Source organism: Pinus tabuliformis, chromosome 3_1 (assembly GCF_031772625.1).
Source record: "Pinus tabuliformis cultivar Carrire ecotype Pingquan chromosome 3_1, CPIR1, whole genome shotgun sequence".
Lineage (NCBI taxonomy): Eukaryota > Viridiplantae > Streptophyta > Pinopsida > Pinales > Pinaceae > Pinus > Pinus tabuliformis.
The window spans coordinates 998791414-999079771 of record NC_142301.1 but is presented as its reverse complement, the minus strand read 5'-3'; positions in this window follow the sequence as shown (position 1 = coordinate 999079771).

Genomic DNA, 288358 nt, shown 5'->3' with positions numbered 1-288358 from the left:
GGATTCGTGGTAGAAGGACCTTGAAAAAAACCTCGTTCCTCAGATTTTGGCAAAGATGATTAGATTTCAAAAATGACAAATCAAACACCTGTAACCATCAGTGTTGTTAGATTTATCACCAGCAAAATCTAACACTGAAAATTCAAATTCACCAACGAGTATTTCAGAGGAAAATCATCATGATAATTGACTAATATGGAGAAAAACTATAGATCTGTGCTACCAACATTTTTCCAGGGAAAATAATCTTGCAAATTGAAACCCAACGACACCCTTTATGAAGAAACCAAAAATACCAGAAACCCTTGTCTTCTCGTCAGATCTACAAAAAGATTCATATAACCGTAAGTAATTTCAATACTCTTCCACAAGAACCCTCAGCAAACATATCAGAGCATGTGTCATTGATGAGGGCCGAAGATTTCAAAAAGGGGTTCTGGACAGTGGCTAGCACATGTGTCCTAGGAAATCTGCAGATGTAATTAACTTGAGAAGTTTGATTCGCAGACATAATTCATATGAGAAGTTTGATCCACCTACAAAAGAAGAGAGAGAGTGAAACACAACATGACATAGCCTTATAAATTGTAAACCCAACAAGCCATCAAAACCCTAGTCAAAAATAAAACAAAAACTTTTCAAAACAATTGTCAATTTTCCAGAAATCCTTCAACCGCATGGAAGAATTATGCATTTGATATGCATTTTCACCCTCACGCACACTGTGTTTTTGTATTTTCATTAATAAACCATAATATAATTATGGGTTTGGGTTTAGAAATTGTCAAAAATAAAGAGTTCAAGTTACTAAGATGAAAAATAAGAGTCAACCTTAACAAATATCCCTAGACTCCTGAGCTGAATAAACTCCAATGACAATACCTATCTTGTGTTTTAATTAGCAAGGCCCAGAATTATGTGCAATATAAATTCTCTTACCTGAATAAGGAGGAGAAAAATAGAATTTCACATAAGAGACTAATTATTTTAATTAACTAAATAATAATAGAAAGTAAATTAAATCACCTTTATTTTACTAGATTATTTACAATGATTTTAAAACATACTTTCAGTGTTACAACTATTATTTTTTGATGAATATATGTGATTTAGAAATAAACAAATTCAAATTAAAACTCATTTATTATGATTTTAAAGCATACTTTCAGTGTTAAGCAACCATTAAAATTTTATGAATAAATTTGACTCCAGAAATAAATAAATTCAAATTATGAGTAGAATTTTTTTTGGGATAAGTTATGAGATGCAAAAGATTCGTTGTATAATCCCAACCACGGGTATGATACGAGAGAGACTAATTATTTTTATTAATTAAATAATAAAAGAATTTAAAGTTATGATTTAGTTCTAATAATCATCTTCATCTTATTGGAGAGAGACTAATTATTTTTATTAATTAAATAATAAAACAAATTAAAATTATGATTTAGTTCTAATAATCATCTTTATCTTATTAGATTGTTTACTATGATTTTAAAGCATACTTTTAGTCTTACACAACCATTAATTAATTTTTATGAATAAAAGTGACTTTAGAAATAAATAAATTCAAATTGAAACTAAATTACTATGATTTTAAAGTAAATTCAAATTAACTCACATGTACAATTTATAGTGTTCTTCCTACCTCTCCTCTCCTTTGGCTATAGCTTTCCCATTGAGCAACTTGGTAGCTTCATAGTCATGAACAACGATTTATATGCAATATTAATTCAATAATTAATAAAAAATAGTGTGAGGCACCCTAAATCAATTTCATTTCTACTACATCTCTACATTTCATTTAGATTTGCCCATTCCCATGTCCTGATTGTTCCTCAATTTATGCCTTACGACGTTTCCTTTGCAACATTTGGTGCAAATGCTAGTTATTAATATTTTATATTAAAAATAAATAATCTTTAAACAAAATAAATTAATTAAAAAAATACTTGCAATATGATAAGGATGTAAAAGGTGAGAATAACATTTCAAAACACACACTCCTCAAATGAACCAAGATGGTGTACATTGTTAAAAAAAAATTGACACACACAGATATCTATATATATATATATTTTATATTTATCAATATTTTCATTGAAAATGAAATTTGTAAGTTTTAAAATTAGAATAAATTTGATACCAATTTATTTATTACAATCTATTTTTATTTAAATTTTTTATTATTTATTATATTATTTTTATTATTATAATTAATGTTATTTTATAATTATGATAGTTTTTAAAAATATATTAAGCTCCAAAGTGTAATTAATTAACTTCTTTTAAGATAATTATGCCTATAAACTTGCTCATTTGAGTAATAAATTGCATCCCTTATTTTCTATATGAAACCTAACTAACTACGATCATTATGGTCTTTCCCATGTCCTCAATTGGATGGGAGTGGTCCCTTCTTAGCTGTCACTTCTACCACCCTTGGAAATATCAATTTTCAATGCCTTGGTGTTATTTGTTGTGTCCTTCTAAGCCACACAATATTAATTTGTCAAGCAACTCATTTGGATTCCAAAAGTTGTAGTTCATGCTACCCAATCATACTCCATGATCCTTTTCCTAGTAGAAAGAGGCTTAATAAGCCAATTATCTGGGATGTGGCCATCCCACAAACGATGAACTCTTGGGTCACCAAGAGTTCAAACTTCAAGTCCAATGATTAAAGGGTTTCTCTCTCAATTTTGTCATTGTGGGTATTTCTCCTTTTTGTTTGAAGAGACGGAATATCAAGACCTAAACTTTCATAGAAACCCCTATTTTCTTAGGTCTCAAGGTTTATACCTCAATATATGGAAGCCTAATTTCAATCCAAAGAATGACATCTCGTAAATTGTCCCTACCTAGGTTAAGCTTCTCCATATACTTCTTCACTACTGGAATGAAAATATAATTCAAAATATTGGCAATTTTTTGGGGAAGTACATCAATCACATCATGCCATGAGATGATATGTTATCTTATGCCCAAATGTATGTAGAGGTAGAGTTGGAAAAGGGGTTCTTGTAAGGGATCGAGTTCATCCTAGAAAGTTGGATTTTCATTTAGCTGGTGGACTATGATAATTAGCTCTCCTTTAGGTGAAAACTTTTTCATGTGTATGGTTACTTTGCCAATAATTGCCCCAAAGATAAAGTGGTTTCCCACTAGGTATATCAAGGTGGGAAATGACAACAACCAAATAGGAGAAGAGCCCCAGCTCACCAAGACCCTAACCCTTGGATCCCTAACCCTAGTTCCTTTACTCCTCAATTCCCTTCCTCCTGCAAGTATCCCTCTATAATCCTTCCCATTCAAGTGCTAAAACATAAGAGAGAGCCATATCAAGAAATAAGTACAAGATCCTCTCTTAGATAGAAAATATATAAAGTCCTTTAGCCAATAGTAAGCATGTGGTTGAAGGAGAGAAATATGAGGAAATGTCATTGATACATGATGCTTTAACCACCAACAAGCCCCAATGGATCTAAATCTATGAGAAGAGGTATACCACTCCCCCACCCATGGAAATATCCCTCTTGGTCTCCCCTTTTCCACCCCTTCCTCTATGGATGACACTTAGAAGGGGAGATAGAGTGATATTTTGTGGAAGGTAGGATTCCCAAGAAGCTTGAGAGAAGATCTAACAAGGAACACAAAGAAGAGTACGCAGATAAGGATAAGGATCTGAGCACCCAGTAAATGATCAAAGCATGTACATACAGGGCACTCAAATCACCAAGAGTCATGTTGCTCAAGCCCCTTCCAAGGGGGGAACCTCAAAATATACAAGTAAGTAATGAAGGTCATCTCTCAAAATTATAGAGTCTAGGCAGTGAAGGGAGAAACTCCACTATCTAAGATTTGATTAATTTAGAGAAACCCCATATTCCCCTATTGTAGGAGACAAAAATGGAGCAACAAGAAGTCCTTCGAAGAAGCAAGGTTATGTGGAAAAAATGTGAAGCCAAGGCTATCATCTCTAGAGGCACTTTTGGTGATCACCTTCAGTCTTGTCCTTGAATCAAGTTCACAACACTTAGAATTAGATGGCTTCCAATTTTTTGCATATCCCTTCTTCTAATATTTATCATCTTATTAATGTTTATATTCCCTTAGGTTACCATGAAAATATATTTTGTTAGAATTCAATAAATAGTATTCAAGAATTGGATCTAAGCACAAATTATCTTTCTATGGTGGATTTCAATGTTACTCTCCACTAATGAGAAAATAAAGGAGGAAGCCTAGTTAGGTATCCATTTCATGAGAAAATGGAATATTTTATCTCCAATTGGATTTAAAATATTATTCCTTTGAAATAGAATTTTACTTGGAACAATTGTATGCTAGGCCTAGGGAATATAGACAAATTCTTGGACTGGTTCTTGATCCAATTTTCTTTCCTAGAAGAGATTTTCTCTTACATATCTGAAATCCTTCCCTATGGAGGTTCAAACCATAATAATTTCACATTTTCTATCTTTTGCCTAGAAGAATATGACTGTCTCCCTTTCTAATCTAACCCACTATGGTTAGAGATAGGTCTTCCTATAACTCCAAGGGGCCTCGTAGGTAGAGGAAGAAATATGTAGGTGAAAATCTCATGGTTTTTGGTTTCAACCTGGAAACATGAATACTACTTCTTTAAAAAATACACCAAAATGAGATAATGGTGAAACAATGTAATATCCATCTTAGTTGACAAAGTAATATTCCATTGATATGATCAAGTTAAAGTTGTCACCCTCCAACATTTCAAGAAATTATATTCATAGCATGGTTCATGGTCATACACAGTCTCCAAGAGCATGTTGGAGCACATTGCACATCATTTATCTTGAGAAGATAATCACAAACTCATGCATCATTGTCACAATAAAATGATTCCCACATCCACATCCAAATAAAATGTTATACTAAATGGTTAAGTGTAGGATATTGTAGAAGTGAATGATGTAGGAGAGGGAAAGGATTATGGAGGATATTCAACCTACATACAAATAAAATGGTTAAGTAAGTAAATGTTAAGAGCACTATGCGGGATGATTCATGTAGGATGAAAAATAAGAAAAAAACATTCAAGAACCTACATGCACAAGAAAATTGACTAAGGATAAGAACGATGCAATTTATGTGCTATGGAAGTATTTAATGAAAGTTATAGAATGGGGAATGCACATGTAGAATGATTCATTTAAAAAAAATAATTCTCAATCCACATACAAAGAATAAATAAAGGAAAGGCTATTGTAGAGTAAGAGGAATAAACATAAGAAATACTTGATTATCCACAATCATAAAAATAGTCATAAGTGATACTTGATTCTTCCACGATAAACATAAGAGATACTTGATTCTCCCATGATTATTACATGAAAATGGGCTCTCCACTCATATTTCTTTATCGTATGACAAAATATTCTCAAATACCTTCTCAGTTAAATTATCGTCTTAGGTAAAATGTTTATTGTTATTGATTTTATTCCCCTATTTTTTCCCTAATTATGTCGATAGGCATTCCAATAAAAAAGCTTATTTTCATTGTCCTTATTCAAATAGAAAATTAACACATGTCTACCTCTTCTGTCATCACTCATCTGATTTCCTTCTACACCTCCTCCACCCTGACCAAATCATACTCCCTTGCCTTCATTCAGTTCTTCACTTCCATGCCCAACTTCAACTTTTTAGCCACTAGTATGGAGTATGCGTATTAATATGAATGTGGAGGGAAAATTACCATGAAAACACCCACATTGATCCCATACAATGTAAAATTCCACCTGCAATGCATTACGAATCCTCCTATGGACTCATGTGACAAGATATTAGGTTGAGGTGCCCAATTTTTCACAAGCAAGCCATGTCTTGCTAGGGATTTCATCACCCAAAAACAAATCAAGAAGATGTATGACATTGCATGTTTTCCTTGCTCCGAAGAACTATTCTCTGTCAGACATGGCAACAACTTATGATGGATCTTACATTCGACAGGTGCTGGAAGGAGTCATGAGTTCAAGTCCCCTTGGTGGATCTTTAATGTCTTCCCCAACTTCGACATTAGTAGGGCATTTTGAGTCACCTTTGCCTCTATCTCCAATGTTGTCATCATCTACATATTCTACTCGCTAATGGCATTGTAGAGGGTGGAATTCACCTGTGAGTATGTTCTAGAGTGTTTGCAGGAAGAGAATATTATAGGGAAGGGTTGAGCAGGGGTTGTGTACAAGGGTTCAATGTAAAGCGGGGAGGAGTTTGTAGTGAAGAGATTTCCTAGGATTGGGATTCATTGTGTGGAATATTTTTACCCTCCATATGGAGAGAGGCTTGTGATCCAAGCACATCATCCTTGACTCTTGCCCAAAAATAGTGTAGTTGAAGAATGAGTCGTGGACAAGAATAACTCTCTTCTGGTTCAATATCTTGTGAATTTTCTAGAGCGTGTTGTATTTCTCTTGAAAACATGTGCTGGATGTTTTGCATCGTAGAAAGATGAGTTTGAATGTGTGTATGGTGAGAGCTTTTGAACTCTTGCCATATCTATGGATATGAAAGAACAAGACTTGCAAATTGTGAGCTGACAACATCCTCCATAACCAAATTTTGTAGATGGATTCACCTTAATTATAAAAGTCAAAGAAAATGCAATGTTGGTCCCTTTGTAAGCTAGTAATTTGAGTAATTTTGAATGGAGGATGGTTGTTTATGAGGGGGTAGCAGTATCATAGAACGTGACTTTCTTTGTCAAAGGATTGAATCTAAGGAGAGGCAAGATTCCTGATATTGATAATCTTGTCTATGAATTTTGTTCCAATTTTGAAAAAAATATGCTTAATGTTAGTGCTTTCAAGGAATGAGACACCATGAATTTGGGCAACAAGGTTCTTAAGACCAATCTATTGATGGTTGCTCAAGAAGTGATCAGATGTTTTGGTGTGTTCTATGAGTCCCACATTCATGCTTGGAATATGGGACGGGGGTGATTGGCTAAAGAGAGACTTCACTTAGCCAATCTATGGTTGGGTGGATGTGGTAGTCCCATCTACGGTTGGTTTATTGAATTCATTAATGTGAAATCCATTCCCTTGATTTTCATGTGTAAATGTACTGATGTATATGTGGATTTTATGGCTGATATGTTTATGATATTTCTGTCCCTATTATGTTGGTTATATCTATGTTTTATGATAGCAACTATGTATGGCTCTCAGCGTGTTTTTACTTGTAAATGAATGGATAATGTTTCTATGACCTAATTGATGATAATGAAACAAATGACATGAGGGAACAATGGTTCATAGTGATTCTCAAATAAGTATGAGTTCCCTACACTTAATTATGTTGTTTATACCTGTAGGTTACATTTTGACGATATGTTTGACAAAATTCCTGTTATGGCTAGTAGGGGTTTGATTAAGGATTTATTCAACTTATTTCTTTTTCATCATTGTTTCCCAATAATTTTAATGATTTTAAGCTATCATTCCATTCTTTTTAGTGATCTACGCTCTAGCCCTAAAAAAGTGGCTTAAATTCGGTGGTCGCTGGCATAGGTAGGCAAGCCTGTAAGAGTGACTTTGGGTTCTAGATGCTCTCTTTCCCATAACATGGGAATGACTAAGGCCTAAGGTGTCCAGAACATCAATGGGACTTAGGGACATGTTGTTTGAGTTGTTTACTTGTCTCCTAAGGATTTTGAAGCTGATTTTGGATGACTACGTGTGATGTTTCCATTGATTGCACTTCCTTAAGCTTAAGGTCACATAGGAGGTCAAATCCAATCATAGTAGCTTCTCGTCCTATGTTTACCTCGGTTGGCTAGTTACTTGGGTAGATGTGGGAGGAGTGTGTTACAGAGTGGTATCAGATCATGGTTCAACCCTCAGACTAGATGGGCGGTCTGTGTTGGTCATGCATGCATGTTAGTTGCATGTGTGTCTCTTTCACTTGCATTTCATGTGCTTGTTGCATTTTCTTGATGATTGACTTTGGTTGTAGTAATGTTGCCATGGAAATTTTGATATTGATTTTTTTAGAATGCATTTGTCATGAGTATATGACTGGTTACATATTGTTATATGTTGCTGACATGTTGATTTTATGTCGCCTACTTATATCCTTGTATGTTAGGCTACATTCTTGTAGATTTCATTACATGTAATAGTCTTGTAGTTTGATTACAATAATTGATTGCTTATGTTTGAATACATGTGTTTATGGGTAGGTGTAATTGATTAGACATTGATTATGCATGATTGATGATTTCATATGGAAATGTGAACAATGGAGTAATGGTTGTTGTCATGCATGAGGTCATAACATGCATTGTTGATATGGACTTGCATTGATGACAAGTCTGATGTTTATGTGTTGATGAACTTACTTGTTATATGTCTATATGCTATTATGATCATGTTATACATGTATCACGCTAATTTGATGATCTTGTAGCCAAGGTATCCTCCCCGAATTATACTAAGGTACATTGATTTATTGTGATTTGGTTTATCTGACATATTATGCATTGCAGGAAAGAGATCAAATGGCTAGCAAGGTGTTAGACTACATAGAATCTCCCTATGCATCAGATGAGCATCGTGGTGTGGGGCATACTTCTGATTTGGTCAATACATTGAGGAGCTTGAAGGAAGAGATAAGGAGTTGTAAAGTAGATATTGACCAAATCGTACAGGCACAAGAGAAACAAGCAGAGGTTAATGCAATACTTCTTTAGAGTTTGTCAAACTTGCAGCAACAAGGGATGCTTCAGATCAGCCATTGACATGATGATGGAACTAATGGGGCATATGGCAGTAGGTCTCCTGGTAGACACAGGTTGGATAGATATGACATGGTGAGAGATGGCATGTTATTGGACACTTTGGACAGAAGGGGCAATGAGTACATGTACTATTCTAGTTCTGGTTCTGATAGACATCATGATCGTCATTGGTATCATCCTTATAGGAGGAATGATAAGGGATACTTGTCAGATGAATTAAAGAAATTGAAACCACCTACTCTTGATGGATATGTGAAGAAGCCAAAAGAGGCAGAGGCTTTGATACTTGGGATGAAATAATTCCTTGAGTAGCATGAGTACACAGATAACATGAAGTCCAAAATAACTATCTTTAGTTTGAAAGGTAAAGTAGACATCTAGTGGGAAGATGTTAAGTGGGTTAGAGACATCAGGATAGATGACTTGAGTTGGTGGGAGTTAAAGTGTATTTTTAGGAAGAAGTAATTGTCAGAGAGGTACTACGACAGTAAGGCCAAGAATTTTATCAGAAAAATATGGGATTAATGATAGAAAAAGAGTACATGACCAAGTTTTTGGAGCTATTGAGGTATGTATTGTATCTTATCGATGAGAAGGCTAAAGTTCAACTTTTTTTTAGTGGTTTCCCATTAGCATTTAGAGATTGGATTGAGTATGATTAGCCTCAGTCACTTGAGGAATTTATTGGGAAATTGAAGCATTTATATGAACAATCAAAGTGTAAGAATGAACCTTAGCAAGGATGGAAGGGAAAAGACAAAGGTAAAGGCAAATGGAAGCTCCGGAGGAAAAGGCCTCAACATGCAGATGAAAAAGAGAATTTGGCGCTACAAAAGAATTTTAATACAGTTAGACATGGACATGAGTTGCAATAGCAACATAGAGGCATTGGTCGGTTGGAGTGTTGGACGTGTGCTCAGGAACACCTTTGGAGAGATTATCCCAACATCAGAGTGGTGGTCCTAAGATATACAATGCATAGGAGGCACAGACTATTGGGGATGTTGGCCAGAGTATTCCTTGTATTTATGAAGCAGTTGACAATGGACAAGAAGAACTCCAAGCATCTATCATTGAGATGGATGGTAAGCTTTGTGATCAGGTTATTTCTATTTCAATTGACCATGGATCTAGTTAGAGTTATGTTAGTCCTGACTTGGTGGATAAGTGTGGTTTCAGTAAGGAATTGCATGTTGAATATTGGTTAGTGCATTTGGCTGCAGGTACCAAGAAGCGAGTGCATTATTGGGTAAGAGATTGTGCATTTTATTTGAATGGTATGCATACCACAACACATTTAAATGTATTACTGTTGTGATCATACAATATGTTGTTGGGCATAGATTTGTTGTATCTTCATAGAACCAAGGTAGACTGTTCTGATAAAGCTATCGAGTGTGTTGATGACAATGGGGAACCAAGAGTCTTGTAGGGAAAGAAGAAAGCCAAATCATTTAGGATGGTGACAACTATGCAAACAATGTATAAATTCTCACTGTAGATTAAACTGATTATCCAATGTACTAAGGAAAAATACTTAATCTACTTCTACAATCGAACTTGTGGAAGCTTAATCGATTTTGAGCAAGATCAAACATAACACATATAATAGAGAAGAAGATTCAATCACACATGAAACACAGAAGAATACTGTGGGGAAGGCCTTAGCTAAAAACCTCGCTATCTGTATTATCATAAAAGTGGAAATATATCAGGATTACACAAAGCTTTATCTCTCAAGCTATCCAGCTCTCAGTACAATCCCTCACTGCTGCTCATAGATAGAATAGACAACACATATTTCTTCTCCTTTGTCCTCCAAGTCTCCTATTTCCTTGCATTGTTTCTCCTGGGTGATCTAGCTGTAATTTGTGTGATTCTCACCTCACACACTGCTTTGACCTCTATAGAAACTACACAATCCTCAAGGAATGAATTTGTTCTGCATGCAAGAGATATTCACATGGGAATATTCTAGCAACTGATAGTACATTGTCCTGACTTTAATCTCAACTGGGTCTTTGTATGAACTGACATGCATTGGTTATTTATGAGAGAATATTCAGTTATCTAGAGAACACTAGTTGCATGCATGCATGCATTAACTGAATGAACTCACAATTAGTTGCACAAACTGTTTGGAACTAATTTAACTAGACTTAAGTTAGTTAACTGAGCTAACTAATTACAACTCAAATACGACTCATCCTTATCTCCTTAATTAAGGGATAACTTCCTCAATCAAAGGGATAACTGTTGCACTTCCTCACAAAGACTTCATGTTTGATTTTCACCAACTAATTAACTCAAGATGAATTACTTAATTATTTTTCAAACAGCTGGTGAGACTAAATTAGAATTTTAATTCTCAATTTTAATTCAAGGACAAATTAAAATTGGAATATATCCTGAAATGCTATCTATAGCAATGCTATTTTTAGCATTTCTTGTTGCTATTTTCAACACTCGCTCTCAATAAAAAGGTATTATCTGCCACCCCGATCCTGTCTCTACGGAACTCGAATTTACACTTTGACAATGCCTTAGTCAAAATGTCAGGATCTTGCTCCTCTGTCGAAATATACTGCAACAACATGATCCTCCTCACCACACAATCTCTAAGATGATGATACTGAATGTCTATGTGCTTGGACCTGTCATAAAATACTGGATTGTCAGTGAGTTTGATACAACTCTGATTATCACAATAGATCACAGTTGGATCCATCATCTGATCAAACAAACCAACTAGAATTTTCCACATCCAAATGGCCTCACATGCTGCCTGACTTGCAACCATGTATTCAGCCTCTGCTGAGCTAAGTCTAACTGACCTCTATTTCCTACTGTACTAAGAAGTTGTAGCTCAGCCAAGGTTGAAAATTCCTCCTGATGTGCTCTTCTGATTTGATGGACTCCCTGTCCAATCTGCATCTGGGAATCCCTGTAGCTTCACTCCCTCTGATCGTCTGTACCATAATCTATAATGATATGTGCCTTTGAGGTATCTCAAAACATGCTTTGCTGCCTTCCAAAACAACTTGGTAGGCTGAACCATAGCTTGACTCAGCTGGTTCACCCCAAAGCACAAATCTGGTCGTGTGTTCACTAAATAAATCAATGAACCCGCAAGCTACCGATATATAGTAGCCTCTACTACTTCTCCTGAAGTAGCATCCTCCTCCCTCTAGTTACCTGCTAGAGGAGTCTGCATGGGTTTACACTTCTCCATGTGGAATCTCCTAAGTATCTCATTGGTACACTTTCCTTGAGACACAAACACTTCCCCATCCTTTTGCCACACTTCCATGCCTATAAATTAGTGCATGAGACCCATGTCTTTCATCTCGAACTCTCTTGCAAGGTCCTCCTTGCAAGACATGATCAACTGATCATGACCTGCCAATATCAGATCATCAACATAAAGAACAATGATCAACTGCTTACCTTCCACCATGATGTGGTACATGTTTGCATTCGCTTCACTCTTTGTGAAACCCAACGGTGAAGTAGTTGTCGATCCTGGTTTACCAAGCAAATGGTGCTTGCTTCAGCTCGTATAAAGCTCTCTTGAGTCAGCACACATGCGACTCACGATCGAAGGTCACAAATCCTTCTAGCTGCTCTATGTACACCTCTTCCTCAATCTTGCCATTGAGGAATGCAGTCTTCACATTCATCTAATGGATCTTCCAACCCATCTGTGCTGATAGTGCCAACATCGATATGATATATGAGTACCTCACTACAGGATCAAAAGTCTCATCATAGTTGATCCCCTCGACTTGTGAAAAACCACGGGCAACAAACCTTGCCTTATGTTTCTCTACACTACCATCAGCAACATGCTTTACCTTCTAAAGCCAACAGGAACTCACAACTGACTTGTTCTTTAGTCTTGGAACCACATCCCAAACACTATTCTGAACTATGGAGTCATACTCCTCCACCATAGCATCAACCCAAACTAGCTATTGCACTGCTTCCTCAAAGGAAGATGGTTCGGTCTCTACACATTCCCCAACAAGGGCCATGTAACCAGTGTACCACTCAAGTGACCTCCTCTGTTTGCATTGAGAAGATGTTTTTCCCACATTATCTCTCACATCTGACAATAATCTGTCAGCTTCTCTTGTGCACTTCCGCCCATTCGTGGAAGACTCTGCATGAGTGGATGTCTCCACCCCTTAAACCTCGGCATGTGGCTACTCTGCATCAGTCTGACGCTCCTCCTCCTTAGGAACCAAAAGTTCCTTTTCTCCCTGTATCTTGAGCTCCCTCTCAAGGGAAACTCGTATGGCCTTCAACTCATCAAACTTAAGATCTTTACGAACCACTGTCCTTTGACTGGTAGGAAAATACACTCGATAGTTGTGTGGAGTATCAGTGTACCCAACAAGTATCCCCAACTCTTTTGTCAGCTTTAGCTTCTTTCGAGCATCCTTGGTCACATGGCAATAAACAGATGAGCCAAAGATCCTGAAGTGACTCACATCTAGTCTCTTCCCGGAGAAAGCTTTCTTTGGTTTCTTCATCCCAAGTATGCATTGTGGGCTTCTATTCTGCAAGTAAACCACTGCATTGCATGCCTCAACCCACAAATGAAGTGGTAGGCCTTGGTAATGCAGCATTGCCCGAGCTTCCCTCACAATCATTCTGTTCTTCCTCTCGACCACCCCATTCTGCTGTGGGTTATGAGGTGTCGTCAACTCCTGTTTAATTCCTTCTGCTGCACAGAAGTCCTTAAACTCTTGAGAGACATACTCTCCACCATTGTCGCTTCGCAAGGCCCTGATCTTCATTCCTGATTCTTTCTCAACCAAAGCTTTGAACTCACAAAACCTTGAGAAGGTTTGATTCTTCTTCTGCATGAAATAGATCCAGTATATACGAGAAAAATCATCAATGAAAATCACATAGTACCTTTGTTTAGCGATGGGGGCTGTCGAGAATGGTCCACACACAACTGTATGAACTCGCCCCAAGATTGCTTTAGCTCGACTGTTTGGATTTTGAAATGAATATTTTTCATACTTACCCAAGGTACAACCTTTTCATGTTTCCACTTGCTCAAGTTTACCTTTGGGAAGTCCGGTAGAAATCTGTTGCATTATCTTCAAGGCCCCATGATTGAAGTGACCCAACCTTCTATGCCATAACTTGCCAATATCTTGGCTTTGCACCAATTCTACTTTGGAACTTAATGTAGCACAATCATCTACCTCCAGCTTGTAGAGATTCTTCACTCGAATCCCAATCCTCTTGGTCTAACCTGTGGCTATGTGACTCAGGACTGCCTTTCCTTTACTGAAGACTACATCATAACCTTTGTCTTCCAACATTGTGACCGATACCAAGTTTTCTTTAGTCCAGGCACATACTTTACATCAGTTAGGGTGAGAGGAGCTCCATTACCCATCTGAAACGAAACCGTACCTTCACCTGAAATACGATACTTTCCATCATCGCCCATCTATATGTGCATCTGGAGGTCTTTCTCCTCCAAGGTACTAAATAAACTCTTATCTCTGGCCATGTGGAATGAGGCTCCACTGTCCAGGTACCAAACACAACCCACCATCGATGAAACCATGCATGCGATGAGGGTAAAATCCAATTCAAATTGTGAGGCCAGTTCCTCGCCATCTAATCCTTTCAAGGATCCCTTCTTGGATTTCGTCAATGGACAATTTGTTGCATAATGGCCCACCTCATGAAAATTAAAGCATCGCACTTTAGATTTGTCAATCTTCTTCCCACCATGGGAAGAACTCGATTTGGAATGGGAAGCCTTCCCTTTCCCTTTTCGTGCCTTACTTGCTGAGGCTAGATTTTCTTCATCATCATGCTTTGATGAAGAACCATCTCTGGTGCTTCTCCTGATCTCCTCCTGCATCATATTTGACCACAATCATTCCCAATTTGGCAGTTTCTCTCTACCATTCACTGAGTCCTAACAGCTATGCCAGCTCTTAGGAAGACCGAGGAGAGCAAGACTCACCATATCATCATCAACTGTCGTGATTCCTACACTTCCAAGCTCATCTCTACAGGTGGTGAGCTTGTTCAAATATTTAGAGATCATGTCGCCCTTTTCACACTTGACTTTCCAAAGCTTGTATTTTAGTGCCAGCTTTCTTTGGTCACTGTTGTTCTAATATAAGTCATTCAATGTCTTCCACATTGAAAACGGAGTCTCCTTCCCATGGAGACTCGAGATAATATGGTCTCGAACTCCCTCTAGAAGAATCCTCCTTACTCTCACCACACAATTCTTCCATTTTGGCAATTCTTGGGCATTAGCTGCTATTGGCTTGGGGACTTCTTGATCAATGAAGTCCTTCAAACCATTGTCCTCTAATACCGCTTCCATGCGATCCTTCCATGCTATGTAATTCGACCTGCCATCCAAGTCATACTTGAGTCTCAAGCCATTGAATGCCATTGGTGAACTTTGAGATGTGATAAGAAATCAATTTTGTACCTACAATCAAGAACTTCAAACTTCGAACTTCTCCCTTCTTTGTATATTGTTCTTCGCTTTGATCACCTTTGCTCTAATACCATGTAGAAATTCTCACTATAGATTAAACTGATTATGCAATGTACTAAAGAAAAATACTTAATCTACTTCTACAATCGAACTTGTGGAAGCTTAATCGATTTTGAGAAAGATCAAACAGAACACATATAATAGAGAAGAAGATTCATTCACACATGAAACATAGAAGAATACTCTAGGGAAAGCCTCAACTAAAAACCTCGCTATCTGTATTATCATAAAAGTGGAAATATATCAGGATTACACAAAGCTTTAGTTCTCAAGCTATCTAGCTCTCAGTACAATCCTTCACTGTTGCTCATAGATAGAATAGACAACACATATGCCTTCTCCTCTATCCTCCAAGCCTCCTATTTCCTTGCGCTATTTCTCCTGGGTGATCTAGCTGTAACCTGTGTGATTCTCACCTCACACACTGCTCTCACCTCTGTAGAAACTACACAATCCTCAAGGAATGAATTCCTTCTGCATGAAAGTGATATTCACATGGGAATATTCTAGAAACTAATAGTACACTGTCCCTTCCTTTAATCTCAACTGGGTCTTTGTCCGAATTGACATGCATTGGTTATTTATGAGAGAATATTCAATTATCTGGAGAACACTAGTTGCATGCATGCATGCATTAACTGACTGAACTCACAATTGGTTCCATAAATTGTTTGGAACTAATTTAACTGGAATTAACTCAGTTAACTAAGCTAAATAATTACAACTCATCCTTATCTCCTTAATTAAGGGATAACTTCCTCAATCAAAGGGATAACTGTTGCATGTCTTCACAAAGACTTCATGTTTGATTTTCACCAACTAATTAACTCAAGATGAATTAATTTATTATTTTTCAAACAGATGGTGAAACTAAATTCGAATTTTAATTCTCAATTTTAATTCAAAGACAAATTAAAATTGGAATATATCCTGAAATGGTATCTATAGCAATGCTATTTTTAGCATTTCTTGTTGCTATTTTCAACAAACAAAGCGTAGCCGCAATAAAAGGTGTATGTTATTTGTAGTACACATTTCTAGTGATAAGGGTAAGGCGTTTTAGGATGCAGATGTGTTGAGAAGGTACCCAATTTTGCAGAAGTTTTGGAATGCATTTTCTTGAGGACATTACAGAGTTGCCACCTCACAGGGAGGTAGACTTTTCTATTGAGTTAGTGCCAAGGGAAGCTCTAGCATCAAAAGAACCTTACAGGATGAGCAAACCTCAATTGGTTGAGTTGAAGTTGTAGTTGAAGGAAATGTTGGACAAGGGATAAATTAAGCCAAGTGCATCACCTTGGGGTGCACTAGTCTTGTTTCTGAAGAAGAAAGATGGAACCAAAAAAGTGACCATCAATAACAAGTATACCTTGTTGAGGATTGATGATTTGTTTGATCGCTGAAGGGAGCGGCAATGTTCTCAAATATTGGTATGATATCCAGATATCATTAGGTACGCATTAAAGAAGACGACATTCACAAGACAACTTTCAAAACCAGGTACGAACATTATGATTTTGTTGTAGTTCCATTTGGTTTGACTAATTCTCCAACTACTTTTATGTGCTTAATGAATAGTGTGTTGTATCCTTATTTGGACAAGTTTTTTATTTTGTTCATTGATGATATATTGGTATATTCTAAAAATAAGGAAGAACATGTTGAGCATTTAGTAGCAGTGTTAAGGTTGTTGAGAGAGCATCAATTGTATGCTAAGATCAGCAAGTGTAGTTTCTTTTAGCGTGAGGTACACTACTTGGGATATGTTGTCTCCAAGGAGGGCATTGCAGTAGATACAAAGAAGATAAGAGCCATCATGGAGTGGGTAGCTCCTAAGAGTGTGGATGAGGAGAGATCTTTCATGGCTTTGACAGGCTATTATAGGAGCTTCATCAGGAAATTTTCACATATTTATTATCCTATCACATCGTTTTAGTGGAAAGGTAAGAAGTTCGAATCGACAGAGGAGTGTGAGTCTAGCTTTGAGGAACTTAAGAAGTTGTTGACACATGCACCAGTGTTACAGATTGCAAATATAGAAAAAAGTTTTTGGTATGCATAAATGCTTATAAGAGAGGGCTTGGTGGAGTCCTTATCCAAGATGGACAGGTGGTATTCTATGAGTCCAGGAAGCTAAACGAGGATGAGAAGAACTACCCAACACATGATCTTGAGTTAGTAGTGATCATACATGCATTGAATATGTGGAGGCACTATCTTCTTGGCATGAGGTTTGTACTTATGAGTGATCATATTGGGTTGAGATATTTGTTTGACCAACCAAATCTAAATGCCAAGTAGGCTAGATGGATGGCCACAATCAGTGAGTTTGATTTTGAGATTAGGTACATCAAAGTTAAATATAAAAGGGTGGTGGATTCTCTTAGTAGGTGGATATAGGTAAACCACTTGGAAGCTATGAGCTCCTATGGGACATACTTACAGGATATGATCTTGCAGGCAGGTCAGCAAGATGTCAGGTATATGGAGATTGTGCATAGATTGCAGTAAGGTAATGGTATAGGTACATGTGATATTATAGGTACATGTGTAGGTACAAGTACATGTAGTGGTACAAGTACATGTGGAAATACAAGTACAAGAAAAGGTACAAGTGCAGGTGCACAAGGTATGTATCATTGCCTTACAATGGATGGATTAGTCAGATTCAGAGATAGGATATATGTGCCAAATGATAGTGAGCTCGGGAAGGCTATCTTGAGGGAGTTTCATGAAAAACCTTATTTAGGTCACCCAGGTTACCAAAAGACACTGAAAATAGTAAAGAGATATTATTATTGAAGAATATGAAGAAGGATGTAGCAGAGTTTGTGGCTAGATGTTTTGATTGTTAGCGAGTGAAAGCAGAGTACAAACATCCAGGTGGACTGCTATAGCCGATCTTGATTCTAAAACAGAAATGGGAGGCTATTTCAATGGATTTAATCATAGGGTTTCAAAAGACAATGAGACACCATGATTCCATCATGGTTATCATGGATAGGTTGACAAAGGTTGCACTTTTCATTCTAGTGAAGTCTACATTCTCAACTAGCGATGTAGCACAAGTATTCATCAAAGATGTGGTCAAGTACATGGTTTCCCAAAGAATATTGCGTCAGACAGGGATGCGAAATTCACTTCCAAGTTTTAGAAGGAGGTGTTTGCAAGTTTGGGCACAAAGTTGGCCTTCAATACAACTTATCATCTGCAGATAGATGGATAGATAGAGAGGGTCAACATGATATTGGAGGAAATGTTGAGGATGTATGTGAGGCATCAACAACAAAAGTGGGAAGAATATCTTCCTTTGGTAAAGTTTGCATACAACAACAATTATTAGGAGTCATTGAGGATGAGTCCTTGTGAGGAATTCTATGGGTGGAGTTGCAACACTCCCATCAGTTGGAGTGATTCGGTTAGTAGGGTATTGATTGGACCAGATATGTTGGCAGACATGGAACAAAAAATGTAGGTGATCAAGAAGAATCTAAAGGCAACACAAGATATGGAGAAGAGTTATGCAGATAGGAACAGGTTCTTTAAGGAGTTCCAGGTGTACTTGCACATCAAACCGAAGAAGAGATCCTTGTCAATTGGATCATGTGCCAAGATGGCACGACATTTTTGTGGACCCTTCAATATCATTGAGAGGATTGGGCCAATAGCCTATCAACCTGCACCACCTCTGACAGTGAAAGTCCATGATTTTTTCCATGTATCTTTGCTTAAGAAGTATGCTAAGGATGTTGCTCATGTAATTGGTATGTATTAGATGTGAAACCAGATGGAGAATTCCAGCTGGAACCTCAGAGTATATTGCAGTAAAAGGTGCTCGTGTTCTAGAACCTAGAAACCAAGCAAGTTAAAGTACATTGGAACCAATTTGGGCCTAATGAAGCTACATGGGAGATGGAGGATTAGGTGTGGGCTATGTATCCTTCCTTGTTTTTCAGCTGAGTAAAATCATCTTTGATATGGTGTTTTGGTATATGCTTTGATATGGTGTTTTGGTATACATTTTGATATGATGTTCTGGTATATGGGTTGGTACATGTTTTTGGCATATATTTTGGTAATATTGCTATATGTACATATGTATATGGATGTAAATACTGCCATGAGCTATGTTATAAAGCTCCACTAAGTGCTATGGTGTCATGTCATTATGATTATGTTGTCATGTTACTATTCTATCATGCGGTTATGTTATCATGATGTTATGATATCATGTGGGTTGGCACTCAGCAGGATGATCATTGTAAATACTGTAATGATCTATGTTATAAAGCTCTAGTATGCGGTGTGTTGTCATGATGTTTTTTTTTGAGAAGGTGCTTCATTGTAAATACTGCATCGAGCTATGTTATAAAGCTCCATGAGAAGTATGTCTTCTTTTAGAGGGTTTCTGAGGTATATGTTTGATTGAACACCGAGGATGATGTCCCCAAGGGGGAGGGTTCTGTAACATCGCTGGTGAAAATTTCATGTAATAAAAGTTAAAAACAATAAACACAATTGATAGGACACTTATTCCAAGCTGAATGTTGGGCACATCTGAGGGGTTGTTCATTTGGGTTGTTTATTGATAAGGAAATTGGCAAAGGCAACGACTAAGGCTTTGCAAAGGAAAAATGGCATTTCTAGCGCATTTATTTATGAAAATAGTGGAAATTAGGAGAAAAGGGAGGTGAAAGGTCACAGGTTGCATGTGAGGAGGAAAATGAAGGAAAATAATGGAAAATGAAGTAAATAGAGGCCTCATTCATAAAAGCGCTTCTAAGGATTAGTTGGTAACCTTTTGTTACTTGAATTTTGGAGATCTCTCATTACTCTCTCTCTCTCTCTCTCACTACCAGAAACTTAGAGTTCCTTGGAGCACTTTGGCATTAGAGTAAGAAAGACAAAGAATGCAAGAGGAAACAAAGATCAAGCAGGGAAAGGCAGGACCAAGCACCTATAGAAGGCTTCATTGCAGGTAACAACTTGCATGTGTATTTTCCTGGCTAGATTTGGCATGCATGGGATTTTATGTGGTTCCTTTCTATTATTGCATGGGATTTTCCATGTGTGACAATGTTCTTCAGCCTAACCTTTTCATTTCTTGATAGATTTGATAAGATGGCTTCTCATATTCGGTTAATTTGGGGTGACCAGATTGGATTCGAAGCTGGATGGGGTGGATCTCCAAATTGACAAACACATGGCCTAGTGGTCCCTAAACCAGACTATGGATCACGGTAAATCCATTGGGCTAGTAACCCTGAATCGGACTATGGGTTACGATAAAGGTAGATTGTGTGCCTTGGTGGGCTGAGGATTTCGTGCCGGTGAATGGTAGGATATATGGTAAAGCCAAGAGGTGGATTTTCTCTTCGTTGAGCCTAGTAGTCTCGGGATGGGATGTACGGTAAAGCCTAGAGAGTATCTTAATGTGGGGCCTAGTGATACCTAGATTAGACTGTGGATTATGGTGATGCCAGAGAGACTAAGAGGCACTCAAATTCCTCATAGTGTAGGGAGAGAACTCCAATGGCAGCCACGCTTATTGGTTTTTTTGTGTGTTATATGAGTCACACATTCAAGTTTGGAATATGGCACATGGGCGATTGGCTGAAGAGACACTTGGCTCAACCAATCTATGGTTGGGTGGAACATGGTAGTCCCATCTCCAATTGGTTTATTGCATTCATTAATGATAAATGTATTCCCTTGATTTTCATGTGTAAATGTACTGATGTATATGTGGATTTTATGGCTGATATGTTTATGATATTTCTTTCCATATTATGCTGGTTATATGTATGTTTTATGACAATAGTTATGTATGGCTCTCAACATGTTTTTACTTGTAAATGAATGGATAATGTGTCTATGACCTAATAGATGATAATGCAACAAATGACATGAGGGAATAATGGTTCATAGCGATTCTTGAATAAGTATGGGATCCCTACACTTAATACTATTGTTTATACCTATATGTTACATGTTGATGATATGTTTGATGAAATGCATTTCATGGCTAGTAGGGGTCTGATTAAGGACTTATCAACTTATTACTTTTGCATCATTGTTTCCTTTTACTTTTACTAATTTTAAGCTATCACTCCATTCTGGGCAGTTACCTGGGTTCTGGGCTTGAAAAAGTGGCTTAAATCCTGTGGTCACTGGCACAAAACTGGAAATTTTAGTCTCTAGTCGTTAGCAGGCAAGCCTGTGAGAGTGAATTTGGGTTTTTGGATGCTCTCTTTCCCATAGCATGGGAGTGACTGAGGCCTAACGTGTCTAGAACATTAGTGGGACCCAGGGACAAACTATCTGAGTGGCTGATTTGTGTCTTGATGATTATGAAGCTTATGTTAGATGACTATGTGTGATGCTTCCGTTGATTCCACTTCCTTAAGGTCACATAGGAGGTCAAATCCAATCATAGTAGCCTCTCGTCTTGTTTTTACCTGAGTTGGCGAGTTACTTGGGTATATGTGGGAGGAGGGTGTTACATTGATAATGGGCATTACTTTCTAAACATGTTACTAAAAATCATCGCATTGACTTAATAGTCTTTGGTTTGAATCAATTATGTGAAAAATAAACCCACCTCTAAAATCTGAATAGATTATAGAGAAGGCATGGTTTCAGTCTACCGGGTTCTAAAAAAGTTGGGCCCCCAAGTGAAAAAAGGAGCAACTTTTAGACACTTTTTAACTTTTTAATTCTATTTACCAAATTTGTAATGGCATCACTTCTCCATTGTCTTGTTTGAATCTGTTGGTGGAAAAATAATTCCAACACCAAATTATGAACATGTTAATCTAGAACTATGTAAAATCTTAAGTAGTAGCAAAATCTACCAACCAATTCTTATCTGCACAAATTTTATAATCAATTTGAGAATAACAAACTTGCTTCTGAGGTACAACATTAGATCAATTACTCTTTGACATAGGAATCCTCATTTAACGTTTGTGAATGGAAAATATGTGAACTGGAAGTATCTAAGAAAATTCATGAAAGATACTGCATTCTTCTCATATTTTCTATATCTATGCATCAACCTGAGATGATTCTTTAGAAGTGCCAATTGCAGTTTCTAATTGAGGTAGGACGCACTCTGGTTATTTGGGAGGGCATCCATAGTTTGCTTCCTTTTTCTGTTTACTTCTGGCTACCCCTGCATAAAATGCAATGTTGTATTCTTATTGTTTCAAGATAGAGGGCTTACTACTATCATTAAAAATAGACATCCAACTATTGTCTTAACATTGCCAAACATTTCTTGAAGTAAAACATTTCTTCTCAAAATGTGTTATTTTACATCAAGAGATCTTTTTTGTCAAGTCCTCTTCACCATGGCATTGAATTCATTTATTTTTCTGCTTTAACTATAGCCTCATGTTTCTCTTGGTGCCCAATAGGGATCTGCTCCAGTGAAGAATATACAATTTCTACAAGGATGCTAAATCTCCAGAAGTGTTGCTATTTGGCCACTATCCCTATTTGTAGCAATATCTATAATAGGGTAAGTCACTTCTAGTTTTGTCCATATCTTTGGTCCTAATAAATAATGCAACATTTTCATATTCATACTTATTCAAAATAGGAGAAAACAAAGTTGATTGTCATAGCTTTGGCCCATCTGGATTGAAGAAACACCCAAATGAAGGTCTAATAGCAAGTTACACATGCATACTCAAGAAAATAGAGATGCATAAATCTATTGTTCTCTTATCTGCATTGAACCAAAGCCCAATAAATGTAGTCCATCATTTTCATATCAGAAAAGGTTATCATCACATGAACCCTCTTAGAGGGTTTGCAACATTCAGTTACTACAAATACTAAGTTTGTGACACATTCAAAGCCAAATTATTCAAAAGGATGGCAACATAAGAAATAATTTGATTTATTTATGAACTGTTTAGTATACACAAGATTCAATGCACCAAAAAAAAAAAAAATGATCATAGTTGGCATGTTTATATATGTGTTCTTTATTTTATTTTCATGCTTTTCAAATAGTAAATAGGCTAATTTATATGTAACATAGTTGCAGGAAGCTCAATGGATATGTTACTTCGGAAGGACACAACTTCTTTTTGTTAAGAGAATAGGTGGTAGGGTACACTGAATTTTTTGAAAAAAATATCAAAGTTGGGGTTGGTTGTCTTAATTTTTTTTTTTATTATTATAGTTATTAATGTTGTGAAATTTATTATAATTTAGTTTTCTTTTTAACTGGTAAATTTATTATTGTAATTTAGTCTATCACCACGAATAGAGTTCATTGTTGAATGCATGTGTATAAGGTCTGCTAAAATCACCAATGTAAGCAAAACGAACTCACTATTTACATCATGTGCATGCGCACAAAGTGTTGATAGATTTTGCCCAAGTGTGTCACACCGTGCTATTGTCTTTTATTTGTCACATGGTGCCACCAGTCCCTAATTGGAAACTAAAATACATTTTTTTCAACTTAACACTCCTATCGGTGTCTTTTTGCACCTTTTGGGGTAATTGCTAATTATATTTGGTTGAATTGATCTTTGTTATATCTTAATATGAGATCTATTAAGATGCTATCATTTTTATTTTTTTTTACAAATTCGGCTATTGGTTGTATTCAAAAAAAGATAGGGAGGCTAAGCTCCAGTATTACATGAGTAGAGCTCGCAGGATGAGCTTGGAACTGGATTACATTAAAGCATTCTACTAAATTGCTTTCATTTTTAACTTGAAAAGTACTGACATAGGAATAGATTCGGACAAACTGAAAAAGAAGTAAACAAACTTTACAAAACTTCTAATCTATACTTATGTGACTTTCTAATGTTCCTTTTCTGCAGTTCCATTTTTATTGCTGTTCTTTTTCTGTTGTTCTGCTATTCCTTTTCTACTATTTCGTTTTTCCTGCTGTTCCTTTTCTGTTGTCCCTTTTCTGCTATATTTTCTGTTGTTCCTTTTCTGCTGTTCCTCTTTTGCTGTTCCATTTTTTTGTTGTTGTTCCTTTTCTGCTATTCTTTTAGATCGGCTATTCCTTTAGTAGTGATTATCCTGGTAGCGGAATCAATTTTCTCATCCAAGAGGCATTGATGCATTCTGATTTGCTAAAATTCTTCCTGTAAGTCTCGACAGTGAAGACAATCTTCGTTGTGGGCCATTTGGAGGTCCTTGGCTCTGCCCTGAAGAAACGTTGAAATACTGCTCTAGCAAGCTGAAACCGACGAGACAGTGAAAACAAAACAAGGGATCTGAAGAGCATGGAAGAGGGAGGAAAGAGGACTCAGAGAATCGAGAGTAGAGCGATAAGAAATTTCAGAGTCACGGATTCTGCACGGGAAACATAGATTCAAAAAATCTGAGGAGACTGCAGGGAGAAAAGGGAGGATTTCCAGTGGTGTGGAACAGATAGCCTCAAGATTATTTTTGATTTGGTCAGGGTACGCCCTGAGCAATATGTGAGTCTTTAGATATGAAAATTTTTTACAAGTCATGGGAGTCATGGAAGAAATTGGAATTGTTCCTCGTTGTTACAGAGGATATTTCCTTTTGGTCTTATACAAGCTTGGATGGCGCGTTTATCAGCTTCCCGATTGATGGTCCGAAGGATATGGTAAAATTGGAAATCCTGAGTTTGATTGATCATGACTTGGCATCTGCTGATGGTTTGTTGTAAGAAGATGTTGGAGGCTTTTCGTTTTCTAGTCATTAAACTAATAATGATAGCAGAATCACCGAAGATCATAGCTTTCTTGATTCCATGAATTTGTAGTTGAAGAATTCCTTGATAGAGCACCAGAGCCTCTGCTCTGTTGTTTGAGAGGATCCCTAATCCCCACTCAAAGGTGACTAAGGGCTCACCATTTGGATTGCAAATAACTCCCTTGCTCCCGCTGCTCCTGGATTTGATTTGGAGGCACCGTCAAAGAACAAGGAGTGGGTGTTGCTAGTGCGGAGCCACTTGTTGAAGTCATCCTGCTTTAGTCGGATTTTCCAGTTGTGACTGTGATTGCTGTTGAAGTTGCTGTGATTTTCACTGCTGGCAGGATACTGATCTTATCTATCAGACTCCTTATGAAATCTTTTTCTTCAACCCAAAGACTTGTCATGTCCATTTTTTTTGTGCTCTTAGAAGTGATGGTTTCTATCGCAAGGCTTTTAGCCTTGCTGCAAAGATGCCTGATTGTGGTCTCTTTATCTTTAAAGATCTTGTTGTTCCTAGCAATCCAGATCCTCCATAAGAGGGAAAATGGGAGGGCATCCCACACTCTCTTGGCAATGTTGTTTTTCATGGATTGCTAGGGGTAGTTTTTTTTCCAGTTGTTAAGGACTTCCCCAATGGATTGCTAAGAGTTCCAGGTGAAGGGAACAATTGGGGTAATACTGTTGCAACAAGAAAAAGCAAAAGGACACGAAATGAAGAGGTGCTGGATGGACTCCTCCACTTCTTGGCAGTTAGGGCATCTGGAAGGTCCAGCAATGCCTTTTTTTTTAAGATTTTCTGCAGTGAGAGTTTTTTCTTTTAAGAGGGTCCACATAAAAAATTTCACCTTAGGGATGGCTTCTAATTTCCACACTGTTTTCCAATGTGTCCATGTTGGTGCTAGGTAGTCCTTGTTGCATAGATAATTGTATCCTGCTTGTATTGAGTAGCTGGTGCCAGTGGGGTCCCATTGGAATCCATCCTTGCCTTTTTTTATTATAGGAGCAATGTTGTGGAGGTGTCTATGAAAGTTGTCAAGATTCTCTCTGAGTCGTGGAGGGATGGGAGGAAGGCTCCATCTCTTCCAAGATTGGGTATTTGTATCCCATTGTGAAATTTGACTAAACTGTATATTCCTTTACTTTGAAGAAAGATAATTATTGGAGCCATACCTGGAAGACTGCTAATTGGCTGATTCCCCATAATTTTATCAGTGCCAATGTTGATTTTGTTGCCGCCTTTGGGAACCTTTGATACATTTTGAGCCATAAAGGAGATGGCTTTTTTACAGAGTTTCCAGATCCTTGTGCTGTTCCTGTTGGGTATTTCAGTTGTAAGCAGATGCTGCCTTGGGTGGCTGAGATATTTGGCCTCCAAAACTTTTTTCCACCAAGCTGATTGGTCTTCAATAAGCCTCCAGACTATCTTGCTGCCAAAGGCTGAATTGGTGAGAGATGGGGATCTAATTCCAAGACCTCCTTTTTCTTGGTTTTGAATTACTTGTTTCCATCCAACCAAGTTATATTTTCTCTTTTCATTTTTTCCTCCCTGCCAAAGGAAAAACCTGAGAATACTGTCCATTTTGCGGAGAAAAGAGGCTGGAGCCTGGGCAAGGGAGAATTGGTAAAGAGGAAGAGAGGAAAGGCCCGATTTGAGCAGTACCAATCGTCCAGTTGGGTTGAGCCAAGAGGCTCCCCACTTTTGAACTTTTCTTTTCATTTTATCTAAAGTTGTTTCCCAAACATCAACTCTTGCGTTTCCTATATTCACTAGCATTCCCAAATAACTGAAATGGTGCCAATTTAACTTGCAAGGCACACCGAAGATGTTGGCTATGTTTTGAAGCATTTGAGCTGAGGCATTTCATCCATAAATACAAATTTTGAAGTGATTAATCATTCCCCCTGAATATCTCATGAATTTGTCTAATAAATATTTGAATCTTCGAGCTATGATTGTGGACACCCCTCCAATCAGCAGGGTATCATCAGCAAATTGGGAGTGATTGATGTTTTTCACTCCATCTTCAAATTTGATTCCAGTGATGAGGCCTGTCTGCTGCTTATGGTCAAGGGTGCAACTGAAGGACTCATCCATTAAAAGGAAAAGGTAGGGGGACAGAGGATAACCTTGCCTTAATCCTCTTGAAGATTGAAAGGCAGGGCCGGGTCTGCCATTGATAAGGGGAGTTATCCAAGGGCCAGAGATACAGGCTCTTATGAGATCAATAAAGAAGGATGAGAAGCCCATTTTTTGAAGAACAACAAATAAAAAGGAGTGTTTAACCCTGTCAAAAGCGTTTGCCAAGTCCAATTTCAGGATGAAGCCCTTTTCATTTCTAGAATGGCTTGAGTGAATGGCTTCCTGGACTAAGAGAATAGAATTTGAAATGTGCCTATTTGTCATAAAGCCACCTTGGTTTTCAGAGATTAACATAGGCAATAGAGGTTTGAGACAGGAAGCAATAATTTTTGTGAAAATTTTGTAGGAAGAATTACATAAGGATATGGGCTAGAAACGGGAGAAATTTGAAGGTCGGTTCTCCTTTGGAATGAGGGCTAGATGTGTTGAATTTGTGTAGCCTCCTAATTTATTTTTCCTCTGAATCCATTTAAAGTATTTGATGAGGTCCTTTTTTATCATTTCCCAATACTCCCTATAAAAACAAATAGGAAAGTCGTCCGGCCCTGGTGCCTTGTCTGGCTGGAGGCCCCAAATTGCTTCCTTGATTTCTTCTTCTTTTATTTCCTTTGTCAGCCTTTCATTTGCTTCTGTTGCAATCTTTTTTGGAAAATGTTGTAGGAAGTCAGCGTAGTTTTCGTCCTCCCCTGATTCAGTTAGCAGCTCTTTAAAATGTTCTGAGGCAGCGTTTTTGATGGCAGTTTGATCATTGTGTTGAGTGCCTGCATTATCTGTGATAGCTGTTATATTATTCCTGATTTGCCGAACAATGGCTTGCTTATGGAAGAAAGCTGTGTTCCTGTCTCCGCTCTTCAACCAAGTCTGCCTTGATTTAATTCGCCATTTTTCTTCCTCTTCTCTTCTGATACTGTATAGTTGACTGTAAAGATTTTCTTCTTGATTTTTTTCAGCCTGATAATATTCTTGCTTTTCTAGTGCATAGTGAAGTTCTTCAATTTTGGCTTTCACTTCTCTTTTCTTTGCTTCTGGCTCTTTATATGAGGTTTTTGCCCAATTCTTGAGAGCATTCTTTACATTTCTAAGTTTTCTTTCCAAAATAAAACTTGGGGATCCTTCGACATGTTGGCACCAAGTTTGCTGGACCAACACTTTGGGTGCTTCAATGTCATTCCATAAAGGACTGTATTTAAAAGGGAGAGGGCCTAGGGGGCAGAGAGATTCAAGGGTTAAAGCAGTTGGATAATGGTCTAAAGCAGCAAAAGGAAGGATGGAAGCATTGACAACTGAAAAGGTGGAGAGGAGGGATACATTTACCAGGATTTGGTCGAGCCTTTCCATAATATTATTTCTCCCCAATCTGTGATTACTCCAGATGTATTTGCAATTCTTTGGAATGATATCGACAAGACCACCATGTTGCATAACATTTTCCAACTGATTTCTAAAAGGATCTGGGTTGAAGCTACCTCCACATTTTTCATTAGCATGTAAAATGAGGTTTAAGTCACCTCCTAAAATGATGTTGCTGCTGTTTTCTTCTGCTATATTATTGCTAAGAGAGTCCCAGCAAACTTCTTTATCCCTGTAATGATTCGGGACATAAACATTGTAAATTACTATCTGTTGACTGCTGATAATATTCTGCAATACAATCTTGACCCAATGTTGTTCTACTATTTCTGCTGTGCTGTTCCATTCATCTTGAAGCCAAAGTGTAGCAATTCCTCCTGAGGCTCCTCTGGAATCACATATACATCCTTTGTAGCACTTATGTTGTTCAATAATCTTGTTCATCTCTGGCTGTCTCTGCTTTGTTTCTTGGAGTAAAACAATGGTTGGTTTCTCTTGGTTAATAAGATCCTTTAAGGCATTTGATTTGGAGGGGTGCCCTAGTCCCCTACTGTTCCATGAGAGGATTTTAATCATTTCAGGTGAGAGGTGCGAGGAGTTGCTCTCCCTCCCTTGTCTTTGTTTGCTATGTCTTTGTCTATTGGTCCTTGAATATATGATTCAATGGGGTTCTGGAGCCACAATGCTATGTCTTTTTGCGCATTTTCATCCCTGTGTTGTTTGGCAGACTTTCTTATGGGATTCTTTTGATTGTTTAGAATGGATCCATGCTCCTTGGATTTTCTTTTGTTGATTCAAAGAGGGGGAGGATCAGATGGGAGGGAAGAGGAAATGACCTAGGGAAGGGGAGAAGAGGTAGGATCAGATTGAATCAAGGGAGGGGATTCCTTGGGAAGAGAGAGGATGTGAAAGGGATTGGAAGAGGGAGAAGAGGTAAGGGGATCCGGCTGGCGATCAGAAGATAGGGGAGGTTGTGGGGAAGAAGGGAGAGGAAATGAAGGCAGGGGAGAAGAGGGAGGGGAAATTGGGGGAGGTCGAGAGGAAGGACCTGCTTCATGGGATGGTTTAGGATTAGGGGCTGTCTTTTTCTTTTTAACGGTTTCCCATTGCTCTTCTTGAGGATTATTTTCTACATTAGAAAGTTTAGTGCAACGATTAGCAAAGTGACCGTACTCGTGACATACCTTGCACTTGAAGGGGATTTGTTCATAGTCAAGCTGTTGAATGTGCGTCTAGTCGTCAACCTTGAGCTTGATGGCTTCTGGTAGGCCTTTACCCAAATCCACTTCTACACAGATGCGGGCATAGGCCTGCATGTTATCTTTCGGTTCACTCCGATCATGTACTTCCCAATAGCACGCACAGATTCATCTCCCTAGCAATGCAAGGGGAGGTGAGGAAGCCGGACCCAAACAGGGACCGCATTAGGAATATCAAGCTCCGGGTCAAAATACGGAGTCCATTTGTTTAAATATAAACCTTTGGAATCAATGAAATAAGGCCCATTATGGAAGATTAAATCCTTGTCTTCCTTTGTCTCAAAATGAAATGTAAAATATCCCTTTCCACAAAATTTGATAGAGATTTTTCCTTGTATTTTGTCTATCCAATTCCTTTCCACCCATCTCTGGATTGTTTTTGGAGAGGGCCAAAGTCCTGTAAATTGCCCAATAAGTCCTTTTACTGCCAAGGCAAGAGCAGCCATTTTGGGCAAAGTTGGAGGAAAAGAAACATCCTGTAACCCATCAAGTTTTTTCACGAACTTTGATACTAAAGGGCGAGCTCGTTGAGGAGGCATGGACTTGATCAAGGCAGAGAAGGCGTGTTGGTGAGCTACCTCCTCCGGCGAAGCCTCCGAAGGGGCCATCCCGAGCGGCCGAAGATCGGTTCAAACCTAATGTTTGCAGGCGGCGGCGGGAGCAAAGTGTGCGTTCCAGTTCTCATATATTGGGTGTATTAAGATGCTATCATTAAAAATATATAAAAATATATATAAAAATGTTATCATTATTTTTTTTTTCACAGAAAATCAAGGTAGCTCCACTCAAAGAAATTATACCACCTAGCCAAACTAATCCGAGCTTGACCCTAAGGGCATCAAGGACAATTGAAATCCATGACCTCCCAATGGTAAGGTGTTTTAGCAATAAGACCTCGACCAATTGAGCTAACCATCAAAACTATTATTATTAAAATTTTACAAAACTTTATTTAAAAATAATTTTTAATTTATTATCTTTCAAATTTACAATTTAACTTAAAAAAAAAATAAACAAATTGATATTTACTCTTGAAAATTTTTGTTTTTTTAAGAATTTTTGAAGAAATAATTTTTACTCATAATTTATAATTTAATTAAAAAATCAATATTTATTTTTAATTTTCTACCGTTTTCTTATTTTTTTTTTTAAATGCCTTTAATATAATTTATAACCTTCTCACCATTATTAATCATTTTAAATTAAAAATTAAATAATCTTTAAACAAAATGACTCAATGAAAACAATACTTGCAAGATGATAAGGGCGTCAAAGGTGAGAATGAGATTACAAAATACGCACTGCTCAAATGAATCAAGATTATTACTGTTAAAAATGCACATATACATATTTGAATATATATTTAATAGATTTGAATAGGTTAGATTAATGATTTTAATTTTATATTTATGATCCTTTCATTAAAAGGCATTTTTAATTTTTAACTTAAGTAAATATTATACTAATTCATTTATTATTAGATTAATTTATTATTAGATTATGTTATTTAAATTTTATATTAATTTATATTATATAAATAAAGATTTATTTTAACAATTGATTTAATATAAGTTTAGATTAAATTTTTTAGATGCAAATTTATTTTAGAGTATAAAGACAATGTGTATTTTTTTATTGTTTAAATTGTATTTTTGAATGTTATAGAGATTACATAACATGTGTATTAATAGATTTTATCACCTTATATTAAATTGAGTTTTTTGTTATTAATATATTTTTAAGTATATGTTAATATTAATTCATAATAAAATATTTTAATTATAATTTAAATTGGATATTTTACTCTATACAACATTAAAATATTTTCTTTTAGCATTTTTTCTTCTAAATATAGATATATATGAAGTGATATAATGTTAAATTATTTTTGAAAAACATAAAGTTTAAACATCTCACTGACATTTTTTTATACTTCTAATTAATTTACATGAATCTATATTAGGTCACATGGACAACTATATATATCTCTATATATATATATATATATATATATATATATATATATATATATATATATATATATATATATAGCTTTTCTATTTAGCGTTTTTTTCCTTCGAAGGGACGAACATACTTACACATTGCCTTCACACTGGGTTGTAGAATGACCCTCTCGGATTAATTATTTACATTATTATAATTGATGTTATTAGTTTTTAAAACTAACATACCTATGGGGCTAGGAAGGAACACTAAAGATGAAGAGGTTAAATTATTATTATGGTTAAATTTTGATTTTATATAAATGTATTAAATGCAAAATTAATAATTCATTTAAAACAAGTGTTGCACGAAGTTTAGTGTCTGAAACTCATGTTAGAAAGTATATAAATGTATTAAATGCAAAATTAACAATTCATTTACTATTTGTCACTCATGTTAGAAAGTATGCTCTAGAAAAAATTGCATAAAACATTATAAATTGCATTAATCAATGCTAAATTAACACTTGTTAATAGAAAAATAACAATTCCTAAAAAAATTTAGACTGTAATAACAATTTTAGACTTAAATTATTCTCATAATTTAAATTTTAAAATATAAAAAATTTATCAAAATTTCTATTGAATTTGTTCCACAAACTTTTAGTGTGTATTCTATAGCTATGCAAATCTATGTATGGAAATCCCACAATTTCTTGACAATAACATTGATTTCTTGTATTAAAGTTGTTTATTGTTCTTGAAATTTCAATTATGGATTCTCTCCAAATATATTGCATATTTAAAACCAACTAGAAGGATAGTTGGAATTCTAAAAAGCTATCTCATTAATGGGACATGATTGTGAAAGTCAATTGCCAAACATTCATATTGTTTTATATAAAATTAGAAAAAATAAAATTTAAAAAAAAAAGAATATACTAGACCTCATGCAAGAGCCTCCCTTGCATGAGGCCCACTTGGCGTGTCCATTGAACAATCACAACTACCCTCCTCCCCTTATCACAACACCACCTCAATTCCTCAGTCATGGTTTAAGAGGTCTTGCCAAGCCCAACACATCTTATTTCAATTTTTATCCATCCAAATTCCAATCCCATCCCTACCATAGTCCTAATTCCTATTGAGTGCAAGCCTTTCTTGACAAGCATGTGATGCAGGTTAGGACATTAGATTCTTTCCCATATAAATGCTGTTATAAAAGTTGCCTATGTCCATATCACTACCTTTTCTCTAAATTATGCAGAATCAAATTGGTGCCTCGTTGAGCTTACCCTCATGAAAAACTCAGGGGCTACGATTCTTTGAATATTTTCTAATGTCAAGCCTTCTAAGCTTAGGCAGGTGGGCAAAGATGGAATGTATGCTAACTACTTGGGCAAACATGAAAAATGAACAAGATCGCTACAGTTAGACAATTAAGAATTGGAGAGACACTCTTTTTCATGTTGCCAATATTAGTGGCTGGGAGTCAAAGCCGAGATGGACAAACAAAGTTTTCCACAAAGCCAATGCCAGGGGAGAAACATCCCACGTGCAAAAAGGGAATGCCAAAAAGACTAAAAAAGAACTTAGAACTATGATAGATGGGCCAAGAGATCACAGAAGGAATGAGCATTGTCATCTTATTACAGAGAGATCTATGATTTATATGATTGGTTGCATGGGGCAGAATAGCCACACCATTCTCCCCTCTTAAATGCGATGGGAGGTGATGGGGTGGTGGGCTCCCTCTCTTCTGTTAACACATATTTCAACACCTCGATTAGGGAAAACTTTGCAATTTATTATTGAGAAGATTAATCATTTGTCATTGAAAAGGTCTAGAATGAGTAGAAGGGACTATCTTTGTAAATTGTTCAACAAATATACTAAATACATTAATCAAATTTAAAATTTGAACAAAGTTTAATATTAATAACAAACACTTTTCAATGTAATAACAAACACTTTTCAATGTAGGGCATTACCATGTATTCATTTGACTTAAATGTGAGATGTACAATATTAAATGTAACCTTATAGACTTAATGTCATTTTTAAAAGTTTCACAAATTATTTAATTGACATAATCATATAAATTAAATAGTAATAAATATTGATAGATATCAATTCAGATAAATATCAAAATATTTAACCTTAATATGTCACTATTATTAAAAACATTTGAAATTTTTAAATTTTAGCTTCACTCTAACTAGTTGAAGTATTCATTTTCCATCCAAAAGCAAAATCCCCTAATCTTCCAATCGCATAATCACCATGATTCACTTTGGTGTTTCCTTTCCCCACCATGAAAAGTATGCTAGTTTATCTTGTGGGTTATGGAGCTCAACGCTAATGATCAATGCTTGACCCGTAATGGAACATCAACCCTTGGATTGCCGCAAAGAAAATCAAGCATCACAGGTTGATACCAACGATTTCAATGATAAATGAAACCAAAAATGTGTCGCGTCAAATAGATGAGGACTAATCCAATATCATGGACAGCGTATCAACAATCTCCCCATTAATTCCGACACAAAATTTGAGGTGCCATGATGGAATTTTGGTCATTTGCAATTGAAATGTTTGTTGGCCAATATTAAATTGGCCCTTCACACAGTGTACAAATCCCAAAATTAGAGGAGCTTGTTGTATTTGCTTGACTAACATTTATAGATCCTGGTTTCCATCAACCTCTGATCACACATCATCAAGGAATAAACAATGACAACAACATGGTATGACAACCAATCTTGAATCATGATACAAAAATAAACTCTTTCTATTTTGGTTCTTCATTCACATTAACAAAGTGAAGTAGTTTAGTCACTTGGGGTATTAAAACTTTTTCTACATTTGAAATTTCATTTAAAGTTTGGATCTAGGTGAAATATCTAAAAGTCCATTTCCCAACTATTAGTATACATGGTTATTGTTGTAAATTTAAAACACAACATATATTTTTTCTTGGTTGCCATGGAGTCATATTCCTCCTGTGAAACATGAACATGAGGGCATGAATGAAGAGGTGACATAGGCTTGTTGAATGAAATTGAAAAGATATTGAGGGGATGCAATTAAATATGAGTCGGTTGTTGTGGCTGTATGGTTACCACTTACGATCGACAATCATCAGACATCCGTGCTTCCATTATCTTTACTTCATTCCATTGAAATTCGTTTCCGCTCGTGAGTGATACCAACCCTCGGTCTCCTCTCTGTAGAAATTATGTCGGTTTAATCCTTCCAAACCACTATACAAAAATTCAGGGAAACAAAAAAACATGTATAAGGAAATTTAGTTAAATTCAACAACACCTCTGGATATGAATTTATTGCACAATCATTTTATCCTAATACAGGAAAATTCTCACTAATTATTTAATAATCATTCTGACCCATTGATAGAGCAAAATTCAAAGCAATCCAAAACGTAGGGAAGAAAATTTAAAAATGGAAAAAACATCTGTCAAGATATGAATTTATTGCACATGCATTTTATGTAATAGTTGTTAATTCTTGCCTATTCATTAGTACTCATTCCCACCTGCTGCTACAAGAAATGCATTACAGATAATTTTGATGTTTACGTAGAACACAAATAGAGCAAAAACCTTTTCAACCGAGTCAATTTGTGATTTTTTTTAGATACGAACAGACAAACCACCGTTAGGTTTCCAAAAATGTTAAAAAAGAATAATATTTCATATGATTGTGATTAAAATTGAAATGAATTTTTCTCCACATTTATATACATCATATCAGCATAAGCGAACACCATTAGAAAACTTTACAAATTCTCTGTCCAAGGAAGTGATCATGTGCTCGCTTGCTTGCTCTATTATTATCAAGAACATAACATAAGATTTCTTAGCCTATATAGTACTGATAAGAGTGAAAATAATTTGCAAGATGAGAAATATGTTCCCCCGCCAAGAACATTCATGCACGAAAAACCATATTGATAGCTGCCCTTCGGATCTGTGAAGAATGTCGATGCGAAAGGTACCACAATCATAATATGCATGAAAATATTATTAAATGTAATAGTAAAGGAACTATGAATGACGCATTAGAAATAAAAATTAACCAATAAACATATGTTGACACATCCTACACAAATGCCATGTTTAATTGCAGCTGGCAACTGTAAACCTCCCAAAATGGTTGTTCCTTGCCACGAGAGTCTCCTGCCTCTACCATCCTATCATTCTTCACACTTTAATAACATGAATCTTCAACTAATCTTGCAATCATTTTATAATGTCCCCGACCACTAGCCGGGTAACATTACATAACTACAATCCAATATTCACTAATAAATTCACCGATAACTCTACGAAAGCACATAAGCTATACGTTTTCCATAATTAAAATCTAGCATTGATTTCATTAATAGTGAATACTTATAAAATAACATATAATTGCAACTCACATAATTAAGGTCCTTCCATACAATAATTCAAAATTACGCATAGAAGTTACATATGTAATTGATTATGGTGCACAACGATACATGCATGCATATATATATATATATATATATATATATATATATATATATAATTATATAATGAAAAACCCATTTAAGGTTACAACAAGATAATGCATAGAATACACACATTTGTTCAAGATTCGAAAGTAGGGTTTTCATGCAAAAATTCAAAGTCACATGCAATGCAATAATTACAATTTGATACATGCCTATAATGGTAAATGTAGCATAACATCAATATTTGAGCAAAAATTAATGACATAATTTTTGAAACAAGGGTTTATACCAAGACCATCCATAAATGTTAAACTCATCACATAAATAAATCACTCAATAGAGTACACAATAATTACAAACATTCAAGCACAAAACCATGGAATTTAGTGTTTTCTCATAAATTTACAATTTGGCATAGTAAATGACATGAATACTTATTTGCATAAAATGGCTGACTAGCTACATGATCCCCATGTTTCGTCCTGCTGTAGACTGCATGGTTCTTGGATTCCAACCATGGGCCACCGTCGAGCCAAGGCTACAATCTCCATGAGCAATAGTAAACCAATAATAACACGTCCTCCATGGCCAAGGTGCCAACCCAACAACCATGTTGTTCCAGTGCTCCAGGCACCCTCCAGGATTATTTTCAAGGTACTAACCCTAAAACCATGTTGCTCTAGGGATCTAAGAGCCATCTAGGCCATAACGTGTTCAACTTGCTAGTTAGTCCAATACCCAAGTGGCACACCCTTCTTTGGGATGACCAATCCCTCCATGATTCCCACATTTTAAGGCTCACCAACCAATTTCCATAACTCCAGTCAGTTCCAAAACCCAAGTGGCTCACCCTTCTTCAGGACTTGCTAGTCCATCTATGATGCCCACCTTCTAGGGCTCACCAACTAGATTTTTCAAACTAAAGTCCAGAACCATATTAGACATCATAGTGATAATGACTACATGGCTTCATCACTTCATGGATATTTTCACACAAATGACTTCTTCTTCCATTCAATGCTTCTGAAGCCATCTGGGCCCTAGATGCCCTTTCTCACTAACATCTGTCACCAACACTACTGCCTCATGTCCGAGGAATTGCATGCCCCCCATACTCTTACTGTGGAGTGAGCTTTGTAGTTAGTCTCTTTTCATTATTATTAAAATATTTACAAATTATTTTGTATGACAAAAATATTAGATATGATTGAATAAATGGTGTTGCTAGTGAAGGTGGAAAATTTGAAGAATGTTAAATATTTATTAACAAAATATGTTAGCATTGAGAAATTCTCTTCATGTAGAAAAACAATGGGAATTATTCCTTGGATTGTTGATCATGTACTCCTACAACATCCTATGTGCAAAGAAAATAACAATTTGGAGAATGTTGGGTATATGTAATAGTATTTGTATGAGTATTCCCATGTAATGTATGTTTCATCGAGCACAGTGGGGTGGAAGTGCCCCTATGTGGGGTCTCATAAGCACTAATTTTTTTTGGGCAGATTTTGTGTCCTTTTTTGGTGGTTTCTAGCACACAATTTTCACTTTTAACAATTTTGTGGTGCTTGGCGGTTTAGACCATGGTTTTGTATCTAAGTTAAGAAAGTATAATTTTATTCTAATAAAAGGTAAATGTATTGGTGCTTTATGGATGCTGCGAGACATATGTATGTATTGTAATATTGTAAAGATGAATACATTGAAAATTCATTCTAATTTTCCTAGTTTAGGTTTCCAAGGTAAATATATATGCTAACGTGTGTGTTTTCCGTTGCATGTTTTATGTCTTATTAAGAATATGTTTGAAAAAATTAATTGTACATGGTTAAAACCTACACAATTCACCCCAAGATAAGATACTTTTCATGCTACCTAGTGTAATTACCTATTCCATTACAACAATTATGCCGTCAACCTCTTTTCCTTTTCTAGGAATCACTAAGTCCTCCATAATTAAATTAATAAATTTTATATGGGATAGCTTGGCTTGTTATGTTTTTCCCTCCAAATTCCAATATAAAGGTTGTTTCTCTTAAGTATTTTTTGTATTATTTGTGCTAGTTCTTAATTTTTTTCTAATTTTGAATTTTTTTATTCAATTTGATCAGGCTCTTCCTTATTCATGGTTTCATTTTCCAATATAGCATATTTTTCTACCTAAGTCAAACCTTTTTAAGTTTCTCAATATCTTACTTAAAATTATATGCCCCTTCATTTGCTATTTTTTGAACTGTTTTCCTTTTTTGGCATTTTCAACCTCTTATTATAATATATTCTCTTTTTTCTTCTTTGCATTTTCCTCCTTAAGTTCATTTTTTATTCCTCCTCTTGCATAATTCTCTCCTATTTATCATTTATTTTCTTACACATCTTACTCTTTACTTTAGCTAGATTTTGTTTAATTCTCTCCATATGCTAATATGAAGACATATTGTATGGGAAGGAAAAAATATTTTGATTGAGTTATTAACTATACTTCCTCCCGTGTTAAAGAATTCCTAAATTTAATTCATGGTCCCATTGATTATGTGCATAGGGCCATGTGATTAATACCATTATGTTGTTCTTGGTCACTAGCTCCAAGCAATCATGTCATATGAATTGGCCTTGTGGAAACCTATATTCCAACATGGTATTTTCTTTTTATATTTGTTGACTTGAATTTAGAAATCTATTGCATAATATGTACTTGTTAAAAGTATAAATGTTCTTCTCCTTGCATCCTTTACTGGTGAAACATTGAAACTTTACAAAATTGTTCGATAGGAAATTTTTCTTGAAAAAATATGGGGAGGAATAGTCACCCAATAAACTCTCTAATATGTAAAACATTACTACAAATACTAATTTCCTATGCTCTTTCTTAATTTGATTACTTCTCTACTCAACTTGGGATATTTCATATAGAAAATTAATCTATACAAGGGTGCAAGGAAATGGTCACACAATTGAGCATACTTCATTTTACATATGTTCTTCCACATCACTTGGGAGTAGACATGTATTCATTCCTTTTCCATATGATAGCTCCAATTTTAACTCAAGAAAGGGTTGTTGGCACATGTAATGCCCAATAAATAGAAGGCCATGTGAAATGTTGGTGAAACTTTAGTTTTATATTTGGCCTTTGCTTTCATTTGAACAATATTATTTAATGAGTGGGAGAGAATAGAAACTAGGTTGAAGATATATATTGTAGTTATAATTGTATACACTATAGGTACCCCTGCATCCTTAAAGTCAATGCAATTTCTCTCTCCATAAAACCTGCATTTAAGTTCCATGGCACAAATGTATTGATATCTTAAGTTAACTATGGTTCACACTGCACTATTATTTACAAATAATGTCTTATCTTCAACCCACTCACTTGTCAAGAGTTTTTTATGTCAATCTCTATGAAATTTCTTCATAAAACTAATGATCATTTTCTTTTCTAGTTCATGTAATGGAAATATTTCTAAAGCTAAGAGGCTTGATATGAACTTACACACATACATTCATCATTTATGCAAATTCCAGTATCAAGATTGCGGTGGTTGATTAACCATTATATTACTTCTAAACAAGGAATGCCAAGAAATATACCTACATTGCTATGAATCTATGATCTCCTGATATCAGTGAAAACTATATTATTAGTAATCAATGAGTGTAGGTTTTCGTAATTGTTCATGTTGCAGAGAATTCTTGGAAGAAAATGTGTAAAGGGTTTTTATTCCATCTAACAATTAGTAGTCCTAATTGTTGGATCAATTGCATAAACTACATCAATGTAGTCCTCCTCCCTAATCCTCCATGTTAAATTTCACCGTAGCTTGGGAAATGAATTGGAGGATTAATAAGGAGTATATTATTTAATCACGACTATACAATTGAATAACAAGAGTAAACTAATTGGGAGTGAACTCCATGGATTAATGAGGAGTAAATTGTTTAATCATAATTGTACATTGAACAAGAGTAAACTATTAGGGAGTGACCTCCATGTCACTATCTATTTTTTCAATTGGTCCAATGTTAAGTTTCTTCCCCTTGGGAGATTTCTTTGGAGTCCTAGATGAAGTTCTTGTAGGAGGCATACTGTATATATTTGAAAATGGAACGGAAATTACAAAATTTTCATATACTCTTTGATGTATGAATTTATTTAGTAGTAATCAAAGAAGAAATATTCTTTGTATATAAATAACATTTCTAGTTCATATTTTAGTTAGTTAAATAGAAATTTCAATGAGAAATTAGAAAATGGAATTTTGAGTACTCACTTGGTAAATTTGTTATAAGTGATCAAACATTGAAATTTCATCAATAAGAAAAACTCTAAAATGGTAGGAAATTTTGAAAAGACTATAACTAAAGCACTAGAAGTGAAGGTTCATAGCCAACTCTAATAGTGGACAATGGAAGTAATTTATATAGGAAATAAAAAACTCGAATGAATTTTGATAATGCAAAATGTGCATAAGAGCTTCAATATTATAAAAATAGATTTTGAATTATGATCATGATGAACATATGTGGTCAAGGATTTGGTTATATTTCAAACATTTGATTCTAATAAGAAATTTCATCTACTGATTATCCAAATATTAATTGTAAGACAATGCACTTAATAGCTATCGAAGGTGTCCATTCACTTTGATAGAAGTTGGAATTGCATTTTCATTTCATTATATGTTTATGAAAAGAGTGATTAATTGATCGTAGAATACAAATAAAAAAAGATTAGGAAGATTTGGGATATTTTCAATACTATGACATTAGTGATGATGTGAAAGACACATATGTGGTGATGTGGTGGTGTCAACATGGAAATTCCATAGGGGGAAGGCCATGATGGTCACTAGTAGAAAATGATGAAATTAATGACTAGGTGACTAAAAACGTTAGTCACTGCAATTATTTCAAGTGAATTACTACTAAATTTGAGCAATTTTAAGTGACCGAACTAAAAATGACTAACTTAAATGACTAATTTAGTTTAGGGATAAAATATATGACTAGATAATAAGTGACCAAACTAAAAGTGACTAACTAAAATGACTAATTTAGTCCAGGACTAAAATATATGACTACATAATAAGTGAAAAATTAATAATGATTAACGTAAATGACTATTATAGTCCAAGAATAAAAATATGACCAAATAATAAGTACAACAAGTATATGAATTAGTCATTTATGTTAGTGATTTTTAATTGTGTCACTCCACGAATGAAAATTGCAATTTTGATACTAAAGTGTTTCAGTTCACTACAGGTGCCTTTGAATCCATATGCAGTGTTAAAATTTAGATACAAGGGGTCTTTGGATCCATCTACAGTGTTAAAATTCTAAATACCCTTTTGTCTCTAAATTTTAACACTACATATGGATTCAAATATTCTCAACATTAGTTTGACATTCATACGCAGTCGGGGCAAGGATCTCCTTCACCTTTTTGTCCAAGGAGGGTAAGGCTAATGGCACTTGAGATTAAGGAAATGAAGCAAAGAAACAAACCGAAGAAAGCTGTAACTTATGAAACTTCTGAAAACCCTAAGAAATTCATAATATGTTGCATGTCTTTCTCTAATCTCTAGGATGAAAGGGAAACCAAACTCAAAGCTAGAAAACCCCAAGAAGAGTTTTTCATCCCCTCAAAAATGACCTCAAGTCGTGGGCTGGTCAAAACTAGAGGACCTGAACAGTTCACAATTGGAGCAGGGGTAAAGGCCTCTAAATCGCTAGATGACTGCCATATTAAATTAGTAACTTTTCTTTCTAAAGACCTCGTAGGCCCAAAATCCAAGGCATGATGACATTTTGATCTAACTTCTAAATGTGAATGGATAAAATCCTTGCACTAGCCCAAATTTATTGAAAACCCCCTCCTCCAATGCATAATCCACCAACTCCTCCTCCTTCACGTGGGTTTGATAGTAAGAAACTAACATCTCATCTGAAAAAACATATTTGATGAGTAGTTTTGTGTCTTCAAAGGTTTATAATGGAGACGATCTCTATACTTAAAAAAATATACATCATGTGAATAAAAATCTCATGGGTATCATTTAATCTTATTTATCATTTTGACAAGGATATTAAAGCTTGACATTGTCTAGAGCCCATTCACTTTTCATCAAAACTACACCTCGCTCTAGTCAGAAACTCAACAACCCTTTCTTTGCCTACAATTTTTCCATGGGCCTATAAGGTTTCTCCATAATTATTGAATTCCTCTCCCATGGTAGAGATGTTGTGATGTCCTCTTTAATATTTTGACTCCGTAAAAATAATAATTATAACTATAACTAAAATTAATAATTAAAATGATCTAGATCCATCTTAACTCTGGATCTACCAAGCACCAAGACGGAGGAATAAGATCTTTCATAAATTACAGACATGAAAAAATTAAAAAGTTGAGAAAACAAAATAGCTTGCAAATTAAACTACCTTTCTTTTTGAAAAATATTAAAACATTTATAACATTTGATAACTTTAAAAAAAATTAAAATATTTATTATATTTCAATAATATTATTTTTACATTATGGTAAAAGTTTTGGGGCCTTCTCATTTGGAATTTCATTTTCCCACTCAAATTTAAGAGGGTATGGCCAAGGAGGATTTGTGGGAAAACCAGGTGGATAACATACGGTTAACAACAAAATAAAGGGTATGTCCAAGGAGGATTGGTGGGAAAACCAAGAAGATAACATTCGGTTAACAACAAAATAGAGAGTAGAGCTATAGGAGAGGAGCCTTAACACTCTCTAGATAGTGCATTGGATAGTTCGAATTAGGAAAAGATGATGAAGTGATGAGATTTGGTTGGGGTAAATGAACAAGAGAGGTGATGTGAGAAGCTCAAGAAGACCTGAGTTGGTCCTTCTCAGAATGCTATCAAGGCACGGGCTATGTGCGCCCTCAAGTAGAAAATGGCAATGGAGTTGCCAAGAAGGGAAGATACAATGTCGAGGGTAAAAAAGGAAGAAAGTGCTTACCATTCCAATGAAAATGCCTCTAGCAATACCCTTTAACACAATTAGTCATTTTAATATATATATATATATATATATATATATAGATATATATATATATATATATATATATATATATATATATAGATATATATATATATTGTTTCTTAAATGATATGTGCTCCAAGTTGTCAAAATTCATTTTATATATATATTTGTTAGAGAATTATATATTACAGAGCAATGGAACACATAAAATATTGCAGAAATATAAACACAGAAAACGCATAAAATAAGAGAGACACAGGTATACGTGGTTCACCTAGTTTGGGCTACGTCCACGGAGAAACAACCAGTCCTTCCTTTTATATTATCCAGCAAACTAAAGAGATTCAACCTACAACAGATCCGTTGTAATTCCCTCTTCACTCTCAATCTCCTCTCTCTTGCTCACTCAGAATGCATATATACATAGACGCAATACAATTCCCTCATATATAGCGAGCGGTTGCCTTCTAGGGCAAAAAACCCTAAATTAAAGATAACTTCTACCGTTAGATCTCTGCCTAATGAACGGCCCAGATTGACTACGAAATTACAACATTTTACAAGGCAATTTTATATCTATTCTTAGCTTCAGGGGCACTGCCCCCGATCCCCCTAGCAGCCGCCCCCCTTGGACCCCCCCTGCAACAAACATTTTATGGGCAGTGTTGCCGCCCCGTTACAAATTGGGGTCCAATGCAGCAATACCTTTGAATACAGAGGATAATCAGGCTCCACGCCCAACAATATTGTTGCTTAAACAATATGTGTTCCAAGTTGTCGAAATTCATTTTATTTATAAATATTGAAGTATAAAAAATTTGCATCTCAATTATTTTTTTTAACATGATTAACCATTTTCTTTTAAACATATATATATATTTTTACAAGATATATTTTCTATTGTGGCCTCGTTTACCGAGGCAGAGGAATTTCGCGGATGGTCAAAAGTGGTGGAATTTAGCCAAAAAGATTTCAAGAAATCTTGTAGTAGCAGTGCTTGAATCATGTTTTTGATGGTGGAAATGGATTCAACACATCAAAAACCTCTTAGGTACCCAAAATATTGAAGTTTGACAACTGTAAACTAGATTTACAAAGATCTCCACTAGATTTTATCAAAATATTGCAGGAATTTCCATGATTTTCAGGGTAAAAAACAATGCTAGTTAGACTAAGACTAAGTGGTATAAATTTAATTTAATTATTAGATATTTTTCAAGTTTATTTCTATTATTTTTTAATTTTTTAAATAAATATAGATTTAATTTAGTTATTAGATATTTCTCAAGTTTATCTTGGTTATGTTTATCTCTATGTTTTTAACTCTTTTGGACAAATTTGGAAGTAAAGTAGATAACCTCTTTGAAATTATTGTAATTATTTTTTAAGATTATTTAATAAATTTAAAGTAAAGATGAATTTTCTTATTTGGATTGTAATTATTTCTTATGATTTTTCAATAAATTTAAAAATAAGATGAATTTGTCACTAAGTGTAGAATAGATGGTGATAGGTGTGTGGCAAAAAGATGACACGTTAGAAACTCTGTGGACAAAAATCCGGTGATACTAAAGGCAAGTGTGGTAAGGCAAAATGTGATCTCTTAGTGATTTTCACTACTTAAGTATACCCATCATATCAAGACACCTAACCACCAAAAAAATTAAGATAAATTTATATTGTTTAATAAAAATGCCACTTAACCAAAAAAATTCAAACTCATGATAAATTTGTTATTATTGAACAATAGAATGATCACTTTTATTACCTAAATCCATTCCAAAACCACTTTGACTCGGTGTAAAATTATTTTTTTCAAAAATAAAATAACAAATTTCTACCCAATGACACGAATGAAAATTGGAGAAAAGAATATATAAGAAAATGGGATGTTCAATCAATGCTTAGCCCACTTCGCGGGGTTCATTGCAACTTAGTGTATGCTTTGTGGATTATACATATATCTAGTTTAAAAAGGGACGTTATCCACATCCTACCGTGTTGTGTGGTAAAGTAGCTGGGGCCTCAAATTTACCCAACATTCAATTTGATTGGTTCAGAATAAGAAGAAACATTTAAGTATGGGGGATTTACGCAGTGCATTATATTAGATATCATTTTTTGGGATTCAACTGCGTTAAGTAAGTCATTCAAACGTATGACCATTTCCATGAGAGGTAGTCGTAACTGACTAATTTCTCATGATTTTTTGACCATTTTCTGAGAGGTAGTCGTAAGGGATCTCTACTTGAATGGTTCATGAGGCACAATACTTGCTAAGGTTTTGCAAATGGGGTAGCAAGCTAAGTGGGCTTTATTGTGGGAAAAACTCCACAGTTAAGCGGGCTTGAGCCAGAGGAGTTCTGGGATGGGTGACCTCCTGGGAAGTCCTGGTTACCGGGTGCAAGCCCCGGAAGTGATGATTGATGCTATGTGATTCGTTCTCCACATTTCACTAGTTTCAATCCCACTTCTTCACCCCTGTGAGCATCACCCGATGCAATGAGTGCTAAGTGAACTATTCAAAAAATCATGAGAAATTAGTCAGTTACGACTACCTCTCATGGAAATGGTCATACGTTTGAATGACTTACTTAACGCAGTTGAATCCCAAAAAATGATATCTAAGAAGAAACATTCTTTTTTACAAATGAGGTGGACTGAAAACTAGCCAATGGGTGCGTCAACAAGGTCAAAGGAAAAGCCAGCAAAGGACCATGGGCATTGCATGAAGTCATCGATTTCGCACCCTTTCTTCAAGACAGGAGACACAATCAATGCCAAAACATGTTATTAAGCTCGGAGAGCACCTACACCGTCATTTGGGCATCCGACGGTTAGAGTAAGTTGGCACCCTCTACACATGAGATCCCAATCAAACCCTAGCCTGGCCTCCTATCCAAATCAGATATAAAAGCAGCCGCAAGGCCCGGCCAAACATGCACGATTTGGTTTTTCAGACTCTCTCTGAGTCATCTAAAAAAACGAAAAGGGAAATAAATAGAAAAAGCAACGCTAAGAGATCAAAACTTGGTGGGGATTCTTCATATCTGTAGCGGCACTGATATATACAATTGGGTCCAATTCCATATTTCCACAAATTTTATCCATCATTCCCAGAAGGTAATGGAAAATGAAATTTCCTCAGATCTTTTCTCTCTCAATATTTATATAAGAAAGGAAAAACAAGAACATGGATTGAATAATGCACACAAAAAAACACTGAATCTAGATTATTATCTTTGGATGCTTCTCAGAAGCGTCATTTTTTAAACCATATTTCTTAGTTGCGGGGCTTTTCAATGGTTGAGTAAATGAATTGCCTGGTGTCAACAATCAAGTTCAGAAGGAAGTGTGAAGAAGGAAGAAAGTGCTTACCATTCCAATCACAATGCCTCCAACGATATCCAGAAATGTCTATGATGTGCGGATCTTACTCCTCATTACAACAGTCATGTTCATCATCGTCCAGGTTTTTATACTTACCCATTACTTAAATCTCTATCCTGCAAATGTTCAACAAATTTTAAATTTACACATCACAAAAAATTAGATCCAATGATCTCAGAAAATGTTTATTTTAGATTGAATTATGGTATTGACGAGCATGAAATCACAAGGGATTACAAAGTGTTTCCATTTATTTAACGATTCCGATCCATATAAAATAAAATAATGAGCTAACTAGATCTCCCCTTCCAATTTAATCCATTTAATCATGCTTAGTGATCAACTGGATGAAGATCCATCTTACTTTGCTCATAGTATGGTTGTAATTAAATTTTATTAATTTTAATTTTAGTTTTAGAATTTACTCAAATTTTAGTTTCATTTTTTTTATTTTTCATCAACTTAGACAACTCAACCGCCAAACGTAACCTAATAAAGTCCACAACGATGAGCTAATTCTGAAACACGAGTTTTCATCTCCGACTTCGGTTGGCATGCTGGAAAGGACAGAGACTTGAGGAAGAGACAGACACGTAACTATCCGGCGTATAGTATTTAATTACGTCAACTAGGGTTCAAAATCGACTTATTTGCGTTATAAAGCCAAGATCTACATAAAACAACCATGAATTGGGAAGATAATGCCAGTTGGATGGTAGGTTTCTTATTTTTAATGAAAAGAAAACATGCAATATTCCCATATTTCTAAGTCTGCAAGGCCGCAACTAGCTACTGTTGTGGTAGAGGCTCTTACCTGTATTATAGGTTGAGATTATGTGTAAATCTTGGCATTATGGACACTCCCAGAATTCTATATAAGTAATTATACTGACGATTCTGCGCATAGAACTAATAATTGTTATGTTGGAGTTCCTAAGTTCCTCATCAGTGGCACGTAGCAGATAGTTAATGCTGACCATACCTCCCCGTCTAGGGATATCCGTAATAAAAGGCACGCTGTCATCTACATTAGGATCTATTGCAAGTAAACTACAGACCAAATAGATATTCATCTTGAACAAAGGATCTTCTACATAATAGCCATAGGAGGTACTAAGTCTCAGTGGCGTTGGTATGATTTTATTAGGTACATTTGGCAGCTATGTTGTCTGGTGACTTTATTTTTAGTTTCCGTATTTAAATTATTTTAGCCTTTTTAATTAAGAATTATTTTATTAAAAAAAAATCGTCAGAATTAGAAAAATCCTTATGTATCACAAGTCAAACTTCATATTTTATGTATCACAAAAAAGATTCCTCTTCACTTTTGACATGCACTTCATTCACTAATCCCATTAGAAAAGTATGAAGGATGAAGATCATAGTAAAGGAAAATTTCTCAAGATTTGATGAAATGATCATCAATTGATTGTGATAACTATCATAGCGATCCTTCTTTCTATGTTTGTGGACCTTCCATGTTTAGGGGTATCATGTAAATCGAGCGGCATAGTAAATAGTAATATGTCTCTGTTATTCTTTAGTTGGTCGAGATGAAGTCAAATTACTTCAAAAAAAGGTATGACTTAGGAGAATTTTCTGATTCACAAACTAAGGTTTCTTTTGCATGACTTCACAAAATAAGGTTGAAGCCTATTTCAAAACATTTAATTCAATCCTCCATGCCATTTGTATAGCTCTGTTTATATGTATATTGACCTGATATCAGTTATACATGCATCAATTAATCTACTAAAATCACTCAATGTATTTCAAAGTCGACTTTTGGTAGCATCTATGTTGAGCTAAGCTTTTATAGCTTGGAATCACATGGAGTACATTTTCCAAGGGTTTTATGTGTGTTATTGAAATAGCAGATCATTTTTTGTCCTGACCCCTTTAGTTAATTTAGTTTGGAAAGAAATATCCTAGTTGACTAGTCATGAAAAAATCAATGGGATAAGGATTTCTTGGGGAAATGTTTTGAACTTTGGTGTCATGACAAATTTATTGTGAGTCACAAGGCTTGGACTTGATTTGTTTTGTGGGGGATCTGGCTAGCAAGGGACAAAGCACTATTCTAGGGAATATATACACATCCAAGCAAGTGGCCCATCAAATCAGGAGTGCTTATGGGGAAATAGGAAAATTTCAACTCCCAAAGCTACAAGGGTTTTAATTGAACCCGTAGTCGACTATTTAGTGGCCTAGGGCTGTTTTAATGGGGCTTGACAAGGGACCTTGTATCATTTTGGTTCTGGTTGCAATTTATTTCTATCACTTTCCCATTAAATTAATATAAAATATTAGGCTGGACATGGAACTAAGAATTGAGCTAAGCCCTATGCCTTAAAATCTCTTGGTTATCTCTCCACAACTCTTGGCACAAGCTAGTAGCTTGCCCCACCACCACCCTCCACCAAGGCACCAATATGTGATCATTGAGCTCTTTCCTTTACCTTGAATGTCAAGAGAGTCATGGTCAATTTCCTCCAATTTCCTTCCAGAAATTATCAAACATGGTCTCGCAGACACACACTCTATAATGATTATGTGTGTTCATGTTATGTGCAACTTTAGTAAAAGGAAGACTTAAGCAATTATTACTAACAATCCAACACATTCCTTCCAAGAAAGCTTAGATAAGAAAACCTCTAAGATAGGAGGGAATGCATTGTTCAAAAGCTAAGTAGTAGGAAACTCCTCCCCCACCAATATTTCACCATTAGAAATGTAAACCAAAACACCTTAGAAATGCCTCAAAAACTACTAGAAATATTTCCAAAGCACATATTTCTCTTTCCAACCTATAGGGGTGTTTCCAATCCCCCTAATTGTTGACTATGCATTTGTTTAATAAGAAATAAAACCAATTATAATTTCTAATGATAGGAAAAATACCTTGCAATTTAGTTAATTTCAAGCATTTTTGGCATCTTTTGTTCATTTATGTATAAATACAAACTACATAACTAGGAGGTACTAAGTCTCAATGGTGTTGTTATACTTTTATTAGGTACATTTGGCAGCTAGGTTGTCTAAGGTGACATTATTTTTATTTTCTTATTTAAATTATTTCAGCTTTTAACAATGTAAACTTTGAAACGGGAACTATAAACTCAAAACGAGAACACTAGCAAAAAAACCCCGAAAAAACAAGAAAAACAGTGCTAAAAATGAAAAGTGTGTATACTGAAATGATGTTTTTTTTAAGGGTCAATTTTGAACATGTTTTAAAAATCGTAGTGAAAATGTTTTTTTTGCAAAAATTGTGCAAAAAACACCCTGAAAAATGAAAAGTGTTGATACTGGAACAATGGTTTTTTTTTAAGGGTGAATTTTCAACATTTTTAAGAAATGCGAGTAAAACCTAATTTTTATGTGCAAAAATTATGCAAAAAACACCCTCAAAATGAAAAGTGTTGATGCTCGAATAACACATTTTTTTCTAGGGTAAATTTTCAACATTTTGAAATAATGGTGTAAAAGATTTTATTGTAACTCCCAAAAACATTAAAATTTCAAAACAATAATGAAAATAAAAGAAAAAAAAAAGTTTAAAAAAATATCAAAATGCAAATAAAAATATATATTAAAAACAAAACATTAAATTAAAAAAAAAAAAATCAATCATAAAAATGTAAAAAAAAAAAAAAAAAAAAAAAAAAGCACAAAATTAACCTATAAAAGATAGGAATTAAAAAATTAAAAAATATAAAGAAATAATAATAAGAAAAAACATATTTAAAAAAAAATAACATTTTTTTTTTAATCTTGTAAAGCATAAAAAATTTGGAAAATAAAATAAAAAATAAAAAAAACTATAAAATTAAGTAAGTAAAAATAGGAAAATTTTAAAAAGCATTGACAAAAACTAAAAAAAAAAAATTAAAACAAACTAGATTAAAAAAATAGAAAATTAACAAAAAAAAAATTAAAACTACTAAAATTAAGATTAAAAACATTTAAAAAATTCCCTTAAAAACAAAAATATGCTAAAATTAAATAAAAAACACAAAAAACAATTAAAATGTTAAAAAATATACATATTTTCAAATTTGAAAAAAAAATTCAAAAAATATTTAAAATTAAAAAAAAACAATATATTCTTTTATCTAAAAAAAAAACATTTCAAATTTTATATTAAAAAATTTAAAATTTAAAATTTGGATTTGAGATTGATTTAAAATTTCAATTTAAAAAAAAAAAAAAAAAAAACATTTAAATTTGAAAAAAGCTAAATATATTTTTGTTTTTTTTTTAAAATAACATTTAAAATATTTAAAAAAATATATTTCACTATAAAATTAAAAAAGAAATTAAATCTTTTTATTTTTTTAAATACAATTGACATATTTAACAAAAATTATTTTTTATTTAAAAAAAACCAATTTTATCAGCCACCACCCAGCCACCCATGGGGGCATGGCACATCACGCAGTGTAGCTCCACCGCCCAGGGCCGCACTCCCACGAGCGGTTGCATGCAGCTCCACCACCCAGTGTGTAAGGACCTGCAGTCCTTGGCACAACCTCCCGTCGGTGTGACGAGTTGGTTCATCCCTCAAGCGCACGGTTTGAATGAAGTGCGAAGCTCAAACTTACATATGCATAGAGTTATGTAATAATGAATGCATAAAGGAGGAGGGCGAGCTGTTTTATATGCATGGGGAGCATGAACGCTCAACCCATGACAGAACAACAAATGTAGCAAGGCCAACCTTACTTGTGGGCATTTGGAGGAAGGCCGACTCATGTTTTAGAAGTGTTTTCTATGGAGATGAGGGCGTGGGCATGTCGGTTGGGTAGCCAAGACCTCGCCCCGCCACTCATATAAACAAGCACGCGTTGGAGCTCATTTGGCATCATTCGAACTCGCTCATCATGTGAAGAAGAAGGCACAGATCCAGTGTCGACGCAACAAAGAAGGAAGGCGCAGTTTGGTGATGCACCTGTTCTTGGGCAAGGCCGCACGGAGGTAGCACCGTCTCTTGGTTTTGGGCGAGGGTGCAGGTAGAGATCGCCCACCAGTTGGAGAAGGGCATGCACGGGTGTGGCACCCAGTTTGTGTGATGAATTGGCACAGGTTCTTGGGTGACTCGAGTGAGCGCCCACCCATCGTGCAAGTGTGCACGGTGAGACATTTGGTGAAGCCGGTTGTGCGAAGAGGGTGTCTTGGTGACTTGGTGGAGTCACCCGCTCGTCGTGCACGAAGACAAGGTTCGGTTGTGAAGTGCGGAAGGCAGCTCGTGTGAGGGCACGACTGCCCGCCTTGGGTAAGGAAATCTTGGTTGTCACACGATGGTGTGACGAGGTTGTAAAATTGGCTAAGCATGAAACTTGGTGTTTCCAAGTATACTTGTAAAGATTTGTAAAATTGAAGATTGTATAATATATTGTTAGGTAGACTCATTGTTCAGGGAGTTGCCCCTCCCTTTATACTGTGCAATTGTGTTCTTCATTTATAATTGCTGATGATAATGAATATGTATGGGTGCTCATTGGTATAAAGGAAACATTAATAATACTTGGTTGTGAAACACAAACTAAGTAGGACATATGGTTAGGCGTAGTCCATGAACATAAGTATTGGTGAAAAGAAAGTGTTCGGTGGTGCCGCACCTTGCCTAGCACAATTGAAAGACTACCGCAGGCTTGGGGGCATGATGAGATCGCGGGGAGCTTGGGTGTACATGTGAGGAGATTGAGGCTGTGCATAGACACTTGAGGACACAACATCAATCTGATACATGGGTGGATGACAGTCAGGGAGGAAACTTCTTAGCCCTCCTTTCTCTATAGACAACCTTGGAGATGGGTTGGTGTGGAGGCCTTGTTAGGAAGGAACCACACCAACTTAAGCAAGGGGCCTTGGGAGGAGGCTTCTTTATGACAGATTGCAGACTTGGATGCCGATGACCAGATGTTGGGGTGGAGTCTACATGGGTTGGACATCATGGACAACTAGAGTCATGGACATCAGGTTGGAGACATGGAGCATGACAGTTATGTAGGGAGATTATGAAAGAGCATGTGTAGAGGTGTCATTCATGGACATTCTATGGGGAATGCTGAAGCAAAGGATGTTGTGCAGGTGCTGTTGTGACATGGAGATATATGAGCCAGTGGAGAGGTTGCACACTCTTGTGCAACAAGGCCATGAGTTGAACATGTTGCAGATGGGATGGAGTTTCCATGGACTTGAGCATGGGAATTGGACAGATTCTTGATGAGTCCGAGATGTAGCAGAAATTAAGGAAAGACTGATGGGGACATAAGGGTGTGCATTCTTATGATTTGGACGTGACAGTTGGACTGATCACCCGACTAGTTCGAGTCATGAGGGGTACCAATGTGCAGAGATGTGTTCGTATCAGGCTAGGCCAAGGTGATGTTTTGACAGAGAGATGTTGCTGTTGAGTCAACATGGTGACATATGATAGAAGTGTGTTGGCATGGTGAAGTATCTGATGAAAGACTACAGGATGAGGACGAGACATGATGGAGATAATGGTTCTACATATGTTGCAGGGATGTTTGTAGTATGTGGAGGAGTTGATATCATGGATAAGACTGTTCGGATATGGAAATCTTGATCTTGGTGGATGGCTACCAGGATGGTATGTTGTCGAGGACGACAATGACTTTAGGTGGAGGAGGATGTAAGGACCTGTAGTCCTTGACACGTGCTCTAGCATGAAGTGCGAGGACAAACGAAGAAAGTGCGAGCTTGACTTAGCGTGCGAAGGTGTTATGTTATAATACAAGTGCGTAGGGGGAGAGCGAGGAGTTTATATATGCGTGGGGAGCATGAACGCTCAACCCATGGCCGACCCATACTTGGAAGGAGGCCGACTCATGTTTTAGAAGAGTTTGCGATGGAGATGAGGGCGTGGGCAAGTTGGCTGGGCAGCCATGACCTCGCCCTGCCACTCGTATATATTGGTGATGCGTGGAGGTCATTTGCATCATCGCTCAAGCAACAAACTCGCTCATCATGTGAAGAAGAAGGCACAGATCTAGTGTGGATGCAGCAAAGAAGGAAGGCGTAGTTTGGTGACGTGCCCATTCTTGGGCAAGGCCGCACGGAGGTAGCACTGTCTCTTGGTTTTGGGTGAGGGTGCGGGTAGAGGTCACCCGCCGGTTGGAGAAGGGCATGCATGAGTGTGGCACCTGGTTGTGTGAAGGAGCGCTTGATGGTTGAATGAAGGCGTGGGTGCTCGGTTTGTGCGATGACTTGGCACAGGTTCTTGGGTGACTCGGGTGAGCGCCTGCCCATCATGCAAGTGTGCACAGTAAGACATTTGGTGAAGCTGGTTGTGTGAAGAGGGTGTCTTGGTGACTTGGTGGAGTCACCCGCCTGTCGTGCATGAAGACAAGGTTCGGTTGTGAAGTGCGGAAGGCAGCTCATGTGAGGGCGTGCCCACCCGCCTTGGGCAAGGAAATCTTGGTTGTTGCATGGAGGTGTGACAAGATTGTAAATTTGGCTAAGTATGAAACTTGGTGTTTTCCATGTATACTTGTAAAGCATTGTAACTTTGTAAAGTTGTATAATATATTATTCAAGTAGACTCATTGTTTAGGGAGTTGCCCCTCCCTTTATACTGTGCAATTATGTTCTTCATTAATAATTGCTATTGATAATGAATGTGTATGGGTGTTAATTGGTATAAAGGAAACATTAATAATACTTGGTTGTGAAACACAAAGTAAGTAGGATAAGTGGTTAGGCGTAGTCCATGAACATAAGTATTGGTGAAAAGAAAGTGTTCGATGGTGCTGCACCTCGCCTAGTGCGGTTGAAAGACTACCGCCAGCTTGGGGGCAAAGAAGCGCCCGGTAGTTGAACAAAGGCGTGGGCACCTGTTTTGTGTGATGACTTGGCATGGGTTCTTGGGTTACTCAGGTGAGCGCTCGCCCATCATGCAAGTGTGCACGGTGAGACATTTGGTGAAGCCAGTTGTGCGAAGAGGATGTCTTGGTGACTTGGTGGAGTCACTCACCTGTCGTGCATGAAGACAAGGTTCGGTTGTGAAGTGCGGAAGGTAGCTCGTGTGAGGGCATGCTCGCCCACCTTGGAAAAGGAAATCTTGGTTGTCACACGGAGGTGTGACAAGATTGTAAAATTGGTTAAGTATGAAACTTGGAGTTTCCAGGTATACTTGTAAAGCATTGTAATATTGAAAGACTGTATAATATATTGTTGGGCAGACTCATTGTTCAGGGAGTTGCCCCTCCCTTTATACTGTGCAATTGTGTTCTCTTGTATAACTGCTGTTGATAATGAATGTGTATGGGTGTTCATTGGTATAAAGGAAACATTAATAATACTTGGTTGTGAAACACAAACTAAGTAGGATAAGTGGCTAAGCATAGTCCGCGAACATAAGTATTGGTGAAAAGAAAGTGTTCGGTGGTGCCACACCTTGCCAAGCACGGTTGAAAGACTACCAAGGCTCCAACATCGTGACAGGTGGTATCGGAGCTAGTCTGAAGACTTGGAGGAGTCTTGCAGGAAGCTGTTGTTAGAGTAGGGTTGCTCGTGACGAAGTGTAGGTGTGGATACACTTGGAATTGGTGAGAATAAAGTACGTACTTGCAGGTGAAGGAAGCTGTTTCACATGCAAGTGGAACAAGGGCTGGTTCAGGTTACAGGCATCTTGGTGAAGCTGTTGGATGGTCAAAACTAGATCACAAAGAAGAAGGAAGCTATTAGCAATGGCAGCTGAATCTCAGGCTGGGTCTAGTCACGGTGCGAAGGATGCTACTATGGCATTCATGGAAAGAGTGTTGTAAAGGATGGAGGACTTAGAGGCTTACTGGACTAAGAAGATGGACTTAGTCGAGAAAGATTAAGAGGCCAATTCAAAGATGAGGGAAGAGCTTGAGGAACTCCAGAATCAACACAAGTACACTGATCTTATGTGTACACAACTTGAAGTAAGGGTCAAGGAGGTTGAAGAGGCAAGAGACCAAGGTCTTGCAGAGATCGACGAATTGCGAAAATCTCTTGATGAAGCCAGAGATGAGATCGCGGTGTTGAAGAAGGCCATGAGGCATAACTCAGGTGGAGGAGTGCCTCATGTGAAAGTCAGGGAACTGGTTTCCTATGATGGTACAAGGAGTGCAAAGACTCTTGGCAACTTTCTATGGGACATGGAGTAATACTTGGAACGATTGGGTCTATCTGATGATGAGACAAAGGTGAAAGTAGCTGCTCAGTTCTTAACAAAGGATGCTAAGATGTGGGGGCAAAGGAGGATGGATCAGATTGCCAATGGTAGTGCTGGTGACATTACTTCGTGGGATGAGATGAAAAAAGCTTTGCAGACCCATTTCAATCCTCAGGATGAAACGTGGGAAGCAAGGATGAAGATTAAGTTCATAAAGTAGACAGGGAACCTTCAGACATATCAATGGGAGTTTGCAAGTGTGGTTCTGCAACTTCCTGACATGGTGGAGTGGGATAAGGTGTTCAACTTCATTATTGGGTTGAAGCCTTGGGCACGCAATGCAGTGAAGAGGCAGAAGATTAAAACACTTGAAGAATCTTTTGTTGTTGTGGATAGGTTGGTGGAGCATTATGATGAGACTTCTGATGATAGAAAGAAGAAGTCAGATAAGCCAAAAGAAAAGAAGAAGGATGATGCTTCGAAATCGGATGATATGTCAAAGAAGAAGAAAGCCTTAAAGTGTTGGATATGTGCTGAACCACATACGGTGAAGAATTGTCCTTCTAGACCGAAAGCGACTGTTATTGCACAAGCTAATGTGAAGAATGAAGAAGCTTCTATGGGAATGATGCAGATACTTGGTGCTGCTGCTGCTACAGAGGTGGTCTCTCGAAGGGATCCTGAGAGGATTAGTTTGGAGTATGTTCGGATGAAGGTTGGGGGTGCTGATATACTCACTATGGTGGATAGTGGGGCCTCTCACAACTTCATGGGCGAAGATAGTACGAGAAGAATTGGGCTGAAATTTGTACTGGTGAAGGCACAAATGAAGACAGTCAATTCTCCTTTTGATAGTATTCTTGGTATAGCTGAAAAAGTGGACACAACACTAGGTGAATGGACAGGGAAAGTTGACTTCACTATAGTGCGAATAGATGACTATGAAACTGTGCTGGGAATGGAATTCTTGAAACAATTTGATGCTATGATTGTTTCACATTTGAAGAGACTGTACATTTACGATGGAAGGGAAGATGTGCCCATTGGTGTACCAACCATTGGAGTGACAAAGCCTGATTATAAGTTGGCAGTGATGCAAATGGAGGATGAGAAGCGAATGGAAGACATGAGTAAGTGGTTGTCTATGGTTGAGACAAAGCTTACTGAGCAGTCATTGATCATTAAGACTTTTTTTGATAGTATCTTGGATTTTTCAAGAAGGCTAGAAGTGGTTGAGGATGATGATGATGATGAGGCACATGTGAGGCCGAATGTCCGAGAAGAGGATCAGGTCACTTATCTACAGAGGATGGAGATAGAATATCCTGACAGATGGATTGAGTTGATTAGTGAGGGTGAGCCTTCAGGCTCTACTCCCTCCACATCTTCTTAGATAACATAGAAGATGGGGCTCATTGTTAGCTGCTCATGGCAGTGAGTCCTTAAAATAGGTTGAGCAGGTATGACAGATGGTGCAGGGATGGTTCGGCATCAAGCATCATGACATGTTGCATATGGGATGGAGTTTCCATGGACCTGAGCATGGGTGAGATTCTTGGTGACTCTGGGATGTGGCAGAATCCGAGATAGGCTGGTGAAGGCATAAGGATGTTCACTCTCATGGCTTGAGCGTAATAGTTGGATTAGCTACCCAACTAGTTCAAACATGGGGTCCGAAAGTGCATGAAGAGATGTTGGCATCAGGCAGGAAGGATGACAGTTCACAGGATGAGGATGACACATGATGGAGATGGCAGTTCTACATATATTGCAGGGATGTTTGTGGTATGTGGAATAGTTAACATCATGGATCGAGGATGAGACAAATATCAATGAATCTTGGTGGATAGCTACCAGGATGGTATGTTGTCTAGGACAACAATGATTTTAGGTGGAGGAGGATGTAAGGACCTGCAGTCCTTGACACAAACTCCCATTGATGCGACGAGTTGGTTCATCCCTCAGGCGCATGGTTTGAATGAAGTGTGAAGCTTAAAATTACATATGCGTGGATTTATGTAATAATGAATGCATAAAGGAGGAGGGCGAGCTGTTTTATATGCATGGGGAGCATGAACACTCAATCCATGGCTAACTAACAAACGTAGCAAGGCCGACCTTACTCGTGGGCATTTGGAGGAAGGTCGACTCATGTTTTAGAAGTGTTTGCGATGGAGATGAGGGCGTGGGCAGGTCGGCTGAGTAGCCAAGACCTCGCCCTACCACTCATATAAACAAGCACGCGTTGGAGCTCATTTGGCATCATTCAAACTTGCTCATCATGTGAAGAAGAAGGCGCAGATCTAGTGTGGACACAGCAAAGGAGGAAGGTGCAGTTTGGTGATGCGCCCATTCTTGGGCAAGGCCACATGGAGGTAGCACCGTCTCTTGGTTTTGGGCGAGGGTGCGGGTAGAGATCGGTCGCTGGTTGGAGAAGGGTGTGCACGGGTGTGGCGCCTAGTTGTGCGAAGGAGTGCCCGATGCTTGAACGAAGGCATGGGCGCCCGATTTGTGCGACGACTTGGCATGGGTTCTTGGGTGACTCGGGTGAGCACCCGCCCGTCGTGCAAGTGTGCACGGTGAGACATTTGGTGAAGCCAGTTGTGTGAAGAGGGTGTCTTGGTGACTTGGTGGAGTTACCCGCCCGTCATGCACAAAGACAAGGTTCGGTTGTGAAGTGCGGAAGGCAGCTCATGTGAGGGCGCGCTCGCCTGCCTTGGGCAAGGAAATCTTGTTTCTCGCATGGTGGTGTGACAAGATTGTAAATTTGGCTAAGTATGAAACTTGAAGTTTCCAAGTATACTTGTAAAGCATTGTAATATTGAAAGACTGTATAATATATTGTTGGGTAGACACATTGTTTAGGGAGTTTCCCCTCCCTTTATACTGTGCGATTGTGTTCTCTTGTATAATTGCTGTTGATAATGAATGTGTATCGGTGTTCATTGGTATAAAGGAAACATTAATAATACTTGGTTGCAAGACACAAACTAAGTAGGATAAGTGGTTAAGCGTAGTCCGCAAACATAAGTATTGGTGAAAAGAAAGTGTTTGGTGGTGCCGCACCTCACCAAGCATGGTTGAAAGACTACTTAGGCTCCGGCATCGTGACATAGTGCCTCGCCCCCATAGATGGTCGCATGCAGCTCCACCACCTAGTGTCATGTCCCCATGGACGGCCAGGCAGTGATTATCTGATTCTGAGAATCAGATAGCCACCCCCATGGGTGGCCAGGCGTTGGCCATTCGATTCTAAGAATTAGATAGCCACCCCCATGGGAAACCAAGTGGTGGATATCTAATTTCGAGAATCAGATAGCCAGCCCCATGGGTGGCCTTGTGGTGGCTATCCGATTCTGAGAATCAGATAGCCAGCCCCACGAGCGGCCGAGCGGTGGCTATCTGATTCCAAAAATCAGATAGCCAACCCCACGGGCAGTCGGGGGGTGGTTATTTGATTCCATGAACCGGATAGCCACCGCCTGGCTATTCGTGGGGGCGCGGCCTTGGGCGGTGGAGCTGTGTGTAGCTCCGCCACCGAGGGTCGTGGCACCGTGGGCAGCCGGGCAATGGCTGTCCGATTCTTGGAATCAGATAGCCACATCCCGTTGAGGTGGCTATTCGATTCTCAAAACCAAAGAGCCATCGTCCAGCCGCCTGTGGGGGCACAACCCTAGAGGGCAGAGTTGCGTGCATATATGTTTTTTAAAGTTTTAAATGTTTTTTATTTTAAAAAATTGAAAATATATGTTATTATTTTTATTTTTAAATAGACTTCTTTTTTATAAATCCAATATATATATATATATATATATATATATATATATATATATATATATATATATATATTTTCTAAAATTTAAAATGTTTTTTTTTTTTTAATATAGATTATTTTTAAATATAGATTTTTATTTTTTATTTTTATTTTTATTTTTTTAAATTTGAGTATATTTTGGTTTTTTTAGGTTTTTTTTTTATGTTTTTAATTTTGATTTTAATAGTTTTTTAGATTTTTATTGGTTATTTTTATTTTTATTTTTAATTTTAATTTTCTATTTTTTTTAATTCTATTTTGTTTTTTCTTATTTTGTTTTGTTTTGTATTTTTTTTTTTTTTTTTTTTGTATATTTTAGTTAATGCTTTTTAAATTTTTTCTATTTTTAGTTACTTAATTTTATAGTTTTTTTTTTTTTTTTCGTTTTTCTTTCCAAATTTTTTTTATGGTTTAGGAGATAATTTTTTATTATTATACTTTTTTTTACGTTTTTTTATGTTTTTTTTGTCTTTTTTTATATGTATTTTTATATTTTCATTTTTTTATGTCAAAAAAATTTGACATAAAAAAATTTTAAAGTGTAAAAAAATGTAACATTTAAAAAAAATATCCACACTTAATACATTAAAAAATTTGAAGTGTTGAAAATTACTAAATTTAGAAAATAATTATGTACATTTCATACAATAGAAAATTTAAAGTAAAAAAATAGGTCTTTTAAAAAAAGGGCCTCATGCAAAATGACCACTTTTTTAAATCAACATGCAAATCACTAACATTCTAAAACGTAATGTACATAAAAAAATTTAAAGTGCCAAAAACTATGCTCTAAAAAAAATATGTGTGTTTTGCATCATCCCTTTTCAAAATCAGGTCACTTTTTTTCTATCTCTACAAAACGGGTAATAGTATCAGTTCCTATTTCAAAGTTTACATTGGTTTTTTCAATTAAGAATGATTTTATTAAAAAAAAAACATCGTCGAAATTAGAGAAATGCTTATGTATCACAAGTGAAACTTCATTTCCTTATGTATCACGAAAAAATTGCTCTTCACTTTTGACATGCACTTCATTCACTATTCCCATTAGAAATGTATGAAGGATGAAGAGCATAGTAAAGAGAAATTCCTCAAGATTTGATGAAATGATCTTTAATTGATTGCGATAACTATCATATCGATCCTTCTCTTTATGTTTGTGGCCCTTCCATATTTAGGGTTATCACAGAAATCAAGCGGCATAGTAATATGTCCCCGTTATTCTTTAGTTGGTAGAGATGAAGTCAAATTGCTTCAAAAAACAGTCTGATTTAGGGCAATTTTCTGATTCACAAACTAAGGTTTCTTTTGCATGACTTCACAAAATAAGGTTGAAGCCTATTTCAGAACATTTAAGTAATTCCTGCATGCCATTTGTATACCTTTGTTTATATGTATATTGACCTGATATCAGTTATACAAGCATCAATTAATCTACTAAAATCACTCAATGTCTTTCAAAGTCCACTTCTGGTAGCATCTGTGTTGAGCTAAGTTTTGATAGCTTGGAATCACATGGAGTACATTTTCCAAGGGTTTTATATGTGTTATTGAAATAGTGGATCATTTTTTGTCCTTTCCCCTTTATTTAATTTAGTTTGGAAAGAAATATCACAGTTGACTAGTCATGAAAAAATCAATGGGATAAGGATTTCTTGGGGAAGTGTTTTGAACTTTGGTGTCATGACAATTTTATTGTGAGTCACAAGGCTTGGCCTTGATTTGTTTTGTAGGGGATTTGGCTAGCAAGGGACAAAGCACTGTTGTAGGGAATAAATACACATCCAAGTAAGTGGGGCATCAAATTATAAGTTCTTATGGGGAAATAGGAAAATTTCAACTCCTAAAGCTACAAGGGTTTTATTTGAACCTTTGGTGGACTATTAAGTGGCATGGGGCTAGTTTAATGGGGCTTGACAAGGAACCCTATATCATTTTGGTTATGGATCCATTTTATTTATATTACTTTCCCATTAAATTAATATAAAACATTAGGATGGATGTGGAACTAAGAATTGAGTTGAGCCCTATGCCTTAAAATTTCTTGATTATCTCTCCATAAATCTTGGCAGAAGCTAGTAGCTTGCCCCTCCACCACCCTCCACCAAGGCACCAATATGTTATCATTGAGCTCTTTCCTTTACCTTGATTGTCAAGAGAGTCATGGTCAATTCCCTCCAACTTCCTTCAAGAAATTCTGAAACATGGTCTCGCAGACACACACTCTACAATGATTTTGTGTGTGCATGTTATGTGAAACTTTAGTAAAAAGAAGACTTAAGCAATTATTACTAACAATCCAACACATTCCTTCCAAGAAATATTAGATAAGAAAACCTCTAAGATAGGAGGGAATGCATTGTTCAAAAGATAAGTAGTACGAAACTTCACCTCCACCAATATTTCATAATTAGAAATATAAACCAAAACACCTTTAAAATGTCTCAAAAACTACTATAAATATTTCGAAAGCACATATTTCTCTTTCCAACCTATAGAGGTGTCTCCAATCCCCCTAATTGTTGACTATGCATTTGTTTAATAAGGAATAGAACCAATTATAATTTTTAATGATAGGAAAAATACCTTGCAAGTTAGTTAATTTCAAGCATTTTTGGCATCTTTTGTTCATTTATGTTTAAATACAACCTACATAACCAGGAGGTACCAAGTCTTAGCGGTGTTGGTATGCTTTTATTAGGTATGTTTGGCAACTGAGTTGTCTAAGGTGACTTTATTTTTAGTTTTCTTATTTAAATTATTTTAGCTTTTTCAATTAAGAATTATTTTATTAAAAAAAACATTGTTGAAATTAGAGAAATGCTTATGTATCACAAGTGAAACTTCATTTCCTTATGTATCACAAAAAAAATCATCTTCACTTTTGGCATGCACTTCACTCACTATTCCCATTAGAAACATATGAAGGATGAAGAACATAGTAAAGAAACATTCCTCATGATTTGATGAAATGATCATCAATTGATTGTGATAACTATCATATTGATCCTTCTCTTTATGTTTGTGGCCCTTCCACATTTAGGGGTATCATAGAAATCGAGTGGCATAGTAATATGTCCCTGCTATTCTTTAGTTGGTAGAGATGAAGTCAAATTGCTTCAAAAAAAGGTTTGACTTAGGGAAATTTTCTGATTCACAAACTAAGGTTTCTTTTGCATGACTTCACAAAATAAGGTTGAAGCCTATTACAAAACATTTAATTCATTCCTCCATGCCATTTTTATACCTTTGTTTATATATATATTGACCTTATATCAGTTATAGAAGCATCAATTAATCTATTAAAATCACTCATTGTCTTTCAAAGTCCACTTTTGCTAGCATATGTGTTAAGCTAAGTTTTGATAGCTTGGAATCACATGGAGTACATTTTCCAAGGTTTTATGTGTGTTATTGAAATAGTGGCTAGTTTTTTATCCTTTCCCCTTTAGTTAATTTAGTTTGGAAAGAAATATCATAGTTTACTAGTCATGAAAAAATCAATGGGATAAGGATTTCTTGGGGAAGTGTTTTGAACTTTGGTGTCATGAAAATTTTATTGTGAGTCACAAGGCCTGGCCTTGATTTGTTTTGTGGGGGTTCTGGCTAGCAAGGGAAAAAGCACTGTTCTAGGGAATATATACACATCCAAGCAAGTGGCCCATCAAATCAGGAGTGATTATAGGGAAATAGGAAAAATTTAACTCCCAAAGCTACACAGGTTTTAATTGAACTTGTAGTGGACCATTTAGTGGCCTAGGGCCATATTAATGGGGCTTGACAAGGGACCCTTTATCATTTTGGTTCTGGTTACATTTTATTTCTATCACTTTCCCATTAAATTAATATAAAATATTAAGCTGGACATGAAACTAAGAATTGAACTGAGACCTATGCCTTAAAATCTCTTGGTTATCTCTCCACAACTCTTGGCACAAGTTACTAGCTTGCCCCATCACCACCCTCCACCAAGGCACCAATATGTGATCATTGAGATCTTTCCTTTACTTGGAATTTCAATAAAGTCATGGTCAATTTCCTCCAACTTCCTTCCAGGAATTCGCAAACATGGTCTCGCAGACACACACTCTACAATGATTTTGTGTGTGCATGCTATGTGCAACTTTAGTTAAAACAAGACTTCAACAATTATTACTAATAATCCAACAGATTCTTTCCAAGCAAGCTTAATTAAGAAAACCTCTAAGATAAGGGGGAATGCATTGTTCAAAGGCTAGGTAGTAGGAAACTCCTCCCCCACCAATATTTAACGATTAGAAATGTAAACCAAAATGCCTCAAAAAATAATAGAAATATTTCCAAATCACATATTTCTCTTTCCAACCTATAGTGGTGTTTCTAATCCCCCTAATTGTGGACTATGCATTTGTTTAATAAGAAATAAAACTAGTTATAATTTTTAAAGATAGGCAAAATACCTTGCAAGTTAGTTAATTTCAAGAATTTTTGGCATCTTTTGTTCATTTATGTATAAATACAACCTACATAACTAGGAGGTACTAAGTCTCAGTCGTGTTGTATGCTTTTATTAGGTACATTTGGTAGCTGAGTTGTCTAAGGTGACTTTATTTTTAGTTTTCTTATTTAAATTATTTTAGATTTTTCAATTAATATTTATTTTATTAAAAAAAACGTTGTCAAAATTAGAGAAATGCTTATGTATCACAAGTGAAACTTCAATTCCTTATGTATCACAAAAAAATTCCTCTTCACTTTTGACATGCAATTCATCCACTAATCCATTAGAAATGTATGAAGGATGAAGAACATAGTAAAGAAAAATTCCTCAAGATTTGATGAAATTATCATCAATTGATTGTGATAACTATAATATCGATCCTTCTCTTTATGTTTACGACCCTTCCATGTTTAGGGGTATCAAGAAAATCAAGTGGCATAGTAATATGTCCCTGTTATTCTTTAGTTGGTAGAGATGAAGTCAAATTGCTTCAAAAAACGGCATGATTTAGGGTAATTTTCTGATTCACAAACTAAGGTTTCTTTTGCATGACTTCACAAAATAAGGTTGAATCCTATTTCACAACATTTAAGTAATTCCTCCATGCCATTTTTATACCTCTATTTATATGTATATTGACCTGATTCAACTATACAAGCATCAATTAATCTACTAAAATCACTCAATGTCTTTCAAAGTCCACTTCTGGTAGCATCTGTTTTGAGTTAAGTTTTGATAGCTTGGAATCACATGGCATACATTTTCCAAAGGTTTTTATGTTCTCTATTGAAACAGTAGATCATTTTTTGTCCTTTCCCCTTTAGTTAATTTAGTTTGGAAAGAAATATCACGGTTGACTAGTCATGAAAAAATCAATGGGATAAGGATTTCTTGGGGAAGTGTTTTGAACTTTCGTGTCATGAAAATTTTGTTGTGAGTCACAAGGCTTGGCCTTGATTCTTTCTGTGGGGGATCTCGCTAGCAAGGGAGAAAGCACTATTCTAGGGATAGATACACATCCAAGCAAGTGGCCCATCAAATCAAGAGTGCTTATAGGGAAATAGGAAAAATTCAACTCCCAAAGCTACAAGGGTTTTAATTGAACTTGTGGCGGACTATGTAGTGGCCTAGGGCCATTTTAATGGGGCTTGACAAGGGACCTTGTATCATTTTGGTTCTAGCTACATTTTATTTCTATCACTTTCCCATTAAATTAATATAAAATATTAGGTTGCACATGGAACTAAGATTTGAGTTGAGACCTATGCCTTAAAATCTCTTAGTTATCTCTCCACAACACTTGGCACAAGATAGTAGCTTGCCCCACCACCACCCTCTAACAAGGCACCAATATGTGATCATTGAGCTATTTCCTTACCTGGAATGTCAAGAGAGTCATGGTCAATTTCCTCCAACATCCTTCCAGCAATTCTCAAGCATGGTCTCGTAGATACACACTCTATAATGATTTTGTGTGTGCATGCTATGTTCAACTTTAGTAAAAATAATACTTCAACAATTATTACTAACAATCCAACACATTCCTTCCAAGCAAGCTTAGATAAGAAAACCTCTAAGATAGGAGGAAATGCATTTTTCAAAAGCTAAGTAGTAGGAACAACCCCCCCAACAAATATTTCACCATTAGAAACGTAAACCAAAACACCTTAGAAATGCCTCAAAAATTACTAGAAATATTTCCAAAGAACATATTTCTCTTTCAAACCTATAGGGTGTTTCCAATCCCCCTAATTGTTGACTATGCATTTGTTTAATAAGAAATAAAACCAATTATAATTTTTAATGATAGGAAAAATACTTTGCAAGTTAGTTATTTCAAGCATTTTTTGCATCTTTTGTTCATTTATGTATAAATACAACCTACATAACTAGGAGGTACTAAGTCTCAGCGGTGTTGGTATGCATTTATTAGGTACATTTGGCAGCTGAGTTGCCTAAGGTGACTTTATTTTTAGTTTTCTTATTTAAATTATTTTAGCTTTTTCAATTAAGAATTAGTTTATTAAAAAAAAAACATCGTCAAAGTTAGAAAAATGCTTATGTATCACAAGTTAAACTTCAATTCCTTATGTATCACAAAAATATCCTCTTCACTTTTGACATGCACTTCATTCACTAATCCCATTAGAAAAGTATGAAGGATGAAGAACATAGTAAAGAAAAATTCATCAAGATTTGATGAAATGATCATGAATTGATCGTGATAGCTATCATATCAATCTTTCTCTTTATGTTTGCAGCCCTTCCACGTTTAGGGGTATCAAGAAAATCTAGTGGCATAGTAATATGTCCGTGGTTTTCTTTAGTTGGTAGAGATGACGTCAAATTGCTTCAAAAAATAGTCTGATTTAGGGCAATTTTCTGATTCACAAACTAAGTTTTATTTTGTATGACTTCAAAAAATAAGGTTGAATCCTATTTCAAAACATTTAAGTAATTCCTTCATGCCATTTTTATACCTCTGTTTATATGTATATTGACCTGATTCAACTATACAAGCATCAATTAATCTACTAAAATCACCCAATGTCTTTCAAAGTCCACTTCTGGTAGCATCTGTTTTGAGTTAAGTTTTGATAGCTTGGAATCACACAGCATACATTTTCCAAAGGGTTTTATGTGATTATTGAAACACTAGATCATTTTTTGGCCTTTCCCCTTTAGTTAATTTAGTTTGGAAAGAAATATGATAGTTGACTAGTCATGAAAAAATCAATGGAATAAGGATTTCTTGGGGAAGTGTTTTGAACTTTGGTGTCTTGACAATTTTATTGTGAGCCACAAGGCTTGGCCTTGATTTGATTTGTGGGGGATCTAATTAACAAGGGACAAAGCACTATTGTGGCAATAGATACACATCAAAGCAAGTGGCCCATCAAAGCAAGAGTGCTTATGGGGAAACAGGAAAATTTCAACTACCAAAGCTACAAGGGTTCTAATTGAACCTGTGGTTGAAAATTTAGTGGATTGGGGCTATTTTAATGGGGCTTGACAAGGGACCCTGTATAATTTTGGTTTTGGTTACATTTTATTTCTATCACTTTCCCATTAAATTAATATAAAATATTAGGCTGGACACAAAACCGAGAATTGAGCTGAGACCTATGCCTTAACATCTCATGGTTATCTCTCCACAACTCTTGGCACAAGATAGTAGCTTGACTAACCACCACCTTCCACCAAGGCACCAATATGTGATCATTGAGCTCTTTCCTTTACATTTAATGTTAAAAGAGTCATGATCAATTCCCTCCAACTTCCTTCCCGAAATTCTCAAACATGGTCTCGCAAACACACACTCTACAATGATTTTGTGTGTGCATGTCATGTGCAACTTTAGTAAAAAGAAGACTTAAGAAATGATTACTAACAATCCAAAACATTCCTTCGAAGCAAGATTAGATAAGAAAACCTCTAAGATAGGAGGGAAGGTATTGTTCAAGAGGTAAGTAGTAGGAAACTCCTCCCTCACTAATATTTCACCATTTGAAATGTAAACCAAAACACCTTAGAAATGCCTCAAAAAGTACTAGAAATATTTCCAAAGCATATATTGCTCTTTCCAACATATAGGGGTGTTTTCAATCCCCCTAATTGTTGATTATGAATTTGTTTAATAAGACATAAAACTAATTATAAGTTTTAATAATAGGAAAACTACCTTGCAAGTTAGTTAATTTCAAGCATTTTTGGCATCTTTTGTTCATTTATGTAAAAATGCAACCTACATAACTAGGAGGTACTAAGTCTCAACGGTGTTGGTATGCTTTTATTAGGTACATTTGGGAGATGAGTTGTCAAAGGTGACTTTACTTTTAGTTTTCTTATTTAAATTATTTTAGCTTTTTCAATTAAGAATTATTGTATTAAAAAAATAATCATCGGAATTAGAGAAATCCTTATGTATAAAAAATGAAACTTCATTTCCTTATGTATCACAAAAAAATTCCTCTTCACTTTTGACATGCACTTCATTCACTAATCCCAGTAGAAAAGTATGAAGGATGAAGAACATAGTAAAGAAAAATTCCTCAAGATTTGATGAAATGATCATCAATTGATTGCGATAACTATCATATCGATCCTTCTCTTTATGTTTGTGGCCCTTCCATGTTTAGGGGTGTCATGGAAATCGAGTGTAATAGTAGCATGTGCTTGTTATTCTTTAGTTGGTAGAGATGAAGTCCAATTACTTCAAAAAACGGTCTGACTTGAGCAATTTTCTGATTCACAAACTAAGGATTCTTTTTGCATGACTTCACAAAATAAGGTTGAAGCCTATTTCAAAACATTTAAGTAACTCCTCCATGCCAGTTGTATACCTATATTTATATGTATATTGATCAGATATCAGTTATACAAGCATCAATTAATCTACTAAAATCACTCAATGTCTTTCAAAGTCTACTTCTAGTAGCATCTATGTTGAGATAAGTTTTGATAGCTTGGAATCATGTGGAGTACATTTTCCAAGGGCTTTATGTGTGTTATTGAAATAGTGGATCATTTTTTTTCCTTTTCCATTGAGTTAATTTAGTTTGGAAAGAAATATCATGGTAGAGTAGTCATGATAAAATCAATGGGATAAGGATTTCTTGGGGAAGTGTTTTTATCTTTGGTGTCATGGCAATTTTATTGTGAGTCACAAGGCTTGGGCTTGATTTGTTTTATGGGGGATTTGGATAGCAAGGGACAGAGAACTATTCTAGGGAATAGATACACATCCAAGAAAGTGGCCCATCAAATCAGGAGTGCTTATGGGGAAACAACAAAATTTCAACTCCCAAAGCTACAAGGGTTTTAATTGAACCTGTGTTTGACTATTTAGTGGCCTGGGGATATTTTAATGGGGCTTAACAAGGGACCCAGTATCATTTTGGTTGTGGATGCATTTTATTTCTATCAGTTTCCCATTAAATTAATATAAAATATTAGGGTGGACATGGAACTAAGAATGAACTTGAGTCCTATGCCTTAAAATCTCAAGGTTATCTCTCCACAACTCTTGGCACAAGATAGTGGCTTTCCCCAACACCACCCTCCACCAAGGAACCAATATGTGATCTTTGAGATCTTTCCTTTACCTTGAATGTCAAGAGAGTCATGGTAAATTTCCTCCAATTTCATTCCATAAATTCTCAAACATGGTCTAACAGACACACACTCTACAATGATATTGTGTGTGCATATTATGTGCAAGTTTAGTAAAAATAAGACTTAAGAAATGATTACTAACAATGCAACACATTCCTTCCAAGAAAGCTTAGATAATAAAACCTCTAAGATAGGAGGGAATGCATTGTTCAAAAGCTAAGTAGTAGGAAACATCTCCCCCAACAATATTTGACAATTAGAAATGTAAACCAAAACACCTTAGAAATGCCTCAAAAACTACTAGAAATATTTCCAAAGCACATATTTCTCTTTCCAACCTATATGGGTGTTTCCAACCCCCCTAATTGTTGATTATGAATTTGTTTAATTAGAAATAAAACTAATTATAAATTTTAATGATAGGAAAAATACCTTGGAACTTAGTTAATTTCAAGTATTTGTAGCATATTTGTTCATTTATGTACAAATACAACCTACATAACTATGACCATGCTCCACAAATGAGGACAACACGATATATATCATGGAAAAAGTCATCCCCCAAGTGTGGAAACGTTTGTAATAAAGCAAGGGAATAACTTTTTGGATAATTTTAGTGGAATTTAGCCCTAAGTTGGAAACTCTTAATGAATATAACACTAAGTTTATTGTTTTCGATTTTTGAGTAGCCAAATAATCTATAAGGCTAATTTTGGACATTGTGAAATGCAAGGCTATATGGGACTCAAGATATAAATGATATTTTTATTAATTTGTTGACCATGTTTATCTTTCTAATTTTCTTGACAATTTTCTATTATAAAATATATATAGTCTACTTTAGATTATATTCTAGTTTTTATTGTCTTTCATATCTTATACTTTGCATTGTATCTTCTTTCATTTTCAGAAGTGGAACTTAGTATTGATGGGAAGAAGCAAGAATTGAAGAAAGAGGAGAACAATGCCTTGGCAACATAGTATGAATTCATTTTCTAATCTATCTGTTTTGAAATTCATTAGCCATTAGTAACATAGTATGAATTCATTTACTAATATTCTTGCTTTGAAATTCATACTGTGTTCATACTGCGTTGCCATTAGTAACTAATCTACTTGCTTTGAAATTCATTTGCTAATCCTTTACACAATTTTTTATGTATGTTGTTTTAAATTTCTACCATCATATCATTTTCGTGAATAAAGGATTGATTATTGTTTCTAAATAGATGAATGTGAAATAACTACCTCCAAATTCAACTATCGATGATATGCTAGAAAAAATAGCTTATGGCGGTTCACGTTTTACATCATATGGTTTTCCAATACAAGAGGAGCTGAGGCACTTGAGGCATTGACTTTGGAAATGTTTCGAGTAGGTATTAATATTTTTTTTAATGTTGTGATTCTTTCACCTCATGGTTATTTTGGGAAAGAAAATGTTTTAAGAATGCTAGACAAGACACTGGTGGACAGGTAAACATATTTTTTATAATTGCAATGTCCATTCTATGATATCCTCTCTTTTTTATTTGATTATATTTTCTATGTTTGCTTTGATTTCTTTTTTGTCTTTTAAAATTAAATTGAAAATACTTGGTATCATGTCCATTTAAACAACATCCAATGCTTTAAGATGCAATAAGTAGTACACAATATTAATTGAAATCCTCTTCATTGTTTTGTGTTAAAATATTTTCATGAGAACTACAAATTTTCACTTTCATGTTGTCTACATACTTGATCATGTTCATTAGTTAGAGAATTAAATGTTGTTGCGAATAAAATGACAAGGATTAGACATCACACCTTAGATTATTTATTTTCACAAGTTATCTACATCGTAAGCTTTTTAGCATGTAACTTAGTTGGCATGATTATGCTTAAGATTTATCTGAAGCTTAAATACTAAGTTATTAAGGTGTTATTTTCTATAGTGATGCTTTATCTGTTTTATTTATACATGTCATTTGGACACATAATGGCCACTATCACCCAACTAAATAAAACTTGTTCGAGTTTCTTACTTTTATGGGGGAAAATGGCATTGACATTATTGATGCTGAGGTATATGTCATATAAATATTTTATAGTCTACTTTCGTTTATATTCCAGTATTCACTGTCTTTCATATCTTATACTATGCATTGTATATTATTTTGTTTTCAGGAGAGGAACTCAGTATTGATTGTAAGAAGTAGGAATTGAAGAAAGAGGAGAACAATAACACTGGAGTAAAAAATGCAGAAATGGAAAGAGAAGAAAACTGGTCTAGTGATACTCTTAGAGCTAATATCATACATAAGACACACACATAGAGACTGATGGTCAAGTCTTCAGAGTTGGTAAATTCACTTGCAATGCATTGGCAACACAGTGATAATGTTTTGAAGTGATGAAACAATATTTCATGTGTAAATTGTAGTCCAACTAATATTAAGTTGGAAACTCATATTGTAATACTTGACATTTTATATAATATAATGTTGTTGAAATTATTTATAGTTGCACTTGATATTATTTAGTATTGTAATTAACATATGTAACTTTGAGTTTTCATATTATATGAACATGCACATTGTATGACATTTTTTTTTTTTTTTAATTTAGTCACAAAATCATGCTAATTAATTTATGTTGATTAATAATGAATACGTAAAATCACTTTAAAACTACCAAATTACTAGTTTATATTGATTATTGATGAACACAAATAAAATGAATACACGACTAAATTAGTCATTTATAATGATTATTAACAAAAGTAAATGAAATGAATAGAAACTACTAAATCAGTCATTTATATAATGAATATGAAACTATCAGAAAAAGGTAAATGACTACTGCAAATGATAAATTTGTGATTAAAAATGACGACTAAATTTTGCATATATATGACTATTAGTAGCTAATTTACAGTATCTTATAACACGACTAAAATTTAGTCGTATTTCTTTGGTCATTAATTGGTTTCAAAATATGACTAAAACTTGCATATATATGACTATTAGTAGCTAATTTATAGTATCTTATAACACGACCAAAATTTTGGTCATATTTCTTTGGTCATTAATTTATTTTCTTGGGTGATCATGTAGTAATATATTTTGTTGTATATTTGATCATTAATTGTGACAATTAAAGACTAAATCAATGAATAAATTAATAACCAAATTTATGACTAAATATACTACTAAATGATAAAATTGAGACAACCAATTAATGACTAAGCTAAAAATGACTAAAAGTTAGTCACGTTATAAGATACTGTAAATTAGCTACTATTGGTCACCGAATGAAAAATGGTCATTTATATGCAAAATTAAGTCATTCTTTTAGTAACTAATTAGCCATTTTGTACTAGTGAGTAGGCTTAGGGGGAGTCTATTGTCTGCCATGCTAAGGTCCATGATTGATGTGGGAGTCACATTGTGACGGTAGTGTTGAAAGCTAGGTAAGTGATATTAGGCAATTGGTGAAGTGGTTTCACAAAATTTATAAGTTTTGTAGCCTACTAAAATGCTCCACGTAGCGATCGACAATATAGCCAAAACCATTGTTTTGGGTGGTTGAGAAAAATTAACATCTGAGTAACTAAAATTTATACAACGAAATATCCATCATCCATATAGTGATATTGATCATCATCATTGGGTCAATGAGGTTGTAACTTTTATGTGACAAAATAATGGAAATGTAAGGGGGGTGGGAATTTTCCATCCTGATGGTTAATAAATAAATAAATAACATGTAGCAATAGGATGTATCAATGTGCTAAGTGAATTGGAAAGGCCCAAGTGGGGCTAGAGATAAGGAAAATAAAAATAAAAATAGAAGTAAAAAATAGATAAGAGAATTAAAGAAAGGAAAGAGAAGAAAGCAGAGAAGATGAGCAAGAAAAGGGGAAAAGGAAGAAGGAGAAGGATAAGGAGAAATAAGAAGGTTATCAGATGACAAGGTAGGTCTAGTACTAGAGGAAGTGACTTGGAACCACCCTAGGGTGACATGTAAACTTAGAGGCCACACATGTAGGCCCATCAATAATTAAATTATGAATTTTTATAAATCTTTCCTATGTTTTTCAAGTCATAAACTTGAAATGAATTTTTGAAGGTTTAAACAATGGTTTTTTCTTGTTGGTCTAACCCACGGGGATTTGAACTTTGAATCTCACGCTTTACATATTACTTCATAACAACGTGATCGCGAATTGAGCTATACCCCATGGGTGAAGGTGTAAACAATATTATTAGATTTTGAAACTATATAAAAAATGTGTTTATAAATGGTAAATATAGTCTTTATATCTTAAACAAAAGAGATCAGAAAGAGATTTTCAATGAGATATTGTAAGTGAAAATTAGAGTTAGCACGACAAAGTTACACCTAAAAGAAGTTGGAGGAGAAATATCGTGCTAGTTCACTTCCACAAGGCACAACTCATAGCCTAGAGATGAGGTTGGAGCGTGGGAGTAGTCAAAAAAATTATTTTACACTATATAATCCACTCATTGAGTAAAAATTGGAATTTCGACATCAAACTATTTAGGGAAGTGACATAAATATTCCAATAACAATACAATGGGCATTGCATGGGTAATTGAGAAAAATGGACAAAACTTCAAACAATTGTAACTTTCAATTTAGAACTCATAATGAAGCATATGAGTAGTCAATGGAAATATAATGAAGAGTAAAATCCAATGGATAGCTTAGGATTTTTAATTATATAGAAGAAATCAATAGACAATCAAAAGAATGCTAATAATTCCTTCAAAGAGCACAAAAACCATGCATATGATTTCCAAAATTCATAATTGTTTATTTTTGCCTAAAAATATGTAACTTTTTATAGCATTGCAGGTGTTAGCAAGAAAGGATCAATTTAGGATTACAAATTATAAATATGGAGGAGAGACAAAGATTTTATAGTCATTATGTGGTGGCTAAAGGACTAAACATTACTTTGGGTAATATAGAGACCTAATTTAATGGGCATAGAAGCATAGTGGAAATAATTGAACTAGTAGATACTATGAGGAGTTTGGGAACAAAATCCTTGAGCTACAAGGATCACAATGGAAGGATAATAAGCACACAAGAGTAACAAAATCAAATCAACACTTAACTATTATAAAGGGTAAATCAATTGCAAAGAAAAATAAGAAATGGATTAGGTTCAAGACATGAGGAAAAAGGTAGAACTCATGTAAGGAGGAACAAACATAGAGGATATAGGAATTTAATGTGATAAAATAGCTTAGAGACATCATCATTTACCTAATCATTCATCTAGGAGGTGTTGTAGTGGCTACAACCACCCTCCAAAATTTTGCCTTAGCCTATCTTGCGGCCTCCCTACCAACCTTACACATCGCTTTGTCTTGTTTCGTCAAATGCTCAAGCTTTAGTGTTTTCCTCACACAAAGGTATCTTTTCGATGACACTCAGTCCATTCCCCTCACAGGCTACTTAATCGCACTTGGTCCAACTATAGGCTGAGCAAATTCCCCTTGAAAATTGCACATTCCTGGAGGGAAACCAACCTTCCCTCCAGTAATTGTGCAATCCTCTCTGACAGCCCGTTGTGCTGCAGGATTACGCAATCCTCCAAGCCATCTCTCTAGCAGGATTTGCGTAATTTTTCCCAGCAGCAGGCTATTCAACCTAGGATTTGCACAAATTTGGGCAGCAGTTAGCTACTTTTCCTAGAAATTGTGCAATCCGCTTGGGCAGTTAGCCTAGCTCCAAGCTAGGAATGCGCATTTTTCCTAAGCAGTTGAGCACTCGTATGCGTGAATGGTTCGGTTGACCAGTTCCACCCGGGACCGAGGAAACTTGAATTTCATGCATGCATGACTTGATCTTCCCAGAATAGCAAGAGACAACATGCAAAAGGCATCCCATGGTTTAGGGAGCTACTTTTAGTAGCTGAGGGTTACATGAAAGGTTGTTTTAGAAGTTTCCCTCCAAGTGTTGCTTTTTCCTAGATTTGTGGCATCTGCGTCATGAGATCAAACTTATATATTTGATGCATTAGAGCTCATTCATTCAAATCGATATTGGATCTATGACATGCCATAGAACATCGAGGACTCTTCGACACATCCGGCTCAGCTATTCACAGGTAAGTGGTGTCAACTTGTCTTTTTCAACATTTCTGTCACTTTTTGTGTATTCACTTGTGTGATTGTTGTTTGCTTGATTTCTTTGAACGCCTACTGTCGTTTATATATATTCTAACTTGTCCTAGCTTTGTTTCAATTTTTGTTGTTATCTCACTACTGTCGCATGCATGAAACTGTTTTGCAGGGACATTAGCCCAACCAGAGAACGACCTCACCCACATGCATGTTGATCTGTTTGCTGAATCTTCCATTCATGTTTTGCATGCACTGATTATCATTTCTGCTATCACTTAGTGTCACCATGAATTTCATCGACTTATTTGCTTTCAGTTGCCTGTCAGTGAGTAGGGCCAACCTTGGCCCAATCTCTGCCTTCACCAAGGCTGCATTGCGCAATCTGGGGAAGGAAGATTGACCTTCCTATCCATATTTTCGAATTCTGGCCCAGCACTGGCCTCTTGGACTATTTTGCACATTCCTGGAGGACAGTGGCTACTTGGCCCAAGAATTTGGGCAAATCTCCCCCTGGGCCAGCAGTCCTCCCCAGCTCGGATAACGCATTACGCAATCCTAGCAGCTAGCTGCCTAACTGAATTACTAATTTCACAGACCCGGTAGCCAACCTAGCCTCCCAGATACTCTAGACTTCCTTTTGGGCAGTTCTGGTAGCCAGTGAATCATCCTCCTAGTGAAATTTGCGCAATCTTTCTCATCAGTTTCCCATGTATGTGCTGGGTCCTTCACATGATTTGCTTTGTTTTCACTGACATATTTCTTTCCATGCATGCTGCTTGTTTCCAGATCTTTCAGGTGTTCATTTGTCTCAATGGTTTCCAAGAGAACAGGATCTCAGGACACTGATGGTATAGCAGCTGGAGCAGCAACTGAGTAGGTTTCCTCTAGTTTTCCGATCTATGAAGATACTAAGTTGTATCTAGACATGGACATCAAACTGAAGTGTCAAGAGGTGAATGAAACATTCGCAGGTACTTTTGGGGAAGATCTTGAAGACCATTAGGTGCATGTGAACATTCATAAGTCCAACTTGTACTGGATTACATGCAGATACCCTGCGTTCCCATGCATGGACATGATTCACTGGATCGTCTCTCACACTGACCTTGAGACGATGACCTTGAGCAGTGTTAGTGGGATGAAGCTTGCAACCTTTTGGGCATGAGATTATGATGAGATGTATCAGATGGCCAAGCCCATGACTGTCATGACTCCCCCATTCAGCTTTCCCAACAATAGAGGCCACTCTAGAGACATTCTAAAGGATTGCGTAAAGGAGCCAACTCGCTTCAGGATGACCCCCAATCAGATCTATAAGATGAAGATATTGAGGAAGGCATACCAATACTTGGTCATATTCGCATGTCAACTAAGTGGCCAAGTGAGAATTGAGACCTTCCCTCAGAGTTGGGTGGTCGCGCTGGACCAACTGGCTAGAGAAGGAAGACCATGTAACTAGTCCAGCATACTGGCTCATCAGCTAAAGGAGCAAGTCATGAAGGCTTGACAGTCACCCGAAGGCATTCATGCAAAGGTTTATATGTTCACCTACATTCTAGATGTAGTCTGTGCTCGACACGAGTTATCGAGCTTAAAGTGGGCATGGTCACTAGTGGAGACTATTGTGAGCACGTATTTCAAGTTATTGTTTGAGTGCAGCTTCCGAGGAGTGATCATATGGCTATTTGACCATCTTGTCACCCTAGTGTACAAGTTGATATTCGAATAGGATCCACCCTGCATGTTAGAGGAAGCAATGAAGGCATTGTTAGGCATTGCATATTGGTATGCCTCACCGAATGGCACGTTCATCTGAGTGTTCAGTGTGGAGAAGCCTCTGTAGGTTTTGCCAAAGTTTGTGTAGGACATGCTTGTCATGCAGGAAGTAGCATATCATATCTCAGCAAGATTAACAGCCAGGCTATAGTGGAAGAAGAAGGCACCTTGGCCCAATCTTCCATTGCGGATTGGGTTATACGAGATCCCTAGCATCAAGCAACCGGATGTTTAAGCTGAACAGATGAATAAGTATGTGTTTGACCTCCGAAGCTTCAACCCGTATGACCCACATTGCATTGTGAAGGATCACTGAATGAGAGTTCAGTTCAATTGGTTCCATGGGGAATTTCATTAGGTTGAAGAGGACTCATGGAAATATTTTTACAATTCCTTCAGACCCAATGAATAGGTCGGTTTCGCCATAGAGTGGTTAGCATAGCAGCATGAAGTAGCATCACCAAGAAAACCAATAGTAGCAGTAGCAACAGAAGCAGTGGAGCCAAGCATACCTATGTGCGGCAAAGGGAAGAGAAACATTGTCGACCACATGGAGGAGGAACAAAGCTACAAGTTTCGAGTAGATCCAATTGCAGAAAAAGAAGCTATGGCTATTCAACATAAGAGGTAGCAGTGCGACAAGCGAATCACATGAAGACAGAGGGATAAGAAGAGAATGGAAGAAGCAGAGGAGTTGCATGAGATGAGGGAGAAAATCTGGAAAGAACAAGAGTTGCGCCAACTAGACAAGGAAGTGCAACATCGCTAGATTCAACAGGGGGTGCATCACGTGTAGATAGATGAAGTAACACCCGTACAAGTACTTGATTCTTCTGAACAGCTGACATCAGGTGAACAGGGTGAACCCTTGTAGGGGAAAGACTTTGGTCAGGAGATAGAACATGATATTGAACAGTTGGATGCAGACAAGGAGCAGCAAGAGTTGGAATAGGACACTGACCTCATGCCTCACCAAAAAGAAGTTGACTCACCTACTTCAATGCATCTAGACAATGAGCAAGTCTCGGATGACCAAGGAGGCACTGAGATCCTTGGTGGTCAACTAGAATCAGAGATGCACAACATCTCCTTTGACGAATCTCATCACAGAGTTGTGCAGTCTCAGAGAGTACCGACTCCGAAAGGCCAAACATCCCCTGCACAATTTGAAGAGCAAGTGATTGTGACTAATGTGCACAAGCATCCAGCTGCATTAGCCGATGCAACTAGAGTGTATGCCAAAGCCACTAGCTCCAGTGTTTGTTTTCTCATAGCTGAGAATGAGCGAACAACGAAGGAACTACAGGTGGCCAGGCAGGGAGGAGGCTTGGTTACAATGTTTGCCTGAGTTGAACTGAAGAAGTCAATACTGGATGAAGTATTGTCCTTGGACACAGTTATGCGAGCATTGTAATCCAAGTTTGGTACCATGCATCAAGTAGTCGTTCATCTCCACGGATGGCAACAGTGATGTGTAAGAAGAGTGTGCATCTTGAAGAACATAAATACCACTGTTGATAACATGCAAGCATGGATGATGAAGTACAAGGGAGCCCTGCTTCACTTGCTAAAGATGATGAAGGCTAATGTGGTTGAGCTGCAAGCACGTATCTGGAATTAGGTCCGAAACTATGAAGACCTGCCATAACTCATCACTAGCATACATGATTCCCATGCATGAGTATTCAAAATCACAGAGGTTATAGTGCACACTCATGTGATCCCATCACTTGGGACCCTCACTCAGGCAAAGACCAAGAAGCAGGTCCAACAGGAGCTTGACTCGTACTTCAACAAGCTGATGCACATCGCCACCAGCTGAGACTTGCTTACCAATGCAGACATCATGCGCAAGTATGTTCCTGGTACGACCATACTAAAGATAATGATGTGCATGCTCATAGATGAGTTGGATAGAGGAGCTCGAGTACTGTACCTGGATGTTATGGAGGCAAGGTTCAGGTTTTAGATGGATGTCACAGCAGAACACACAGACACTCTTAAGGACTACCAATCTTGGCATCAATATGTCACTATTGATCAGCTTGAGGATGTCCAATGGTTGGACTTCTATGGTTGTCTAAGTCTGAATGATGTCTAGTTTGGCTTGTCTAAGCCATTGTTCACATGGGTACATTTTCATTGTAATGTTGAGTCATGTCAAGTGTAAGTCAAGTGTCAAGAGTGGATGTAACAATCATAGAGTAGGTGAAGAGTCATGAGGGTAGTTGAATGGTCACAAAGGTGAATGCCAAGGGTCACCCCACCCTTTGCTATAAATAGTCCCTCATAACTCATTGTATAGGATTTTGGTTAGCCATGCTTCTACTAAGACTATTTTGAAGAGGGCTTGGATAGTATTGTAACATGCCTTGGCTTCTCCATTGCATGGAGCTAGTACATCTCTTTGGAGGAGCAAGTGGATGTGGTTGTAACATTCCACTGTTGGGGCTAGTAGGTTTACATGGATGTATTGTATGATTATGACTTACACTTCTTTATATAATAAAATCAAACACATGTTCATGCAAATGTTGTTATTGTAGTTGGACTGCTCCGGTTTCTTTAATGATATGTATCGTTTAACTTACGTACTTTTGTATGAACTGATTCACATGCAACTATATGAATCTTGTTGTTAATGTGTTACATATGTTGTTAATGCTGTCACCGTCCGTGTCAACTACTCTACTAGACATTAGACAGAACTTTCACTTGAACCTTTCTGTAACAACCGTCACACTCATCTTGGACTAATCCATGAGTGTTGTACATGTTATCTTACCTTGTATGATGTCACTACTGCATCTGAGTGGACTGCTTCGACGAAAGCTGTGCATGTCCTTTTTGTTGTGTGTTCCTAGCCGAGTTGGGATTGCTCCATTTCAACCTAGAACTCACCTTCACCTCCTTACCCTTTCAAAGTGTTGGAACCTATCACACACCTTCCTTGACTCACTGCATCAGTCACATCCTTGTTGCTGACAGAGTTATTATGCTTTCGTCTGTACGACACTGCGGTCAAGGCATTACCTTACGACCCACTGCTAGGACTCCCAAACCAAACGGTCTGAGGTCTAATTGGGACTTCTTATTGGGGATATCCCCTTGACATGTTGGTAGGTCCGGCACCGTCAACATTTCTGGTGCTACAAGGAGGGCCTGATGACAAGCAATGTCCTCTCATCCAGTTTTGAACCTTTACATATCTTGCTTGGAGTCTTGTATTCTTCTTCCCCCGAGGTGTTTTTCAAATCGTGAAGATATCTCCATCTTGGGGAAGCATTTTGATCTCTTGTCCACTCACACGTATGGTGGTGAAGGCGAAGTGGCCTGAATTGAGCACTTACATAACTTTCTTTCCATGATTCATGGGGGAATATGAGTTTAGTGATGAAGAAGTCAGTTTGTTGCTTGCATTCACACTTCAGGAATCTCTGTTTCGTTTGGTGCTCATCCTACTGATTGACACCATAAACTCATGTGAGCACTTTTTAGATCTTATTGAAGACACATTTTATCATTTTGATCCAGATGATCTTCACTAGAAACTATTATAGCAATGGAGGGCTCTTCATGAATCTATAATTGATTTTTGGCAGTGCTTCCGTGACTTCCAGTTTCAAGCTCTGAGGAGCTAGATGAAGTTCGCTTATCTCTGGGACTGGTTCGAGTATTGTCTTAAGAAATCTGCCCATCCCAAGAGAAAGCTTGATGTGAAGCCTCACTCAACGTTCTTCGTTGATGGAACTGTGCAATCTCATGTGAGAGCAGACACTATCTCAATGGATTGTCTGCCTCCCTCTCATTCAATAGTTCCGCCATCACCCAGTGATGCTGAGGATCATGTTTACACACCTGTTCATCCTTCACACTCTCCCAACATCACTCCACTCCATTTTTGCGTAGATTTGGTTGTGAGTCCTTAAATTTTTCATATGCATTCTTTTGTTTGACCTCCATCTTCACACTCAGGTGTTCCTCCAAAAGATGTTGTCTTGTGTTCATCCATTCCAGACTCTTCACTTGTTGTGAATGAGGAACAACCCACTGACAGAGTTGGTGTTGCATAACCAACATACGATGTCATTCATGAAGAGTATGAGTGGGAGCTTGAACATCAACACTCGACGAAGGATGAATCCCTTCCATTTGAGCCCCCTCCATTCTTTCCTAGCTTCTTTGGTGAACTTGCCATCCATGATTTTGCATGTGCGTCTTCATCCATGGATGCACCCATTGTTGATTAATCACAGGACTCACCGAATGTTAGTCCATCATTTGACAATGGAGAGGATAAGTCATTCATTAAATATCCACTTGATCCTTCATCTATCTTTGCTGGAAACATAGAGGATGAGTTCATTCACTTTTCATCTACCCCTCTTTTTGATTCATATGATCATGAGGATGCTAAAGAATTCATTTATTTTTCTGATCATGGCGTTCATGATCCATTTGCTTCCAATTTTGATCACAATCACAAATCTATTGTAGTTGATTTTTCAAAGCGATCGGTGTATGATGATCTACCTAATGATGAAGTTGAGACACCCAAGACTGTCAAGGTACTTCAGCCCGAGCTTATGGTTATGTCACACCCTCTCTCTCTTGAGGTTAGTCTCACTTCCGATCATGAAATCGTTCAATCGCCCAAGGCTCCTCATCACTCATCTGTATGCATTGAAGATCCATCTCACACACAGATCACACTTCCTCCACTCGAACTGCATGATCCCATTGCTCATGCTTTGGAGGAGTCTTACATTGTAAGCACTCATTCATGATGCAATTTGTCTTTGTTTCTTTCGTCTGCTCACATGTCATAGTCGAGATTCTGCTTATGCTTCCAAGTTGCACGTAGTGTCACATAGCACCATGATAAGTCCATAGACTGCTAGTCATGCACATGCACTCCCTTATGTCCCATGGGCACATTGAAACACGAAGTGTGGCTGTCTTCACTATTATATCTTTCTTGTATGCTGGTCCACACAACTGGGTTACTCGCAGACCAAGCCTTCACCAACATCAGTCTACCAATGCAATAGCGGTTTCACTGGGAGTATCAATTCACTTGATCGGCCTCGTGCACCGTTAGTGTAGGAGTAGGAGTAGTGTTTGCTTTCAATTGATTGCTTGCCTGCTTGTTTGCTTACATGTTTTGTTTTCTTGATTATTTGCTTGCTTGTTTGTTTGCTTGCTTTTCTTTCACTTTTTCTTATCCTTTTGCTTGGTTTTGTTGTTAGTTCATTCGCTTTTTTCATTCATAGGTTAGTTTGCATGAAAACATGTGTGACTCATTAAACGAGTTGGGTAAAGTACAATACAGTTTGTAAAAATATCACTATTTGGTTATCTATCATCTTGCCTCTGTATGATGAACTTGTTACTCTTATTACATGATACGTCGAAGGAAAATACGTACTCTTTGAAGTGAACCTTGGTGTAAACACAATGCTTGAGTGCTAACTAGTGTCACCTTCTCTAGTTGATTGTTTTTGGTTTAACCCTTGTTAGCTCAGTCAAGTAGAGTAAGGTAAGGGGGAGAACCTTAACAGGTACGTTAGAGATATAATAAAATAATTCTCTGTTGGAACAACCTCCTCTGCTCTCAATAAGCCGGGATCCCTCTTCTACCTTTGAAATGAATAAGTGCTATGCATAGTGAAAATGAAAAATGGAAAGTCAAAAAATTCAAATGAAAAATAAAGAAGGCAAAAGAAGAGAAAGGCTTGCTGCACAGGGAGGTGATGCAAGTAACTCTGCCAAGGTGTTGACCAGGCTTGCTAGCAGTGGAGCCATGCTTGTGTTACTATGTGACTCCATTGGGATACTGTCCAAGCCTGTTGGCAGTGGAGCAACACCAGAGATGAAACTAAGACTCTGACGATTATACTGCTTGTGCACCTATACACCCCTCAACCCTAATCAAAACAACTATGTTGCCTTGGCTTGGAATGTGTGTCAATTGACCAAGGGCTTAGCATATGCTACATCTTACAGTCAATTTATTTTGAAACCAAGATGAGATAAGAATTGAACAATACTTCCGGAGGTGTTAGAATTTCTTTTCACGAACAAGGTCTATGTAGAGAGATGGAGTTCTACCAATGTGTTGCCAAGTGTTGTAGCGGTTACAATCACCCTCCAAATTTTTTCCTGAGCCTGTTTTGGAGCCTCCCTACCAACCTTACACAACACTTTGTCTTGTTTCATCAAGTACTCAAGCTTTAGTGTTTTCCTCGCACAAAGGCAGCCTGTCGATCACAGTTGATCTAATCACCTCACAGGTTGCTTGTCTAGAATTAGTCCACCTGCAGGCTGAGCAGCTTCCCCTGGAAAATTACGAATTCCTGGAGGGAAACCAACCTTCCCTCTAGGAATTACACAATCCTCTCTGACAGCTTGCTAGGCTCCAAGATTGCGCAATCCAGCCAACCAACCCTCCTAGCAAGATTTGCGCAATTTTTCCCAGCAGCAAGATGTTCATCCCAGGATTTGCACAAATCTAGGCATTAGTCAGCTTCTCTACCCAGAAATTGTGCAATCCCCTTGGGCAATCAGCCCTGATCCAAGCCATAAATGTAATTTTTTCCCAAGCAGTTGAGCACTCGCATGCATGAACAGTCTGGTTGACCAGTTCCACCCAGGACCGAGGAATCTTGACATGCATGCATGCATGACTTTATCTTCCTCGAATAGCAAGAGACAACATGCGGAAGGAATCCCATGGTTTAGGGAACTATTTTTAGCAGCTGAGGGTTACATGCAAGGTTGTTTTAGAAGTTTCCCTCCTAGTGTCACCTTTTCCTAGACTTGTGGCCTGTGCATCATGAGACCAAAATTATTTATTTGATGCATCAGAGATAATTCATTCACATTGATTTTGGAGCTCTGGCATCCCACAACACATCTAGGACTTTTTGACACATTCGGCTCAGCTATTCATGGGTAAATGGCCTCAACTTGTCTTTTTCAACGTTTTTGTCACCTTTTGTGTATTCACTTGTGTGAGTGTTGTTTGCTTGATTTCTTTGAACTCCTGCTGTTGTTTATGTATATTTTAGCTTGTCCTAAGTCTATTTCAATTTTCATTGCTATCTCACCGCTGTCGCATGCATGAAACTATTTTGCACGGACGTTCGCCCAATCGACGAATAACCTCACCCACATGCATGTTGATCTGTTTGCTGAATATTCCATTCATGTTTTGCATGCACTATTTATCATTTCTACTATCACTTAGTGTCACCATGCATTTCATCGACTTACTTGCTTTCAGTTTCCCATCGGTGAGTCGGGCCAACCTTGGCCCGGTCTCTACCTTCACTAAGGCTGCATTGCGCAATCTGGGAAAGGAAGTCTCACCTTCCCCTTTATATTTGCACATTCTGGCCCAGCACTGGCCTCCTAGATTATTTTGCACATTCTTGGAGGACAGTGGCTACTTGGCCCAAGAATTTGCGCAAATATGTCCCTAGGCTAGCAGTCTTCCCTAGCTGGGATCATGCATTATGCAATCCCTATTGAGATTTTCTGTTTTAGTCAAATAGGCAAAAATCTCTGAAGGATGACAACAATAGGGATTTAGTTCCTAGATTAGCTCCAGGTTGTTGGGAGGGAGTTAATGCCTCCTATATTTGATGTGAGGGAGTTATGAGGCTGTTAGATTGTCTATGCTATATAACAAGCAATCATTCGGATGATTTGCCAAGAGAGACTGTGAGGATTTCATGATGTAATCTCCTAATTTGATTAATATATTCCTGATGCCTATGTTTGGTGGACGTAGCCCAGATTGGTTGGGTGAACCACGTTAATTCTTGTGTTTATGTGCTTGATAATTGTTGTGTGTATTTATGTTTGCTGTGCACCTGATCCAACAATTGGTATCAGATTTTCTAATAATAAAAACAACAAGTGTAAACAAGAAATTTTTTTTTGTGAAGTGCACAAAAGGCAGATTTTTTTGTTGTGTAAAATCAAAGGCATAGGCAGATTTTTTGTGTAAAATCAAAGGCAAAGGCAATTTTTTTTATTGCTGGTTGGATATTTGGAGATTACTGTGTTTTTACTTATATCTAATGGCGAAAACTCAAAGTGCCCGTTTTGAAATTGAAAAGTTTAATGGCAAGAATAATTTTGAGATCTGGAAGGTGAAGATGCATGATCTGCTGGTTCAACAAGGTGTGGCAAAAGCATTGTTGGGGAAAAACAAAAGACCTGCTTCCATGACGGAGGATGAATGGGATGAGATGGACGATAGAGCTCTGAGCGCAATTCGGTTATGTCTGGCGGACGATGTTCTGTTCAACATTGTGTCAGAGAAAACCGCCGCAGGCTTGTGGTCAAAGATTGAGAAGCTCTATATGACGAAATCTTTGACAAATCGAATTCTCCTGAAATGGCAGCTTTACAATTTGCGGATGAAAGAAGGTACCTCAATTGCTGATCACCTGAATGTTTTTAATACCTTGTTGGTGCAATTAAACAGTCTAGATGTGAAATTTGATTCAGAGGATAAGGCGATAACTCTATTATGTTCTTTGCCTGAATCCTGGGATCACTTTGTTACTTCCATAAGTTTTAGTACATCATAAATTCTTGAGTTTGACGATGTTGTTGGAGCCTTGTTGGCTGAGGAGACGAGGAAGAGGTCGAATGCAGACACCTCTACATCAGAGGTAATGATGGCCAGAGGTCGCTCACGAGAGAGACACTCCGGGGGAAAGCATAGCGACTCTCGTTCAAAATCCAAAGGAAAGAAGCCCAAGGTGAAGTGCTGGCATTGTGGCAAGGCTGGACATCTGAAAAAGGATTGCTGGAAGTGAAAGCAGGCTGCTAAAGAAGGCTCTTCGACAGAAAAGAAGGAAGCCAACACCACAGATACAGGTTCAGTATCTGGTTCAGGTATGAGTGATGAGGTATTGTCAGTTAATGTTTCAAAACATGATCAACATTGGTTGTTAGATTCCGGGGCATCTAACCACATGTGTATACATAAAGATTGGTTTAAAACATATAGATCAATTGATGATGGTGTTGTGTACATGGGTAATGATGTAACATGTAATATTGTTGGGATTGGAAGCATACAACTACAAATGTTTGATGGCACAACCAAAATATTAACTGATGTGAGGCATGTACCAGATTTAAGGAAAAATTTGATTTCATTAGGAGCACTTGATTCAAATGGATATAAAACTGTAATTCAAGGTGGAGTTATGAAAATCTATAAAGGTATCTTACTAGTGATGAAAGCTAAGAAAGTAGGAAATCTATTTCAGTTAGAAGGTAGAACTGGGTCAGATCATGTGTCTGTGTCTGAACATGACAGTAGTTCCATTCACTTATGGCATCAAAGATTGGGGCATATGAGTGAAAGAGGATTGAAAATTTTGGCTGACCGAAAGTTACTTCCTAATCTAAGATCTGGAAAATTGGATTTCTGTAAACATTGTCTGTTTGGTAAACAAAGTAAACAAAAGTTTAAAACAGGCAAACATACTAGTAAAGGTATACTTGATTATATCCATTCAGATGTTTGGGGTCCAGCCCCTACAGCGTCATATGGTGGCTCATCTTATTTTGTATCATTCATTGATGACTTTTCTCGGAAAGTTTGGGTCTTCATGTTGAAAAAGAAGTCTGATGTTTTTACAGTTTTCAAGCAGTTTAGAGCATTGGTAGAAAACAACACTGGTAGAACAATAAAATGTTTAAGAACTAACAATGGTGGTGAATTTTCCTCCAAGGAGTTTGACAGCTATTGCAAGGATGTAGGGATCGAAAGACATAAGACCATGGTTTATACTCCTCAGCAGAATGGAGTTACTGAACGCATGAACAGGACTCTTCTAGAGAGAGCAAGGTGTATGCTGAGTAACGCTGGGTTGCCGAAGGAGTTGTGGACGGAAGCAGTGGCAACTGCTTGTTATGTGATAAATCGATCTCCATCAATGGCAATAGACTGCAAGGTTCCGCAAGAGGTATGGACAGGACACCCTTGTGACTATTCTAAACTCAGAGTGTTTGGTTGCGATGCATATGCTCTAGTGCCTAAACATCAGCGAACTAAATTAGATCCAAAGTCTAAAAGGTATGTCTTTGTTGGGTATGGTGATGGAACAAAGGGATTTAGATTGTGGGATCCTATTACCCGCAAAATCATCATCAACAGAGATGTAAGGTTTAATGAATCCTCTCTTGTACAGTTAGATGTAGATAGAAGATTGAAACAGGATGATGTATCTGATTTCCAACATATTCAGTTTGACAGCATTTCTAATGATAGTCATAACGACCATAGTTCAGATTCTAGTCATGAACAGGTTTCAGAATCAGATTATGAACAGGGTTCAGATGGAGGACATGAACAGGTCTCAGATGGCGATCATGAAGAAATTCCTACAGTTGATAGACAGCCAGTTGTGGAAGCACCAGAAACATTCTTAAGGAGATCTACAAGGATCAAACGCCGTCCGAGAAGGTATGATGATTCAGTTGCTTTGATCGCTAATGATGATGAACCTTTGTGTTATCAGGAAGCTGTAGAAGGTTCAAATAGTGACAAATGGAAAGCAGCCATGAAGGAAGAAATGATGGCCTTAGGTAAGAATGGTACGTGGGATTTGGTTGAACTTCCCAAAGGCAGGAAAACTGTGGGATGCAAGTGGGTGTTCAAGCTGAAACGGAGTGTGAATGATACAGAAGACAGGTACAAAACGAGACTGGTTGCAAAAGGGTTTTCTCAGAAAGCTGGCATAGACTTTCATGAGATATTTTCACCAGTGGTTAAAATTGTTTCAATTAGAATTGTGTTAGCATTAGTGGCTTTGTTTGATTTGGAGTTGCAGCAGTTAGATGTTAAGACTGCATTTCTACATGGTGATTTAGATGAGGAAATATATATGGAACAACCGGAAGGGTTTGTTCAGCATCGCAATGCGAAATTTGTCTGCAGGCTCAAGAAGTCATTATATGGCCTGAAGCAGTCGCCTCGGCAGTGGTATAAGAAGTTTGATTCTTTCATGTTGAGTCAGAAATATGTAAGAAGTGAATATGATCATTGTGTTTATTTCAAATAGTTAAATAATGGCATGTTCATTATCTTAGTGTTGTATGTTGATGATATGCTTTTAGTAAGCAAAAGCATTGAAGAAATCAACAGGTTGAAGACTCAAATGGCAAGGACGTTTGATATGAAAGATCTAGGAGCCGCAAGACAGATTTTGGGCATGGAGATTTTCAGAGACAGGGGCAATGGTAAGCTGTGGCTATCACAACAGAATTATGTTGAGAAAATACTTTTGAGGTTTGGTATGAACAATGTGAAGCCTGTGTCGATCCCTTTAGCTTCCCATTTTAAGCTTTCTTCGAGTTTATGTCCTAATACCGATGAAGAAAAGGATTATATGTCTCGAATTCCTTATGCCAATATAGTAGGATGTTTGATGTATGCGATGGTGTGTACGCGACCAGATATTTCTCATGCAGTTGGGGTTGTCAGCAGGTACATGGCAAATCCGGGTAAAGAACACTGGTCAGCAGTGAAATGGGTGCTTCGGTACTTGAGAGGCACAAGTAGTTATTGTATTTCTTACAATAAGAGTAGTGAATTTGTTTGCGGATATGTTGATTCCGATTTTGCAGGTGATTTGGATAAGAGAAGATCAACTTCAGGGTACGTCTTTACTCTTGCAGGTGGAGCTATAAGCTGGATGTCAAGGCTACAGAACATTGTTGCTTTGTCCACTACTGAAGCAGAATACATTGCTGCTTCTCATGCTTGCAAAGAGGCGGTTTGGTTGAAAGGTTTGCTTGGTGAGTTTGGTAGGTTACAGGATAACATCAGGTTACTTTGTGACAGTCAAAGTGCAATACATTTGGCTAAGAATCCGGCCTATCATGGCAAATCAAAGCATATTCCAATCAAATATCATTTTGTAAGACAGGTTATCACTGAAAGGGGAGTTTCTCTTGAAAAGGTGCATACAAAGGAGAACTGTGCAGACATGTTCACGAAACCAGTTTTGTTGGAGAAGCTACGCTGGTGTTTGGCTTCTCTTGGCTTGCAGAAAAGATAAAATAATAATAACAGGGCATCAGGCGAATTGTTGTCAAGGTGGAGATTGTTGAGATTTTCTGTTTTAGTCAAATAGGCAAAAATCTCTGAAGGATGACAACAATAGGGATTTAGTTCCTAGATTAGCTCCAGGTTGTTGGGAGGGAGTTAATGCCTCCTATATTTGATGTGAGGGAGTTATGAGGCTGTTAGATTGTCTATGCTATATAACAGGCAATCATTCGGATGATTTGCCAAGAGAGAGTGTGAGGATTTCATGATGTAATCTCCTAATTTGATTAATATATTCCTGATGCCTATGTTTGGTGGACGTAGCCCAGATTGGTTGGGTGAACCACGTTAATTCTTGTGTTTATGTGCTTGATAATTGTTGTGTGTATTTATGTTTGCTGTGCACCTGATCCAACAATCCCAAGAGCCAACTACTTAATTGGATTGCACATTGTGCAGATCCAGTAGGAAATCTAGTCTCCCAGATAGTCCAGACTGCCTTTTGTGTAGTTCTGGCATCCAGTCACTCAGCCTCCCAGTGACATTTCTACAATATTTCTCATCTATTTCTGAGGTATGTGCTGTGTTCTTCCCTGGCTTTTCCTTGTTTTCATTGACATATTTATTGCCATGCATGCTGCTTGTTTCCAGATCTTTCAGGTGTTTATATGTATCAATGGCTTCCAAGAGAACAAGATCTCAGGACACTGATGATATGGCAGCCAGAGCAGTAGCTAAGTAGGTGTCCTCTAGTTTAACGATCTACAAAGATACTAAGTTGTATCTAGACAAGGAAATCAAACTGAAGTGGCAAGAGGTGAATGAAACATTTGCAGGTACTTTTGGGGAAGACCTTGAATACCCTTAGGCGTACATGAGCATTCATAAGTTTGACTTCTAATGGATTGCATGCAGATACCCTGCATTCCCATGCATGAACATGATTCACTGGATCGTCTTTCACACTGACCTCGAGATGACGACCTTGAGAAGTGTCAGTGGGACGAAGCTTGCAACCTTCTGGGCATGAGATTACAATGAGATGTATCAGATGACCAAGTCCATGACTATCATGACTCCCCCATTCAGCTTGCCCAACAACAGAGGCCACTCCAGAGACATTCTGAAGGATTGGGTAAAGGAACCAACTCATTTCAGGATGACCCCAAATCAGATCTATAAGATGAAGATATTAAGGAAGGCATACCAATACTTGGTCATATTCGCATGTCGACTAAGTGGCCAAGCAAGCACTGAGACATTCCCTCAGAGTTGGGTGGTTGCGCTGGGCCAATTGGCTAGAGAAGAAAGACCATGCAACTGGTTCGACATACTGGCTCATTAGCTGAAGGAGAAAGTGATGAAGGCTCGACAATCACCCGAAGGCATGCATGTAGAGGTTTATATGTGCGCCTACATTCTATATGCATTCTATGCTCGACATGAGTTCCTGGGCTTAGAGTGGGCATGGTCACTAGCAGAGACTGTTGTGAGCACATATTTCAAGTTATTTTTTGAGTGAAGCTTTAGAGGAGTGATCATACGGCTGTCCAACCATCTTGTCACCCAGTGTACACGTTGATATTCGAACAAGATCCACCTTGCATGTCAGAGGAATCGATGAAGACATTGTTAGGCATTGAAGATTGGTATGCCTCACCAGATGACACGTTCATCCGAGTGTTCAGTGTGGAGAAGCCTCCGCATGTTCTACCAAAGTTTGTGTTGGATGTGCTTGTCATGCAGGAAGTAGCGTGTCATATATCAGTAGGATTAACAACTAGGCTATAGCAGAATAAGAAGGCACCTTGGCCTGCTCTTCCGTTTGTGGATTGGGTTATACGAGATCCAGAGCATAAAGCAAGTAGACGTTGAAGTTGAATAGATGAAGAAGTACCCGTTCGACCTCCAAAGCTTCAACCCGTATGACCCACATTGCATTGTGAAGGATCACTGCATGAGAGTTCCATTCAATTGGATCCATGGGGCATTTCATTGGGCTAAAGAGGACTCATGGAGATACTGTTACAATTCCTCTAGACCTAATGAATAGGTTGGCTTCACCATAGAGTGGTTAGCACAAAATCATGAAGCAACATCATGGAGAACACCAGTAGTAGTAGCAGTAGCAGAAACAACGGAGCCAAGCATACATATGCATGACAAAGGGAAGAGAAAGATTTTCGACTGCATGTAAGAGGAACAAAGCTACAAGTTTTGAGTAGATCCTCTTGTAGAACAAGTAGTTATGGCTATTCAACAGAAGAGGCAACAACACGACAAGTGAATCGTGCGAAGGCAGAAGGATACAAAGAGAATGGAAGAAGCAGAGAAGGAGTTGCATGAGTTGAGGGAGCAACTCCAGAAAGAACAAGAGCTATGCCAACTGGAGAAGGAAGCGCAACAGCAACAGATTTAGCAAGGGGCGCACACGTGTATACAAACGAAGTAGCGCCCATACAAGTAGCTGATTCTTCTAAATAGTCAGCATCAGGTGAACAGGGTGAACCCTCATAGGGGAAAGACTTTGGTAAGGAGATAGAACATGATCTTGAGCAGTTGGATGTAGACAAGAAGCAATAGGAGTTAGAATAGGACAGTCACCTCATGCGTCACCAAAGAGAGGTTGAATCACCTGCTTCAATGCATCTAGACAATGAGCAAGTCTCAAATGACCAAGGAGGCATTGAGATCCTTGGTGGTCAACTAGAGGTAGAGATGCACAACATCTCCTTTGATGAATCTCATCACAGAGTTGTGTAGTCTCAGAGAGTACCAGCTCTGGAAGGCCAAACATCCCCTCCACAATTTGAAGAGCAAGTGATCATGACTGATGTGCATAGGCATCCAACTATGTTAGCCGATGCAACTAGAGTGTATGCCAAAGCCACTAGCTCCAGTGTTTGTTTACTCATAGTTGAGAATGAGTGAATGGCAAAGGAACTACAGGTGGCCAAGCAGGGAGGAGACTTGATTATAATGTCTGCCCGAGCTGAACTGAAGAAGTCAATACTGGATGAAGTATTGTCCTTTGACACAGTTATGCGAGCATTGTACTCCAAGTTTGGTACCATACATCGAGCAGTCGTTCATCTCCACGGATGGCAGCAGCAATGTGATAGAAGAGTACGCATCTTGAAGGATATTCATACTACTGTTGATAACATGCGATCATGGACAATGAAGTACAAGGGAGCCCTGCTTCACTTACCAAAGATGATGAAGGCTAATACAGTTGAGATGCAAGCATGTATCTAGAGTTAGGTCTGGATCTATGAAGACCTGCCACAAATGATCACTATCATACAGGATTCCCATGCACAAGTATTCAAAAGCATGGAGGTTATAGTGCACAATCATGCGATCCCATCACTTGGGACCCTCACTCAGGTGAAGACCAAGAAGCAGGTCCAACAGGAGATTGACTCGTACTTCAATGAGCTGATGCGCACCACCACCAGCCCAGACTTTCCTATCAGTGTAGACATCATGCACAAGTACGTTGCTAGTCCGGCCACACTAAAGAAAATGGTGCACATGCTCACAGATGAGTTGGACAGAGGAGCCCGAGTAGTGTACCCAGATGCTATGGAGACAAGGTTTAGGTTTCAGACAGATTTCACAGCAAAACACACGAACACTCTCAAGGACTACCAATCTTGGCATCAATATGTCATTGTTGATCAGCATGAGGATGTTGAGCAGTTGGATTTCTATGGTTGTCTAAGTCCGATTGATGTCTAGTTTGGCTTTTCCAAGCCATTGCTCACATAGGTACATGTGCATTGTAATGTTGAGTCATGTCAAGTGTAATTCAAGTTTCAAGAGTGGATGTAACAGTCATAGAGTAAGTGAAGAGTCATGAGAGTAGTTGAATGCTCACAAAGGGGAATGTCAAGCGTCACTCCAACCTTTGCTATAAATAGTCCCTCATAACTCATTGTATAGGCTTTTGGTCAGTCAAGCTTCTACTAAGACTATTTTGAAGAAGGCTTGGACAATATTGTAATGCGCCTTAACTTCTCCACTGCACGGAGCTAGTACGTCTATTTAGAGGAGCGGGCGGATGTGGTTGTAACATTCTACTGTTGGGGCTAGCAATTTTACATGGATGTATTGTATGATTGTGACTTACACTTCTTTATATAATAAGAGCCAACACATTTTCATGCATATGTTATTATTGTAATTGTACTACTTTGGTTGCTTTAGTGATATGTGTTGTTTAACTTACATACTTTTGTATGAACTGATGCACATGAAATTATATGAATCTTGTTGTTAATGTGCTTCATATGTTGTTAATTCTGTCACCGTCCGTGTTGACTGCTCTGCCAGACATCAGACAGACCTTTAACTTGAACCTTGCTATAACAACTGTCACACTCATCTCAGACTAATCCTTAAGTGTTGTATGTGTTATTTTGCCTTGTATGATGTGACTGTCGCATCCAAATGGATTACTCCACCGGAAGTTGTGCATGCCCTTTGTGTTGTGTGTTCCTAGCTGAGTTGGGACTGCTCCCTTTCAACCTGGAACTCACCTTCACCTCCTTCCCCTTTCGAAGTGTTGGAACCTCTCACACACCTTCCTTGACTCAATGCATTAGTCATGCCCTTGTTGATGATAGAGTTATTCTATTTTCCTCTGTACGACACCGCGGTCAAGGCATTACCTTACGACCCACTGCTGGGACTCCTACAGCAAACAGTCTGAGATCTAATTGGGACTTCTTACCGGTGAGATCCCCTTGACATGTTGGAATGTCTAGCACTGTCAATAGGAGGTTATGTGCATATGATAAATCTACTAGTAGCCCAAAATTTTCTCATGTTAGACATTAGAGAAGAAGGCATGAGTTGGATAGTTTGCAAGTTGAGATTAGGAATCTTAAGCCATGTAAGTTTGATGGTGAAACTAGGAGGGAAGATGATATAAAAATTTGGTTACTTGGAAACATAAAATATCTTCAATTACATAACTTCTCATCTAACTTGGAAGCTAACGTAGTCATATACCAATTATAACAAAAGTAATTTATGTGGTGGGACCAATCTACATAAGACAAGAAAATTGATGACAAAATGACTTATTGAAACAATTCGATAAACATTTTTAGTAGAAATAGCTTTCAAAGCACTGTTATGAAAATATTATGAAAGATTTATTTGAACTCAAATTGGGAAGCATGACCATAGAGAAGGATGAAGAAAGTTCTTAGACCTATTGAGATATGTGGGCTTCATCAAGGAGGAGAATGTGAAAATTCATAGATACTTAGGAGGACAAGCATCTTTTTACAAAGACACAATTCAATTTGATGAGGTTAATACTTTGACTAAAGCCATTAGAAAAGCCAAATATTCGTATAAGAAAAATAAGGGAAAAGAGAATTTTTAAAAAATCTTGGAGGGACAAGTAAAATAAAAAGTCAAATTAGAGTAAGAGGGGCTTAAAACCACCTTCCAAGAGAAGTTATATTGAAATATATTAGTAAAATCAACATAATTAAGATGGAGCCAAAGTGGAAGACTCCTTGGGAGAAAAAGGAAGACCAACACTCCAATGTTGAGGATATAAGGGAGACCATTTGTATATATATATTTCCCTCACAAATATTAAAAAATGAATACCTTTCATAGCATCCAAGAGGCTACAATAGTGGAAGACATAGGTAAGAATATTCCAAGAATTTATGCATCCTTGGAGGATCAATAGGAAAAAGCATAAATCCCATATGATTGAGATGGAAGGTAAGATTATACATTATTATAAAGGTAAGATTATAAATAACTATATTTGTATTTTAATTGATTTAGGAGCAAGCCATAGTTACATTGATCCTAAATTAGTGAGGAGATTTCTTTTGATAAGAATCAAGCTTGAAAGATTATGCTTGGTTCAGCTAGCCACTAGAACCAAGAGAATGATCAGTGAGGCAGTCATGAGCTATCCTATACATCTAAATAGAGTAAATACATTTTCAGACATGAATACCATTCCATTTGCATCTTACAATATCCTAACTAGAATGAATTGTTTGGATAATAATTATATGGTTTTGGATTGACATAATAAGACATTTACATGCATTGATGAAGATGGAATGAAGAGTATTGTGTAAACAATTTCAAGTCCCATTTCTATATGGGAGAGTTAGCATTACTATTGAAGATATTTTTATTAAAATATGTCAACTATATGTATCTCATGTAGTCTGGGATACATAATACCAAAGAGTCAAATCTTGAAGAGTTAAAAACGTAGTTAAAAGATTTATTGAAGAAAGGGTACATATGCCTAAATGTTTCACCTTGGGGAGCACCAATGCTTTTCGTGACAAAAAAGAATGTGACACTGAGGTTATGTATATACTTTGCACAAGTAAACAAAGCCAATATTAAGAATAAATACCCTTTACCTTGAATTGCTGCCCCTTTAATCATATAAGAGGAGCACAAGTATTTTTAAATATAGACTTGAGATTAGGACATCACTGGGTTAGGATCAACAAAGAAGACATAAGTAAACATATCATAGAAGAATGTATGGGCATTATGAGTTTGCGAGGGTGCCTTGTGGTCTAACAAATGTACCAGCTTACTTTGTCTGGTTAATGAATGGTATATGAATAAATTACATGTATGAGTTCGTTATTATAGTTTTGGATGACATACTAATTTTTTCCAAGTAAGATGAATAGTATGGACATCATTTGAGGTTGGTACTACAAGTAATAAGGGCGAATTAACTATATCCCAAGTTGAGCAAGTGATTTTTTTAGCAAGATAAAATTTATTAATTAGGGAACATTGTTCCAAAGGAAGGCATATTAGTGGATCCAAAGAATTGAATCATTAAGGGATGTCCAACACCAAACAATGTTTCATAAGTTAGATATTTTATGGGGTTAGTGGGATACTATATGATCTATAAACAATCGTGGATATTCCACTGGACAATTCGTCACAATAGATCTGATAATATTATATTTAAATATGAGATTCTACACTATTACCGTTTTATTAAATTTTAAGATCTGTAGATTTAAATGTATTTAGTGCATGCATGTGAATGGAAATTATGTAGAAAAGTAGATAATGACAAAATAGTCTCTCACACACACACATAAGACACAATATATTCTCTATGGGAAACCCTTTCAGGAGAAAACCCGGCTGGAAGGTGAGGTCACTTCGCTCTCTTTCTCTGTCTGGAAATATGGTTGCAGGTATAAAGAAGTAATGCCTATGGCCCATGGGCTACTATAGTGCACAAATCCTCTTTGTGTGCTCTAACTCCTATCTCTCCTGGCTATATTTTCTTAGCTATGGAACAAAATTCTCTCGAAAGAATGGAATGCCTCTTCCTCCTAGTGGCCTGGTTATTACACAACCTAATAGCCTACTAGTGGATAATTTTAACTACATCAACTCTTAACTAGAGTTACAATATAGAATCTTCTAGAGTCTTTTACATCAAAAACATGTGGATAGCCCCTTTTCCATGAATAAAGGGGGATGACGCAACATCCTCTCGAACTAGAGGTGTGAGAATAGGAAGGTCAACTTTTGAGTGGCATAACTATTGCATATGGACTCCGATTGACGTGATTCTTGCGTCGTTCGAAATATATATGTGCATAGAATAACATGAAATGGTGATGCACTAAAGAAACAAAGTTTTACCCCAAAAAAATGTAGATGCCTCAAAATGCTCCCGAAAGGTTTTAGACCTCGTTTTGCCAAATCGGGTCCCGCTGGTAAAAACGGTCCCGTGAGCTGATTCCTCCACTTTCTCCACTCCAAATGCATTGAAATGGATGAAAAATAATATAATGATCCAATCCGGATCACTATAGGAGATTCATAGCAAATTTTTCAAGAATCACTCATCTCATTACTTCACTACAAAAGGGGCAACAAATTTGTAAGTAGAACAGAATGTGAAAAGAGTTTTCAACTACTAAGGGATTCAATTATAAGTGCACCTATCTTGAATATTGTTTATCCAAATGAATATTTTGTGGTGTGCATAGATGCATGAAAAGAATGGAATGACAGAGTGCTTACTCAAAATGGACATGTAATTAGTTATGAGTTAGGAAAATTGAAAGAATAGGAAATAAACTATGTCACACATGATTTTGAACTTGTTTCCATAATATGCATTGAATGCGTGGAGACATTATTTAATTAGAAATAAATTTAAATTAAGTGTTAGACCGTGGTGGTTTCAAATATTTTTTTGAACAACCAATATTGAATGCTAGATAAACAAGATGGTTGAAATTTTCTAGTGACTATGAATTTAACATTAAGCATATAAATGGGAAGGAGAACAATTTGTAGATGCACTTAACAAAAAGGTACATGATATGCATGCTACAACCACTAGTGTGCATAATTCAAATTTCAAAAATGAAATTTTTGAAGGATATTGTTACATACGAGTGTTACCTATAGGTGAAACAAAATATACAAGAAGTGGAAGTATCGTAGAAACTTAAGGAATACATGCTACACCAAGATGATATATTTTTATATAAAATAAAGTGTATGCTTATAATTCTTAGGAGTTGAGGAATTTAATTATGAAGGAAATGATTAATGTTCCATATGTAGGACACCCTCAAATCAAAAAATAATTTCAGCCATGAGAAGCGAGTATTTCTAGCTGAGAATGGAGGATGCAACTAACTATATTGTTAGGTGAATGGAATGTCAAAAATTGAAAATTGAGCATAGACAACTAGCTGGTTCGCTACAACCATTTCCGATTCTAGAGTGGAAATGGGGAGTTGTAGCAATTGATTTTATAACCAAATTTCTTAAGACAATAAGACAACATGACTCAATAGTGGTGGTAGTGGATAAATTAATAAAGGATGAACATTTTATTCCAATTAAACTCAATTATAGGGAAAATGATATTCTAGAAATTTACATGAAAGAAATTACTAGATTTTATGGAGCACCAAAAGTAATTATTTTGGATAGAGATCCAAAGTTCACTTCAAAAATTTGGACAAGATTATTTAAAATATTTGGTGCAAATTTGAACTTTAGGACAACATCATCCGATCAGATGGGAAAACATAAAGAGTTAATTAAATAACTGAAAACATGTTGAAAAAAAACTTGTAGTGGGCTTGCTAGTTCAAGCCAAAATGATTAAAACATGATAGACCAAGATAAATTAAATAGAATGAAAAGCTTCATAGAACTCCCAAATTAAACTTAAATTATATTGACAAAATAACCATAAACATGATATCTCCGTTGCTCCATTCTCCTCGTCATGTCACCATGAAGCACAATGAGGATGACATCTAAACAATTGGAAAGGACAAACTTAATTCAAAGAGTTTCCAAAAATGCCTATGGAAAATCATTGGTTTTGAACTATAATAATGCTAACCCTCAAGAAAGTAGAAATCACCAATAATCTTATACAATATTAATGATGGAACCAAAAGAAGGCATTGATGGTAGACTAAAATATGTTATATCATTTAATTAAAATTTAAAAGTTATCATAGAATAAAGGGTCACATTGAATTAACTCCCACTATCACCCACAATACTAGTTGAATGTGTTTCCATTTATATAAGTATGTGTGAGAGTACCTTTTCTTGACTAATATGACCTTGTTAGGTCCACCCACTCTAAATGGAGTTCTACGACTAGCAACTATCTATACGGTTGATAGCTTCTCACCAATATCATTCTCCTAATTTTAACCTTACCTTTGAACATGTCATGAACCTTGCTTTGCGTAAAAGCGTATTAAGGCGGTTGAAATTAAACCAGGTTCTAATTTAGATGGGAATCCAACTACTCGATTAACCCTTGATGGGCTAAATATCACTCTACGGTAATTAGTTAAAAATGGATGGTAATTATTTTATGCCTTGCGAAATGGATGTATATATATATATATATATATATATATATATATATATATAGATTTTCGAGATTTTATGACTAGCTTTTTTTCATGGGCAGTGTTTCGTTTTTTAGCCAGATAAACCAAGCCAGGGGTTGAAAATTGGACAAAACTGTTCGGGAAGGAGTAACTAATAATATTTTGGTCTACTCACATTAATCAACATCCGATAAAGCTGTTATGAAACCAGCTCAAGAAAAGATAGAAAAGATAGATCAATGCCATAGAATTTAGCCTCTTCGAGGGGGCAACCTCCTTTATATTACATAAATGAACAATTCTTGGATGATTCAAATGACAAAACCTCCTTTCTATACATAGGAGTCTAAGGAGTCACAATATAACCCATCCGACCTAACAATAATAATATAAAGCCACAAAAATAACAATAGAGGGATTCTATGGGGCATAGTAATAACAATATGGGGATAATAGGGGCACAACAATATTAATAAGGGATGAAACTACAATAGTAATGGGGTAATTACTAGTATTATAGGGACCCAACATGCCCCTCTCCTTCAAAAAAAGTGTTGTCCTCAACACTTGAGTAGTTTTGGATGCTTCTGTATAAAATTCTCATCCTCCCATGTGGAATCTTCAGCGGATAAGTTCTTCCACTTGATAAGATACTCTGAAATTGATCGATTTCGTAGCTGTCAAGTTCTTGTTTCTGTGACTGCTTCCGGTTCCAATATAATTTTTCCTTCCTCGTCAAGTTCTAGCAATATTGTTTGAACTGGGAGCTTGTCACCTATAACCTTCTTTAAACATGAAACATGGAAAACTGGGTGCAATTGAGAAGCTGCAGGAAGCTCCAATTTGTATGCCATAGTACCAATCTTTTGCAACACCTTGTATGGACCATAATACGTTGGTGATAATTTATTATCCTTCTTAGCTTGCTTGAGGGACATTTTCTTATATGGTTGTAGCCGTAGGAATACCGAATCACCTACATCAAAACTTCTTTCGCTACGATGTTGATTTGCCTGTTGTTTCATTCTATTCTGTACCAACACGAGGTTGTCCTTTAAGAGTTGGAGGACTTGTTGTTGATGTTCGATGTGATGTTCCACTACTTGAACCTTAGAATTTTCTCTTAAATATGATGTGATGGATGGTGGCTGATATCCATAAAGTGCCATAAATGGGGTCATTTTTGTTATTGTATGGAAGGAAGTGTTAAACCACCATTCAGCCAGAGGCAACCATTTGACCAATTGTATCTGTTTATCAGATACAAAGAAACGAAGATATCCTTCCAAACATTTGTTTACTATCTCAGTTTGCCCATCAGATTGAGGATGATAAGATGAGGTATGAGCTAACTGAGTACCAAGACAAGAAAATAATTCTGTCCAAAAATTTCCAGTGAAAATGGGATCTCTGTCACTTACAATAATCTTTGGGTTTCCATGTAGCTTTTGAATTGTTTCCATAAATGCAGTAGAAACTGTACTGGCTTTAAATGGATGTGATAATGCACAAAAGTGTGCATACTTGGTAATTCTGTCAACTACCACCATGATGACACTCTTTCCCTCAGACTTGGGTAAACCTGTGATAAAATCCATTGAAACCTCCTCCCAACGTTGGCTTGGAATGGGTAAAGGTTGTAATAGACCCGGTGTCTTAATTGTTTCAACTTTATTTTGTTGGCAAACCAAACATTCCGACACAAATTTTTGAATATCCGATTTAAGGCCATGACAAAAAAATTCCTTCTTAACCCTGTGGTAAGTTTTTAAAAATCCTGAGTGCCCTCCTAAGGGAGAAGTGTGCAATTCCATAAGAATGTTTTGTTTTATTTGGGAATTCTTACAGAGGTATAAGCGATCTTTGTACCATAAAGAATCATTTTTCCAGCTAAATGTATCAGACGTACTGGAATCTTGCTCTAAACTTTCGAATAAGTGCCCATACTTCTTCGTCATTCTTCCATTCCTCCCTTGCTTCGTTTATCCAATCTGGTTGGATAATAGAAATGGCGCACAAAAATGCTTCCACATCCTCATCCTTTCTTGAGAGTGCATCTGCCACCACATTTTGCTTCCATTTTTTGCAGATGATTTCAAAGTCATAACCCAACATCTTTGTGACCCACTTTTGTTGCTCTTCAGAGGATAATCTTTGTTCTAAAAAGTATTTAAGGCTATCATGATCCGTTTTTACCTTGAAGTGTCTTCCCATTAGGTAGGGTCGCCATTTCTTAAGTGAATGGAGTATTGCCAACATTTCCATCTCATAAATAGCTTTGTGTAAAAAATTTCCCTTGATTGGACGACTTTCAAAAGCAATGGGTCTTTCATCTTGCATTAAAACAACACCAATTCCATTTCCTGAAGCATCGCATTCCATAATAAAGGTTTTCGTGAAGTCCGGTGTAGCTAAGACCAGTGCTTGGCACATTGCCGCTTTAAGATGTTTGAAGGCCTTTGTTGCTTCTGGAGTCCATGAAAATGCATCTTTCTTCAATAATGTTGTTAGAGGTGCTGCTATTCTCCCATAATTCTTAACAAACTTGCGATAATACCCTGTCAGCCCGAGAAATCCTCGCAGATGCTTTATGGATGTGGGGATTTTCCATTCCTTAATGGCTTTAATTTTGCTAGGGTCTACCTTAACTCCTTCATGAGATACAATATGACCCAGATATTCCACCTCTTGTACTCCAAAGAAACATTTGGATCTTTTTGCATATAATTGTTTCTCCTCCAATAGTTGTAGCACCCTGTCAACATGTTCAACATGATCCTTCCAAGACTTGTTGTAGATTAGTATATCATCAAAAAATACTAACACAAATTTTCTAAGGAATGGTTTGAAAATGGAATTCATCAAACCTTGAAATGTTGAAGGTGCATTGGTAAGGTAAAAAGGCATGACCAAAAATTCATAATGACCCTCATGAGTTCTAAATGCTGTTTTTGGAATGTCTTCAGTCTTCATTCTAATTTGATGATATCCTGAATGAAGATCCAACTTGGTGAAGTAAATTGATCCATGCAATTCATCCAGTAATTCATCAATGACGGGAATGGGAAACTTATCTTTAATAGTGAGCTTGTTGAGCTCCCTATAATCTGGACACATGCGCCATGATCCATCCTTCTTGTGAACTAATACTACTGGAGCAGAGAAAGAACTTTGACTCGGTTGAATTATACCACCCTCTAGCATTTTTGCAACCATACGTTCAATTTCACTCTTTTGGGCATAGGGATATCTGTATGGCCTGATGTTTGGAGGAACACTTCCTAGAATCAAATGAATAGCATGATCATGATCATGAATAGGTGGAAGACCTTTGGGAGTCTCAAATACCTTGGAATGATTGTCCAAGACTTTCTGGAGATCTGGAGAAATAGATGATTGCAATGTGGAAACATCTAGCGAACATAATTGTGCAATTACACCCCTTTGTTCTTTTTTTAGAAGCTTTGTCATACCATTAAAGCTAATTATCTTTCCCCGTTTCCCTGCAATACCCCTTATTTCAACTTCCTTTCCTTCCATGGAAAATTTCATCAAAAGTTCTTGAAAATTGAAAGCTAGTGTACCCAAGGATTGTAGCCATTGTACACCTAGTACAACATCAACACCTCCCATTGGAATGAAAAGCATTGGGCTAGTCAATACATATTCTCCCATCGATAGCTTGATATTATGACACTTTCGAGAGAAATTTATTGTTCCTCCATTTGCAACCATCACTTGACACTCTGGTGCTAGGTATAAGAAGCAATTCAATTCTTTTGCTACCTTACAATGAATAAAATTGTGGGTACTTCCTGAATCAATCAACACTAGTACCTTTTTCTTCTTGATTCGTCCTTCTATCTTGATGGTTTTAGGAGTGGTAATTCCCGCCAATGCATTACAAGATATGGTCGGATTCATTTCTTATTTATCTAGGATTTGTTACTGGAGTATATCCTCTTGTTTTGACCTTTCTTGCTCCTTTTCTTCTTCCTCTTCACAATCTATGTAGAATAATTTCTTCTCAGCACACTTATGACCTTTAGTGTATTTGCTATCACAATTGTAACAAAACCCTTTTGCTCTTTTTTCTTCCAGTTGTTGTGGTGTCAACCTTATAGGTTGTGGAAGACTAGGAGCAACCACACTTCCATCTTTATAGTTGTGAGTGGTATGCTGCCTGGTTGCCATAATTTTTCTTTCCATTTTTCTTGCTAACCTAAATGCCTTCTCTAATGAATCAGGTTCCCAAAGGCGAACATCATGTTGGATATTATCCTTTAAAGTCCCTATGAACACATCAATCCTATGCTCCTCTAGAATATCTTTTACCCTTATGTTCAATTTTTGGAACTCCTCAATGTGCTCCATTATTGAGCCCTTTTGTTTGAGACTTATCAATTCGCTAAAAAAAGTGTTGCTTTTTGTATCCTCATAATGTGCTATCAATTCTTCTGTAAAAATTGCCCAAGTGATAATTTGTTTATGAGAGCAAAGCCATTGATACCATACAAACTGATTTGGTTCCAAATATAAAGTTGCAATACGTACCTTTTGTGTGTTTTGCACATTATTGAGATCGAAAAATTGCTCCATTTGTAATATCCATGTTGCGGGATCCTTGCCATCAAACTTCCTCATATCGATTTTTGGAATATGGTGGGTTTTCGATCCCACATTAGAGTCTAAGAAATCATGATTAACATTTCTTTTGTTCGCATCATGAGTTTCCTTTACTACCTTTTCACCATTGGTAAGTATTTCTTGTAGAAAATTTGTCAAATCTATCTTCAAATCTGCCATGCCTGTCTTCAAATTTGTGTTCAAATCTATCTTCAAGTTGTCCATCTTAGCTTCCATTCCATTCATATTAGCTTCCATGCCATTTATCTTAGCTTTTGTTAGCTTTTGTGACAGTGACATTTGTTGCACTTGTTCTTGTAATTTTGATATATCATGTAACATTTCTTCCTCTTCTTCATGAGTCATGCTAGAGCTTTCAGGTTCCTTACTAGGTGTTTGCATTTTATTTCCTTGGGGCATCAGTTACTGATAATAATGCTCTACTATGCCCTTTGAATTCCTTCAAAATAAATTTTCAAACCAAGCTTAAGCAAAAATTTAAGAAAATCTACACAACTTTTTTCACTTTATAGGAGCTCAAAATTGCCTCTGATGTATCTTTGTACTTTCCGATCATCTAGTTTTGAATTTATGATTTACAATAGCCCTTTGTGTCCTCTTTCCAATCCCACAAGTCTGACCCAAATTGGATTCTCCAAGGAAGAGTTATGTGAAATCTCCCACAGTGACTTGATTATAGACTAGTTCAATAGAGCGAACTTGTACGATGTTCCATGAGTCACTGTTTCAACCTTTGGATCTGAAAAATGCATACAAGAAACTAAATTCCATCCTCTTTCTGTACCTTCTTACAAAATTTCAATCTGATCCCCAGAGAGAAAGTTATGATGATTTTCCCCAGGTCACCTGTTTGGAATGTAATTCAGGAGTCTGAAAAAAGACCAACTTCTTTAGATCATATCTCTGGAAATATTACGTGAAAAGCTCTAAAATTCAGACCCGAGGTTCAGCGCGATTTCTTCTCAAATGGGTTTTTTTTTGAAACTTCTGAAACATTGCAGAAAAAAAGTTATAGCGAAAATGCCACGATGACCTGTTTGGAGCAGCGAAACCCTAGAATCCAAAGCTTTGATACCAAATGTTATGAAACCAGCTCAAGAAAAGATATAAAAGATAGATCAACGCCTTAGAATTTAGCCTCTTCGAGGGGGCAACCTCCTTTACATTACATAAATGAACAATTCTTGGATGATTCAAATGACAAAACCTCCTTTCTATATATAGGAGTCTAAGGAGTCACAATATAACCCAACTGACCTAACAATAATAATATAAAGCCACAAAAATAACAATAGAGGGATTCTATGGGGCACAGTAATAACAATATCGGGATAATAGGGGCACAACAATATTAATAAGGGATGCAACTATAATAGTAATGGGGTAATTACTAGTATTTTAGGGACCCAACAAAAGCTTACTGAATAATATTCTCGTTTGTGGAATGTTGGGATACATTAAGGTTTGGCCTTATGAAAGTCTGTGAAATTATATCGATGATTGTTTAGTGTTGGTGTGCAGGCATATCAGTTAGTTTTAATTAATTTCAGTTAATTTTAATGTTTGTATGTGGTATGTATATAGTTTTAGTTAGCGTTAATTAAATCTAGTGTTTGCATGTGGTGTACACTTAGCTTTAGTTAGTGTTAGTCAATTTTATTAGTTAATTTGTGTGCATTTAGTTTTAGTTAGTGTTAATTAAATCTAGTGCTTGCATGTGGTGTGCACTTAGCTTTACTTAGTGTTAGTTAACTCTAGTGCTTGCATGTGGTGTGTGTGCATATTAACACAACATAAATCATATTTAGCTTTAGTTAGTCTTAGTGTTTGCATAGAATTAAACTTAACTTAGTTGCTTTATGTATTGATTCACTCATCAATATTGAGAAATCTATTTCATTATCTTTTCCAGTTTTTCTTTTTCAATTCTTTCAAGTTTACACAATTATTCTTCATCTAGATCTTTATTTGTGCTTTAATAATTTTACATGATATTAGAGTTGTAGGGGCCTAGAGAAGGTGTATGAACTATCTTTTGTGGGTTTGAAGATCAAAGAATTGGAAACTGCTGGGAGATTGAAATGCTGGAATTTTCCACAAATTGAAATTACCGAAAACTTCTAGAGAATTGAATTCATGAAAGAATAGAATTTTCATCTTTTTCTATTCTCACTCCATACAATTACTGTGTATGGAAGGTAATAATTGTTCTTCATATTACAAGCAAAGGCTTGTACAAGATAGTCATGGGAATTGAGATGGTGTTGTAGCTCCTAAAGACAACCCTCAGTTTGAGAAGAGGTCAGTGCCTAAGACATCTTGGTGTTTCATGAAGGGAATCCATTGTTGCTCAAGAGATAAATGTAAAATAATTTTAAATCTAGTTCAATTACCCTTCACAAAGGCAGATCCATGATGCATAGAAAAAATGTATAATTTCCAAGAATAAATCTTTCAGGTCTAGTGGCCGACACATAGAGAATGCAACTTATATTTTTCGTTGTAGTAAATATGGAAAAGAGAAATGTAAGGGAGGAACCTAGTGCAAAGGGCTATATATACACATAATTCTATGCAACAAATCCCAGAATAATGATGAAAAGATAAAAGGAATGAAGTGCATAAATTATGGAGCACATTTTAAGGCTTTCAACTCAATGTCTCCCAGGTACTATCTGCTATCACAAAACATAGGTAAATCTGCAATTTCACAGGTACCATCTGCTATCACATAACATTAGTAAATATGTGATTTCACAGGTAGCATCTGTTATCACATAACATAGGTAAATATGTAATTTCATAGGTACCGTATGCTACAACATAACATAAGTAAATATGGGATTTAAGAGTGAATCCGACAGCTAAAATTACATAATTTCTGAAGAAGAAAAACACACATGAAATGACATACAAAGGAAGAACACATACTACATATCCCAAATTCTTGGAATCACCAAAAATTATTCATTGATCTTTGAGAATGAAATACATGTCACATGGCCCAAACTTGCAAAATATGCAAAACAATTACAACCATAGGGATAGGAAAATAGAACCCTCGGAACCAAAAAATCTAGAACCCTTCTAATGAGTTTTTCCTCCCTCTTTATAGGGAGAGAGTCCAAACAAACATTACAAAATATCTTGAAAGTGCTACAGTTTTCTGAACTACTAGCTGTCTGAGCATGCAGATGTTCTAGCTATCCTAATGATTACATAACAAATCTGATTCTTTTCTTGAAAAACCAAAATTAACTAAAACGTGAGAAACATGAGGTGTCATGATTAACACAGCAAAATATCTCCATACCAATTCCTTTGATTTCCTTAGACAAAATCAGGCTCCAATGTCTGGAATAGTGGTGGGTTCATGATTTTGCCACGCTTCTATTATGATATTCCTCCACGATTATCGACCAATTCGCCTATCACTTTCTTTCTCTGATTGTTTTATTTCCCCTTTTGGAGTTGGCCATGATTAGGTGTGATGGCGTTGAAGGTGCCCCATGACCTAGCTGTCAACCCATCCACCCCCTTTATTACCTCTATGGTACATTATCAAAGCCCAATACATCTCTTAACATTTCCATAGTGCAATTTAGAGCCAAAACACATTGTAACTTTATTTAAAATGACGTTACAAAAATAAAAAGTTTCAATGCCTTTCTATGTTCAACTCCTTATTTTTCATACGCCATAGAACCACAACCTGTGCTAACTAGTATAACACTTAGGTCTTGCACTATTAGAGATTTAATCCATCATAAATCTATTTAAAATAAATGTTACGAAATCATAACATCCTGACTCTCTTAGCTACTTTCCTCTTAGCCCTCTTATCGCAATTCCATCACCAAACTGGGTGCCATGACCAGTGGCTTGATGCTTGGGTGCTAAAGCCTTTAGGTTCCTATCGGAGGCCTATCTCCCTCTATATTTTCTCTTCTGCCCTTGGCTCCTTTACGTCTCCCACAACCATGAGCCATTAACACATTGAAGCTCTTTTCATCGGAAGTTCTTAGAATTGAAATTAAAACAAAGTTATGATGTCTCCCTGTCCCGTTGATCTTTATAGTTCTTAGGTGCTCAACCTTGGTCCATGCCCTTGGTCCTTTGAGTCCTCATAACCAAACTCCAACAACACAATGGAAGCCCCTCTCATTGGAACTTTTTAAAAAGGAAATTATACAGGAGTTTTGATATTCACATCCTGATATGGTTCATAGAACTTAGGTGCTAAACCTTCTCTCCACTCTCGATTCTTTGGATCTCTCACGACCATGTGCCAATCCACAATGAAAGCCCTTCTCATCGAGACCTTTTCGAAATGCAATTTCAAAGGAGTTTTGAAAACTTTGACCTCTGATATTATCCATAACATCTGGGTTCTTTTCCCTTTCTACACCATTGGTCCTTTGTGTCTCATGACCAAATTCCAGTTAACATTGGATCCCCTTCTTCAAATCGACAGTTTTTATAAAAAGAATTGATAGGAGTTATAGAAGCTCTATCCTTCAAAAAACCAACCTCTAAAATGGCATCACGCTGATGTCATCATCTCCACATGGCTCCTCATTTGTGGTGAAATGTGTCACCTTGGTTTTCCCCGTTGGGCCCTCAAAAATTCCATAACTAACTCCCATGTGTCAACTACATAGCCACATCACACTGATGTCACTTGCCTTGTTAGCTTCTCGAAGCCAATTATTTGCTGCCTTGTGTATTCTCAGAGGAGAGAGAGAAAGGGTCCTTAGGGTCCTTAGTTTTGGGGTGATTTTCTTTGTATTTATATTCTCCTCGCACCTTGACACTTATAACAGAATTCCAATTTTTAAAGAGTTACAAGGTTCTGATCCTCAAAGCTACGAAATGATCAACCCTTCGAGATTGGGGTTCTGATGTGGTTTCCTTCCGACTCCCTGCTTTGACATTTACTTTTGGGTCTTCCTTTTAAATAGACCGTTGATGTCCTTTATGCTTTGAAATTCGATATCCTAATGTGCCTTCTAATCCGATGTTCTAATATCGGGTTCTAATGGTCGACCTTCCTTTCTCATTTCAGCCTCTAAATTTTGGCACTTCCTCTTGGCTTTAGACCTTCGAATTTTAGCTCTTGGATTTCGACTCTTCCTTTAGTCAACCAAGAATGCACCTGTCCTTCTAGACTACACCATGGCTGAGAAATAGTACCATTTGACACAAACATAATATGGTATGACAAGTGACAACATCGACTCCATTTGGGGACAGTGCCTTGCTCGCAAGGTGCTGAGAACATGCAAACTAGTAGCCTTCACCATTGGGCATGGAGTCAAAAATATATTGAACTTGTAAAACTAGAATATCCCCCTGGAACTTTATATGTTGGGAGTCCTCTCCTCATAATACTTGAAATGTAGAACTACAACTTCTAAAAACTAAAATTAAACACTCATATAGTGAGGTTATTTATGTACAAATCCTACTTATTTCCAAGGCTCAATTCACCAAAGTGAAGTAAACCTTCCAATGATACCATACCAATGTTTGAGTACTGGAATTTATGCCATTGTTCTCTAGGAAGTTAGCAATTAAAATTGGCACGCACCATGTGATGTTTCCAGGTAAAACATTTAATACATACACCATAATTCAGACCTCTTGTTGGCCAAAGAAAGATTCCATATAGTCAACTATTGGATCATATAATTGATGAGAAAAGTTTACAACCACCTCTCTTTCTTGAACCATTTCCAAACAAGAATCTCTCTACAAAAGGCATCCACAAACATTGCTTGGCTCTTCAAATTTGGGCTCTTCTTTAAGAATTTGTTGCTGGTAATCTTGTCCTCACTTAATGATAAGAAAATCCCTTTGAAAATCTGCAACAATCTCATCCTCCTCTGAATCACAAATCGAAGAATCTTCATCAACTTTGTTACTATCTTCTTGAAATTCAAAAATAGAGGTAGGTATAGACATGGGCCAGTAAAAGTAATCGACAACTACTGATGTATACTCAGAAGAATAGGTTATCTTTATTTGTTGGGAATACATTTTTTCTTGTGGTTGTCTTCGGAATATGCTAATACCCTGTTCTCCATCTGAAGGATGTAAATCATATTGATTGGAGCCTCTTTGTTAACGCCATTGTTAGCTTCCTCTTTTTGCACAACTTCCCATGACTGGAACTATTTTTGTTCTGCAACACCCAACTCTCCATCCGATTCATACAAATCATATAAAAGAAAACCATGAAGTTCAACAAAATATGGTCTCTGAGGGTTTATTTGCAACTTAACAATGTCTCCTTATTCCTTTTCTTGATTGTTGAGTGGTGCTTCTTGATGCACTTATGTGTTTTCTTAGAGTTAAGCTCCACAAATATCTTCAACAACATCATTAGTCTTGGAAATATTGTCAACATTAAAATATTCACAACAATATTTAAACAAAGAAGCTAGTGGATATAATCTTTTGTAAAAATCATTATATGCTATGTGAAATATCTTCAAATAAATTATGTTGCCATCAAGTAGTGTTCTATACCAAACCCTAGCATCTATATCCAAAGAATACATGAACAATTTCATTTTCACATCTTCATGAAAAATACCCTATTTCTCCATGCATTCATGAAAGTCCTTAAGGTGTTGGTTCGGGCTTCCATCTGTGCTTCCATTGAATCTAGGAAAATAGGCATACCATTATTGAAATGGAAGAAACCTAATGGGGGTAACCAATGACGGAAGAAAAATCTAATGGGGAAAACTTGTTGGCCAAGAATGAAGGAAGAGACATTTTGAAAACCCCTTTACGTGAGATATGTCAGGTAAAATTCAGGGGGAGTTTTCTATCAAGAGGTGTCCGAGCGAGTATGAGACCTTTTAAAAGCTAGGATGTTCAAATGAATATTTAAAAAATCGAGTCGCCAAGGTGATAGATCTTCAATCCACACCCCCTCTTACTCACCTAACCTAGGGGTGTACAAGTGTCATACCTAGGGAAAATTATTCTGATTCTTTCCCTGAAAACGATGCCAGAAGATGTTGTAGGTCCTAGAGACAACCCTTGGATTGAGGATAGGTCAATGCCTAGGACATCTTCGTGTTTCTTGAAGACAATTCATTGTTGCTAAATAGATAAATGTAAAATGATTTTAAATCTCCTTCAATTACCCTTAATAGAGGCAGATCAAGGATGCACATAAATAATGTATCATTCCTAAGAATCAATGTTTCACGTTTAGTTACTGACACACAAATAATGTAGCTTGAATTTGTCGTTGTAGTAAATATGGAAAAGAGAAATGCGAGGGAGGAACCTAGTGCAAAGGGATGGATAAACACAAAATCCTATGCAACAAATCCCAGTAGAATTATGAAAATATAAAAGGAATGAAGTGCATAAATTATGGAGCACATTTTAAGGCTTTCAACTCAATATCTCCCAAGTAGTATTTTCTATCAAAAAACATAAGTAAATCTGTAATATCACAGGTACCATCTATTGTCACATAACATTAGTAAATATGTGATTTCACAGGTACCATTTTCTATCACATAACATAGGTAAATATTTAATTTCATAGGTACCATCTACTACAACATAACATAAGTAAATCTGAGATTTAAGAGCGAATTTGGCAGCTACAATTACATAATTTCTGAAGAAGAAAAACACACATGAAATTACATATAGAGGAAGAACACATACTACATATCCCAAATTCTTGGAATCACCAGAACTTCTTCGTTGGTCTTTGAGAATGAAATACATGTCACATGCCCCAAACTTGTGAAATATGCAAAACTGTTACAGCCACGTGGAAATGAAAACAAAACCCTCAAAACCAGAAAATCCATAATCCTTCTAATGAGTTTTTCCTCTCTCTTTATAGGGATAGAGTCCAAACAAATGTTACAAAATATCTTGAAAGTGCTACAACTATCTGAAATACCCACTGTCTAAGCATGCAGATGTTCTACCTGTCCTAATGAATACATAAAAACTCTGATTCTTTTCTTGGAACTGCAAAATTAATCGAAACATGAGAAACATGAGGTGTCATGATTCACACAAAAAAATATCTCCATGTTGATTCCTATGATTTCCTTAGGTGGACTCAGGCTCTAGTGTCTCGATTAGTGGCAAGATGATGATTTAGCCATGCTTCTATTATGATATTCTTCCACAATTAGTAGCCAATTCACCTACTGCTTTCTTTCTCTAACTGTTTAATTTCCCCTTTTGGAGCTAGCCGTGATCAAGTGTGATGGTGTTGAAGGTTCCCCATAACCTAGCTTCCGACCCATCCACTACCTTTATTACCTCTATGGTATATTATCGGAGCCCAATGCATCTCTTAACATTTCCATAGTGTAATTTCAGAGACAAAGCATGTCGTAACTTTATTTAAAATGACATTACAACAAAAAAAAATCTGATGTCTTTCTATGATCAGATCCTTATTACTCACACACCATAGAACCACCACCTATGACCACCGATATAACACTTAGGTGTTGTAGTATTGTATCTTTCATCCATCGTAACTCTATTTAAAATAAACGTTATGAAATCGTAACATTCTGATGGTCTTAACCATTTTCCCCTTAGCCCTCTTATCACAATTTCACCACAGAACCGAGTGTTGTGACCAACAACTTGTCACTTGGGTGCTACAACCTTCAAGGTATTATCGAGGGCCTATCTCCCTTTATATTTTCTCTTTTGCCCTTGGTTCCTTTAAGTCTTCCACGACCATGAGGCATCAATGTGTCTGATCTTTTTTCATCAGAAGTTCTTCGAATTGAAATTAAAACAAAGTTACGATGTCTCCCTCTCCAATTGATCTTTATAACACTTAGGTGCTCACCCTTGGTCTGCATGTTTGGTCCTCTGAGTCCTCATAAGAAAATTCCAATAACACCTCATAAGCCCCTCTGATTGGAACTTTTTAAAAATGAAATTACATAAGAGTTCTTATTTTCACATCCCAATATGATTCATAAAACTTAGGTGCTAAACCTTCCTTTGGACTGGGTTCTTTAGATCTCTCATGACCATTATCTAGTCTATATCATAAGCCCTTCTCATCATGACCTTTTCAAAATTAAATTTCAAACGCGTTCCGAAAGCTCTGACCTCTTATATTATCCATAACACCTGGGTGCTTTGCCCTTTCTATGCCCTTGGTCCTTTGAGTCCTCATGACCAAATTCCACTTAACATTGGAGCCCCTTCTCCAGATCGACACTTTTTATAAATAATTTGATAGGAGTTATGAAAACTCCATCCTATGAATAACCGACCTCTGAAATGGTGTGACACTAATGCCATCATCTCCATGTGGCACCTCATTTGCGGTGACAGATGTCACCTAGATTTTCCCGATTGGGCCCTAAAAAATGCCAAAACTAACGGCCATGTGTCAACTACATGGCCACTTCATGCTGACATCATCTGCCTCATCAGCTTCTCGAAGCCAATTATCTAATGCCTTGTGTATTCTTGAAGGAGAGAGAAAGGGTCCTTGGGGTCCTTGGTTTTGAAATGATTTCCTTTGAATCTTTATTCTCCTCGCACTTAGACGCTTATAAAAAAATTCCAATTTCTAAAGAGTTACGAGGTTCCAATCCTCGAAGCTCTAAAATGATCAACTCTTTGAGATTCAGGTTTTGATGTGCCTTCCTTCCAACATTCACTTTCGGGTCCACCTTTTAAATAGTCCACCAAGGTCCCTTATGTTTCGATATCGGGTCTTGATGGTCAACCTTCCTTTCTCATTTTGACCTTCGAATTTTGGCACTTCCTCTCTCAATTTCAGCTCTTTGATTTCAGTTCTTCCTTTAGTCAAGCAAGAATGCACCTGTCCTCCTCTACACCAAGAATGAAAAATAGGACCATTGGACACAAATATAAGATGGTATGCTAGGTGACGATAGGTGAAACCAACTTCACAGGATGAGAAGTATGATTGGATTAGCTAATCATACACATGGGGGCTTCACTTAATGAACCTCTGACATATCATGTGCATTCATGGCATACTAAACAATACCCTTAATTTGACTAGGTATTGGAAAATACCTCTAAAAATAACATTATTTAACCCACTACCAATATGAACCAAATACACCTTCCAAATTTAGAAAACACTTATTATCACTAGGTATTGTAAGTATCCACTTTCTCATTAACATTTTCTATACCCTTTTATATTTTTTCATTAACTTTTAACTCCATTTTTTAAACCTGCCAATATAATAACCCTTTACCCCCTATTGTATGGTCAATATATTATATCATTTTTTCCTCAATATATATCCCCCAGTATGAAACCACATGGTATGGTATTACTCTCCTAGTGAAGCCCGCGTGATCTGACATGGCTTATGGAACACTGTGTCTATCTTTGTCTCATGATCTTATTTATCAAATCATAGATATTGAATCACCACATGAAATCTAGACTAGATTGAAAGGATTATATGGTGATATAAAAGAACATCATTTAGAGACAAAGAGCTTAATCCATCTTAATAGTTGTGAAACCGATGAAGACTTCTTCAATAACATGGACAAATATTCTCGAGACAATGTTACACATGAAGACACTACTTATGTTGTCGATAAAGTTGTCACACATGCAAATTTTATCTTCGTCCAATAACAAAGATTTCACACATGAGGAAATATCTTCCTCCACTGGTGATGAAAGCTCTATTACAAATGGAGACACTACCTTTTAAAACATAGAAGATGACTTTGATTCCTCTACTATTGATGATGTTGATGATGCATATCTAATAAGGTCTCAATTTGATGATTTCCCACATGTACTCTCAGCTATGGAGCCAACCATACCCATGCACACATTTATGGTACATGCATATGATCGTCAAACACACGTTGAAGTTGCAGTGAATCTATATTGGCATGCAACCATGGATAAGGAGAATCAATCCTTGATCCATACATGGAAGTTGATACCTCTACTTCTTGAAAGGAAGCTTTTTCCTCCAGATCCATGATGGGATCATTGATCTACATGTATGTCCCAATTCTGAGCAGACTATTGTCATCTTCACATAGAATTTCACTAAGAAGAAGTTTCACTCTCTACAATATCATCTCGGGGTGAACAACATGACTACCTAGCCATTATCTTTTCTTTTCTTTTGCTTTTTATTTTTAGGGGGGGTTTTCTTCCCACTGGTATTTCCCTCTTTCCTCTTTCATGCATTGTTACCATGACTCATTCATCTTGCATCATACTCACCTAAGTTATGCCCAAGGGGGGGTGTTGGTGTACATGCACATCAATTAGCTTTAATTAGATTTAGTTAAGTTTAGTGCTTGCATGTGGTCTGCACTTAGTTTTAGTTAGTGTTAGTTAAATCTAGTGCTTGCATGTGGTGTGAACTTAGCTTTAGTTAGCGCTAGTAACTCTAGTGCTTACATGTGGTGTATGTGCACATTAACATAACATAAATCACACTTATCGATAGTTAGCCTTAGTGCTTGGATATAGTTAAGCTTAACTTAGCTATTTTATGTATTGATTCTCCATCAATATTGAGAAATCTAATTCATTTTCTTTTCAAAATTTTATTTTTCAATTCTTTCAATTTCATACAATTATTCTTCAGTTAGATCCTTATTTGTTCTCTAATAATTAAAAAAATTTAAAATAAAACATACTTCTTGGAAATGGATTATGACACATGGAATATGGCTATACCTTTCTCTATTATAAATTTTTTGTGCTCTGTGGATACAAATTATTTTTGGTAGGTCTTTCCTTCTTTAGGTTTGGAAAATAAAAAATTATATAACTCATCATCATCATTTCCTGATATTTTGAGCTCACATTTGGTATGAATCTCTTACATCATAAACTATAACTCAATACATTGAAGCACATGAGATTTTAAGCTTGCATTAGTCTCATACATCATAAACTGTAACACAATGAATTGATATCTAGTGCATAAAATATAGCGCAACTCTAGTTTGTGTCATTTTTCCACAATACTAGTGTCTAGGATAGAATCTTAAATCATTGACACTACCAAACCAAGTATCACAACAAACTACTTTGCAAAAGTGAAACAATATACAATAGTAAATCAACACATGCACACATGTAGACAATGTTTTACAAATTTTACAATAACCCAACTTCGTTATATTAATCCAACTGAGTAATACGACAATCTAGGGCTCTTGAACAAGGGATAATGACCCTCATACATCCATTGATACAAATATATATAATAAAAGGGCTTGGTGTCTATCGTGATGACCACTAATCTACCCAATACAAGATATTTTGACCATCTAACTGATGTAGAGCTCCTCACAACTGCCTTGGTCATACCCTGTGTACATATGCTCGAACCTTCGACTCCCAATATGCAACAACTTCCTCTATCAATGCATGAAATCCATTTGGCCACTAAATCTTAGCCCCACCCACTCTCTCATTAACCATTAGTCCTTTAATGCATCAACACAATGAGACTCCTATTGAGTTGTTCACAACTCCATTTGTAAACCACTCTCAACTACCCAATGTTACTCCTCATCTACTCAGGGAGATTCACCCACTATAGTTTTCCTGTGTTGCTCCAATGAATACTAACATAGGTCATAGAGGGCTGCCACCTATCACTACAAGATTTCCTTCTCCCACAATGAACATGGGATAGGAGGACTACCCTTCTTCTACTGTAGATGTCCTTCTGCACAAGGAAAGTAAAGGGTTACTCAAATTGCTCCTAGCTGATCAGACCTATGAGCTCTCCTTATGCCACTTCTAACAATCTCTTAGTCCACCAAGAGACTTGTTTCTTTGGGCTTGAATCAAGCCTCTATAATCCTCCCAAGTTGCTTGTATGCTACTGCAAGTATGCCTCTCCTAGGCCCACACTTGGTCCACCCTCATGCTACCGTCCATCAGACCACGAGTGTCCAATACAATGCTACAACATCTTCTCACTAGTTAGGGCATCCAGCCACCATGAATACCCTTCCTCTCAGTTGTTAACATACTTCACAAATTTGTCCTCTCCTAGGACACCATCCTCTTTCAAATCACATTAACAAAAGAGCACAAACACCAACATACTTCTAGTCTTCTATTGTCCTTGGGATATATGAAACCTAAGCTCTAGTTAGGGATGAAGTCACATTTCTAGAAAACCTAATAACTAATCCAATCACTGTGTTTTCCCTTCCAACTGGCTCCCCTTCATTGTTTTCCCTTCTAAGCCTCCTCCACACACGTTTTTACTTGGAATACTTCTCAAAGCACCCTATAGCCTACGACCATGCTACAACAAGAGACTTTCCCATTGTTCAAGGGTTAACACCCTTAGTTTAGGCTATGATGCCTTCTTAGATCCTGTGGTTAGGGGAGAGGATCTTCATTAGTTATCTCGATCCTCCAACAATTCCCCACACTTGCTGATGAATCTACAACACACCTGTGACCTAGAACGTAGGCATAATACTACTTAAACAAGAATATAAAACCCTTAATACATACCTCTAACTTGCAACTACTATATGGAAGGGAATTCATTGTCATATATACCCTTATCAAGCCTCCGCATTGGCTAGTTCAGGCGTACACATCTGCAGTCATTTTTGCAAGAAGTTCGCACCCAAAAACACAAGAGAACCTCCTTCAACTAGTGCCAAACTCATCCTTCTTGCCTCCCTTTCTTGTTGCCTCAGTTCCTGACTCCAATTCAGAGAACTAATTCATGATGTGAATGCACTTAAGATATATCGAAATGAATCCAATTCATCTCTTATTTATAGACTTCATGAGGGTTTCAATGAACAAACCTAAATGGCACTCCTTCAACCAGGCTGACTTGACTTTTAGCCCTCACAACCATAAATTAACTTAAAAAAATAATATATTTATTTCTAAACCTTGGGGTCAAATGATTTTCATTGCCTCTAGTTTCTCTTAGGTTCCTCTATCATAAAAAATCATCACATATAAAATTCTCATCATGGTTTCACACCCACATGATTTGGTACAAAGTCCAAAAGCTTGGGTTCTAAGCCTGCAAGCCATACTTGTGTGCCCATTCCTCCAAAACCCACTAGCTTAGGGTTTGGAGTATCTCCCAAGCTACAAATCTCAACACTCCCTCTTAGTGAGGGAGGTACTTCCAACACTAGGAAGTCTCGATCAACATCATCACTGGAGACACTAGCCCATATGGCATCCATCACTGCAACATACTCTATAGATTGAACCCTGTAATCTTGGTAGTGCCTCATCCTCATCCATTTGAACGTGAAGACCTCAAAAATTCCATAAGGATGCTGCCTCTAAAGTTAGGCTCCCTCTGAGTCTACATGATCTCCACTGGCTCAAATTGTCACTAATCTCGTTTCCTACAATGTCAGTTAAGGTTGCAGTCAAACAAAAAACATCATCCCCGCAACCCAATCCTATAAGCATTCATCCCCTTGGTTCAAACACAACTCGTGAAAATCCCTCCAATCTCATATATGCAACATCATGATTTGATGAAGAAGCTAGCCTACCGATTTGTAGTTCATCACATGAACCAATATTGATCATCCTGATCTCATCCATGTCAAAGCAATCCTCAAGTTATCCCAACCATCGATGACAATATGTAGGAATTCCACGATCTAAAAAACACCACAAAACATGTTGTGATGCATCAAGGTTCACCACCGATCCACGAAAACTCTCAGCCCATCTCACCATGTAGCTTGTCGAGACCACATCTCCATGTTTTTGGTTGAATCCTCTGCTTCATGATATAGAAAACCACAACTCCTTCTATGTTGCTTCGCTGTGCACACTCTGATTCACAAGCCCTTCAAAGTAGCTCTCATACCATGTTTTTTTGCATGATACTAGTGTCTACGATAGAATCTTAAATCACTGACACTACCAAACCAAGTATCACAACCAACTACTTTGCAATAGTAGAAAAATATACAACAATAAATCAACATGTGCACAAATGTAGACAACATTTTAGAAATGTTAAAATAATCGAACTTTGTTATATTAATCCAACTAAATAATATAATAGTCTAATGCTCCTGTATAGGGATAATTCCCCCCATACATCGACTAATACAAAGATATACGAACAACTATGGCTTGGTGTCTACCATGATGACCACCAATTTATCCAATACAATATACTCTAATTGTCTAGCTATTGTAGAGCTCCTCACAACTTCCTTGGTAATACCCTTTACACATCTTCCCAGTCCTTTGACTCTTGATTTGTAACACCTACCTCTATCAATGAACTATGTCCATCTAACCACTGAATCTTGGCTCCATCTGTTTTCTTGTTGACCATTAGTCCTTCAATGCATTAACACATTGAGACTCCTCTTGAGTTGTTCACAACTCTGTTTGTGAAGAACTCTCAACTTCCCACTACTGCTCCTCAGCTACTCAAGGACTTCTGCCCATGATAGTCTTCTTGGGCTAATTCAATGAAGACTAACATACGACATGTAGGGCTACCACCTATCACTGCAATATGCCCTTCTCCCACAATGAACACGAGCAAGGGGGATTTCCCTTATTCTATAGTAGATGTCCTTATCTATAAGGGAAGTCTAAGGCTACTCAAACTACTCCTGGCTGATCAGACTTATGATCTCTCCTTCTTCCACTTCTAACAATCTTTTAGTCCACTAAGAGACTTGTTTCTTTGGGCTTGAAGCAATCCTCTACAATCCTCCCAAGTTTCTCTTTAGGCTACTCCAAATCTGCCTCTCCTAGGCCCACACTTGGTCCAATCTCACGCTGCCCTCCATCAGACTGCAAGTGTCTAATATAATGCTCTAGCATTTTCTCACTAGTTAGTGCATCCAACCACCATGAATATCGTTTGTCTCGGCTGTTGTCACCGATAAGAGGAAATTTCAACCTAAAAGTGGCCTCCTAAGGAAAAATCAAAAAATTAGTAAACAATGCCATGTAGACAATTTTTAATACTACTTTAACTTTTATCTATGTTCCACAATATTTATTAGCATGAGATTTATTCGAAAAATTTAATATACTATCTAATTTTTACTTTTATTGAAATCCCTCAATATATGACACTTTTATTAAAATAATTGTCTATATATATTTTATATTTATCTAGCAGGAGTGAAAGCCCACCCCCTTACGGATCACCATCAGATTATTCCAGGCGGTGTGGTTTTCCTTGAATAATGGTGATGAGTCATGTTGCATTCACAAATAACAGCTACAAATGTAAATCTTCACTGCTAGTTTGACAACTGAGTTATAATAGGTTTTCCCATCTGTAAAAAAAAATATTTAAATTTAATTGTCTATATTTATATTTTTATATTTATTTGTCTATATATATTTTATATTTAACTATTTTTTTGGTGTTCATTAATGGTCTTGTGGCCACAATTCTGCCCTGAATATATTTTTTTCTAGAATCTGGTAATTTGACCTTAACCTTTACGGAATAGGTTTTATAACCATTTAAATATTTTATACTTAATTATTTTTATAATAGTTAACTATTTTATATTTAATTATATATTTTATATTTCTTGCCAGAATCCGGTAATTTGTCCTTTCTGGAATATGTTTTTTAACTATTTAACTATTTTATATTTAAATATATATTCTATATTTTTTACCAGAGGGTAATTTTTCTTTTATGGAATAATTTTTTAATTTTTTAACTATTTAATTATTTTATATTTAACTATTTAATAGTTATATTTAAAATGTAACTATTTTTTTCGTTGTTTTTTTGTGGCATGGTTATTAATGTCAAATGGGACCACATTTTTTATTTACATTTTTCACTAATATCAAGATTTAAATTGCATTAATAACTTTTTTGATACTAGAATTCATATGGGTACGGTAGCTAAATAATATTAATAAAATATTTCATCGATACCCAAATTAAAGAATTTAAAATTATTTAAGACATGCACCTCTTTTTAAATTTAAAGGATTTTGATTGGTTTACATTTTATGACATGGAAATTACATGAAAATTTCATGGGCACTTTTAGGCTAGAATTCCCTCTAATAGCAACAAACTTCACATATTAGTCCTCTCCTAGGACACCATCCTCTTGCAAATCACATCAATAAGAGAGCACAAACTCCAACATATCGCCTGCGTGCTCTTTTCCTTGGGATTTGTGCTACGTGAGCTCTAGTTAGGGCTAAATTCACATTTCTACAACACCTGAGAACTACTCCAATCACCATGTTTTCTCTTTCAATAGTCTACCCTTCATTGTTGTCCCTTCTAAGCCTCCTCCACATACTATTTTTCCTTGGAATACTTCTTAAAGCACCCTACAACCTAGGACCATGCTCAAGGGTTAACACCCACTGTTTAGGTTGTTGTTCCTTCTTAGAGCCCACGGCTAGGGGAAAGCACAAGCCATACTTTTGTTCCCATTCTTCCAAAATCTGTTAGCGTAGGGTTTGGAGTACATCCCAAGTTACAAATATGAATAGTTTGAAATCTTCACATGCCTGCTTATTAACTATCATAGTTGGCTAAAATCATATGTACCTCACTTAGATTCCATTCATTTAGTATTGATGTAAAATTGGACAAGCCATTGTGGCTCATTCCTCGATGATCCTCCCATCTGTGATGACAATTTGAGTAATGTCTCAGAGCTCCTCCACTCTCCTCCTCATTTCCGTTTCCTTTTCATTATCTGCCATCATTGTTTTGATCACTTTATCAATCTCCTCTGTTGTGACTAACTCATTTTCATTCGTCTTTGTCAACTTCTTCACTTCCACACCCACCTTGAACTCCCTCACCACCAATATCAAGTTGGAAAATTGATCAGAAGGTTGCGGTGAAGCCACCATGGGAACATCCATGCCAATGCTCTCTAATGTCGAATTCCACCCATAGTCTGTTAAGAAACATATGGTGGACATATACGATAAGACATTGTTGATGCAGACATTAATGCACCTATATCAACAAAGGAGAGACAACCAAGACCAAGGTTCTTCAACAACCCAAGCTGTTTAACATGGTCATTCTCAATGGGTTTTAAGGTTCTATTAGCCTTTTGTCTCCTCCTCCTTACAAATAATAACACTAGTAAACTATCCTAAGATAATATCTAAGTTAATAGTATCTAAGTCTACTTTAGTTAAGTGAAGTCAACAAATTACTAGAACCTAGATTGAAGAAATTTCTAGAATGCTAACTTGAATAAATCTAAAGGTATGTTAGCTTTCTATTATGAAATCAATAATTATATTACAACATTTACAATATAATACAGAGAAAAAATAAGGCTAGAACATTAATGTAACTAGCACTATAAAAAGAACGAAATATAATCAACTGTTTTCAAGAAATTATAATCAATCTAACTACTAACAGAAAGAATAAATATTTCTTCTCTTAATGTGATAAAGAACATAATGAACAAAAGAATTAAAGCATGATACTCATACTGTTATATAAACATAACATTAGGAAAATATAAGAACTATTATAACTAACCTACATTAACACTTGGCTAAGACTTATGAGTGAAATAGCATCCAAAACAAATGATATCCTTTTAAGTAAAATTCATTCCTTAACTGATAATTAATGAATCAAATCAATTAATCATCAGATCAAAACTGAAATAAGTAATTAGGATAACATTTAGAATGAATAATCTACTATAGATTCATTAATAAAAGATAGATAGTATAATTAGCTTGACAAATCTCTCAAACCAATTGACTATCGAAATCAAATTGTTCTTCTTAGGACACCAGTCATTGAAGAATGAACAATTGATTAATCAAATAGATAAATCTGAGTAGATGGAATTTTAAACAATAGAGAAATGAAACTAAGAGAATTCACTTGTTAATGCAAAAATTCAATTAATAGACACAAATATATTTTATAAACCAAAAGATATTATGAAACCACAATAATGACTTATGGAAATAAAAATTTCAAACACTAGATGGAATCAAACCACATCGAGCTGTTTGAAAATATCATTCATTCCATAGTCAAATAAAACACTTCTCTGTTATGAAAAAAATCCTTCTTTCATCCCACAAGTTCCCTCCTCCTTTATTTCAAATTGAGGGGTTTATATACAAAAATCTTCTATCCAGAGTATCATACTTAGAATTGAATTACATCATTACAAAACATAATAGAAATTGTTTGTTTGTTTTGGCCTCATAGCCAATCAAAGATCTACATGTAATAAAAGCAAATAACGGGAGAATTGATGACAATAGTTCCAGTTTTAGGTAGATGCATACCGTGAGTGAAGGAATAACACATTTCATCAAAAAATTCACATGTGATAGATATAAACAACAGGTAAGAGGATAATATAGCATGAGATATGAATGTTATAGAATGGGAAATTCTGTAACATTTCTTTTTATTTTAGAAATTATGAAAAAAAATCATACCTTATTGATAATTTAGAAGAAATAACAAAATATAACTTTATTTAGTACCATCTGACTCTAGAGAATTTTCTAGCTTTACCCTGGCATATTTTACTATGATCTGCATATTCAACTTTGGTGATATTTCAACTGAATTAGATGATCCTTTCTTCCTTTGATTTTCATGATAGTTGCAAGCTTCCCTAGGCTCACTATTTTCCTTAGTTAATTGTTTAATATGGTGAGTAATTTGTGGGATAGTCATAAGGTACTATTGGTGCCAATAAAGGTCCAACCTCAACTTGAAGGCAACTTTATCTACCTTACAACATGACTCATGTGTAACATTCACATCATGTGGAGTGTCATGGTTTTTGGTGGATTCTAACTTAACCTTCTTAGGCTTTGAATCCTTGAGATCAATAGTACTATGATTAGAAGAGGGTTTTATCTTATTACGCCACATTTGAGAAATCCTTTGATTTAATAATTTATATTTTATGTGTAAATTATTATCCTACCTAGACTAATTATCTGTATGTTCATTTATAGGTTATGGATGAAAGGAGACTGACTGCGGTTTTTCCTTAATGGTCTCAAACTTTCCCCACCAAGTAGACATCCTTTGTACCATGTTTTATTTTGCATGAATGTTTTCTTGGCATAATTCTATGGTCTTGGAGTTTAAAACCTTATCCCATTTTTCGACAGAAAGGATTATTTTAGGTGTTGACTCAGGGTTTCTAAAATGTATGTCACTGCCAAAAGGGTCAACAAAATCATTACTAGGCATCAAACCAGGGTCAAGGGATTGTTGCGAGTGAATTTCCTCGATGGGAGGGTTTCCACAAAAACCATTATTTAACAAAAAAGCTTCCCAGTCTACCCCTAACTTATTCAATGGGAATTTAACTAAAATAGAAATAAGACTATGATGAATCATTGAATGATGTGTGTCTATGTGACATTTTTGATACATTGAGTACATCTTAACTAGAGACATAGAGTAAAAGTGTGCAAAATTTAATGAATACCCAAGAAAAAAACCATCAAAATTCTGATGTGATATAGAAATAAGGTTAAATCGGCCTTCACAAGTGATATACCTACGTCTAAACAACATCATATTAATCCATTGCATTTTTAGATGGGAGATATGAATACCTTTCATATTTTAGGTGTAGCCTTTTTGGCTAGTAGCTTCTTCCATAGTATATGCTTAATCCTTTGGGTTTTTGACTAGATTTACCCTTCCAATAGTAGGTGCATATCCTGCACAATAAAATTGAAATCTACTACAAACTCTAGGTCTCTTACCTTGGCTTTATGACCATTGAAGGAGGCAAGAAATGCCTCGCCATCTTATTGGTTATAACCCTAAAATAACCTGATAAATTCAAACCATCAAGGTCAACACAATCATCATAAACCTCTAACTAATTAGTTCCACTTTCCTCAAATCATTTCACCGAAACATGGATAGCTACAATCTAGAGTCAGACTAGGTTCTGCATCACTAGGCAATAGTGCGACTATGAAGTCCTAAAAACCCTAATCCATCCTTTCGACAAAGCAGGAAAATAAAAGAGAATAATGGAGACAGGGGCGGATTAACCCTTGAAAATATAAATGAAATTACACATTCAAAATGGGGTAAGATCGTGGCATATATCAATGATTTCCACCCTTTGTATGATTAAAAGTGGGAGAGATTGACCATGGGAAGGACACTACCAATGTTGGTAAACCAAATGTAATGATTAGCCGACCTCCAAAATGTGTACAACAAAAATTCGAGAGGGTTCTATCAATAATTGTAAATTTAAAACTTTAATATTTACCTCGCCCATCAAACAATTAAAGTGTGTTTAGGTTATACAGTCATTCTATGCAACCGGTAATAGGTTAGGCTTAGATTGGTATTATAATCCTGAAAGGGTAATCTAACTATTATAAAAAGTAAACTTATTCCATCAAGGCCTCAATTCATAGGTTAACACATTAAGTCTAAGCATTTGAACAATAATTTAACCTAAAGAAAATAATTAATATAACTAAATAAGGACTGTTACATAATTTCACATTCTGTAACATTCCTTTTCTTCCAATGCAAATGTTCGAATTTGAAAGAAATACTAAAACCTTGAGGATGAAAAGTTTCAACATAAAAGCATAGCAAAAAGAACAATCACCTGAATTTGAAATCATAAAACTTAACCAATATTCATGGGTAAAAGAAGAAAAATTCTCCAAAATAGAGGATATATATATAGATATAGATATAAGCAATTTGAAATCAAAAGCAAAGTGCAAAGAAACAAAGAGGGTCCCTTTAGTTTAAAAAAAATGTATGCGCCAACAAACATCAAGCTGAGATACCCAATTTCTTTCTAGAATGATGCATCCTATGATTCACTCATTGTACCCTTCTAGAAACAAGTTTCTCATCCATCTCATTTTTGCTTTAGGAAACATTGTGAATTGAGCATTATTTGAACCCTCACTAACCAAAATAAGGTATGTTGACTCTCCTCTAGCCCTCAAACTAATTCTTGGTCTTATTGTAGTGATAGAGAACATATTGTGCCAAAAGAAACATAAGAAACTAAAGCTGTATATTGGATATCCTACCATCTCAAGAAGCTTTCAATATCCGAATTACCCTTCTTACCATCCCAAATGGACTTAGGAAGAAGAGGGCCCACGAGCCATAATTGCTTCTATACGTAACCTTGTGGGGGTCATTCAGGGCTTGTAAAGTATCTAGGAATTCAGATTCCATAGCATGAAAGCTATTTAATGGTGGCCTTTCAAAATTCACATAGAATCTCTTTGGCGAGAGGCAAAGTTAATATATCTACATGGTAATGACCATTGCCATGATGGCTCTTGTGAACCTAGGAGGGCTTATCATCGAAGGAGGCATTACTCGAGCCCTAGCCACCTAGTCCTTGGTTCGAGCCTTCAAAGGTTTGTTCCTATCTAATCCTCAAGTTCTGGTTTTTCTTCTCAAGCTTATATGCCATCACCGTGTCTGCGTGGAGTTGTTACTTCATGTTGGTCGGTGTTTTCTGTTGTCGGTTCGTCTTTGTCAATTCCGTTTCCTTCTCCTTTGTGCCTTCATTTCTCTGTAGCAACTGTAAAACCATGTATGCATGCTTGATGGTGCTGTGGCTTTATTTGGTATGAGTTTGTTTCCCAGTTCCTTTTTGTTCAGGCACCCTTTTCTGAGTTGCATTATTCCGGATTTGTAAGAGGCTGATGCCATACATATTTATAGGGCTTTTCCTCTATATTTTTTGAGCTATTCATTCAGGTCTATGTGCTTGATTACTTTTTAAGTCTGTTAGAGTATCTTCAGGCTTTACTTGCTAGTCAGAGTACCTTTTGACATTACTTTTGTTCTTGCCAAACAAAGTAACTTCTAGTGTTGTTTACTTGTAGTTAGAGTTTCTTCTAGCATTTTATCTTACCGATCAGAGTATCTTCTAGTTGGTGCTCCTTTAAAAGTTTCTTTGACAGATCTATGTTCCCTTTTTCTTGATATCAATCATATGTGATTTGGGGATAATACTAGAACATATGCTGTATGTAAACATCTTTTTATTTACTAGAAAATTGTTAGTTTTTTCATTTTGAAAAAAAGAGAGCACCATTTCCATTATACAACATAGTCTAGAAATTCAATCACCTTCTCTCTTACTGGGAAGAAGTAGGCACTAGCGAATGTGAAGGAATAGGCCTACAAGGGTCTCGTATTTGGCCACCACACTTTGAACCCAACCGAGCAATGGGTCATGTACAATCATAATTCTATTTGACTTGGAGAAACATAGGCTTTTCATCATATGATGGAAAATTTCTAGGAGATCTTCCTAAGCTTCAAATAGAGGAATTAAATGCATGGGAAATGGATGGTCCTTATTTTCAAGATTGGGCTGCAGATCCAAGGAGGGAGTGGGAAATATGTGGAAACAAATGGCGAAATGATCAGGATTCCATCCTTGAGTAGGATACCGAGCTTGTTGGACATGGTGTAACACCCCTATATTTTGTGTTTTGCACATTGAATATTTTTAGACATTTGAACTATTATTGGATTGAATGGCTACAAAAGCTAGAATGGGATTTATGTGATGATGTAAACATTTTATTATTATTTGGGTTAATAAATAAATTGTTTGGAAATATTCAAGAAAGAGCACTAGAGTTTAGAAGACTTCTTGTAAACTTATGAAAAGATGCTTGTGGTTAAATTCCACATGTTGGAATTTCCCTAAAAGTTTCCTAAAAACTCCTAGAAGAAAATAATAAAAAAAAAGTACTAACATAATGGGAGAGAAATATTATGTTGATTACTTAGTTGGAGAGAAATATTAAGTTGGGTAAAAGTTGAATAAAGCACAAACAGAGAGAAAAATGTGCTTCAAAGAAAAATAAAGATTTTATTTGAAAAAATTTAAAATAAAAAGTCTTAGGAAAAAGGTTCGTATACCTTCAAGCAAGATATTGCTAAAAATCAGCTAGGAATAAATCTATAAAATAAACCACCTAGGAACCACAGAGGTTCTTGATTTCTGAAGGAAAGAAGGTCTTAGCTCAAGGGGAATTATTGGAGATAGTTCATGGTTGGGCTAAAAATCCTCTATTCCTGGATATTCCCCAAAAATTTGGTTTACGGTTAGATGAAATTATGTTCTTATTGTATGGTTAATATTGAGTTATTTATTGCTATAGATTGACAAAATTGAAGACTGTTGTAGTCTGCATGAAAAATCTACTATATCCATCTACGCTACTATTTTATGGTATCAAATGGCTATGTACATGCATAAAGATATTCTATTAATTAAATAACTTTGGCAGATATTATTATCTATTTATCTATAGGCTATGGTTTCAGTACAAAATTATTACCTGCACGAATAAGAGATGAAATTATTAATAAATGGACATTGAATATATGGTGTACAAATATAATGATTTGTATAAAAAATAGTTGCATTCATATCTCAATATTTAAATATACCAATTGGAATTCATAAATAATCTAGTTGTGATCTTAATATTGAATATACATATTGACTATTGATTTTAATTGCATGTGTGTATGCATGATAGCCTAGTGAACTTCCCTTAGATCTACACCAATCTGGGTATTAGATGTTATAAGTTTATATTGTTGGATGCATATAAGAGGAATATGTTATTAGTATGGCATAAATGAATAGATACATTAAATGGGAGATGAGATTAAGAAGAAGAGTAATTTATTTATGAAATTAGATACATGTTCTGTGTTTCAATGGAATAAACCCTACCTAAAGGAATAAATAGATTAACTGAATGAGAAAGAAGTGCTAGATTATGAGCTTAATCGATGTAAATAACAAGAAGTAAGCAAATGATGATTTATTAATACCAGAGTTATCTTCAATATTAAGGAGTAAAAGAGGTGTATACAAAAGATAACTAATTTCATTTATAAATGAAATCAAAAGAGTTCCGATGTTTCCTATCTGTAAATGTATTATATATAATTCTATTTGTAAGTCTAGCTACAGGGTGCATTGAAAAACATAATATATTTACATGCACGAATCTATGGAAAAAGGGAATCTAAAAAAACAGTCTATTTTGTTATGGTTATGAGTGTCTCTAGGAAAGTTAAATTGAAATACACTCTTTCTGTAATTATGAAATTCAAGTATCAAAATTGTAACATGCATACGAGATGAGAAGTGAGACAAGAAGGATTGTACAGGAAGAATAATTGTAAGGTAGACTATAAGTTATTAATAAAGGAATACTGATATTGATATAAGGAAATAAAAAAAACATTTTAGCAAAAGTATGAAATAAATAAACACTTTAGTGAAAGTGAGACATCCTTTAATATATATGAGGTAAGGCAGTATCAATTGTCACTAAATTAATAAGTATGTTACAACTACCATGCTTTCCTAATATTGTGATAATATCGTAATCGAATTGACATGAAGGAGAAACTATAAAATTGTATAAGGAATATAGAACAACAATATAAAGTTAATTGAGTAAAAAGTGGTGTAGAAACAATATATATAAATAATCGAATACCAAACCAAGAAAATAATCAAGTTGATACGTCAATAAGGCATAGTAGCATTCCACTTCTCTAACAGTTATTCTACTGAGAATTACTCCGTAACAAGAACAACTCATTCATAACTAAATTATACATGATTTATGATGAAATAATAAGGTACACGGGGGCACATACAATATGACTTTATAGCTACTATTTAATGATAACCAAAGGTATCGAAAAACATAATAACTTGTTTGTCTCTTTATGAGGCAACCAAAAAGAGTATATACATAGGAATATCCATACATAATGTCTATTAACTGGAACGGACTTTCTATATATATATTCAAAACTCATAATATATTCCAATACATTTGAGGCCTGAAGTTGTAGTTTTAATAATATTGGAAAAAAATTCGAGAGCCATGAACTAGCATTACATCCCTCATAGTGTAAAAATAATAAGACAAATTAAATTTAAAAAAAACCTTGGTTAGGGTTTGAGAAATACAATTTGAAAATATCTAAGCCTTAGCTTAGGCATCCAAAAGATGAAATTGGTAGGAAGCTGACCTGTAGCATAGTGAAGCAGGAGTCAATTGTTGATTCTTTTTTTAAATCTTTACTACACTAAGGAATATCCATCCCTTGCACCAAGATCATACATACATTCACAATTGTCGGTTGGAATGAGAACCCTCCAACGGAAAAATAAAGAAGGAACACCATATTATGAGGATAAGGGAATGAAATTACAAACTATACCTACCATATAAAGAGTCCTACTAGAACTCCAACCTTGTGTGCATCAGAGCACAAGAAGTTTAGTTTAATTGATACAGGCAAGTATTTATAAAGACATAATGGAAAATAAGTTAAATATATTAGTTAAACCCCAAGTGTAAATTCAAAATCTAACCAGCAGAGAAGAGTGTAAATGAAATCAGTATATTGGCCATAGAAAATTGAGTATCAACCCTTAATAGCAATAAGAATCAAAGGAATTTCCAAGTTCTCCCTCAGAGAATGCTTGAATACACAAGATTCATGACTAAGGAAAAGGGAAATTTTACAAACCCTCTCTTCATACAATAGAAATCAAGCAACTTGGTGAAACAAATGGGTTACAAAGTGAGTAATTACCTGTGCTCTCACTAAAGCTAGCATTATGAGGTAGCATTTCCCAGAAACTGGAAATGAGACCAGGTTTTTGGGAGAACCCATATTAAAGCTACAAATTAAAGATATAAAGAAAAATTCTTAGCCAATATGGCTATAGAAATTCTATAATTTAACTCTGTGGCATTATACAAGACAAGAAAGCTAATTTTGAGTTTGAAACCCTTCGTTCACTAGGAACCTTGCAATTCTTAACCAGAGTAAAAAATGAAGACTCTAATGTGGCTCAAGATCTACAGGCCATACAAGCTAATTATGCATGATTGCAGACAAGAAATAAGAGTTGCAAGAAATACATAACATTAAACAAAAAACCATAAATTATATCTATGCAAGCATCCCAAGTTACTCTTAGAGAGGTCAAGAATCTTGGTGAGAAGTTATAGGTGTAATGAGGGAAAAGTGGCCATATAATTTGAGAAAATCCATTGATACCTTGAAAGCCTCAGAGTGATGATCTGGTGAGCGGAAAAAATGAAATGAAAGTTACATGGAAGCTGGAGGGTAAGGGTATATGATTAGGTTTTGCTCAAAAGAAATATCAGCCCTTCAATGACACAAAATCAATCCCCACATTTGAAAACACCAAGTACAATTGTCACATATAAATCACATGGACAGGGGCCATATGTGCCATGCTGAGAATGCCAAGTGTATAGTCCTAAACCAACACCCAAGGTGCGTTCAATTATCCCACATGAGCGCTATAAACAATGACCTTAGGATTTAATTGAACTTTGAATAATCAAAGTGATACAAGTTCTAATGAGCATGAGGAGCTAGACCATAGTGATTATATGGTATGACACTCAAGACTTTAGTATAGTGCTAGTTCATATGTGTAATATGGGTTATCAGTTGCAATAAGGACATTTTGATTAATAAGATCTATACATATATCAAGGATGATGCAATAAGATTGAGATAATATAATGTGGATAGTAGAATATTGATAATAGCAAACATTTTTAAAATGAAATACCTATATGTATGTATCAAAGTTGCAATCCATTGTAGTCAACTATTGAAGGAATATGCGAACTTAAAGTAGAAAAATTAAGATTAGAAATGCCACTATTTAACTAAGTATAGCAAGAATATTTGTTTTTTGTTTGATTGGTGTGGAAATAAGGTATGTTAAATATGGTGTTAGAGTTGTAGGTTAAAAAACTAGGCCTAAGGGTAAACCAAAGAAAAGAAGAAATGTAGAAGTTATTATGTGTTGTGTAAACTAATGTGTGTTTTTTTATTGGAAATAAGGTATGAGTGTAAGCAACACATAAAGTACAAAATGGAAGAAGCCTCAAATCAACATCCTACTAAAGGAGGAGAGGTTTATGTGGAGTTGGGAGGGGAAGGTACACCTCCAACAACTCAATTATTAGATATAGTAAGAGACTTATGACAAGAATTGGTCAACATTAGAGCTGGTCAAGAGTCCTCGTTGAAAGCAATCAAAGAACAACAGAAGCTGATAAACATTTTGATTGAAAATTCAAGTCATAAACCTCTTGGTGCAATGGTATAGGGCGATAAGTAAGATCGTTTGAAGAGGAAAAGTATTGATTAAGAAATTGATAATTTTGAAAGTGAAAATGATCTTGACAAAAAACCCCTAAAACCAAGTAAATCTAGAAAGAAGAAGAAGATTGAACTCTAATCAGAGTTTAAAAATATAAGGCCACTACCTTTTGAGGGAAATAAAGAGGAAGATGTAGAAGCCTGACTGTTGAACATTACTAAGTATTTCCAAGTTTATGAATATGACACTAACTTAAAATCCATACTAGCATTTTACCAATTGTAAGGAAAAACTATTTTGTGGTGGGAAGAAACAAAAACAATGGAGAATCTAGAGGAGAAAAAAGTTTCATGGGAGGAATTCTAGAAACAATTCAAATCCAAGTATTTAACTTAGAGGTACTATGATGATCATGCTAAGGAATTCCATGGTTTAATATTAGGGCAGTTAAATATGGATGAATTTGTTGCAAAGTTTACCAATATGTTATGATATGTTCCATATATTAAAAAGGAGAATTCAAAGGTAGAAAGGTTCTCAAATTACTTACCACTCTGTTATGAAGAAATGATTGAATTTGACAATCCTAAGACTATGGATGAAGCAATAAGAAAAGTAATATTATGTTATAAGTAGTTTAAAAACAAGAATGAATGTTCAAAATCTTGGTTAAATAAAGACAAAAAAGAAGTCCAAGTGGAGTAACGAAGCCAAAATCCTCTCTCATGAAAGTTTTTGGGAGAGATCACTAGCAAAAAAAGTTTAGCCAGAATGATCAACCCCGACCTACACTGTCCCAAATTGGGTCAAAACCAATGAAGCTAAACAATAAGGGGATAATTGATGGAAGAGAAAGATAACTTCTAAAATGTCGAGGATCTGGAGAACCTCACCTGTTAAGAAATTGTTTACACAACTTTAGATCTATTCAAAATATACAAGTTCTCCATCAATAAACTACAATAAATGATATTGCAAGAAACATTCCAAAGATCAATGCCCCATTAGAAGATAGATAAGAGGAGCACCAATCTACCATGATTGAAATAAAAGGTAATATATTAGACTAGCTTGTATCTATATGCATAGATCCAAGAGCTATTCTTAGTTATATTAGTCCAGAAGTGGTGGAAAAATGTAAATTAAAAGTTGAAAATTTAAAAAATGCATGGATAATATGGTTAGCAATAGGTACAAAGAGAAAAGTAACAAGCTGGGTAAAATAGTACCCTGTACAATTAAATGGAATAAAAAAAGAAATAACTTTAAATATACTCCCTTTAGGTTCATATGAACCTTTTATAAGTATGGATTGGTTAGAGAAAAATAGAGCTATAATTTTCGTAGAGAAAACTATGACTTGCATAAATGAGGAAGGAATTGAAATAATAATAAAAGGTATACCCAAACCTATTTCTATTAGGAAAATTTCATCCTTAGATCTGAAAAGAAGTGCTAGGAAGGGTTATAAACTTTTTGTTGTTCAAACAGAAGAAAACAATAAAAAAAAGGAAGTTCCAAACATAGATGAATTAGCTATAATCAGAGAATTCAAAGACATATTCCCAGAATAAATCCTAGGACTACCACTAAGAAGGGACAAAGACTTTTCAATTGATTTGGTACCAGGAGCTACCTTGGTATCAAAATCACCTTACAGAATGAGCATTCCTAAATTATTAGAACTGAAAATGTAATTATAAGAATTGCTAGATAAAGTTTATATCAGAGCATCTGTTCCCCTTGGGGAGCCCCGATATTGTTTTTGGAAAATAATGATGACACATTTAGGATGTGCATAGACTACTAAAAATTGAACAAGCTGACTATCGAGAACAAATATCCTTTGCCCCTTATTGGTGATCTATTTGATCAAGTTAGAGGGGAAACAATGTTCTCAAAGATTGATTTGAGATCAGAATATCACTAATTAAGGATAAAATATGAAGACATACAAAAAACAACATTCAAAACAAGGTATGGACACTACAAATTCATAGTATTACGTTTTGGTCATGGTAATGTACCCGGAACCTTTATGTGTTTAATGAAAAATGTGTTTAGTAAATACCTAGATAAATTTGTATTGGTCTTCATAGATGCTATTTTGGTATATTCAAAAAATCAAGAGGGACATGATGAACACGTAAGAATAGTGCTACAAACCTTAAGAGAACACCAACTATGTGAAAGATTGTGTGATTTCTACAAAGACAAAACTTAGGATATGGGGCATGTTATTTTGAAGGAATTTTTATTTGTTGATCTTGAAAAGGTTAAGGCCATTTTAAAATGGCCAATACCTAAGGATGTGTCAGATATCAGATCCTTCATGGGGATCAATGGGTATTAAAAAAGGTTCATTGATGGTTTTTCCAAATTAGCTTATCCTATCACTTCCCTACAAAAGAAAGGATTGAAAATTGAGTGGAAAACCAAGTTTCAGGAAATTTTTGATAAATTAAAACATATATTAAGATTAATACCTATTTTGAAAATTGCAGATCCAGAGAAAGAGTTTGTGCCAAGGATAATTTTAGGGGCGAATGTTCGCCCTTCGGCAAAATTAAGGGGTTTTAAATTTTTAGTGGGCGAATATTTTGTATCATAGTACATTTTTACAAATCACCTCAAATAGTCCACCTTATTTTAAGGGAGAGGGTAAAAAAGGTAAATTTAGCCCTTTAAATTAGGACTTACAACCTTCCATTCGCCCATTCTCAAGAATATGTTTTATTTAAGTGAATCCATTCGCCCATTTTCAAGAATAGGTTTTATTTAAGTGAATCCTATGGGCCAAATACCATATTTATAAAAGAGGTATGGTAAATTAATAAAAATATAAATAAATGAGAGGTATGGTAAATAAATAAAACATTTTTTATATTTACTCCATAAGTCACCTTATATACATGTAAGGGTGTAAACAAATAAAAATATAAGTAAAGTGGATGTATGGTAAATAAATAAAACGTCTTTTTATACTTACTCAAAAGGTATGGTAAATAAATAAAAATATAAATAAACTAGACGTATTGTAAATAAATAAAACCTCTTTTTATATTTAGTCCATAACCATCGTTCTATTTATGAAGGCTCAAGAAAGAGGTTTTATTTAAGTGAATCATATGGGCCAAATACCATATTTGTAAAAGAGGTATGGTAAATTAATAAAAATATAAATAAACGAGAGGTATGGTAAACAAACAAAACATTTTTTTATATTTACTCCATAAGTCACCTTATATTTACGAACACTCAAAAAATGGGTTATATTTAGGTGAAACCTAGGCCAAAATACTATGGGACAAATACCATGGACTATATTAATACCATGCAAAAAACCATTATTAACCCTAATATTAGAATTAATAAAAATAAAAATGGCACATGGTATTGACCCATGGTATTCACCTTGAATGTAGCCTATTTAAATGGGGGAATTAAACCAGCATGTAGCCTATGCTAAGATTCACTAGGACTTTACAAAGTTTTATTATTTAGTGAAAGACTCGCCAAGATCTTACAAGATTTTATAATTGAGTAAAATATTCGCCATGCCTAGTGAGAGATTCGCCAAAAAATTATATATGCATATTATATTATTGATAAAATCGCCTTCCATTTTTCCTATATATTATGGAGATTCGCCCATTTATTATATTTATAAATTTAGGGGGGGTTCTTAAAATTTTCCCTGGTTTGTGGTATGTACTGATGCTTGTCTTGAGGGGCTAGGGGGTGTGTTAATGTAGGAAGACTATCTGGTTGCCTATGAATCAAGGAAACTAAAACTAAACGAAAGGAATTATATTGTGTATGATTTAGAATTAGCTGTTGTTATACATGCTTTAAATATGTGGAGGCACTACTTGTTAGACAAAAAGTTATACTTGTTACTAATCATATTAGTCTAAAGTATTTTTTTGGTCAATCTAATTTAAATGCTAGACAAGCTAGGTGGATGGTATTTCTAAGTGAATTTGAATTTGACATAAAACAAATAAAAGGCAAAGAGAAAAAGTAGCATATGCCTTAAGTAGAAATGTAAATCAACTAATGGAATTTTTTAGTAGTGCTAAGATAGATTTTGCAGAACAATTTAGAATTTCAACATAGAAAGATGAAGTTTATTTGAAATTACAACATAAATTACAACAAGCAACAATACCTAGTTATGTAAAAAGCTTCAAAAAAATTTTAACATACAAAAATAAAATTTATGTTCTTAATGAAGTTACATTAAAGCATCTTCTCTTAGATGAACATCACCGTAAGTATTTTTTAGGACATCCCAGATATAAAAAAATGATTTCATCATTGAGAAAATAATTTTATTGACATAATATGAAGAAAGAAGTGTATGAGTATTTAGCCAAATGTTTAGAGTGTCAATAGGTGAAGGTAGAGCACCAACAACCAACTATAATAATAAACCTATTACCAATTCCATAATGGAAGTGGGATGTTTTTTCTTTATACTTTATTATGTGTCTTTCGAGAACTAGAAGACAAAATGACTCTATTATTGTTGTTGTAGATAGCTTAAGTAAAGAAGCACATATCATACCTATACACTCTACATTTGGTATAACAAAAATTGCAGATATATTTATGAAAGAAAGCTTTTGGTTACACGACATACCCGAAATGGTAATATTAGATAGAGACACTAAATTCACTTCTAACTTCTAGAAGAAACTATTTGGAGGAGTGGGTACACAACTCAAATTTAATACCACTTATCATCTCCAAAAAGATGGTCAAATAGAAATAACAAACTAAATTTTAGAAGATATGCTCATGATGTATGTTATGAACAAACCCACCAAGTGGAGGATTTCTTATATTTAGTATAATTTTCACATTATAACAAATATCAGAAATCTATAAAAATGATCTGATTTGAAGAAATGTGTGGAAGGAAATGTCACACCTCTTTAATTTGGAGTCAATCGAAATATATGCTAATATTGTGTTTTATGTTCTTCAAGAAATGGAACAGGTATTGAAGAAGATACACAAAATCATAAAATTGCAAGAGATCGAAATAAAAGCTATGCATATCAAAAGAGAATGCACATGGAATTCAAAATGGGAGAACATGTTTATGTTAAAGTAAAACCAAGGAAGAGTACTATGAGACCATGAACTTGTGTTAAACTAGCACCAAGATTTTGTGGTCCCTTTGTGATACTAGCTAGAGTTGGGCCAATGGCCTATCAATTAGCATCTTCTAGTCCTATAAAAGTGCATAATGTTTTTCATGTCTATTTAATGAAGAAATATGTTCATGATAGTTCTCACGTGATTGATTGGAATGTGGTACATGTGGAACCAGAGGGATATTTCTAAGTAGAACCATGTCAAATAATAGACCATAGAAAAATCATGCTCTAGGATAGATCCATTGCCTAGGTTAAAGTGCAATGGAGGCACTTTACCCCAGAGCAAGCCACTGAGAGATGGAGGACAAAATGTGAGAAGCATTTCCAACATCGTTCCTAAGGGAGGGAAACTACAAGAAAAACACCAAGGATAGTGTTTATTTTAGTGGGGAAGATGTAACACTCTTATGTTTTTCTTTTCAGACATTGACTATTTTTAGGATTTTTAACTATCATTGGATTGAATGGCTATGGAAGCCAAAATGGGATTTATGTGATGATGTAAATTTTTTATTATTATTTGGGTTAGTAAATAAATTGTTTGCAAATATTTAGGAAAGAGCACTAGAGTTTAGAAGACTTTTTGCCAACATATGAAAAGATGGTGGTGGTTAAATTCCACATGTTGGACCTTCCCTAAAAGCCTCTTGGAAATCCCTAGGAGAAAATAATAAATAAATAATAAAAAAAATTAACATAATGGCAGAGAAAGATGATGTTGATCACTTAGTTGGAGAGTAATGCTAAGTGGGGTAAAATGTGGAATATAACACAACGAGAGAGAAAGGTGTTTTTTTAAAGAAAAAAGAATATTTTTTCTAAAAACCTAAAAAAAAAGTCCTAGGCAAAAAGCTGGCATACCTTAAAGCATGATGGTGCTAAAAATATGTTGGTAATAAATTTATAAAATAAACCACCTAGGAACCAAAGAGGTTGTTGATTGTTGAAGGCAAGATTGTCTTAAACAATGTAAAATTTGAATTGAGAAGTGATACCATTACCTGTTTCGTTGAGGTAGCAAAAACATCAAACGATTTTGAAAAGTGGTGATGCAAAATACATATATATTTTTTTTGAAACATATTTTTGACACTTTAAATTTTCTTATCTATCAGATATAAACATTTATTTTTAAATGTTAGTGATTATTAGGTGGATTTTGAAACGAGTTGATGCAACATCAACCCCTTTTTTTAGAGGGCTTATTTTTGACACTTTATATTTTCTAATACATTAACTGTGGATATATTTTTTTAAATGTTACATTTTTGGACACTTTTTATTTTTTATATTTTATTTCCAATTATTTTTTAAATGTTGATTACTTAACAAATTTTTTTGTTGTCTTATTTCTCTTTTTTTAAATGTTCATTACTTAAAAAAAACAAATATAAAAATATATATAAAAAAAACAAAAAAATGAACATAGAAGATGTCAAAAAAAAGTTATCTGGTAAACGATAAAAAATAGTATTTATTTAATTTTTTTTTTTTAACCATAAAAAAAAAAAAAAAAATACAACAATTAAAAAAAAATATTTTAAAAAAACTTAAAAAAAATAAAATTAAAAACAATTTTGAAATAATTTAAAAACAAAAATAAAAATAAACTAACGAAAGTTAAAAAAAACTATTAAAATTAAATTTTAAAAAGCATAAAAAGCATAAAAAAATAAAATAAATAATAATATTTAATTAAAAATTTTAGAACATTAATGTTAAATTTGAAAAAACAGTTATTGAAAAAACATAAAATGTAAAATAAAATTGGAGGGTGGAGCTGAAATCCAATTTTGAGAATCGGATTTCAGCCCTGCCCACTAAAAAAAAATATTATTAGCAAAAAAAATATATATTTTTTTAATTATTATTATTATTATTACTATTTTTTATAAGTGGGTGGGGCTGAAATCCGATTTTCAAAATCGGAGAGAATCAGATTTCAGCTCATCCCATTAAAAAAAATAAAATTATGAACAATTTTTTTATAAGTGGGCAGGGTTGAAATCCGATTCTCAGAATTGGATTATAGCCCCGCCCTCCAATTTTATTTTTTCTTTTTCTAAGATTTTAATATAAATGTTCTAAATTTTTTAATTAATTATGTTTTTTTTAAAATTTGTTTGTTTGTTTGTTTGTTTTTTTTTTTTTTTTAATGTTTATTCTATTTTTTTTTAATGTTTTTTTAAATTTTTAAATGTTAATTTTAATAGTTTTTAAATTTTTGTTAGTTTGTTTTTATTTTTGTTTTTAAATTATTTAAAATTGTGTTAATTATTTTGTTTTGTTTTGTTTGTTTGTTTGTTTGTTTTTTTTTGTTTTTGTTTTCTTTTAATTTTCAATCTTTTTTTAATAGTTTTTTAAAATTGTTGTATGTATATATATATTTCAATTTTTTATTATAGATTTTCTTTTTCTTTTTTTTTTTCACATTTTTTTATGTTTTTATAGAAAACGTGCTTTTGTTATCATTTATTTCTTTGTATTTTTTTTTTCTTTTTTAACATTTTTATGATTGATTTTTTTTGTCTTTTTAGGTTAATTTTGCTTTTTTTTTTTTTTTTTAATATTTGATTTTTTTTTTGTCATTTTTTTTAATTTTATGTTTTTTTTTTTAAATATATATTTTTATTTACTTTTTGTTATTTTTAAAAATCTTTTGTTTTTTTATTGTCTTTATTTTTTGCTTTAATTTTTAAATTTATGTTTTCATTATTATTTTGAAATTTTAATGTTTTCCAGAGTTATGATAAAAAAAATTATTCCATTTTTTCAAAATGTTGAAAATTTTTCTTAAAAAAAAGGCGTTATTTCAACATCAACACATCAACACTTTTTGTTTTCCACAAAAAATTGGTTTTCATTGCTATTTTTAAAACAAGTTGAAAATTTACCCTAGAAAAAAAAAGTGTTATTCCAGCATCAACACTTTCATGTTTTTGGGGGATTTTCTTATGCTAAAGTTCATGTTTTGAGTTTATAGTTCCTGTTTCAATGTTTACACTATTATTAGCTCGGGGGAACTATTGGAAATAGTTCATGGTTGGGTGGGATGTGATCTGTTCTTGAATATTCCCCAAACATTTGGCTTATGGTTAGATGAAATCTTGTTCTTATTCTATGGTTAATACTGAGTTATTTATTGTTATGGATTGATAGAGTAGAATATTGTTGTAGTCTGCATGCACAATCTACTATCTCTATCTATGCTTATGTTTTATGATACCAAATGGCTATGTGCATGCATATAGATATTTTATTTTTTTAATAAATTTTTCATATATAATTATGTATTTCTCTATAGGCTATGGTTTTAGTACAAAATTATTACGTGCACAAATAGGAGATGAAATTATTAACCAATGAATAATAAATAGATGGTGTACAACTGGAAGGATTTGTATGAAGAGTAGTTGCATGCATGCCTTGATCTTTGAATATACCGATCTTAATTCATAAATAACCTAGTTTCTGTCTCAATACTAAATATATATATTGACTATTGATTCTATTTGCAAGCATCTATGCATGATAGCCTAACGAACTTCCCTTAGATATACACCAACCAATCTAGCTATTAGATGTTATAAATTTATATTGTTCGATGCATATAAAAGCAAGATGTTATTATTATGGAATAAATGAATCGATACAATAAATGGGAGATGAGATTAACAAGAGTGATTTATTTATGAAATTAGATGCATGTTCTGTGTTTGAATGGAATAAATCCTAGCTAAAGAAATAGATTGATTAATTGAATGAGAATGTAATCTTGGATTATGTGCTCGACTGAAGTAAACAACAACGACTAAAAAAAGGACGATTTAATAATACCAGAGTTATATTCAAGATTAAGGAGTAAAATAGGTGTATACAAAAGAGAACTAATTGCATTTAGAGAGGAAACTAAAAGAGTTCTAGTGTTTCCTATATGTAAATGTAATGTATATAATTTTGTTTGTAAGTCTAGCTAGAGGTTGCATTGAACAATAAATATAATTATATGCATGAATCTATGGAAAAAGGGATTTAAAAAAACAGTATGTTCCTTTCTACTTATGAGTGTCTCAAGGAGAGTTAAATTTAAATATAATCATCCTGTAATCATGAACATCAAGTATCAAGATTATAACATGCATACAAGATGAGAAGTGCAACAAGAAGGATTGTATAGGAAGAGAGTTAAATTTAAATATAATCATCCTGTAATCATGAACATCAAGTATCAAGATTATAACATGCATACAAGATGAGAAGTGCAACAAGAAGGATTGTATAGGAAGAACAATTTGATGGTAGATTGTAAGTTATTAATAACAGATTACTGATATCAATATAAGGAAATAAATAGACACTTTAGTGAAAGTGAGACATCCCTTAATATATATGAGGTAATATATATGAGGTAAGGGAGAATCGATTGTCACTAAATTAATAAAAATATGTTAAAATTACCATGCTTTCCTAATACTATGATAATATCATAATCAAGTTGACATGAAGGAGATCATAGCCCTTGTACTCTAAAAATTGCGGAGAAATTTTGTAATTTTATAAGGAATATAAAGTTAATATAAAGTTAATTGAGTGAATTCATATATATATATATATTTCGAAAAGTGGTGTAGAAAGAATACATATAAACATTCGAATATCGAACCAAGCAAATAATCAAGCTGACATGTCAGTAAGGCATAATAGCAGTCAACTTCTCTAAAAATTATACAACAAAATGCAAATTCTAGTGAGAATTACTCTGTAAATAGAAAAACTCATTCATAACTAAATTATACATGATTGTTGATGAAATAAGAAAGTACGGGGACACATACAATATGCCTTTACAACTACTATTCAATGATAACCAGAGGTGTCGAAAAACATAATAATCAGGCGCTTTATGAGGAAAATACATAGGAATACCCATACAAAACGACAATGAAATGGAATGGACATCTACATCTATATATATAAAATTAGAATCTATTCCAGTACATTTGAGGCCCCAGGTCCAATTTTAATAATATTGAAAAAATATACTAGAGCCATGAATTTGTATTATAACCCTCATAGGGTAAGAAAAATAAGATGCATTAAATTAAAGAAACCTTGGTTAGGGTTTGAGAAATACAATTCAAAAATCGTTAAGCCTTAGTTTAGGCATTTAGAGGATGAAATTGGTAGGAAGCCAACCTGTAACATAGTGAAGCCGAAGTTAAGTGTTGAAAAATAAGTTAAATATTTACTCTAGTAAGAAGTATCCCTCTGTTGTGCTAGGACCATACCTGCATTCACAATTGTCAGTTGGAATGCGAACCATCCAATGGAAAAGGAAAGAAGGAAAACCATAGTACGAAAATAAGGGAATGAAATTATAAACTACAACTGTCATATGTAGAGTCCTGCTATCACTCCCACCCTGTGTGCATCAAAGCACAAGAAGGTTAGTTTAGTCGATGTAGGAAAGTAATTTTAAAGAAACAATGGAAAACTTGTTAAATAGACTGCACTGGAATTTTAGTTAAACCCCAAGTGTAAATTCAAATTCTAACCACCAAAGAAGAGTGTAAACGAACTTAGTATAGTGGTCGTAGCAAATTAGGCTTCAAGCCTTAATAGTAATATGAATCAAATAAATTTCCAAGCTCCCCCTAGAGAACAGTTGAATATACAGGATTCATTATTGAAGAAAGGGGAAATTTTACAAACCCTCTCTTCGTACTCTATAAATCAAGCGGCTTGGTGAAACAAAGGACTTACGAAGTAAGTAATTACATGTTCTCTCACCGAAGCCAACATTACGAGGTAGCATTCGCTAGAAGCTAGAAACGAGACCAAGGTTCTGTGAGAACCCAATTTAAAGTTACAAACTGAAGATATAAACAAAAAATATTAATCAGTCTGGTTGTAGAAATTCCAGAATTTACCTATGTGGCATTATACGAGATAAGAAAGCCAATTTTGGGTTTGAAACCATTCGTTCACCATGAACCTTTCAATCAGTCTGGTTGTAGAAATTCCAGAATTTACCTATGTGGCATTATACGAGATAAGAAAGCCAATTTTGGGTTTGAAACCATTCGTTCACCATGAACCTTTCAATTTTTAACCAGAGTTGAAAAAGAAGGCTCTAATGTGACTTAGAACCTGCGAGCCATATAAATTAATTAGGCATGGATGCAGAGAAGAAACATGAGTCACAAGAAATACATAAGATTAAACAAAAAACAAAAAACTATACTTGCCCGAGCATGTCAAGTTCTTCTTGGAGATGATTGGTGTCTTGGTAAGAATGTGTCTTGGTAAGAATGTTATAGGTGTAATGAGGGCCAAGTGACCAAAGAATTCAAGCATAATCCTTGATATCTTGAAACCCTCAGAGCGAAGTTGTCACGCCCCTACACTAGCGGTACTCTTCCAACCGCAGTACAGCGAGGTGCGGAACCACCGAACACTTTCTTTTCACCAATAATTATGACCGTGGACTATGCCTAACATTCATACTTAGTTTATTTTTCGTTACCAAGTATTATCTTTGTCTTTTATATAGATGAAAACCCATACATATTCATCATCAATAGCATTATACAAGAGAAATGCACAATAGTATAAAGGGAGTGGCAACTCCCTGCAATATGAGTTTGCCCGATATCAATATATATAATTTTCTACTTTTACAAAGTATAAGCTAAATCTTGGGAAACCTCAAATTTACACTTAGCCAAATTTCCAACTTCGGCAAACTTGGTTGCCCAGCTTGTCAGCGCCTCTACACAGCCGCTGCACGACTCACCAACTCTTCATTCACCTCATTGCACATATTCACCTGACTCACTCTCCGTTTGGTCAGTAAACGCCCAAACTATGTTTACCTGCCCACACGCAGTGCCGCTTGCATGACTCTCGGCAAATGCCTAAATCGTGTGGATCTGCACGTAGTATCGCTTGCCCAACTCTTCGTTCATGACTTGCGGTTCCAACCTTCGTTTTGGCGTGCCCTCCCCCAACTGCCCATCCGCATGTCCACCTGCGCCTTCGCACGGCTCACCCGAGTCGCATTCGCACGACTCACCCGAGTCTGCCCGAATACCTTCACCGAACTTGTTCACCCGAGTCACCACACGACTTCACCCGGGTCACCAAACGACTTCACCTCGGTCGCCACATGACCTCACCTGGCTCGCCCAAACAACTTCACCCGGGTCGCCTGACAGCTCCCCCGGCTCGCCCAAATGACTTCACCCGGGTTGCTTGATGACCTCAATCAGTTCGTCTGAATGACCTCAACCAAGTTTCTGCCTGAACGATTTCGCCCAAGTTCTACCTGAACAACCTCGCCCGATTTTTGCTTGAACGACCTCACCCAAGTTTTCTGCATGAGTTTCCTGCACGAGTTTCTCACCCAAGTTTCTCACCCGACTTTTTTGCATCAGTTTCTCACCCAAGTTCTGCCTGTCATGCAGGCTCATCCGCAACCGCAAAATTCCTTGACTGAACTTATGTTGGTCGAATGATTATCGAATGATGGTTTGCCTCCACAAACTGCTCACCTATGTACATGAGCAGGTGGCAGGTTGTGTCACCCGACCGACCCATGTTAAATGCCCAAGCCGACTCATTCAACATGTTGCCTTTGCCCGAGTGGAGTATCAGCCCGCCCAACTCGTGGGACCGCCCTCTTAACTTGCCCAACATTGTATAAACTTGTCTCTTGGTTGTTTCACTTCGCATTTCACACGATCTCCTCGCTCATCCTTCGCACAGTGAAGGTGACCCGAACCACAGGTCCTTACATCCTCCCCCACCTAAAGTCATTGTCATCCTCGACAATATCTCATCCCAGTAACCATCTGTCACCAAGATATCCATACCAAGGCATACACCCCATCGGTATGTCATAGATCGAAAAATCATCTCAATCCATGATCATCGACCACCTCGTCACAATCTCCACATGTTGCTCCCCCTCGTGGAAGGCTGGCCCCTCCATTTCAAGCTACATGCTTCCTGCAACATATCAGGTTGACCTCATCATGTGTCGTCCTCATGTGAACTGCTACCATGAAACTCCAACATAATGCTAACACATCTCTGCACATTGCTAGCCCTCATGACTCAAACTAATTGGGTAGCTAATCCAACTATCATGCCCAAACCATGAGAATGTCCAACCTCATGCCATCATCAGTCGTTTCTCTGAACATCCTATCACATCATCAACTTGATCAAGAATCCATCTCCATATCAGTAAGTCATGCTTAGGTCCATGAAGTAATCTCCATCTCGTCTGCAACACGCTGTCCATGATGTTTCGTGTCAATGTGCTGCATGAAATAAGATGCATCTATCCCAACATCATCCATCCGCAAAGCATACATCTCCTCAAAGTGAAGAGATCCTCTCATCAAACTCCGACTCTCGATGTGTCACATCTAGGCCCATGAAGTATCTTCCATCATCTCTGCAATGTGCCATCCCTCAAGTCTATCATAGAAACAAGTATACACCTATCTCATCTATCCATGTGCTGCCCATGATCATAGATCAATCAGCGCCCATGTGTCAAAAGTGGTTAAGTCTTAGCTCAACCCATGCTCAAGTGTTGCCACCAAGGCAACATCATCACTGCAACTCCATCACTCCAAAGTGTCTCATATCGATCCTCCACATCAAGTCACTCTTCTAAGCCACACCCATAGATGTACTCAAAAGTATGCACCCCATCCTGCATCAAGGTCTCTGACCCCAGCTCCTCAATGCATCAGATCCTCTAAGTCCACCATATATGAAGTCTCCAAAAGTCACAACAATCTCATGTCATCATGAGCTCCATGAATCATCTCCAACCAACATCTAGCAAGCATACAAGTCTGGGCCCAAAGGTTTCTACAAGATGCCTGAGCTCTCCATGTAGTAGGAATGCTCCATAGTCTGCTCACAACTCATCCAAGTCCATGCCCTTGTTGTACAAGAGTGCACAACCTCTCCATTGGCTCATAAATAAAACACTTCCATGTCACACCAGCAAATCCACCTGCACAACATCCCTGCCTTGGCACTCCTCATTGGATGCCCATAAATGACACCTCTACAAGTGCTCCTGCATACTATCCCTTCATAAGATTGCCATGCTTCATGTCTCCAACCTAATATCCATGACTAAGTTGCCCATGTGTCCAACTAAGTAGACCCATTACAACAATTGGTCATCCTCATCCAAGTCTACAATCTTCGGTCTAGTGAACTCAGTCACCCAACCATATCATCATCACATGAGTCTCTCCATCATAGCTCCCCTACTAAAGGTTCCACCAAGACTTCCTCTTGGTCTCGACCATGAGAAGTCCACCCAAGCATCATCAACTCAAGTGTGTGCCCTCCTCCAACCTGTTCATGAGTCATGCCGGGCACTTAGCCAATTCTTCCATGTGGCTAAAGCATGACCCAATCCTCCACAATGATCATCATGTTCCTCCCTTGTCATGCGCCCTTGTACCTTCTACCATAAGGTCACAAACAACCCCAACAAATCCTGCAACAGTCAACAATCCTTGCTTCTCCATACATGGTCTCATCATAGACATCCATGGTAAGATGTTCCCTTGCATCGGAAAACTGACCTTGCTCTTCCTTGCATACGGTTCATTTACCAAATGCTCAAGTGAAACACAAGTATCAATACTTACATCATCATCATGAGGCTCCTCATTCATCGATGTCTGCAAACTGCATGATCCTGGTCCAACTTGATCAATCTCAAGTTCATCCTCCACCATTGTCATATCTGCAACATCCTCATATTGGCCCTTGAGTTCTTCAAGTTCTTCTTTGATCTTCGAACAGCCCTGCCGAATCATCATGTTCTGAACCTTCATCGAAGCCCATTCAGAACTTCATTTGCTCATTAGTTCCAATACCTTGTATCGGAAAGCTTCACCTGCATCATGGCTAGATTCACTTTCCATAGGTTCTTCTACCATCTCGGCCATCCACTTTCCTGCAACCTGAATCACATGCTTAGATTTCTTGACCATTCATCAGGTTCTGGGCAAAAGTGAACGAGCTCTTGATTCCACCTATTGGTAAGATTAGCTTCCTTCACTTGCACTCCACTTGAATCAGCTCTGATACCACCTGTCACGAAGTGACAGTGGGATTAGACCCTACTGCAAATCCCCCTTGCACTTCACCAGATCTGATACCACCTATCACACCCCTACACTGGTGATACTCTTCCAACTGCACTATAGTGAGGTGTGGCACCACCAACCACTTTCTTTTCACTAATACTTATGACCGTGGACTACGCCTAACATTCATACTTAGTTTATTTTTCATTACCAAGTATTATCTTTGTCCTTTATATAAATGAAAACCCATACATATTCATCATCAACAACATTATACAAGAGAAATGCACAACAATATAAAGGGAGGGGCAACTCCCTGCAATATGAGTCTGCCTGATATCAATATATATAATTTTCCACTTTTACAAAGTATAAGCTAAATCTTGGGAAACCCCAAATTTACACTTAGCCAAATTTCCAACTTTGGCAAACTTGGTTGCCCAGCTCATCGGTGCCTCTACATAGTCGCTGCATGACTCACCAACCCTTCATTCACCTCGTCGCACGTCTTCACTCGAATCACTCTCCATTTGGTCAGAAAATACCCAAACCGTGTTTACCTGCCCATGCGCAGTCCCGCTTGCCCGACTCTCGGCAAGCACCCAAATCGTGTGGAGCTGCATGTAGTACCACTTGCCCAACTCTTCGTTCACAACCTCTGGTTCCAACCTTCATTTCAGCGTGCACAGCACGCCCTCACCCGACCGCCCGTCCACCCGTGCCTTTGCACGGCTCACCTAAGTCGCCTTCGCATGACTCACCTGATTATGCCTGAATGCCTTCACCCAAACTCGTTCACCTGAGTCACCACATGACTTCACCTGGGTCACCACACGACTTCACCCTGGTCGCCACACGACCTTACCTGGCTCGCTCAAACAACTTCACCCGAGTTGCTCGACGACCTCACCTGGCTCGCCCAAATGACTTCACCCGGGTTGCCCGACGACCACACCTGGTTCACCCGAATGTCCTCACTCGAGTTTTTTGCTTGAATGATCTCGCCCGAGTTCTACCTGAACGACCTCGCCCGAGTTCTGCCTAAATAACCTCATCCAAGTTTTTTGCATGAGTTTCTTGCACGAGTTTCTTACCCTAGTTTCTCACCCAACTTTTCTGAACGAGTTTCTCACCCGCGTTCTGCCCATCGTGCGGGCTCATCCATGACTGAAGAACTCCTTGATCGAACTTGTGTTGGTCGAATGATGATTGAATGATGGTTTTCCTCCACAAACCATTCAGCTATGTATATGAGCAGGTGGTGGGTTGTGTCACCTGGCCGACCCATGCCAAACACCCAATCCAACTCGTTCAACATGTTTCCTTCGCCCAAGTGGAGGGTCCGCCCACCCAACTCATGGGACCGCCCTCTCAACTTGCCCAACATCGTATAAAATCGTCTCTTGGTTGTTTCAATTTGCATTTTGCACGAGTTCCTCGCTCATCCTTTGCACAGTGAAGGTGACCCGGACCACAGGTCCTTACAGACGCTCTGGTGAGTGGAAAAAACCAAATGAAAGTCGAATGGAAGTTGGAGGGTTACGATGTACGGTTAGGTTTTTCTTCAAAGAAATATCAACTCTTCGATTGAACAAACTCAATCCTCACCGTTGAAAACACCAAGTACAAATTTCACGTGGAAATCACATGGACAATGGACGCATAGGACATGTCGAGAATGCCAAGTGTATAGTCGTAGGCCAACACCCAAGGCGTCTTCAATTATCTCATAGGAGTGCCATAGTCAATGCACTTAGGCTTTAAATGAACCTTGAATAATCAAAGTGATACAAGTTATAATGGGGATGAGGATCTAGACCATAGTGATTATATGGTATGACCCTCAAGTCTTTAGTATAGTGCGAGTCCATATGTGTAATATGGGTTATCAGTTTCGATGAGGACATTTTGATTAACAAGATCTATACAAATATTGAGTATGATGCACTGAAATTGAGATAATATAATGTGGATAATATAATATTGAGAATATGAAACAATTTTAAAGCCAAATACTTATATATATCAAAGTTGCAATCCATTAAAGTCAACGATTGAAAGCATATGTGAAATTAAAATAGAACAATTAAGATTAGCAATGCCATTGTTCAACTAAGTATAGCAAGAAGCTTTTTCAAGTGTGGAACTTAGGTATGTTACATGTGGGGAGATGTGGAGACAAAAATGATATTGAGTTGTTATGTGGCAAGCATCCCAAAAATATGAAGCAATTGATTGAGGTTTCCTATGTGCTAGAAATGCCCCACTACCACTTGTATTGGGTTGGAATTTAGGTTGGGATTTGGATTATTGTTTAGATAATTTTCTTTACATTTTGGGTCTTTATAATTAAAGGAACATTATATTTAAAATTTTTCTTTTCATAAGTGATGTTTTGATAATAAATTAATTTCTTGTTAATATATTTTTAATTAAAAAATTACATTGTTAAAAATTTTCAGATATTTATTTCAAGGAGAAAAAGATGACCATAACACATAAATGACTCGTGAAATTCTTAATTTTGGCTTGAAATTGCATGGAACACTCATAATAAAATCTCCATAACATCGAAATCAAATTTCCTTGATTGAAACATGCCATAGCATTTGTATTTATGAAATATGACTAAAGAGATTCGATGGACATACAAGATGACCAACAAAGTAAAATTATTGAATGCTATCAATAAGAACACAAAAGTTGATTAATTAATATGGCTTATGCTATGATTTACATAATATAATATATACTATTGGGATTTACATAATTGAGATAATATGGACTATCATATCTAAACAGAAAGCATATATTTGGAAATAGATATTTTAGCATTGCTTTGGATCATGGAATATACACTAATATTAACTAGATTGAATGCATAATATGTGAACCTTGTAAAAAATAAGATATTAAGTTTATAATTAATATACATTGTGAATATCTGAACATTATGTTATAGGATTATGTTATGGTTTCCTCCTTTATTATTACATTCTTAGAGAGAAAATACTTATAAGCATTAAATGTGGTAAAAACATGCTTTGATCAAATCCTTCCTTCTATTTATCATCAAAATTTAACAAATTCGATATATATATATATATATATATATATATATATATATATATATATATATATATATATATATATATATATATATATATATATATATATATATAAACTAGTGTATATAAAGTAACATTGAATAAATCATAACAAACTCGCTCTAATAGGGCTTCATATCATATCTAACAAGTTTATTTTTAGACAAAAGAATTCCCTAGAAAATTGACAAATAATTTTCACCTTATGTATTGTGCAGAGGCCATTCCCTTCAATCTAGCTTGTAGATATTTCAACTAAAAAATAATTTTATTTAAAGAATAATACTTTGACAACTACAATTGTCCATGTTTCAATAAAAAGTGTTGAACATGTGAAGCTTGTTTATTTTTGGTATTTAAAGTATATAATCGATGCCAGGTAAAGTATTTGTTGGTTATCCATTGCATATATTTAAACTATCATTTAAAAACAAAAATTATATTATACTATGTGAATATTTAAATGCCCAGTAAGACTAAGTTCCATGAAAATGTTGAGATAATTTATGACATTATCTAATATAAAGTTGGATACAAAAAAGAAATATGTAACACCCTAAAAAGGAACAAGAACATACCACCAATGTTCAATTTTTAGATCCATATAGTAGGAGAAATGCATTTGGCAATAAGTTATTAATTGATACAAATACATACTATTCCAAATGATGGCTTACTCCAAAATCAAGTTATACCAAACTAATGTCACAACTTACAAGTTTCTAGATTCCATTGCTCCAAAGATAATGGAAGCTAAGAAATACCTCAATTTGCATGGAAGTTATGCATTAAAGACGATTAATGAGGGTAATTGAATATCTGTGCAAAAGAATGTCTCGTATTTAAATGCATCTTGAGAAAGATAAAGGGAGAGATGATTTTCCATTGTAGAAAAATGCTCCAGACTAAAGGTGTTACATCTTTCACTACATTTTTCAGAAGCTTGGTAAGATGTTGGCCACACCTACATCTATGAGATGTAAATGGACAAAAAAGTAATCAACATCTCATTCTCCAATATGTGGTGTAGTGAGGCCTTCAATACGATACAAATTTATTATTTTAAGACTAATTTGACATAAAAATGCAACACTTTGAGCTTAATTACTATCTATCTATCTATCTATCTATCTATATATATATATAAGTTTCAATCTAAAATTTTATTTTTCATAAATAACATAACTCAAATTCAAAACATAGAGTAATATTATGGATTTATTTAACGTTAAAATGCATGACATGAACAAAAAAAATTATTGTGAAAAAAATGCAAACTTTTCACGCCAAAAAAGGGAGACCTTTACCAAAAACAAAAAGTCCATCTTTAGCTTGACTTGTAAATAAAAATATTTAGTGGGCATAGCCTTCTTTGGAAAGTAGGCCACAAAATTTGACATGTCCTTTCTAGAATTTGAAATAAGTATTCAAAATTGCAACAAAGATGTTATAAACTTGTAGTAATATGTAAATAATATGAGCAAAATGTAGTTCAATATGTTAAGAACACAATGTTTGAAATAATAATGTAAAATAATAGTAGAGATGCCATCAAACTATATCAACAACACACATGATTTTCTTTCAAATGATATATTTGATTTCTTCTTGTTGCATCCATCATCCATGTAACTATTAATACCAGTATTCCACATTTCGTCTATATACAAAAACCATTAATATTCCATATATTAGAAACATAAATATAGTAGAAGACAACAAAAGAAAAAAAAAGTTATATGTATAAGTAAAATTTGTAAAAAGTAAAACACATATAATTTAATAATTCTCACATGTCAAAAAATCTTCTTTCTTTTGCATTTTTCCAAATATCATAAACTCATTCCCATTCCACCTTTGATATGTAAGGACCTATTAATGATACACACATTAATGCGTCAAGTGTGTTAATTGATAATTTTTTTCTCCTTATATATATTTTAAGAACCTATAAGGACTCTAATTCTATTATCTATAATAAAGTAACGAGTTCACTATTTCTCTTTGCCAAATTTCCAACCCATGAGTATACCTTATTTGCTATTTTATCAACATACGAAAAGTCTGATATCTTCTTTGAAGCATCTAATATTGCAGGTGCTTTATGATGTATAATGCAATGAGTACTAATAATATTGGGTAGATCATTATTTAATAATGTGACAAATCTAATCTCATATCCACCATATATGCGGTACCATTAGTTAAAAAAAAGTCATTAGTTTCCCATTTTTCAACAACATTATTTCCTTTAAATTAATGACGGTATCATATATAGTCTTTTCTTTTCAGTCACAAACACTAATCATTTTCATAAATTGTGAGACTAGAGGGCCCAAAGCTTTTAAGTCTATATATGTAGAATACGCAACAAGGTGTTGTTCCAAAAAATTCTCTACACTTTCATCTAAAATTATAGAGAAAAATGGAATTTCTAACATTTTTTAAGCTTACACCACTTCAAGGTAATATGATATAGAGTGAATAAATCTAGTGGCAAACTTTCTATTTATGTAGGAATAATACTCCACTCGAGAAGGTATATTAGACATTTGTAGATGTATTTGAAGATGACTGATATCTTCATAAGTAGTAATTGTGATATCCATTTGTACAAGAAAATATATTAACTTTATGGTGGTTATGACCCTTTTCTTATTGGTCTCACTTATAGGCTCCATTTGTTCTATAATGGGTTTTTCCAACCTTTTAATTTCATACAAATATATCTAAGTTGTTGTTTGATGAGTAACATATTTTGAATGAGTTTTTGCTGGGTGTGGAGCCTGATTATCTTTTGTATTCAAAGGTTTCAGCTGGATGTATACCCCAGGAAGACTGTACACCCCTCCATGCGGGGGGGACTTGTCACCCCCGCGGGGGTCTGGGGGGGCTAATCCCTCCTGGCTGGGGGGTCTGGGGGCCAGTGGTCCCCTGGCGGGGGTTCAGGGGCAATGCCCCCGAAGCTAAAAATAGATGTAAAATTGCCTTGTAAAACTCTAGCAATTTCTAGTCAATTTGGGTTGTTCATTAGGCGGATGATCTGACGATAGAAGTTATGTTTAATTTAGGGTTTTTTGCCCTAGAAGGCAACTCCTCACTATATATGAGGGAATTGTATTGTGTATATGTAGATCTAGATTCTGAGTGAGGAAGAGAGAGGAGATTGAGAGCGAAGAGGGTGTTACAGCAGATCTATTGTAGGTTGTATCTCTTCAGTTTTCTGGATAATATAAAAGGAAGGACTGGTTGTTTCTTTGTGGGCGTAGCCCAAATTGGGTGAACCATGTATATCTGTGTCTCTCTCGTTTTATGCGTTTTCTGTGTTTATATTTCTACAATATTTTATGTGTTCCATTGCTCCACAATATATATAATTTTCTAACAACTGGTATCAGAGCTGAAGGTCTATTTGGTTGATAAACTCACAAGAGAGAAGGGTTCCTGGTTCAAGTGGGAGCAATGGCAGAAGATGGTAGGTTTAGGGTCGAAAAATTCAATGGCCAAAACTACCAGTAGTGGAAGATGCAGATGGAATATTATCTGTATAAGAGAGTTCTGTACCTACCATTGAATGGAAAGACAAAGAAGCCGATGAGTATGACAAACACAAAATGGGATATTCTCGACAGAATGGCACTTGGAATAATGTGTTTAATATTTCAAAGGAAATGACAACACAGGGTTTAATGTCGGCATTAGCCAAACTATATGAAAAGCCCTCGACGTCAAATAAGGTGTTTCTTATGAAGCATTTATTTAATATGAAGATTCTAGAGGGTGGATCTGTCGTTGATCATTTAAATGATTTTAATACAGTTACAAGTTAGTTAAGTTCTGTAGGGGTAAATTTTGATTATGAAGTTAGGGCTCTGTTATTTCTGTGCTCATTGCCAGAAATTTGGAATGGTTTAGTTATGGCCATTAGTAACTCTGTTTCTGGATCTAGTACTTTAAAGTTTGATGATGTTGTTGGTTGAATCCTTAGCAAGGAAATGCGACAGAAAAGCTCTGGTGAGACATCAGGGAATGCTTTGACTGCAGAGAGTAGGGGAAGAAAAATGGAAAGAGGAAAGAGCCTAAGATATCGCAGTAAGTCAAGAAAAGGTAGATCCAAGTCCAGACCAGGGATAGTGTGCTGGAAATGTGGGAAGAAAGGACACTTGAAGAAAAATTGCAAGTCTCGGAAGGGAAAAAAAGGAGATGTGCAACAAGAAACTAATCATGAAGTGAATGTAATAGGTGATGTGTTGCAAGATGCTTTGATTCTTTCATTAGAAAATATTATTGATGCCTGGGTGATAGATTCAGGGGTGTTACACTAAAAAATGTCACCTTGACTACTCATAGTTAGTATGGCTCAAATCAACAGTCATGCTACCCTCTTAGGCAAGTCTCATCCCTCTGTTATCCATCTCAAACTCAAAGAAGAGAGAAAGTCTTGTAAAAACTATGTTTATCTCTGGGGTCGCAGGTTCTCTCTAGCCTTACCTGCGGGGACGCTGACCATGTTCACAAAATCTGCGTCCATGGACGCTCTGTATGTTAAGGGACAGGTGCGTCCCTCTGTAAAAGGCAAAATGCGCGAGTTTTATCTTGAAAAAGTTACTTGTGGTTACTTCTAGAACATTCTAGAGGTCGGTTTGATGAAATGGATGCGCCTCCAGTTGGTTCATGTATCTCTATTAAGGGGGAACTTATCCCATCAATAAGGGAGCTATCCCACCCAAAGAGGGGGATGATCCCATTGATAGTGGACCTGAATAACCTCTTTACAGCACTATAAATAAAGGCATTGAGCCAGAAGGAGAGGAGGTTGGAGCTATACATTTTCTTTGGGTAAATGCTGTAGGATTTAGGTCTTCCATTAGAGCCTTTGTGAGGAGAGATTGTCTTCACTTGATTCTACTTGGGAGAGGGTGAGCTTTGTCAAAGTAGAGGAAAACCCTTGATGGACCCTGGGAGGAACTTGCACAACACCAAGGCCAGGTTGTAAGAGTTTCTTTGTTTCGTTATTAATACAAACTGGTTTATTTTTCTCAATAGCTTGTGTTAATGAGTTATTTCATGTGTTCCTTGGTCTGCATGTTGAATATATGTTTTATTATATGAAATGCAAGTGCTTGGTAATTGTTTGATTGTTTGTGGTTGCAGGAATTGACTTGAAGGAGGAGCTCATCCGGATCGTCAAGAACGGACTTCAACAACAGCGTTTTGGAATAAGGTAAGCCTAAACACTTGTAGTTTTCATGTTGTAAAAGGTGTATTTAGAGAAAGATCACTCCATTTTGTCTTGTTTGTCATTAGAACGTCTTAGACTTCTAGGAAGGTCAGTCGTGTCCGCACCCTTGACAAATTCCATGTGACAAATTGGCGACTCCACTGGGGAATCCATTAATGAGAGAGTCTTTTCCTTTATATGAACTTTGCTTTGAGAAAATCATTTTTATTTTCTGGTTTTTGACTGTGAGAATTAGTATTTGGGTGGCTTAGCTTTAGATTTAGTTAGATTTGGTTTTTCTTCATTTTTCCAGAAGGACGCACCCTCTGAGTACTGCACAGTGCGTCTTTGGACGCGCTGTTTTCGTTTGCACAGAGCGGGGCCGCACCTGTGACAACGGGTTGCCTGCGTCTTCCTGTAAAACTTAAGAAAATTCCATTTTTGCTTTAAATTCCTTTTAGATTTTGATTTTCCTTAGTGTTTTCTGCCCAGATCCTTTAGTACCCTGTCAAGAATTTTCACCTGAACTTGTTTTGTGAGCTTTGAGTGTTTTAGTGGTTTTCAACGAAGTTTAGACCTAGGGTTTGATTTTTGGATAGGTTTTGTAGTGACTTTGATAGTAGAAAGTTGTCCAGCCTTAGATCTCTCTGGTTAGTCAACCTTCTTAGAAGTCGGGCCTGTCGTAAAGTCTCTTTGTGTGAGCAACTTGCCATTTGAGTTGTTTTGGGTCAAATTTCGAATTGCTTGTTTATAAAGCATTGATTTCCATTTTACAAAAAGAACAAAAAGATTAGAATTTTGTTTTGACTAGTTTTTGGTTCTGCAATAAGCTAGTCCTTGATTTGATTGTGATCAAGTAAAACACCTTAGAAATAATCATTGTTAGTTTTGGCCTCGTTAAGATTGCTTAGAGTAAATTTGCCCTTAGTTTGCTTATGAGTGCATTTTCATAGATTTTAAGAGTTGTTAAGATTGATTTTTGGTTATATTAGATTTATTTGCTTTATTAAAAGAAAAATACAAAAACATCTTCTTTAAAAAGTCTTGTTTCAAGTAGCTTTTTGTTTTTGAAAGAAGAAAAGAGTTTTTTTTTTCGTGCATGTAAAGAGAGGTTATGTTTTTATGCTTGGAAAAGAAAAACGAATTGTTTCTTTGATTGTCTTCAATTAAGAAGTTGCTTTTATAAAGATTGCATTCTCTCAACTTTTTAGTTAAGCAATTCATCGAAAAAGTAAAGTAGTGGACAAATCATTCTAGGTGCATTTTGTAGTGGTTTCGAGTCGAGTCAACACACCACTGGTTTCACTTCCATCACCTTTCGACTTAAGAAACAACCTTAAAAGTAACGCTTAAATTAAAATCAATCTAGTAATCTTTATTTTTCTAGGGCTCTGAAGCACCAACATAGCTTAGGCTAGGGTCTTGGAGTAGGTGAGTACTTAACTCTCCAAGACTACAAAACCAAACAGATAGTCTATCTTGAGTAGAACAAATCCAATTGTTTCAGTTACATTCTGGGAAAGCTCCTCTTAAAGGAGAAGCACGAGCTCGTGTCCGAACCAGTGAGGGGATCATTCCTCCCTCGTTGGGAACGACGCCAGGCAGTACGTATTACAAACGGTAAACCTCGGATTAACCATTGTCGAGGAGCCAGGGGTCACTTATCGGTAAACCTTGGATTGTTGTCAAGGAGCCGGTAAGGGGATTGGAGCTTGCTACTCTGCCCTTGCGTGCTGTCGGAGTTTAGACTGTTCCCCCAGGTGTAATTGTTGTGATTGGTAACCTTAGTGGCCATAATATCTAGGATTCTACCCAAGGTGATGGTGGAGGGAAGGTCCCACTGTACCTGGAGCAGACGTCGGTTATACTCACTTGGATTTTCTGGGGGGTTCGCTTCACTTCGAGACGGTTAAAGTGGAGGAACTTGGTCCAGTCTATTCATTAAGCAGGTTGCCGGGGTAACTGTTCCACCCACCATTTCTGTACTGAATCCTGCGAGGTTGGGCCTAATCACCAACTAGCGCTTTTGGTCCGGAAGACTACTGTTTGTGTGTGGTTTGACGCTCTAGATTATTTAGGCGTGTGCTTCAAATTTGTTTGGTTCTTTAGAAGACTTTAGGTGGTTTGATTTGAAATTTTTTACTTTGTTTTCGTGTGTTGTAGTTAAAATCTTTAATTGTGGCGGAATTACCGAGACAGTCCCGTAGACTTCGGGGCAAGTCTCCTGAGATTGTTACCGGAATAGATTTGTTAAGAAAACTCCGTAAATCGCGGGGTGAATCTCCTGAAGACATTCCGGGTCATTTAGAAGGGTTAAAGGTCCTTGTAACTCCTCCTAGTGGCAGTAGAGTAGGATCACCTGAAGAAGGAGAGTTTTCCTTGGTAGTCCATCCAGATTACCAAAGTTTAGAAACAGGTTACAATCCCGAAGCAGTTACAGTTTCCGAGCTTGCTGGTAGTTTTTCATCTGCCAGTGAAACAGGCGAAGAACCTGAAATTTCCGAACCTGTTACTCCAACTCCTAGTGTTCCTGATTCACCAAGAATAGAAAGAATTATCACCGAAAATCTTCCTGTTGGATTAATTTCTATAGAAGAACTTGTTCCAGAGGAAGAAATAGGCGTTTCTGATTCTAAAGATCTAATTACCCTTGATCTAAGGGAGCGTGAATCCATCTTTTACAGTCCTCCTAGAAGTGAATCTTGGTACCTTGCATTAACCAATTTTTTAGACAACTCAGTAGGTTTTTCTACACCTCGTACTCCTATTCCACCTAGAGGAATTCATTCTCCTGTAAATATGTCTGGTCAGTCATCTGTGTTTTCGCAAAGTCCTGAATCATTTTTACATGGCGGTCCTTCTGTTCCTACTGGGTATCAATCACTTTCTGGTACCTTTGCGGGAGCATCTCCTCAACCCATTGATCATGGGTTATTAGTTGGAAACAGTGGTAATGTACCATTGAGTATAGGTGACGTTTATATGATGTCAGGTTCAACTCCCATTAACCAACCTCAAGGTGGCCAATTACCGCCTGGGGGGCAACCTTCGTTAATGCCTGGGGGGCAACCTCAAGGTACTTCATTCGTGACTGGGGGGCAACCTCAAGGGTATCAACCCCAAGGGTATCAACCCCAGCCTCAATATGTACCCCAAAGTCAACCTCAGTATCAATATCAACCTCAAGGATGGCAACCTCAAGGATGGCAACCCCAAGGGTATCAACACCAAGGGTATCAACCTCAAGGATACCAACCCCAAGGTCAAGGTCAACCCCAGTACTCGTATTTACCTCAAGGTTATCAACCTACGGGTCAATACCCTGGTCAAGGTTATCAACCACCTCAAGGGCAATCATATGGGACTGCACCTTACAGTTATCAACCCTATCCTCAATACGGCTATGGATCTCAGTATCCTCAACCTGTTACGAGTCAATACCCTGGAATGTTAACATGGGATCTGTCACAGGGTCAACAGATGTCGCAACCAAGTATACAGTCGGTACCTCAAGCAGGACAACCTGCAGTTCCTGGTCCACCCCAGCAACCGCAACCTGTCCAGTCAAGTGTTCAGACCCCTGTAACTTCTGTAGTTACTCAGCCGCCAATTGCACCTGGTACTCCACCTCACACGGCTGCAGCAACTACCGCTTCATCTACCATGCTTACTTCTGGAGTATCGGCAGCTCCGGTTTCTACTGTCCCTGTCACCACTCCTCAGACATCTGTACCGTTGTCTGGACCCACGGTTCAAACCACAGTCCAGATGCCTGCAGGCCAACCTGGTACAAGTACGGTTGTTACTACTCAACCTCAATTTGTTCAACCTCCGTACCAGGGACAGTATCAACCTGGGCAAGCTGCCCAACAACCGGTTTACCAGTATCAACCGTATCCTGGGTACACTTATCAACCACCTCAGCAACCCCAGTACGGTCCGGTTAATCCTGGTTTTCCAGGAGGATATAATATCCCAAATGCGACTCCTGTTCCTAGTTATCCTGGATATCCTCCTCCTGGGACTGGTATTGTGACTCAGAGTTTTAGAGATCCTAACCGGCAGTTACCGTTTATTGCGACTTTAGATTTACCCGACTTGACGCGCCTAACGAACGATCCAATTCAATATCTTCAGTTCTGGCCGCCAATGCCAAATAAGTTGCCCAGCGATATACCCAAGTTCGAAGGTAAGTCTGGAGAGGATCCGTCTAATCACGTGATGACTTACCACCTCTGGTGTGCATCAAATTCCATCTCAGATGATTCCATCCGCTTACGTCTTTTCCAGCGTACACTCATTGGTCTCGCAGCCAAGTGGTACATTGAGTTACCACGGGCCTCTTTTTACAACTTTAGCCAGTTAGCTACCTCGTTCTTAACTCATTTTCAGTTACCAGTCAGATACGATAATGGTACAGAATTATTAACTTCGCTAAAACAATCGACGTCCACGTACATTTCTGATCACATCCATGAGTGGAGACGTCGAAGAAGATTAGTGAAAGTTTTTATCCCGGACCAAATCTTAGCTGAATGGTTTGTCAAATCATTATTACCAAGAATTACTGAAGATGTAGCTAAGGCCGGAGTAGTTACTGAGGAGCAAGTCATTGCCCAGGAACAATACCTTGACTTAGTTTACACTCAGTCGGGTACGTTACATGAGAAAATTCCGGATCTTCCAAAGTCAAACCAAATCGCTGCTGCTCCTTCGGGATCTCATGCCGCTGATGGTATGATTGGTATCGTGACTACGAAGAGTAAGAAGAAGTCTTCCAAGGCCTCCAATACTCCAATTATCACTTTGCCTGATTCTCCGACTGGAGAGTCTTCTCCTCCTGAACTTACCGCCGACATTCATGCTGTAGAGTCATCTACGGCCAAATCAAAAAACAGTGGAAAGAAGAAAGGAAAGAAGAAGGCTAAAGCAGACAAGGCTCCAAAGGAGAAAACGGAAAAGTCGGAAACCAATGACGAAAAACGCAAACCTCGATATCCTTGTCTTATTTGTGAAGAAGATCATTTTACGAGAGACTGCCCTCATCGGGCCGAGGTAGTGAAAATAGTCAAAGGTTCTCCCACTCCTGCTGTGTTAAAAAATCCATTTCCAGAGCAGGAGAATAAGATGATAGGTTCTTCTTCGAATGCCAGTGAAGAACCCATTTTGATGATGTCTCATGTCAGGATTGCGACTCGATCGCAAGATTATGGTAGTAAGGCTCCTGTTGATGGTAAGGAAGCAGAATCTTCTCACTCTAACCCATCAACCTCAGCTCCTGGTTCCGATCCAATACAGATCGAAAAACCTAACCCAGACTTAGTGATTAAGCCGTGATATATTATCTTAGTAGAATCTTAAATCCCACTGAGTTAAAATATTCGCATGTGGAGAAATTGGCCCTGGCAGCCGTTCAAGCTGTCCAGCGTTTTCGTCACTACATTCTTCTCCGCAAGACTACAGTTATTTCAGATTGCAACCCTATGATTTATATTTTGACAAAACAACTGCTAGGGGGCAAGTACTCTAAATGGATTGTTATCCTGCAAGAGTTCGACTTGGAGTTCGAGAAGTCCAAGTCTAAGAAATCTTTAGTTTTTGCGGAATTGATGTGTGATTTCCCGGGTGCTGACACAGAGACTGTGGCAGAGGAGTCCATTGCGGACGAATCTTTGTTTCTTATTAGCACTTTAGATCCGTGGTATGGGGATATAATCATCTATCTCCAAACCCAAACCTTTCGGCCTGAAGCTTCCAAGCAAGACCGTCGAAAAATTCGGTTTCGATCCCAGCAATACAGAATTATTGGAGATACACTTTATCGCCGGGGGGCAGACTTAGTTTTTCGACGTTGTTTAACTCACGAAGAGGCTGAGAGAGTTTTGAATGATTGTCACTCTGGAGCATGTGGCGGTCATATGTCTGGGTATGCCACAGCTCAGAAGGTGTTGCGCGCTGGCTATTTCTGGCCGTCTATGTTTAAAGATTGTATCCTTGCTGTCAGAACATGCCACAACTGTCAAGTGTTTGATCGAAAGATGCGCGCTCCACCTGCTCCTCTCCACCCTATAATTGCCGCTGGTCCATTCGCCAAATGGGGCATTGACTTTATTACTTGTAACCCTCACTCGGCCAGGGGGCATGCGTATATCATCCTCGCGGTTGATTATTTTACAAAATGGGCCGAGGCGATGCCTACATTCGACGCAAGCGGCAAGAAAGCTGCAGTTTTCGTATTCAATCATATCATAACTAGGTTCGGTGTCCCACAAGCAATCATTACTGACCATGGGAGCCATTTTCGAAACGTCATGATGACTGAGCTTACAAGCCAGCTTGGTTTGCGCCACGATAACTCTACTCCTTATTATCCGCAAGCCAACGGTTTGGTTGAGTCAATCAACAAAGTTCTAGTCATCATGATTCGACGGATCATTGGTATCCATCGAACGAATTGGCATAACATGTTATTTTCGGCGCTATGGGCATATCGAACTTCAGTGAAAAATTCAACAGGTTTCACCCCTTTCCAGCTAGTTTATGGCTTAGAAGCTGTGTTACCTATTGAATGCGAAATCCCATCACTTCAAATGGCTGTCGAATTACTTCCAGCTACTTCCGAAGAGGAGAAACGGTTATTATACTTGGCTAAATTAGATGAGACTCGACGTGACGCTACTTTAGCTATCGAGACTCACGCGAAACGAATGAAAGCTCAGTACGATAAAAATGTAACCCCTCGAAGTTTTTCGGAAGGAGACCTAGTACTATTATATGATCAAGCTAACGATAAGCTAGGTGCCGGAAAATTCGTTCCCATGTGGCATGGGCCCTACATTGTAAAGCGAAAGCTAGCAAAAGGGGCTTATGAGTTAGTTGATTTTGATGGGGACTCTTTGGGTAAACCCAGAAATGGACTTTACCTAAAGAGGTATTATGCTTAAAATGATGGGTATGGAGAAATTTTTAGATAGGTTAGATTTCCTTTCTAGCTAGCAAGTGTGTTAGTTTAGTCAGTGTGCTTAGCTTAGCGAGTGTGGTTTTTCGTCATTATTCTGGCTTATTTTGGTTTTACTCTTGATATTGTAGATGTCGACGCCTCTCCAAACATACATTGGATTTGCTGATGGTGCTTGTCGTAATACACGGAATATCTCTTCCGCAGCTTGGGTTATCTACTCGCCCTCTGACGAGTTAGTTTCTATGCATGGGGTAAGCCTCGGTCAAACAACGAATAACATTGCAGAATACAGTGCAGTGGTTGAATTATTATCCGAATCTATTTCATTTGGAATTCGACGTTTGATAGTGAGGTTAGATTCTGAACTTGTTGTATTACAGCTTAATAGAGTTTATGCCATTAGAAATCCTGTGTTATTAAGGTTGTTTTTGAGAGTGCGTCTCTTGGAACGTGAATTTGATTACATTGAATATCAACATATTCCAAGGTCCCTGAATACATTAGCAGATGCAATTGCTTCTCGAGTGTTGGACAGACATTTATAATAATCATGCAAGTAAATTTAAAAACATTTCATCATACATGTTAAACAAGATAAGCCGGTAATAGTGATATATATATAGATAGAAGTGTGTCAAAAAACATATACATCGTCTTCGATCATAGGTTGAAAACACCTTATGATCGGCAAAATGATAGTACAAAAAGTCAAAAATGTCACATGTGACTACAAAAGTGACTAGTCAATCACTGGTGGTGCTCTCTGTACGACACCACTGCGCGGGCTACCTTACGCAAAAATCTCCTAAACGGTCCAGGGACCGCGACTACGAAGCGCTGAAGCCTGATAGGAATGTCGTCCATAGTAGTCTCAAGTATATCTGCCGTGAGACGCTCTAGATCATGCTCCAACTCAGCTAGTACTTCTGCTGTCGCGTCCTGTGGGGCCGGTACCGGTGCAGCTGGATGTAGTCTATCATAAGGCCGGAGGTTGGCTGGACGCTGTGGACCAACATCTGCATTTTGAAAGATTTACTATTAATTTTGAGACGATATATATAAAAAATACAAAAAATACATAACTAGAAAACTTGTGAAAATAAAAAGTACCTCTGTTGTCCCATTGTTCTCCCTGTGGAAGAACCATGTCCGGATCACCTCTGAAATCCATTCCGGCATACGGAAAGTCCTGTATCACAAAAAGCTGGCCCTCTAACCAGTCAAAATAACTATCTGAGAATCGAACTACTGTCGCGCCCTCGTCAGGATGCCGAGCCATCACCGCAACCCATCGTATCAGCTTTGGCTGCTGGGGACCCAAGATATCAACAGTGAGTTGCTGAGGGATCAGCATTGGAATTCTCTCCAAGGCAAAGCTCACGACTATAGGCCCATATCCAAAAGTCTTTAGTCGTCCGTTCTTTGCCTTGGGCAGTTGGCTCTTCATATGAGCCGACACAGCTTCACACCAGTTGAAAATGGTGCCTTGGTAACAGTCAATTGCCATCCGCATTTGGGATCCGGAAGCAATGTGTAAAGCGGCCGCGCCGCAAATTCTGGTAACCGTGAACGCTATGACTTTGAGTTCCGGTAGAGTGATGTGTTTTATCTCTATGCCTTTTGAATGGTGAGCCCCACGTGTGCACCAATCCTCGCGGAGACTATCAAGGGATTGGCCACCCGGCCTAGTCCCCGCAAGACTGAGTTGCTCACCTCTGTTTGGCAAGCCAGTGAGAAAGTATACATCCGAGGGCTCTATCTCGAGCTGGTGCCCTCCTATGTAAAAGCATTGTTCTTGTACGTTCCATCGCTCAACCAGCCATTCCAAGAATCTTACCTGGCCCCTCATGCCCGGTATGGTCCAATATTTGTATAATCCGCACCCTCTTAGGGCATCCAGGGAAGGTTGATGATTTATTGCAGCTTCATCTTCCTCTACATGCTCTCTTTCTCTCCAGTCTAACATGATTAATGCCCTGCATATCAAAAATAGCAATTAGAAATTGATTTGGGAATTTTTGGTGGTTTTTTGAGAGAGTTGGGGTTTTGAAATGCGCGTTTCTCGGAGGACGCACCCCGGCTTTGTAGCACAGGGCGCCCGGACGCAGCTGGCCTGAAGGCGGGTTGCGTCTTCTGACCGTTTTCCCATATGAGAAAAAGTCGGGGGACGCAGGTCACCCGAAGGGCACCTGCGTCCGCCGAGAGGCGCATTCCAAAACCAAAACCCTCCCAAAAAATGAAACTAAGACCTAAAAATTAATTCTAAACGGATAGAAATGCAGAGTAGGATGTGTAAAATACCTGGATGAGACGACGTTCGATTCCGACGGTCAGATTTTCCGCAGCGACCACGGGAATTTTCTTGTCAAAAGCTCCTTTTTCAACCTCAACAGTGAAACGGTAAAAATGATATGGTAAAAGGTCTTTTTATAGGTTTTTTGGATGAATTATTTCATTTTTTACCATGAAAAGATGTTTTTGAATGTATTTTTGCCTATTTTAAACAGGTATGAGTAATGTGTTGCTTTTGTGCAGGACAAAGGGATTTCGAGGGAAATTGTAATTTTTCACAAACAAAAATATCAGAGTCATCTTTTAAGCCCTTTTCTGACTCCTAAAACATGAAAAGATCGCCGAGTGTTTCTTTTTCACTCGTTAAAATGGAATTAAAAGACGGTCCCCTTTTAGCTCTTTTCTGACCGCAAAATCAGGAAAAGATTGCCGGGTTTTTGTCGTTTCGAACTCGATAAGGAAATAAAACGACGTGTCCTTGATCGCTTTTTACTTTTCAGGTCAACGACACTATTATGAAAGTACTCCTTGGTCGCAAGATCAAGCGGTTCCCCCAGGTATTATTTTATACTTTTTCGGGCTTGAGGGACACAAATATACGAAAAAGTTCAACGTGGAGTCTCCTTTAGTTTTTTCAGACTCTCTAAAGTTGAAAAACGCCGAGTTTCTCCTATACTGGGCTCGTTAAACTTTTACAGTAGAGGACCTGTTCAATTACAAACAGGAACGAACCACTCCTTCCTAGGGTTCGAATTTAAACTAGGTTGGACTCATCCGAAGGATGAGCTTATAATCAAGCATATGTTATCCTCCTCAAGCTTGTTAAAAATAAAGAGGTACTTGCCAGAAATGGTGGGGGAAAAGAGAGAAGAATGAACCTGTTTGTCACCTTTTGTCTCAGAAGAAACTTTATTACCACTCTTGAACACGACACTTTTCATTCACCTGGGTTGGGAAATCTTTTACCTCACAGTTGACCAAATCACTTTGAAAGTCTTTAACCGGGTTTCGGGGATTAACTTTGAGTTATTCGTCACCAAGCCATCTGTTGTGTCGTTATGTGTTCAAGAGGTCTGCAAGCAAAACTTTCATCTGCAAAATACTTGTCATCCATTTGACCATCCCTGAGTCAGTCCTTACAGCAACATTTCTTCAACTTGAACAATGATTTCGTGTTGCGGGCTTGCCTGCAACGGGTCGCTTTCTATCGACATCGACACATTATCTAGAAAGATGACTTAGGAATCGACAGTACCTTGAAGTCTGCATGCATCAATGGCAGGTTTCTCGCCTTTGACGTCAGTTTACATCATTGACTTTCGATCAAAGGATTCCGTGAAGTGTTCGACATCAAAACATCTATTCACATTTCACGGGTTGTGCTTGGTACTTTGAGAACCATTGACATTACTGGTGGTTTCTCTCACGCTTGTTAACAGTTTACATCATTGACTGGTAATCAAGTGGTTTCTACCATGTTCGACATCGAATCATTTAATCACATGGCTAGAATCGTACCAATTCGGGAAGTAGAAGTGAAGACCCTGGATCTAGTTTCTACCATCCAGGCTGCGAGGAGTTTTGTATTCATTATCTATGTAGACTAATCATAAACAGATGGCTGCGTCCATACTGTGTCTACAAAAGTCTATTAAAATGATGTACTGCGAGATCATTCCTGTATCAGAATAGTTAGTCCATTAGTTAAAGTTTTGAATCTGAGTATGGGAATGCCTACCTCAGTGATGATATAATCTTATCCATGTATTTTGTGTTGAAAATTGCAGGTTCCAACCAGGCCATCCACAAGACAATCCTTGAAATGATAAAGCGCTTCACCCTTCCTAGAATTACAAAACCCTATTCTATTCCAGGCTTCGCACTTTAGGGGGCAATCTGTTACACTAAAAAATGTCACCTTGACTACTCACAGTTAGTATGGCTCAAATCAACAGTCATGCTACCCTCTTAGGCAAGTCTCATGCCTCTGTTATCCATCTCAAACTCAAAGAAGAGAGAAAGTCTTGTAAAAACTATGTTTATCTCTGGGGTCGCAGGTTCTCTCTAGCCTTACCTGCGGGGACGCTGACCATGTTCACAAAATCTACGTCCATGGACGCTCTGTATGTTAAGGGACAGGTGCGTCCCTCTGTAAAAGGAAAAATGTGCGAGTTTTATCTTGAAAAAGTTACTTGTGGTTACTTCTAGAACATTCTAGAGGTCGGTTTGATGAAATGGATGCGCCTCCAGTTGGTTCATGTATCTCTATTAAGGGGGAACTTATCCCATCAATAAGGGAGCTATCCCACCCAAAGAGGGGGATGATCCCATTGATAGTGGACCTGAATAACCTCTTTACAGCACTATAAATAAAGGCATTGAGCCAGAAGGAGAGGAGGTTGGAGCTATACATTTTCTTTGGGTAAATGCTGCAGGATTTAGGTCTTCCATTAGAGCCTTTGTGAGGAGAGATTGTCTTCACTTGATTCTACTTGGGAGAGGGTGAGCTTTGTCAAAGTAGAGGAAAACCCTTGATGGACCCTGGGAGGAACTTGCACAACACCAAGGCCAGGTTGTAAGAGTTTCTTTGTTTCGTTATTAATACAAACTGGTTTATTTTTCTCAATAGCTTGTGTTAATGAGTTATTTCATGTGTTCCTTGGTCTGCATGTTGAATATATGTTTTATTATATGAAATGCAAGTGCTTGGTAATTGTTTGATTGTTTGTGGTTGCAGGAATTGACTTGAAGGAGGAGCTCATCCGGATCGTCAAGAACGGACTTCAACAACAGCGTTTTGGAATAAGGTAAGCCTAAACACTTGTAGTTTTCATGTTGTAAAAGGTGTATTTAGAGAAAGATCACTCCATTTTGTCTTGTTTGTCATTAGAACGTCTTAGACTTCTAGGAAGGTCAGTCGTGTCCGCACCCTTGACAAATTCCGTGTGACAAGGGGCCTCATTCCATGCCACATCTGATAAGAAACATTTTCATGATTATGTTCAAGGAGATTTTGGACAAGTTCAATTGGGTGATGATAAACCCTGTAAAATCGTTGGAATGGGTATAGTTTTCATAAAACAACAAAATGGAAATTAGTGGCTATTGAAGAAGGTAAAGCATGTTCCAGATCTGAATAAAAATCAATTTCAACAGGGCAGTTGGGAGGTGAAGGTCGCGTAACTACTTTCACAGATAAAACCTGGAAGGTCACTAAAAAATCCCTGGTAATAGCGAAAGGAGAAAAGGTTGGTACATTGTATTTATGCAATGGTATTTCTAATTCTATTAATGCTTTAACCTTTACAGGAAAAGATATGGCATTGTGGCGTCATAGGCTCGGGCACATGAGTGATAAGGGGATGCAGATTCTTCACTCAAGAAATTTGTTGCCAGGTTTGAAGTATGTTGATTTAAAATTATGTGAGAATTGTGTTTATGGAAAATAGAAGAGAGTCAGATTCCTTAGAGTTGGGAAAGAAAAGAAGAGAAAAAAATTAGAGCTTGTGCATAGAGATGTATGGGGACCTGCTCAGGTATCATCTCTTGGTGGCTCTCATTATTATGTTACTTTTATTGATGATGCAACCAGAAAAACCTAGATTTATTGTATTTGAAATAAATCTAATGTATTTGATACTTTCAAGAAATGGAAAGCTTTGGTTGAGAACGAGACAGGAAAAAGGTTTAAGTGTCTCAGATCAGACAATGGAGGTGAATATTGTAGCAAAGAGTTTGATAGGTACTGTTCAGATAATGGAATTTGTAGAGAGAAGACAGTTCTAGAAACACCACAAGAGAATGGTGTGTCAGAAAGAATGAACAAGACAATCATGGAGCGTGTAAGGTGCATGAGATTGCATGCAGGATTGCCTTTACAATTTTGGGCAGATACTGTAGATACTGCTGTTAATCTAATAAACAGAGGGCCTTCAAGTTCCTTGGATGGTGGTATTTCAGAGGAGGCATGGACAGGTAAAAAGGTAAGCTACTCCTTTTTGAAGACTTTTGGTTGTGAAGCTTTTGTCCACATTAACAAAGAAAATAGAACACAGCTTGAGGCAAAATCAAAGAAATGTACCTTTATTGGATATGGTGTTAATGATTTTGGTTATCGCTTATATGATTATGAAAATCACAAAATCATTAGGAGCAGAGATGTAATATTCAATGAAAAGGTCTTGTATAAGAATCAATTGTAGGAAAATAAACAAGAAAAAGAAAACAAAGAATACACAATGTTTGATGATATCACAGGAAAAGTGATGGTGCCTGAAAATCATAATGATCAACAACTAGAACAACAACCACAATAGCAACAAGCACTTCAAACACCTGAAAGTTGTGTTAGAAGATCTACCAGCATAAGTAGACCCCCTGAACGATACTCTTCTTCATTATATTATGTATTTTTGACTGATTCTGGTGAACTAGAATGTTATGAAGAAGCAGTGCGGGTAGAAACCAGGAAGAAGTGGGAGCAAGCCATGAAAGAAGAGATGGACTCTTTAGCACATAACCAGACTTGGGACTTAGTCAGGTTGCCTGCAGGTAAAACAACATTGCAGAATAAATGGGTTTACAGGCTGAAGGAAGAAGATGGAGGAAAACAGAGGTACAAAGCTAAACTTGTGGTGAAGGGGTTTGCATAGAAGAAAGGTATTGATTTTGATGAAATATTTTCTCCTGTTGTTAAAATGACTTCAATCAGAACTATTTTAAGTCTAGTAGTAGTTGAAGATTTGCATCTTGATCAGTTAGATGTAAAGACAACCTTTCTCCATGGGGATTTGGAGGAAGAGATATATATGCAGTAGCCACAAGGATATGAGGTAAAAGGGAAGGAGAAACTAGTGTGCAGGTTGAAGAAGAGCTTGTATGGCTTAAAACAAGCTCCAAGGCAGTGGTATCTAAATTTGATAGGTTTATGTCTAAACAAGGTTTTACTAGGTGTCACTCTGATCATTGTGTTTATCTCAAAAGGCAAAATGATGGCAGCTATATTATATTGTTATTGTATGTAGATGACATGCTTATTGCAGGTTCTAACATACAAGAAATAAATGTGGTCAAAAGAAAATTGGCAAACTCATTTGCAATGAAGGATTTGGGTCCTGCAAAACAAATCCTTGGTATGAGAATAACTAGAGACAGGGAGAATCAGAAATTAACATTGTCTCAAAGTGAGTACATAGAAAAGGTGTTGAAAAGGTTTAATATGCAGAATGAAAAACCAGTTAGTATACCTTTCGCTAGCCATTTCAAATTAAGTAAGGAGGCGTGTCCCAAGACTCAGGAAGAAATGGCTCATATGTCTAAAGTTCCATATGCATCAGCAGTTGGAACCTTAATGTATGCAATGGTCTGCACAAGGCCTGATATTGCACATGCAGTGGGAGTTGTAAGCAGGTACATGAACAATCCAGGAAAAGAACATTGGACGGCAGTGAAGTGGATTCTCAAGTATTTGAGAGGTACCACAAATCAAGCATTATGCTTTGGTGGTTCAAACATTGCTCTACACGGATATGTTGATACAGATATGGCAGGTGACAGAGATAACAAGAGGAGCACTACAGGATGTGTATTTACTGTAGGCAGAAAAACTGTCAGTTGGGTTTCAAAAATCCAAAGTGTTGTTGCACTTTCAACAACAGAAGTAGAGTATGTTGCTGCTACAGAGGCTAGTAAAGAAATGATTTGGTTACAAAGGTTTCTGGATGAATTGGGTAAGAAGCAGGAGTTGGGCAGGTTATACAGTGATAGCCAAAGTGCCATACATCTTGTAAAGAACTCTGCATTTCATTCCAATACTAAACATATAAAGCTCAAGTACCATTTCATATGGTCAGCATTGGAAGATGGACAATTGAAACTGGAAAAGATACACACTAGCCAGAATCCTACAGATATGTTAACAAAAGTTGTAACTAGGGAGAAACTGAAAATCTGCTTAGTTTCAATTGGTCTTCAAGTATGATGAAGAAGATGAGAAACAACTAGGTCCAAAGTGGAGTTCTTGTCTAGCAAATGAAGCAGCGGTGGAGTTGCTATAATCAGTCTCCAAGTGGGAGATTGTTGGGTGTGGAGCCTGATTATCTTTTGTATTCAAAGGTTTTAGCCGGATGTATACCCTAGGAAGACTGTACACCCCTCCATGCGGGGGGAACTTGTCCTCCCTACAGGCATCCAAGGGGGTTAATCCCCCATGGCTGGGGGGTCTGGGGGCTAGCGGTCCCCCAGCAGGGGTTGCCCCCGAAGCTAAAAATAGATGTAAAATTGCCTTGTAAAACTCTAGTAATTTCTAGCCAATATGGGCTGTTCATTAGGCGGATGATCTGAGGGTAGAAGTTATGTTTAATTTAGGGTTTTTTTCCCTAGAAGGCAATCCCTCACTATATATGAGGGAATTGTATTGTTTCTATGTAGATCTGGATTTTGAGTGAGGAAGAGAGAGGAGATTGAGAGCGAAGAGGGTGTTACAGCGGATCTGCTGTAGGTTGTATCTCTTCAGTTTGTTGGATAATATAAAAGGAAGGACTGGTTGTTTCTCTGTGGACGTAACCCAAACTGGGTGAACCACGTATATATGTGTCTCTCTTGTTTTATGCGTTTTCTGTGTTTATATTTTTGCAATATTTTATGTGTTTCATTGCTCCGTAATATATATAATTTTCTAACAGTCATCACAACATCATTTTGAATGATATTACATCCATCTCCAATACCCCATAGACATTGAGCCCTGTATTTGTCACAAATTTTCCACTTCATACAAGTCTTACCATCTTCAAAATTGATACTATACACCCAAGGATGCTTTATCTTCCACTTTTCTCTAAATTCACATTTTGAAAATGTAATCCTCATTCTTGAACTACGAGATCCTCCATTTTATCCTTAATTACAATGGCCAAGAATTTCTAGATCATAAAAAAACTCTTCATCCATATCTTCATCAGGGTCATCATTCAAATCAGGTATATATGGAATATCTCAAATAGTATAAGTTTTTGATGTTGTAGAATATCCATAAAATTTCTAGTTGACTAATAAAAAGAAAAAATCATTTTAGATTTAAAAAAATAAATCATAGCTTTCAATAAATAAAAAATTAATTTAACTTTTCATTGAACTCTAGAATGATAGTTTAAAGTTTAAGGTGTCCTTAAATTTTCAACAAAAAATATAAAAAGACAACAATAGATTTTCATTATCTAGGTTCAAACCATAAATAAATCACAAGAATGGAATAAAGGGTGGAGGATTAGTAGTCATTACATAAGCAACGCTATCATCTTAACAAGGTGCTATTACTAAAAAATCGCACCCTCAACAATTCCAATGATCACGAGAAAATGTCATTAATTCAAGTACGTTAAAGGTTTCCATCACAATTAATGAGCCACCCAAAGTCAACTCAAAAAATTTTAGAAACAAATTTTCTATTAAACTATGTGAAATTGTTTTCTACCATATGCACAAATTAGTGTGACTAATCCTTAAAATGTCATGATATCCAAGGAAAGAAAGCTGTCATCAAGAAATGACGTAGTTATTCATAAATATCCTATTAGAATCAAAGTACCATAGTCACCTAACTTCCTAGTGACCTCTTGTCCTCTGTCGAGCCAACTAATTCTTGGAATTGTAGCTCACTAATAAAGCATGAAATGCTTGCTAAAATCACAATGTATTGCAACAAAATCCTTAAAAAGTTTATTAGTATAACAATGCTTAAAACTTCTCTTACAAATGGTCTTGACCCGACAGGGTTTCCACTTGGCTTACCCTTAAATTCCAGGATATCTTAGGGAACTTTGTTTACATGTTAACCCATGTTGGGTTATGTGAAATGAAATCATTAGTGAGGTTTAAAAAATATTGGAGGTTGAATGAACTGGTGACTTGAAAGTTCAATGTTTGAACTTGCCTGAATTTTGTTGGATTGAGTACCAACCATCATGTGTGATTAGTCATTGCATGGTGTAGGGTTGACATGGGGCTTATGGTTTCCAGGAAATGTTACAACCAATATGAATGAATCAAGAAGGGAAGGATCAAAATGTGACCTCTAAGGTCCACAATGAGTAGGTTATGGTATTAGTCATGATACTCGTTCCACCAAAGATGGAAGGACTTTAAGATGATGGGATCTGCAGGGTGCTATGTGGTCCCTTGTGATTCTTGAATGTGTGTAGAATTAGAGTGAGGATTTCACAAGGGTCAAAGTGGTTAGTTCAACACATAAAAAAAATAAAGAAAAAATGGTTCATTTTAATATTGGTGATGAAAATGTGTGAGAGAAAACAAGTTGGGGTGGAAATGTAATATTCCTAGTGGAAGTATTAAGTGATAATAGAAGAAAAATCATATACATGCAACCAGAAATTAACACAAACACATAGAAATATGAGTTACACCAATAATTGAACCCAAAAAAGCTGAGCCATTTTATTATACTAAAGAAATGGAGTACAATAAATGGGAATAGAAGGACCTAGGCTTGCTACAATAAGCAAAGCCAAACCTAGGTGCTAATAATGCTACCCAAGTGCTAGATAAGCTCCGCTCCATGCTCTGTGTTGACCCAACATTTTTCTACTATTGCTACTAGATTAGGAATGGGAATTATGCCCTCCAAAGTGCTAAGAAAATTTTGAAAATTTAACCAGTGTACTTTCTCATCAAGGGAAACAAAACCGAGAAAGGGTTTGGCTCCAAACCAACTTTTTGAAAGACCCACAAATTAGTGTGTTTACCCATTTTGTCCCCCTAAGCATACTGTTCATGCACTACTGTATAATGCTCCCAAATCAGCAATAGAATTCCTTTCAAATTCCCCTGTAATTTCCTCCTCAAATCCTCTGACTTTTCCAAACATTTTCTCCTCCAAAATTCCACCTCAAAATTCTTGCGCAATTCCTGCCAGTGATGGCCTATGCAAGCCCAGAAAGGTCCAAATTTGAACAATGGGATCCCTTCACTCAATCGTGAAAATCACCTCAAACCTTCAGTAAATTTGATGGATAATAATCATTGAAATACCTGAAAACTCAATGTCCCTCGAAGTGTCTCTCCCAAGAAGTGTGTTCCCTTTTTGGTTTGAGTCTCCTCACAAAATGGGTTGAACATCCTTGCAATTTACCTAGAAACAACTCTGTAATTGTGAAATTGGACTCCCCTATAGTGGCACTTGAAGTCCACTAAAGAACGATGTGAGATTCCTACCCAGAAATATCTTTTGTTAAGAAACACAAGTTGACTTGGCTAAGCAACTCAAGAAAACTAATGTTCAGATTTGAGATTGGAAAAAATTCCTAAAATGGAGCTCTCCTCTTCTATTTATCCCATTTCCTTTTCTCTCCTTGTGGGCCCTCCCATTCAACCTCCTTCTTCCCTCCAAATTGAATTCCTCAAGGGAGTTCAAATTTCTCCTTGGGTGGCCCCCACATTCCACAACCCAAATAATTTTTCGTCCTTTCTAATGTTTAGGAGCCTCCACTCTCAGAAAAAATAATTTTTGTCTCTCACCACTTTTCCTAAGTTTTGTGTCCAAAATTTGTCCTCCATCAAAATTGCGAAATTGTAGAATTCACTTAGCAGAATTTTAATTACAGGGAATATTACAAGCAAAAAGTGGCATGTATATGAAATCCTAAAAGGCGTATGTCTTTCCACTCGAATATCTATTGGGCCTTCTAAAAGCTTCCTAGTAACAGTGAGGGAATCCACTAGAAGGGAAAACTAGCATAGGTAATAGAGGAGGGTTACAATGGGGGGTACTAGGGCATGTCTCAAAAGAATTCGTGAAATTTCTAGCAGCCATCCAAAATTTCGTCTAAGTACAATTTCTTAGACAAATATCACCTTGGGTAAAATGTCCTAAGTTGGGCCACTAAGCTACCTTTGTTTAACACAGGGATGAGAATCTTAGCTTCTAGGTGTAACTCACATTTGGAGCCTCTACCTAGAGTTGAGAGTCTTATGGAGGCCCTCGATAATAATTGATCTAAGACTTACCCCTTAACAGGTTTCTTTTGCATAACTTTCTTTTTAGACATTGGATAATGAAGGATTTCAAGTTCCCTATAAAATAACTTCTAAGTTTAAGATGTAAAATGAATATGAAAAATTATTTAGGTGCCTACTCCAAAGTCCTAACTCAAGCTACACAATTTCTTTTGTGACCCCTTAATAAAGGAGATTAGCGTGTTAATGTTAAATTAATTTTACAATGGCTCAAGAGAGTGGAGTTATGGACCACTTCTGGTTTATACTCAGGGCGTGAAATGTGAAAAACTATTTAGATGTGCACTAAAATTTCTAATTCCTCATGATCGCTTGTGGGCGCAAAGGAATATCATATTGATATGGGCCAAATCAATTAAGAAAGTTTTCACCTCATGTTTCAATGTGAGAAAATGGATGGTTTCAACCCAAGGCACCGAGGGAAAATTTATTAAACGCTAAAAAGATATTAACGAGAAATTATTAAAACTAAAGAGATTTTATATTTGTAAAATAATATTATGCACATCATTGTGTTATAAACAAAATCAATAAATATTATACCAATTATAACAATTTATACCAATTATAACAATTTGTCTTTTAAAAAGCAAAAAAATATTTTTTATTCACAACCACATTCTAGATAAAATTTAATTTTAAAACAAACCAAAAATCACCCTACTTTCATCTACTGGAAAATTATTATTACAAGCTCAACTATTTTTATTACATTAATCTTCTTAATATTAAAAGGATTAGATTCCTTTTGATATAATAAATAAGAAAATGTTTTTTAATAAAATTAAATATATATATATATATATAATAATGATAAGTAAATGGTTAATAAATTTCAAAATACTTAATAATGATAATTTTAATAACATATACGAATGAAAAAAATACTTGCTATTCTCTCTATATATAATTATAATTTAGTAAATAATGTGATATATATTAATTATTTACTAAATTTCATATATATATATATATTTTAAAATTAAAATTAAAATTAACAATTTAAAAATAAGAATAGTAAAAGAAGTTAATGTTTTCCATAATTAAAATACTTCAATTTGTACCTAATTTTGCATAACTTTTATCTTTTAGTGGAAAGAAAAAATATAATTTCTTCACTATTTAATATGGAGATGAATAAAAATAATAATTTACTTTTTACTAAAGGGAATAAATGCACTTTCTTCAATGATAAATATGGAAATGACAAGAAATATTATTGATATTAAATGATATACAATCCATTCTATATTTAATTTATATGTGATAGTAAAACATTAGTATATTAATAACATTTTTTTTTTTTTTTTTTTTAATGTCCATGTTAAATAACATAAATTTATATCTACTTTACATGGAGAAAAATAAAGTAATTTAAATTAACAAATTTCTTATATTTTCACTTTCCATAACTAGGAAGGTGTAATTTATTTTATTTCTAATATGCATTTGATATATAAAATTTTAAAAATATCAATAATAAAGAAAAATTTAACTTAGGTTTTTAAAAAAATATCTCAATAACCACATTGAGTAAAATATTTTAACATGAAACATATAGAGAGATAAATATTGAGAGAATTCTTATTTCTTTATAGTTGCTTTCTAATTCAATGTATCAGGATATTTGTAATTCTTTCAATGCTAAATATGGATTTGATATGTAATATTTATAAAATATTAATAATAAAAATAATTTCAAAGTCATATATATATATATATATAGATCTATTTTAACTCTGGATATATCAAACACATAAAAATCATTTTTTTTAAATATTTATATTTTAAGAGATTTGATCCTTTATACACTTAGTAGATATACTGCTATAACTATAATAATAATACATTTTTATTTATTTGAATATTATGAATGAGGGTGAGTATTATAAATGGTGGCAATAGCACAGCGAGTTGAAATATATCTTATATCCAGTGAAGGGCGATATATTTTGTACGCAACTAAGGGCATTTTAATTCTGTCTTCCTTTACAACAATAGAATCTGTGTTAAGTGTGTCGATTAATAATATTATGGATATAATCTATAGATGAATGGTACCACTTGGTTGCTGGAGGACGTGTACTAACATTGTATGAGAAAAGAATGATTATTCTTTTCTCTCTTGCACACATAACAATTTTTTTCAACTCTCTATAAATAATGTCCATTTCAAAGAGTGAAAACAATAAAGTGATGGGAAGAGTATGTTCAGAAACGGAGAAGAGCATATCAAATTGTACTAGATTCAAGTGTCCTGGATTTTCTATCTCGTTGATGTTCATGTATTTGTCTTAAATAGTACTAGAAAGAATGCTTTTAAATCTTTCTAATATATATAAAACTGAATTGGAGAATTTCTAATCGGCATCACGTAGGTTCATTCTGATTGTTACTGGAACCCAAAATCTTTACAACGATAACCTACAGTTAGTTAGAGAGAAAATTTAAACTTATCCAGAAATAACTTATCGCCTGCTTACTCGGAACAAATATTTAAAATTCCTCAAACTGTTTAGGAGTTCAAGCTCAACATAGCCCTCTGAATATTAAGTTGTGTTATTCCAGTTTTAGGCTTTAAACTTTAAAATTCTTTAGGTTACCTTTATAATATATTTTGAATATAGTAAAGATTTATTTTAAACACGGATTTAATTGATTTAATATAATTGGAGAGACCATTTTTTTTCTAATTTTTTAAAATTATATTTATAATATATTTTAATATATTAGCATAGATTTATTCTAAACACTGATTTAATATGAGATGAGAGGGATCAAATTTTTTCACATGTAATTTTTATTAGAGTGCCAAATACAATGTGTAATTTTTCATGTTTAAATTGTATTTTTGAATGCTATATAAAGTAAATAACTTAAACTTGTAAGTCTAATTTTTTTATTGGATTTCTAATCTATATCTAGATATATATATATATATATATATATATATATATATATATATATATATACTGTAAAACGCTCACACTGCGATAAAAATTTTAACCATAAAAATATGTTTTTCAATAGCTTTATACAATATATATATATATATATATATATATATATATATATATATATATTTATTGTAATATATATATATATATATATATATATATATATATATATATTGTCTAACAATATATAATATATAGGTAGTTGACATTAAAATATTTTATAGATATTATAAGCAGTTTTTTCGGTTATTAATATATTTATAAACATACAGCAACATTAATTTGTACTAAAATATTTTATTATTAAGTATACATCAATATTTTTGGTTATTAATATATTTATAAGTATACATGAATATTAATTTTTATTAAAATATTTTATTTGTCACTCACATTAAATATTTTAATTATATGCAATATTTAAATATTTCTTTTAACAATTTTTTCTTACTTCTAATTACTTTACATGAAATTATATTACCTCATATGAAAAACTAATTAAACACTGTTTTTAAAACTATAGTTAACATTATCTTTCCATTTAAAAAATATTTTAATTTATTATTTTAATTTTATTTTAGGAGAAACATATACATCACCCATGTACCATATCAGGTTGTAAAATGAACCTTGCCTCAATATTTAGAATTAATAATAATTTTTTATTTAATGTTATAAATTTGTAATAATATTTTATTAAATGTTAACCCTGATTCTGGAGAGGCAAAAGGTGGTCCGATGACCTAATCACTACAAGAATTCAAACGCTCAGGCTAAAATTGACAAACTTTACTTTTGGTTAGTTGATCTAAATTTAATTCACTAGCTACCTATGAAACTAAAGTGGAGGTTAGTATGAGATAGGTATTATTTGAATCCAGATGTAGTTCAACGGAGCAAATAACGGTTGCCCTTCTTCAAAGGATATCAACCGTCCAATGAACTGACCAAGCCTAGCACTAAATATTCGAAGATCTTATCACCTGGTGAAAATCAAGAGACATGGAACAACATCCTCTCACCGCCTGGAGTTTTAATGGTTTAAATTCACATCTATTTACCAACCCATAGGAGGAGCAACGGTTAGAATCAGTGCATTATCATATCTCTCTATTGAACGTTAAAATTTAAGTTAAGAAAAGCAAAGGCGATCTGCTGGTTCACAAAGAACCAATCGACACTCAGATCGTTTGAAGACATTATTCTTCCAAGAAAAAAAGTTGGCCACACGCCTCAATCCACGAACTGGATCAAAAAAACCAGAATAACCTCACAAATTGCAATTTCGGTTATACCCCTCAAAATTCCTTGGTATTAAGGTTAAATGCACGATTCTAAAGCCAAAACTTTAAAGATAAGTTAACCGAAACTATCCACAACTACCAGCTTAGGGATCGTGCCAAAATTTTACAGTTCGGACTAGAGACCAAAGAGAACCTTTAATCTCTAATGATTGAAACTTAGCGTGAAATGGAAATACCTGCCAGAAGCAGTAATTCGGCGAAACAACCCGAGAAAAAACGAGTTCGGAATCAAATTTATGACTGAATATTGCACAAATAACTTCAAAGAACAGTTAACAGAAACTATGCAACAACCGGTGTAACGATCGAACCAAGATTTAACCAAGGAACAAAGATTTAACCAGATGACTGGAACATCACTGAATTACCTTTCCATTCTCTCTTCTAAGGCTTAGGATAGAGCCTATCTTTGGGGAATTGCCAATCCAACGGAGACTAATAAAGCAAGATAATAGGAAATTGAAAGTACCTCCAGAAAATGTCGAGTTGGCCAGTTCAGAGCGAAAAATAACCCGGGATGCTTATATTTTCCTTTGAACCAACAAGTCCTGAGCACCAAATAATCCATGAGCTAGGATGTTTAACCCACCCTGTCACCAAGCTAGTGAATAGAAGAAGCCTAAAATGGAGCTCTTCACAAAGATACAAAAGGGGGATTTGTCTTAACGCCACAGTTGAGACTGAGAGCCAAACCAGAGCTGGAATCAGCCAATTGGAAAGAGATCTCATTTGAGGAAATGAACATATAATGGAATGAGTATGAAAGGATGCATCTTGTCAATTCAAATCTCCAATTTCTGTAAATCCACATGAATACCACCCCCCTTACATTAAATTTCTCTGCGCATCGACCTCAGAGATCCATCATTGTTCTCTGTGAAGCATAATTCCAATGCCCATGCAAATGAGCTTTGATATTTCGGGCATGTGGCCAGGGATAAGGACCTTGCATGCTGATAAGTGAAGTGAATTGACATGTTTCAGGAAATGCGAGCAGTAGACCGCATAAGTACCTGCATTAGTTTAGGATCATCATTACTAAGGACTAGGAATGATTGGAAAAGGAATATCTTGGGGCGAGGGGAATAAATACGACTGCAAGAGCTGTTTTCATTATCCAACAAAGGCAATGCCTTAAGTCATACCATTTATTAAATATATTTCGGGCCACTAAAATCATAGAGACTTAGTATACCCGACTTGCAGGTGGTTGGTTATGCTCTTGGTGTTATAGTGGCAGCGTTGAGGTTTGATCCTGGGTCTCCCTTAGATTAGGCCAGGCAGTTATTGATTCACCATGTTGTAAAAAAAAAAAGAATTAAGCACTTGGTTTTTTTTCCCATTTATTTTGAGCTCAAATTCAACCAGAAAGAAACTTGTTTTTCCTTCGCATCGACCTCCATATTGTTGCTTTTAAGAATGTGAAAAAAGATCCTAGAATGAAATGTTGCCAAAACACTTTTGATTCTCTGACGTATCCTATCCAGAGTGTTATTTTTTAGATTCTTTCCATTATTGATATAATGGATAAGAGTAGGGAGTCACCTAAGATAAATATATTATCCATATCTTTATCTTTGGTGATGAGTAAACCCTGAAGGAGCCCATACATTTCGTCTTGGTTGTTTGATCTTCTTCCTAGGCCCTAAGCAAACCCGACTTCAATTATTCCCTTGGGCTTTATTAAAATCCCTCCCCCTCCTACCACTGCTAGGTTTCTTTTTGAATCCCCATCAAAATGAAGGATCCATTTTATCTATTGCAGCTTCCAATCTTCCAATTCGTGTTGTGGTAACTGTAACTTCCAGTTTGGGCACAGAGGATTGGATGAGGGAGACCTAATAGCAGAGTACTCATGGGAGAGGGAACAAGCCCATTTGTCTTTAAGAGGATCCAAAGAAGCCTCTCTACTGAGAGGATTAAACTCAAGGAAGCATAAGAGAGCTTGCAAAGAAATAGACTTAGGTGACTAGGGGGAGTCTTTAAAGATTGCAAAATTTCTGGCTAACCAAATTTTCTAGTTGAGATATTTGGGTATAGAAATCCATAATTATTTGAAAGAGGGTTTGGAACAAAGGGAGCCCACATAGAGTTTGTGCCATGGATAAAACAATTCCTAAATCCCATTAGGCTACCTAATATTTTAGAAAAGAGGGCCAAGGGAAACAGACGAGACTGATTTGGTGAAGGAACATTCAAGAAAGAGGTGAAGGATAAATTCTTCCTAGGATTTACATAGAGGATACCTTGATGGGCCCTATATTCGCCTCATTCTTAAGTTTTCAAAAGTAAGGATATTTTTTTGAGACAACAACCAACAAAAGATATTAAGCTTAGGAAGAGCATTACGATTCCACAATTTGTTCTAGAGGGAAGACTTGCGAGGGATTCTCGAATGAAAGAGTAGTTTCAAATATCCTTCTTTGGATGTGTATCCAGAGGATTTCCATCTTGTCTTATCCTAAATGTGACAAGTGGCCAAAGTTCTTCCTCACAATTTCATTTCCAAGAGCCCTAATATGCTCAAGAAGATCTCCCATATTCCATACGGTCCATAATCCTTCCTTGTTCCACTAGGATATTTGAGAAAGAGTTGTTAATCCATTAACCCAGATGTATTCTCTTAACAACCTCAATTCTTCACATTGATCTAATGGATCTTGTTGAAGAATTGAGTTCTCCCAGAGTTTGATCAATTCTCCATTTCAAGGGATCTAATTGAAGTGTGTATTGATAAGGAAATATGGTGAAGATATAAGCTTCTAGATGAGGGATCTTTGTATGATCGAACCAATTTTTGATGACCAATGATATTTAGCCCTCAGAATTTGGGCCCACTAGTATAAAAATGAGCTCAATGATTCCAATGCATCTTGGCACCAAAGGAAATATTCGTCAAAGAAGGATCTCTAATGCCCAGGCTTCCATGATGTTTGGGAGCTCTAACTATGGCCCATTTAAATAGGTGGAACTTTTTCCTAGAGGATTTCCTTCCTTCTCATAATAATACCCCAATAAGTCCCCCTATATATGAAAGAATCATCTTGGGAGCCAAAAGAGCTAAAAATTGTAATAAGGGAATGACTGATAGAACGACCTTGGAGAGAACCATTTGACTTGCTAGATTTAGCTAGCGTGCTCCCCAATTCTCCATTTTTCCTTTGATTTTGTCCATAATACTATTCCATGTCCTAGAGGAGAATTTCCTCAAGCTTATTGACATCCCTTGATATTTGAAATCAATCCAATCTATTAGTACTTTAAAATCCCAAATCCTACTCAATTTTATTTTGATGGAGCAGACTTATATTCCGGGAAAAAAATTGGGTTTTGGCTTCATTTATCAATCCACTAGAGGCATCTAAATTTTTTTCAAGAATTCTTCTATATCTTTTTTCTATCACAATTGAAGCTCCACCTAATAGGATCGTATTGTCAGCAAATTGACCATGATTAATGCTCTTAATGCCTTCCCAAAAGCAAATTCCTAGAAGATGGTCATTGCTTCTCTCAACTTCTAGCCTTCTGCTCAAAGAATAAACCATAATGATATATAAGAATGGATAAAAGGGGAAATCTTGCCTAAACCCCATTGAGGCTTTGAAGATTTGATATCCCATACCATTAATTAAGGGCACAATCCAGGGAGACTTGATGCACAAGGTCACCCATTGGATGAAAGTTCCATGGAAACCCATCTTCTACTTGAATTTGAAGAGAAACCTATGTCTAACACTATCAAATGCATTTTCCATGTCAATCTTGACCACCATAGCTTGATATCCCCTTCTCTAACTAGAGCCCACGACCTCTTGAATCATTATAATATTATTGACAATCTATTGCCCTCGAATAGAACCTCCTTTGTTCTCATATATGAGGGTAGGATTTTCTTGAGCCTCAATGCAAAATTTTTAGAAATGATTTTATACAAGACATTTCATAAAGATATTGGCATGAACCTAGAATAATAAGAAGGGTTCCTTTCTTTAGGGATCAGAGCAAGAATGGAGGAATTTATTCCTCCTCCCATACAAAATTGTTTTAGAGAGTAGTCAATCATTCTCACCAGATATATGAAAATTAGCTCCTAAAAGTGTTGATAAAAAATTGTTGGGAAGCCATCTAGTCTTGAAGCCTTGTTAGGGTGGAGGGGGAACACAACCTGGTGGATTTCTTCAACAAATGTAGGGATAATGAGTTTAACATCTAGTTTTCTTATCACCATATCCATAACCTTGTCTAACATAAATATTTCTGCTTCTTCACTTCTTTGATCTGTGTCAACATATAGATTGCGAAAATGCTCAAAGGTTTCTTCTTCTATTAATTAAAAGTTATTGATCTACTGCCCCTGCAATTTAATTTATGAGATGTTATTTTTCTGTTCCCTATTCTTGGCTTCGTTTATGGAAGGATTTTATGTTTTTGTCTCCCAACTTTAGCCAAACAGTTCTTGATTTTAATCTCCATAATTCATCTTCCTACTTTAATTTTCTATGATAGGTTTTAAAGGTTTGCAATTCTTGATGCAATAACTATTTCTTAATGACTTTAGACTCCATTTGGGACTAGATCTATTCTACCTACTTTTCTAGGGAGATAAGGGAAGTTTGATTTTCTAGTTTTCCTTTCTTTATCCACTATTTAATGTCCTATTTGAGTCTTTTAATTTTATGCTCCCATATAGAAATGGGATTGCCTTCCACCCATTGAATCCAAGAGGAGGTCACAATTTCAGCAAACTCAGGGAATTGAAGCCAAAGAGACGAGAACCTGAACGAGATAGGACCGTAATTTTGATTGGGATTCATTGATAATCTAATCAACGTATGGTCAAATCCATTCCAAGGGAGGATAGAAAAATGAAGCGATAAATTTGATGATAAAGAAATTCTCAAAGACCAAGAATCAATCTAACCCTGATGTGAGATGTCTAAGACCATCTCATCGATTATTCCATGTGAAGCATTTCCTGGACGGTTTAATATATAGAAGGTTCAATGAGGATATTAAATCTTCAATGGATTCTTGGAATGGATCTCTTACCATCAACCCACCTCTCTTCTCTTTCTGGTGAAGGATGGTATTGAAATCTCCTCCAATAACACAATTTTCCCTAAATTTTGAATCCTTGAATTACATAAAAGAATGCCACCATTCTTTCTTTTCTTTGAAATGAATTGGCATGTAAAGGTTTATAATACATCATACATGTTTTGTTGCGATAATTTGAAAGGAAGCAATGATCCAATGTTGTGTCTTTCTACTGTTGAGTAACTTGAGCTGGTACAAATCCCAAAAAGTTCCCAAGCCTCTAGATTCTCCTCAAGAACCAACTAATAAAAGAAGGTTATTATTCCATATTTTATTATGATTGGATGAGAGGGAATTCTCATCCATTTTTTTCTCCTAGAAGAGGGCCAAATATGGTTGCTCCCTTATTATTAATGACTTTCCTTTTGATATTATTTTCCTTTAGCCAAAGCCCTACAATTCCAGAAGATTCTATTCATTACTTACCTTTGGGATTTGAAGCCCTTTTCGAGGGGACTATTGCTTCTCCCCTTTTCACTTATTTATTCCCATGATCTACTAACTAGCAAGGAAACGTATTCCAAAATCCCAACTTTTTGTCTTTTTCAATTTTTTCTTTTCTTATTTCTCTACTGGTTTTCTGCCGTGTTCGTCTCACTTTTTGATCCATTTCTTTATATTTTTCTACTTCATATTTTTCATCTACAAATATTTCCACTGAGATTTGTCCTGTAGATCCTTTTGAAGAAATATAAGCCTCCTCCTCGTTCTCTTATGATTCCTCCGAGGACTCCTTGGAGTCTTCCAAAGCTCGGCTCTCCTATATTGGGGGTTTCTCCCCTTGCCATCTAGCCTACCCCTACACTTCTTGAGATGGGCCATCTTCATTTTTCAGATTTATCAGGGCATCAAATTTGTTGCTTGAGCCTTTTGAATGTTTGATTGACTTGAGTTCTCATTATTCGGACTAGTAGAGCTGTTGTTTCCTGGTGCTTTAGATTGTTGAGGAACCGATTTCTTGTTGGATCCTTTCCTTCTCTTTGATCGCTGGCATTGATCACCCTATTCCCCTTGATTTTCATTCATTGCATGAGGTTTTGAAAAGCTACTAGTAAAAAGTCCATATTGGTGGCATATCCTATATTTAAAGGGAAGTTGATAGTAATCGACTTCCTGTATATGGGTCCAATCATATATCTAAAGTTTGTTTGTAGAAAGGGGTCCTTTTTCTAGATCTACTGCCATGCAAATTATGGAACAAGAGAATAAACCCTCTTTAGGCTCTACATAGTCAATATACTTCCCTAGAGAGTTTCCTATTTGTTTGAAAGTGGTGTCATTCCAATAGTGTACATGAAGATATGTAATTTTAACCAAAACTGGAATGATATTGGGAATATCATAGTCAGGGTTAAAATTAGGGTTCCACTGATCCAGATACAACCCTTGAGGTCCCATGAAATATGGTCTACTTCTAAAGATATATCTTGATAATCCTTGAATTAGAAGTAAAATTTGAAGAAACCCTTGCCAACAAAAGAAGAAACAATATCCCCCTTCATATTTTGTTTCTAGTTCATCTCAATCCATGTTTTGATAGATCTGGAGAGCGCCAAAGGCCTATAAATTTCCTAATTAGACCCTGATCCACAAGCTACAGAGCCCTTGTCCTTGCCTTTGGATTCGAGATCATAATCTTTGGAATTTCACCAATATTTTTAACAAACTTAGAAAGAGGGGGCTTCTAGAACTTAGGTCCATTAGCCACTAAGTTGTTGAAGGCTGTGACCTCCTTGGAGAGCTGAGAATCATGGTTCAAGTCAACCATTCTGGCCACCTAGCCAAAACAACCTCAGGATCAGAGTAGATCAAATAGCACAAAGCTAACTATTGAACAAAGGATGAATTTGATCCTATCATTGGGCCATAACCCACAAGAAAATCAATCACGCCAGATAAATCTTGGCCAAAACTAAAGCAACAAACCCGAATAAAAAACAATAGTGACTATGATCAATAACAAGGAACTATTTATAGATGTGTGTGTGTGTGTGTTTTATTTTTACTTTAAATTAACAAAAATGTTGAACTTCACATCTAGTATTGAGTTGAAACTTGTCAATAATTTTACAACATTAAAAATTGATTATTGAACCTTAAATAAAATAATATCTTGCTAATTATTTTAAAAATAACTTGCCTTCTCATGATAGAGCTTTTATTTTTGATAAATTTGAGTTGGAATATTAGAGACTTTAATCCTATCCACACACACACACACATACACACATAAAGTCTAAACTTAAAATTTACTATAAATATTAATTTTGTATATAATCATTATCTTACTTCAAATATAAAGTTATGAAATATTATTGTTCTTTTTAAGCTAAGATTGTATTACCTCACAAAATAAAAAATTTCAATACATATTTTAGTCACCTACTGTTAACCATTTTTATGGCACATGGTCTCAATCTATCTAATAGGAAAACATATGTTTTTTACCATATACCCATAGAGTAATTTGTCCAAAACTACACAACTTGAAGCATTTGCAATAGAACTAGAGTGTCTACAAAATCATCATACCAAAAAAAACTTTCAACAAACACATATAATATAGGAATAAGAATAAGTGACTGGTGTCAAATCTCTCGCACTAAATCTTAGGGGATTAGATGAAGTGGTTATGCTTGGAACATGGAACTCAATTTGAGCCAGCAGAGCATCCATTATTTCCATATCGAACCTCATATCCATTGTTCTCTTTTACATTTGCAAGTTTGGGAAAAATATTATTCTGATCAACATGTTTTTCCATTAGAATCCATCCAATTAGGGTTTTCATTTTTTTAGTAAAGAAATAATGCATCAAGATACTACTTTTTTCGGCCTCTAGTATGGCCAAGGTTTGAAATAAATTGTCCAAATTCCCCCTTTAACTCTGAGTCAGAAAGGGCATGTTTGTTTTAGGCTGCCATGTTTTCAAGCATTTGAATTTGATTTTGAATGTCAATGGGGACGATTAATTGAAAAGATTCAATAACCTCTTGGGCTTGTTGTTGGGATCAATTAAAATCATGGGGATCTCAACTTCTCCCCTCCTCGTTTACTCCTCATGCGTTGATGCTACATAAGGGTTGGTTGAAAAGGGCCAACCTTGATGTGACCCATGATAAAAACATAATAGGGAAGACGAATTGTTCAAACACTGGGAAAACTCTTTGGACTACACTCCTAAGAAGGCTAACATATCTTTTACCAAGGAAAAGATAAAAAAATTAAGATAAGAAAGAAAGAATTCACACAGAACCATACCACCTAAGCCAATATTCCTCCCCAATACCTAAAATAAATCTCAAGAAATCCATATTTAGCTCAAATAAATTAACGAAGCTGGGTAGCAAGTCCACTTATAATGGCGCAACCTAGAATTGCAGTCAACCTAACAAGCCTGATGTTGTAAAATAGAGTAGCTACTAGATTAAGATAACAAAGAGATTTCAGAGTTACGAGGGAAAGGAAATGCTCCATGCACTGCATGGAGAATTATATTACTACAATCAAAATCCTGAGAGTGACAACTATAGACCATATTCACAGCTCCTCTACCAACATGCATTCCTGGTTTTTGTCCCTCTCCCTTCTATCGAGAATCTGCGACATGAATTGATGTACTACTGGTAAGGAAATGTGATATGAGGCTTTGAGTCCCCAAGATTTTTCTCAGGTTTAGAAAGCTACAAGAATTCCTAAACCAAATATAACACTACGCTTGTATCAATCAACCAACATCCCAACATATTGGCTAAGGCCTTCTAAAAATGAAGTGATGCAATCAGTATTTGTGTTCCCTTGTCTATGTTAGAGCCTAGATTTGTCTCAGGCTGAAAAGACAAGGTTTTAGATCCACATCAAACCACGCTCAACCTCGTAGCTAGCCCTATGAAGACAGGAGAGGGCTCTCTCTGGGTCGATCTTAGCGAAAGATACTCAATGGAGTTGGAGATGACTGATTTAGCAACTGATTTTAGGCTAGGTATTAAGTGCAGGAATTTGATTTGGTTTTTTGAGGGTTTTTGTTGAAAAAATGGGAAAGGCAAATTGGGCTCGGGGACAGTTTCTGCAGAGTTCCGATTGGGGCAAGGAAGGCAATCATTTTGATGCTTTAAAGCGAGTGAGATGGATATATCAGACCGGTGAGGAGCTAAGGAGAGTAAGAGAGTCTCAAGAATTCTCCTTAAACAAATGAAAACATGAAAATTTAAACAAATTCAAAGGCAGAGCATAACACTTATGAATTCTACCTTAATCACTCATTTGTTCAAATTCAAAAGAAGAGGCAAGAAAATGATACACATAACACTAATGAACTTACAATTACTCAGAGAAGCACACCATCAAAACATAAACCCACATGGATCCCAAACAGTGCTGCAAAATCCTGGTCTTTCCTTATCAAAAATGCAGAGATAGAATGTACAATAGAGTGCCAAGCTTTTCCCAAGTGTCCAACCCTAAAAATAACTTAGAAATTACATGATATAGACTATCTCAACCCATTCCCTTGCCTCTAGGGGTCGAGCTCATCATTCTAGGAGCTGTTTCAACCAATTCTAAACAAAGCACTAAAATCTAGGCAATCAAAACAACTTGCCTCTATAAGGTAGGAAACTAATTCATTCGTTAAATTTTCACTTTTTAGTGAATGAATCCTCTAGAACAAGTAAATAAGTGCCAAAAATACATCATGTTCATCCAATTACATCAAGTTTGATAAAAAAATTACATCACAAAGCAAAACTAGTCAAACTGACTGAATTTCTGAGCTGGAAGGTGAAAAATTGGGCAAAAAAACCTCTGTGTGCCGCACCAATTTCTATATGCATCGTGCCACTTTGATGCTGATTTTGAGGCACTTGCTAAAGTACAAATTGAACCCAAGTGTGCTTTTTGGAAAGCCCTACCTGTCTACTTTCCAAGTCAAGTTGAATTTCGGAATTTGGTGCCCATTTGCCCCTCCAAAACCTCAATCTCCCAAGACTGCTTTCTGTGTGTGAAATTAGGGGCAGAGAGGTCATTTTTAGGGTGTTTTTGACCTCCTGAGGACTCAAAACTTGCCCAAACTTCTTGGCCATGCACCAGAAGTCATGATTTTTCATCAAAAATCCAAATATATAAAAATTTTTGCATTTGGAGCCTCCAACCATAAGCGCGCGCCATGTGGCACGGCGCATAGGGAGAAAAATCTTGTTTTTTGTACAAAAATTTGCAAAAATACCAAAAATGTCCCAAATTTCTTGGAATTTGGGCTAGAGCTTCTTCATTAAGTGTTATGCTAGGCTAGATAGGCTTCAGCCAATATTTGAAGATGATCGAGCTCCCTTTGCCTCTTTTTCTTCTTTATTGCCTTCCTCAATTTTGCCTTCAAATTCCTGATTCGGGCCTTGCACACCTTGTTTCGCGCCATGTAGTGGAAGGCCATGTGTCTCAGAAATGCATGGTATTTGTTAGCCTTGTCCAAAAGCCTCTCTAAGTGCATGTTAACTCTCTCGAGATTGGCCTCCCGATCCTCATTAATCTCTTGCTCCAATGACGTGAGCTCAATTCTTCTCCTTTGTGCAGCTTGGCGATTCTCGCAGATGTTCTGTAGCTCCATGATTGACTGCTGATCTTCAAGCTATTTTCTCCTCTGCTCCAAGTATTTCATGGTCCACTTAGCCCTCTCCAAGTCAAGGGATAAGGCTTCGATCTCTGTTTGCTGCTCCTGGATGATCTCTCTAAGTTTGGCGCTTTGTGGACCCGTATTAGTATCATCATCATGAATGAGAATGAAGTCAGTCTCTCTTTCACCTGAAGGCACCTCATCCTACATAGGCCTCTTGCCTTTGTCCTGTACCTGTGATGCTGATGGAGGAAACGAGGCCCCTTCCACCCCGGCTGGAGATAACACTCGCTTTGCTGTTGTAAACAAATGTCTGGTGCCTCTCTGATATGTGATGAATACCGGCACACTAGTGGTCTCATGGTGCTCATACTGATGAGAAGGTCCAGCTTCATTCTTAACCTCTGATATTCCCCGTGAAGCTCTGAAGAAGTCACGAGAGATGAAATCATCCGAAGTGATGCCCTGTACTCCAAGCTGATGAATCACCAAAATTTTAATAAGAGCAAAATGATAGACACTGTTAAGTTGCTGCTGAGGGGTTTTATGCTGTATAAAGGTGGTCATCCTCTCTATGTTTCGGCAAATAAAATACGGAATGTTCATCATCCGTACCCTCGTGAAATGCATGAGCAACCTGATGTGATAAGCATAAAGACGAGAGAACCGTCCCTCACAGCTGAAATATTTCATGATCAATCTCATTAGTGAAGCATACTCATCTTTCAGATATCGGAACGGGAACACTCTCTTGAGCTGCCTCAAGAAACTGGTTTTAATGTATGGCTCATAATGCTGCCGGTCAATCTTCTGTTTCTTGTGCCATGTTTCACCAATGTTTGGTATACCGGTTGCTAATGAGACAGATTCTGGTGTAAGCGTGAAGGTGATTCCAGCTAAGGTAGCTTGATCTCCATGTAAGTGTAGCACGAAAAGACGAGCTAGCTCATGATGAAACTGGACACTAGCCACCTTTTGACAAAACTCATAGCATGACTGATGCTGAAAACACTGCATAGCAAGAGGGTAGACCTGCAATTCTGTGAGGGTGGTTGGTTCTTCCCTAATGCCACCTTTATGAGGCCTCCGGGGTGCCTATTCTTCCAAGGGTGAGTCACTTTGGGTTTCTACTTCATAGTCCGATGAATGCTTAGATTCCATGACTGCTGTGCAAAATACCTTGAAGATGCTGCTGTATATGAATTGTGCTTGGACTGCTCTTTAATGATGTATGAAATTGCTGTGTTGTAATGCAATATAGTTGGATTCTGCTACCAAGGGGAAAAAACAAATGCAACCAGGGAATTTTAGGAAGGGGAAAATAGTAGGGGATTAGGGAATATTGAAATAAATTTTATCAGGGAGAGGAGGGGAATTTTATGTATGAGAATAGGGTTTAGGGTTTGGGATTATTGTATAAGGTTGGGAGATTTTTATAAGGGCTAGGGTTTTGGGGTTTTGGGATTTGAATGTAGGAATGAAAATGTAGGATTGATGAGCTTAGTGGGAGAGGGGTAGCAAATGAAATAAGGGAGAAATGGGTAAGGAGGAGAGTCCTTGGTGACAAATCACAGATTTAAGAACCCACATCAATCTTCCTTTGAAGGCACTTTAGATGTAGGGTTCGGATTTTTGTTTCAACCATTATCACCCATAAACCACCAACATTTATCACAAAATTTGATGCAACATCAAGATAGAAACCCTACCTGGAAAATCCACACAAGTTATGAGCAAATTGGTGAAATTTGAAACAATTTCTGGCTTTGGACTGTATGCGATGTGCCAAGAACCCAGTGCACCATGCCCATTCAGAATAACACTGGACAAACACTCCCAGTGCACCGCACACTTCCAGTGCGTCGTGCCACCTGTTCTGTGCGCCGTGCCGGCTAGCTGCAAGCTATTTCACCCCAAAACACGCACTTGCTCACCCAATTCAGTTTGAAATGCTTTTCTTTGACCTTGGCATGCAAAAATGACATTGATCTTCATGGAAAAAGCTTATAAAGACATTGATTTGATTTTTGGTTCTTCAAAACCCAATTTTGTAATGTTTTGAAATTGTCACTTTTTCACAATTAATACAACTCTGACTTTTTGTTTCCTCCTTGATTTTTTGGTTGAAATGATGAATTTCTTGGCAAATTTTTGCAGGAATAGCTGACATGGGATTTGGCAAAGGAGACCAGGGCTGCGCCTGAAGAATTCAAGAACTGAAAATTTTGGAAAATTATTACAAAAAACGAAATGTCGACTTGTCTTCAAAACAGAGTTTTGAAGAAAAGTCATAATCCATCCATATGATGATAAAAATATTTGAAATAACAACTTATTAAGAACCTCCCTTTGGCCTACTGGCTTTATTAGACCTTGTTGAAAACTAAATTGACTAACCGTAGACCTAATGACTAAAATGACTGTTATGACCTAGAAACTGAAACAGGACTGCAAATGACTTTTAAGACTTGATTTTGATGAACAGACCTAAGCCAGTAGTGCAAAGCATGAGGGGGATGAATGAAAAAAGCCCTTCTGACAGATTTATGGCATGATCCTAATGGAATGAAATTGATCGAGCGAGATGGGACACCTAAAAATGAAATGCAAAAAGAGTTTTGATCTCTGATAGAGGGATCACCAGACCGACTCTAACATTGGCTCCAATGGGGATGGTGGCACCTTGGAGGTGCCAAGAACGGTAGATCTCTAGAAGAGCTAGACCGTGCCTTCGTCCATTGGGCTATAAGATCATTATTTCAACAAACAATACAAGCTTCTGACTCAATTTATTTGGTTGAAACTTGACTCAATTCGACTTGATAATAAAACTAAAATGACTAAAAAACTGACTCAACAAACTGAACTCAAAACTGAAATCTTTCTTCAGAATTATAGCCTTCACTTCGGGCCCCAGACTGAAGAAAAGATCACATCATACACTTGTAGTGAAACTGAAATAAAATGGTATTTACAATGACAATGATGACAGCAGAAATAACTCAGAAAAGGTACCGCTTGAGTAGCCGACCATTGACCAGCCCTCCTGGACAATCTTCCCTGTTCATCTCCTTCAAAAGAAAAGCATTCTGACCCCGACACACTGCAATCTTAAAAGGACCTTTCCATAGATTATCAAACTTACTGTGCTTGCGCTTTTCCTCATTCCTTGCATCCCACTTTAACACCACATCATCCAACTGAATGTGTCCGCCTTTGCTTTTCTGTCATAAATATTTTTAATTCGCTCCTGCAACTTGAATGTATTTTGGAAAACATCCTCCCGTGTCTACTGCAAGTGGATCATTTGAATTAGTCTTCTCTACATTGGATCCTCTTCACTACCAGCCTCCTGAAGAAGTTTGACTACCGGAGCTGCAAGAGAGGTAGGGAACACTGTATCAACTCCATAAACTTACTCGAAGGGGGACATACTAATGGATTTCTTCTGACTCACTCAATCTACCCAAAGTTCATGGACCAGCTTCTTATGCCAACTTTTCTTGTTTATTTCCAGCATCTTTTTAATGATATTAACCAAAGATTTGTTGGAAGACTCCGCCAATCCATTGCCTTGTGGATGATAGGTGGTTGAGTGCCCCAAAGTAATGTGATATTTACTACAAAACTCAACCATCCTTTTTGACTTGAACACTATTGCGTTATCAGTGATTAACTTATTCGAGCAACCAAAATGAGGCAAAATATTATTTTCAAGGAATGAAATTATTACTGCATTCGTAGCTTGCCTAGTGGGAATTGCTTCGATCCACTTCGTGAAGTAATCTGTCATTGTGAGGATCCATCTATGCTGACCTAAAGAAGAAGGATGAATTTCACCAATGAAATCCAACCCCCACTGCTGAAAAGGGGCACTCACCTCAATGGGCTTAAGCGGCAAAGGCTGTAATTTCTATTTCCCTTCAAAAATATAGCAGTTATGATAGCTCTTAACAGTCTTGAACACATCAGCAAACAATATCGGCCAATAGTATCCAGCCCTCAGAATTTTATTTGCTGTTCTTTTCCAAAAAAGGTGACTGCCACAATTTCCTTTATGGAAATCCTCCATGACCTGCTTCGCTTCTTCTTCCACCAAACAATTTAACAAAATGCCACCGGGATCTTTCCAATAAAGTGCAGAATTCAAGATACAAAACTTAGCAGCCTTTAACTTAAGAGTTCTAGCTTTGTTTCTAGCCATACCTGGTGGCGCGGACAAATTCTAAAGTACATATATGATATCTGAATACCATGGAGAAAGAAAAAACATTTCTGATACCTGAAGTGATGAACTTTCCTCATTTTCATTGGACATAGCAGCAATCAGATTTATGTCTAAGACGTGCAGATTTGATTCAGCCATCAACTTTGTCAATCCCTGACCTTTAACAAGCTTTGTGGGCCTAATCTCCACATCATACCCCAGCAAAGCTGCTATCCACTAGCCACATCTTCCTTCAGGATCGGTCTGGACCAAAACATCTTTGACAGCAGTGTTAGGAACATAAGCTAAAATATGGGAATGCAAAATGTACACACGAAAATCTTTCAGTGCTTTTACAAGTGCAAGGGCTTGCTTCTCAATATTGTTGTATTTCAAAGAAGCATCCCTTATAGTCCGGCTGAAGAAATCAATGGGTCTTTCATCCTCATCTTTTTTCTGCATTAACACAGCTGCCATAGTATGCTCCGAAGCAAATGAAAATAATATAAAATATTGAGTATAGTCTGGACTGATTAGAATTGGAGCTGAAGAAAGAGCCAATTTTACTAAATTGAACGATTTTACAACCTCTTCCATCCATGACACTTGGCTGTCCTTCTTAAGCATGTTTGTAATCTCCCTTAGATTTTCAGCAAGATTAGGAATAAAGCGGCAGAGAAAATTCATCTTACCATTAAACGATTGAATCTCCTTCTTATTTCGGGGAAGGTCAATTTGCTGAATCGCTTCCACATGTGTTGGATCAATACGGATGCCATCCGTTGAGATAATGTGCCCAAGTAGTTTGCCTTCATCCGTGGCAAACAAGCTCTTCTTAGGATTCAACGACACACCATATTTTTTGCACTTTTCAAATGATACAAGTGTTCTTCATTTGATTTGGAAAACACGGTCAAATCATCAAGGTACACAACCAAGAAGACATCCTTCTCATTTGCAAAAGCCAAGTCCATTGCCCGCTGAAAAGTGGAACCCGCGTTCTTCAAACCGAAAGGCATTTTTGTGTAATGAAATGTCTGCCACGAAGTGGTGAACGCTGTTTTGTCTCGGTCATCTTCATGGACTAAAATTTGGTTATATCTGGAATAACCATCGAGTAGTGACATGTGAGATGCTCCAACTACTCGTTGAAGTATGTGATCCATTTTTGGCAGTGGATAATTATCCTTTAATGAAACTTTGTTGAGATTCCGAAAATCAATGCATAAACGAATCTCACCTGTCTTCTTTCGCACGGGCACCAGATTAGATATCCAATCAGAAAACAATGATTCCTGATTTGTACAACCTATTTATCTCCTTCGCAATTGATGGCAGCAATTTTGGATTAAGCCTTCTTAACTTCTGTCTGAAAGGTTTTTGATTAGGCTTAATAGGAATAGTGTGCTGAATTATATTGGTATCATATGTCTTCAAATCAGAATAGTCCCAAGAAAACACATCGGTAAAAGATGACAACAAACTGATATATTTATCCTTTACCTTCTGTGGCAATGCTTTGGACAGCTTTACCATCTTCAGATGCTCGGCTGTTCCAATATTCACATCTTCGACTCCCTTCTTTGTTGGCTGCAATGTTGGTTTGCGGGGTATGTCATCATGATCAAAGAGTTCATCTAAAGGTATCAAGCCTTTAGGAATCACAATATCCTTGAGTTGCAACACTTCCATTTGATTGATCTGCACATCATATTTTCCGTCATCATGCTGTACATCAATTGAGGTATCTTTGAATTTACCTTTGTTTTGCAGAAAATCATTAATCTCCTCATCATCTTGAAAAACTTGCCAATATCTCTGATTGTCCGGGACAGTCGGACGATGCTTCACATGGATTTCAAATTTATTGCTTGAGTTCATAGGAATCCTCAAATTACTTACTGCTTTAGCAAGTGCATCAACAATACTATTTTGAATACGAGGCACACACGTCAAGGTGTAATCTGAAAACAACTTCAAAATGTCTAGAACAGCATTCCGGTATGCCCGCATCCGAGGATGCTTTGCTTGATATTTTCCTTTAACTTGCTTAATCACCAATTTGGAGTCACCATATACAGCAATCCGCTTAGCATTCAGCTTTCTTAGGATCTTTAGGCCAGCAATCAAAGCCTCATACTTAGCTTCATTGTTTGAGCAATCAAAATCAAGTTTGTAAGAACATACCCGCACATTACTCGACACTTTGTTTGGAGCAGAAAAAGGACTGCGTACCCAAATTCCAATCCTAGCACCATCATTTCCCACTGCGCCATCGAAATCCATGGTCCACAGGCCATCTTCCTCTTCTTTGAAGTGCTGAAACTCTTTTTCCTCTGTTTTTTCTTCTTGCTGTCCATTATCTTTTTCTAATTGCTGAATGGCACTTCCATGTTCTTGTCCTTCTCTCTTTAAAACTTCTCTAAAATTTTCTGCTATTTCTGTAATATCATCTGCTACAACTAACTGACTATCAATATCATTGAAACTATTTTAATACAAAACAAAAGACTCTAGATCTGTATGTACATAATTAATTGGTTTCTCCTTACTTGTAATCATGTATTTCATTTTCTATTCATGATACAATTTTCTCATTTGGCCAAACAGTGGAATCGTTGCATAGGAGAAATCAAGCTGCATAGTTCCTTTAATTTTTTCTCCCCAAGTCCTTGAGAGAAGCATACCGAATCGGGGAGGAATGTCTGCCATGACAACATCCATCAAAATATTCTTAGCTGGAATCTGATCGAAACTGACCACCAAGTCTTTAATAAGCCCAATACATCTCACCCTACTGGAATCAAATGAATACTGATCATGATATTTCCTTGTGATGTCCAAACCCAACTTCTCCATGATAGCTTTTGGCATAAGATTGTGGGAGGCGCCGGAATCAAACATAGCATTATGCAACACAAACTCATGCACTCTCAAACTGATATAAAAAGGAGGCACATCACTGTCTAGAGACTCACCATTCAATGCTGGTCCAAAAATCAGTTCATGTTTATCATCTTCCACACTCACCATATTAGACATTGGATCAAAATTCAGAATTTTGGTGACCTGACCTCTATAACTATTGTTCTTCATCAGCTCTGTCAAGGGAATGGATACCTTCAATTTAGAAATTTCATTTTCTAAACTAAAAGTGGAAGTTTTCTCTACCTCTTTGGCTGGAACCTCTTTCTTCTCAGCTTTATCTTTCAGTACAATGGGCTGATTGACTCGTTCATTTGCTGATGGAGATTTGTTAGGCATAGGATCAACAACTTCTTTGCCTTTATTTGGTGCAACCGGTGGCTCATTCTTAGATGCTAGACCTTCCTTTCTCTTTTGGATTGGATTGATGGGGACATTTCTATTTCTTAATGAATACTGACGCTGCTGGGTGGACAAAGCATGCATATACCCTCTTTGATACTCATCTGACTCCTCTTCAAGAGCTGTGTCGTTCGACAAGATAAAATCTGCATCATGCTGTATAGCTAAACTTTCTGCATACTCATCATCTTCAGTGATAAATGTGGGCATATCATCAAGAGTAAAGAAGTGATTTTCTTCTCCTATTATATGGTCTTCATCATCATATTTGGGGCCAACAAAATTCTGCTGAAGAGGTGTCTTTACTTGTTGCTATTGTGATGTCGTTTCTTATGCTCGCTGCTCACGCTGTTTGATCCTGAATTGTGGCTGCTGCTGGCCATGGAAATTGGGATTCTGAATCTACGGTTCAGGCTTATCAAGTGTCAACCTTTCAATCATCTTTTCTACCTTGCGGAGCACTTGATCTGAGGTAGAGGCTTCTTCTTCTATCGAGACTTTCTTCTCTACTTTCAATCTAGCTCTCTTGTCATTCAAATTTGCCTCAACACTAATGGCAATTTTCTACATTTCTTCTAAGGTAGCTGGATCTCTCTCCCTTAATTGATAAGCCATGTCCAAATCAAAACCATGCAGGAACTTAAGCAAAGTTGATCTTCCAATTGGCTTTAAATCATCAGGACTTGCATTATAAACCATATTGAATCTAATACAATAGTCTTGAATGGACTTACCAGCATTTCGCTTGATCTTAGTATGTTCAGAAGTGATTTGCAGAGGATCTTTCTTTACTTCCCAGCGTTCCAAAAACTGTCTTTTAAGCTCTTCTAATGTAGGGATACTTCTGGCCGGAAAAGCTCTGAACCATTTTCTTACCTTGCCACCGAAAGTCTGCATGAATAACCTCATGGTCACATTTTCTGCATCGATCTCATGGAGATCGAAGAAATCCATCATTTTGTCCACATGTTGCTAAGCTGTGATACCCTGAGGTGTGCCATCAAATAAAGGAATTTTGCTCTGATAATCTACGGGCATGTCATTCAAAACTTGAGGCAGCGCAAGAGGTGCAAACCGAGCAGCCATTGCTCTTAGTGGATTTGGTCTGGGGGATGTTGGAGGAGAGGGTGCAACTGATTTGTGAGGTGTATACGGAGGTGAAGCAATTTTGGATGTAGAAGGAGTAGTTGGAGGTGAATTTACAGCAGACTTTTGATCAGCAATATTAGGCTGCGGGGGAAGGGTGGGAATGAAGGGAGGTTTGGTAGGGATTTTTGAAGCGGATGCCGTTATGGAAGATCCGAGGGATGCAGAAGCGGCTTCTAGGAAATCAGCGATATTTGAAGCATGAATTTCACTTTGGAGGTGCTTCAAGATAAAATTCTCAATTGATTTATTATTTCTTTCAACTTCAAGAGCTGCAGCAAAGTCAGGATTTGGGACTATAGAACCAAGAGAACTTTTGGATTTGGTTTCAAATAATGATAATTCAAATCTTTCATCAAAATCAAGCTCTTCAAGATACTTAAAAAATTGCAAGACATGAACGAGATTTAAACACAGGAGTGACAAAACTCTCTTGACGAACAATTCTTGAAATCAGATTAGGATTCTCGTAGAAAGGGGGAGGATTTGGATCTGGATTAGCTCTAGTATATCTCTTTGAAGCCAATGTGTTATTCTCAAGAAATCAAAGGGACATAGACAACTTATTCAGCCTTTTAGATTCTAAACTTATCATCCAAAGCTTAGAATTCTCAAATGTACTGGGGCGATTTACAGGTCAAGTGTCACAATTACAAGCTAGACCGAAGATTGATTGAAGCAGCGTTTATCTACCTGCGCTAATGCAAAGAAAAAGAGTTTCAAAGGCTACCTGGCATAACTTCAGGCTCCATCTATAGCTTAGAAAACCAATGACATCAACAAGCAAACCATTTTCTTCCCCAGTGGAGTTGCCACTATGTTAGAGCCTAGATTTGTCTTAGGCTGAAAAGACAAGGTTGTAGGTCCACATCAAACCACGCTCAGCCTCATAGCTAGCCCTACGAGGATAGGAGAGGGCTCTCTCTTAGGCTAGGTATTAAGTGCAAGGATTTGATTTGGTTTTTGAGGGTTTTTGTTGAAAAAATGGGAAAGGCAAATTAGGCTCGGGGATGAGGCACAATTTCTGCAGAGTTTCGATTGGGGCAAGGAAGGCAATCGTTTTGATGCTTTAAAGTGAGTGAGATGGATAGATCAGACCGGTGAGGAGCTAAGGAGAGCAAGAGAGTCTCAAGAATTCTCCTTAAACAGATGAAAACATGAAAATTTAAACAAATTCAAAGGCAGAGCATAGCAGTTATGAATTCTACCTTAATCACTCATTTGTTCAAATTCAGAAGAAGAGGCAAGAAAATGATACACATAACACTAATGAACTTACAATTACTCAGAGAAGCACACCATCAAAACATAAAGCCACATGGATCCCAAACAGTGCTGCAAAACCCTGGTCTTTCCTTAGCCAAAAATGCAGAGATAGAATGTACAATAGAGTGCCAAGCTTTTCCCAAGAGTCCAACCCTGAAAATGACTTAGAAATTACATGATATAGACTAGCCCAACCCATTCCCTTGCGTCTAGGGGTCAAGCTCATCCTTCTAGGAGCTGTTTCAACGAATTCTAAACAAAGCAATAAAATCTAGGCAATCAAAACAACTTGCCTCTATAAGGTAGGAAACTGATTCATTCATTAAATTTTCACTTTTTACTGAATGAATCCTCTAGAACAATTAAATAAGTGCCAAAATTACATCATGTTCATCCAATTACATCAAGTTTGATAAAAAATTACATCACAAAGCAAAACTAGTCAAACTGGCCAAATTTCTTAGTTGGAAGGTGAAACATTGGGCAAAAAAACCTTTGTGCGCCGCGCCAATTTCTGTATGCGTTGTGCTGCTTTGATGCTGATTTTGAAGCACTTTCTAAAGTCAAAATTGAGCCCAAGTGTTCTCGTTGGAAATACCTACCTGTCGACTTTCCAACCCAAGTGGAATTTCTGAATTTGGTGCCCATTTGCCCCTCCAAAACCTCAATCTCCCAAGACTACTTTCTGTGTGTGAAATTAGGGGCAGAGAGGTCATTTTTAGGGTGTTTTTGACCTCCTGAGGACTCAAAACTTGCCCAAACTTCTTGGACATGCACCAAAAGTCATGATTTTTAATGAAAAATCCAAAAATATAAACTTTTTTTCATTTGGAGCCTCCAATCATAAGCGCGCGCCACATGGCATGGCACACAGGAAGAAAAACCCTGTTTTTTGTACAAAAATTTACAAAAATACCAAAAATGCCCTAAATTTCTTGAAATTTGGGATGGAGGTTCTTCATTAAGTGTTATGCTGGGCTAAAGAGGCTTCGGCCAATATCTAAAGACGATCAAGATCCCTTTGCCTCTTTTTCTTCTTTATTGCCTTCCTCAATTTTTCCTTCAAATTCCTGATTCGGGCCTTGCACACCTTGTTTCGCGCCATGTAGTGGAAATCCATGTGTCTCAGAAATGCATGGTCTTTGTCATCCTTGTCCAATAGCCTCTCTAAGTGCATGTTAACTCTCTCAAGGTTGGCCTCCCGATCCTCATTAATCTCTTGCTCCAATGACGTGAGCTCAATTCTTCTCCTTTGTGCAGCTTGGCGATTCTCGCAGATGTTCTGTAGCTCCATGATTGCCTGCTGATCTTCAAGCTGTTTGTTCCTCTGCTCCAAGTATTTAATGGTCCACTTAGCCCTCTCCAAGTCAAGGGATAAGGCTTCAATCTCTGTTTGTTGCTCCTGGATGATCTCTCTAAGTTTGGCGCTTTGTGGACCTGTATCATTATCATCATCATGAATGAGAATGAAGTCAATCTCTCTTTCACCTGAAGGCCCCTCATCCTGCATTGGCCTCTTGCCTTTGTCCTGTACCTGTGATGCTGATGGAGGAAATGAGGCCCCTTCCACCCCGGGTGGAGATAAAACTCGCTTTGCTGCTGCAAACAAATGTCTGGTGCCTCTCTGATATGTGATGAATACTGGCACACTAGCGGTCTCATGGGGCTCATACTGATGAGAAGGTCCACCTTCATGCTTAACCTCTAATATTCCCCGTGAAGCTCTGAAGAAGTCACGAGCGATTAAATCATCCCAAGTGATGCCCTGTACTCCAAGCTGATGAAGCACCAAAATTTTAATAAGAGCAAAATGATAGACAATGTTAAGTTGCTGCTGAGGGGTTTTACGTTGTATAAAGGTGGTCATCCTCTCTATGTTCCGGCAAATGAAATACGGAATGTTCATCATCTGTACCCTCGTGAAATACATGAGCAACCTGATGTGATAAGTATAAAGATGAGAGAACCGTCCCTCACAACTGAAATATTTCATGATCAATCTCATTAGTAAAGCATACTCATCTTTCAGATATCGGAATGGGAACACTCTCTTGACCTGCCTCAAGAAACTAGTTTTAATGTGTGGTTCATAATGCTGCCAGTCAATCTTCTGTTTCTTGTGCCATGGTTCACCAATGTTCGGTGTACCGGATGCTAATGAGACAGATTCTGGTGTAAGCGTGAAGGTGACACCAGCTAAGGTAGCTTGATCTCCATGTAAGTGTAGCACAAACAAACGAGCTAGCTCATGATGAAATTGGACACTAGCCATATTTTGACAAAACTCATAGCATGACTAATGCTAAAAACACTGCATAGCAAGAGGGCAGGCCTGCAATTCTGTGAGGGTGGTTCGTTCTTCCCTAACATGTCTACCACCTTTATGAGGCCTCCAGGGTGCCTGTTCTTCCAAGGGTAAGTCACTTTGGGTTTCTACTTCATAGTCCGATGAATGCTCATATGCCATGACTGCCGTGCAAAATACCTTGAAGATGCTGCTGTATATGAACTGTGCTTGGACTGCTCTTTAATGATGTATGAAATTGCTGTGTTGTAATGCAATATTGTTGGATTTTTCCACCAAGGGGAAAAAACAAATGCAACCAGGGAATGTGAAGGGGAAAACAGTAGGGGATTAGGGAATATTGAAATAAATTTTATTAGGGAGAGGAGGGGGATTTTATGTATGAGAATAGGGTTTAGGGTTTGGGATTTTTGTATAAGGTTGGGATATTTTTATAAGGGCTAGGGTTTTGGGGTTTTGGGATTTGAATGTAGGATTGATGAGCTTAGTGTGAGAGGGGTAGGAAATGAAATAAGGGAGAAATGGGGAAGGAGGAGAGTCTTTGGTGACAAATCACAGATTTAAGAACCCACAACAATCTTCCTTTGAAGGCACTTTAGATGTAGGGTTTGGATTTTTGTTTCAACCGTTATCACCCTTAAACCACCAATATTTATCACAAAATTTGATGCAACATCAAGATAGAAACCCTACCTGGCAAATCCACGGAAGTTATGATCAAATTGGTGAAATTTGAAACAATTTCGGGCTTTGGACTGTATGCGCCGCGCAAAGAACCCAGTGCGCCGCGTGCTCCTAGTGCGCCGCGCTCGTTCAGAATAACACTGGACAAAAACTCCTTGTGTGTCATGCACTTCCAGTGCGTCGCGCGCTTCCAATGCGTCGCACCACCTGTTCTGTGCGCCGCACCGGCTAGCTGCAAGCTATTTCGCCCCAAATCACGCACTTGCTCACCTAATTCAGTTTGAAATTCTTTTCTTTGACCTTGGCATGCAAAAATGAGATTGATCTTCATGGAAAAAGATTATAAAGACATTGATTTGATTTTTGGTTCTTCAAAACCCATTTTTGTAATGTTTTGAAATTGGCACTTTTTCACAATTAATACAACTCTGACTTTTTGTTTCCTCCTTGATTTTTTGGTTGAAATGATGAATTTCTTAGCAAATTTTTGTAGGAATAGCTGACATGAGATTTGACAAAGGAGACCAGGGCTGCGCCTGAAGAATTCAAGAACTGAAAATTTTGGAAAATCATTACAAAATATGAAATGTCGACTTGTCTTCAAAACAGAGTTTTGAAGAAAAGTCATAATCCATCCATATGATGATAAAAATCTTTGAAGTAACAACTTATTAAGAACCTCCCTTTGGCCTACTGGCTTTATTAGACCTTGTTGAAGACTAAATTGACTAACCCTAGACCTAATGACTAAAATGACTGTTATGACCTAGAAACTGAAACAGGACTGCAAATGACTTTTAAGACTTGATTTTGATGAACAGACCTGAGCCAGCAATGCAAAGCATGAGGGGGATGTATGAAAAAATCCCTTCCGATAGATTTATGGCATGCTCCTAACAAAATGCAACTGATTGAGCGAGATGGGACACCTAAAAATGAAATGCAAAAAGAGTTTTGATCTCTGATGGAGGGATGACCAGACTGACTCTAACAGATTCCCCAAGATTTTTCTCAGGTTTAGAAAGCTACAAGAATTCCTAAACCAAATAAAACACTACCCTTGTATCAATCAACCAACATCCCAACATATTGGCTAAGGCCTTCTAAAAATGAAGTGATGCAGTCAGTATTTGTGTTCCCTTGTCTAGTTAACACTACATGACATTCGAAGGGATTTATGAGCTTGACTTCACATGTGGTTTCATGCACAACGGTGGCCATACCACCCCAAACTTTATTTACATTCATTTCACAAGGTTGTGGGCTTGGTTACCCTCATCATCGAATTCCTCAAGCTTCACCCCCATATACGGAACCTAATACCCATTCTTCTTTTCCCCTCCATTACTAGACTTGCTTGCATCTAGAATATTGGTTAGGTTGTTAAGCCTGTCCATTTGAGGTTTTAGGGGCTAAAAACTCTCTAATATTCTTCCCTAATGCATGTAGCCCATATTAGCCAGATAATCAACTACATAGTTGTTGGTTCTTTGAGTATGTGATAGAATGACATAATTAGAGGATTGAAGAAGCCATTGAATTCATTGTGTTAGATTGATAATCCTCCAAATTCTAGAAAATGTTTCAATAGGAAAACCTTGGAATAGATTCTGTATAGATAACTAAATAGGAATCCTTGTCAATATGAATCTTCATGTATCATGCAGATAGAGCCAATTTGAAACCCCTTTCCAAGGGAAAAAAGTTGAATTCACTGTTACTAGCTAAAAGACAATGTGTTGCTAAGATCCAGCAAACCTGATGTCTTTGGTCCCTTATAACTCCTCCAAGTCCTACTAGGCCAAGGTTTTATTTTAGAACACAATAAAAATTTAACATTAAAAAGTCCTTAGAAGGAAGAAAACATGTAGAGAGAGTAGAATTATGAGGAGGAGGGGGCTTCCATGAAGCAAGGGAGATAATACTCGGAGAAAGATCAAGTTTGTGCAAAGTGCCAACTTCTTAAGGTTGGGTTTTCTAGTCATCTGAGAACCAAGGCTTCGCCAATATGGTTTCTCTGATGTTTTATTGGATCATATACCATGTTCTATGTATTGACTCTTGTTTATCTCTAAAGAATCTCCTGTTCCTTTCCTTCCAATTATTCCACATTGCAAATCTGAAAACTAGGACCCACCCTCTGTTGACTACTAGGCTATAAAATATAGAGTGTCTCCAATTAGAATATGGTGGGACCAATCTAACTGTCCAAATAAATCCAACATTCTACTCCAAATTGAGTTAGAGAATTGATAGTTATTGAGTACATGTTCCATACTTTATTCTTGTTTTCGACATATTATATAATAGGATAGGGCTAGGAATCCTCTGCATTGGCTATGATTCCATGTTAAGATCCTTTGTTGTCCCACTAGCCATAAAAATTATTCTACCTTGGGCCACAAGAGATATGTTTATATTTTCCTCCATAAGGGTTCTTAGTCCAAGATATGATGTTTAGTTAAAATTAAATAGGTCACTTTTAAGTAGAACATCTCTCTCATCTCGTATCCCCATCTCAATGTTTCTATTTCATTGTCCATAGGTATTTTCTTCTTTTGTATTTCTTGATCCAACGCATTCCACTTCTCTACATTGGAGGGATTTTTCTTGTCCTCATGCTTCTTCTAGGTTCACCAATGTGGGTATTTTGTCCCTTGTTTCTAGAAATACACAACCATTGAGAAATGTTGTTCCATGGTGAAAACCATAAAATCTCATAGATAATTTCTAGTGCTAAGCTTAGGAATCTACTGCCAGGTGTCTAGCTAGAAGTGATTCATGCACCCATTTCTAACCTACTAGAATGCATGAGTCTAGATTAGGATTATATTGTTTTGAGCTAGATTCCATATGTATGATCTAGGGAAAGGTTCTCAACCCTTAATATTTTAGTTTGGGAGTGAAAGGTCCCATATTTTCTATCCCATGTTCAATTCCATAGGTTTCCCCCCTTGAAGCTATCAACACCATAATTTTACACCTAGAGATTTATTCAACAACTTTGGTTTGTACAATCCCAAGCCTCCTTCTAGCTTGGGGATACAGAGGTTCTTCCAAGCAACCAATGTCAAATTTTTATTATTCTGGGACACTTTCCATAGAAAATTCTTGAAGAGGGTAGTGAAGGAATCAACCATAAATAGGAAAAATCCCTAACTTCCATGCACACATTATTCTTTTCGAGATTTAAAGAACTAGGACCACCTAGACATTCCATTGAAGAAGAAAGCTAGTCTCGGCCATCCTACATGAACACCTATAGGAAATACAGAAAAACTATAGGAAATAATGAGAATTTTCAAAAAAGCCTTCAAGGGGGTTCCTAGGACCCAACTATTCAGGAATTCTCTTCAACCAAGGCATTACGGTGAAAGGTAGGTGACCTATATCCTCTATATTTTGACTTGATAGCTAGAAAGAGAAAAGGAAAAGAAATTTTCAATTTTTTCCCTAGTAATTACAATGTGTATAGGGATAGAAAGAATTATGTGGATAAATTGTGTGGGGATAAAGGAAGAATTTTAGTCATAACCCTCCTAAATTTTAAGCCCTTAGTCACCATGGAAAGCTCTAAAGCTAGATCCGCCAAACTACCTAAAGTCAGCTTGAAAGAGAGAGATAATGACAGGAGGTTTCAACATAAAGGAGCCCACAGGGACATTTAGAATACATCTCCATCCCCCTATGGTAGAGATATTTAGAAGCCATCAATGGTTGGGATTCTTTGATTTGCTTAGAGGATATGATGATGATTTAGATTGGGAATTTTCCATGTCACTCACACCTTAGGCTAGAGTCAGTGCCACTTCTGTGGTGAGGGGATTGTTAGTAAAAATTACCCCTGAAAGCATTAGTAGAATCACTACACTTCCATTAGGTTTACAATGGAGAAAGGAGGATAAAGCTAGCAGAACTTATGCTAATAAGAACATTTTCTTAAGAGATGAGGAGCCAATTGAGGGAAAAAAATGGGATTAGAAGGGAGAGAATTCCCTATCCTTGGGATGAAGTAAGCTATCACATTCTCAAGTATATTTCTTGTGAGGGAAGGCTTAGTATAGTCTATGGTTACTGGTTTAGACTCCATAACCTGAGATTTGGAGAAGAGTTACCCCTTAACAAAAGACTTAGTGTGCCTTAATTATTGTTTCAATCAATAGTAGACATGAGAATAAAAGTACATGAAGGAAAACATCAGTAGCTACCACATCATGGACTAATCAAGCTCATACTAGAAGATGCCCTAAGCCAATTAAGAGTCCCTATTCTATGGTCCACATTTAGGGACATGGACAGGGAGGCTGTAATTGAAGCAATTGAGTATGAAAGAGACCCAACCTCTAGTGGTGAGGAGGAAGAAGAAGAACCTAAAGAAGAAGAGGAGGAACCCGAAGAAGAAGAGGAGGAACCTAAAGAAAAGAAGAACTTGAAGAAGAAGGGGAGGATCCTGAAGAAGAAGAGGAAGAAGAGGAGGTGGTGAAGAATAAAATAGAGGGAGAAAATAACAATGGGGAAGAAGCATCAAAGGATGAGGCAAGCCATGAAACACATACCAAGGAAGGTGAGGAATCTCCAAGAGTGTCTTTTGAACCCACAGAGAAGGAGGCAGCTTCTTCCTTGACTTCCCTAAGCACACCCATAAATTCAACAAGAAAAAGGAAGAGGTAGACTACCCTATATTTCAAAACAAGGAGGAGCACTAGGATAAAATAGGGGAGACCACAAACACCTACCAAGACTCCTATCATCATTGAAGACTCACCAAAAGGACAAGAAAAACTAGTTTCCCTAGAAATGAAATGTGAAGAGAGAACATCAAAGAAGGCTTCCCCAAAGTCACCAATCACCTATGTTAGGAGGGTTGCCACTAGGTCAACCTCAACAAATAAAATCAAAGAACCTTTGACCCCATTTCAAAAGGGGAAAATCCTCTTACAGGAAATGCAAATAGTCCTACAGGAAACTCTTTCAGCACTACAGGAAACATAGAAAAATCAGCAGGAAGGACAACAAAGACAAAGGAAAGGAAAGAAAGCAACAACACAATTATAGGGGGAGAAAGATGCTCCAAAGACAGTAAAGGGAGAATCCCAAGAGCTACAGGAACCTAGCCCACAACCCAATCTCAGCTCCTATTACATATTCATTGAGGGAGGAAGAGTAATACCACATAAATTTTCCATCCCTCTCTTCTTTGAGCTTGAGAAGGAGAGATAAAGGACATATTGTTGGATGAAAATTGCTAAATAAAAGAATGTAGAGCATATGGGCCATATGGAAGAAAAGCTACTAGAGATGGGAAGAGAGTTGAGTGAGATAAGAGACAGGGAAAGAATTATGAAATCTCAACTAGAGGTTGAAAACACATGGCTGAGGAGGCAGGTACATGAAAAATAAAGCCAATTGGCCACTATGGAAAGCCTCTCAATGGAGGCACTCCAATGCAGGATTCCATCAAAATAATATGCTTTGTAGCTAAAAGATCAATGGCTGCAATTTCAGATAAAGACCTTAGCACAACGAGGAACTATGCCTTTCTAAGACTATAGGTAGTTCATTGAGCTCTGTGACCAAATCACCCTGGACGAGACAGGTAGGATATCTGAATTCCACTTACACAACTTGGACTTAACAAACATAGATGTGTGGGAACCCAATCCAAAGCAGGGGGACTTACAACTAATGGCCTTGGCATCATGGATAAGTCATGAGGAGTACAGGGCTAAGGAAGTAAATAGGGTATTGGTAAGAGAAGAAAAAGAGAACCTTTACATCAGAGCATAACATATCAATTCCATGGTTTTCATTAGCACCCACAATCTCATTGCCAATGATCCCCATATTGCATGAAGATACCTAGCTACACAAGAGAAAACAATCACTCATTTTGAGGACACTTTGAGATTGCTAGGGGATGAAAGCCTGCAAGCATGCCAAAGGAGATGGAGCACACTACCATACAACCTGAAGATCGGGGAGTGTCATTCCCCTAAAAGAATAAGGCATGCACTAGAAAGGACCCCACTATATAAGAAGGCACTGCAGAGACTCAAAATCAACTGGATTGGCCTGAAAATCAGTCCACCATTTCTCTTGGGTGTGTAAGAAGGAAGAAAGTAGGAAGAAGAAAGAAAGCAGTGGGAGGAAATAGAGAAGCATGCAAGATTTTATCCACAAGAGGAGAATACATAAACATAAGCCTGGGATATCAGATAGGCCACAAGAGCAATGAAAGACATGGACATAGATTAAGTTGCTCAGAGGATGAGAAACAACTTTAGTAGGGGTTGATGAAGAGGCTCATCAATAGGTAAATTATATGGACCTTAATGCCACTCTCCAGCTTATTAAAATCAACTTTTCTTACATTTCTTTACATATTTTATTATATTTTTCTTAGTGATAACAGTAAAGATGAGATGTTATGTAATGTGGCCTAATGTGCATTAATTACAGGACTTGGAGCAAATTTGGCTAATTTAAGTGCAACAAATCGAATTAGAAAAGAAAGAGGGAGTTTAGGAGATTGGATCTCCCTCCTTAACTCCTCAATTACTCGAAGATTCCTCCACCAGATCTCATTATCTCAAAGTTACAAGAATCCAATCCCACCAAGGTCATTGGCAGCCAATCCATTGATAGTTGAAAACAAGTTGATCTTGAGTTGGGAGCCAAACCTCCCTAATTTTAAGGAAGTTGTTGGTAGATTTAGTTGTATAAATAAGAAGGCTAGGGCCTCATTAGGATTCAAATTTTCTCGTTGTAGTCAAGAGGAATTTTCGAGCTAAGACATTGTGACTGATAATCCTTATGTATTTATGATAATTTGATCAAAATGAAAAGCATTCCTTTGATCCAGCACTGAGTTGACTCAGAGGGATGAAGCTCTTGGGTTAGGGCTCAACCTTAGCAATAGAGGTTCCTCTTTCTATAGATGTATGCTTAGATTACATTCAAAGTTAGTTGCTAAAGTGATTTTGGTTTTTTTTAAACTGCAAGTATTTGGATGATTACATAGTTTGCTTCCGTTTGTGGATAGATAGATCAATGGTACAATAGTGATAGTAAACACCTAAGAAAATATTGTGGTAGTGGCCTCTACCTCATCCCCCTTATGGGATCATGGTTTGAGGGTTCCATTCACACAACCAAAAAACATATTTATTGTTTGATCACTGCATAACTTAGGATTTCTTGTTGCATAGATCATTGTTTCCAAACATCTTAGAAGTACCTGCAATTGCAACTTTTGGTCTTTTGATTTTGCTATGGTTTAGAATAAATTCCCTTCATAAATTTAGCCATTAACTATTAATAACTTTTCTTTTCCTAAATTCAACTCATATTTTCCATATATAAATGAAGTTGTGCATAAATGAAGAAAACAATGTATGTTGTTGCAAGAGTTTCTGATCTGCAAGGAGACGTCATCTCACTAGACTCATCCAAGTCCTCTCCACATATGCTGCCAAAGTCCAACAAAGCCTAATCTGAATTCATGTTTTGTAGTAAAGCGAACATTTTTCTTGAGAAATTCCAACCATCTCGAAGCCTTACACTGAGACTTGGGTAATGTGCACCTCCTATGTGCCTTATTTTCCCATCAGACACCTTCCCCACACTTCATTCTACCTTTCCTACCTCCCTATAATCTTTCAACTTGTTTCTTGTAGTAAAATAGGGCATCCTGTAGTAGAACTAGGACATCCTGTAGTACTACAGGAAACCCTATAGCAGCATGTTTTAAGCCTAAATTGAGAAGAAATGGTAATGTGAGCTTAGGTTAGGCCTCCACTTGGCTTCCATACCCTGGACACCATTCCATACCTGTTTCTCCATACTTGTCTCCCTTGGCAAAAAATAATTGGTTAAATTAGCATTTGCATTCATAAAACTAAAAATCAAAAACGATTTTTCTGCAATTTCTAGTTAGCACATGCATGTAGTAGTCATAGTAGTCCATAGATAAAATTCCATGCCCATTTAGTTGAGATAACTAGATGTTATATGCAAGGTTAAGTTAGGTCTCTTTTGCAATAAATATGTGCAGATGCTTAGTTAGAAGATTTCATGTCACTTTATAACACCTTCTAATTCATCACTTTCATTTCCTAGAGTAGGCAACATTCTCTTTCTGCATTAAGAGTAATTTTCCCTTTGCCATTTGGTAGTGAGACTCCTTCTAGTCAGTAGAAGACTAGTTTCAAAAAACCTATTGGTCTATATCCCGAGTTGAAAAGTGACAAGAGTATACCATTGCATCTACTGTGTATATAACATTACCACCTCCAAGTTTGTATGAACCCCAGGTTGATGAAGTAAAGTTGGTAGCCCTAGGAGTTGCAACATTATTGCTGCAATACTAGAGCTCATCAATAGGTATCACTTGAAGTATAGACTTTAGAAGGAGAAATCTCCCTACCAGGTTTGGAGATCTAAAGGACTACCCATCTATTTTGGTAGAGTGTTTTTGAATTACATCATGCCAGCAAGGCATTCTTAAATAGTTGGAGACAAGAGGAACCCCTAGATATTTAACCGATATTATACCCACCCAAAAACTAAGAACCCAAGCCTAGGTAGGATTGGATAACAAGATGGGCATTACAGAAGAAAGAAATATATTTTTTCACCGTTGGTATGATTGCTCAAGGCTTCCATAAATTCCTCAAGAATAGATTTTAACTTTCTGACTTCCCTCAAAGGTACTTGGAAAAACAACAGGATATCATTTACAAATAGTTGGTGGGTAATAAGAAAGTCCTCTCCACATGGGTGAATCCACTTAAGAGTTTCCCACAAGGAGGTAGTTTTCAAGTATCTTCCCATACCTTCAATAGGCATAATGAAAAGGAAAGGTGAAATGGAGTCTCCCAAACATAAAATCCAGGTGGAATTAAAGGTCATAGAGGGAGAGCCATTCAAAACAATAGAATAGAAAGGAATGGAGATTAAAAATTGAATCTAGGAGATCCATTGAGGGGAGAATCCAAAAACATTGAGGATGCTAAGTAAGTACTTCTAATTCAGTCGATCATAACCCATTAGAGAAATTTTGAGGTCTAAAATGGGTCCCCTAAGGAATATCATAAAATAATAGTGGAAGTAATAAATCAAGATTATATTACCTCATCAATTTTTGGAGAGAAAAAATAAAAAACTATTTTTTCAACTCATATTTTAAACTTATCTCCCTATGATGTTTCTCAAATTTCAAGTAACAACACTTGTTGGATGTGGAGTTTATTTTTGAATCCAAAGAATACCCATGTTGCATACTTTCAATGGAACCTACTACACGAAAAATGTGAAATACATGAAAATAGTGATTGCAAAATTAAATTCCACATCCAACGAGCGCTCTGGCTCAAAGTTTGAGTCAAATAGTAGGGAAATAAGTTGAAAATACGAGTTGAAAAAGTTTTTTTTTTTTTTTTTTGAACTCCAAAAATGGTGAATCATCCCCCATGGTTGACATCATCATATTGAATCCTATTGGTTCTTGTAAAGTTGATTTTTGTTGTATATTTTTGTTTTGAGGCCCATTTTTGACCTAAAAATTTCTCTAATGCTTTTGATAAGTCCAATGAAATTCGCATCTTGGCTTTTAAAAACTTTCTCAAGGAGTGGATGACCTCATGAGCTATAAAAATATCATCCAATATTTGTTGGACCTCAATAAACCCCATTTTCTCAGGAGAGATTTATGAAATATAATAGTTATGAATATGAAGTATTATTATTTAAAATTATTTTAATATGATATGCATATTATGATTTTTCCGGAAGAAATTATTTTAGTTAATACAACATTATATTTTTTTATTATTATTATTACTACTATTTAACTAATCACTTGACAACAACATCTCCCCATAATAAGTTTTAGAGCATCACTAGGCACAATTACTTTCTTTAAAGTGAGAATTGAAATATTTTATTAAATACTTCAAAAAAATTTCAAATTCCACATGCCAACCCCATGTTAGATAGTGAAAGAATTGCACAATCTCCTCACACTAAAACAAAATAAGTGTTTATGTGAAAAAATTAAACTTTGTATTGATAATTACTCATCTCTATATAAAGTTGATATCAAATTATGTTATATATGATAAACATTGCAATATTTTAGTTATGACCTACATTACAATATTATTTTCTTATTAATATCCCTTCTAAATATCATATGTGAGTTCTCTAGTGAGCACATAATGGATTACACATCTCCCTTGTTTATTAAAAACATAATTTATAATTAAAAAATTTAAACAGTCCGAATGTAAAAAAATCAAAGTTGTACAAATTATTCAATAATATTAATGTATTTTTTTTAAATGAAGTTATTATGTAAAAGGTACATACAATACAATATATTATAATGATTCTACATTTATATATATTTAAAAACTAAATAGAACCATTTCTTTGCTTATTTATATTAATGCTCTTTGTTTGGAATAAGCAAGTTGTGTTTGCATTTCCACCATTTTTTTACATTCATAATATGTTTTTTATGGTGAAATTTTTCTATAATATTTAGAAGGAAGTAAAACTCTTCAAGGATTTTTATTGTAGAATGCTTATTAACATTAAATCTATAAAAATGAAGATTATGATAATGATAAAATCCTCTATTCTTGGAAGAAGTCACTTCATCCAAATATGTCAAACATAATATTCATAATAAGCTTAGTTAGAACTCTAGTATTAAGAAAATAATATTTATCGAGAAGGGACCAATTATTATGTACTTGAAAACAATTGTAAATGAGTGGACCTCTTATTGTGGAATAGGGATAAATCCTCTTTGAATCTCTCATCATCCCCCTGTTATATTATATGGCTCTAAATATGGAGGCTACAACATCTCTAGAAAATTGTGGAGAATGATAAAAAAAAAATAAAATCAAATTTATTTTAGAACTTATAATCTCAAAATTAAAGGTAATACACCCTATCCTATCCTCCTACAATAGAGACTTTCTAAAATTGGGAGCATGAATATCAATAGGTACATAATGTACAAGAACATGATAAACATGGAAGACAAGTGGATTCCTGAGGTTACTTCAAACTTCAATCAAAACCACCCATGGTCAAGCAGGGTTAGCATAAAGAGGCTAAGTTTGAGCTATATTATTTGGAATTAATGAAATATGACACTAAATAATACAAATAATACTAAAATAATTACTACATCTAATTTTTTTATATCAAAATAATTATAATATTTAGTTACTATATTTTTTAAATAATCAATAGTCCATAATTAAATTTTAATTCATATTATTTTATCTATTATTTTTATTAGGTCCATAAGCCTATCTATTTTGGAATATGATTTATCAAGAATTATTAGGTGGATGGTAGGTATTTAACCTCCATGAAATATTTTAGAATATTCTTCGTAGTATTAACAAATTAAAGGTTTATATTAAGATTTACCTTAAAGTTAATTATGCCCATTTTTCTCTTTTAATTAATTTGATTAATTAGAAAAAGTGTCATATGAACACGAGTTATGATTTTTTGGGCATGTTGTATTAATAATACATAGTATTGTACCATGACATTGTAACAAATCTGATTAATATGTTACGAATATCCATGGTAAAGTGAAGATGAATATATATGATTAAAAATATTATTACATGTTACTTTAAATGTATATATGTTTAACTCGTATATTAATTATTATTACAAAAAAATTGAGAGGTGAATTCTTTTAACTACAAAAAATGGAATTTACATAGAGGATTAAAAAAGTCAAGTGAGTCTCTCACATAGGAGACTACACCATAGCTATAAATAGACTCTTCTTAATGAGGAGAGAGACAACTGAGATTTACAAGTGACAAAAATACCCATATTGAACTAAGAAGTTGCCTAACTGACCTTGTACAAGAGTACATGAACAAAGGAAATAAAAAACCATGACCATATCACAATCAAATTAAGGGATTTGAATCTGAGCCTACAACTTGGATGGGTTCTTTTGGATCCTCTAATGTTCTTCTTGCTGCTAAAGGAATGTTGAGATGTTTCTCAATCTTCTCCATCCTACAATTTAGATCCCTCAAGTTCTTTTGTAGGTGTTTTAGGGAGTGGAGAATGTCTATGTGAGTTTCATGACTATCATGGTCACATTGAGAGGGACCATGGTATTTTCTCTAATTAGTAAGCCTCACTTACAGAGAAATTCCCCTTGGATATATATTACCATCTTAATTTATCCTCATGATTAGATAATGGAATTTTTTTATTCTACGAGATTTTCTATATATTCCTCCAAACTTCATTGTGTAACAACCCCAAAATTAAAACATGTAACTAATTATATCAATTATGTGATCTACAATCAACACACCTCTATTCAACTAATTAGCATAGAAGTTTTTAGGAATATGAGCAAAGGCAACTTAGCTATAGCGATGATATTCCTTAGTTGTAATTTTGGAGTTGAACTCTATTTGAATCTTGCTAACCGCGCCAAATTTTTGAGGATGACTCTCCACCCAATCTTAGGCTCAGCTGCATATGATCTTTTAACAACTAGCCACTCCCGAGCCCTCAATCAATGTACTACTGCCAGGGAATCCTTTGTCTCACAACGCTTTTCTCCCAAGAGAATGGATGACGGAATGAAGGGAATGATCGAATGATGAATCTCATCTTCCTCTTCGTCTATTAAATAGATGAAACAATGGAAAGGGGACTGCATGCACACACTCCATCTGTCAACATGCAACTTTTATTTCTTTATTTTAAGTTTAAATTAATTTAGTAATTCTCATAATATAATTCTTTCTTATTTTATCCCTTTTTATTTTTTGATAACTTTACTTATTCTCACTATTTTTATAGTTCACTTAATTTAACTCTATTTTATTCCATTTTACGTTTTGTTAACTTTACTTATTTTTACTATTTTTATAGTTTATTTTTACTTATATTTATTTAGAACTCTAGTATTGTTATTTACTATTTTATGTATTTATTATTATTATATTTTTTTCATTATATATTATTTATTTACTATTATTATCTTTTCTTTATTGTTTATCATTTATTTTCTTATATTTTAAGATTATATTATATTATTTATTATTTATTATTTTTATTATTATTATGGGACATTACATACTTCCCCTCTTTAAGGAACTTCTTCCCAAAGTTAAGTTGAATTATTTAACAATTTATTTGTTTAGTTATTTATTACTTCATGTTTCCCCTACACCCTCTACTAAACTAGTATAACCAGCAGGCATCAAAAATTTTCACAACACCTAGGAAATCTCAAGGAATCTTTGTCGTTTTTCCCACTTTCTGAACTAGGCATAAGCCTCATCGGTCTGTATCCTAGTCCAAGGTTGGCCCCAAGGCTCGCGCCGAACTCAAACCTCATCTTCCCCAAGGCAGGCATCCGGTACAGTATTCAATGACTCCAGACATCTAGCAAGGCTGGCCCACTCCATCCAGAACTACTAAGGTGCACAGCCCTAGGCATCGAAGTCCTTACACCCCAACTGGACTTCGACATCCCAATCAAATACTAGGCAGCTAGCCTACAATATTAGGCACTTGGCTTCCTCAAGCTGGTCCCATAGCCCCTCAAGAGTTATCCATCAAGAGCTATACAAGACAAAGGAACCACTGGCATATGTAGTGTTGATTGAGTATGTCCCCAACCCGTATGGTGTTATATATTCCCCCTCACAGGTATTGGCTCCTATAAGCTCATCAAATAAACTGGCCCTCTTGGCCCATTTTTGGATTTCCTGTCCATCACCAGATCTCAACATACATCCAATGCATTAGCAATAACCATAGTATCATAAAAATAAACCATATGCCAAATATTGCATTTCATCCAAATAACATAACATCATTGTTATCACAACATTCTAAATAGTAAAGAACTACATTCTCTTGCATGTCATAAAATTTGCATGCAATTACCTACAAAGAAAAAAAAGGTGTGTAGTTGGTTTTAAAAATTTGCATAAGTTGCGTTTGAAAAATTAGTTTGAAGTAATTCAAAGGAAATAGTGAGGCATAATTATGTTTAGTTGATGCCCTGAAGAAATAAAATGGTAACACCTAGTAGGAAACTTGAAATCTCTACCATGACTCATGAAGAAGAGGAAGAAATGCAACATGATATATCAAAATTACGAGACCAAGTGCAACAATTTTCACTCTCACAAAAAGTAACAGAAGCTAATATGGATGGATTAAGGAAAGTCATGGAAGCTAAGATGAATGTTGTGGAAGCTAATATGGATGGCTTGGAAGCTAAGATGGATGGTATATAAGAAAATCTTTAAAACAACATGGAAGATTTGAAGATAAATTTGACAATTTGCTACAAGAAATGCTTATTAATGGCGAAAGGGTAGTAAAGGAAACTTATGATGAGAACAAAAGAAATGTTAATCATGATTTCATATAATCTAACATTGGATTGAAGACCCACCATGTTCCAAATATTGATATGAGGAAGTTTGATGAAAAGGATCTCGTAACATGGATACTATGGATGGAGCAATATTTCGATCTCCATAATGTGAAAAACACACAAAAGGTACACATTGAAACTTTATATTTGGAACCAAATCAGTTTGTATGGTATCAATGGCTTTTCTCTTGTAAAAAAATTTTCACGGGTGATTTTTACAGAAGAAATGATAGCACATTATGAGGATATAAAAGGCAACACCTTTTTTAGCCAATTGATAAATCTCAAACAAAAGGGTTCAATGATGAACAACATTGAGGACTTCCAAAAATTGAATATAAGGGTAAAAGATATTCCAGAGGAGCATAGGATTGATGTGTTGATAGGGACTTTAAAGGATAACATCCAACATGAGATTCACCTTTGGGAACGTGACTCATTGGAGAATGCATTAATGTTGGCAAGAAAAAATGAAATCAAAATTATGGCAACAAGGAAGCCTACCACTCACAACTATAAAGATGGAAGTGTTGTTTCCCCTAGCATTCCACAATCGACAAGGTTGACGCCACAACAATTGGAAGAAAAAAGAGCCAAAGGGATTTCTTACAGTTGTGATAGAAAATACACTAAAGGTTGCAAGTTTGCTAAGAAGAAATTATTTTACATAGATTGTGAAGAGGAGGAAGAAAAGGAACAAGAAACATCAAAAGAAGAGGATATACACGAGGAACAAACCCTAGAGAAAGAAGAAATGAATCTGACCATATCTCGTAATGCATTGGCCGAAATTACCACTCCTCAAACTCTCAAGATAGAAAGACATATCGAGAAGAAAAAGGTAATAATGTTGATTGATTCTGGCAGTACCATTTTATTCATTGTAAGATAGCTAAGGAATTGAATTGCTTCCTATATCTAGCACCAAAGTGTCAAGTGATGGTTGCAAATGGAGGAACCATAAATTTCTCTGGAAAGTGCCATAATATCAAGCTATCCATGGGAGAATATGTATTAAATATCCCAATGCTTTCCATTCCAATGGGTGGTGCTGATGTTGTACTAGGAATCTAATGGCTACAATCTTTGGGTATGATAGCTTTTAATTTTCAAGAAATTTTCTTGAATTTTTTTTGGAAGGAAAGGAATTTGAATTAAGGGGTATCACAGGGAAACCGGAAAAGATAATCAGCTCTAACGGCATGACAAAGATTCTAAATAAATAACAACGAGGAGTAATTGCACAATTATGTTGACTAGAGGTTCCCAAATCGAAATCATCTATTTCTCCAGATCTCCAAAAAGTCTTGGATAATCATTCTAAGGTGTTTGAGACTCCCAAAGGCCTCCCACCTATTCGTGATCATGATCATGCTATTCAGTTGATTCTAGGAATTGTTCCTCCAAACATCAAGCCTTACAGATATCCCTATTCCCAAAAGAGTGAAATTGAATGTATGGTTGAAAAAACGCTAGAGGCTGGTATAATTCAACCTAGTCAAAGTTCTTTCTCTGTTCCAATAGTATTGGTGCATAAGAAGGATGGATCATGGTGCATGTGTCTAAATTATAGGGATCTCAACAAGATCACTATTAAAGATAATTTCCCATTCCAGTCATTCATGAATTATTAGATGAATTGCATGGATCAATTTACTTTACCAAGTTGGATCTTCATTCAAGATATCAACAAATCAGAATGAAGCCTGAAGACATTTCAAAAACAACATTTAGAACTCATGAGGGTCATTATGAATTGTTTGTCATTCCTTTTGGCCTTACTAATGCACCTTCTACATTTCAAGGTTTGATGAATTCCATTTTCAAACCCTTCCTTAGAAAATCTGTGTTATTATTTTTTGATGATATACTAATCTATAACAAATCTTGGAAGGATCATGTTCAACATGTTGATAGGGTGCTCAAAGTATTGGAGGAGAAACAATTATATGAAAAATACTCCAAATGTTTCTTTGGAGTACAAGAGGTGGAAAAATCTGGGTCATATTGTATCTCATGAAGGTGTTAAGGTAGACCCTAGCAAAATTAAATCCATTAAGGAATGGAAAATCCCCACATCCATAAAGCATCTATGAGGATTTCTCGGGTTGAAAGGGTATTATCATAAGTTTGTTAAGAATTATGGGAGAATAGTAGCACCTCTAACAACATTATTGAAGAAAGATGCATTTTCATGGACTCCGGAAGAAATGAAGGCCTTTGAACATCTTAAAGAGGCAATGTGCTAAGCACCGGTCTTAGCTATGCTGGACTTCACAAAAACCTTTATTGCGGAAAGTTATTCCTCAGGAAATGGAATTGCTAATATTTTAATGCAAGAAGAAAGACCCACTTCTTTCGAAAGTAGTCAAATTAGAGGAAAGTATTTACACAAAGCTATTTAAAAGGAAATGTTGGCAATACTACATGCACTTAAGAAATGTCGACCCTACCTAATGGGAAGACACTTCAAGATAAACACAGATCATGATAGCCTAAAATACTTTTTAGAACAAATATTATCTTCAGAAGAGTAGCAAAAATGGGTCACAAAGATGTTTGGTTATGACTTTGAAACCATCTAGAAAAAAGGGAAGCAAAATGTTGTTGGATATGCACTCTCAAGAAAGGATGAGGATATGGAAGCATTTCTTTGCGCCATTTCTATTATCCAACCAGATTGGATAAACGAAGCAAGGGACGAATGGAAGAATGAAAAAGAAGTGTGGGCGCTCATTTAGAAGTTACAATAATATCCCAGTACATATAATACATTTAACTGGAAAAGTGATTAGTTATGGTAGAGAGATCGCTTATACCTCTATAAGAATTCCCAACTCAATTTTTTTTTTTGTATGGAATCACACACCTCTCCCTTAGAGGGCACTCGGGATTTTTAAAAGCTTACCACAGGGTTAAGAAGGAATTTTTTTGGGATGGCCTTAAATCTGATATTCAAAAGTTTGTGGCAAAATGTTTGGTTTTCCAACAAAATAAAGTTGAAACAATTAAGATCCCAGGTTATTACAACCTTTCTCCATTGCAAGTCAACATTGTGGGGAGGTTCCAATGGATTTTATCATAGGTTTACCCAAGTCCGAAGGAAAGAGTGTCAACATGGTGGTAGTTGACAGACTTACCAAGTATGCACACTTTTGTGCATTATCTCATCCATTTAAAGCTAGTACATTTGCTACTACATTTATGGAAACAATTCAAAAGCTACATGGAAACCCAAAGATTATTGTAAGTGATAGAGATCCCATTTTCACTTGAAATTTGTGGACAAAATTATTTTTTTGTCTGGGCACTTAGTTAATTCATAGCTCATCTTATCATCCTCAATTTGATGGGAAAACTGAGATAGTAAACAAATGTTTGGAAGGATATCTTCGCTGCTTTGTATCTGATAAATAGACACAATGGGTCAAATGGTTTCCTCTGGTTGAATGGGGTATAAGACTTCCTTCCATACTGTAGAAAAAATGACCCCATTTATGGCACTTTATGGATATCATCCACTGTCCATCACATCATATTTAAGAGTAAATTCTAAGTTTCAAGCAATGGAAGATCACATCAAGCATCAAAAACAAGTTCTCCAACTCTTAAAGGATAACCTCACTTTGGTGCAGAATACAATGAAACAACAAGCATATCAAAATTGCAACGAAAGAAGTTTTGATGTAGGTGACTTGGTATTTCTATGACTACAACCATATAAACAAATGTCCCTCAAGAAAGCTAAGAATTATAGTAAATTATCACCAAAGTATTATGGTCTGTACAAGGTGTTGCAAAAGATTGGTACTATGGCATACAAATTGGAGCTTCCTCCAGCTTCCCAAGTGCGCCCAGTTTTCCATGTTTCATGCTTAAAGAAGGTTATAGGTGAAAAGCTCCCATTTCAGAAAATATTGCCAGAACTTGATGAGGAAGAAAAAATAATATTGGAACCTGAAGCAATCACAGAAACAAGAACTCGAAAACTACAAAATCTACCAATTTCAGAGTATCTCATCAAGTGAAAGAACTTACCCGTTGAAGATTCCCCATGGGAGGATGACAATTTTATACAGAAGCATTCATAACTACTCAAGCATTCAGGACAACACTATTTTGAAGGAGAGGGGCATGTTAGGTCCCTATAATACTAGTGATTCCCCAATTTTTATTGTCATTGTATCCCTTATTATTATGTTTGTGCTCCTATTGTCCACATATTGTTATTAGTGTGCCACATATAAGCCCATTATTATTATTGTTGTGCCCTTATATTATTATTTTTATGTCGGCTTTGATTATATTGTGACCTGACGCAGCCCAGGCCTCTCCCAGGCCACTTCTACCAGGATCTTCTACAACCGTGCGCATAAAAGCTTACTACATGATGATTTATAAAAACAAAGCAACAAAATGCTTATTACAACAGTGAATTTCGTGAAGCGATATTCAATAGGTGGACTTGCAGATATATCTACGCTATATATATACCATAGTATATTCTCTCTTCAATTGATATTGCGTTGGTTATGGGATGGCCCTTATTATAAACATAACTCGTATATGTATATGAGCTTAATTTACCATGGACACGTATATATGTATCGAACGCCCTTTTTATGCCAACAGCAGCATATCATTAACGAATCTTCAATGGCTGCATACAATAGAGATATGGCCGAGAGTTATAAACAGTTATACCTGATGCTCCAGCTGTTCTCGGTCCACCTACGACGGGTCTGATAGAATGATAATCTCTGGAATACTGAATCCCTTTGTTTAAAAAGAAGTCTTTGCACTGTAAAAAATGAGAGAAAGGGGAAGGTAGATTAATGGATGCTTCGGTCTGGTTCGATATAATGCCATCTTTGCGTTCTGTTCACACAGCTCAAGAAGGACCTTTTTCACGTGTTCCTACGACATCTCGTGTATATATATCAATCGCTCAGCTAAGGTTACAGGCGGAAATTGTATCAACGCACAGGTTCAATGATTATAGATTGCCAGCTATATAGCGCTGTCTCGATGCTGCTTCCGGTATAATCACAATAGCTCATCCAATCAACGGCAATACTCTTGTATGCAGCATTTGATGTGTCACCGGTTCCAACTTTCACAGGCCGATGGATGTGCAGCTCCGCCCTGTAATCGAAGGCTCAAATATAATATCCGCTGACTGTATATCCGCGCCTCTATGCAGTTGGGCCGATGCTGATACAACTCAGACAGCTTTCCATCATAAAAATTGCGGACTAGAAAACGACAAGTAACCGGTGTAACATACAGCAAATCGTGTGGAAATAAAAGCATCAGCACTGGATAATTATATAACATCGATCTCACCAATCATGTGCAGAGCCATATCTTAGAATCAGTTAAACACAAGCATATCCATACAGAATTGAATCCAACATAATCATATTCACATAAAACAAACATTCATACAAACTTGTTGTTCATGGCCAGATATGCAAATCAATGGCCCTTTTACAAACTGCCCGAAGGCTCCAAAGAGAAACCTTGCTCACTCCTCACGCTCACCCTCTCTCCCAATGCTTTTGAGGCTTGATAATTTATACAATTAAAAAAAATCATTTAATTAAATGTTCAATCCCTTCACTTCCTCAACAAACCCCTAAATCTCTCAACATCCTTAAAATCTAGATCCGTCCCTAAAGTTTTGCAACTAAATCTAATTTAAATAGATTTTAGGTGTGGACTCAACTAAGTCCCGTACATAGCATTTCTACTTCCTAGAATTTCTATCTAACTCTATTTTCTCTCATATTCCTTAAAAGAATATTTACAAAATCCTCACTTTCTCCTATTTTATTAAAAATAACAAATTAATTAATAAAATATTAAAAATTGTGACACCCCCTATAATCACATATTTACAAATGAAAAAATGGTCTTGATGCTCCTGCATCAGACTCCCCATGTAAGAAAATTCATGACCACCTGGTCATAAGTCTGGATATCTCCTCCTGGATCCCAAATTTTATTTTTTAATTCTTCCGTGCTTGTTGATTGCTTCACTGCTGTTGTCATCTGTTGTTGTCTTCCAGGTTTCCATATTTTGTGTTGTAGTGCTCCCCCTGTTCTGCTCTTGCAATCCTTCATTGTCATTCTCTTGTTATTGTTCTTTTTCTTTCTTACTGCTGCTTGTATAAATGTTGCCTCACATGTTGCTCTAGCTATCACTATGAATGTTGCGGCCTCCCAAACTTCCTTTCCCTCTGCAACATTCCTTTGCTCTTCACCTGCAATTTCATCTTGATTATCATTTATGACAACTGCTTTTTCATCCTTCATCAGCAATCTATCCTGGACATTTATCCTCTGTTCTTCCAATTTCCTCCTTTGAAAGTCCATTTCTCTATATAACTCAATGATTTTACTTGGAGTGGACTTTGGAAATTTTACACGATCTTCTATTTCCTCACATGGTCTTTCTTCTGCTAAATCTTCCTTAACATCCTTCAGTAGATGTTCTTCTTCTTCTTCCAAACCTGCAATCACACACAAATCATTAGTTTTAAAATCACAAGACCTTATGGTCTTGTTTAAGGCTTCAGTCATCAAATCTTTCGACTGCTTCGAATCATTCATATGATTCAACTCCTCTAGCTCTTCATCACTTTCAAAAAGTAATGGTCCACTCTCTGGGTAACATATAGAAACTTCAACATCTTCTTCAGCATCTTCATTTTGCTGTAGCTCAACTCTTTCGAGCTTCTCTACCCTCTGTCTGGCATCTATAACTTGTTCAAGTTCCCTTATTTCCTTTATCAACTGCAAATTTACCTGATGATTCCACTTCTCTTGTAGTCTCTGCCACCTCAGCTTCTTTCTTATGACATAACCATGCTTCTGGTCTTCCTCATTTCTTTGCAACATCTCCATTAACACCTCAAGCTGAACTGCTATCTCAGCCTTCTCCCTTTCATATTCCTCTTTGCTTAACTGTCTCTGTATGCCAACTGCCTTGGCACCCTTCTCCTTTTGTCCTCTACTATGGTTTATTTCATAACCTTTGTGACGACTGTCACTAGTCATCATCCTTTCCATCTCTATGAGTTCGTCACTCACTTTACTATGAGTTGTACTAAAGCCTCTTCACCAGCAAGTCATGTCCTGCCGCCACTTACCTCACCAAGCTCTCCTCACTCAGTCTTTTGGCAAGCAATTGGTTCTATCTCTGGAACCTCCTTTGAGCACTTCTCTTTGCTCTTCCCGGGCTTCAACTCATCTGCCTGTTCTAAGAACACAACTGTCCTCCTTATCCAATCTCTATTGGATTTCCTCAACGTTCTACCACCTCTATGTTCACCTAGAAACTTTCACCAGCTTCCTTTATCTGTTAGCAATTGCCTTTTGGGAGTTGCAATAATATTTCAATGTAAAGACTACAATATTCTATTCTTCAAAAACATATTTTCTTACCTCCAAGATCTCGCCTGATCTTGTCCTTTCATTCATCTGCACTTCATTTACCTTCAGAATCTCATCACTCCTGCAAATCTGTTCCAACAAATCTTTATGCTTCCTCTGCGAAATTTCACTGTCAATCAGATTTTAAAATCTGATCCTCTCTTCCAATCTTCTGGCTTTATCCGGCAAACTTCAGATCAAAATAATTCGCAGAAACTATCCTCAACAAATGGTTCAAAATCCAGAACCCAACCATCTTCTTTTCAACAGGTTCAATAGCATTAAAAATCCCTTGTTCACGTCTTATAAAGACTATTTAAAAAAAAAAACCATCAGTTTCATTGTTCTATTTTAAAGCCCCAATGCTTCTCATTAAGAATGCATTTAACTCACTTCCCAATTAACATGGATTTTTAATACAATCAAAATCAACCAATGCGCCCTTGGTTTGTTTTTACAAACATTTCATGCCACAGCTTTTAATACCATCCTCATAATGGAACTCCAATTCATTGCAAATTAATAACACTGTTTGGATTTTAAAATGGCAATCTATATGTGCGCCTTATTCAGACAATTGTATCTGAATTTCATACCTGGATATCTGCATCTGTGACCAGGAATGAACTTCATTCCAGCGCTGTACCATCTGCAACGATCTGCCATTCTATTCACCTCCTCGGACGCTGCAACCATCAATCCTCAATCTATCTCTTGTCAGTAAAACCCAATTCAAAATTAAACAACCCAATACCTGCACGATTCTAACTTCATTCAGCTGCATTCTGGTTGCTTGACTGTCAGATTAGAATCTGATCTCCTTTGCCTACATTCTGTTCACTTGCAATTGTATATACTGCATTCAGTTCAACAAACCTTCAAATAAACATTCTTCATTTCAACAGAGCCAAGCTCTGATACCAAAAATTGACGCAGCCCAGGCCTCTCCCAGGCCACTTCTACCAGGATCTTCTACAACCGTGCGCATAAAAGCTTACTACATGATGATTTATAAAAACAAAGCAACAAAATGCTTATTACAACAGTGAATTTCGTGAAGCGATATTCAATAGGCGGACTTGCAGATATATCTACGCTATATATATACCATAGTATATTCTCTCTTCAATTGATATTGCACTGGTTATGGGATGGCCCTTATTATAAACATAACTCGTATATGTATATGAGCTTAATTTACCATGGACACGTATATATGTATCGAACGCCCTTTTTATGCCAACAGCAGCATATCATTAACGAATCTTCAATGGCTGCATACAATAGAGATATGGCCGACAGTTATAAACAGTTATACCTAATGCTCCAGCTGTTCTCGGTCCACCTACGACGGGTCTGATAGAATGATAATCTCTGGAATATTGAATCCCTTTGTTTAAAAAGAAGTCTCTGCGCTGTGAAAAATGAGAGAAAGGGGAAGGTAGATTAATGGATGCTTCGGTCTGGTTCGATATAATGCCATCATTGCGTTCTGTTCGCACAGCTCAAGAAGGACCTTTTTCACGCATTCCTACGGCATCTCGTGTATATATATCAATCGCTCAGCTAAGGTTACAGGCGGAAATTGTATCAACGCACAGGTTCAATGATTATAGGTTGCCAGCTATATAGTGATGTCTCGATGCTGCTTCCGAAATAATCACAATAGCTCATCCAATCAACGGCAATACTCTTGTATGCAGCATTTGATGTGTCGCCGGTTCCAACTTTCGCAGGCCGATGGATGTGCAGCTCCACCCTATAATCGAAGGCTCAAATATAATATCCGCTGACTGTATATCCGCGCCTCTATGCAGTTGGGCCGATGCTGATACAACTCGGACAACTTTCCATCATAACAATTGCGCACTAGAAAACGACAAGTAACTGGTGTAACATACAACAAATTCGTGTGGAAATAAAACCATCAGCACCAGATAATTATATAACATCGATCTCACCAATCATGTGCAGAGCCATATCTTAGAATCGGTTAAACACAAGCATATCCATACAGAATTGAATCCAACATAATCATATTCACATAAAACAAACATTCATACAAACTTGTTGTTCATGGCCAGATATGCAAATCAATGGCCCTTTTACAAACTGCCCGAAGGCTCCAAAGAGAAACCTTGCTCACTCCTCACGCTCACCCTCTCTCCCAATGCTTTTGAGGCTTGATAATTTATACAATTTAAAGAAATCATTTAATTAAATGTTCAATCCTTTCACTTCCTCAACAAACCCCTAAATCTCTCAACATCCTTAAAATCTAGATCTGTCCCTAAAGTTTTGTAACTAAATCTAATTTAAATAGATTTTAGGTGTGGACTCAACTAAGTCCCGTACATAGCATTTCTACTTCCTAGAATTTCTATCTAACTCTATTTTCTCTCATATTCCTTAAAAGAATATTTACAAAATCCTCACTTTCTCCTATTTTATTAAAAATAACAAATTAATTAATAAAATATTAAAAATTGTCACACCCCCTATAATCACATATTTACAAATGAAAAAATGGTCTTGATGCTCCTACATCATGACCCCTTAGACTCCTATTTATAGAAAGAAGGTTTTTTCATTTGTATCATCGAAGAATGGTTCATTTGTGTAATGTAAAGGAGGTTTCCCCCTTGAAGAGGCTAATTTTGAAGTTGCTGATCTATATTTTATTTTATTTTATGAGTTGGTTGAATAACAATGTTAGAGGTGCATACTTACTTTTCCAAATTCTTTTCTAGTGGTCCATTCCTCCCTAGAGCAACATCCATCAGGTCTTTTCACCCAATACCATTGTCGTGATGGATCAATTGTGCAAAACCAATCCTCCCTTGAGTTTTGGTTGGCACATATTGTCCCATGGAACTATAGGCCATTTATTATCGAATCATGAGCCTTCTTGAGGAAATATATCTGAGTTCTATGAAATTCCTAAAGAATGCATGGCAGTGCCATCATAGTTGAACATAGATAAATAAGTATGACTTGAAGGACAAATTTAAGGAGTACTAATTGACCCATAATATTCAAAGAACTAAAAGTCCAAATCATCAGTTTTCTATGAAATTTAGTGAGAATTTCCTCACACAAACTCCATTTGAGCGAGTTTTTTGCTAGAGGAGAACCCAGGGACTTTGACAGAAGCTTGCTAATTTTGATATCTAGTATATGAGCCACATGTCTCTAAACAATCACAGGGGTGTGAAAGAAAACAACACGAGATTTAAATATATTAATATCCATATCTGATGTTGCAAAGGACCAGTACAATATATGATTGAAATCATGTGTTTCATGCACTATTGGGGTACCAAGTTCCATGGTATCATCGAGAAACTATTGGTGGTTGATAATCCTTACTCAACTATTACCACTTTGAAGGATCAACCTAATCCCTCCACTTATAAAGTAAATATACATGAGAATAAATGATCTCGTTTCCTAATCTTGCAAGAGGATTGGAAAGGAGGGGAAGGAGAACCATTTACTAGGATTGAGAAGGAGGTGGAAGAAATAAGATTATAAATCCATGCGATCTAATCAGCGGAAAAACTGAAGGCTCTTAGGATGCCACATAAAAATTCTCAGTTCAGTTTACCATAGGATTTTGATAGGTCTAGTTTGATCATCATCTCAGGTTTCTTTGTGATTTTCAAAGAATGAATAACTTCATGGGAAACCATTATACCATCCATAAATTTTCTTCCTTCTACAAATCCTAGTTTTTCTAGAGAGATTATCTTGGGGAGAAATTATTTGAGTCTATTTGATATTATCTTGGTGATAACTTGTAAATGAAGTTGTTGATCAATATTTCTTAATAACCATTGGGATCATCCACTATCTATTTTTTAGGCGTGAAGGTAATGAAAGTGGCATCCAATGCTCAGGGTATAGAACTATACTATCTAAATTTCTCTAATGGTCTCCAAACATCATCTCCTATAATTGACCAACAAGATTGAAAAAATTCCACAGTGAATCCATATGGCCCTGGAGATTTATTATGGGGCATAGGTTTGATTATCATTTCAACTTCCTAATATTATATGTCTTTTATTAGTGCCTCATTTTGTTCAGAAGTGATGAGTTATGGAATATATAGAGCTATTTGTTGGATTTCCATTATTATGTCACTTATAGGATGAAACAAAATATTCTAGAAAAATTGAACCAATTCTTAAGAAATCTCCTGATGTGTTTCAATTTTCTTCTTTTGGACCCTTTTAATGAAGAGACCCTATTATGGTCCTATGCTGTAGCATTGACCTATGCAAGAAATATCTATTTTTCCCCCTCATTGAGCCATTGGATGGAATACTTTTGTTTCCACAAAATATCTTCCTACTTCCCTCATTCCTTCTGTTACTATCAGTCAGTTTTTCCTGCCAAAAGTGATCAAATGTTCTCTTTCAGAATGTCCATTAGGGTTTAAGGTCAAGTTTTTTTCATTTCACTAGGTCTTCCATTCAAAAACTTTGGTCACTAGTTAGTGTGTCTAGGTTTTCAAATACTCCTTTACAAATTGCCATGTTTTGGTCACTGTCATTATTCTTTTGGATGTGCCATCTCTGAAAAAATTTATGGTCATCTTAGTCTCATTATCATCCATCATCCAGTTCACTATCATCCATTAGGTCACTAGGGTTTCAATCATTGAATTTCTCATTACATTCATAAAATTGGCATGTAAAGGAAAAGTGACACAAAATGGTTCAAGAAGGTTTCATTTCAAAGGAATATTTTGTAATAAGTTTTAAATAGTTTCAAGTTGTATTCAAAGGTTTCACAAGTACATGATTTCTAAAGTAAAAGTGAAAAAATATATGGTGGGCCACCCCACTTCTCAAAGATACAAAAGATCATTTTGCTCTTATTTCTCTCATTCATTTCATTGCTAGAGAGCTATCAGCCATCATCCATCATTTCCTCATAATTTTAGCACCATACACTCTCAAAAAATAGTCTTTTTCCCTTAGTCACTATGGTTTTTCCCTTAGTCATTGCGTTTTTCCCTCAGTCACTATGCTTTTCTCCAGTCGCTGCACTTTTCCAACTGCACGTTGTGCTTTTCCTTCTTTCGTTGCGCTTTTTACAGTGATGCTACGCTTTGTGGTAAAAGGCTTCTAAACGGTTGCAAAAGGTCTCCAATATTAGCACAAGCCTGCACAAGGGTCAAACAAGTAATTTTAAGCCTCTCACACTCTCTTTCACTCAGTTTATCAAAATCTATGGTGTGGAAACTTCTCATTGGCTCCTACGCTATGTTTTTCATCAAGACTATCTTTTTCAATTTGTAATTCTTAAAAATCCCTCACTTGTTATACCCTAACCTCCTGTTATAGACATATTTGGGCACTGAAACCCCAATCAAATATGTCCATAAACCAAGGGCTTATAAGTCCCTAAAAGTGTTGTTTCATACCCTAAAGGAGCAAGGTCAACTGATTACATCATCTCCCAGAAGTTCTCCATGAAAAGCTACTCAGAATTGGTCAAAGCAGGACCATACAAACTGCCCAGTGCTAAAGGTGCGATGCATCTCACCTGCCACATGCAAAAAGTGTGATGCATACTGGAAAGCCCTTCTATAGGGTGCGATGAGCGAGAGCAGACAAATGGCACAAGCAGTTTGCTAGGTGGAAACCCAGAGAATCTTCTAGAAACTGCTCATTTGACACTTGCCTCTCTGAGTTCACCCAGGGATGAGTAAGAGATCTAAAATCTCCATGTGGAACTAAGAACTATCAGAGAGATGACACTAATCAAAATCCCAGAAGCTGACTCACCCCCCTGCAAATATCTATAAATGGATCCCTCATCCAAGAGATCCAAAGGTTGGAATTTGGTAATTTGTAAAGAGGTGCTGCTAGTTTCTCTTTGAAGACATTGTTGGGTGATCTTGCTTTGTATGAGGTGAAGAGGGCTTTCAAGCTGGGAGGATGGTGCTGGGTCAGACCAAGTGGTTGTAATCTTCTCTTCTATGACTTTTACTAATAAAGCCATTTGAGTTTTCCTCCATATTCTTGTGTATCTCTGAATATTATGTTGTTATATGCATTTATATGGTCAATATATATCTGATCCTATATTGTTTATAGTGAAAGATCTCTATGCTTTGATGGTATTATGCTGCTGTGAATCTACAGGTGCTCCTTGAAGCTGGATAAGTAAGGAAGCAGTGGTGAGATTCTGTCAAAGGGGAAAGGAAATAAGCAAGGAACCAAGCAGAAGACTAAGGTTGGTACTCTCTGCTTCTTTCTCATCTCTCTCTTGTAAAGGAAAAATAAGTGACTTTAATCTGTTTGTTTCTATGATAGCTACCCGTCTTAGTGGTTCTAGTAGCTTTGAATAGACACTAGATTTCCCAATAACAAAATGGTGACTCCGCTGGGGAGCAATTAGTTTTATTTCTTATCTCTATTTGTTTGATTCATAAGCCACAGACGGAGCCTGAAGTCAAGCCAGCTAGCCTTCGAACTGCATTTGCTATGCAAGTGCAAAGTAGATCAACGCAGCTTCAGTCAATCTCTGGGTTTGTTTATGAACTGAACAATTGACTTTCAAGCATCCTAAGTGCCCTAGAGGTAGCTTGAGTAACCTCATTAGATCAGCCCTATACTTTGTAGTTACTGACTATCATTTGCTCGGCCTAAATCCATGGACTAACTGCAAACTGTGACCAAAAACAAAGTTAAAGTCTCGTTCCTTGACCATCGTACCCTGTCCTTTAGGAAATCTGGATGCATCACACCTCCCATGTGCAGTAGGTGGGATGCATCCCTGTTTCCCTGTGTTACAGGTGCGATGATCATACAAGACTAGATCTGCCTCCAGATTTTGGTTTCTTCTTCACTCTCTTCAGTTTTAGTCAGGAGTTTTGCTATCTATGATCAGTAGGCCACTGTTGAAACCCCCTTCTTTGCATCATCCAACCTATATTGTACAAAGAATTGTGATTTTTTTTTATTTATTGTGTGCCATTTATAGTTCTCTTTTACAAAGAAGTAGCCTGATCGAACTATCGTCTTCTGATTTGGAAGTGTCGCAAGCGTCATTTTCAGTCAAAGAAAAGAATCCAACTGTTCTTGATAGTCGATTATACTACTACTCTCGTATTTGATCTAAATTAGTAGTATTTCAAGTGTCGAAAGGAGTTTTCAATTCAAAATCGCAAAGTGTCGTCTTGCCATCCTGTCATTTTTTGAAAAGAAAATCATTAGTACTGTCGCTTTGAAAGAAGAAATAATTCATATTTGTATTTAGCATTCTTTTTGTCATTCACACATTAAGAAAGCAGAAAACAAATACATGCATGTGTATTTGCATTTAGATTGCTTGTTGATTTTGATTTAGGACAGTGCATCTAGTGTGTGCTCTCTGCTCTATGTTGAAAGGATTTCATTTCTCTTTCCTTAATAGCTAGGATTTTCATTGAAAAAAGAAGATTAAATGATTGTTTATCATCTTAGATTGCATTTTAGGAATTGTATATATACATCACATGGTGAACCTGAAAGAAAAATTTCTTAAGAAAGATCAACTGTAAAATAAATTTAATGAACATAAAAATGCTTTGGAACCTAATGCAAAACATCTAGAAGTCTAGGCTAGAGATGTATTCTGGTGTCGTAAAGCCTGGTAACTATTTCTTTCATCATAGGTTGGGTGATTCCTCCTCTTTGAGACGATAAGTGCCAGTACGGACTTGTGCTCCCACGTACCATCGAGTATATATTGGGAGACCACAATAGGCTATATCCTTTATCCTTAGGAAGCCGTGTCTGACGCCCTATCGATCGCAATGCACTGAACACAACATTCGGGAAGATTGACTGCCATACTGTAAAAAGTATTCTGCAGTTTTGCGATTGGTTTGGTAATCCCTCTGTCTTGATTTCCGAAGTAGTCTCTTTCGTTCCTTTTCAGACTCCTTGAAGGAAAAGGTCCATTTGAGCACTTATCACTTCAGGCTCATTAAAAATCAAAGGCGACTAGAGTCATCTTTAGCTTTTTCTCAACTCTTAAAAAGTGAAAAAGCAAGTTGTGTCAAAGTGTCTAAAATTCATTTAATACAGAATAACATTTTCCCCTCTTATTTTGAGTTGATCAAATAAATCCGCAATCATGGAAGAAAGTCAATCAAAACCCCATCGTTCGCGGAGACTGATGAGTCAACCATCTTTGACTCTGGAAACCAAACCATTCCGGGTCAAGCGAACTCGTTTAACTAGGTCAAAGTCTCCTGGTTTGTTTGAAACTTGTGTTTCAACATCCTCTGAGACTCTAGTTACTCCAACCATTTCTGGTATCCCTGCCTCTACAAGAGAAGTTCTGCAGTTACAAGAGGACATTAGAACTGATCCTAGTGTAATAGTAAACACTTCTATTCCTGAACCAGCTCCATCCAAGGTTGATTCAGAAGGTGTTACCCCTCCAACATCTGTCGCTATAGAATCTATACCTTCCTCGGCACCAGAAATATTTTACGGACCTGACGGCCTACCTCTTCCACCTAGATTGATTGCTATAGAAGAGATTACGAAGGATCTTCCATCCAGTACTCCATCGCATTTTGGGACTGAGATCCACCTATATCCTTCTACTACAAAAGTTAATACCCCTTCATCACAAGTTCCTATAGAAGCACTGAGAAGTCTTTTGGATAGACTCGATATGTCTGGATAACCATCGACATCTAGGACTATCTCGTCCAATACAATGGTAGCAAAACCTCCTGCCACCACTCCGATGATGTTCGCTGGTATACCATTTGTCCCAACTAGCTCTCAACTGCCAGAAGGAGTCCACCCGAGGACTATTTCGACAGTATGTATGTTCCCGTTTGTTCATCCAGAATAGTATCTGGAATCTCTTATGTTGAATCTCAACAAATTGATCCTTCACAACATCAATTTGGGCAGTCTAGTCTCCAAAGGCCAATCATTCCCTTAAACACTAGATTGCTGCCATATGAGAGTTCACAACCGAATTCAGGTCAAATTGGAATCACATCCAGCGGTAGGGTGCCAATATTGCCTTAACAACCAAGAGTTGTATACTCAATGCAACCGAGTCTCCTTGTGTTGAACATCCCCACTACACCAGCTATTGTGACAGTGTCACAAGCACAAGCATTACCTGTTATATGCCAACCTCAAGTTTCTCAGGTCGTTGTACAACAACCTCTTGTCTCCACGACACAACCGCAATCGCCATTTAGTGGCTCCTTAATTGGAGCAACACAGGCTCAAACGGGTACTATTACCCCTCATCTTGGTCAAACGTCTAGTATTGGGCAACAGCAAATGGTTTCACAACCATGGCTGGTGCCATATCAACAACCACAATTCCAACAAGCTTACCAAGGACCTGAGCAGCAAAACTTTACAGGTGATGGGCAGCCGTATATTCAAAATGGTTATAGCCAATGGTCTCAAATTGGTTATGCCCAACCACCTTATCAAAGTTATCGGCATCAAATTCATTATGTTGGTATGCAAAGACCCACTGCTCAGGTGATCCCATCTTATCCTAGGTACGCTTCACCGAACCTGAATCAACAGTTGCCCTTCGTGGCGACTCTAGAGTTACCAGATCTAAATCAGCTAACGAACGATCCAATCACTTATGCCCCTTGGTGGCTGGTGATTCCTCATAAACTTCCGTCAGATATTCCTAAATTTAATGGAAATCCAGGTGAAGACCCGTCGAATCATGTGATGACCTTTCATCTGTGGTGTTCGTCCAACACTCTCAATGATGATTCGATTCGGCTTTGCCTTTTTCAGTGAACGTTAACTGGTCTGGCAGAAAAATGGTATATCAAGTTGCCTAGAGCTTCATTCGATAACTTCAGTGCCCTTGCCACAACCTTTTTAACCCATTTTCAATTACCAATAAGGTATGAAACAGGAACAGAGCTTCTTACCAATTTCAAGCAAACGACGGCCACTCACATATCCGATCATATTCATGAATGGTGACGTCATCGTAGAATGGTGAAAACATATGTTCCTGATCAGCTGCTAGCTGAATGGTTTATTAAGTCATTGTTACCTTCTATTACAGAAGATGTGGCAAAGGGAGGGGTCGTCACTGAAGAGCAGGTTATTTCTTGTGCGCAATATCTAGACTTGATCTATACTCAGTCTAGAACGCTCTACGACAAAATCCCCGATGCTCCCAGACCGGAGTTTTCTGTTCCTCCTCCTCCTAAATCAAACAAAGACTCTCACGCCGGCGACGACGTGATAGGTACGACGAGCACAAAATCGACAAAGGCTACATCTAAGAAAGCCCGTAAGATTTCTGATCAAAATGCAAATGAAGAAATTCTAGCCTCGAAGGTTAATGTCGTGTCGACTAACAAAGGCAAAGAACCAAAGCAACCAGGGGGCAAGAAGAAAGGGAAGAGCAAAAAGAAGAAACAGGATGATTCATCTCCTAAAAAATCTTCTGCAAACCCTTCTGGGCAAAAGAAGCCTACTCAGCCATGCCTCATATTCGATGAGGATCATTGGACGAGAGATTGTCCATATAAAGCCGAAGTTAAGAAATTCTTTAAGAATTCAAAAGCCTCAGTAGTATTGACTAATCCATTTCTAAACACAGGAACCAATCTGGTTGCTAGTGACAATGCTTCCCCATCCCAAGTCCTTATGCTGTCCATTTCAAAACAGCAAAATGATGCTTTGATATCGACAAGGAATAAAGATTACGGGAATCCACAGCTATCAAACAACAAGGCTATTGATAAACCTAGTAGTTCGACAACAACTTCAACTAAAGTTGTGCCACCCATCATTCCTGAGCTAACGATAAAGCCACCAAAGGGAGTTGTACACAAATTGACATTTAATCCTCGTGCCAAAGTGGCATAGAATTATAATATAGTAGAGGACTTGGCCCAATCGCCGTCCGCTATGTCGACACTTGAGGTACTACAAAATTGCCCCTCCCAAAAGCAAGCTTTATTATCAGCAATAGGTGGGATTGACCCAGTGGATTCCAATCTTGTGGCCTTTAATCATAAAGGATATGACCCGCAATTACTAGCTCAGCTCGCTTTCCTCATTCAAGTGAAATCCCTCAACAAAACTATTCATCGAACAATTATTGATGAGGGGGCATCTACATGCATTATGTCGATGAGTTGCTGGAAAACTTTAGGCTCACCACCCTTGTCGCCATCGTCGATGACATTAAAAGCATTTGATGGATGAATATACACTCCATACGGGATTTTAAGTAACTTACAAGTCGAACTGGGGGGCAAAACAGTAGAAATTGATGTGGAACTTATTGATGGAAACCTCGATTACAACATCCTACTGGGAAGGCCCTGGATTTATGCTATGGCTGCCGTTGTGTTGACATACTTCAGAAAGATTGAATTTCCCTTCCAAGGGGGAATTACAATCGTCGATCAACAGACATTCCTCCCCAATAGTTCGCAAGTTATGGGAAGCATTCCGATGATCCATGGAAGCTCTCAGTCGCTTCAAAATATTGGAGTAGGCATACTAAAAGACCCTACATTGATGGGTAATTTTTCCCTACCACCTCCAAACAACCTGGCGGAAGTGGCAACAATGGGAACCTGCAATATGGTATCTTCCATTCAAAAGATGTTTGAAAACGATATTAGCATGGATCGTCACCAGGTGTTGCCTCCAAGCCCAATAGAAATATTGTAGCAATCAATGTTCTTGGCATGGGAGGCAAATCCCAATGAACACTCATCAAGCGTTTGGGTAGATAGGTCTAAGGAGTATGGTACCTCTTCAGATCCTTGGTTGCATGTACATTCTACAAACGAAGGAATTGTTCAGCCAATGAACATATAGGGGGCACCATGGGAAGATTACCACCATCGTTCCCATCTTCCGGATTACAACAAAGATTACTCCAGCAACCTTAATCGTCCATCAGTTTTTGATTTTCTATCAAATACTGTAAATACGGTGGATTCCGAGCAAAATCTGTCCAATATTGAAGAAACTATCGCCATAAATATCTCGACAAAACCAGATGTTGTAGAAAATATTCATGTTGGCAAATCTTGTTCTTCTTTAGAACTGGAAGTATATTACGCTCTCTTTCCCGAGTTTAGAGATGTCTTTGCATGGTGATATGAAGAAATGCCAGGCATTGACTCGAGCATAGTTGAACATGAAATTAAGATGTATCCAGATGTCAAACCAGTAAGACAACGACTTTGGCAAGTGCACCCAAAGAAAGCCACTGTCATTAAAGCAGAAGTTGAAAAACTTCTCCATGCTAGTTTCATTTACCTAGTTCCGCTAACTAATTGGGTATCGAACATTGTTCCTGTGATGAAAAAGCAAGGAACAATTAGAGTGTGCATTGATTACAAGGATGTAAACCAAGCTTGTCCAAAGGAAAACTACCTGACACCCTTCATCAACTAGATAATTGATGAATGCATCGGATGCGAAACATTTTCATTTATGGATGGATTTTCTGGGTATAATCAAATAAATATCTACCCACAGGACCAGTCAAAGACTGCATTTATCTGTCCGTGGGGCACATTCACGTACTGTAAGCTGCCTTTCAGTTTAAAGAATGCAGGGGCAACTTTTCAGAGGGCAATGAATTATGCCTTCCATGACACCAAGAACATCGTTCAACCATACCTAGACGATCGTTCGGCTCACTCGCGAAAGCGGACCGATCATCTGCAACATTTGAGAGCAATATTTCTACGTTGTCGACACTACAAAATAAGACTCAATCCACACAAGTGTATGTTTTGCATCATTTCTGGTTGTTTACTTGGCTCTGTAGTTTCTAAGGATGGAATTCATCTCAACCCGTGCAAGGTTCAGGCAATCATCGATTTGCTTCCACCTTCAAATTTGCTTCGGATTCAGAAATTCCAAGGGAAAGCAAACTTTCTAAGGAGGATCATTCCAAATTATGCCGAACTTGCTAAAGGTTATACGCATCTCTTGAAAAAAGAAGTACCCTTCAACTGGGATCAGGTCGCACAAGCTTCCTTTGATGCTCTAAAGGAATACCTAATAAAAGCATCATTAATGTACACTCCTGATTATTAAAGAGACTTTAACCTGTATTTGGCTGCAGTGGATACAACCATCGCAATGGTTTTAGCTCAAGAAGACAATGGAATCGAACATCCTATTTATTATTTAAATAGAAACTTAAATGAAACAGAAAGCAAGTACTCATATGTTGAAAAGATGGCTCTCGCAGCTGTTCAAGCAATACAGAGATTCCGACACTATGTCCTCTTTCGAAAAACTACCGTTTTGTTAGATTGCAACCCCATGACTTACATCTTGTCGCGATAGTTTCTTGGGGGCAAATATTCAAAATGGATAGCAATTTTGCAAGAGTTTGATCTGGAATTCATAAAATCCAAATCAAAGAAAGCTCTAGTTTTTGCAGAATTACTATGTGATTTCCCATCATCGTCCAACGATTCAACATCCAAAGCAACAATCGTGGATGAATCTTTGTTTCTGATATCTTCAAGCGATCCGTGGTATGGAGATATAGTCATTTATCTCCAAACCCAAACACATAGGTCTAATATCTCTTGCTCAGAATAGTGTCGTACTCAATACCAAGCAAAAGACTACATGATCATCGGTGATACGCTTTACCGTCATGGTGTCGATACAGTTATGCGAAGGTGCCTCACCCATTAGGAGGCTGAAAAAGTCCTGAATGATTGTCATTCAGGCGCATGTGGGGGGCACCAATTTGGTTATGCCATGGCACAAAATATTTTATGGGTAGGATACTTCTGGCCAACAATGTTCAAATATTACATAACCATAGTCAGAAGTTGCCATGCTTGTTAAATCTTTGACTGCAAAATTAGAATACCACCCGCACCTCTGCAGCCAGTAGTTGCTGTTGGGCCATTCGCCAAATGGGGCATAGATTTCATGCAATGTAACCCCACCTCGGCCGCAGGGAATGGGTATATCATAGTCACAGTTGACTATTTTACAAAATGGGCTGAAGCACTGCCTACATTAAACAACAATGGCGAAACAACCACTCTTTTTTTTTTCAATCATGTAGTTGCCAGGTTCGGCATTCCGCAAGCTATAGTCACAGATCATGGATCGCATTTCCGCAATCACATGATCGTCGAATTGTCCGCCAAATTATGATTGTCCCATGATATCTCTACTCCATATTATCCGTAAGCATACGGGCAAGTTGAAGTGATCAACGAAGTCCTGAAATGCATGCTACAAAGGATGATTGGAGTCCATAAAAAAATTTGGCACCTAATCATGTCCTCAGCCTTGTGGGCATACCAGACATCGGTGAGAAATGCGACCGGGTTTACACCTTTTCAACTAGTGTATGGCTTGGAAGCGATCTTACCAGTTCAGTGTGAGATTTCGTCTCTCAAGCTCGCAGTTGACCTCCTCCACGGAACTTCAGAGGAAGAAGCTCATTTCTTAGAATTAATCCAACTAGATGAAACTCGTTGTGACGCCACCTTGGCTAACTAAGTGCATAAGAAATGAGTCAAAGCGCAATTTGACAAGAATGTCAAACCCCGCGTTTTCTCAGAAGGTGACCTGGTCTTGCTCTATGATCAGGAATTCGATAAATTGGGAGCAGGTAAGTTCCAGTCTTTATGGATGGGTCCCTATATTTTTAAGCATGTATTAGCAAAAGGAGCCTACGAGCTAGTAGATTATGATGGGATTCCACTGTCGCAACCCCGAAACGGGTTGTACCTTAAGTGTTAGTATGCTTGACTCAGTATGGTAACCTCTTCATATGCTTTTGTTACATTTTTGTTTTCGTTAAGAGTGATCGTTTTGGTTAGGTAATCCACCTTTTCATTTTGTTGCAGATGTGGAACCCATTGTAATAATTTGTTGGATATGCCGATGGGGTGAGTCGTAGTACGCGGAACCTATCTTTTGTAGCTTGGGCCATCTTTGATTTAAGCGGCGAGTTAGTGAGTTTCAGAGGGGTGTGTATCGGTCAATCAACAAACAACATCGCTGAATATAACGCGTTGATAGAACTCCTCTCTGATGCCATTACGCATGGCATACGCCGACTTGTCGTCAGGCTAGACTCACAGCTCATCATTCTATAGCTTACAGGCATCTATTCCGTTCGGAATCCAGCCATCTATCGTATGTTCCTAAGGATCAATATTTTGGAAAGGCAGTTTGATTTTATTCAATATCAACATATTTCCAGAAACTTAAACACATTAACCAATTCATTAGCAAATTATGTGTTAGATAGACATTTGCAACATTTGTAAAAGAAAAGCATTTTATCAATAAACTGCATCAGGATAATATAACTTAACCAAAATAAAGCTCCGAAAATCAAAAATATATATATAACTGTTTATAGTTTGTACATAGTGTTCTATGTCCAGGACAAAATCGGTCATATGACCCAAAAACTCAAAATGCAAGGGGGCACCCTAGTCTAATGGTGCTCGTGATAACTAGTCACTGCTTGTGCAATCATGTGTAAGAGCCTGGTCCATCGGCTCGGTACGCTAGTGGTATGGCACTGTAATCTCAGAGGAATCTCATCAGTCCTCACATCCATAATACCAAGGGTGAGACCCTCGATTTGATCCTGCAACACTGCAAGGGTCTCGGATACATCTAGGCCGCGAAGAATGGCCCTCCCTACGGCCTCTCCTACTGGAACGGTAGCTGCTCCTCTCAGACGCACTGCTGGTCGCACTGGCCCAATATCTGCATAATCACATGAGTTTGATTAGTCTTGATAAACATTTAAAAAACATGAGAACATTATGAAAACAATAAACAAAGATGTGGTCAGAGATTTTTACTCATGACACCCCACTGCTCGCCAGCCGGCAGCACCAAATCTGGGTCACCCTGGAAATCCATCCCAGCATATGGATACTCGGCATAAACCATTTGCTGACTGTTGAACCACTCAAAGAAGGCATCAGAGAACGAAACCTGTGGTTAACCAGCATGTCCAGCCATAAGGTCGACCCATCTCTGCATCCGTGGCTTAGTTAGTGGTGGTAGGCCAAGTGAAATGAATTGTGGCTGCATCAGTGGGATCTTCTCCAAGGCGAAAGTAGTCAGGATAGAACCATAGCCAAAGTTCATGGATCTTCCATTTTTCACCTTGGTGAGCTGTTCTTTGATAACTGGAAGTGCTGCATCACACCAGTTGAATACCTTGGGTTCGAGGCATTCCAAGGCGTACTGCATATAGGACCTGTTGGCCAAGTGAAGGGCCGCGCTGCCAGCCAATCTAGAAAAGGTGAATAAAATAGTCCTCAAAGGATGGTTGGTGACATCTCGGATGTTGATCTTACCGTCCCTGCTCGGCTGAGATCCTTCCCTACAGTATCAGTGAATATAATCCCTCACGGATTCACCCCCACGGGCAGAACCTGAAAGGGAGAGAGGGGCACCACACCTCGACAAACCGGTCAAAAATTAGATGTCCTCAACAGTCATGGGGATGGATTTGCCTCTTATCTGGAACACTTGGTTGGTAGGATCCCATGCATCGAGGAAATATTGCAACAAATTGATTTGTTGCCTCATGCTAGAAATGCGGAAGAACTTGAGTAAACCACAGTTCCGCAATGTATTTACCGTACCCAGATCATGTGGGGCAACCATGTCCTCTTCTTCATGCTCATGTTCACGCCATGTAATGACCATTTTGCTCCAATGAATCTCTGAAAAACAAACAAGAGAAGAATCAAGCTCCTGATTTGGCAAAAAACAGGCAAAATTTCCATGAAAAATTAGTGCAAAAGTTTTCCTCCTTGCGCCCATCGCACCCTGGCTAGGTACATAGTGCGATGCATACATTCTGGCTAGTGGATGGCTTAAGATGCATACACCTTTTGATATACACTAAGTGCGATCGGGGTAGAACGAAATGTTCAAACCCCAAGGGCCCAGAAAAGCAAGAAAACATGCTCAGAATTCAAAAAGGAAAGAATGAAATTGAAGAGCTCAATTTTAGCTCCTACCTAGTCCAGACGGTGCCAAAAATCATCCATAGAATCTCCCAGAATTAGCTGGTGAAAATCAAAGGGGAAAACACCTCGAGAGCTCCAACAGTCACAACTTCGAATGAAATGGTAAAATGAGGGGTAAAAAAAACTATTTTTTAGTTACTTTTCCCGTAATTTAAGTAGGGTATTAGATTTTTAGCTCATTTTTCAAGCATATGTCTTCATTTCTAATCAGTTTGATGGAGCAATTGAACAGGTAGTATTACCGTCAAAAGAACATAGTGTCAATGGTGAATCAAATATTAATGACCATTATCACGAGTAGTTTTACGCGAAGTTCAAGCTCGTTAAAATTAAACCTAGCAATGAGCATATGTTCCACCAGAGTTTAAGCTCATTAAAAAATGAACCCATCTCCGGTAAATAACCATTGTGAATGCATTATCATCAGCTTTTGAGCCTTGGTTGTGTTCTTACCATCACCTCCACTCTGTTGTTGCCGATCATTCGCCTCCATTTGATTGTTTACCCATTTTAAGGAACAACTGTGACGAGTGATCCTATTAGCCACCTTTTTACATTGCCATGATTGGAAATTTCCAAACCTTACCTGGAACCAGCTGCTATCTGAAAACATCACTTGTTCCTCAAAAAATGAGTCTCCTTTAAGCTCTTTTCATCTAACTCGTAAAATATGAAAAGATTGCCAAGCAATTGGCCTCTCCAGCTCATTAAAGTGATTGGAAGTGCTATCCCTCCTCTAGATTTTAATCTTTTTTGACTTGAGGGATTATTACACAAAAATATCGAGCATTTGTCTTGTTCGGCTCGTTAAAACTATCGAAAAGTCATCCCTTTCGCATTGTTTTATACTTTTTCGGACTTAAGGGATTATATTACGAAAAAGGAATATTGGAGTCTTCTTTCTATCTCTTTTTAGACTCTCTAAAATTGAAAAGGACCAAGTTATCCTTGTTGTTAAACTTGTTAAAACAATAGCGACAAACTTGTCCATGCAGACAAGAGCAAGTTTCACTATCGCTAGGCTCGTTAAAACATAGCGATGGGTTTGCCCGAAGGGCAAATTATAGAACAAGTATATGTTATCCTCCTCAAGCTTGACAAAAATAAAGAGGTACTAGTCAGAAATGACTGGGGAAAATTAGGAAGAAAACTTGAAGAAACTTTATTGGTAGCAGGTCGCTCTTGAACATGACACTTTCACTCCATCACCATGATTGAGTTGGGTTGGGTTATTCCGTTCACTGGTCATATCACCATTGGTCCACCGTACCATCCACTTTTGGGGTTAACGCTACCAATCCATTTTAGTGTCACTGATATGTTCAAGAGAAGTCGCTCAGAGAATTCACCTACCCAGCTTATGTCTCATCCGCTACAATACCTTCACGCTTCATTCTTTCATGACTGCCACCTCGAACCTTGTATCATCAGATCGCTTTCACCTCTACAAAATCATTTGCTCCATTCCGTGTCATAGATGTGGGATCCATTAATGCCCTCCTATGACGGGTCACTTCTTATCGACATCAACTCATTATCCAAGAAGCTGACCTAGGGACAACCCTTCCAGTGCTTTGAAGCTTGCATGCCTTAATGGCAAGGTTCTCACTTCTGGCGACAGGTTTACACTAATGGCCTTCGATCGAAAGATTTTGCGTGGTGTTCGACATCAACTCATGTATTCACACCACATGAATTGTACTGCAGTACCTTCAGGGTCATCATCATCATCGGTGATTCCTCTCACGCCTCTTAACAATTTACATCATTGACTGGTAATCAAGGGATGTCTTTCCATGTTTGATGTCAGAACATCTTTTCAAATGGATCGACTTGTACTTCGGGCGAAGATTGAATGAGTTTTGAAGACCCTAGATCTAGTTTCATCCATCCAAGCTGCGATATAATCAGGAAAATAAAGACATCAAATGTACATCATTGCTGCATAGATAATCATCCAAACTAAGGGATGATGACTCTACCAGAATCATCAGTCTGCACACAGACGGTTGTCTATCCTATGTACATGAAAATGAATTTATCAAGCTGAGCATGGGTATGCCTACCTCAGCTAGATCATGAAAACATTATGAAGATAATGTATTGTATTGTATCTTATTACAGGTCACCTTCCAGTGTGAAAAACCTCAAATCCTCATTATAAAGCATTTCACCAGACATCAAAAGATTTACGACCTCATGCTTTAGGGGGCAACTGTTATAGACATATTTGGGCACTTCAACCCCAATCACATATGTCCATAAACCAAGGGCTTCTAAGTCCCTAAAAGTGTTGTTTCATACCCTAAAGGAGGAAGGTCAACTGATTACATCATCTCCCAGAAGTTCTCCATGAAAATCTACTAAGAACTGGTCAAGGCAGGACCATACAGACTACCTAGTGCTAAAGGTGCAATGCATCTCACCTGCCACATGCAAAAAGTGTGATGCATACTGGAAAGACCTTCTATAGGATGCAATGAGTGACAACAGACAAATGGCACAAGTAGTTTGCTAGGTGGAAACCCAAAGAATCTTCTAGAAACTGCTCATTTGACACTTGCCTCTCTGAGTTCGCCCAGGGATGAGTAAGAGATCTAAAATCTCCATGTGGAACTAAGAACTATCAGAGTGATGACAGTAATCAAAATCCCTGAAGCTGACTCACCCCCCTACAAATATCTATAAATGGATCCCTCATCCAAGAGATCCAAAGGTTGGAATTTGGTAATTTGCAAAGAGGTACTGCTGGTTTCTCTTTGAAGACATTGTTGGGTGATCTTTCTTTGTATGAGGTGAAGAGGGCTTTCAAGCTGGGAGGATGGCGTTGGGCCAGACCAAGTGGTTGTAATCCTCTCTTCTATGACTTTTACTAATAAAGCCATTTGAGTTTTCCTCCATATTCTTGTGTATCTCTGAATATTATGTTGTTATATGCATTTATATGGTCAATATATATATGATCCTATATTGATTACAGTGAAAGATCTCTATGCTTTGATGGTATTATGCTGCTGTGAATCTACAGGTGCTCCTTGAAGCTGGACAAGTAAGGAAGCAGTGGTGAGATTCTGTCAAAGGGGAAAGGAAACAAGCAAGGAGCCAAGCGGAAGACTGAGGTTGGTACTCTCTGCTTCTTTCTCATCTCTATTTTGTAAAGGAAAAACAAGTGACTTTAATATGTTTGTTTCTAAGATAGCTACCCATCTTAGTGGGACTAGCAACTCTGAATAGACACTAGATTTCCCGATAACACCTCCTACACATATAAATATATCCCTAAAACCCTAAACCTTGTCATTTTCATTCCCTAAGACACTATTTCCAAAACCTACCCCTACTCGCTGTGCTTTTAGCAGTTTCCTCAGTATAGGCCTGTATAAAAATTCCCTAGCCCTATTCCCCCATCCTTTAAACCTCCTTCCACTTCCCTAAGGTCTCTAACATCTGTCCCCACCTCCAAAAATTTTTCTTACACACATTACTACTCCTAAACCCATCATCCCATTACTTTTTTCCCTTCCCTTGTTTTTTCCCTTCCCTTGTTTTTCCCCTGGGGTTTGTTGTCACAATCTACTATGGAGGAGGAGAAGAGAGCTTACAACAAAGGTGGGAAAGTGTCAAGATATGAACCATCAAATACTCAGGAGCTAATGTCTTCACCAATTACCAAATAGTGCTTTCAACATGTAGGGTGTCTTGAGTTTTGTGAGTTGGTGCAAAAGGTTCAATACCATGTTGAATTGACCAAGTTGTTTGTCACAAACCTCAGAAAGGATAAAGTCACAATTGTAGGTGTCACATTCTCTATCTTAGTTGATATCATAGCAGCAGCTACTGGGATACCCAACATTGGTGAAAAGTGGTTCAAGACTCAGGAATTAGATGCTCAACTATATCAACCCTACCTCAAAGCTCCATACAAAGATGACATCAAGAGGATCTTTCCTTTTGGCCAACTCCTTGACAAGTTTGCACCCTTGATGAAGATCATAATGAAGTATTTCACTTGTGAAGGGAGATTCTCTAGACTCTATGGCTATCACATAAGATTTCTTATGCATTTCACTAGGGTAAAACTGCTCAACATACCCTATTATCTTTATAGGAGCATAGAAAAGATGTCATACAAAGTGCAGCATAGGAAAAGTGAGCTACAACAAAATAGCCTCTTTCATCACTCCCTTATCAAGATTATTGTTCTTCATCATCTTAAGTAGCTGAACATTGACTAGGAGACATTCATTGGAGAAGAGATCTTTTTGCCTTCTTCCAACCAGCCTGCTAGACCTACTTCATCCTCAACACCCCCTGCTCAAACAGAAATTGGCTCATCAAGTAGGTCTGCAATGAAAAAGAAGAAAGGTGAGGATAAAGTAGTGAAGACTTATCAGAGAGGAAACATGCTTGTGTTTGCTCCACAGGTTGTGGAAGGGGCCAAGCCTTCTACATCAGCACAACAGGGATCACTTTTGCATCATGAGACTACTTTAAAGGTCAATGAGGACCCTAAAACAGTTGAGCAGCCTATAGTGAACAAGGAGAATGAACTCAAAATCTTGCAGGACAAATTGACAGAGGAAAATGCTTTGATAGCATGCCTGCAGTAGGAAAACATGCAGCTGAAGGTTGACAGGATGCTTCAAGAGAAACATATCATGAAATTGCAAAAGAAGACTAAGGGTAAACAAAAATCAAAGACAAAAGGCTCTAAGAAGGCACTTCAACAACAAAGGAAGCAGGTCATAGTGGATGAGCTTATTGACAGGGAAATTGATGAAGACAAGGAATATTGGCTAGGCAAAGTCAATGATCATTTAGAAAAGCTGCTCAAGAAGGAAAACAGGGACAAGAGACTTCAGAAACACATGGCTTCCCATTATTACACAAGGAACATGATTCTGAAGGTCAAGGTCAAGCAAATGAAAGCAAGGCTAAATGAAACACTAATCAAGAAAAAAGGGAAGGAAAAATTAGATTTGATTGCTGATGCCTCCCTTATAGCATAGAAGACCACTTGATGACCTTGCATTTCAATTTTGAAGAAATTTGGAAGAAATTTTGTTTTTTGAGCATTTTTTGCAGTTTTGGCATAGTCAACCTGCAAAAAGTGTAGCGTGGGCCACACTACGCTTTTTCTGGGGAGCTCCAATGGGAAAAAACTTTACATGGTTGGATAGAATTTGACCTATACATCATATTTGGACACTTGGCTTCTTCATTCATTAGCTTTTACAGGGAGAAAATTCCCAAAAACCACCTAAAAAACACCTTTCTGCCCTATTTTTGGAGGCCACGCTACGCTTTTTGACCAGTATTGGGAGAATTGGCTTTTGATGGGCAATAATTGTGTTCTTGAGTGCTTGAGGACTCCATTGTGTAGCATACAGAAAGATATTTCCAATGAGATATCATGAGCTCAATTTGAAGTTCAGGAAGGCCTCCAAAGGTTGCCTACAAGATCATGCTGCACTTTTCACAAAATTCGTTGCACTTTTTCCAAGAGACTTCTTTCTTCAGCAGTTCGACCTAGTTTGACTTTTCCAGTCATGTGAATGATGTAATTGAGTATTCTTAGTGTAATTATGATGTAATAATAGGTGGTTAGTCTTTGTAATTTTTTTTTGATGTAAAGTTGGCCTCATTTATGAGAGTGGTTGGAAGTCAAAGTTATTTGAAGAACTTGTTTTTAACTTCCCTAAACAATAGGATTTGGTTAGAACACCTCATGCAATAGTTCCTAGAGTCATGGTTTCGACCCCAAAGAGTGGTGAAATGTTTTTTTGGTCTTTATGTATAAGTTCTTGAGTCATTGGAATGGTTGAACTTGAGAGGATAGAACTATTGTAGCTTGTACTTGGACATTTTATGGAAATCAAAGGATACAGTTTGCAGCTATTATCTAGGAATTCATGTGCAATAAGTTTGTGGTGTTTTCTTTCCTCTGTTATCATTTTATATGAAATATATTCATATTTTATTTCCATTCATCAACTCTTCAATGGTTTTCCTTACAGTTTATAAACATAATTATTTTCACTAATCTCTGTTTTGATGGAAAATTACTATATGTTACTTTAACTCTTGCTTAATGAATTCATGTTTCATGCTCATTAAGACCATTATGATTCTTCTGAACACCATATTACGCTGACAAAACCTAAGATCCATCAAAAAAGTACTGCTACCTTTCTCCTTCATATCTTTGTTGTTGTAACCCTTTGATCCTTTGACCTAGCTATCTGGGTTTTCTCCCTTATCTAGCATCAAAAACCCTAAATTCTCAAAAATCACCTAAGCCTATCTATCTAGCATAAAATCCTTTATATTTCATTCATCTTTGACTGTAATTTCATAGAAAGAGCCCTCTCTAGTTTGGTAGGGCTAGGTACCAAACTAAAAGCTTGGTCTGTGGTTAGCTCTGTCGATCTCCTCTCAGCCTGGGACATTATGGAGGATAACATTTTGGCATCGTTGTTAGGGAGACGACTGTTATATTATTCTTGGGATTAGTTCAATAAGTTCTTTAAAGACTGGTTCCATGGGTGACATCTTCCAGTATCCAAATAAGGTTGATTTAAGAAATCACATCAAGTTCAAGGAGTGAAAAAGCTGGCTCCTAAAAGATACACGAGGAAAATCCTGACCCAAATCCACCTACTATTATTGATGATCAAGAGAAGTTGCTTAAGAAACTCAAAACTCCTATTCCTGAAAGTGAACCTCGAAAATTGGTAAAAACTACATCTCTACCTAATCAAATATTAACTGTTGAAGATATGTCTTTTGATATTCAGTTTGAGCAATCTTTGTTTTGATCTAAATCTGAATCTTCCCTTTCAGAAGTGGTTTTTGACCCTATTACGTTTGATTCCTACCTCTCCTCTGCTAAATCTCTCTTTTCCATAACTGATCATGAGTTGTGGTTAAATTTTGATAAACTTCAAATCCTAGCATACCAACTTCAAATCACTAATGAGAAAGCTTACATCCAATAAAACTTGGCTACTACTTCATCCTCTACTTCATCTCCAAACACATCAGCTACATCATCTGACATAGTTAGTTTACCACTATCTCCATTAGTATCATCATCCCCATCAACACAGCCTATTTTAGTACCTACACAATGCATTGTAGTACATCTACTACCTCCTCTAATAGTCATGGCATGGTTTTCTCCTTTACTATTACCTGGTCAACTTGTTGGCCTACCTCAGAACTATGGTCAAAGACTCCCTCTTTTTGATGGAACATTAGATATCATAGCACAACAACATGTTAATGAACTGATATATTTTATTGACCTTGAAGAGGTTGATGAGGAGGATGCAAATATGAGAATCATACCCAAAGTTTTTCTAGAGATGTAAAGAAATGGTTTCACAATTTGGAAGCCAATTCCATCAATAGTTACCAATAGTTGGTAGAGTTATTCTTAGCCTGGTGGCAGGAAAAGAAAAATCCATTTTGGCTGAGTATAGTTCCATGAAAAGAAACCCAAATGAGACAGTGCAAGAGTTTACTACAAGGTTCAATCTGGTTTACAATTCCATTCCCAATGATATCAAACCTCCCCCTGGTTTATCCCTCCTCAACTATCTTGATGCATTGGATCCGAACATGGAATATTAGTTTAGGGAGAGAGATCCTGCAACTTTGGAAGAAATGAAACATAATCCTCTAAGTGTAGAAGTCAATTTCCTTACTAAAAAGTCCAAAATCAAATGAGAGAAACCTGAGAAGAAAGTTACTATCAAGGAGGAGTCATTTTCTTCTTCATAGGTAAAGCTTGACACTCTGATTAAAACAATGGAAAGAATGAATGACAGAATGACTATTGATGATAGACAAGTGGAGCCTTTGATAAGGAATCTGAACTACAGGGGACAACAAAAATCACAGTTCCGAAATAAGTAGAAAGAACAGAAAAATCAAGATCCTCAGGGACAAATCAGAACACCATTTCAGCAAAACTACACACAAGGCCCGAAAGATGATGAAGAAGAAATTGTTGAGGCTAATCATTTCTTTGAGGAAGATGAATTACCTACCTTTTTGACTGAGGAAGATCAATTTTCTTAGGAATCAATAACACCAAGTGATCAACAACTTGTCCTTGCCAATGATGATTCATGGGCAATGCAGACCGGAGAGTATCAAAGGGGATATCAGAATACCCTCAATCATTTTCATAAACAATACAACTTGAGGAGCAAAAATGTCCCTATCAAATTACATCAGAAGAGGAAGAATGTTTGGAAAGATACACTGGATAAAGAAATAGCTCCTGCAGATCAAAATAGGGGAAAAGAGATTTTCATTCTAAGTCGGGATAAAAATAATGAAGCTTCTACCAACAATGTGAGGAAGGACAAGGAGGTTCAAATTGAAAGTCAGAGAAAGGAGTGCCAAGAAAAAGGACCACCTAAAAAGAAGGATATTGCGGAAAAAGAGGTAGACAAACAATCCAATTTGTTTATCTTGGAGAATGAAATTTCCAAATTGAAGGTTTCAATTCCTCTAGCTGAACTAGCCAAAAATGAAAAGTACAAATTCGACATTGCTAAGATGTTGAAATTAGATCAAATGTTGGATACTGTCAATGTTGCCTATGATGAGCCTACAATTTTATTTGGTCCAGCCATAGAGAGAAGTCCTTAGGATAATGCGGTCCCCCCTTTCTATCTTAATTTGAAACTCCATGAGTTTATACTCCATAATGCCATGTTAGACTTCGGTGCTTCACATAACTTGATGCCAAAAGATATTATGGACAAATTAGGATTAGACATCACATGGCTTTACCATGACTTGTATTCTTTTGATTTGGGAAGAGTTAAATGCCTTGGCCTTATCAAATATCTAGTAGTGTCCTTTGACCAAATTCCAACCAAGAATGTGTTGATGGATGTAGTGGTCGCCGATATACATCCACAGTTTGGCATGTTATTTTCACTGTCTTGGGGGGAAAAGTTGAAAGGAACCTTGCAACTTGGTTTTTCATATGATACTCTACCAGTATTTGGGAAGCTTAGAAAACTATACTGGGAGAAGAATATGAAATTCATGATTATTAGCAAAGAAAGACCAAACAATCACCCTATCCATGCTGTACATACCGATCTAGAGTATTTAATTTTGTATAGCGATATGAATCCAGTTGATGATGATAGTCAAATTGTTCAGATTTTAGAAGTTTTGGATGTCATAAGTAGTGTACAAGAAGATTTGATAGCAGAAAAAAAGGAAAATGATGCAGAATGTTTGCAGCCAAAAAATTCACCCAAAGAGATTCTTGAATCAGTACTAGAAACTCAGATTATTGAGAGAGAAAGTCATCCTCTAGAAAATCAGAAAGATCAGTCTTCAAAAATTCTATTCTTGATGAAGAATAAGGTCTTTAGACCATGGAGTTAGATGGTGCATTGGTGAAAGAAGGAGGTGGGATCATGTTGAAGCCTCGAAAATCACTGTGACAACATGGTAGAAAACCACCCGGTCTGGACCTTGAAAGAAGCTCCTTTTCCATTTGGTATAGTGGCTCCGACTAGGGATAATGGGACCAGTTTCCCAAAGAGATTTGATAATGTTGGTGGGATGATATAAGATGTAATGAGAAATGACTAAGCTAAATGTAATCTAATATAAATACTAACCACATGCATATCTATTTAATCTAACATTATCTAACTATAATATACCCAGGAATAAAATACGATATGTAATCTACAATGATGTCTTACAACAATTGGTAATAAATATCATTCAACTGCCAAAATAAATTAAATCGTTTAACAATAATAGTTTTGGATAAACAGTTAGACAAAATGATTGAGAAAAATATATCGCATATAAAAATCATTCATGTATTCAAAAACGGAATCGGAGCTAACATCATACAAAAGTGCAATAATGTGAAACTATAATTCTGACTTTGATACACAAAAAATTGGAAGAAGAATTATTTCTTAATACATCAATAAAACATAATCATACGATAATAGTACCATATATGATAAGTCCTTCTCATGTGCTCCAATAATATTGACCCAATATCATTCAATCCAACACATTCTAAGAGTACAAAAGTGCACCTTAGTAGAACATGTTAGATATGTAAAGAAGAATAGATCATGTTCCATTCATTTCATCAAGACCTCCTCAAAAGTACAGAAGTGTAATGACTTGAAAAGTGTTTTTGATAAAATTTCTTGACCCCTCTCTAAATGCATGAGAGGGGTTTAAATAATAAATTATATGTCTCAAAATATATTATTACAAAAATAGATGAGGGGTTTCAAACAACCTTCCTTAGAATATGCAAAAATAAAACTAAAGAAAAATAAATTAATGACTAACTCCTTTGAACTTGATCTCTATGGTCGCAAATATTAGTCATTGGCTTGAGCTGAGGTGGCTGGCTGATTGCAGATTTTAACTGCTCAACAAATATGGCATCCGTCAGTGCTGGCACCATATTTTTTGTAGCGGTTGTTAAACATCTTAGAGTCATCCACTAGATGTTTGGTTTTACTAGAGACTTCTAGTATGCTTCCCATGTCATCCTGTTAAATTGTTTGATTGCCTCCTCCTTTTCCTGTGTTGTCTATTTCCACTGCTGCACTAGCTATTTAACATTTGGAAGAAAGCCTGGTACACACTCCTTCACAAGATTGGTGCCATGAAGATTTTTGTTAATGGCTTATATTATGTTGTTTACTACTGTCACTGGTATCACTGTTTCCCTTTCTGCCTGTTTCAACCAAGAATCTGAATCCATGAACATAATATCTTTATGTGACTCTTCCAACTTTGGTAGGTCAACCTTTCTCCCATCCTTTGATTCTTGCCAGATGATAAATTCAGAAACCCTTTTGTCGATTTTGTCATACTCAAACCTCATATCGATAAATTGGTTTGTTAATTTATCACTGGTCTCGCAATAAGGATTTATTTGCAAGATTTTCTAGCAAAATACTTCATTTTGCTGCGTTAGTAAGGAATTGAGGTTGAGTTCTTCTTTGGTGAATTCGTTGATTTGTGGATTATATTTAAAATTATCTATCATGGCTTGTATCTGCGAATCCTTCTCTAATAATCTAGCTTGGTGTTGTATTCTCTTCTGTTAGAATTCTTTTTGGAGTTGGGACACTTGTAATTATGCTTTTTGGTTAGATTTTTCTTGGGCCAATTGTTGTTCTAGCAGTAGAATTTTTTGTTCTTTTTCCTTCAGCAACATTTGGACCTCTGTCGCTTTGTTGATGGCCATTGTGGCATAGAATCCTGTGAACTGCAACAACTTTATGAGATTCTCAGATGGGTCGATAGGCAAGTCCTTCCATACGATATGCATTGGTTCATTTTTTGGAGTTGTAATAGCCATGGTGTCCAGTTTCCTTTTCTTCCTTTGAATTTTGACTATAGCCTTGTGGTTAGGACTGTAGAATACATCTAACAGAGGTATTTCCTCAATTCTTAAGACAATTTTTGAAGTAGAAATAGCGGGAATGATCTTAATGTCTTGAGTGCCTATAACTCCTTCCCCTATTGTTTTTGGATTTTCCTTACGCTGGGTTTGCTTGGGAGTTTTGATTTCAGATGCTTGCTCAGGGTTTGTGTCTGTGTGGAGATTTTTATTGAACCGCTCCCATTATTGTTCTAGTTCAAAAATTGGAGCTTTACCTTACTGAGTTGAAGTAGAAGCAAACTATTCTTACTTCTTTGCTTTGGTCTGCTTGGCCATTTCATTTGTGCTTTCAATTGTGTCTTTTTCAGACTCTTTATTTGTGTTTCCTCCCCCATTTTGAGACAGTTGCTCTGAGTGCTCTGACTCACGAGTTGACCTCTCTTGGGTTTCTTCTTAAAAGTTTTCTTTAGAGCTTCCCTCCAAGCTTACATTGGGAGTTGGCTCCCTTAGTAGCTCAATTTGCATTAGGTCCAGTGGGACCTTTAATAATCTCTTTTTCTTGTACACATGGAAAGTCTTAACATATTCTGGGGTCAAAAGTAGTGATGCCATATGAAAAACTTGTGAAAATATTTCTTCTTGTAGGAAGAGGTCATCAAAGGCATCCTCTTCATGGGTGAACTGTTTTACTTTTACCATAGTAGTAAATTCCTTAACAGTGCCATTTGGGTCGTATTTCCTTCCCGGAACTATAGCTAATTTGAGAGACATAATAATCTCTACTTCTTTAAATGCATGCCCATAACCGTGTAGTGAAAAAACACCACATTGTAATGGGAATGTAGGCCAAATGGCCTTCTTCTTCTCTTTCAGTCCTCTGCTTAATCTACCTTCCCTTGCTGTTTGGTAGGCTATTTCTCTAGCCATTAGTTTGTCGGGGACATAATATGGGAGGACATGCGGTGAAGAAATGCTCCGAAAAATTCTGATTGAGGTGAATGTTTCTTCCCCAAACCACATGGATACTGGCAAGATATCTACTTCAACATCTTTAGGAAACGTAGGGGCGGTTCTGTCGTACACTGCTCTATGAATTGGTAGCATAACCCCTTGACATATTTTATAAAAATGGGGGTGGAATTGAGATTCCCATGAAATTTTATGGTATATATGGATGGGAAACAGGTTTTGTACAGTCCACCTCCATCCCATATTGGGAAATTGAGAACAAAAACAGATTGCATCCATAAAAAAAGAACTCATGAAGAAAGTGGGATCAATCCTTAAAGAAGAACTTCTTTTCCTTCTATATTCTATAATGGCCTTTGCCAAATTATCTAATAAAATTTGAGCCCAGTTCATAATTTTTGCATTCACCGCTGCATCTATTAACAAGATCCATTCCATGGAAAACATGGTGCTATCAGGTCTACTGAATAACCTACATACCATTGCTACTGTGAAAGTACAAGGGTGAGAAATCGATGTTGTTGAGTACATACCAGTTTTATCTCGTTTGAGCTTGCCCTCGCTTGATTTCTACGTCTGTGTGACATCTGAGAGGTCCTCATTTTCTTTGCGAATTGCTCAAGGAACTCTTTTTTGTAGAGCTTTTGCGGCTTTGGTAACTGGTACACTATTCGTAGGTTGTCTGGTGAGAAAGACCCCATGACCTCTTGCCTGTGATTCTTGAAGGTTCTGTCTGTGATGTCTACCTCATCAACTACTCATTTTACCATATCTTTGTATGGTATTATCTTTGGTCTCGCAGTTATTCGGTGTAGGTATGAAAATGCTATTTCGAAATAGGATGTGTTAGATGACTCCTACACATCTGTCGTGGCCTTTGTTACCAGTTGAATGGGCTTCTCTTCTTCTAACAAGTTATACATGGCCTCCCACGTCGAAGTTCCTCCGTCCTTGCTGCATGTGGTATCAGAGAAAAGTGGTACCATTTCTTATTTCTCAGATACAATCGCCTTTCCCTTCTTCACCATTGTTTCTAACGATGTTCTCTGCGGAGTTTTCCTGAAATGGAGAAAAATGGAAGTTATCGGATAAACACAAGTGAGAATGACAGTGAGAATAAATGATACAGTTAACCTAAAAAAGGTGACAAGAATGGAGCTTTTAATCAAAACGTAGATAAAAATATATTGTATCACGTTGAGCCACTCTTTAACATAACTGCCATTAAATTTATTAAATATCCACTAAGGCTTCTTATCATTGCCTTTATTACTCATTAAATGACTGCATCACAAATGGGAAGGACAAACTTCAAGTTGGCGGGTGAAAACTATGAGAACACCGATTTTGTGATTGCAACAAGATTATCGCAATATCGTAAATCGAACTATCACACTTTTGGTTGCGTGCTTTCCTAGAGTTTTTTAATATGCTATGGGATGTGAGATAAGCGACATATTCTTTACCGTTTAGAGCGTAGTTTTCCCAAATGAGTAATTATTTCATAAAGTTCTTTTCACTACATGTCAGACATGACTTACAATTTATAACATTTTCTTCTTTCGGGTCGAGTTTTATCACACTTTGCAAGCTCACGCAATTCATAAGATTCGACTTTTAAGTAAATTGACGTGATGTGATAAGGTTGATTCGTTCTATCGCAATATCACATCTCGCATGTTATGACATGCTTTGCAAGTTGTGTCCTTTGTGAACAACGATAGACGATTGCGATAAGTGCTTCATTTAATAGGAAATGCCTTAAGTCTTACTTTTGAATGGAAATTCTAATGAAGTCTAAGTTAAATGCGGTGATTCATTCTATCGCAATTCACGGATTTTTTTCGGTGATAACCCTTTCAACACGCTTGGTCTAGAGGTATGTGAAAAGGCTAGAATTGCTAGTCTTAGAGGGTTTTGACTTGATATCTTGATTTATTTCTAAAATTTCAAAAGAAAGCACTTAAGTGATAATTTTTTATTGGAGTTTTTTTACTAAAGGGTTCCCATTTACTAATAGAACATTGGTTATTAAATTAATAAAACAGGGCGATTGTTGAATAGCACAACAATTGGCAATTCGCGGGAAGAACTAGTTATCTCTGATAGTTTTTTGAAATTTCTAAAACTTCGAAAATAAATATAATTCAGAAAATAGGAAATACATGAAATATAAGATAAGTAACATTTCTCTAAAAAGAAAAACAAAATCCACCTAATTATCATCCATTTGATTATCCTTTTCAAAATGAAAATTCCTTTGTCTTCATCGGTCTTTACTTGGTTATAAAGATAAAGAAGGGGGCTCTCGAAAATTATCTTTTAGATGTACTCATTTGTCACAGGTAAAGCCTATGTTGCTAGTAGGTGTCCATAGCCTCGACAGGGTTACCTTTTAACCAACAATGATTCAGTATCCCATCCAGATAAGAGTGCAATTTTTAGAGATAAATTCAGATTCATATACTTACTTCCTTTTTCTTTCTTTTCTAAACAATTTATTTTTCTTAAAAATTTCATTTTTTCTACTTAAAGGTCATTGTCTTGGTTTGGTGGCCAAAATTGACAATGCCATTCACTGGTTGTAACTCAACTGAACAAGCTGGCTCGTGATGAGACCCCTTGTCTCTTGATTAAAATAATCTCAAGCCATTACCCTATTTTGATATGTAGTATTGGTAATGTCAGTTTATTACTTCCCTATGATCATGGTAAGTCGGCTCTTGATGAGACCTCTTATCCTTTAAGTTTAAGTATATTTTAGAATTACACTCTAAAAAGAGAAAATTTTACTAGATGGGGAGAATCATTGACTCCTTAAGAGTTTCTGGATGACAATTATAGAGTTAAGGATGCTTTTCTGCAGAGAGTCTTTGCTTTGTTATAGATACTTATCTTGAATGATGATAGAACAAAGGTTTCTTTATAAAGTTGTGATTTCACAAAGGAAAAGTAATTGTGGTGGAAAACAAGCAGGTTTTAGAGTAATAGAACTTATCTTATGTTTCAAATGTGAAAATTATCTTCTCAACAATCTCTACTTATACAAGTGAAAAGTCAAAATATAAAATAGATTATTGTTGTAAAGGCCAAAAGTAAATGCTAGATAACTTTTATTTTCCTAAAAAAGTAAAGGCAATAGTGTAAAGGGGATGGAAGAGGTTATCTTCTATGAAAAAAATTTCTTCAAAATCTTCCCATTAACAGGTAGAGAATCTCTCTTGCCTGATTTGCTCTGTAATATGAAATGGACCAAGCCACATTCTTTGGAATTTGGTATGCTTACCTTTTTCCTTGCCTGCTTTATCCCACTTCAATACAAGGTCTCTGAGATGAAAGGATTTAGGACTTACATAATTTGCATCAAATGAATATTTAATTAATTGTTGATGGTGTGCATGTGTGATTTTGGCTTTATCTCTTTCTTCTTCGAGCTTGAGGATTTGCGATTGCCTTAATTGCATAGAAGAGGAAGGAATTTCTTCAATAAATTGAACCAGGGCTAGAGAGGGAATAGCTACATTTGTAGGGAGAACAACCTCTTTCCCATAGACCAAAATAAAAGGAGAAGTGCTTATTGAGGCCTTCTGTGTTATTTGATCTTCCCATAGAAAAAATGTTAAAGATTTGTGCTAGCTTTTTTGACTTTGATCAATGGTTTGTTTGATGATTCTTATGAGATTTTTATTTATATATTCAGCCAAACCATTTCCATGAGGATAATAGTTAGCAGAATATTTAACTTTAAAACTTGTTTTAAGAGCAATCTATATCATAGCATTGCTTGTGAAATAAAATGCATTGTCAAACACGAGGGCAGTTGGTAGGCTGAATCTGGCAATAATAAACTGGCCAATAAATTCAATGATGTTTTCAGAATTGGCTACCTTAATTGGAATCACTTCCACCCATTTTGTGAAGTAATCAGTTTATGTAAGGATACATCTATGTTTCTTTGAAGAGAGGAACGATCTCACCTACTATGTCTAGTCCCCATTGTTCAAATGGTTGTTCAATGTTGACCGGCTGCAATGGTAATGAGGGTTTCCTCTTTCTTCCAGCAACTGTTTAACAAATTTTACATATCCTTACATATTCGTGTGCATTTTTGAATAAGGTTGGCCAATAATAGCCAGCACGCAGGATTTCATGTGTTGTTTTGTCTCCTCCAAAATGTCCACCAGCTAGGCCATCATGGAGTTCCTGCAAAACCTTTTCAGCCTCAGATTTTTCAAGGCATCCAAGCAGAAAAAAATCATATTTTTTCCTGAACAACATCATTGACGATTTCATATTTATTAGCTTTTATCCTCAAAGCCCTTTTTCTTTTGTAACTTAGTTACGTAGGGGCATATCCACTTTTCAAATAAAAGATGATATCAACATATTTAGATTCAGTATCATTGTGGTTTACCTCACATATTTGAATATCATCACCTAGATCTTGTAGTGTTGGTAAGTTGGATGCTCCTGCTAACGTTCTCCAAAAAGATTGACCTTTAACAATTTTAGTTGGTTTGATCTTAATGTCATATACTTGCAGTGTTGTTACCCAATTTTCTCTTTTCTCACCTACTTCTCTTTGCATTAGTAAATTTCTCACTGCTTAGAAGGAGACTACTACCTTAGTGTGAGTCTTGAGAAGAAAGGATCCGAAATTCTTTCTTGATTTGAAAAGAATGAAAGCTTGTTTTTCAACTTCAGAATAGTTTAATTCAGCCCCCTGCAAATTGGAGCTAAGAAACAAATTGGTGCTTCGATTTTGTCATCATTGACCTGTGTCAATATAGTTGCATATGATGTCTCGGAAGAAAAGGTATATAAAATGAAATGATTAGAAAAAATTGAAGTTGCTAAAGAGGGATCATTTATGATTTCTTGTTTAATTAGATTAAAAGCTTCATGCTTGGTATGTCCCCATTTAAAAACTTAATTTTTCTTAATCATAGATTGGAGGGGTAAAACAATTTGTGATAAGTCAAGGACAAATATTTATTATAAGGTAGAAAGATTTCATAAATTTCTCTTATCCTATCGAGATCAATAAGAATTCCTTCTCTGGATACAATAAGTCCAAGGAGCTTTCATTCACTCAAAGCAAAAAAATATTTTTTGGGATTGAGAGAAATTCCATACCTCTGACGATGCTCAAATATTTGTTTTAAATCTTTTAAATGATTACTGTGCTTTTCTGAATACGCAGTTGTGTCATCTAAATAAATCACCACTAGTTTATTCAACAAACCTTTGAAAGCTATATCCATGGCTCTCTAAAAATTTTCCCCAACATTCATTACCCCAAATCGTACCTTTTGATAGGCATTGGTGTCCCATTTGGTTCAAAACATGGTGTTTAGCTGGTCATCTAGATGTACGAGAATTTGATTATAACTTAAAAATCCATCCAGGAAAGACATCAGTTCTGAGCCTGCAATTGATTGCAGTATCTGTTCCATAGGAGGTAATGGAAAGTTGTCCTTCTAACAAGCTTTGTTGAGATTGCGAAAGTCTATACATATTCGAATATCACCATTCTCTTTCCTGACTGGAACAAGGTTAGAAACCCACCTTGAATTCCTAACAGGAAAAGTTATTTTGGCTTTGAGAAGCTTATTAAATTCAAATTTGATCTAATTTTCTAAATTCGGATGAATATTTCTCAACTTCTCTTGTACAGGCTTTTCATCGGATATCATGGGAATGGTATGCTGAATGACGGAATTCTCACATGTCTTAAGATATTCATAGTTCCAAGAAAATACATTTTTGTATTTCTTTAACAAATGAACAAAGGATAATATTTCATGAAGTGTAAGACCAAGTCTTAGATTAATATTTTGAGGTTTAAGGTCAATTCCAAGATTAACTAGTTCAAACCTCAAAGTTGAACTTTGAAGTTTTGAGTTAGTGGGTTTCTTGAACTTTTCCTTAAGATCATATAAGTCTTCCATCTTAGCCACAGATTTAGTTATGGAATTTGCAGTTATTTCTTGCTTATGTTGGTTGTCATATTGATCTTCATCTATTATCTGGTCATCACAAGAGCCTTCAGATGTTAGAAAATTTAGGATATCCACATCATTATTAAAAACTCTCCAATTAGTGATATTGTCAGGAATAGAAGGCCTAAAAATTAATTCAATAGAAAAGTGATTGGGGCTATAATCTCCTAGTGGAATGAGTTTGGATGCAACATTAGCCAAAATATTGGAACTTACATTTTGGAGTCTTGGGATAAGGGAAATGTTGAACGTCGTAAAATAAGAGGTGAGGTCCTGGACTGATGATTGACATCAAGGCAGATGGCTTTATGCAGCCCTTGAAATAATGCTTCATATTCGACAATATTATTTGTGCATTTGAATTCAAGTCTTCATGCTAAAATAGTTTTCCCCTTGTGGGCTAACTAATATGCATCCTACTCCAGATCCATCATTAGATTTAGATCCATCTAAATATAAGTTCCAAAATAAAGACACAAGTACACGTTTATGTACAAAATTTATACACTTAGAAGAATATGTTTGAGAATAATTTTCGACTTGTGAGATAGCAAGGTTTAACAAGAAGGGTGATGTATTTGCTTTAAAATTGCCTAGAAATGATTTAACTAAATAATTTCCAATGATATTGTTGCTGTATGTGACGGGCTCATTTTCTCCCTCCAACTCTGTGACGATATACTTTTGATGTTTCTCACGGTCAACCATTATTTGATTCAACTTACTATTATAAGGAAGCCACATGTGGGACCAATCAGTTGCGAAATAGCATTGAAGCTTTTTTGACCAATCTCTACTAAGGATTAAGATGTAGAATTCTAGGATATCAGCCACAAGAATATCAATGACTTGACATAATTTTAGGTTCGATGAGAGTCAAATAGTTACCTGATTAAGTTCTACTATAACTTTTACTTGAGATCGATCTAACTACACAATGTGAACAACAATTTTTGGGGCTCCACATTCAATTTCGCACAAAATGTTCTTGTTAGAATGTTGGATGAAACTCCAGAATCAACTAAACAATTGTGTAGATTTTTATTGAAAACTTCAAAAGTCAAAAGAAATGAAGGTGTATGGGATTTGGATCTTCCTCCTATTAGAGAAATATTAGTTGAACTGATTTTGTCTAATGAGGTAGTAGGAGGCCTTCCCATTTCTGGAGCAGCCTATTTGATTATAGCAGCGGGAAGAGGAGAAGTAAGGACTACTTTTAGTTCTTTGAGAAATAGATTTTGTTGATGTTTTAACTTGCTAAGCTCATGGAATGTAATATTTTCCCTAGTCTTTTTCATATGTTCAACGATGTTGTATTCCATTTCATCAGAGAATAGAAGGGTTTTAGTTGAAGGTGAAGAATTTGATTAAGGAGAAGTGGTTTGAGTGGATTTGGGTGAAGATTTCTTACCTATTGCTTTATCTTTGGGAGTTGGGGTTGATGCTTTTTGTTTTGGCTTTGTTTGTGGAAAATATATAGTGCTTCTATTCTTGGTTGCGACAGGGAATGCTTCTTGTGCTTCTTCATTAGGAAGGATGAAATCCCACATTCCTTGTAGCTCAACCACTTCTTCGTCATCCGTTTATTCTTCAGCTGTTGAGATTTCTTCTTCCTTTGCATCTGGTTCCGCATTTGATATTGTATTTGGAGGCTTCGGATTAAGGGAATGATTTCTTTTGTAAGGTCTGTAAGATTTCCTTGAAGAAGCCTTAGCTACCTGCTTTTTGATGTCGATTGGACATGTTTTTTTAAGGACTTTTTGTTGTCCCTCAAGATCAAAAGGATATTTAGGTGTTTTTTTCTTGGATTCGTCCCTAAAAGTTACCTTATGGGATTTTCATTCTTCTAATGCATTCTTTCTTCTAAAGCTAAAATGTGTTTTTCTACAGCTATGGATTCTTTCATGTTTTCTGCCAAAGTTGGTTTGGCAGCCCTATCGACAAAAATAACTACGTTTGAGGGAAGAGCATAAATGTACCATTCATTTTGGACTTCATCATTGGGCTTGGATGCCATTGGGATCTTATTCAATAACATATTAAAACATGAATTAAAGTCCTTAATTGGTTCCCTAGGTTCATCTTTCAATTTGGAGAGATCATTGAGAAGAGTAGCTATCGATCGGTCATCTCCAAACTTAGTTAGGCACTGCTCTTGAAAGGAATCCCAACTATTAATGGAACCATATGGTAATGAAAAATACCATGATCCTGCTAATCCTTGTAAGGTATAAGGGAATAATATTACAACTACATCTTATTCTACCATAGCATTCAAATTTATGGACAACATGAAATTGTTTATGTGTTCTTCAGCAGCCAGACCATCATCAAGGTTAAATTTTCGCAACCATTTCATTAGATGCACAGGTAGTGGGTGTAATGGTCCAGCCATTCGAAAAGCTCCTTGGTTTCTCCATGGTATTTTATCCATGATGGGTATCTGTGTAGAGGAATATGTTCCAGTAGTTGAAGGTGATTGGGTAGAGGAGGCTTGTTCTCCAGTACCAGTGTAAATCACAATTTGGAGTTGTGAGTTGGATGATTGATTTTGTGATGAAGTGGATGGAATGAATGAAAGTGTTTCAGGTGATGATAAGAGAACCTTACTATGAGATTCAGAGTGTGTTTTCTTATTTTTCCTTTGGTTTGATAGAGGAAATTCAAATGGGGGGATCCCAAATTTTTCGCTCTGTGATCTAGTTAACCTTTGAGAGGAAGGAAACTGATAAGAAACACTAGCTTGGGATAACTCATATTCTTCTTGACATAGAGAAATCCCCTGCAATTTATGGATTAAATATTGAACTTTGGGAGTTTCTATAGAAGAAGATTGATCTGATTTCTTTGGGATCATAGTAGTGGATTCTAAGGATTTCTTTACAACTTCTCACCTAGTATTTGGGGATTTAGAATATGACCGAGAAGTTAGGGGTGAAGGTGAGGGAATTTTACTATTATAATTTCTTACTGATTTAGATTTGCTTGCCATTCAAAGTTAATTCCTCCTTCTAGGACTAAAATTTTCAAGCCTCGAAATTTGTTGTGACAACATGGGGGAAAATCACCCGGTCCGTACCTTGAAAGCAACTCCTTTTCTGTTTTGTATAGTGGCTCCGACTGGGGATAATGGGACAAGTTTCCCAGAGAGATTTGATAATGTTGGTGGGATGATATAAGATGTAATGGGAAATGACTAAGCTAAATGTAATCTAATCTAACTACTAAACACATGCATATCTCTTTAATATAACATTATCTAACTATAAAATACCTGAGAATAAAATACGATTTGCGATCTACAATGGTGTCTTACAACAAGTGGTAATAAAGATCATTCAACTTCCAAAAGAAATTAAATCGTTTAACAATAATCGTTTTGGATAAATAGTTAGAAAAAATGATTGAGGAAAATATATCGCATATAAAAATCGTTCTTGTATTCAAAAATGGAATCAGAGGTAACATCATACAAAAGTGCAATAATGTGAAACTATATTTCTGACTTTGATACAGAAAACAATTAAAAGAAGAATTATTGTCTAATACACCAATAAAACATAATCATATGATAATAGTACCATATATGATAAGTCCTACTCATGTGCTTCAACAATATTGACCCAATCTCATTTAATCCAACACATTCTAAGAGTACAAAAGTGCATTTCAGTAGAACATGCTAGATATGTAAAGAAAAATAGATCCTGTTCCATTCATTTCATCAAAACCTCCTCAAAAGTACAAAAGTGTAATGTCTTGAAAAGTGTTTTTGATAAAATTTATGGACCCCTCTCTAAATGCATGAGAGGGGTTTAAATACTAAACTATATGTATTAAAATAGATTATTACAAAAATAGCTAAGGAGGTTTCAAACAACCTTCCTCAGAATATGCAAAAATAAAACTAAAGAAAAATAAATTAATGACTAACTCCTTTGAACTTGATCTCTAAGGTCGCAAATATCAGTCATTGGCTTGAGCTGAGGCAGCTCGCCGATTGCAGATTTTAACTGCCCAACAAATATAGCCTCCGTCAGTGCTGGCACCATCTTTTGCATAGATTTTGTTAAACATCTTAGAGTCATCCATTGGCTACATGGTTTTACTAGAAACTACGAGTATGCTTCCCAATTTAGCCTGTTTAACTATTTGATTGCCTCCTCCTTTTCCTGCGCTGCCTATTTCCACTACTGCTCTAGCTATTTAACATTCGGAAGAAATCCTGGTACACACTCCTTGACAAGATTGGTGCCATGAAGATTTTCGTTAATGGCTTCTATAATGATGTTTGTTGCTATTGCTGCTATCGATGTTGCCTTTTCTTCCTGTTTTAGTCGAGAATCCCAATCCATGAACAAAATATCTTTATGTGACTCTTCCAGCTTTGGTAGGTCAGCCTTTCTCCCATCCTCTAATTCTTTTCAGGTGATAAATTTAGAAACCCTTTTACGGATTTCATCATACTCAAACCTCATATCGATAACTTGGTTTGTTAATTTATCACTGGTCTCGCAATAAGGATGTATTTGTGAGATTTTCTGGAAAAATACTTCCTTTTGTTGTGTTAGTAAGGAATTGAGGTTGAGTGCTTCTTTGATGAATTCGTCAATTCGTGGATTATCTCTAAATTTATCTATCACAGCTTGTATTTGCGAATCCTTTTCTTCTAAGCTAGCTTGGTGTTGTAACCTCATCTGTTTGAATTCTTTTTGGAGCTGGGCTACTTGTAATTTTTCTTGTTGATTTGATTTTTCTTAGGCTAATTGTTGTTCTAGCAGCATAATTTTCTATTCTTTTTCCTTTAGCAGCATTTGGACCTCTATCGCTTTGTCAATGGTCGCTGTGGCATAGGCTCCTGCAAACTACGACAACTTTATGAGATTCTCAGATGGGTCGATAGGCAAGTCCATCTATACGATATCCATTGGTTCATTTTCTAGAGTTGTAACAGCCATGGTGTCCAATTTCATTTTCTTCCTTTGTATTTTGACTATAGCCTTGTGGGTAGGATTGTAGAATACATCTAACGTAGGTATTTCCTCAATTCTTAAGACAATTTTTGAAGTAGGAATAACATGAATGATCTTAATGTCTTGAGTTCCTGTATCTCCTTCTCCTATTGTTTCTGGATTTGCCTTATGCTGGGTTTACTTGGGAGTTTTCATTTCAGATGTTTGCTTAGGCTTTGTGTCTGTGTGGAGATTTTTATTGAAATTCTCCCATTCTTGTTCCAGGTTAATGATTGGAGCTTTACCTGACTGAGTTGAAATAGAATAAACCTCTGCTTATTTCTTTTCTTTGGCCTACTCGGTTGTTTCCTCTGTACTTTCATTTGTGTCTTTTTCAAACTCTTTATTTGTGTTTCCTCCCCCATTTTGAGACTATTTCTTTGAGTGCTCTGACTCACGAGTCGAACTCTCTTGGGTTTCTTCTTCAAAGTTTTCTTTGGAGCTTCCCTCCAAGCTTACACTGGGGGTTGGCTCCCTTATTGGCTCAATCTCTACTAGGTCTAATGGGACCTTTAATAATCTAGTTTTTCCTCTATAGATGGAAAGCCTTAACATATTTCGGGGTCAAAAGTAGTGATGCCATATGCAAAAATTGTGAAAATGTTTCTATCTGTAGGAAGAGGTCATCAAATGCATGCTCCTCATGGCTGAAATGTTTTACTTTTACCATAGTAGTAAATTCCTTAACAATGCCATTTGGGTCGTATTGCCTTCCCGAAACTGTAGCTAATTTGAGAGACATAATAATCTCTTCTTCTTTTAATGCATATCCATAATCGTGTAGTGCAAAAGCACCACATTGTAATGGGAATGTAGGCCAAATGGCCTTCTTCTTCTCTTTCACTCCACTTCTTAATCTACCTTCCCCTACTGTTTGGTAGGCTATTTCTTTGGCCATTAGTTTGATGGGGACATAATATGGTAGGACAAATGGTGAAGCAATGCTCCCAAAAACTCTGATGTAGGTGAATGTTTTTTCCCCAAACCACCTGACTACTAGAAATATATCTACTTCAACCTCTCTAGAAAACCTAGGGCTGATTCTGTCATATACTGCTCTATGAATGGGTGTTGGGGTGGGGTCCCCTAGGGTTAATTTTGGGGAAGAATCCTAAGTTTTGGGGAAAAAAGTCCAAGTTTTGTCGTGTAAAACGTAAAGTCTCTATAGGTTGTGGTCACGGAGTGCGTAGATAGTTAATCTATCCTAAATGGTTTTACTCTTCTTTTATGAAAGTTGAGTCGGCTTTTGTAGATCTACCCATGGTCCTCGGCCCATGGGATTGTATAAATAGGTGTGTATTAGGATGTCTAAGACAAGTAATGAAGATTGTCTATGGGAGAAGTCTGAAGAATTAGAGAAAAAAGTAGGAAGAAAGGCTATGCAGCTATGCATGCAGAGGCCTAGAGTAGAGTTCGCAGCTGAGTGCGTGGACCCCTATAGCTGAGTGCGCAGGGAAGTCTTGAGTCTGTAATCAGAACTGAAGTATCAATAAAGAAGATTATTCCAGAAATTCCTGGGTTTTGTCTATTTACTTATGTTTATATGAATGTGCCTTATGTTATAATGGGTTTATGAAATAATGATGTATTAATGCACGACTTTACATGATTGATATTGTTACATGAACGTAATTACTGTTAACTGTTTACGCGAAGAATATCTTGTTGCATGTTAAAGTTATCGAACACTTAAGCCGATCTGAGTATTATGGGGTTAAGGGTAATCTTTGATGTGTGTAAGTAGCTAATTCACATATCCAGGGTCTGCGAAAGACAGTCATGAATGTTCGCAGAGTTATAGAGGCTGATTAAGGGTAGTTATATCTCTAAGCCCTAAAGGCTTATCGATTTGAGCGAAGGCAGATTTAGGGTATAAAACGAAATCACACTCATCTCTGGGTGCAGAAACTTGGTTCCAGCATCCCCCCATACTGCTTCAGGTGAGACTTCAGTCTACGCTCTGTGGATTGATGTAGAAAGGGCCAGTACTGTAGGGATTTGTTTGGAAAAACTAACACTAAACCTAGATTAGGACCCACTAATCCAACAAATGGTTTCACTGCCAGGACCAAGATCTACATAAAGAGATGTGTGATGTCGCATCACTGGAATCCATCAAAGCAAGAAATTGAGAAGTGGTTGGATAAAAAGATTCACGAATTTGTGGCGCAAGAAAACAAAAATCCACGCCTGAAAAAAGAAAAGTGGTTGGATAGATATCTATACATAGAGATACATAATATTTTCTTCTTTTCCTTCTCGATTGAACTATACGAGTGGATTGCTAAATTAGCAGATAGTCAGGGAAGGTGGAGGCTTAACGGTGCAATAGTGTGGACTCCATAGTTAGTACGAATATTGGAAGCCTCTCAAGATAAGATCATGCGCACTATCGATCAGTGGCTTGATCGTGCCATAGGAGAAATTGTGATAGAATTCGCGGTCAATACCTCAGTTAGCTATAGCGAAGCAGAGTGACGCTTCTTAAAGGGATGGTGAGGTAAGTATTTAAGATCTTTGAATACTTGGATTAAGATGCTCTTGTGTGAAAAGTAGGTTATGCCATTACCTTGATGTTTGGAGCTACGTGAAGCAGAAAGTTCTTTAGGGATAGAGGGAGAACAAGCCCTCAATATAGCCCTCTGATTGAGCCTCCTCTAAGTGATGATGAAGGAGCATCACAAACTTCACCACAGAGCACTGTCCAGTTAATAAGGCAAGGGTTCCCATGAATACCCCATCCGCCCACACCACCTCAACCTTCAACTCCATAGCATACACCTTCTCCCACACCGCCACCACCTTCATCGCCATTCAATATGTAGAATACGATGAAGTTGCCCATGTTCAAGGGCGTGGGAAATGAGGACCCGAACCAGTTTTGGTTCATGGGGAAGGCCGTGTGTACAACACAAAATATTACAGATGATCATATAAAGAAAGCACACTTGGTTACTTCTCTACAGTATCACGCGCCAACATGGTACATCAAGTACTGCACTGATAACCTGATGGCATCATTAGCAAACACTCAGACTGCGCTGAATAAGGAATTCAGTAGGCCCAAATCTGAATCACAAGCAATCGTTGGATTCAAGGAAATCATGATGAGGTTGGGAGAAACACCCTCAGAACTGGATTAGAGGCTGAAATGTCAGATCCGCGCAGCTAATACGAATCTCACAAATGGGCAACACCATGAATGGTTTGTATCCTTGCTCTTGCCCCACCTAAGGGTTGGTTTATCATAAGAAAATATTGGGACCCAGGCGGAAGCCCTAGAAATTGCCATGATATTGCATGAAACGCCTATTCAAGATGATGTTTTTGAAGTTCATCACATTCACACGGATTTGCAGAATCTTTGCCTTGAGTTTCAAAGCTTGAAGAAGGATAGAGCAGCTAGGCAAAAAGTGCGCAAAGAAGTTTGGTGCCTAAAGTGTAAAAGGCAGGGGCATGATAAAGATCACCGCTATGTCTTCGCGAATTATGTTGCAGGAGGAGGGTCAATGCCTCTGAGGCTAGAAGCTCATGTAAGGCCAAGTACAGGGCCCGCATTATAGTGTGCTATCTGTCAGGTAGCTGAAAAACATGTAACGGAAAATTGCCACTTATTGTAGAAGTTTGTGTAGACGCTGCAACACTTATGTTGCAACTTCTGTAAATCATTGGGTCACGATGAGTGTAATTTCCAAAGCTATGAATTGATGATGGAAAGAATGGCCATGTACTGAATGCAAACAAAAACTTGGCCTCTGGATCAATGTACTGGGGGACCGCTCAGAGGATATCAAGGGTGCAGACGAGGTTGAGGAGGAGGAGGAGGACTTGGTAGAGGTCAGGGTCAAGCTATTTTCTACAATTGCGGAGTGCCAGGACACTACGCATGGGAGTGTATGATCCAGACCTGCTTGTCGTGCCGATACTATACTCAGTTTGACCACGTGATAGAAGACTACCCTGTATTGATAGCTAAGATGCAGGAGAAGAGGGTGCAGCCTCAGCAGCCTACCCATAATCTATAGATGATGAGTTCTGAAACCTATGAAGAGGGTCCTAGTGTGAATATCGTGCTGTGAAGCGAAATGACGACTAGTGAGGATAAAGGAAAGTAGCTTGAAGAAGGTGAATGGGTCTGCAAATCTCTAGGAAAGGAGGTTGGGTTTGAGTTGGAGCACGTGAAAGAAATGTTCATGGAAGTAAAGAAAATCCTCACTAAGGCCTCTACCTTAGGAAGTCAGGACAAGTTGTCTGAAGAAGTTGACCCCTCTATGCTTACTACCTTCTTGTAGACCTGTATGAAGCTGCTACGCGATAGAAAGGCTATGAAAGGGTTATAAGAACTGATAAATAAATGTGCAGGTAAAGAAAATGCTCCTGAAGGGCCTCACGTAGTCAAAAAGATTGGTAAGCATAAGGAAAGGACAGGGCGTGAGATGAGGCTCACTACGCAAATACGAGAGTATGAAATGGATCAAGTTATTTTGGATCTTGGGTCAGATGTGAATGTTTTACCTAAACAAACATGGGAAAGAATGGGGAGACCTGCACTGCAGTGGTCTCTAATTCAATTGAGGATGGAGAATCAACAGAAGATTATCCCCATGGAAAGATTGTAGGGAGTGATAGTAGATATCGAAGGCGCGAGTGTGTAGGCCAATTTTAAAGTAATACAAATTGTTGATGACAAAAATCCCTACCCTGTGCTCCTAGCCATTGATTGGGCTATCGACATGAATGGGGTAATCAATCTGAAGAAGTGGATTGTGTCATTTGAGAGGAAATTGTTCTGCATAGTAGTACCTTTGGGCCCTGCAGAAGGACTATGCTATAATGAACCGGTCCACGATTATGAGGAAAGCGACGATGATTTGGACCAAATCTATAAGATAAAAGCGCGAGATCAAGATTGGGTTAATTCGACAACTAATGGAAGCATTGGATGGGACCACGAAAGTTCCTGTACATTTTTAGATGAGGAATTGGAACACTTGCAGAATAGGTTGCACGAAGTATCTATGTTGCATTGTAATATGATGACTAAATCATTGCGGTGTGTATCATTGGAGGTAAGGAGATTGCCTTATTACGATGGTCTAACTGATGTAGATCAGTTTTTGCATGCATTTGAAAGGGAAGTGCCTGAGAAGCATCACATCCAAGCATTAGATTTAGCGCTATGTGCTGCACCTGCAAGGTGGTGAGGTGCGCATAAAGACAATTTTGATGGGTGGTGCGAGTACATAAAAATGATGAGACTGCGGTTTGGTTGACCAAAAGTCTAGCTAATAGAGAAATATGATGTAAGGAATGAACCACACGATCATTTAGCAAAATGGAGTGAGATGTATGGAACAAAGCCACAACTTGAGTGGGTACATTTATTCTGTCACACTTTGGATGTAATAGCAATGACTTGGTATCTAGTAATAGAGCTCCGCCATGGCACTAAAGAGTGGGACATTTTGAGATAGGGATTATTGATGACATTCAACTTTGAAGATGGGTTCAAATGTATTGACAAGGCACAACATGAGGTTAAGGAAAAGATCTTCAAAATACCAAAGGATCCTTTGGATTTGATTCAACCATATTGGAGAACCCATCTATGCCATGGGCTGGAATGCTATAATGTGACTACTGAAGAGGAATATGAGGATCCGAGGAACATTAACATCCCAGAGGTGAAAGGCCACCGCGAATTGGAGTGACCACAGATAGAGAATCCAGATATCACTGCGCCACTGAAAACTAGACAAGTGAACATTGGAATAGAGGTAGAGCTAAAGTTTGCGAAGATTGGGGACTACTGGGATGATGCTATGGTGGAAAAAGTCGTTGAGTTGCTATGTGAATATCAGGATTTGTTTTCCAAAAAAATTTTAGACTTGAAAGGCATCATAGGCGATTTATGAGTGATGAAAATAACTTTGAAACCTGATGCAAAGCCTGTTAAGCAGAGGCCATATTGCCTTAATCCCAAATGCAAGGAAAAGGTCTGCCTAGAGTTGGACAAGATGCTTGCAGCAGGCATTATTGAATCGGTGGAGAAATCTGATTGGTTGAGCCCAATGGTAGTTCAGGAAAAGAAGCAGAAGGATGAAATAAGGATTTGCATTGATCTCAGGAAGCTTAATGATTCTTGCATCCATGATCCTTTTCCGACACCATTCACAGATGAAGTACTAGATAACGTTGGAGGGCAAGAAGCCTATTCATTCACTGATGGGTTCTCTGGATACCATCGTATTAAGATCACGCTATAAGATAGGAGCAAGACAACCTTCACGAAAAAAGGGGATTCTTCTTGTATACCGTGATGTCTTTTGGGCTTAAGAATGCAATGACAATCTTCTTGCGCGTAGTCATCGCGATGTTCAAAGAGTTCATTCACAAATTTTTTGAGGTATATTTTGATGATTTGATAGTGTTTGAACTGGTAAATTGCCATGTAGCTAGTTTGCGCTTGATGCTAGATACATGCCAGAGGTATCAAATTGCACTAAGCTTGAAGAAATGCTTATTTTGCATCCTTTTCAGAATCTTTCTGGGTCATGTAGTGTGAAAAGAAGGATTAATGGTGGACCCTGCTAAAATCATGGTTATCATTAATTTGGAGGTGCCAAGGAGTGCTAAAAAACTATGTGCAACATTGGGTCATATGGGGTATTATTGAAAGTTCATCAAAAGTTATGCTCAGATTACCACACCTATGGAAAAGCTACTAAAAAAAGCATGCTACATTCTGTTGCGATGAAGAATGTCAGCAGAGTCTGGATGTATTAAAGGAGAATATGGTCTCCGTGTCGATCCTAGTCTTCCTGGATTGGAAGAAGGAATTTCATGTACATGTTTATGTGTCATGTATTGCGCTAGGAGAAATACTCACATAGGATGGTGAAGGAAAACTGGATCACCCTATAGCGTTTGTGAGAAAGAAGTTGTCTAAGGCTAAAAATAATTACTCAACGACAGAGTGCGAAGGGTTGGCTATGGTGTATGCACTCCAACAATTTAGACATTACCTGCTAAGCAGACATTTTAAGATGTATACAGACCATTCTGCATTAAAGTACCTAGTCAACAAGCCTATGCTAGGGGAGAAAATATGTCAATGGCTACTGTTGTTTCAGGAGTATGATTTTGAGGTAACTGTGAAGCCAGGAAGGTTGAATGCAGGGCCAAATCATTTGTTGCGCATTGAAACAGGAGAGGATCCTACAAATTTGGAGGAAGGACTACCTGATGCATAACTCTTCATGGTATGCGTAGCGGATAATCATTTTGTAGACATTATACACTTCCTGACTATGGGAACTGTGCCAGAGGGATACACAAGTCAATAGAGGAAGGAATTAGTGGTGCACACAACATACTTTTCTATTATTGTAGGCCATATGTATAAGATGGGATCAGACAAGATACTGTGATGCTATGTGCCTGATTTTGAATGAAACAGTGTCCTCGTTGAAGCTCAAGGAGGAGTTGTGGGAGGCCATTATGCAGGAAAAGCAACAGCACAGAAGATTTTACGCGCTAGGTTTTGGTGGATGATGTTCCATAAGGATTCCAAAGCATATTAGAGGGCATGCGATGTGTGTCAGAGAACGAGCATGCCATCATGGAGGGATGAGCTACCTATGAATCCGCAAATGTCATTGCAGCTATTTGAGAAATGGGTAATTGATTTTGTAGGACCGATTCAGCCTCCAGGGAAGAAGACATGTGCGCGATATATCATCACTGTGACTGAATATTTTACCAAATGGGTGGAGGCACATCTTGTGAAGGACTGTATGGGGGAACAACAACAAAATTTTTGTTTGAATATATGTTGACTAGGTTTGGTTGCTCGAAGATTTTAATGAGTGATCGCAGTACGCACTTCCTCAATGAAACAATCAACGCGCTAACAGAGGAGTTCCAGGTTTATCACCATAAGAGTACACCATATCATCCTCAGGCCAATGGGACAGTTGAGGCATTTAATAAGATATTGGAGAATGCACTGAAAAAGGTTTGAAATTCGCAGAGGAATGATTGGGACGTGCATGTACCAGTAGTGTTATGGGCTTAAAGAACCACCTGTAAAAAGCTTACTAGTCAGAAAACTTTTAGGCTTGTCTATGGCATAGAGGCTGTGGTGCCTATGGAGTATATCGTGCCTAGTCTATGCATAGTGACGTTCATAGGAATGGCGGACTGCAGAACCTTAGAAGAGAGGCTCACATAGCTAACAGAGCTTGAGGAAGATAGATTTTTAGCTGGATTCCATCAGCAAGTTCAGAAGGAATGCGAAAAATCTTGGCACGATTGGCACATCAAACTGTGCACCTTGAAGGTAAAAAATTTAGTTTTATTTTATGACAGTAAGTTTGATAAGTTTCTAGGAAAATTTCAGATGCACTGGCTAGGACCATATGTTATCAAAGAGATTACAGATGGTGGAGTAGTTCAGCTTGTGAAGTTGAATGGAGATCCATTTATGGGAAAGGTGAATGGAAGCTGATTGAAGCCATAGACTAGGGATCTAGCCCAATGACTACATGATGGTAGAATAGTCTTAGCGCTCCAGGCAGCTACAAGGAGGCACAGAACTATAAACTACACTACCCGATTTGTAGAGCTGCGTGACAAGGGGTCCGTGCAAAGCAAGATGGAATCACAATATCAAAAGAAGCACGAAGGGAGCTGCGCTATAGGGGGAGAGACCGCGTAGCTAGAAAGTAATCGGTACAGTCATTATTCATGATTTGACTCCCAGGAGATGGTTAAGAGGAGTGGGGGGTGGCATTTAAGGCATTTGAGGATGAATTTAAGAGTGAAATCTTTGGAAATATGCCTCCAATCTAGCATTTATGGATGGGTTTTGTGGGGAATGATCGAATTTGAATTAGGATTCACCTATAAATTACGCATGGCTGTCCAATGAAAAATACTTTGCATTTTTAGAATTTTTGTACTGTGCTGTCGATTTCCTATGAATCACTCGTATTGGGAGGATTTATTCACGAGCCCTATATTTTCCAAGTTATCAGAGGTAAATCAGACATTCATCCTAGAAAAGATGCTAGGACCAAGCCCCGCAGAAACCATGAGTACTGGTGGAGATGTCACTTCTGAGGGAGCGGTTCCAGAAGTTGTGAGTGTGGAGGTTCCAGCAGTAGTGCCTACGGCACCGAGGTCACCTAGGCCGAAGCCTACACCAGTGAGAGAGGTCCCCAAGCCAAAGAAAGATAAACAAAAGAAGTCGATGCCAGTGTGCGAGTCACCAAGGAAGCATGCTGCTACATAGGCTCAGAGGAAAGAAAAGCTGAGCACAAAAGAGAAGGGAAAAGTGGTGGATCTGGAGGCTGAGGAGGGCACAAAAGATATAGAAATTGAGGGGGTGGACCCTATATCTAATTTTTCAGAGTATATCCCTTTGCTCAAGGGCAGAGTGAACATCCCAAAGGACCCAGATGCAGGTCAATTCCTCCTCAAAACACCCCTATTACCAGAGAATAGGACATTTGAAGGTCCACGCTTGGCACGGATCCTACACTTGAAGCTATAAGATTGGGATTTGGCTGACCATGAGTGGTTCCCCCACCTGGCTATAGACACCTATATGAAGAGGGTCTTCTACAAAGAATATGGTGTCACCACGCTGGAGCCTGTGGAATGGATTTGTGGAGTAAACAAGTCAGGGCTTACTAAAGTTTCTGTGCGTGCCCCACTACCATTGCTCAAATATAAACTTGATCGTCATTAAGCAGTTGTTGTGCCTAGTACATGACGAGTGCTTGTGGTTGAATGAGCCAATCCCCATCACCGATATGTTGATCCATCAAATCATGCTATTGCCACACTGAGGGTTAAATTCGGCCAATGTGTTTCACAGAAAGATGAGCGAGGGCGACCTCGCTGAGAAGATGAACGATAAGTTTAAACTTGTGAAGAAGCTACGCGGGAACTCGATTACTTCAATTACTGACGTCGCGATAAATGTTTCCACGTAGATTTTGGTTGGTAAGATTATGAGAAAGTGTCGTGTGGATGAGGTGCCGGCACCATTGGTTTCATTGGCAGCACAGTGCACAGAGGGCGTACAGTTCAACTGGGTGTGCTACCTATGTAGTGAGTTCCTCATGAACTGTAGAGAAGCACATGATGAGAGAAAAACCTTCCACTATTCATGGTTGTTTCTCTTGATTGTGTTGGTCACCTGGGATTTGCCGGAGGATAGCTAGTTTCCTCTTATGGAGAAAGATCTACCGGAAGCAGCAAAGTTTGCATCTCTCTGGGCCATGAAAGAGGCCATGCGGGTCACAGAGAGAAAATTATTTTGGGTGCTGATGGAGGTGAGCATTCGCATGGCCATCAACCAGAAGCCGCGGGTGTCACCAACCATGTTTGAGCAACATTCAAGGTACACATAGTTCAAAGCGAACTTATACCATCTATACATCCGAGCGCGGAAGGATTTGGAGCAGAAGTGGTTCGACCTACCCTACCTTGCTACCGATGAAACTATTAAAGAAGTCATCAAGTGCTAGCCAACAGATTGGAATTCTCCTTTCGATCTGGCTACAAGGACTATCATGTCCATGAAGAAGAAGAAGAGGGATGTAGCCAAGCAGAAGGTTCAACAGTTGGCTGAGAAAATAAGGAAAGAGGTCGAGGAGAAGGCTCGGGTAGAAGTGGAGCGTACCACGAAGGAACAAGAAGAGCAGGAAGAGCATGGCTTTGAGCAGAGTGAGAAGTCACCTTCTCCCCAAACAGAGAAGGTAGAGCAGCTAGAATAGGGTGGCGGTGATTAGGAGGTCTAAAGCACTCGCTTTCGAGTAAAGTGGTATAGCGAGTAGGAAAAGGAAGGGTCGCGGAAGAAAACAAAATCTACCAAGCTGTCCCTAGACCCAATTACTTTGACGGATGGTGACTTGGATGAAATTGGAGACAAGGTGTGGGATACTACAGAAAAACTACTATAGCAGTTTGAGTAGCATCAATAGTAGGCACTGAGCACCATCTAGAAGGATCTGCGTGAGCTGCATATCTAGATGACTAGAATCCAGGGAGGTACAAGACAGATCAATGCTACAACAACTAGTTTGGCACTAGGAACCACTCAAGTAGGAGAGATGGTTTGGTCATTGGATCTTCGGGCAGTCGCGCTACCAGATGGAGCTTTGAGCACGGAGGAGGTCGTTGACAAAGCTATTTTAAGTTCCCTCAAGAACATTTCCCTCAACATGGTTGGGCTCCCTAGTGAGTTTCTTCACACAATGCAAGTAGGTGTGATAGCAAAGGTTAAGGCTTGGGAGTAGTTCCCACTGAGCCTGATAAGTGAATATCGAGTCAACAAAGAACAAATGTTCGCAGAAAAGTCTGAAGCATTGGAGGCTTAGAAGAAAGTTCAGGTGTAGAATGCTCAACTAGCAGCTGTGGTGGCTGAGGCATGTAGAACCATTCCAGAACTGCATAGACCATAGGAAGCATCGTTGGAGGTGAAGATCAGGAAGCTAGCTATAGGTGTATGTGATGCCAAGATGAAAGTGGCTAAGGTTCACTTTGAACTGAACTTGAAGATAATGGAGTTGGAGTTGAAATCATAGCTTTCAACTCTACCAGAAGTAAGAGAACAGCGCGAAGCCGCTGTGAAGGGCAGAATCACAATAGTGGATGTTGCGCTGGTGGATTGCACCACGCTCTTTGAGCAATCCATGGAGATAGTCACAGATCTGCTGGAAGATCCTAATCTACAGAGTTTAAACATGGAAGCCCCTCAATTACAGTAGCAATATGATGAAGCAAGAGCGACGACATGCACCATCGTTATAGCACAATGATTGGCCAAGTTGCAGGAGGTGAAACAACTACTTGAACAGGTGGAAGCAGTGCAGAGGAAAGAGGCAGTCCTCAAGAACAGATTTTGGCCTTTGCTAGATGAAGCCTACATTATTTCTACCAACTTTCAGGAGAAGTTAGCGAGCCTACAGAGCACGCAACAGAAAATCAAGGAAGACAGTGCGGGACCGGCAACAGAGAAAATCAAACAGGCAGTCACACAGAGCACGCATGAAGTAGTAGTGGCACAAGTTGAGTTGGGAGGTCTCCGCAGTAAGATCTCCGCACCAACAAAGTGACTCAAGGGCAGGTCACGATCTTTGTGTTGGGGGCCTATTGGAATGGGGTCCCCTAGGGTAAATTTTGGGGAAAAACCCCAAGTTTTGAGGCAAAAAGCCCAAGTTTTGTCATGTAAAATGTAAAGTCTCTGCAAGTTGTGGTCATGGAGTGCGTAGATAGTTAAAGTGTCATAGATGGTTTTATCCTTCTTTTATATAAGTTGAGTCAGCTTTTGAAGATCTACCCATGGTCCACGAACCATGGGATTGTATAAATAGGTGTGTCTTAGGATGTATAACACAAGTAATGAAGATTGCCTATGGGAGAAGTCTGAAGAATTAGCAAAAGAAGTAGGAAGAAAGGCTATGCAGTTGTGTGGGCAGAGGCCTTGAGTAGAGTTCGCAGTTGAGTACACGGACCCCTGCAGCTGAGTGCGTAGGGAAGTCTTGAGTCTATAATCAGAACCGAAGTATCAATAAAGAATATTATTCCAAAAATTCCTGTGTATTTTCTATTTACTTCTATTTATATGAATGTGCCTTATGTTATAATTGGTTTATGAAATAGTGATGTATTAATGTGTGACTTTACATGCTTGATATTGTTACATGAACGCAATTATTGTTAAGTATTTACAAGAATAATATCTTGTTGCATGTTAAAGTTATCGAACACTTATGACGATATGAGTAATTATGGGGTTAAGGGTAATATTTGATGTGCATAAGCAGCTAATTCACATATCCAGGGTCCACAAAAGACAGTCGTAAAAGTTTGCAGATGTATAGAAGCTGATTAAGGGTAGTTATATCGATAAGCCCTAAAGGCTTATAGATCTGTGTGAAGGAAGATTTAAGGTATAAAATGACATCACACTCATCTCTAGGTGCAGAAACTTGGTTCCATCATCCACCCATACTGCTTCGGGTGATACTTTAGTTTGCGCTCCACAGATTGATGAAGAAAGGGCTAGTAGTGTAGGTTTGGGAAAGCAAACTCTGAACCTGGGTCAGGACCCACTAAGACAATAATGGGTAGCATAAAACCTTGACATATTTTATAAAAATGGGGGTGGAATTAAGATTCCCACAAAATTTTATGGTATATATGGATGGGAAGCGAGTTATGTACAATCCACCTCCATCCCATATTGGTAAATTGACAACAAAAACAGATTGCATCCATAACAAAACCACTCATGAAGAAAGGGGGAAAATCCTTAAAGAAGAACTTCTTTTCCTTATATATTCTATAATGGACTTTGCCAAATTATTTGATAAAATTTGAGCCCAGTTCATAATTATTGTATTCACCGCTGCATCTATTAACAAGAGCCATTCCATCGAAATCTTGGTGCTATAGGGTCTACTGAATACCCTACATATCATTGTTTCTATGAAACTACGAGGGGGACAAATGGATTCCATTGAGTACATACCAGTTTTATCTCGTTTTAGCTTTCCTCTGATTGATTTCTAGGTCTCTGTGACATCTGACGGTATTGAAAATGAGATTAAATAAGAAAAATATATAAAGCACACATAAAAACCAGACACAAAATATTGGCGGAAAAAGGCTTCAGCGTCAGGTATTCTCTCTCATTCTCATTCATTTAAAAAATTGAATATAGTGTTACAAATAAATAGATGAGAGATAGTGTTCTCAAGATAGTGCGTGCTATCTTAGACACTTTTGGTTGAGATAATTTCTCCTTTGGTTGAGATAATTTCTCACCAGACACACACCAATATAGGAGTTACCTAAACTAACTCCTATCTTAGAGGAACAACCCAAGAGTTAGGCACAAATTCCTAACTTGGAACATTTAATTAATTTATTTATTTTTGGATTTATTATTGTTTTATGAGAGAGGCTAACATTCCCCCCTTCAATGATAAATCCAAAATAAGAATGAGGAACCATCTTCCAAGGTCTCATGTTGATCCTCAAAAACATTGCCTGAAAAAACCACCAAATCTGGATGCTGAAGAAACTGCAATATGAAGAGACTGAGTCAACTACATGACTGATTCATCTCAGAAGGACGCTTGAAAACTCCATCATGTGCCAAGCTGAAAAAGGATCCAACTGTCCTTTGCTTGAAAACAACATCCGGTGTCCACTGACACAATTTGATGAATGCCCACTGGCGTATTTGCTGATGATGATCGCCCATTGGCTGAAGATGTCGAAAAACAACTCAATGTTGCTTTTGCTATGATGAAAGCTGCTCACTGCTGCTTTGGCTGTCGATCGCCCACTGGCGAATTTGCTGATGCTCACTGCTGATGACAAATGCCCACTGGCTGATGAAGATGCCCACTGGCTACTTCGCTGATGTTGACGAGACTTTCAGTCTGACAACCACTTGTCAATTTCATTGACATTTTCCCCCCTTTGTCAGCTGAAAGGAGAGACAATCTACTCCAATATATATTTGAACTCCCCCCCTTCAGGTGTAGGAGAGTTTCACGGTTGTACTCCCTCGTTCAACTACATGAGAGTACCATCATCAGTTCACTGCTGGCTGTAGTATGTGTGATTGTAGTCGGTTGTAGAACTGAGACAATCTTTTGACTATGGATGACCATTCCCAAGGATCGATCCATTCATAATGTATCTTCAATCTGGTTGAGTTTTGTTGGTTGCTACATTTTTCTGAGAAATGATTGGGCTTGCCACAATGGCAACAAGGATGGAGATCAAAACACTGATCTTCCATATGACCGGTTCTTTGACAATGAGAACATTTCGGTTGGACGTTAACTTCAGGTTGCGTGCAATTCTGTTTGTCTGCAATTTTCTCAGAACCTGCTGAGGTGAGTGGTTCAAGAAATCCTGCACTCACAAACTTAATTGGCTTGGAATAATCTGGGATATGTAAGTTAGTGTCATCAGTGACATATCCTAAGCCTCGTCGATTCTTGTTATTTTGAATCTCTTCCCAGGGCTTGATGATGGGTTTGGAAGAAATTTGAATTTGATCATGAACAAATTCGACACTTGAAGTTGTTTGGATGAGTGATTTGGAATCAACATCTTTATCTTCATCTGTATGGTTGAATGACTTGGAAGAAGCACTCTTTGTTGCAGCTCATCTCTTTGTAGTTGCGACTCTAGTTGAAGAAACTCAATGGTTTCATGTGTTTGTTGTAGATGCCGTGAAAGATCAGCAAGAGTTTCTTTGCTGATGTGCACCATGTCTTCATCACTGGAGATGATCAAACTGTGAAGAATGTGTAACCACTGAATATGTTGTGCCATCTGAACTTGCTCACTTGAAATCAGGCTCTCTTGTCATAGATGTCGTGCTTTGAACTGTTGCACTTGATTTTGTTACTTGGATGACAGGCTCGCTTGCTATGGGACTTGAATGGCACGCTCGCTTGATTTGTTGCTTATTGTACTTGCTGAGAACACTTGCTAGAGTTGTAGAACTTTCTTGCTTAAACTCTGGAATTCACGCTCGCTTGATGACGATCGTGTTTGCATGAATGACTTCACGCTCACTTGAATGAATAGCCACGCTCGCTTGATGTCGATCTCAACTTGCTTGATTGGTGTTAGAGTTGAACTTGTTTGGTTGCTTTGATGGTTGTTTCAATGATCTTCACTCTGGCTCACTTGAAGGTTTGAACCTTGTACAGTTTTGACACAAATTGCTTGAATGAATACTCATGCTTGCTTGCAGGAGATGTGAACTTGTTGTTTGTTTCATTTGGAGTTAAAACTCATGGACTCACTTGATTGTGCTTTAAAGGAAGGGTGTCGAACACTGTCGAAAATGCACCCAAAAAAGCTTACAATGATTTCAATGATTCACTACAATGAATTCAATTTGACTCAATTCAAGACTTGGGTGTCGGTTTCAACCGAGAATGCACCCTTGTAATTTGAGTTTGATTACAAGTTCAATAATGTTGATGTAGACTGTACTCTGAAACGTTGAAGTTTACAAATTCATTAACTTGATTGTAGTGATGTAGACTTTGCTTTGAAATGCTGGAGTTTGTAGATTCATGAACTTGATTGTATTGAGTGAATTTGTTTGTTGAGGTAAAATGCCGATGTTGAAAACTTTGATTATTTGTTGTAGTGATGCAAATGCATGTGTTGAGCTTAATTAACCTTCCTTGAAGCTACTTTGTTACATGTGTTGTGCTTGCTTGTATTGAACTCTATGTGTGTGGTAAATGCAATCATTTATGTGTCAAAACTAGACACAAATCATAAGCAACAACATGAAGCCATAAAAACACTCGCCATCACAAATACACATGGTGTACCTAAGATCCCCTTATTCAATTTCGGGCGGATCTAGGACACAATCACCACCAAAAAGATATGTTTTTATTTAAATATGGGAGTACATCAACCTTCACCTTCTCAAGCAATGAGAATGCCAAGCTAACAAATTCTTGAAACAACTTGTCTTCAAAAATAAAAGGAACTTTTCAAACCACGAGTTACAACCTTATCACTCCAAAGATTTATAAGTCATACCTTATCGCTCCAAAGTTCAAAATACTTTCACCTTATCTCTCCAAAACTTATCACTCCATTACATAAAGAATTAGAAATACTCCTTATGTCTCCTTAAAATTCCATAAGGACTTTATAAACACTCTTTAAAAATGCCTTTACATACTTCCCATTAAAATAATTATTAAAACTTTATGAAATCACTTGAATTCACGTTTTTGGAAATGCACTTTTTCCACACAAAACCTTTAAAATATTACTCCACTAAGAGTGCTTTAAAAAGTTGACTTTGGCGATTTGATCTACGTGCAGGAGAAAGCTCGAATCATTTGAGGAGGGCACTGGAGGTTCTTTATGCAATAGGTGTCTTAGATGAAGACGGCAAGTTGACATCTCCAACTGGGTTTCAAGTTGCTGAAGTTCTCTGGAGCCTATGATTTCAAAGATGCTGCTCTCATCAAGCTCAATGGGCTGTTGTGAGGAAGTTCTTATTATTGCAGCAGTTTTATCAGTTCAGTCTAGCAAGGGAATTGAAAAGGCATTGGATAAAGTGAAGGACCGCTTTGCTGCTGCAGAGGGAGACCATATAACGCATCTCAATGTATATGAGGGCTTTTTACAGTCAAATTAGTCTTCTCAATGGTGCCACAAAAACTTAATAAACAATCGGGCTATGATAAAGGTCGTAGGAATCAGAAAATCAACTCAGGAAATTGATTCACAGGCTATGTGTAAAGATAAATTCATGTGGAAGGAACATGCATGCCGATTAGAGATCTCAAGTGAAGCAGGAAAATATCGAACTATTAGAGGTGGTCAAGAAGTTTTCATTCATCCATCTTCAGTACTTTTCAGAGGAAATCCAAAGTGGTAAAAAGCAACATCAAACAAATGCTGAAGAATCATTACCAAGTAAAGAACCGGCAATAATATCAGTGGAAGCCGGGCACAGGACGTGCAGATTTATTAACTTGAAAATGTTGTTCCAAATTACTTGCATGCTGCAGTATCAACTGAAATATTCGATCTATCTACCGCTTCTCCCATATTTAATTATTTTCCATCCTCCACTGCAAATTTCTCACACACAATGGACAATTGCTAGCATGATCAAACCAGTCAAACTTGAGGACAACTATCTTTGGTTTCTTGGAATATGTGGGCATGGGTTTGAGGAACCGTTAGGATTTCAGAGGTGTTCAAACAAGAATGTAGCAGAAAAGTTGACAGAAAGAGTTCAGACACACACCAATTCTCAACTTTTATCTTATGCGCATTGGTTGCTTTGACAACACATATTGAAGAGTTCGAAAAGCTACTCTAAACTCTCCAGTACCTTAAAATGGGATTTGGCTGCTGGGCTTTGGAAAGATCCCTCTGAGAAGGTCCTCCCTTGAAAAAGCTGATCATCAAGATTCTTGATCAGGTTAAAACAGGCAAGGGTCCAACCATGGTCAAGACACTTGGAGGTACAATGTTTGTAATCTTGGCCTCTAGTATCACAAGTACCCTCAAGATTCAGAGACGATCATTTAAGATGGGTGCCATAACTCCAACGAATCAGATTCTCATGCAGACCCATCTGCTGGAGGAACTGTTTTATTTGGCGAATTGCTAGAGGAACTGTTTGTTATAGACCTTTTGCGGCTCTGGTAACTGGTACATTAGTCTTAGGGTGTCTGTTGAGAAAGGCCCCATGACCTCTCGCCTATGATTCTTGAAGGTCCTATCTGTGATGCCTACCTCGTCAATTACACATTTGACCATATATGTGTATGGTATTATCTTTGGTCTTGCAGCTATTCGGTGTAGGAATAAACATGTTGTTTCAAAATAGGAGGCATCAAATGACTCCTGAGCATCTGTTGTGGCCTTTGTTACCATTGGCCTGGGCTTCTCTTCTTTTGAAAAGTTATACATGGCCTCCCATGTCGAAGTTCATTCTTCCTTGCTGCATGTGGTATTAGAGAAAAATGACACCATTTCTGATTTCTCAGGTGTAGTTGCCTTTCCCTTCTTCACCATTGTTTCTAACAATTTTCGCTATGAGTTTCCTGAAATGTAGCAGAATGGAAGCTATAGGATAAACACAAGCGAGAATGACAGTGAGAATAAATCATATAGTTAACCCCAAAAAGGTGACAAGAAAGGAGATTTTAATCAAAATAGAGATGAAAAGATATCGTATCATGTTGAGATGCTCTTTAACATAAATGTCATTAAACTTATTAAATAGCCACTAAGGCTTGTTATCATTGCCTTTATTACTCATTAAACTACTACATCCCAAATGGGAAGGAAAAAAATTGAGGTGGCGGGTTAAAACTATGAGAACGCCGATTTTGCGATTGCAATAAGATTATTGCAAATCGCACTATCGCAATTTTAGTTTTTCCCTTTCCTAGAGTTTTTTAATATTTTGTGGGATGCGAGATGCGAGATAAGGGGCATATTCTTTATCGTTTAGAGTGTAGTTTTCCCAAATGAGTAATTATTTCATAAAGCATTTTTCACTATGTGCTGGACTTGACTTACAATTTATAACATTTTCTTCTTGCGCGTTCGGGTTTTATCGCACTTCGCAAGCTCCCACAGTTCATAAGATTGGAATTTTAAGTAAATTGACGCGATGTGATAAGGTTGACTCATTCTATTGCAATATCACATCTCGCAGGTTACGACATGATTTGCAAGTTGCATCCTTTGTGAATGCCGATATGCGATTCAAGGAAAATTTTAAGGATGGAAATTTATTTTAAAGTGTAGAAATCTTGGCGAATCTCACTAGTACATAATATGCAATTTGCACTATGTTTGGAAATATTTTTCTAAAAGTATTCAAATCTCTAATAATTTTATATAGTATCTATATAATTTTTTGGCGGTTTTTAAGGAAAATTTATTTTATACTATAAAGTCTGGGTGAATAATTTTTAGAAAAAAAAGGAAATTAACCAATCTTTTTTTGGAAAAATCATGGATTCAAATTAGCTCACTTGTGAATATTAGCCCTTAAAATTTTCCATGATGTGATTGCGATAAGCGCTTCATTTTATAGGAAATGCCTTAAGTCTTAGTTTTGAATGAAAAGTCTAATGAAGTCTAAGTTAAATGCAGTGATTCATTCTATTGCAATTCGTAATTTTGTTCTGTCATTAACCCTTTCAACACACTTGGTCTAGCGGTATGCAAAACAGCGAGAATTGCTAGTCTTAGAGGGTTTTGACTTCACATCTTGATTTATTTCTAAAAGTTCAAAAGAAAGCACCTAAGTGATAAATTTTTCTTGGAGATTTTTTACTAAAGGGTTCCCATTTACTAATAGAACATTAGTTATTAAATCAATGGAAGAGAACCATTGTGATGTTGAACTTGTGATGTTGAACTTGTGATGGAGATAATTGTAAGAAGGATTTCCCTTTGCATCACAATGGTGTAGAGGATGTGTGGTATGCCTCATACCTATAGTGCGTAGGAGGCATGGACAATTGGATGTTGTTTACAGAATTCCCTTCACCTACGCAAAAATGGATAACAGGAAGAAAGATGACGCAGGAGGTCAATTGAACAACAACTGAATAACAATTGAACAATAACTGAACAACAATTGAACAACAATTGAACAGTAATTGAACAACAACTGAATAGAAATTGAACATCAACTAAACATAAATTGAACAGCAACTAGTCCCGTGTTGACTTCCCACATTGACCTTCCCTTTAGAAGACAGGCGCTTCACTCTACGTCGTTGATCTACTCTCTCTAGATCTAACGGTCGGCAGTGACATCGCAAATTGCAATTTCTCCTGGCCAATGTTCATTCAGTCATGAATGATGTGATGTGATATAAGCCAATGGTTAGCAATCAACAGTCATCCAACGGTTGATAGCGATATCGCACAAGGAACTTGTGCAACATTTACCCACCTCACGGAGCCGATATGGTTTATAAACTTGATCTATAAAAATTCGGGTCCGGGTTTAGACTTAAACTCCAGTCACTATAAAACCCAATATCCATTGGATAACAGAGGCCATCAAATCCTACAGCCTATGGATCTACAACCAATACACAGGTTAAAAACAGGCCTAACCCTGTTGTTGACTATGACGTAAGTAGTTGAACTTTAGATCGATGGTTAGGATGGAGCACAGGCCTTCAACCATGATCAAGCATTTATATGCTCTTCTACCCCCGTTATTAATATTAACGACTGTGATTAACACATCAACACTGAGATTATAATTAAAATACGAAAAACAGAGAAAATATCTAGATGCATTTTAGAACGCAGATTCACAGAAGTAAATGAGAGTCTTCACCAGAATTGACATGCAATCACACACTGAATCAATTTCTTCAATATAATGATAATTATAGAGTCTTGGCCCTCTCACTCAATTACAACAATTATACAGACGTCTGTTCCAACCTCAAAACCTATCTATCACTCAACTCTCGCCTCTCACTCAATCCTCAATAATTTCAGCTAATCCCTCTTCATTACATTTTCTTCTTTTTATGAATCAAATCCTATTCTAACTGTACGAACAACTTGATCTCTATTTTAATCATTCTAACAATCAAATCTCTATTTTCAATCTCCATTACACACCTATGCCAACAACTTCTCTCTTAATCTAAAATAAGACAATTTTCTAAATATTACAGTAATGAATTACAGATCATTTTCAAGAGATCCAACCCTCTCGACTAAAACTGACTTTTGACCACTCAGGTCAGTGAAATTCAACTCTTTTAGCCACAACATGTGAACAAACCATCACATTGCTAGCTAAGTCCAGATGCTCCTGCATCAGATTCCTGGGGAAGAAAAGAATCATCCCTCAGACTTTCATGGTTTACTCCATACTTCTGCAACTCTGCTGTTGTCAACCAACTAGCATCCTCCACTATTTGTCCTTTCCATTTGACTAGATATTGAAAATAAACCTATCCTTTGGTTCTTTTGGATACTATTTTCTCCAAAACAACTTCCACCTCTTTCTTAACTGTCTTTGGCATTTGTTCTTCCCAATTCAAAGTTTGAACTTCATCTTCTGTAGTTTCCTCCTGTAGCTCTATCTCTGTCTCTTTGTATGGATACAAATCTGCAACATTGAAGATAGGTGATATTCCAATCCCTTCTGGAAATTCAATTTCATAAGCATTAGTTGAAAACTTTCTTACAATTCTACATGGTCCTATCTTTTTCATTTTTAGTTTATTGTAAGTCTTAGTAGGAAATCTTTCTTTTCTCAAATACACCATCACTAGGTCTCCCAGTTGGAATTATTTCTCTCTTATTTTCATATCTATTCTCTATTTTTATTTTCCACCACTTTCCTGTAATCTGCCTTTGACATCTTCTTGTCTCTGCATCTTCTCTGCAAACTCTTCATCTTTTTCACTTCTTGTCTCCTATTTACCCAAATTTTTGAGATCATACACACCTCTTGGATTCATCCCAAAAACAATTTGAAATGGACTCATTCCAGTACTTCGGTTTGGAGTGTCATTATAAGCAAACTCAGCCTAAGCTAGTGCTAAATCCCACTGCTTAGGATTTTGATACACTAAACTTCTCAATATGTTTCCTAAGCTTTTGTTTACTACATCAGTCTGTCCATCTATTTGAGGATGGTATGTTGAACTGAAACTAAGGTTAGCTCCTAGTTTCTTCCAAAGAGTTCTCCAGAAATTCCCTACAAACTTTGTATCTCTATCAGACACAATACTTACAAGCAATCCATGTAATCTTACAATTTCTGAAAAAAATAGATTAGCAATATGTGTTGCATCACTAGTATTTTTACATGCAATGAAATGTGCCATCTTGGAAAATCTATCTACCACAACATAAACAAAATCATTCCCCCTTTGAGTTTTAGGTAACCCCAAAACAAAATCCATGCTAACTGCATCCCATGGTCGGTTTGGTATTGGCTATGGCTGGTACAGTCATGTATTCTAGCTTCTCCCTTTAGCATGTTGACATATCCTGCACTTCTCAAAAAATCTCTTAACGTTAGTCTGCATCTTTGGCCAATAATAAAAAGTATTTACCTAAGCAAAGGTTTTGTCTTATCCAAAGTGACCAGATAATCCTCCACTATGTTTCTCCTTTATTATGTTTTCCCTCATAGAACATTTGGGAATGCACAACTTGTTGCCTTTAAACAATAAAGCTCCTTGGATAAGATAATCTAACCACTGACTTTGGCTATGAACTACTGGATTTTGTATTGATATATAAATATCTTTGAAATCTACATCATCTTTATACATTTCAACCATTTCTTCAAATCCTACAACACCAACTTTTAATTCTTGCATAATGAAATTTACCCTACTTAAAGCATTAGCAACTTTGTTCAACTTACCACTTGTGTTCTTTATCACAAAAGTAAATCTCTGCAAAAACTCTACCCATTTGGCATGTTTCTGGTTCGATTTTGGTTGATTATTTATGAACTATAGTGCATGATTGTTAGAATACAATATAAACTCCTTTAGTAGCAAATATTGTCTCCATTTTTTTAAGGCTTGTACAATAGCATAAAATTCTTTATCATAAGAAGAAT